Source organism: Bubalus kerabau, chromosome 11 (assembly GCF_029407905.1).
Source record: "Bubalus kerabau isolate K-KA32 ecotype Philippines breed swamp buffalo chromosome 11, PCC_UOA_SB_1v2, whole genome shotgun sequence".
Lineage (NCBI taxonomy): Eukaryota > Metazoa > Chordata > Mammalia > Artiodactyla > Bovidae > Bubalus > Bubalus kerabau.
In genome coordinates, this window is record NC_073634.1 from 91124554 (window position 1) to 91412911 (window position 288358).

Below are 288358 nucleotides of genomic sequence, written 5' to 3' on the forward strand. Positions count from 1 at the left end.
TGCGGGTGTCGAGGAGCCGCGCCGCGATTGGGCCGCGGGGCTGTCTGGCGCGAGGGCGCGAGAGGTGGGGAGGGGGCGGCTGGAAGCTGCTGGAAGTCAGGGGGCGGGACGCGCGCGGGCGGCCCGCGGGGCGCGGGGGGGGGGACGACGCGAGGGCGCGGCCGCAGGCAGGCGGGCGGGGGCGCCGAAGGAGGGCCGAGCGGGTGGCCGCCCCCCGGCCCCGCCCCGGCCCCGCCCCGCGCGCTCCGACCGCGGGCGACCAGCGGGGCGGGCTGGCGAGCCGGCTGTATCCCCATCCTCTCGGGCGCGCACGAGCGGCTCGGGCGGAGCGGCAGGCCGGCCATGGCCACCACCAGCACCGCCAGCACCACCAGCACCACGGGCTCCACCCTGCTGCAGCCCCTCAGCAACGCCGTGCGGCTGCCCATCGACCAGGTCGGTATCCGAGGCGGCCCCGCTGGTCCCGCGCCGCCCCCTCCGCGCGGGACCATGGGCGCAGGGCGCGGGGGCTGGGGCGCGAGCCCCACCGAAGGGAGGAGCGGATCTGCTTGTTATTGTCCTCGCGTAGCCAGGCACCGACTGCCCCCCCCCTCCCCCGCCCAGCTGCCCCCCCTGCCCCCACCTCTCCGGGGCAGCCCGGGGGTGGGGGGCGCCCGCAGGGCCCCCGACGTGCGCGCGTGCATGGTTGGCCCTCGCTCTCCGCCTGGGCAGCGCCCGACCCCGGCGGGCAGTCGGCGATCGAAGCCCTGGGCGGCTTTCAGTGCGTGGTGGGCACGAGTGTAGACAGTGCGTGGAAAGGCTGGGCTTTGCGGGAGCCTGGGGTGTCTGTGCCCTGCGCGCGTGGCACCCGACCCTCCGCCGTGGGGGGGGGAGGGCGGTGGAAAAAGGATGGATGTGCCTAGGTGGAGGGCGCAACTGGACGCGCCGTGGTGTGGCCTGGAGGAGGCCAGCTCCGGGGTCGGCCACTGGCCCTTGGGGACAATTGGCGTTGAAGTGCGGCTTATTCGAGAAGGAGGCTGGGGGGCGGGAAGGCAGAGGTTCTGCAGAAAAGTCGAAGTGAGTTTAATGACCAGGGTTTCCAGCGGAGAAAGTGGCAACGTTGTAGACGGGAGACACCCTCCCCCGCTCCCAAAAAGCATTTGACACAATATAGGGGAAGATTTGACATTTCAGTCCTCACTTGGGAGTTTGTAAGGAAGGCCTAAAGGGTTATTGAGAAAGAAACAGTCTTGCGATGGGAAAAGGAGCGCCATTTTTTAATTCAGAAAAGAAAGTTTGGGAGTTGTCAAGAGTAATATTTAGAGCAGTCGGGGGCTCAGAGACCATTGCTTTAGCCCCAGGCTAGAGGTAGTTCGCTGAAAATTTTGCTTCAGATTATTTCAAGTGGATTTGATCTAGAAGTGTTTGCACTTTACAGGGGATCCTGGGTCACTGTCCTTCTCTTGAACGTGTCGCTGTCATTGATGTCATCAGGGATTTCATTTCTAATACAGGATTCCTCTGTGTCCAGACTCCGTTTCATAGCAGCAGGAGGGGACATTATCCCGTGCTTGACGTTGTGACACTTGGTACTTCGTGCTTCAGTGTTGGAAAAGTAAATAGAGTATGTCCAATGAGTATAGAAAAATTCTGTCTCTGTTCAGATCTGAATTCCTTACTTATATTTCAATCATAGCTGTTGGTTCTCCTCCATCCATGGGATTTTCCAGGCATGAGTACTGGAGTGGGGTGCCGTCGCCATCTCCGTCTTAGTAAATACTATCCCCCATACATCTTTTTTAAAAATTAAAAAAAAAATTTTATTTTATATTGGAGCATAGTTGACTTACAATGTTGTGTTAATATCAAGTATACAGCAAAATGATTTGGTTATACATATGCATATATCTATTTTTTTTCAGATTCTTTTCTCATGTAGGTTATTACAGACTGTGGAGTAGAGCTCCCTGTGCTGTACAGTAGGTTCTTGTTGATTATGTTTTATATATAATAGTGTTTATAAGTTTCTCCCAAACTCCTAACCCCGTACATCTTAAATGAACGTTAGAATGTGAATCTTGCTAATAGATTCAGGTGCTAATAGTGAAATTCATCGCATGTTGTAAGACAGTAGTCTTTTCTGTTTATTAATAAACTGATCAGAACTCAGGGTTTTTTGTCTTCTCAGTCCTGTGGAGAATTCTCACTTTCCTGAAGTGGAGCAGTGTATGCCTTTTAGTGTATTACAACCCCCTTGGCTTAAGTAGGTTGCAGCTAGGGTATCAGCAAATGCAGGGTAGGTATCTGGTTTTTTTTAAACATGTTTTGCCATTGAAAGCAAGAGAGATAGGCCTATAGCTTTTCACTTGATTTATGGAACAGGATTGTGCTCTTTTTCCTCCCTCTTTCTCTCTGTTTCTCTCTCTCCCTATCCATGACATATTTTCTCTGCTGTGTTAACTAAAAGTAGTTTATATAATGCTTGTAACTTTAAAAGTGATTTGATGTAATGAAATCATTTAAAAAAATCTCAGCAATCAAGAGCAAGTTCATTTCGGTCCTGACATAAAGCAGGAGAATCAAGGGATGGTGACAGGACTTAAAATTTTGACTTTCCTCCTTTATTACCCACAGGTATTTTTTCTTTTTTTGTTGATTTATTTTTGGCTGCACTGGGTCTTCATTGCTGTGCATGGGCCTTCTCTAGTTGCAGCAGTCCAGGCCGCTCTTCCCCGTGGTGCGCCAGCTTCTCACGCCATGGCCTCTCGTTGCAGCACTCGGGGTCAGTAGTTGTGGCTCACGGGCTTAGTTGCTCCGCTGCACGTGGAATCTTCCTTCAGCCGGGATCGAACCCACATCCCTCTGCATTGGCTGATGGATTCTTAGCCACTGCGCCACCAGCGAAGTCCTCCACAGCTTTTGATTTTGTAATTTGAAAACCTTCATTCTCTTGAGACTACTTTGAATTTGCATAGCCAGTTGTATTTTGGGTTGTTTTTCCTCTTAGCAAGTCTTAATATTGGTTTAATACAAGGCTTAACTTTTTATGGTGATAATACACTGTTTTTCTGAAGCACTGAAGAATTGACTTTTTTTTTTTTTTTTTTTGCTGATAAAGCACTTGGAATAACTAAAAACTCTTTTAGTAAGACTGGATAAGTAGTCATTGAGCCACTATTTTGAAGTTGAGCAAAACAGAAATTAAATTTGGTAACATGTAAATAATCGGGTCCCAGTTGAGAGAAAGCCTAAGAATTAGTTGTAATCAAATAGTGTGATTCAACTGGAGAAAGACAAATCAGGAAATGAAAAGTGTAAAACTATAACTTGTTAGTATGTTAATTTGGTATGTGCTAATTAACAGTGTTTTGGAAAATTAGGAAATTATAAAAGCAGTTATCTGATATCAGAGGACGAGAAGGACCTTAGAGCCAGAAAATAGCTTTTTTTGATAGAGTGAGTATGAAATTTCGGAAATGATAGAGATTATGTATGGGATATAAGAATGCACGTTGTAGGATCATGTAGGCGAGAAAGGAGGAAATATGTTGCACTGAGGCCAGGCGAAGAAAAGGAGCAACCTACTTAAGCCAAGGGGGTTGTACACACTAAAAGGCATACACTGTGCTCCACTTCAGGAAAGTGAGAATTCTCCACAGGACTGAGAAGACAAAAAACCCTGAGTTCTGATCAGTTTATTAATAAACAGAAAAGACTACTTTCTTACAACATGCGATGAATTTCACTATTAGCACCTGAATCTATTAGCAAGATTCACATTCTAACGTTCATTTAAGATGTACGGGGTTAGGAGTTTGGGAGAAACTTATAAACACTATTATATATAAAACATAATCAACAAGAACCTACTGTACAGCACAGGGAGCTCTACTCCACAGTCTGTAATAACCTACATGAGAAAAGAATCTGAAAAAAATAGATATATGCATATGTATAACCAAATCATTTTGCTGTATACTTGATATTAACACAACATTGTAAGTCAACTATGCTCCAATATAAAATAAAATTTTTTTTTTAATTTTTAAAAAAGATGTATGGGGGATAGTATTTACTAAGACGGAGATGGCGACGGCACCCCACTCCAGTACTCATGCCTGGAAAATCCCATGGATGGAGGAGAACCAACAGCTATGATTGAAATATAAGTAAGGAATTCAGATCTGAACAGAGACAGAATTTTTCTATACTCATTGGACATACTCTATTTACTTTTCCAACACTGAAGCACGAAGTACCAAGTGTCACAACGTCAAGCACGGGATAATGTCCCCTCCTGCTGCTATGAAACGGAGTCTGGACACAGAGGAATCCTGTATTAGAAATGAAATCCCTGATGACATCAATGACAGCGACACGTTCAAGAGAAGGACAGTGACCCAGGATCCCCTGTAAAGTGCAAACACTTCTAGATCAAATCCACTTGAAATAATCTGAAGCAAAATTTGGGGCAGCTGGAGGAGGAAATGGTAACCCACTCCAGTATTCTTGCCTGGAAAATCCCATGGACAGAGGAACCTGGAGGGCTGCAGTCACTTGGGTCACCAAATAGGTGGACACGACTTAGGGATTAAACAACAATATATGTACATATGGTATTAAGCATTTGAGTAAAAGGTCTGTTTTAATTTATTTTTTTAACATGTGGCAAGTTGTTTGGTAGATCATTGTTTTAGATCCAGGTTGCCACTGTATTTTTGGAGGACAAGGTGGAGAGGAAGACCTTTCCTAATGCTGAAGTACTGGTGGACATGGTTGGGGTGGGGAAAACCCCGTGTGGGCAGAAGAGAGAATCCTTGTATCCTTTTTTGGGGTCATTTTGTTGATTGACGGTTTCTATGTCTTCTCCCCAACTCAGTGCCATGTAAACCCACGAAGTGAAATACTATCTTAGGGAAAAGAGTAGTTTAAAACATTAACCGCTTTAATTCTCCTACAATTGTGTACTGTGATGAACCGTGTTCTATAGGTGAAGAAGCAGATGACATTCTCAGTTTTGAGCTTTTTTAAGATTATGACTTTTAGGAAAAGAAGGTGATTGGCAACAAAACAAGCAAATCAAAGGTCTGTTTTATTTTAAAATTGCCATTTGACTGCTTTAGTTTTGGACACAAATATTTAACTCATTTGTCCCTCCTGTCTACCTTTACACTCGTAATGAGCCTCAGCCTTCATCTTGAGAACCCTTCCGTATTGAGGCAGTCTGCTGTGGAAGATTCCTTTTCATCAGGAAGGCATATGGGCCTGAGAATCTTGACTCTGTATTTTGGGCCTTGCCAGTTAACTAATTTTGAATACGTCACTTTACATAAATGGGTTTCCCCCTGTGTAAAATGTGTGTTGCACTTGGTTTTAAAATTCCATGATTCTGTGTTTGTTTCATCCAGCTGCCCCAAATTCTTTTTGGACTGAGTTGAAGGGAATATAAATATGAACTCGGGGAGGAAAATGGACTAATAAATTTTGATGTTTTCAGCAGTAAGTTTAAACTGCCCGTCTGGTTAGTCCCAGGGCAAATGCAAAGGACCGGGTGCCCTAAGTTGTAGTCTGTGTTGGTTTCTGTGTCAGTTTCCCTTCCTTGATAGAAAGTAGTAGTGCCGTGGCAGAGTAGAAATGGTGTGGTTGGTTTGGAACAAGATTCTGCCAGCCTTGTGCTTGTTGGTAAATTACTGTATATTTCCTGAAGACCCAGTTTCTTCATCTATAAAATAAAGATAATAAATAGTAGCTATTTGTATGCCGAGGTGTGGAAGCAACCTAGATGTCCATCGACAAATGGGTGAAGAAGTTGTGGTACATAAACCTAATGAAATGTTACTCATCTACAAGAAGGAATGAATTTGAGTCAGTTCTAGTGAGGTGGATGAACCTAGAGCTTGTTATACAGAGTGAAGGAAGTCAGAATGTGAAAAACAAATACTGTATATTAACACGTGTATAGAGACTGTAGAAAGATGGTACTGATGAAGCTATTTGCAGGGCAGGAGTAGAGATGCAGACATGGAGAGCAGACTTGTGGATCCAATGGGGGAAGCAGAGGGTGGGTTGAATTGAGAGTAATATTGACATATATTTACTGCCGTGTGTAACATCGCTAGCTAGTGAGAAGGTGTATAACACAGGGAGCTCAGCCCCAGTGCTTTGTGATCACCTAGAAGGGTGGGATGGGTGGGGTGGCAGGGAAGTTTAAGAGGGAGGGGATATATGTGTACTTATGACTGATTCATAAGAAACCCATGGTTTCTGTATGGTAGAAACCCAACACAAAATTGTAAAGCAATTATCCTCCAATTAAAAATAAATAAAAAATAAATAGTAGCTATTTGTAGATGATTGTGATGGTTAAAATACATGACCTATGTAAAATACCTGGCTCCTTTACAAAGTATGCAGTATTTGGGATGTGTCTTCTATTTTTCTTTTGGGGAGCTGACATCTGTTCATATATATTCCATTTTAAGTCTCTAGGACTTCCTTTTTAGGAAGGGAAATTTCAGGCTCAGGTTCAGTCCTATCCCCCACACGGTGATTAAATTGGGATTAAAATCTCATTTTGAATTTGGAGTCAAAAGTGGTTTTTCTGCTTCCTCACTGTTCAAGAGTTCTTTGTCCTCTGGTTTGAAAATGCCTAAGTAGGCTCAGATAACCTTAGTCTCTGTTTACTGTGGCCCATCAGAGCTGACTTTCCAGGGAAATAAAACGGCTCACATACAGCTTTTGCCTGCAGTCAGTTTAGCAGGTGGGATTCTGAGATGATAGAACTTGGCAAGATTTCCTTCAAATAAAACAAGCTGCAAACAGGGGCCCCTGGAAGAGCGATCATGTAATGGTTTTATGAATGACCTGGGTCCTGCTTTGGTAAATATGTAGGGTGCGGAACAGGGCAGGGACAGCTGAAGTGTGAAAAGGTAGAACTGGGCTTCAGGGGATTTGAACAGGTGGCATGTGCCCCCTCCTTTGCTAATCAGAATCCTCGCTGTTGTTTCAAGCCCGCATCCAGTGCACTTTGCCCATGAATCTTCTCCTGAGTCCCATCTGATGTGACTGCTGTCGTGTTTGAACCACAGAGGCATTTTGGATCTGGCGCTGTTCTGGCATTTATGTTCTGCTTAATGTTGTATGTATCCGTTAGGGTTCTGGTAGGAGACAGGCTGAACTAGGTAACCACGGAGACTCCAAGAACCATTTACTAAGAGGTGGGCAGGTTTGGGGAAATCAGCAAGGACTGGATAGTCTTCCAGGGCCAACTCCTCTGGGCCTGGGGAGCGAGAGGAGGGAAAGGGAGAGTCCTCGGGAATGAGACCGCCCCCCCAGGGGTGGAGGAGCAGCTGTGGCCCCCCCCTCCGTGAGGACCCAGCCAGCCTGCGGTGGGCTTGAGGGAGAGGGGAGGGGGGATGAATACCCCAGTCCCTCCATCCTCTTTCCTGCTGGTGCCTCGGTCAGAGGGCAGGTTGATGCTTCTGCAGGGGGTGTGGGGGCACAGAGTGCAGTGGAGAGTGGATCCGGAGGGCACTGAAGTCCTGTGCAGGACACTACCATCACTGACGCGCCCTCCACCGTGTCACCCATCTCTCCACATGAGGAATACACATAAAAACCCTTTTGTCGGCCCTTAATGTGCGTCCTCATCCTGTCTCTTTCTTCGCAGTCGCATGTTTTGAAAGAACAGTTGGATCGTGCCTCTTCCATTTTTCTCATTTCTGTTCACTTCCAGCCGTCATAGTCAGGCTTCTGCCGCCACTGCTATTAGCCACACCCAGTGGCAGGCTTTGCGCCTTGTAAAACTGATGGGTTACGTGCTTACAACTCTGCCCAGTTCCAGGCTGCCCTTTGCAATGCCGTTCTCTCTTTTCTCTTTTCTTTGCTTAGGTTGCACCGGGTCTTAGTTGCAGTACATGAGATCACATGAGATCTCCAATTGTTGCCGCACACATGGGATCTTTCGTTGCAACATGTGGGATCTAGTTCCTTGACCAGGGATCAAACCCAGGTCCCCTGCATTGGGAGCTCGGAGTCTTAACCACTGGACCACCAGGGAAGTCCCTGCAGTGCTTTTTAAAATGTGACCACTAAGATCTCCTAAGACCACTTGTGTCAAAAATCATGAGGGATAGTCGTTTAAAAATGTGTATTCCCAGAATGAGGGCCAGGGAACCTACGTTTTTAACCAGGCTCCTTCTTAGCCCCTCTCCTACCATCAGAGCTACATGGCTACCTGGCCACATTTTTTAAGGTTCTCCGTTTTATTAAAAGGTAATGTGATACATTTTTTAATTGTTTGCATTTAACCAATTAGCTTGTAGTCTCCAAAATGTAATGCAGTGTAATTGTGCAGTTGACAATATAGTTACAGTTTTGGGGAAAGATAAAATCCATAGTGCACACTGGGCAGTGTGACCCTGAGTTTTCAGCAAATGGTGTACATGTCTCCTTTTAGTCCTGTCATTGTATCTGTAGTGACCATACGTGTGACCTCATTGGAGAACATGTCAGGAGTCTAACTTTGGAATCCTTCCGGAGTGTGAGGCCTGCTCTGTGAGAGGCCCTGCTCCCTCCACTGTCCCCCCCGCGTTCTATGCCCGCTCACCTCTGGGAACCCTAGGCCTAAAGGAGAGGCCTAGAGCCTCCCTAAACCAGTGGAGGCCACCTCCCCTTCTGTTATTCAGACTCCACCCTCACTTTGGTCTCCTTTCGCACACCCCTAGCTGTCTCCCAGCAGGAGCTGGAAGTTGCCAGTATTGCCAAAGGTTGTCAGGCTGGAGGTTAGATCCTGGTCTGCTGCCCACGGTACCTGCATGAACCAGTTACTTAAGTTTCCCACAGTACATCTTCCTATCTTTTAACTCCATGCCTTTGATCAGACTTCTTCTGCCTGAAATGCCCTCTGCACTCCTTTGGGCCAGCAAACCTGTACTTGGCAGTACTCAGCTAAAGCCTGTGCCTCCTTGACGAAGAATTTTAAAGACTGAAAAATCCCATGGACAGAGGAGCCTGGCAGGTGACAGTCCATGGGGTCACAAGAGTTGGACACGACTTAGCGACTAAACCACCACCACCATCCCATCCTTTCCAGTCCCTTGCTGCTCCCTCTGGGCTTCCTGTGTGTCTGATACAGGCGCACACAGTAGGTGAGTGCCTGCTGCTGCCTGAGGCTGTGGGCATCCTGGGTGGAGCCTCATCGAGGAGCTGCTTCTTGAACCTCTGGGGTGTTTCTGCCGTGAGGCCGGCATTGCAGAGGAAGCTCAGAGAGGAGACAGACAAACAGACAGACAGTTGTCCTGTCTTTATCTAGAAGGAACGGAGAGATGGGCATTGAGTGCCCCGCCCTCTCTCTTGTGGGTGGGGGCCCTGCAAGAGGGCTCCTTTCAGATACCACCCCCCCAGCCAGGTCCCCCAGCCAGCCAGCCCAGGAAAGCCCGGCTAGTGGCAGGTGTCACCAGAGCTCCTCCCCGGGTGGCCTGTGTCCCTGGGGAGAGATGAAGCCAGGGGCCAGCCCAGCTGCCAATCAGATGGACCACACTCTTCCACGAAAGCCCCAGCCTCCTACCAGCTCAGCATCAGACAAAGATGTCACATGCTTTCTGTTTTAATCCATTATCCGGTAGAGGCTTTTTAAATTTTTTGAGGTTTTCTATGCCAAACTGGTTATCTATAGAAGGTCAGAGCTGTAGGTAGTATACACATTTAGATATATTTAAGTTACTCAGTTACATGTTATATTAAAATAAATAGCTCCCTGTTTATACAAACAAAAAATTCTGAATCCTTTCGTTTTCTCTTTGAAGGTAGGTTATAGGTAAAACTACAATGTATGAAAGACATTTAAGTGATACTTACATTGTTAAAACTGCAGAGAGGCACTGCCTTTTGCAAAACACTAGTTTCAAAACCACTGGTCCTTTGGGTGTGAAATAAATAGTGATTGAATTGAGTGTATCTGATTTAACAATATGAAATTTCAAAGATAAATGTGAAGACTTGCAGTGAAGTATTAGAAATTAATTATATAGAAGGAGACTTGCCTGAGACTAGCATTAAATTTTATAAACCATGGGAGTTTCTGTTTATTGTAAGGTATTGTGACCTAAGGTCATGGATCAGGTGAAGTAGTTAATATCAACGAGAGTTCCAAACTGTGTCCTGGCCAGGCAAGGAACATGAATGGATGTAAATGAAGGTATAAACAGCCTGACTGTCTGGAACACCCATGCCCAGCCCAAAAGGAAAGCTCACACTCACATTCACTGATGGTTACCAGAGCTGGTTTTTCAGGGGAAGCCGGACTTCTGGATTTTTTTGTGTGAAAATTTGTGATTTTAAAAATTTTGCCCAACATTTTCCTAAGTTTTTTTCTTTTTTTTTGAGCCCAAACAATTTAGCTAAGGCCAGATTTTGCTTACTGGCCATTAGGAAGAAGGTAGCCGTTTCTGTTACAGTCGATAGTGGTCATTCCAATCTGAAGGACACTCTTCTTTGGAGACATCAAGGATACTTGACAGACCCCATGATAACCATACCAGGCAGTCAGGGCTGCAGAAAGCTCGGGGACCACGTCATGTGATCCTTGAAGATGTAAGTCTCGTGTTTCATCACTTAGTAATTTTGTCCTTTAAACTGGCCAGCAGGATTTCAGATTAAGTTTTGTCTGACTAGTTCTTGTCATTTGGAAAGGGTCACATCTCAGAAATAATCTTGAACACTAATCTCATTAAAGTGGAAAGGTTGGAATTTCCCACAACTACCATTTTATTCTTTTTGCAGATGGAGTATTTCAATTATTAATGGACCTAAGTGGTCAAGGCTGTTTTATGGGGTGTGAAATTAGGAAAAATATGTCTGGCTAGTAGAGAATAAAGTCATACTTGGAACAATCTTGATTGCCAGATAAACCCCTACCAATTTTTAAGTTTTTTGTTTTTTTTTGAGTGTACATTGAATTTTGGTCAGCATCTTTTATCTTGTGATAACTGTTTGGGCTTTGAAGTTTAAGTTTAATCTACAGTGAGTTTCACTGTGAGGTTTAAGTTTAATCTATAGTGAGTTTCCCTGTGAGTGTTAGTGTGCCTTTTCTAATACTGGGATGGACACAGCTGTTCTTGTTAGCTGCTTACCAAGAATAGATGTGACGAAGACTTTTGGTGTCTGTGTAGAGCTGAGAGGGTAGAGATGGAGGGCAGGGTAGGGTGCCCTTGGCTGGTACTTTCGGGGGTGGTTTCGTGTGCTTAGTCTAAGAGTATCATCCTGCTGTGGGATCCCCGTACCTTTCCTGTAGGATGAGACAAGTCATATCTTCTCCTTTTGTTCTTGGAAAATATTTTAAAAGCCACACAGTAAAGGAAAATCTTGGTTATATTTGGCATCACAGCTTTGAGCTTCAGCCTTCCATTAGATTTGAATGGAAATTCTGATAAACTAGTCAAAATTGAAGAACATAGTGTTTGGGGTCTTGTCGAACTGTATGTTTTTTCTTCTTTCCCATGTGGATTGGAAGGATTCATTTCTAAAGAGTTAGGTTTCTTTTTTTTTAAATTTTAGGACATATAAATTAACGGAGAAATAAATATGTTGTTCTGAGAAGGTTTTTGGCATAGGCTCAGTTTTAGCACATGGGACTATAAAATAATTTATAAAGGAACTCTGTTAGGAATGTGGCATTTGGTAGGAAACACGTGTCAATTTAGAAAAAAATCCTGCATGGAATATTAAAGATAGAAGGATGTTAGGATCATTTCAGTGAGGGCAAAATAGACTGAAATAGTGCCAGAAGGCTGGTCTTGGATTGTTTCCCCCCCTTTTTTTGTATTGATTTTACTGAAAGCAGGAACCTCTGGAAAACAGTGAAAATATTAAATTGCTTTTGCCCATTCTGCCCCTAACTCCAGATTTGGTAAATGTACCAAGTATCGGAGTTCTAGCTCTTGTAAAATGAAGGAGTGCTGTCAGTACAGGCCAGCGCCCTGGCCAGGCTGGTAACGTGGGTTTGCAAGGAAGACTAGTCATCTTTCTGTTGGACAGTGAGCAGCGAGCAGCGAGGGAAAGCCTAACGTGCGTTAGTAAACGTTATATACTGGGGGAGATGGTCAGGGTCAAAATCAAGAGCCTTCTCTGAAACAGGGGCCCAAGTCAGCTATGTAGGAGCAGTGTGAAAGACAGACCTTTGATAAGTTGGCACCATTCTGAGAAACTGCGAAGGTATTAGTCTATAGTGAGTGTTGTTGCTTTTAGAAGGTTTTTATACAAGGAAGCTGCTGGGTCGTTGGTATCATTTTAGATGTTAGGGATTACCGTTTTGGCAGTAAAGATGGAAAAGAATGAAGGTAGCACTGTCGATCCAGCACGTGGTGTAGGACAGGGGTTTTCTCAGGCCCTGGGGAGATGCAGAGATAGCGTGAGCCAGTCTGGCTCCTGAGCTTCTAGTCTAGAGGAGGGGAGAGATGGACACACCTGTACGGCGTGTGAGGTGTTTCAGGGGAGAGATGCCGGGCTTTGTTTGGACAAGGCTGCTGCACAGAGTCCCACTGATAAGGGGCTTTAAAGAGAATAGACTATACTTTTCTCACATCAGTTTTGATGTAAATGGTCCAGATTGGTGGATAGATCGCTCCACCTGGTCCTACAGAGAACAGTGTTCTTCCAGCACCTTGTTCTGCTACTTCATCAGCCTGATTGTGGTTGAGGCTGGTTACCTGAGGGCAGAGGTCCTCACACATGAGATTTCATGAGAGTCCCCTGCTGCTGCTGTTTGGGTGCTCAGTCGTGTCCAACTCTTTTGCGACCCCATGGACTGCAGTGCGCCAGGCTCCTCTGTCCGTGGGATTTCCCAGGCAGGAATAGTGGAGTGGGTTGCCATCTCCTTCTCCAGAGAATCCCCTGCAGTGCTGTTTAAAACACAGATTGCCTAAGCTACAACCAGAGTTTTTAATTTAGTTAAGTCTGAGTTTGCAAGTGTGAACGGTTCCCAGGTCATGCTACTGCTGTGGGTCTGGCGACCAGACCTTGAGAACCTGAAGAGGAAAGAGGAAGAAGACAAGGAGGGGGAAAGGAACCTCTCTGGGTCCCAGTTGTGGGCCAGAAGTGGCACATAACGTGTTACTTGGACTGTATTTCCTTTTGCCAGCGCTCTGTCACATGGCCATAGGTCCCAGGAGGGGGCTGGGTGGGGGTCAGGTAGGGAAAGAGAGCAGGGCTGGCTGTACCACCCTGGAACCTTGTGGAGAGAAATATCTGTAACTTGGGATTGGACTGGTTGGGGCGAGGTAACATTTGAGCCAGAATCTTGAAGGATAAATTTTCCTGGCATCCCAGAGCAGAAGTACAACTGGTAGTTAAGCAAACTGTTTGCAGAGGCACACAGGGCAGGCTCACCCCTTGAGTGAGTATGGACGGATGTCCAAGCTCCACTTGAGGCCTTGAGCTACAGCAATGAGAGGGGAGACAGGCAGGGTCTGGTGATGCCGCTGGTTAAAAAGCAAACAGGTTTTATGGGTTAAGAGTCTAGTGGTTAAGGCTGTGGACTCAGGAGTCAGCTCAGGTTCAAGCTGTGGTTCTGTGTGAGTGGTCTGAGCCTTGCTTTATCTACGTTGCAGACCCTCGTGGGTAGTAAGCGCTCTGTAAACGTCAGCAGTTGTGGTCATCGCACCTTTGCTGTGAACTGCTAGTGTGAAATGAAATCTTCCCCCTGAAGTCTCTGGTGAATGGTCATCTGGCTTCTACATGAAGGGTTCTGTGATGGAGAGCTTGCTGTCTACGCTGGGGTAGCCGGGTCCATTTCTGCATAGCTGTCGTGGTTAGAGAGTTTGTCATCTTGGTGCTTACAGACATTCTGGTGTAATCCAGAAGTGGTCTGAATAAGCCCACTTCTTCATGATCACCTTCTGGATTGTGGGAGACACTGCATTCTGTCTTCACATGGTTGGCTGATGAACAGGTGCACGTTAGTAAATCAGGTATCGATACCCCTAAACCTTCTACTGTGGAGTTTGTGGGCTCCTGAGTGAATGTTTCTAGCTCTCCTGCACCTGGAAGTCCATTTTCCAAGGATGACGTCTTTAGAGCATTATAATGTTGGCATCCTTGTTTGAAGACTTGTTGCTTTTTGCCTCTAATAATTTGCAGTTGTGTTTGACTCTGCAGTCCCACAGACTGTAGCCTACCAGGCTCTTCTGTCCATGGGATACTCCAGTCAGGAATACTGGAGTGGATTGACGTTCCCTTTTCCCGGGGATCTTCCTGACCCAGGGATCGAACCCTGGTCTCCTGTGTTGCAGGCAGATTCTTTATCATTTGAGCTACAGGGAAGACCTCTATTATTTAAGTATGTACTAAAAATAAAAATAAAGCTACTGACCTGGTAATAAGCATGTTCTTTGAGAAAAGTAATAGCTGAGACACTGTAGAAACCATTAGGCATGCCCCAAATACCACCTCTCTAGATTCAGTGGACTCGTTGTACTCATGGCTGATTGTTTTCAGCCATGAAAAAAAGAACATAGCTGAAGAGCGTGGACGAAATATTGGAAATGTATTATCTAAGGTTGCTTCTAAATAAGTGTCCGTCAAATCACAATCTATGTCTGATGGTTGAGTGTTAAAATCAATAGAGAGTCAAAGCTGAAGTATCCAGACAGATCTCAGAGATTTCTTTGTCTTCAGCTCCTGTAATCACAACATGCCCTGTAATCATTTCTGCAAACATGTCTGTGGACTCAAAACAATAGGAAGTCTCTTAGAGCATTCTTACGAAGACCATTGGTCTTAGGTTTGATCAGTGAGAATGAAATATGTTTTGGGAACCCCACTTCACTTTAACACTTTTGTTTTGTCCGTATTTCTTACATATTTTTATTGTGTATGTATGATTCATTATGGATATTATGGTGTGTGAGTTTAGAGTTCTTTCTCCTTGTGAAATTGAGATGACAGAACTAATTATTCTGCTTTTAATTCATTAGTGTAGAGTTCCCAAATAGAGCTTTTTCATTAAAAAGGTCATTTTTTCATGACTTAAAAGGAACTAAATAAGTAAAAATCCTATATGGTTCTTAAAGGTTTTTTTTTTATTTTATGATAGTACACTAAACAATTTTACAAGTAATAGAATTATAAAATAATATAATCTCTTCCTGACTTTTAAAAAATTTATAAAATTTTCCTCAGTGGATATAATGTTCTTAAAGTTGTCATATAAATGAACCTTTCTTAACACTCACGTTAACTCATTTGCTTTCCTGTTAATAGTTTTTATGCTCATCAATTATAATAGCATTTTACTGTCATAATAACAATCAACTATTTATATATTAACGGACAGAATATTAATATAAAAGTAACATAAGATAATTTCAAGTGAAATGTAGAATGCTTATCTATATATATGTATATTTGAAAGTTAATTTTCATTTATAAACAATAAATATGAATGACATGCACTGTTTATATTATTGGTGTTATTTTGCTGACCAGAAATGACAATAGGTTAAAGACCTAAATGTAAGACTGGAAACCATAAAACTTCTAGAAATAAGCATAGGTAGACCACTCTTTGACATAAATTGTCAGTCTATTTTTGGATCTGTCTCTGAAGGTAAAGAAAAAAATGCAAAAATAAACAAATGAGACCTAATTAAATTTAAAAGCTTTTGCACAGCAAAGGAAACTACTGACAAAATGAAAAGATAACCTACTGAGTGGGGGAAAATACTTGCAAATGACATGACCGACAAGGGATGAATATCCAGAATATATAGACAGCTCATACAACTCAATATTTTAAAAAACCAAACAACCCAATTAAAAAATGAGCTGAAGACCTGAATAGACGTTTTCCCAAAGATAACATGGAGATGGCCAACAGGCACATGAAAAGATGTTCAACATTGCTAATCATCAGAGAAATGCAAGTCAAAACCACAGTGTTATCACTTCACACCTGTCAGAGAGGCCACCATCAAAAAGACCACAAATAGCAAATGTTGGTGAGGCTGTGGAGAAAAGGGAACCTTCCTGCACTGTTGGTGGCAATGTACATTGGTGCACCCCCTGTGGGAAACAACATGTGGTTCCTCAAAAACTGAAAATATAGCTACCGTATGATCCAGCAGTTTTACTCCTGGGTGGGTGTCTGAAGAAAGTAAAAACACTAATTTGGAAAGATACACGAACCCTAGCATTCATAGGAGCATCATCTACAATAACAAAGATATGGAAGCAGCCTCAGCGTCCATCAACACATGAATGGATAAAGAAGAAGATACATGTATGTGTGTGTGTAGTGTACACGTATATACATATATACACAGGTACACATACGCTTGCATATATATAATGGAATGTTAATCGTAAAGAAAAATGAAATTCTGCCATTTGCCACAACATGTCAAACAGACAAAGACAAATGCTGTATGTTTTCACTTATATGTGGAATCTGAAAAATAAAAGCAATGAATATAACAAAACAGAAATAAATTTACAGATCTAGAAAACAAACTAGTGGGTACCAGTTTGGAGAGAGAAGCAGGGAGGAGCAAGATAGGGATAGAGGATGAAGAGATACAAACTGCTAGGTATAAAATGAGTAATCTACAAGGGTATATTATACAGCATAGGGAATATAGTCACTATATTATAACTTTAAATTGAGTACAGTCTATAAAAATATTGAATCACTGTATCATACACCTGAACATAATATAATGTTGTACATCAACTGTACTTCAATTTAAAAAAAAGAAATGGTAGATGGGTTTATCTCACATGATAACATTGAGATAAGTGACAAATGCCAGGATGCTGGAAGTGACCAGGAAAAGGCATTAGGCCTTCTTGTCCTTTCACAGGCCATGATGCAAAGCAAAGCAAAATAGAGGATTTGAGCTGAGTGTCAGAGTGAAACCAAACTTTAGTTCATCTATAACGAAAATTGAAAAGTGGGTGAAGTGGGTGAAATTAGTTTCCTTTTGTCTGTTTTTTGCTCATTGGAAACTGATTCTTCTCTATTTATAACAAGTGGATGTGTTTGGTATTTGGGCATCTCCAGTTTCGTGTGTTTCAACTAATGTATCATGTACCTGAGTAGGGAACTGAATATAGTTTGTATGTTTTCTGTCTGATTTTAAAAGTAATATATTCATTTGTAAAATGTAGAAAGGTATAAGATGAAAATTTAAAAATCACTCGTTGCTCTTCAACTTTGGCAACCACTTTTTTTTAGTGTATGTATTAAAAAAAATTGGTTGCATACCAAATACAAGATTTTTGTAAACTTTTGTTTTTGCTTAACACTTTGATAGTCACTTCCAATTTTATTAAATTGATTTTCAAAACCAATGTAATGTTCCATAATTTGGCTATATCATATGTAATTATTCTTCTGTTATGTACAATTTTTTGCTACCATGATTTTGCGACAGACTTCTTTATATACACATTTGGTGTATATTTGCTGTTAATTTCCTTAGGAAAAGAAGCTTCTTCAGTCTGAAGCAGCATGCAGAATCACTGGTTTTGAAACAATTATTAGAACTTTTGCTTTTGCTCATATTATAGTTTCATGGTTCACATACTGTTGAAGCCTGGCTTGGAGAATTTGCTAGCATGTGAGATGAGTGCAATTATGAGATAGTTTGAACATTCTTTGGGATTGAAATGAAAACACCTTTTCTAGTCCTGTGGCCACTGCTGAGTTTTGCAGATTTGCTGGCATATTGAGTGCAGCACTTTCACAGTATCATCTTTCAGGGTTTGAAATAGCTCAACTGGCATTCCATCACCTCCACTAGCTTTGTTCATAATGAGGCTTCCTAAGGCCCACTTGACTTCTCATTCCAGGATGTCTGGCTCTAGGTCAGTGATCACACCATCGTGGTTATCTGGGTCAAGAAGATCTTTTTTGTATAGTTATTCTGTGTTTTCTTGCCACCTCTTCTTAATATCTTCTGCTTCTGTTAGGGCCATACCATTTCTGTCCTTTATTGAGCACAACTTGGCATGAAATGTTCCCTTGATATCTCTGATTTTCTTGAAGAGATCTCTAGTCTTTCCCATTCTATTGTTTTCCTCTATTTCTTTGCATTGATCACTGAGGAAGGCTTTCTTATATCTCCTTGCTATTCTTTGGAACTCTGCATTCAAATGGGTATATTTTTTCTTTTCTCCTTTGCCTTTCACTTCTCTTCTTTTCATAGCTATTTATAAGGCCTCGTCAGACAACCATTTTACCTTCTTGCATTTCTTTTTCTTGGGAATGGTCTTGATCACTGCCTTCTGTGGTCAATGTCACTAACCGCTATCCATAGTTCTTCAGGTACTCTGTCTATCAGATCGAATCCCTTGAATCTATTTCTCACTTCCACTGTATAATTGTAAGAGATTTGATTTAGGTCACACCTGAATGGTCTAGTGGTTTTCCCTACTTTCTTCAATTTAAGTCTGAATTTGGCAATAAGGAGTTCATGATCTGAGCCACAGTCAGCTCCTGGTCTTGTTTTTGCTGACTGTGTAGAGCTTCTCCATCTTTGGCTGCAAAGAATATAATCAGTATGATTTCAATATTGGCCATCTCGTGATGTCCGTGTGTAGAGTCTTCTCTTGTGTTGTTCAAAGAGGGTGTTTGCTATGACCAGTGCATTCTTTTGGCAAAACTCTTGTTAGCCTTTTCCTTGCTTCATTTTGTACTCCAAGGGCAAATTTGCCTGTTACTCCAGGTATCTCATGACTTCCTACTTTTACATTCCATTTCCCTGTGATGAAAAGGACATATTTTTTGGGGCGTTCGTTCTTGTAGGTCTTCGTAGAACTGTTCAGCTTCAGCTTCTTTGGCATTACTGGTTCAGGCATAGACTTGGATTATTGTGATATTGAATGGTTTGCCTTGGAAACGAACCGAAATCATTGTCATTTTTGAGATTGCACCCAAATACTGCATGATATGAACTTCCAGATGTTCAAGCTGGATTTAGAAAAGGCAGAGGAACCAGAGATCAAATTGCCAACATCCGTTGGATCATCGAAAAAGCAAGAGAGTTCCAGAAAAACATCTACTTCTGCTTTATTGACTATGCCAAAGTCATATATGGATGTGAAAGCTGGACTACAAAGAAAGCTGAGGACTGAAGAATTGATGCGTTTGAATTGTGATGTTGGAGAAAACTCTTGAGAGTCCCTTGGATTGCAAGGAGATCCAACCAGTCCATACTAAAGGAAATCAGTCCTCAATATTCATTGGAAGGACTGATGCTGAAGCTGAAACTCCAATACTTTAGCACCTGATGCGAAGAACTGACTCATTTGAAAAGACCTTGATGCTGGGAAAGATTGAAGTTGGGAGAAGGGGACAACAGTGGTTGAGATGGTTGGATGGCATCACTGACTCAGTGGACATGTGTCTGAGTAAACTCCGGGAGTTGGTGATGGACAGGGAGGCCTATGGTGCTGCAGTTCATGGGGTTGCAAAGAGTCGGACATGACTGAGCAACTGAACTGAACTGAAGCCTTTAACTGTATGGATCACAACAAACTGTGGAAAATTCTTCAAGAGATGGGAATACCAGACCACCTGACCTGCCTCCTGAGAAATCTGTATGCAGGTCAAGAAGAAACAGAACTAGACATAGAACAATGGACTGGTTCCAAATTGGGAAAGGAGTATGTCAAGGCTGTATATTGTCACCCTGCTTATTAAACTTATATGCATGGTACATCATGCAAAATGCCGGGCTGGATGAAGCACAAGCTGGAATTAAGATTGCCGGGAGAAATATCAATAACCTCAGATACGCAGATGACACCCTTATGGCAGAAAGTGGAGAGAAATTAAAGAGCCTCTTGAAAGTGAAAGAGGAGAGTGAAAAAGTTGGCTTAAAACTCAACATTCAGAAAACTAAGGTTATGGCATCCAGTCCCATCACTTCCAGTCCCATGGCAAATAGATAGGGAAACAATGGAAACAGTGAGAGACTTTGTTTTGGGGGTCTCCAAATCACTGCGGATGGTGACTGCAGGCATGAAATTAAAAGGTGCTTGTTCGCTGCAACTGGTGCACTAAAGCGCGGCCAAGAGGAGCTACCCCACGTCTGAGGTTAGGGGCAGAAGCCAGGAGGAACCCATGCCCAAAGGGCGGTGGCCAAGAGGAGTTACCCCACGTCCGAGGTCAGGGGCAGCGGCCGAGAGTGCCAGGCTGCGACGGCACAGAAACGGCCGAGAGGAGCTACCCAAATCCGAGGTCGGGGCGGCGGCCGGGAGGAGCAACCCCACATCCAAGGAGCGGTGGCTGCACAGGCGCTGGAGGGCCTAGAGGAGCTATCCCATGTTAAAGGTGAGGAAGGGCGGCGGTGAGGAGATACTCCTTGTCCAAGGTAAGAAGCAACGGCTGCGCTTTGCTGGAGCAGCCGTGAAGAGATACCCCACGCCCAAGGTAAGGAAACCCAAGTAAGACGGTAGGTGTTGCAAGAGGGCATCAGAGGGCAGACACACTGAAACCATACTCACAGAAAACTAGTCAATCTAATCATACTAGGACCACAGCCTTGTCTAACTCAGTGAAACTAAGCCATGCCCATGGGGCAACCCAAGATGGGCGGGTCATGGTGGAGAGATCTGACAGAATGCGGTCCACTGGAGAAGGGAATGGCAAACCACTTCAGTATTCCTGCCTTGAGAACCCCATGAACAGTATGAAAAGGCAAAATGATAGGATACTGAAAGAGGAACTCCCCAGCTCAGTAGGTGCCCAATATGCTACTGGAGATCAGTGGAGAAATAACTCCAGAAAGAATGAAAGGATGGAGCCAAAGCAAAAACAATACCCAGCTGTGGATGTGACTGGTAATAGAAGCAAGGTCCGATGCTGTAAAGAGCAATATTGCATAGGAACCTGGAATGTCAGGTCCATGAATCAAATTGCAAATTGGAATTGGTCAAATGAGATGGGAAGAGTGAATGTCGACATTCTAGGAATCAGCGAACTAAAATGGACTAGAATGGGTGAATTTAACTCAGATGACCATTATATCTACTACTACGGGCAGGAATCCCTCAGAAGAAATGGAGTAGCCATCATGGTCAACAAGAGAGTCCGAAATGCAGTTCTTGAATGCAGTCTCAAAAACGACAGAATGATCTCTGTTCGTTTCCAAGGCAAACCATTCAATATCACAGTAATCCAAGTCTATGCCCCAACCAGTAATGCTGAAGAAGCTGAAGTTGAATGGTTCTATAAAGACCTACAAGACCTTTTAGAACTAACACCCAAAAAAGATGTCCTTTTCATTATAGGGGACTGGAATGCAAAAGTAGGAAGTCAAGAAACACCTGGAGTAACAGGCAAATTTGGCCTTGGAATACGGAATGAAGCAGGGCAAAGACTAATAGAGCTTTGCCAAGAAAATGCACTGGTCATAGCAAACACCCTCTTCCAACAACCCAAGAGAAGACTCTATACATGTACATCACCAGATGGTCAACACCAAAATCAGATTGATTATATTCTTTGTAGCCAAAGATGGAGAAGCTCTATACAGTCAGCAAAAACAAGACCAGGAGCTGACTGTGGCTCAGATCATGAACTCCTTATTACCAAATTCAGACTGAAATTGAAGAAAGTAGGGAAAACCACTAGACCATTCAGGTATGACCTAAATCAAATCCCTTATGATTATACAGTGGAAGTGGGAAATAGATTTAAGGACCTAGATCTGATAGATAGAGTGCCTGATGAACTATGGAATGTGACATTGTACAGGAGACAGGGATCAAGACCATCCCCATGGAAAAGAAATGCAATAAAGCAAAATGGCTGTCTGGGGAGGCCTTACAAATAGCTGTGAAAAGAAGAGAAGTGAAAAGCAAAGGAGAAAAGGAAAAATATAGGCATCTGAATGCAGAGTTCCAAAGAATAGCAAGAAGAGATAAGAAAGCCTTCCTCAGCGATCAATGCAAAGAAATAGAGAAAACCAACAGAATGGGAAAGACTAGAGATCTCTTCAAGAAAATTAGAGTTACCAAGGGAACATTTCATGCAAAGATGGGCTCGATAAAGGACGGAAATGGTATGGACCTAACAGAAGCAGAAGATATTAAGAAGAGGTGGCAAGAATACACAGAAGAGCTGTACAAAAAAGATCTTCACGACCCAGATAATCATGATGGTGTGATCACTGACCTAGAGCCAGACATCCTGGAATGTGAAGTCAAGTGGGCCTTAGAAAGCATCACTACCAACAAAGCTAGTGAAGGTGATGGAATTCCAGTTGAGCTATTTCAAATCCTGAAAGATGATGCTGTGAAAGTGCTGCACTCAATATGCCAGCAAATTTGGAAAACTCAGCAGTGGCCACAGGACTGGAAAAGGTCAGTTTTCATTCCAATCCCAAAGAAAGGCAATGCCAAAGCATGCTCAAACTACCGCACAATTGCACTCATCTCACATGATAGTAAAGTAATGCTCAAAATTCTCTAAGCCAGGCTTCGGCAATATGTGAACCATGAACTTCCTGATGTTCAAGCTGGTTTTAGAAAAGGCAGAGGAACCAGAGATCAAATTGCCAACATCCGCTGGATCATGGAAAAAGCAAGAGAGCTCCAGAAAAACATCTATTTCTGCTTTATTGACTATGCCAAAGCCTTTGACTGTGTGGTTCACAGTAAACTGTGGAAAAATCTGAAAGAGATGGGAATACCAGACCACCTGATCTGCCTCTTGAGAAATCTGTATGCAGGTCAGGAAGCAACAGTTAGAACTGGACATGGAACAACAGACTGGTTTCAAATAGGAAAGGGAGTACGTCAAGGCTGTATATTGTCACCCTGCTTATTTAACTTCTATGCAGAGTACATCATGAGAAACGCTGGATTGGAAGAAGCACAAGCTGGAATCAAGATTGCTGGGAGAAATATCAATCACCTCAGATATGCAGATGATACCACCCTTATGGCAGAAAGTGAAGAGGAACTCAAAAGCCTCTTGATGAAAGTGAAAGTGGAGAGTGAAAAAGTTGGCTTAAAGCTCAACATTCAGAAAACGAAGATCATGGCATCCGGTCCCATCACTTCATGGGAAATAGATGGGGAAACAGTGGAAACAGTGTCAGACTTTATTTTTTTAGGCTCCAAAATCACTGCAGATGGTGACTGCAGCCATGAAATTAAAAGACGCTTACTCCTTGGAAGGAAAGTTATGACGAACCTAGGTAGCATATTCAAAAGCAGAGACATTACTTTGCCAGCAAAGGTCCTTGTAGTCAAGGCTATGATTTTTACAGTGGTCATGTATGGATGTGAATGTTGGACTGTGAAGAAGGCTGAGCACCGAAGAATTGATGCTTTTGAACTGTGGTGTTGGAGAAGACTCTTGAGAGTCCCATGGACTGCAAGGAGATCCAACCAGTCCATTCTGAAGGAGATCGGCCCTGGGATTTCTTTGGAAGAAATGATGCTAAATCTGAAACTCCAGTACTTTGGCCACCTCATGTGAAGAGTTGACTCATTGGAAAAGACTCTGATGCTGGGAGGGATTGGGGGCAAGGGGAGAAGGGGATGACAGAGGATGAGATGGCTGGATGGCATCACTGACTCGATGACCGTGAGTCTGAGTGAACTTCAGGAGTGGGTGATGGACAGGCAGGCCTGGCGTGCTGCAATTCATGGGGTCGCAAAGAGTCAGACATGACTGAGCGACTGAACTGAACTGTTCCTTGGAAGAAAAGCTATGACAAACCTAAACAGCATATTAAAAAACAGAGACATTACTTTGCCAACAAAGGTCCGTCTAGTCAAAGGTATGACTACTGTTTCCATTAGTCGTGTCTGAATGTCAGAGTTGTACTATAAAGAAAGCTGAGTGCCAAAGAATTGATGGTTTTGAACTGTAGTGTTGGAGGAGACTCTTGAGAGTTCCTTGGACTGCAAAGAAATCCAACCAGTCTATCCTAAAGGAAATCAGTCCTCCATATTCATTGGAAGGACTGATGCTGAAGCTGAAGCTCCAATACTTTGGCCACCTGATGCGAAGAGCTGACTCATTGGAAAAGATCTTGGTGCTGGGAAAGACTGAAGGAAGGAGAAGAGGGTGACAAAGGATGAGATGGTTGGATGGCATCACTGACTCAATGGACATGAGTTTGAGCAGGCCCTGGGAGTTGATGATGGACAGGAGGCCTTGCCTGCTGCATTCCATGGGGTGGCAAAGAGTCTGATACGACTGAACGACTGAACTGATCTGTATTACTGTTCATTTTCTCCTTTAATATTTTATTTTTTATTGGCGTATAATTGGTTTACAATGTTGTGTTAGTTTCTGCTGTACAAGACAGTGAATCAGCTGTATGTCTACATATATCCCCTCCCTCTCTAGCCTCCAGCCCACTCCTGTAGGTCATCACCAAGCATGGAGCTGAGCTCAATGTGCTATACAGAGGTTTTCCACTAGCTCTGTTTTATACATGGTTCAGTTCAGTTCAGTCTAGTCCCTCAGTCATGTCTGACTCTTTGCGACCCCATGAACTGCAGCACGCCTGGCTTCCCTGCCCAACTGCCTTTGCCAAGTGCTGAGAGGACTGAGGAAGGGACCTCAGAGGCGTAGCCTCTTTTTACACCTTGCCTCTGGCAGAGTGAGGGGTCTTCCTGCCCTCTTTCTGTAGGTGTCAGATTACTAGGTTATTTTCCGCAAAAGACAGGTCTTCCCGTCTCTCCATCCCTAGTGCCTCCCTGTACAGATATATTATATACATCACATACAAGTTTATGATGATTATATTTCTAATTTTCAGAAACATGATAATGAATTTTAAGCCTCCAAACCACCTGGAAGCTTACCAGCAGAATTTCACTGTTGTGTTCCCATTCCAGTTGGGTTTCGTGTTGACAGTCAGCATGAAGGGGAGCCACACTTGGGCGGGCCGGCTGGCACCGTCAGGGGTGTGGGGGGCTGGTGTCCCCGGCCCGGCTTGTGCTCAGAGGTCCTGAGACCCCGCCAGTGAGGGTCACGGTTAATGGAGCAGACACTCCGTTCTTCCTTCCCTCCTTTGGGAAGCCCTGCCTTGTGTTCCTGAGAATAAGAAGGAAAACTCCATTCTTCCTTGATTTCTCTACTTGTAGGTGAAGAAGAAACAAAAAGCGGTCATACAACTTTAGGGGATGTATTGTGAAGGGAGCGACATCAGGCACTTAGTGCAGATCCTGACAGGCTCCCCAGGTGGCGCAGGGGTAAGGACCCCACCTGCCAGTGCAGGAGATGCCAGAGATTGGGTTTGATCCCTGGGTGGGGGAAGATCCCCTGGAGGAGGAAATAGCAACCCACTCCAGTATTCTTGCCTGGAGAATCCCACGGACAGAGGAGCCTGGCGGGCTACAGTCCATGGGGTCACAGAGAGTCAGGCAGGACTGAGCAACTGAGCCACACATACACAGATCACCTGTCACAGTCCTGCTCACTTAGGATGGACCCCCATGCTCCCCCATGGTGCGGCCTTGCTGACCTCTCTGACCTCATTTCTGACCATTTTTTCTCTACTTTGTCTATATCTCTCCCTCACAGCTGCCTGCATGCTGTGCCCATGTTTCCCCCGGGGCCTTGGCCCCAGTGCTTCTGCTTCCAGATGTCTCTGTGGCTCACCCCCTCTCTCACTAGCTTTCAGCTCAAGGCCTGCTAAAGGCAGCTTTCTCTGATCTCCCCATCCCCGCATAGAACCTCCTATCATTTTGCCTTAAAAAAAACCTTTAGCAATGCAGATACTTTTTTATACACTGGAAGTCTGTTGAGATTGTAGGTTGTAGTAGGGGATTTTTCTCTTGGCTGTGCCAGGTCTTCGTTGCTATATGCGGACCTTCCTTTCCGCATGTGGGATTTAGTCCCCTGAGTGGTGGGATTGAACCTGGGTCCCCTGCTTTGGGAGGAGGGAGTCTTAGCCGCTGGACCACCAGGGAAGTCCCTGTCTTGTCTTCTTAAAATAGCAACCTTCCATTCTTTTATAAACTTTGACATTATATATTTGTTTATTGTCTGTTTCTCTCACTAAATGTAGTCTCCACGAGAGTAGGGACTTTGTTTTTTTTCTGCTGACTGGTGCCTGGAAGAGCGCTTGGCATGTAGCAAGTGCTCAGTGCAGACTTGTCTGTTGTGTTAGAGAGCTGTTGATATGATGACTGTGTGTGTTCTTTAGATTTTATTTCTTAAACCTAACTGAACATAATTTGTAGCAGCAGTGATAGGACAAACCAGCTATTTTAGCATGCACTTCTGTTTCCCTTTTGCAATTCCTGTTAAGCTTAATGGGGTATCAGTTTGGGAATTTATCTTTCTTTTCTAGGGAGGCAGTGGTTTTAAATGGTGATATTGCTGCTTTTGAGAAAGGAAACTTACCCTCTCTACGCTGTAGAAGTCTCCGTTCCCTCGTATGTAAAATAGAATGATCACGTTGGCATTTTCAGGTTCTTGTAATCAATAACCCTTCTTGCCAAATTCAGCCCTGGCTGAGGGAGAGAGAAGAGAGTCAAACGTGGATCAGATTGTCAGTCTTACTGATAAAAGCTGGATTGGAGGGTGTGACTTAGGTGTCCTGCCACAGGGAGCTCCCAGTCCTTTGCTGCTGCTGTTTAGTCCCTAAGTTGAATCCGACTCTTTGTGACCCCGTGGACTGCAGCACGCTAGGCTCTCCTGTCCTTCACTGTCTCCTGCTCAAACTCAACGTCCATCGAGTCGGAGATACCATCCAACCATCTCATCCTTTGTCGTCCCCTCCTTCTTCTGTCCTCAGTCTTTCCTAGCTTCCAGGTCTTTTCCAAAGAGACAGTTCTTCTCATCAGGTGGCCAAGGTATAGGAGCTTCGGCTTCAGCATCAGTCCTTCCAATGAATATTCAAGGTTGATTTCCTTTAGGATGGACTGGTTTGATCTCCTTGCAGTTCAAGGGACTTGCTCAAGAGTCTTTTCTAGCACTGCAGTTTGAAAGCATTAATGCTTTGGCGCTCAGCTTTATGATTCAACTCTCACATCTGTACACAACTACTGAAAAAGCCATAGCTTTGACTGTATGGATCTTTGCTGGCAAAGTGATGTCTCTACTTTTTAATACACTGTCTAGGTTGGTTATAGCTTTTCTTTCAAGGAGCAAGCATCTTTGATTTTGTGGCTGCAGTCACCGTCCGCAGTGATTTTGGAGCCCAAGAAAATAAAATCTGTCACTGCTTCCATTTTCTCCCCATTTATACTTGCCATGGAGTGATGGGACCAGATGCCATGATTTCCACGTTTTGAATGTCGAGTTTTAAGCCAGCTTTTTCAGTTTACCCCTGTCTTGCTGTGTCTCGCTGTGTAGCACTGTTCACCGAACCCATGGTAGGCAAGGCCTGAGCTCAGAGGCTGGAAGAAGACTTGAGGAGCCGTAGGACAGACACGTGGCTGCAGACACGTTTACTCTCTCCTGACCAGCAAGGCAGCCCTAACACAGCCTGTCTCCTGCCTGATGCAGCAGCCTAGCAGCAGCCACAATGTAACCATAATGTAGCCATAACACGGCCGTACCATAGCTTCACATAACAGCCATGATGCCGCTCCACTGCAGCCCCGGTACACCAGCAGCCAGGGCTTTCATGGTGAAGCTCATACAGGCGAACTGCACAGTGTCGCCCAAGACCAAGCGAGTACCTCGTGACGCGCATGCACAGTACCATCAGCCATCTCTGGTGTCACATGACCGTGCATTGTTTACAGAACGTGGGATGAGAGAGCCTGACTGGCGCCCTCTTGTTCATTTCCCCACAACCTCCAAGTTAGTTTAACTCACGCAACACAGGCAGAGCTGGGCACCTGCAGGTTCCCCCAAAAGGAACTCGGCTCCCTCCATCCGTGTCCCACACGGTGAAGCAGGCTGAGACTGGCAGATCTAAAGAAAGCCCGAAGGCTCAGTGAAGGTTTTCTTTCTCTGATGGGGAGGGTGGGAGCATTGCCCTGGAAGACACCTCTGGCCCCAGGAATGGAAGGCTGCCCCCCAAGCAGGGAGTACCTATTGTGGGGAGGGCTTTTGTAAGATATTTTCTCTGTAAAGAGTTTGGAACATAGTAAGTGCTATGAATAATTATTAGCCATTACTGTTACAACACCTGTGCATGTCATGACTTATAACAGTTATCCTACTGGGCTCTAATAAGTTTTTTAAAAAAGCTATTCACTAGGGTAGATTTTAAGCCCTTGAGGGAAGGAACTCTTCATTATCTCTTGAATCTCTAATGCTAGACCAGCTAGTGTTGGCTTGTAGCATCCATGAAAGAATGTTTGAGAAGAATGGCTTAGTGGAAAGAATGTGGGTTTTGGAGTCAAAAAAAAGGAATCTGCTTTAAATTCTTTTGATCGCAATAAGGAGATATGAAAGAGTAAATACCAAGAAAAGGAAATGGACTAATACCTGTATATTTAAAAATTTTAATGATATTTGAAACAATTTCTGCTTCATTGAAGAAACTAGCCAAATGAAATAACACAGACCTGAAATGTTTCAATTTATCTGGGTTTCATTGTGTTTCTCTCCTTCCCATTCATAGGTGGTCAGTTTTCAAATGTTAGAATGTGTTTCTAATTAAAACCTAAGGACACAGTAGGAGAAATTATCATTGAAGTGTACAGCGAGGTCTTTTTTTGTTAGGTCTCAGTATGAACAGTAAGTGATACTTTATGGGAGGGTGTAGATACATTCGCAGAGTTTAAGGAGAGTGGCATCATCGGTAGTAGGGAGTCAGCAGCCTGCCTTCTCCATCAGCCTGTCCTTGAATACAGGCTTGTTGTGGTCCTCAGCGTTGTTTTAATTTTAGCAGTTTCTGATCCCTTCCAGCGTTGTCACACTCTCTCCCGACGGCGCGGTGACAAGGTGCAGGCTGTAATGATGTCAGTGCCCCTTTTCACTGGGGTGAATGTTACCTGCTTTCACTCTGACAGGGACAGCCTTTCAGCCTTTCTCCTCCTTTACCCTGGGGCTTCCCAAGGCTTTTCCATTCATGGTTTCACATGCAGATTAAGGTGTCATCTGAGATGGGAAGGGAGGTGGGAGGGGGGTTCAGGATGGGGAACACATGTACACCCATGGCTGATTCATGTCATTGTATGGCAAAAACCACTACAATATTGTAATTAGCCTCCAATTAAAATAAATAAGTAAATTTTTAAAAAAGATGTCATCTGGCAGATTCTCAAGATCAGGTTTGGTCTCAACAACTGGGCGAGTGTGGCTCCCCGTGGCCACAGTGGGGTGGGGTGCATGCTAGCCTGGAAGTCCCCTCCCTCCCTGGGGAGGGAAGGTCCCTGGAACATGTGACCCTGGTAGGGTCCCTCCTGTGCACGGGACATGAAAGGACTTGCAGTCCCATAGTCCGGAATTAGCACCTGCATATGGGAAAACAGTAATTTTTCTGTACACCTGTTTTTAAGATGGGGAGAGTCCTGACTGTTTTCCAAGTTGTTGAGAGTATTATTTGTTCACTAGAGGATGTAAGATGCCTCAGATGCTCTAACGGCTCAACAAAGGGTATTTCGAAGCCCGGACAGGTGTTGTGATGTCACCTCCACGCGGTGGGCGCTTCTCTGTGCTGGGCATTGCTGTTCCTTCTCACTGCCCACTTCATTTCACTGCCCCTCCTGACTGCGCCCCGAGGCTCTGGATGCAGCCAGCCAGCCAGGGTGCAGCTGCCCAGGGAGTAGCGGGGCTCGGACTAGAACCTGGAGCTGGCGACCCTTGCACTGTCCCCTGCCATGGGCACACGTGCCCATACGTGCTTTTGATCGGCGGTTACTTCTGAAGTGAGGTGAGGGGGATAAATCAGGAGTTGGGGCTAAGCAGAAATACACTACTGTAAATAGAATAGATAACCAACAAGGCCTTACTCTAGTGTAGGGAACTGTACTCAGTATTTTGTAGTAAGCTATAGGGAGAAGGAGTCTGAAAAATAATACATATATATGTGTATGTATACGTGAAATCTCTATGTGATTCACCTGAAACTAACACGGCATTGTACATCAGCTGTACTTCAGTAACGTTTTTAGAAAAGTATATCATGGAAAGGTTTTTTTTGGTGTGTGAATTTACTGCTTAGAAGGTAACTTTTTTTAGAATTACGGGTTTGTTTGGTAAGTCACTTCTAGTAGGATACAGAATAGAATCCTTAAAAACTGATCATTTTTGTTGGCAGTTAGATAGGAAAGAAAACTGTTTCCTTTGTTCTGTGGACTGGGGAGCATAAAATTTTAATGGTCATTGTTTCTCTTTTGGGAGGAAAAAAACTTCCAAAGACTTAGTTTTAGACAGAAAAGGAGTCAAATTTTAAAACTTTGTTTTATGGGACAAAAAATTTTGTCCTATAATTTATTGTTTAGAATTTTTTAAAAAATTAATTTAAATAATAAATTCTGTCCTGTAATTTATTATTTAAATTTTTCATTATTAAAATTAACAATACTTGCCCACTGTAGAAATTTGGAAAGCATATTGCTAACTTAGAATTTGAATTCCGCATCCTTAGGGATGACATGCGCACTTTGAGAGTTTCTCTCTCTCCATGGGTCGTGGTCTCTTGGAGCCTTCCCCTTGCCGTCTCCAGTGTGGGTGCACTGCTCCCCTGGCCTCTGCACAGGCTGCATTCTGCAGCTTCCTTTTGCTGCATTTGTGAGCCAAATTCTTTCTCGAATCCTTGCCTTCTTATTTGCTCTGGACTTTTATTTTTGCTGAAGCCCATCTCCAAGTAACTACCCAAGAAAGAGTATAAGGACAGTAAGTTTTCTGAGTCTTTATGTATTTGAAATCATCTTCATGCAGCTTTAGGTTGAAAAGAACCTGCCTGCAATGCAGGAGACCTGGGTTCAATCCCTCAGTGAAAAAGATCCTCTGGGGAAGGAAATGGCAACCCACTCCAGTATTCTTGCCTGGAGAATCCCATGGATGGAGGAGCCTGGAAGGCCGTAGTCTATGGGGTCGCAGAGAGTTGGAGGTGACTGACTAACACTTTCACTTTTTCACTACCTTTCCCTTTTAACTTTTAAGACACTGTGCCATTGTCTTTCAGTGTACAGTACTGTTGTTAAATCTGAAGCTAGTCTAGAATCTCTTCACATGTAGTTGACCTGATTTTCTTTCTTGAAGAGTTGCGGGATCTTCAGTTTTTCTTGATGTTCTTAAATTTCACATTATGTCTGATTACTGATACTTGGTGAGTTGGTTCAGATCGAAGACTCACGTTCTTTAGCTCTAAGAAATCCTCTCGAATTACTTGTTAGATAACCTCTCCCTTATCTTGTCTTTGTTGTCATTGTTTTCTTTCTGGACCTCTTATTTATTAAGATTTTGACATCTTGGATGAATTCTGTATCTCTTGCTACCTGTGTCTTTTGGAGATTTCCCTCAACTTTATATGTCAACCTCTGATAGATTGTATTTCTTAAAAAATAGTCATAGTGATCTTTCTGGCACGTGTCACTCCCTGTCAAGAGGTGGAATGTATTTCCTTGATCCTGGCTGGGTTTGTGACTGCTCCAGCTGACAGAGTACAGTGGAGGTGATGCTGTGTGATGTTGAGGGGTTAGGTCACTAAAAGGCCACAGCTTCTGTTGCTGTGGGTGTGTGTGTGGCTCTCGGTCTGTCTCAGAATGCTGGTCCTTGGAACCCAGACAGCAGGGCACACGTGATAGGATTTTTGAAAATGAACTTTTAATGTTAGAACAGTTTTAATTTACAGAGAGTTGTGAAGATAGAAAATTCTTATATAACACGCATCCACTTTTTCCTGTTGTTAATGTGTTACATTAGAATGCTCCTTTATCACAATGGGTGAACCAGTATTATACATTGTTATTAACCTAAACTGCATGCTTTAGTTGGATTTCCTTAGTTTTTATTTAAGGTCTGTGTGAGTTAATTTGGGGTGTCATTACAAATAACAATGACTGAATGACCTCAACGACATTTCTTTCTCATGTTTCTGGAGGCTGAAGTGTGAGATCTGGTGCCAGTGTGGTGAGGTTCTGGTGAGGCCTCTCTCCCTGGCTTGCAGATGGCTGCCTTTTTGCTCTTGTGTTCATATGGTCTTTCCTCTGTGTGTGGGGGGGCGGGGGGTGGGAGGGAGGAAGGGGAGGAGAGACAGGGCAGGAGCTCCCTCTCTGGTATCTGTTCTTAGAAGGGCACCAATCCCATCACAAGGGCCCCACCCTCATGACCTAATTATATCCCAAGGGTTCCATCACCAGATTCCATCACATCAGGAGTTAGGGCTTCAGTGTGTGAATTGAAAGTAAAAGTGATGGTCGCTCAATCATGTCCAACTCTTTGCAACCCCATGGGCTATATAGTGTATGGAATTCTCCAGGCCAAAATACTGGACTGGGTAGCCTTTTCCTTCTCCTGGGGATCTTCCCAACCCAGGGATCGAACCCAGGTCTCCTGCATTGTGGGCGGATGCTTTACCAGCTGAACCACAGGGGAAGCCCAAGAATACTGGAGTGGATAGCTGCCGGGGTCCAGCCCCGGTGGATCCAGGGAATTCGAAGCGGGGACGGCGTTGGCGAGGATCAGGAAACAACTGCTTAATTAAACATTAATTAAGGATATAAAGAGTAATAGAATAAGGATAGCTCAGTGAGGAAATTCAGTGGAGAAGAGAGGCTGAATAATTCAGCCAGAAGGTGAGAGAAAGAACGACATGGGGTGAACAAGGCCCGCACTTTATTTTCCAAAGTAGTTTTTATACCTTAAGTTATGCATAGAGGATAATGGGGGAAGGGGTAGAGTCATGCCGCAAGCCAGGCTTTCTTCCTGCAAACTTATCATATGCAAAAGCTTAGGTGATTTGCATCATCTTCTGGCCCGGAGGCCTGTTAACATTTTAAGACCCTTTCTTCAGAAAACTTATTTTTCTCTAAAGGTGAGTCAGGAGCCACCCTCCAAAAGCATTAGATAAAGTTGCATTCCTACAGAGCAAAGGTGTGGTGGGCTATAACAAGAAAAAGAATTAACTCAAGGGTCCCAGGTTACAAACATTAAAGCTACTACTTACACCAATTATATTAATCAATACACTGCCAGGGACACAGCAGGTAAGGGATATGGAAACTTAGCAGCAAACATTGGCCCAACAAGTGAAAATCCCTTCACCAATACAATTTCTAATCAATCTTTTAACTGCTCAAAGGAATCTGTGTTTAGACAGTTTAGAACATCTCATGCCTCTCACAGTTGGGAGGCTCTGAGCAATCACATGTGGCCGGAAAAACCTATTTAGGCAGGCTAGAGGACTTCCAAAGGAGTTTGTAGGTTGAAACACTATCACACCCAGGAACTTTATTAACTGGAGCTGTAAGTTAACTTTTTTCAGAGAGAGGTAGTGGGGGACAGCCCCCTGTAAAGTCAGAGGTGTAGGTGAAAGCACAAAGCAGAAAGTAGGCAGACTCTGGTTTTGGGGGGTAGATGCTCGAGAATTTCCAGGGGGACTCCTGAGGCTCGATCCTGCCTTTGAGTATGCCGAGCCTCCTTCCTCATGACCTTTGTCATGGGTGGAGCTCCTCATGCTGGCTCCCGGCAGTGATAGAATTCCAGTTGAGCTATTCCAGATCCTGAAAGATGATGCTGTGGAAAGTGCTGCACTCAATATGCAATATGCAACATGCACTCAATATGCAATATGCCGGCTCCTGGCAGATAGCCTCTCCCTTCTCCAGCGGATCTTCCCAACCCAGGAATCGAACCGGAGTCTCCTGCAATGCAGGCGGATTCTTTACCAACTGAGCTGTGAGGGAAGCCAAGTGTATGAATTGAGGTGGGGTTGGGGGGGGCACAAATATTCAGTCCATAACAAGGTCCTTCTTGTGACCCAGGACCCTGCGTGGGATAGTCTACACTTAAATTCAGGCGTCATGTTTGTTGGGTTCCTCCAGACTGTGGCAGTTTTTCTCAGTTGTCCCTTATTTTGGATGAGGTGTCCAGCTTTGAGAGTCATCAGGGATTGTGTAGAAAGCCCTTCAGGGGGGTTTGTCTGAGGTTTCCCTTGTGACTGATCTGGCAGGTGGGTGTCTGGGAGATGGAGCCCAGAGGCACCGGTCACTTCGGTCATGTTGTGTCCAGGGCATGTGCTTTCCACCTGACGTATCGCCACTGGTATTGGCCTGGTCTCCTGGCCGAGGTGGTGCTGCCAGGCCTCTCCAGGGAGGCTTCTCCCTTCTACCCCAACTTTTTTCCACACCGTCATCTGGAAGAAGGCAGCTGAGCAGCCTGCACTGGCAGGGCAGACCGTCTGAAGAGCTGAATGGAGAAATGAGCTTGCCTGGTTTCCTTTTCGGAAGACCTCGTTAGCGTGTGGAACACGGGAGGAGGACCAGGAGGAGCCGAGTGTGTTGGCAACAAAGCAGAAGGCTTGCCCAGGGGCTCTTGAAAGGCGGAGCAGCCGTGACTCCATCATGTCCTGAATGCACGAGGAGAGGAGCTGGTGGGGCACGCCTGTCTGGTGTGCTTGGCCTAAACAGCTGGGCAGACAGTGGGGGCTCAAGGGAGAGGTGGCTTTGGAGCATGTGGAGGGAAGGACCGAGAGCCTCCTCTGGCCGTGTTAGACTCAGGGAGCTGGTCAGACTCGAAGAAGGAATGATGAAGAGACCATTGCCCTTGAGTCTGGAGTTCAGGGTGGAGGGCTGGGGCTCAGGATTCGATTTCCAGAATTCCACTGTGCTTTCAGACCAAGACTTTGGCTTTGCTAGAGGAGCCTCTGGTAGTTTGATCAGAATGATGAGGAAAATTCAAAATCAAACAAACGTCCTTTCTGAGAGCATTGTGTGTAAAAAGAAATGCTGATTTTGGTCAGTATTAGCAGCTCTGTGTCCCAGCTTTGAGAGCCAGCCCAGCGGTGGAAGATTCAGAATTCGATTTGGACATCTTACAGCTTTTTGGGAAAAGATGGGAAATTTTTAGTTTTTGTCCCTGAGGAACTGTGTACATATATTTTGGGGCTGCAAAGACAGCCAGTTGTGTTTTCTCCTCCTCAGAGGGAAGCCGGGTGGGGGTCGGAGCCTCCAACCAGCTGGATTTCCATGTGGCCGCCGCCTGTGGCTTGGTCTTCTCTCAGGCAGGACGCCGGCCTCTTCCGGCTTCCTTCTGCTCTTGCTCCCTCTCCTATGACCTGTGGGGTGACTGCCTTTCCTGTCTTGATCTCTCTCCTGGTGATGATGAAGAGAGGGAGGTAGAAGGATTTGCATCATATGGGGCCATGATAGGACTTTCTAAAGATCTTTGACAGTCGTCCATCAGATTACATAACACTCGACTGGTGGTGCTGATGACTTAGGTATAAGCTGCTGTATTCATAGAACTTGGGCTTCCCCGGTGGCTCAGCAGAAAAGAATCCAGCTGCAATGCAGGAGACATGGGTTCGATCCCTGGGTCAGGAGGATTCCCTGGAGGAGGGCCTGGCAACCCACTCCAGTATTCTTGCCTGGAGAATCCCATGGACAGAGGAGCCTGGCGGGCTACAGTCCATGGGGTCGCAGAGTCGGACACAACTGAACGACTAAGCACAGCACAGCACGTGGTTCTTTCCTTGTTCTCCCCCAAAGTTCTGTACTTGTTTGTAGAGCGTTTTTGTACTGGTGCAACTTACTTTTTCTGGGGAGTTGTTTATAGGAAACAGGTTTGCAGGAGATGATACACCAGCACCGCGTGCTCTTAGAGGATGAGGGATCCTCACCCTTGCCTCCAGCTTCAGGAAAACCTTCCTGAGCTCCCTGGGTGCCCTTCTTGCCCCTCTTAGGGCTCATCCAGGAGAGAAGAGTCACAGTTGGAATCTGGGGTTTATTATCTCCTTGCGTTTCTTCATAGTGTTAACCATGACATAACGTTTAGTTTTGCCCAGTTTTGACTTTTGACCTTTATGCAAATGATTCATACTGTGTTTTCTTCTGTGTCTTACTTCTTCCATCAGGCTGTATTTGTTTATGCTGGTGGCTGTAGCCACAGTTCTTACATTCCCACCCTGGTCTGGTGTGAATACACTCTCACTTGTTTGTGTCCTCCTGTCCAAGAATGTTTGCGTGGTTTCTGGGTTTTACTGTATAAATAATGCTTCCATGGACGTTCTTGTTCACAGGTTCTTGTCACATGAACAAGAACCTGTGAGAGTTTCTTTAAGTTTATTTCCTTATGGGTCAAGTTATGGTCATGGAAAATATATCTTTAACTTGGCTAAATAATGCCAAGCTGTTTTCCAAAGTGGTTATAACCAGAATACACAGCCGGGAATTCAATTTCTTTCATTCCTCATCCATACCAGCACCTGGCTCCTACTGTTACCAGATTGATAAATTTTGGCCAGTCTCATGGGCATGAAAAAATACTTTGTGATTTTACTTTTCCTTACTCCTAAACAAGTGAGGTTAATGTGTTTTCATATCGTTCCTGGCGATTTGTCTTGCCTCTGCTGTGAAGTGCTTAGTCCTGTCTTTTGCCTGTTTTTAAACTGGATAGTTGTGTTTCTTTAAAAAAATTTTTTTTAAAGGATATTTCTAGTAATTCTATCCTATCCTATATTAAAAGCTTCCTGGTGGCTCAGATGGTAAAGAATCTTCCTGCAAGGCAGGAGACATGGGTTTGATCCCTGGTTCGGGAAGATCCCGGGAGAAGTGAATGGCAACCCACTCCAATATTCTTGCCTGGAGAATCCCATGGACAGAGGAGCCTGGCAGGCTACAGTCCATGGGGTTGCAAAGAGTGGGACACAACTGAGCGACTAACACTTTTATCCTGTATTAGTTATACCTGTATTTTTAAAACTATGTATTTATTTATTTGTCTGTGCTGGGCCTTAGTTGCAGCATGCAGGATCTTTGATCTTTGTTGTGGCATGCAGGATCTTTTTAGGTACAGCAAGCAAGGTCTAGTTTCCTGACCAGGGATCAAACCGGGGCGCCCTGCATTGGGAGCACAGAATGTTGGCCACTGGACCACCAGGGGAGTTTTGTCTTTTTCATCGTGGTTTTTAGAGGTTCTCTCTGTTTTGGATTCTTCATTATATGTAATGCAGAATGTCTTCTCCCCGTTTGTAGCCTGATTTTCCATTTTCCTATGGTGTCTTCCAATGAAGACATCCTTGATTATTTATTTTAAAAAGTAAATTTAAAAATTAAAAAGTTGTGATAACGTGTGCGTATATAAAATTTAGCGTCTTAACCATTTTTAACTGTATGGTTCGGTAGGGTTAAGGATATTCACATTGTTGTATGACAGATCTCCAAAACTTTTTCATCTTGTAATATGGGAGCTGTGCACCCATTAAACAACTCTCTTTTCCCCCTTCCTCCAGCCCCCAGTAACCATGAACTTACTCTCTCTCTGTGGGTTTGATTGTTTTACATGCTTCGTGTAAGCTCTTGGAGCTTCTTGGCTGCATCATGGAGCTCCCCTCTGGAGGTCTGAACCAGCCATCCAGGTAGGCAGACTGTCAGATAAAGGATCAGAAGGATCCATCATGTTTGTTTGGGTTTAGGGAATATATTTCATGATCTAGAAGAGTGGACAGAGATTATTCTTATTTTCATATTAAGAAACTGTTGTATAAAGTGATATAAATGTGATATACTGTGGTATAAAGTGATGGATGCCAGAAGTGGCCCAGTCAGGGCTGGAATGGGGGTTTCTGTTGATGGTCTGTTAGGTGGTAACAAGCTGCTTCATTTAGACCCGCAGCCCGGTCTCTTCTGTGCTCTTTGTCATGTGTGGTTCCCAGCCAGCTGGTTGCAGGCCACTTGGCTTATCCTTTGAGGAGAACCTCTGTTAAAGTCAGGGGTTCACAGACTTGGACTGTTCTAACTTTAATCGGGATGTGTGCTCACAACACACCTCCAGACGGAGCTGCTCTCTTGTGAGTCATAAACATCACCTTCGATGACTTAATTATGGGACTTTGTCGGCTCTGTGGTGCTGCTTAATATTCACCTTAGAGTTGGTGTAAATATTTGATAATCTGGATGTGCAGATGGTCTGCCAGCTGTGGCTTCCTTTCGAGCCTGGGAGCAGGAACTTGTTAGCGGTTTTCATGGAGTCTCTGCATCAGGACTGGTGGAGCCTGGCCTCCCAGGACCCCCTGCGTGACCGGACGCAGGTGCATCTCTTGCAGTTGACTCAGCACCTGTCACTGTGGCGTTTGGAGGTCACTTACTTACTGTGATTTGGATCCAGGAATTACTTTTCAGCTCAGGCTTAAAATGACATCAAGCAACAGGAGGACAAGATGATACATAAATTTGGAATAATATTGTGACTGGAATAAGACAACAAAACTCGAGTTTGCAAGTATTTAACACACATGTGCTAAGTGCTGGTCATATGTCAGAAATAGATGCTGAGAAATAAAATAGACAAAAATCCCTGTTTTAATGAAATGTGCATTCTAGGGATATCTTAGTGAGTGACTCTAGGGTAATTCACAGTGCATGACAGCATGAGGCACAATGATCGATTATGATTTTCTGGGTAGCAATATCTGAAACCTTTAAAAATTCTAAAAAATAAGTTCAAAGTGCTTACATTGGCCCATTCACTAATGTATTCTTTAAGTGCTTAATGGCTAAGTATTCTGAAGGGAAGGAGTTCATAACCAAAGCTAAGCATTAAATGTTAATACTTTTTATGTTGACATGATTGTTATTGAAGAGTATACTATTTTTGATGGGAAGCAGTATTATTTCAAAATCAAGACATTTGTCAGTTGGTATTGTATTGAACTGAAATCTGATGATAATGAGGCAGCCCGGGAGAAAAGTGAGTTTTTTGCATCATTTGAAGCCTTTTATAATTAATAGGATAATGGAAATTGACTTTTTTTTTAGGATAGGTACTTTTTACTCAGTAGCACTTAGGTCCCCATGGACTGTAGCCTGCCAGGCTACCTTATCCATAGTATATGTTAAAAAACGATTGAGTAGCACAGGAAACTATATTGAATATCCTGAGCTAAACCTAATGGAAAAGAATGTAAAAAAGGAATATATGTGGGACTTCCCTCACGGTCCAGTGGTTAAGACTTTGTCTTCAGCGCCAGAGGATATGGGTTTGATCCCTGGTCTGGGAGCTAAGATCCCACATGCCTCATGGCCAAAAAACCAAAACATAATACAGATGCAAATCCAGGACTTTAAAAAATGGTCCACACTTAAAAAAAATACTTAAAAAGGAGGAACATATATACGTGTATAACAGTCACTGCTGCACAGCAGAGGTTGGCGCAATGTTGTAAATCAGCTATAGTGTGGTAAAAAATAAAAAAAAAAAAAGATTGGGAACGCTGCTTTAGCTTGGAAGATGTAGGGGGCTTTTGATGCTGTGACGTTTGAGCTCTGATGTGAAGGGCACAGTGTCCTGCCTGCGTTGTGTGCATTTCAGGTGGGGCCTGGGGAGCCTCTGGCCTTGAGGTGGAGGCTGATCTGCTGTTGGTCACTGTGGATCAGTTCGCCTTTTCTAGAAATTCATATAAATAGAATCCTTCTCTTCTTTTGTTCTAAATTCTTTTATAAACTTGTTATTCTGAGATTCATCTATGTGGTGTGTGTCACAGTAGTTCATTCCTTTTTCTTGCTAAGTAATATCCTCTGTGTGAATGTGCTATGATTTGTTTATTTAGTCAGTGTGAATTTAGATTCCTCTTCCTTTCTCCCTTTAGTAGTTCTTCTTGGAGAGGGCAATGGCACCCCACTCCAGTACTCTTGCCTGGAAAATTTCATGGACAGAGGAGCCTGGAAGGCTGCAGTCCATGGGGTCACTGAGGGTCGGACACGACTGAGCGACTTCCCTTTCACTTTTCACTTTCATGCATTGGAGAAGGAAATGGCAACCCACTCCAGTGTTCTTGCCTGGAGAATCCCAGGGACAGAGGTGCCTAGTGGGCTGCCATCTATGGGGTCGCACAGAGTCGGACACAACTGAAGCGACTTAGCAGCAGCAGCAGCAGCAGCAGTTCTTCTGCTTTGCTAATATTATTTGTAACCACCTAAGAGATAAACATTTCACACACTAGCACACTCTTTCTCACTCCAAACACTCCCAGTAAAAGGGGAGATGCCTCCTTGTTCTTATATTTATTCCTGTTTATCCTGTTAAGCGATGAGCTCCTAGTCAGTCACTCATCAGAGGACACTCGACAAGCCCTGTTGATGGGAAGCAGACCAGCCTCTTTGTGTCTGTGCTGTGTGTGATATTTTGGGATGTGTGTATGGCGAGTTTATTTTATCTGGATTCAGCTTGTTTCCGCAGATTGCTTTTACTTGAGCTTCATAATTTAGCAGCTGTAGATGCAATTAATCAAATACGTTTTAATTTCACAGGTGGACAGAAACAAATTCCTTCTTAGATGATAGGAATCTTGTATTGATGGCAAGACTGAAATTAAATATGCTCTCGTCAACATGGTAGGTAGGAGATAGGTCCTTTTCATTGCTGGCATCTTGATTAAATCCCTTGCTTTCTGCTTCTGTTTTTGGTGCCTTTGAAAAAGCTGACTGCTTTTTTGGTTTTTGCAGATGATCTGAGAATACGCTTCAGGATCTGTCAGTTAATGAACCCCCGGGAGTCTGGCTGTTTTTAACGATGTTGAATTTAGCTTGGAGTAGGAGGCTAGGGGATGTCTGGGCTTTCACCTTGCAGCTCTCCATGCTGTTGTCTGGGGAGGATGAGAGGAGAACACTTAAGGGACAGGCCTGTCCTGGCGGACGTGGGTCTTTGCGGGCTGAACTGGGTGTGTTTTGTTTATGTGGGATTAGGATAGGCAGTTGCTGTATAATCTGGGAGCCAGGATGGAGTCCCAGAGGCCTGCCTGATGCCAGTCCCCTTTCTCCCAGCCCCCTCCATAGCCACCATTGTTCGCGTTGGTCTGTGTGTCTTCTTGAGCACCTCTCTGTTTTCTGAGTGCAGGATCTGCCTTGTCTGTGTTGTTTCTTCTGCCTAAACAGTAATTGTCTACAGAATGTTCAGTAGAATGCGTCAGGTCTCTAAGAAAGAAGGTAAAATATGAGCTGTTACAGCTTGTGGGCTTCCCAGGTGGCACTAGTGGCAGAGAATCCACCTAATAACGCAGGAAACACAAGAGATGTGGGTTTAATCACTGGGTCAGGAAGATCCCCTGGAAGAGGAAATGGCAGCATACTCCAGTATTCTTGCCTGGAAAATTCCATGGACAGAGCCTGGTGGGCTACAGTCAATGGGGTTGCAAAGAGTCAGACACGACTTAGCAGCTGAACAACAAAAAAAAGTAGTTTTACCACTCACATGGGCATCCCCACACAATATGGTTGATTGCTTGTTTGTGGGAACGTTTTATAAATATGTGTTTATGTGTTGTATGTGTTCCTCTGAGTTAAATTCAAGAGATGTATGCTTCTTTCATATAGAGTGTGTGTTTAGTCCCTATGCTGTAAGAAGCTGTAATTTTTCACTTTCATTGTCTGTGTAGTTACCTATTGTATGACTGTACCACAGTGTATTGAGCCATTTTGCTGGTGGTAATGGGCATTGGGTTTTTTCTGGCACTTGGCTATTAGGAACAGCACAGTTCCGAACATTCTTGATCATGTCTCCATGTCTCACATAGTGGCCTGGCTGAGTCACAGGGAGTGAGTAGCTATAGTCCTGTAAGAAGACGCTTAGCTGTGCCCTCAAGTGTTTGGGTCAGCGTGTGTGAGAGACCCCATCACTCCACATCTGTATTGTCAGACTTCGAAACATTTGGCAATCTGGTTGATATATAATGGTATCTTATGTGGATTTAATTTATATTATTTCCTAGAGATTTAAAGAATGGTTCTTGCATTGCATTTGGGCTCCATCGTATCTACTTGACTTTGAGGTTGGTTGATGAGGACACATTTCTGAAACATAATGCACACCAGCTTTGCCTGGGGAATTAAAAAAAAAAGAATTTGAAGTTCTGTTTCAGACTAGGGGCGGGCTTGGTGGGATGTGGGCTGGGGGCATCTCGCGAACCGTGGGGTGGCCTGGGTTGGGGGCCAGCGGCCTGAGTTAACTGACTTTCCAACCGCTTGGAGCCTCCACGTGGTTCAGCCGCCGGGCGGAGCCTGATTGAGCCATGGCGATGCTTCCACCCACCCTACCACTCGCACCCCTGCCTGAACGCTTGGCCCTGATCCCCTTCTCCACGCTGACTGATTTGAAGGTGCGTGGCGTCACCTCATTCTCGGCCGCTATGTGTCCCTCTGCGGAGGGCCACTCCCCTGCCCCAGCCAAGCTAGCCCCTAGTCTATTTCCAGTTTAGACCTGCCTTACTCTGGAAGCAGGACCCTGTCAACCTGTATATCCCGCTACCCCTGCTCTCCACTGTTTGGGCACCATGTTTTTTTCTCTCAGAGCGGCATTTTTCACTGTTGGTAGTTTTTTCTTGTGTAACTGTTGGATTGTCGTCTGAATTTCATGCAGCATACAGTTGTCAGATCATGCTCCTTAGTGGTTCTCAGAATGTGACCCCCATCAGCAACTTCAGCATCACCTGGACATTTGTGGGAAATGTAAATTTGTGAGTCCCATCCCAGCCCTGCTGAATCATAGGCTCTGGCAGATGGGCTGTGTGTGTGCTTCGTCTTGTCCATCTTCTACTCTTTGTGACCCTATGGGCCATAGCCCACCAGGATCCTCTGTCCATGGGATTCTCCAGGTAAGAATACTGGAGTGTTTTGCCATTTCCTCCTCCAGGGGATCTTACCAACAGGTATGGAACCCATGTCTCTTATGTCTCCTGCATTGGCAGACAAGTTCTTTATCACTCGCGCCACCTAGGAAGCCCAGGAGTCTTTAAAGAAACCCTCCAGGTGATGCCACCCTATTAATAAACTCTGAGAACCACTGCTCTGGAACAGGGTGCCAGAACATAGTTAAAACCTCAGTATATACTTGCTGTGGAGAAGGCAATGGCAACCCACTCCAGTACTCTTGCCTGGAAAATCCCATGGACAGAGGAGCCTGGTAGGCTGCAGTCCATGGGTCGCGAAGAGTCAGACACGACTGAGCGACTTCACTTCACTTTCACTTTCAGACTAGGGGAATAAAAATTCTGGAGCAAGTATTCAAGAATCTAGTTCTAGTCAGCGGTGTAGCTGGTTACTGAACAGCTGGACTTACACTTACCTGGATACGAGCACAGTGCTGAGGATGCTACAGGTTGTATCTGTGGGGCCTCGAGGACCCCTCTGATCCTTGTCCACGGGCTCTGCGCCTCGTTCCCCCAGCTCCGCCCCTGTAGGGTCTCCCCAAGACGGCCTGTTTCCCTTGTGAGCCAGTGGCTGAGGATGTAAGTGTGCTATCCAAAAGCCTTTTATACTGATAGAAAAGTATTGTTAGATATAATTTGTCTTCCACTGATAGAGATACAGAGGCAGTAGCTGATTTGGGGGGTACTTCTGTTATTTGTTGAGTATTGCACATCGTTTTAAAAAGTTTTATTGAAGTAGAGTTGATTTACAATGTTGTGTGAATTTCTTCTGTACAGCACAGCGACTCAGTTATACATATATGCATATTTATCACAAGATACTGAGTATAGTTCCCTGTGCTATACAGCAGGACCTTTGTGTTTATCCATTCTGTATATAGTAGTTTGCATCTGCCAATCCCAAACCCTCAATACCTCCCTCCCCCTCGGCAGCCACAAGTCTGTTCCCTCCCTAGGTCCGTGAGCCTGTTTCTGTTTCATCACTTCAGTTCAGTTCAGTCGTGTCCGATTTTTCACGACCTGCAGCACGCCAGGCTTCCCTGTCCATCACCAACTCCCAGAGTTTACTCAGACTCATGTTCATCGAGTCAGTGATGCCATCCAACCATCTCATCCTCTGTCAAACCCTTGTCCTCCCACCTTCAGTCTTTCCCAGCATCAGGGTCTTTTCCAATGAGTCAGTTCTTCACATCAGGTGGCCAGAGTATTGGTGTTTCAGCTTCAGCATCAGTCCTTCCAATGAGTATTCACGGTTGATCTCCTTTAGGATGGACTGGTTGGATCTCCTTGCAGTCCAAGGGACTCTCAAGAGTCTTCTCCAACACCACAGTTCAAGAGCATCAATTCTTCGGTGCTCAGCTTTCTTTATGGTCCAACTTTCACATCCACACCTGACTATTGGGGAAAAATAGCTTTAACTAGATGGACCTTTATTGGTAGATAGATTCATTTGCATCATATTTTAGATTCCACATGTATGTGACATCAGTTGGTACTTGTCTTTCTAGTGTTGCCCTTCATGTTGAGCTGCCTTGAAATTTAAGGTTTTTCTTCATGTAAGTCAGTTGTTGGCTCATTATGGAATGTTTAGCTCTGACGTGGAGCTAATTAACTTGTATGGCATGGGTGGCAGTTTACACATTTTTTCATACGAGGTGTAGCTGTTGGTTTGGTGTGTCCGTGGGAGGAGGTCCTCCTCTGATGTCACTATCTTGGACCCTTCCTTCCCTAAATGCTTTTATAAATTTATTTTAGAGCATTATTAATAATTTCTTTGAATAACCTTAAAAATAAGTGACTCTTACTGTTAGTTCTTTTGTTGTTGTTCCGTCATTTAGTCGTGTCCGACTCTTTTGACCCCATGGACTGCAGCCCACCAGGCTCCTCTGTCCATGGGATTCTCCAGGCAAGGATACTGGTGTGGGTTGCCATTTTCTTCTCCAGGGGATCTTCCTGGACCAGGGATCCAACCCTCATCTCCTGCATTGGCAGGCGGGTTCTTTACCATTGCACCACCAGGGAAGCCCTGCTATTTCTTTGGAGTGGCATAAATTTACCGAGGAGCAGGCTTTAAGCCTGCGTGCATGGACACTGCCTTAATTGTGAGATTGAACCATATCATTTCATGTCAAAGAAAATTCTTCTCTCACCCCCTCATGTGAAGCATGCTCCTTAGAAGGCATCTTCCGGTGTGCCTACAACAGCTGCTTTCTTAGGTACTTCTGTGTGCAACTTTTCACTAAAGGCTTCTTTTGTAAAACATGGGAAGTGTTACAGAGGAGTCTTAAATGAGCTCGAGTTTTCACCCTTGCTTCTTTCTCTGTCCTGTGCCCTGCCTCCCCTCTCACCCCCCTCACTCCCAAACTTCTTGGGGGCAGTTTCTTTGAAGGCACATCAGGTCATATGTGTAGGTATATTTTCAGCAAAATGGTGTTGAAAAAAAGGAACATAAAGTTGTTTCAGTCTAAATTTCTTTCCGTTTGGAAGGAAGCTTGTGCGAAGGATTGACCCATAACAGCGGAAACAAGTGTACACAGGCTTGTGTGTGTATTATTGTGTGTATTAGGTGTTGGCATTTTGTTAACCAGAATGGACGTATTTTGCAGATCACAGATTCCTGTGGTCTTGCCCGTAGCCATCAAGTTGGACCTTTGAACGTTCTCTAGAAGTAGAGAGGCAGCTGGGGAGCAGCCTAGACTCAGACGTGGGTTGGAGCCTGGGGTGCTCACTGTTACTGTAGGTGTCCTTGAGCTGGTGGAGTGAATTGGGGAAGCAGCCCCTCGTTTCGCGGATCAAAGGATAGAAGCACGGGAGTGTGCCCGCACACGTTGGGTCTCCATCCCGGCCTTGTAGGTCCCTTCCTTCTTGTTGTCTCTCCTCTCCAGCATGCGTTGCCTCCCCTGACCTACCCCACAGATGAAACAATGACTAAGACATGGTTTCAATTCACAAGTGCTATTTGGACATCTGGGCGTGTACCCTTTCCTTCTGTATAAAGGAACAGTCTGGATATTCCCACTTGCCTGTCCTAGAGGTTTTTTGCTTGATATCAATTGTGCTAGTCCCTCCTCCTGGATCTCCCACCATCATCTGATGGGTTGAATCCGTCTCCTTTGCAGCCTGGCTCTCCAAGGCCTGGGTACCAGGTGTGCCTCGGGCTCCTCCCGTCAGAGTGATCGACGGCACCTGCTCCCGGGGTTCGCTCCCGGGCACTCGAGCTGAACCCTAGTTCTCTGTGCTTTTGGAGCAGGAGCCCGCTTTACGCATCTAGGTGTCTGTCCCCTGCACAGTGGTCCTGGCCCCTCGTGGATCCGGTCTGGATTATTCACAGCCGGGTTATCTAAACCCAGAGACCTCGCTTCCTCATCTGTGGCCTTCTGCCCTGGATGTGCTGTCACCAGGCTCCCTGGGGAAGCTGCAGTTGCCAACTCAGGCGGCTGGTCTCAGCCCTTGCGCCCTGTGGCCTGACGGTGCCTCATGAGCCTCCTCTTGCCCTGCTCCACACAGCACGCTGTCCTTGCAGCCCTGACCTTGCCGGGCCATGGCTTGCAGGCTGTGGGGTTCTGCCCTGGGTCCCCCATCTCTTCTGCTGTGTGCATCACTCTCAGACGCCCACCTGCTCTGAGGGCCTAGACATGCTCCCCAAGTGTATGCGTTGGCCTCCCCCCGCCCCCACTCCTGCCCCGTGCTCTGGGGCTGAGCGCAGGCGAGGGGGGTTCATTCTCCCCTGGACCCTCGCACCCTGCATGGGCTCATGTCTCTGTCCCCTGGTACTGGCGGCCTCTCTTGGCGTCTCAGGCCCCGATCAGTGCTCCGACGGCCTGAGCCTTCTCTGAACCCACTCAGCCCTCCTGGCTCAAGGAGGCCGGACCAGCCATGGCCTCCAGCCTGTTCCGTGCACCCCTCGCTCTGTCCCCGGTCGGCGGGCACAGAGCTTGGGTCCCATCACTCACTCATTAAATCACCCGTGTTTCTGCATCATGCATGGCCTCAACCCTGAGTGCCTCCTCGTGGCATGCATAGCCTCTCCTCCATCTCCGAACAGAGCCCCCCCGCCCCGCCGCATTCTGGACCCCCTCCCCCTGTATTCTGACCCCCCTCCCCCACCCCCCACCCATCCTGTCTCCCTCCCGCCGCCCCCTGCATCCTGACCCCCCTCCCCTTGTCCCCGCATCCTGAACTACCCCCCCATCCCCGCATCCTGAACCCTCCCCCCCCCGCCAGCTCCCACATTCTGACCCCTCACCCCGCATTCTGACCCCCTTCCCTCCTCCCTCCACCCCACCCAGTGCTTTCTTCACCTTGGGTTCTTTAGTTTTTGTTTCTGACACCACCGTGGTTCTCACCCCTGGAGGATGACTGGGACCTGTGTTTTTCTTTTTGAGTTGTCGACTTTGGCGCCTGTCCCCAAAGATACCTGTTCATTGTCTGGAGTGTGAGGTCTGATCTCATTCTCTTTACCTGTAAGATGACTGTGTTGAAACGAATGGTTATAGAGGTAACAGAATTCTGCGTGTGGTGGTTCTGGAATGCTTCTGTAGTAATTCACGGTTTGTCTTAGGTTAGACAAGTGTGAAAAGAGAGGGAGGGCGCGCGGCCTCCGTGCCTCCTGCACCCCACTGTCATTGTGCTCATGTCACCTGCTCGGTGAGCCACTCCTTCACGCGCGCTCCTTTAGGGTATTCTCAAAGTGCTTTCTGCCCAGCCTTTAAGAACTGAGTTGACGTTCCTTCCATGTGCACGTGCTTCCTTTTTTCATTAGATTCTGAATCCATCCAGGGCCGGCAGTGAGACTTATGCAATCTATGACTCTTATGCTCTGCCCAGAATAGATGCTCCATGCATTTTTGTTTCGGTACAACATATTTGAAAGAAAGTTTTTAAACTGTAGGACGCTTTGTAGATGTGAATAGTTTTTAACGTCTGTATTCATTTTTCTGGTATATGTACTTTTTGCTTAATTAAAAAAGTATTCTTAGAACCCTTTAGAAGAAAAAAAAGTGCTTATTAGAACTTGTTGGAATGACATTTTGGTTGTACTGAGTTTAACTGTTTCAAAGAACAATGGTCTCTCAGGCAATGTACAACAATGTCCAACTGTTTTTCTCCTTGTAATGCAAGAAAAAGCACATAACTGTCTGTGTCTCTGGGCAGATATCTCTGTGGATCTGTGGCAGGACGGCACGTACGGCCGGGTGATTTATTCCTAATTTAGCTTTCTGAAACAGTGGTTTTGTTGTTGTTGTGTGTTTCTTACAGGTTCCTAAGGTCAAATGGATTTTTCTTTTATTTGTAGATTTTAAGACCTATGTTTCTTAGTGTTCTAGGAGAACCTACTTCGTAAGAGACAGAAAAGGAGGTTTTTCTCGAGTCTTTAATACCACAGGAGAGGCTTGTTTGTAGTCTTTTTTAAAAAAATCATTTTGTGAGGGCAAAAGAAATGCTAAGAAGGGAGAAAAAGGAGCCGCAGTCCTGTTACCAGCTTGTAAATCATTCCTGTAAATCGAGGGCGATGTTGTCCCTATTGTTATGAGGATGTTTAAGGACTGGCCTTGGTGGGCTCAGGGGTGGTCGCTTTCTCTTATGGCTTTCCGGGGGCTCCTTCCTCTTGTTCACTTGCTGACCTCCTGGACCAGTCCCTGAGGCCCCTGGAGCTGAGACACGTAGTTCCTTTCAGCGCTGGCTTTAGACCAGCAGCATCCCCTTGACTCCTCTGGCAGGGATGCCACCGAACTCCGAACGGCAGAGGGTACATTCCACAGACTCTCAAGAATCTTGACTGGATCTTAACCCAGAGGAGTTTAGGAGAAGCTCAGAACTCTTCTTCTCTACCAGTTACAGGGTCGCCCAAGTCATTAAAATAAGTTTATCTTTCCCTCTAACCATATGGTACTCTGTGCTTTCCATTTCTGTGTCTGCATCCCATGTCTTCCAGATTCTTCCCGGGCCCCTTGCAGCCTGGGTGCCAGTGTCCCTGTTGCGTGTAGCACTGACGTGTGCATCAGCTCTTCCCTCTGAACTTGAGGCTGTCATCCTGGGAAAGACGCCCTGGTTTTTGTTTTCGTTTCTTTAGCAAACTGGAAGATCTTAATTTTAAGTAACCTTGGTGTTTTTGTCATGAGAATTTTAATGTAACATCAAATGAAAAATTCAAGTCTGTGTTGCTAATACAAAATTTTAATTTTTCTTTGCAGGTCAACTTTGTAGTGTGCCAACTCTTTGCCTTGCTAGCAGCCATTTGGTTTCGAACTTACCTACATTCAAGCAAAACTAGCTCTTTTATAAGACATGTCGTTGCTACCCTTTTGGGCCTTTATCTTGCACTTTTTTGCTTTGGATGGTAAGTAATTATTTTGATCATGTTTAATGAAGATTTTGGATGTCTTTGTGAATTGAGTGTGTAGAAAAATACACTATGTAGAGTTTTGCCCTTATATTTACCTATAACGTTTTACATTTTTTATTTTTAATAGAAAAGATAAAGAGTGGAAAGTGGGCTCTGTCTCTTCAGTTTGGGGTCAGAGGACAGTTTACTGTTTATAACTTATGAAAAAGGACAGATGAAGAAAAAAGACATTAAGACATTTATTTTGTCATGAGTAGCTCTTCTACCTATTTTGAGATCTTTTATGCCAGGAACAAATGAACCATTTAAAATAACTTGTTCCTTTCTGTGCAAGTGGCTTGTAAGAGGCTGGTAAAGCCTATCAATAGAACTCTGTTATCATTTTTTATATTCTACCATTAACTGAATGAAGTTTTTGGTTGGGTTGGTTTTGGTGGGGAAGAATTATTTATGAATGGAAAGCTTTTATTTATGGCCCTTCAGATGCTCCATGTGTGTGTTTCTTCCACTTTGCTCCTTTCTTCACTATCAGGACTATTCTTGTAATAAATACAGACACACCGTAGTTCCTCTTTGTCCCAGATGACGGTGGTTGTAGGAGGAAAGCACAGTGTCTTGGCTAAACAGCAGAGACACTCAGTAGAAGGATTCTTGGTGATTCCTCCTGAATTTTCCTTCTTGTTGTTGTTCAGTTGCTCAGTTGTGTCCGACTCTTTGTGACCCTGCAGGCTGCAGCATGCCAGGCTTCCCTGTCCTTCACCGTCTCCTTCTTAACTGAGAGCTTACGCTGCTGGCCCACTGGCTGTGTTTGCTCTTTGGCATATTGTTGTTTGAGATGCAGATTCCCTGAGAGAATGCCAGTGCAGCTGCTTGATGGATGGTTTAGGGTAGTTCCTGTTGTGGGGTGTAGACTTGTGGATTTTGACAATGACTCCGTGTTTGTTCTGGGAGGTTGTTTTTGATTCTTACCCCACTCCAGTACTCTTGCCTGGAAAATCCCATGAATGGAGGAGCCTGATGGGCTGCAGTCGATGGGGTCGCGAAGAGTCGGACACGACTGAGCAGCTTCACTTTCACTTTTCACTTTCATACATTGGAGAAGGAAATGGCCACCCACTCCAGTATTCTTGCCTGGAGAATCCCAGGGACGGGGGAGCCTGGTGGGCTGCCGTCTATGGGGTCGCACAGAGTCAGACACGACTGAAGTGACTTAGCAGCAGCAGCAGGGCTGAAATATACTGGTATTTCTTAATCTAGTTTTTCCCTTTGGCAACCGTACATGTGTCCTAGAAACTCATGAAAATTCAATTAGGGATTATTTATTCCTTCTCTGCTTTGCTGCCCCGTGACCAGTCCTCGGATAGGCCCTGCCAGTGGTAGGTGTGTGTGGAGTCCCCGGGTTTCTGTGCGATTTCTTAAATCAGATCTAGGCATGGTTTCTCCCCTTCCTTGATAACATCAAACTTTTCTTCAGTTTCTCAGGGGATTTCTATTTAAACTTATCTTAAATCATGCCATGGGTGTGTATGTGTGTGTGTTTAACTTTGTATCACAGAGCTTTTCAAATGCAAAAACAACAGAAAATAATAGAATGAACCCTCAAAGGCATATTATCGAGCTTCAACAATTGTTAAAATTCCACCATTCCTATTTCATTCTTTCTTCAACTTATTTTTCTGCAATATTTTCAAGCATATTCCAGCTTACACATTTTACCCATACATACGTCAGTGTTCAACGTATATTTTGTCGGCATATTTTTTCTTTTTTTTTTATTTAAAAAATTTATTTTATTTTTAATTGGAGGATAATTACAATATTGTGTTGTTTTCTGCCATACATCAACATGAATCAGCCACAGGTATACATATGTCCTGTCCCTCTTAAACCTCCCTCCCTCCTTTCTCCCCATCCCTCCCCTCTAGGTTGTCACAGAACACCTGACTTGAGCTCCCTGAATCATATAGCAAATTTCCACTGGCTGTCCCTTTTATACATGGTAATGTATATGGTTACATGCTACTCTCTCTAATATCCCACCTCTCTCCCCAACTATGTCCAAAAGTCTTTTCTCTATGTCTGCATTTCCACTGTCGGCAGCATGTTGTAAGGGGTGGGGAAGGCTTGTCCAAAGTGACCAGCTCCAGACACCCTTCATTTTGTGGTCTGTGGACACAGAGAGGACCGAGATGTCATCCGTGTTTCCTGGGCCCGTGTGACTGGATGTCCTGCTGGAGGGAGAGGTGTTTACTGATGGGGGAGGGTGCTTTCTTGCTGTGATATCTTCTCAGATACTCTATCCCAGTGTCCCGAGGAGCTCACCGTGAGGTCAGGTGGTCATAAGTATGTCAATTTATATGTGATAACTAGGATTTTAAAAAAGCGTACTCTATTCTTTCCTTGAAGGAGAAACTTCTTATGTTCCTTTCTTTGGGAAGAGAGATTGTTTATGCCTCTGCACCAGGTAAAAGATAATTCTCTGCTACTTGATATAAGTGGGGAAGTAGAGTGTCCTTCTGGATTGCATTTTAGCACTTTGTTTTGTTAGCCTCGAAGGCAATCCTATCTCCTATTGATTTTGACAAGTTGTCTTTTGGAAGACTGTGTTAGTGGTTACCTGAATATAATTGACTCTTACCTACTTGTATTTGGCCTCAGCTTTTTTTTGAACCATCATCTATAAATTTCTTTTAACTGAGAATTAGTTTATACTTTTAATTCCTTGTTTAGCTATTTGACAGCAGTGCAGGGTAGTGGACTGGAGCTTAGACTGAATCCAGACAGACCTGGATTCCACGGTGGGTGCCTCAGCCTGGCAGCGCTGTGACTGGACACGTTATTCAGCCTTGTTAGCATCACTTTTCTCTCCTGTAAAATGGAACCAGTGATGGTGGTCAGGTCTGAAAGACATAATACGCAGAAGGGAGCTTAGCACAGTAGCTAGTTCCTTTTTGTTTCAGTTTATGGACACATATGTTTTTCTAATTGGTGGCTTTCTGGTTATGTAGTAGCATTCCAGGCCAACATTGTTTCCCTGTGTGTGTGTGTGTGTGTGTGTGTGTGTGTGTGTGTGTGTGTTTGTGTGTGTGTGTGTTAGGCAGAGGAAGAGACAGGCAGATGAACTCTCTACAATGGGTAAGATAAGTCTCTTCTATACCTGTCTTGGAGCCTACTTCTTATTTGTAATATTTCTGTGGAAAGTTAAAAGTAATTAAGTAGCTTTTCACAATGGAGGTGCCTGTTATTCTATGATGCTTAGGTTAGAAAGTAATTTTAATCATAGTTTAAGATCTTTATTAATACTTTAAATTGTATACAATGATTTCAACATTTTTTTCATACATTATTCATGCTGTCAAAGGGGAAAGAAAATAGAAATTTTGCATGTATGTCTGCTTGCACATGCGTGCATGTGCGCAAGCTTAGGGATAGTTTGGAGGGATTTTTTTTTTTAAGTATTTATTTATTTGGCTGCTTGGATCTTAGTCATGGTACGAAGGCTCAGTAGCTAGCTGCGTAGCATGTAGGATATTAGTTCCTCGGTCAGGGACTGAACCCACATCCCCTGCATTAGAAGGCAGAGTATTAACCACTGGACCACCCAGGGAGTCCCTGGGATGGATTTTAAAACCAGAGATCTAAATCATGTTTTGCCTGACTTTTGTGAAATGGATGGATAAATTAGTTCTCTCATTTAATGGTGTATTTCTACATTGCTCCTGCTGCTGCTAAGTAACATCAGTCGTGTCCGACTCCGTGCGACCCCATAGACGGCAGCCCACCAGGCTCCCCTGAGCCTGGGAGTCTCCAGGCAAGAACACTGGAGTGGGTTGCCATTTCCTTCTCCAATGCATGAAAGTGAAAAGTGAAAGCGAAGTCGCTGGGTCGTGTCTGACTCTTAGTGACCCCATGGACTGCAGCCTACCAGGCCCTTCCGTCCATGGGATTTTCCAGGCAAGAGTACTGGAGTGGGGTGCCATTGCCTTCTCCAATTCTACAGTAGAACATTAGAAAACACTATATTATTTCCGTGAGAATGTTCCATAGATGGATTACTGCAAATTAAGGATTGACTAGATTTGTATAAGGACACTTATTTGACTTGAGCCATTGTGTTTTCAGAATAGATCAATTTGGGTGAACCAGCTTTTAAATGAATTCTAATATTTAGTATTTTGGGCTCTTCTGTAAGTAACACTTGCAAAGACTACCACAGATCCACAGCTGTATTGGCGAAATCAGTCAGGTAAACAATTAAGTGACGTCTGTCAGGACAATTCTGAAGTCCCGGTTTCTCGCTCCTTTTCATACTTGCGCCTTAGTAATGGAAAAGCGGTAATGGGACCCCATGGAGCTTTCGTGTAGCTGGGAAATGTGGGATGCTCAGCCCCCAAGTGTGGCTTTCTGGAGTTCTTAGTTTTCCAGCCCTTGTGGGGCTTGTAAGATGAGACTCCTCTAAGGTATCCACAGAGTGTTAGGCTTTGGAGGTTTTGCATCCTTGTTTTTTTTTCTGGGAATGTTCTGAGTTATGCATAAGCCCTTTTTAGGGCTAAAGTCCTAAATCATTTCAACTCGATGTTTGTGTGTAGGCCCTTCTAACCCTTCTAACAGTGCTCTTACTTTTTACAGGTATGCCTTACATTTTCTTGTACAGAGTGGAATTTCCTACTGTATCATGGTCATAATAGGAGTGGAGAACATGCACAAGTAAGTGCTCACTTTATTCACGTACAAAACAGGTTCCAACATAATTGAATCGGGCCCAATAGAATTTTACCACGTTAAACATTATTCTGAATTATGATCATTTTTTCAAGACCATAATTGATATAAAAGCAAAACCTTCGGTATGCATCACTCTTTCATGTACTCAGAGCAGGGCTGCTCAGCCTCAGTGCCATTGATGGCTGAGACTGGATCATTCTTTGGTGGGTGGGACTGTTGTACGCCCTAGAAGATGCTGAGCACCATCCGTCGCTCCTGCCCACTTGATGCTGGCAGCCTCTCCTCCCCAGGCTGTGACAACCATGGTTGTTTCCAGACAGGTTCACATGTCTCTTGCGGGGCCAGAGCACTTCTGGGTGAGGCCCGCTGGCGCAGTCTTGGCTGACTGCGGTGCAGAGCTGGAGTAAGCAGATAGACTCGCGAGGGATTGAAAAGGCGCGCGTGGAGGGGCTCGGTGATTGATGGGAAAGAAGGTGTCAGGGTGACCCCAGGTTCCTGGTGTGAACAGTAAGGTAAATGGAAGCAGAATTTCTGAGCATAAGGAAGCCTGGGGGTGGGGAGCATGTCTAGGGGATAAGCATTTCAAACAATGTGTGTGTGTGGGTGTTAGTCGCTCAGTCTTGTCCGACTCTTTGCGACCCCACGGACTGGATCCTGCCAGGTTCCTCCATCCATGGAATTCTCCAGGCAAGATATTCACCTAAAACAGGGCTTGGTACATAGTAAACACTCTGAGTATTTCCGAATAGGTGCCTGTGGACTTTATAGAGTGTCTGTGAGACAGTTAGTCGATGCTGGGAGCTGGTGTGGAGGTCTGGGCCAGAGATGGACACTGGACACTGGAAATAGATGTGGTTGAACACCCAGGGGCCGAGGTGCCCACAGACCTTGGTGGCAGATCCTTGGGAGTGTTCTGTGTTACCTGTGGTGCACTGAGTCTCTGAGTCCTGACATATGTGTGGCTTCAGGAGTTTTCATACAAGGAATGACGGACCTGTAGCTAATTTAATAGTTTTTTTTCCCCCAAATCTCATTCTGTTCTGCATCTTTGGTGATTCATGGGTTGCCCCATCTGCTTTGATGCTGTGTCTTCCCTTAGTTTCCAGTGGTGCCCCCTGTCTTCCTGGATCCCTCTCCCTGCTGTGTGCCAGCACTCCAGGTTCTTGGTGTTTTGACTCTAATTTTTTTAAGAGGAGGGGTAAAATATTTTGATTATGTATCATGTGAAGTAGTTTTTACACCATCGCAACTCTGCTTATGAAATCTCACACAGATGACAGGTTCAAGGTGATACTGTTCTTAATATCTGAGAAAAGGAGCTTCATGTTGTAAATCTGGAAAAAGAAGGAACATCTGATGGGATTACTGAAAACAGAGGACCTGCATATACCCGCGTGAACGGAAGTCATAACATGCTTCTAAGTAGGAAGTGTGTGTGTGTGTGTGTGTGTGTGTGTGTGTGTGTGTGTGTGGTGTGCGTGTGTGCACTAAGTCGCTTAGTTGTGTCCGACTCTTTGTGACACTCTGGACCATAGCCCACCAGGCTCCTCTGTCCACGGAATTCTCCAGACAAGAATACTGGGGTGAGTTATCATGCCCTCCTCCAGGGGATCTTCCCACCCCAGGAATCAAACATGCGATTTATTTCTTACCTCTCCTACATTGGCAGGTAGGTTCTTTACCCCTGGCGCCACCTGAGAAGCCCCCAAGTAGGAAGGTTAGTGAATTCATATTCAGTCAAAGGAAGCGGTTTATTTTTCTGAAAGGCAGTGGCAGTTGGTTAAGCTACCTTGTAGTGCTTCAGCCCCCGTCTGGTTTGGAGCCCTTAGCCACGTGCGGCCTGTAGATTTAAGTGAATTAACGTCTAAAGCCCAGTTGTTCAGCCACACTGGCCACATGACACGTGCTCGACCCCCACAGGTGGCCAGTGGCCTGTGTATTCAGCAGCACACAGAGAACATTTCTGTGGTGGTAGAAAGCTCTGCTGGGTGCTGCGGCTGTGGACCTGCAGGCGGAGACCGTTCGTTTCGTTACTCTTTACAGTATGTTCTGTGCGCGTATGTACTGCCAGTGTTTAGAATTTTGATATCATCAGTGGAGCGGGTGAGGGTAAATGAGTTTGCCACAATAGTTGCAAGTGTTAGCAATAAAGAGGAAATAATTAATTTAGAAAGTGTGTCTTTTCATCTCTTTTAACCCCTTCCATTTCAGTTTATACTGATATGTTTTTCTGTTTGATTTTGCCTTTTTCCTTCTTTTTTTTTTCTTTTAATCCCTTTTTTCACTCAGACTTCCACATTAATTTTAAATGTTCAATGGGTTCGAACTTAAGAATTTAATTCAAATGTGCTCTGTGGGACTTATAGCATTCCTCTGTTGTTTAAAGTTATTGTTTATGTAAATACAATACACTTCTGTTTATTTCTTTGAGTCTAGTTTTACATGGTATGTATAATATGTTTCTTTGAATATCGAGGGTTTAAGTTTTTTTAAGTGAAGGATTCGGACTCCCTGAGTATTTAACAGTTTAAAAATTCTTGGATCTCTCTTTTTTGTACATTTTGTAAGCTATTCATAGTGTAGTTTTTGCAATCTCTGTAACAAGTCCATTTGTAAATTAAAATATTTTAATATAGTATAAGCTTTATTTTTGTAGCTTCCTTGAACACTTACATGTATGCTATTTTATTCTGATCCGTAATGAGATAATTTACCTTTAAAATTTATTCTAGAATTCAGTGCTTTTTCTAGTCTACATTTTCATATAAGCTTTGAAATTTTTGAGGAAAAATTTAAAAACCTTAAGTGATAGAGGCAAAAAGAAGAAAGAGGATTTAGGAATAGAAGGTCCTATATATTGGGATATTGATTCTTCTTAATTAGTTTGGGGAGAAATTAACTTTCACAAGTTTGCCCGTCATTTCTGAGGTCGGGGGTTGGCAGACTGTGTGAAGGGCCAGAGAGCAAATATTTTAGACTGTATAGGATACACAGTCTTGTCATAGCTTTTTTCAGTCCTCTTGTTGTACACGGGACAGTATGTGAACAATGAACTTGACCATGAGTCCATCAGACCTCATTTACCAAAAAAAAAAAAAAAAAAAATGCATTTTAAAATAAATATTTGTGATCCAGGGAGTCCTATAGGCACAAAAAGTAGTTTTTCTTACAGTCAAAAGATGTTGAATGTTGATCCCTCTTGTAGTGGGAATTTAGCTTCCGTAATTGAAATATTCTCATTTTCACTTGACTATGAGATAACTGCCCAACTATCTAAACTACGAAGGAAATGACTAAATTTTGATTGTGAAAGGATGCTTGCAATGTTTACATTATCATCACAGAACTTAATGTGTCTTCTTGCCAATAAAAAGGATGAGAGCAAAAAACCCAAAAAGCAGGTGGCCAACCCAGGTATTTGGCCAACCCCAAGTACTAAATGCACTCCTGCTCCAGGGACATGAAAAGACAGAGGCAAGTGGACACATGCTCTTCCTCCTAGTTTCCAAAATAAAGCTTGCCAAGTGGTGATTTTAAACCTGTGATAGCACAAATGATGGAATAATGAACTTTATTACTGATTTGCTGTGAATTATTGTGATGAAGCAGATGGTTTCTAAAAAAGCTGGTTAGAAGAGGCAGGAGAGTAGAGCCGTGTTTCCGGCCCACCGGCTGGGAAGTGGGAGGCCTTTTCCCTGCAGAAGGTAGCACAGCGTGGCTGGGGCCTGTGGTGTACCAATGGACTCAAAAAGCTTTTGTGGACGGGCATGGGAACCTAAGTGCCCTTCACGTTAGTTTTGTATTTTTTAACTTTCCTATGGGAAGACTTGTTCTGAGTTCCAAAGAACACCCTCGGATTTTGGAACACAGCACCAGGGACCTGCCCTTCAGTTCTGTTCAGTTCAGTCGCTCAGTCGTGTCCGACTCTTTGCAACCCCATGAATTGCAGCATGCCAGGCCTCCCTGTCCATCACCAACTCCTGGAGTCCACTCAGACTCACGTCCATCGAGTCGATGATGCCATCCAGCCATCTCATCCTCTGTCGTCCCCTTCTCCTTCTGCCCCCAGTCCCTCCCAGCATCAGAGTCTTTACCAATGAGTCAACTCTTCACATGAGGTGGCCAAAGTACTGGAGTTTCAGCTTTAGCATCATTCCTTCCAAAGAAATCGCAGGGCTGATCTCCTTCAGAATGGACTGGTTGGATCTCCTTGCAGTCCAAGGGACTCTCAAGAGTCTTCTCCAACACCACAGTTCAAAAGCATCAATTCTTCGGCACTCAGCTTTCTTCACAGTCCAACTCTCACATCCATACATGACCACTGGGAAAACCATAGCCTTGACTAGACGGACCTTTGTTGGCAAAGTAATGTCTCTGCTTTTGAATATGCTATCTAGGTTGGTCATAACTTTCCTTCCAGGGAGTAAGCATCTTTTAATTTCATGGCTGCAGTCACCATCTGCAGTGATTTTGGAGCCTAAAAAAATAAAGTCTGACACTGTTTCCACTATTTCCCCATCTATTTCCCATGAAGTGATGGGACCAGAAGCCATGATCTTCGTTTTCTGAATGTTGAGCTTTAAGCCAACTTTTTCACTCTCCTTTTTCACTTTCATCAAGAGGCTTTTGAGTTCCTCTTCACTTTCTGCCATAAGGGTGGTATCATCTGCATATCTGAGGTTATTGATATTTCTCCCGGCAATCTTGATTCCAGCTTGTGCTTCTTCCAGCCCAGCGTTTCTCATGATGTACTCTGCATATAAGTTAAATAAGCAGGGTGACAATATACAGCCTTGACTGTACTCCTTTTCCTATTTGGAACCAGTCTGTTGTTCCATGTCCAGTTTAACTGTTGCTTCCTGACGTGCATATAGGTTTCTTAAGAGGCAGGTCAGGTGGTCTGGTATTTCCATCTCTTTCAGAACTTTCCACAGTTTATTGTGATCCACATAGTCAAAGGCTTTGGCATAGTCAATAAAGCAGAAATAGATGTTTTTCTCAAACTCTCTTGCTTTTTCGATGATCCAGCGGATGTTGGCCATTTGATCTCTGGTTCCTCTGCCTTTTCTAAAACCAGCTTGAACATCTGGAAGTTCACGGTTCACGTACTACTAAAGCATGGCTTGGAGAATTTTGAGCATTACTTTACTAGTGTGTGAGATGAGTGCAATTGTGCGGTGGTTTGAGTATTCTTTGGCATTGCCTTTCTTTGGGATTGGAATGAAAACTGACCTTTTCCAGTCCTGTGGCCACTGCTGAGTTTTCCAAATTTGCTGGCATATTGAGTGCAGCACTTTCATAGCATCATCTTTCAGGATTTGGAATAGCTCAACTGGAATTCCATCACCTTCACTAGCTTTGTTCGTAGTGATGCTTCCTAAGGCCCACTTGACTTCACATTCCAGGATATCTGGCTCTAGGTGAGTGATCACACCATTGTGATTATCTTGGTTGTAAAGATCTTTTTTGTACAGTTCCTCTGTGTATTCTTGCCACTTCTTAATATTTTCTGCTTCTGTTAGGTCCATACCATCTCTGTCCTTTATCGAGCCCATCTTTGCATGAAATGTTCCCTTGGTATCTCTAATTTTCTTGAAGAGATCTCTAGTCTTTCCCATTCTGTTGTTTTCCTCTATTTCTTTGCAATGATTGCTGAGGAAAGTTTTCTTATCTCTCCTTGCTATTCTTTGGAACTCTACATTCAGATGCTTATCTTTCCTTCTCTCCTTTGCTTTTCACTTCTCTTCTTTTCACAGCTATTTGTAAGGCCTCCCCAGAGAGCCATTTTGCTTTTTTGCATTTCTTTTCCATGGGGATGGAAAAGAACCTGCCCTTATTTATGTGTAAACAGCGGACCCGTGAGATGGTTAACACGGGAAGAGCCTGTTAGCCTTGGGAGATTAAACTGAAGTCTTTTCTTGATGACTTGGCAGGTGGTTTTCAACAGAGCAAATGACCTACAGGAAACATATAAAAGATATAGACACATCCAATAAAACTGCACCTGCCTCGTGGGTTTGCCAAGCTTTGTATGGGATTACGTCGTAAAAGCTGTAGGAAAGTGATGTTCAACCCACAGTCACATGGGCTCAGCCACCCACCCCTTTGTACAAACCAGAGACAGTGGAGATGTGGTCCTTACCCTCTGAAAGGCACCCTTGAGTTGGAGGTGTGGCACAGCGTCAGCCATGCAGCGAGCTTTTGTTACATTATGCTGGGACCCACTGATGGATAAAAGGATGGGCTCAGTCTCTGCACGACACTTAAATTGTCAAACTGGTGATCACATTGTAATTGTCATTACAGATGAGGGTGCATTCAGGGCTAAGGGAGCAAAAGGAGATACCAGCTTGGAGAGTAGTAAAAAAAAATCTTCATCAGCCATTTACTGTGTGTTCAGCAGAATGAAACAGTTGGAAACAGCACAGATACTCAATGTAAAGTAGAACTTATGCTGAAATATATTTTTAAATATTGGGAGATACTAAAACATGTGTTCCTCGGAATCCCCTTGAAGTGATGATAAAATTGAGCAGCGGGCCTTGGACAGGAGCAGCGATCAAGTTTAAACTCCACCTTCTCCCCAGGTGGCCGCAATGACTCATTGGAAAAGCACTGGGTTGGGGGCAGATGTTTATGGGTCTGATTCAGGGTCTGCTAAATTTCATTAGCTCTGGGACCTGAGTCACGTCCCCTTTACCTTTCTGAGTCTAAACTGCATTAAAACCAGCTGACTCACCTGGGCGCCCAGGTGTGCTTTTCCCTGCATCCAGGGCTCGGCTCCCAAGAAGAGGGTTCCCATGCTAGGAGAGCTGCTTTCTGAGGCCATTCCTGGGCACCAAGTGCTTTGCTGGGTTTTTCTCTTCCCACTGACGTCACATCAGAGCTGTTGCTCTAATTCACCTTTTCTCCTACCAGACTATGTGAACTGCTTGTGGGAGTAGGGGCTACCTTCCACTTTTTATAATCCCGGTGTTGAGCCTATGGATGATAGAAGCTCAGAAGAAGAGGTTCTCTGTTCTGTTGAGTGCATGTTTGTGGGCTTTTTTTTTGGCATCTCTCTTTTTTTTAAAGAGCTTTTTTAATGTGGACCGTTTTAAAAGTCTTTATTAATTCGTTACAATATTGCTCTGCTTTATGTTTTTTTGTTTTTTGTTTTGATCTGCAAGGCATGTGAGGCCTTAGCTCCCTGTGAAGTGTTAGTTGCTCAGTTGTGCCGGACTCTTTGCAGCCCCATGGGACTGCAGCCCACCAGGCTCCTCTGTCCATGGTATTCTCAAGGCAAGAACACTGGAGTGGGGTGCCATTTCCTTCTGCAGAGGATCTTCCCGACCCAGGGATTAAACTTGGTTCTCCTGCATTGCAGGCAGATCCTTTACCAACTGAGCTATGGGAGAAGCCCTTAGCTCCCTGACCAGGGATCAAACCCACACCCTCTGCATTGGAAGGTGAAGTCTCAGCCACTGGACCCCCAGGGAAGTCCCTGGCATCTCTTTTCGGTGGGGTATTTCTGAGCAGAGGATATCTGTCTGTGCGGAGGGCCTTGAATGGCATGCTTGGTGGGTTGACCAGCGGTCTTTGGTGTTTCCTGCCTCCCTCCCTGCTTATCTGCCCCTGAGGCTGATTGTGGAGCCGCGGCCCTGGGGCTGGGGCTGAGATCAGGGAAGGACCAGGCAGTTTTAGCTGATGTGCTTTTAGCTCAGTGTTCCATGCCCCTGAGGAGCAGGTGGGACAGGGGTCCATCGTCTCCTGTCACCGCAGGTGCTCACAGGACTCCTGCAGTGTGGATTCCTGAATAGAGATATCATGAGGAACTCTTGACTCCACTGGGGAGGAATGAGGATTTTGGAAATGCCATCTGGCAGGCAGAAGCCTCAAGTCACTTGGAGATCTGTCCTCACGAAGGTAATGAGCAGCGGTTAATGGCTCAGTGGAAACTCTGCAGGGGAAAGTACTAATGTCCCTGAGGACAACCCGCGATCCCATGAGAGGGAATAAAACGTGGCAGGAAGGAACCTGGACTCTTAATAAAAGTTTTTCTTTTCCGCTCTCTGTGGACGGTACTTGAAAGCCTTTCAGTGGCTTGGAGTGAAGGTGCAGGCCCTTTGGGTGTTGCTGTGCTGTCCTGAGCTAGAAGCTGTATTTCAACCAGAAAACCATAAGTAATTCTAAAATGTTTTTTTTACATGATCTTATCCTGATAGCAGTTAATGTTGCAGCAATCGTTGTGTATCCATTGCTGCACAGGGTGCTTGGATTGCACTAATCCTAGCAGCAGCCCTGGAGGTGGGCGCACCAGGGGATCTGCTTCCCCAGTAGCAGGTTAGTAAGAGGGGAACCTGGGATGAGAACTGGGTGTGTCTGATCACACCCAGCGCCCAGGCTTTTTGTTTCTGGACTTTATTACTTAAGCATTCAGCTTTATGGTATGAGAATGTGTCGTTAAAAAGAAGTACCCGGAATTGATCGAGGAGAGGTAATTGGAGCCAGCAGGGTTCTGAGCACAGTGAGGGACTTGTATGTGTTGGTTGCTCCTCCTTAGTACAAAGATACAGATAGTTTTTATCCAAAAAGATGCAGTGGCCTTTAGGCATATTATGCTTAGGATCTGAGGTTTTTAAATATTCTCAATTCTCATAGAAAGGAAAACCTGTTACTTGGTGAGAGGCAGTAGGATGTCCAGGCCCTGTTGGATTCTGAAGAATCTTTAGAACATAGCATCATACCGTCTTGGGCATCCCTGGTGGCTCAGTGGTAAAGAATCCGCCTGCAATGCAGGAGACCTGGATTTGATCACTGGGTCAGGAAGATCCCCTCGAGAAGGGTGTGGCGACCCACTCCAGTATTCTTGCCTGGGAAATCCCATGGACAGAGGAGCCGGGCGGGCTGCAGTCCATGGGGTCACAAAGCGTCAGACATGACTAAGCGACTGAACACACATGCACACACATCATACTCTCAAACCCTGTGCTTGGGAAAGGACCTGATTCAGATTCCATTATACTGTCTAGTCACTGTAGTATCCCTTTTGCAGATTTTGAATTCTAAGTTGTGTTGCCACTTGTAAGCTGAATCTCTGTTAAGGACCAAGTCATCCTTGAGCAAGGAGGGGAGGTTTCTTTCCCTTGGGTCAAGGGTTTCTGTCTGAAGTAGGAAGAATATGTTAACGTGGAGATGAAGACAATACAAACACACATCCCTTGGAGAATAATGCTGTTACTTTGGGTGTTGCTGTTACATGTGAATGTGTTAGAATAAGAAGGAATTTGCACAGGTGGACTCAGGTAATGGGGCTGTACCATAAAGAAGGCTGAGGGCTGAAGAATTGATGCTTTCAAACACCGTGCTGTTTACATAAAATATGTGGTTCATGTTGAAGTTTTGTGAGAAAAAGGTTGCATGAATGGTGTATTTCTTTTTCTTTACTTTTGGGTAAGAAATGAGGAAGTTGGGGAAATTAGGGCTTGCTGAATGCTGAGTCTGCCTGTGGTGTATTGTTATAGTAAATACCTAGGCTTGATATGGGCAGGTTGTCTTCTCTGTGTTAGAAACAGTACGATGTAATAGAGTGTTTGGACTTGAACTTTGGAACTTGAATGGTGGAATGACTTCTGTGTTCAGTCACTTTGTTGAGTGCTGTCTACAAATATTCCACTTAACTGTCCCTACAGTGTTGGTGGTGGTAGTCATTCAGTCCTGTCGGACTCGTCGTGACCCCATGGACTGTAGCCCACCAGGCTCCTCTGTCCATGGACTTCTCCAGGCAAGAATACTGGAGTGGGGTGCCATTCCCTTCTCTAGGGTATCTTCCCCATCCAGGGATCAAACCCAGGTCTCCTGCATTGCATACAGACTCTTTACTGTCTGAGACACCAGGTCATTATTCACTGTACAGAGAAGGAGAACGTAGTTCCAAGAGGTGAGGTCAGTCAGACCAGTAGCAAAACCACTAATGATCAGTCCTGGACATTTGTGAAATTAATTTCTGTGGTTATTGCTGATTTATGGAGATTCTTTTAAAATTTTCTTTTTAATTAGAGGAAAAGAGAGTCTCACCTTCTTACCAGATAGCATAAACAGCCTGGGTTATTTTTTGAAAGAATAGCAAGCATGTTGGAGACGTAGTGACTGGGTTTGTCTTAGTCATCATTAGAACGCAGTGTTGGGGTCTTTTTAAAAGGCTTTACCTCCCAGAGAAATATTTGAATAAAGTGATTTTATTCTCTCAATAATCTACCTTAATTTAAAATTGTTCAGTCTTTTGCACGTTCCATGCTTGAGGCTGATACTTATTTAATTACCTAAGTATAGACTTTAAAGTGCTACTTTAATGTCACTTGACTAAGAAAAGACTTTTAAATACTGATACATAAATTTGTATAGGGAAAAGACAGTGATCCCATCCTGCTTGCTGCTGCTGGCTTATTAAACAGTTCTTATTTAGAGTAGGTATGGAGAGAGAATCAGAAGAGGGCAAAATATTTGATGACCTGAAAAACGGTAGAGCATTTTGCTGAAAGGGTGTTATAGGCAGGTGAGCCTGGGCACCTGTTTCTCTCAAAAGTGTGAGCTTTTGCTTACACTTAGTGAAGCCCAGAGAAGAGATGGGATTGCTCGTCTTTTCCTGGCCTGGAAATTAATCTTAGTTGGTATGATAGACTATGTGCCTTAGCAGGACTTGCCTTGGGAAGAAGGTAACAGTTTCAGGATGGGGTTGGCACGATCTGCCTTTCAAAGTTTCAAGAAGTCTTATATAGAACTCATTTTGTTGGAGCATAGCTTCATTTCAAAAACATGAATTATTAGAGTGCTGTTATTTAGAATAGTAAAAGATAATAGATAATAGTACAAGATAATAGAATAAACTTTTTTCCTTAGACATGAGAGCTTTAGAAAGTGTTCAGAGAACAGACTTAAAAACTTGAAAATAAAATCCAACGAAGAAAATGATAAAAGTTAAGAAATGAGTAAGATGGAACCCCAAAGGACAATGGACAACTTTAATTACAAATAAATTACTCTTAATAGCTAAACCGCCAGTGATATTTATTAAACACAAATGCTAAGGTGCTTTCCCATGCGGTCCTTACAGCCACCTGTGCTGTAATACTGTATCTCAGCTTTATTGTTGAAGAAAACAGAGATTCAGAGACCTAGATGCTTTCCCCAGGTTTATACAACTGGTCCCCAGCAAGCTCAGAATTTGAAACCCAGTCTGTTCAGCACCAAAGCCCCATGCAGCCAGCTGCTAAACTCAGCTCCCCACTGACCTTCACAACATGCGGATTTTCCATGGGAAACAGGCAGTGTCCTGTCCATTTTATTTCAGGGTTGTTTTCCTTCATTGATAATTGGTGTGTGTGTGAGTAATATAAATTAATCTTAGTTTGAAAGCTGAATTGGGAAGCTAACGTTCTTTAATTTTAATTCTTGGGTTAGTTTGTTAATTTGTCCAGACTTGGCAGCTGAGCAGTGAAGCCCGTGGGATAAATCCTCACTTCTTCCTTCATTTCCCACCACCCCACCGCCGCCTGTATTCGCCATCACCTTGCTTCATCAGCCTCCTCTCGGGTTGTGTGAGGTGTGGACACCTGAAAGGCATTTGAGACCGCCCCTGGCACGGTCAGCTCTCAATGGGTGGTGGGGATGCCCCGCTGTCCTTAGCTCCTCCCCACCCCTCCAACCCCTCCAGCCCGCCGTTGCTCTGTAGCTCCAGCTTCCTTAGATCGCCGCACACATTGTCTTCCTTGCTGCCCTTGCTTTGAAGATCTTCACAGAATGAACTGAATCACCTTTTTCCTTTTCTGCTTTTCCACCTATGTGGTTTTCACCCCGAAGGGTAATGGAAGAAAGGTAAGTGATCGTCTGTGCAGGTGGGAAGGGAGCTCAGCACCCTTTCTTACAACATGCAGCCCCTGAAGCGCCAAGACTGACAGGTTCCTGGTCTTCCCGTCGGGAGGGGCACCGGGTCTCTGACTTGGAGGGTGGTCGTCCCTGGGGTTGCAAAGAGTCGGACATGACTGATCGACTAAGCGCAGCACAGCACAGCACAGGAAAACATGAAGCCTTTTATAGACTTTATAGTTTTCACGGTTCTGGTTTTAGTAGCAATTAGAATAGACTGAAATTTGGATGCATTTTTGTGAGTAATTATCTTTCTCAGTTTAAGATTCTGTCATTACACTGACTGCCAGAACAGTTTTTGATGTTTTTAAAACCTTTAAAACTTCATTTCTGTGTATTTATTGATTTCAGGACTATCTAATCAGATGATGTTTTTAACTACAATCCAGATGTCTGAAATCTTGATGTAAACTATAGAAGTCTATGCCTTTTTTTCCCCTTTTCTTTTTCCTTTTGGCCAAGTGCAAAGCGTGTGGGATCTTAGTTCTCTGACCAGGGATTTAACCCATTCCCTCGGCAGGAAAAGCACCGAATCCTAACCATTGGACCACCAGGGAATATCTATAGAAGTCTTTGCATTTTGAGCAATAAAATCATCGTGCTTGATACCAAGAGCCAATACCCAATTTTATTTCTATCTTTGAGTCAACTTTGGAAATTTTCTTTATAAAACACCAGTAAGTGACTTCATTATGTTACAGAGACAGATGTGGGAGCAGAGTTAGATTTTATAAAAGAGCTGATTAGTCGCCACGTGGTTTGGGTCCTTTCTGTCGTCTGTAAACAAAGTGAGAAAGAAAAGGACCCAGTGCCCTCATGTATCCATGTCTCGGTTTGTGGCTGGTCTAGTGAATACAGCTGAGCTCCTTTCTTGTTGTCATGAATAAGGCTTTGTAAAGAACAAACACAGCCCCTCATGACTTGTATTGTGCTTGTAACTCGTGGAGACCTTGTTGTTCCAGGTGAGAGAGCTCCTCAGCGGGGAACCCAGTAAGCCCTGTCTTCCGAGGAACAGCAGTTTTATCAGGGAATGTAGATGACCTGCACGTCTCCAGGAAGACAGGAAGAGAGAATCGGGAGTCTCCCCATCCAGGGAGAAGCCCAAGTGGGGACCTTGGGGAGAAGGTCCCTTCACCCCAAGAGTTGCACAGTAGCGACTGGGAACAGAACAGGGGCCTCTGAGTCTTGTATGAAGATGATGTGGTGGCTGGTTTTTGCTGGTAAAGCAGCTCGTTTTATAAAAGTGTTTTAAAATTCTTCTCTTAGAGTCACAGACTAACAGAGCTGGTTTCCAGCCACAGAGCTCAGCTCATGCTCTGAGTGAGGGCTGGCAGGCTTGTCCCACCCCGGGGGCTTTTCTAGGTGTGGATATATTTTCAATTTTTAGAACTTGAATTTATACACCGCCCCCCCCCCCGAAATCATATTTCCATACAAGCCTACCAAATCCTACTTGAACTAAAATCCACAAATTTTCTCACCCCAAAGTAGCAATAAAACTGGTCAAAACCATGTTGGGCTCTGAAAATTTACTCAAAGCAAACAGCAATTCGAGAAGCTTTTATTTAAAAGAAAACTGTTGACCTTTGAGTGAGAACAGTGGGAACGGCGGTGTTCCTGCCTGGGCTCCCCTCCACCCCTCATTCCCTGGCAGAGAGCTCTCCTGGGGCAGAGACAGCTGCAAAGACCGCAGCTTTGGTTGACTCGGTTCGGGGTGGAAGGCAGAAAACCCGGGCAGTGGCTCACAGGGGACGCCTCTAGCTCTCCCCTCCTGAGGATTTGGTCTAACATTTAGCAGAGCGATTCTTGGCAGCGAGAGAGCCATGGAGAAACTAGAGAAGATACTGATACAACCATGGCTGCCTGGAGACTGCCTCCATGTCAGGGGAAGTCTGGAGGGCCTGAAGGACAGAGGGTGGGCTTGAAACCTGCTGGACTGTTGGACGAGCTCTCAGACCCACACACCTGGAACCCTCAGCAGAAGCCTTACTGGTAGCGAATTTTTAAGCACAAGCCCTGACTAGCCATTGACTGACCACTGAGATTACAGACACAGGGGAGACTCCTAGAGTAAGGCTGAAAAATAAAACCATGAATTTAAAAATCGGAGGGGAGATGTCAGCCTCTGTGTACCATGGGTAAGAGAGATGCAACAGAAACAGCACACTCCAAAATCACTGCAAACAGTGACCGCAGCCATGAAATTAAAAGACACTTGCTCCTTGGAAGGAAAACTGTGACAGACCTACTGTGTGCTTAATTGCTCAGTCATGTCCCATTTTGGCAATCCCTATGGACTATAACCTGCCAGCCTATTCTGTCCATGGGATTCTCTAGGCAAGAATACTGGAGTGGGTGGCCATTCCCTTCTCCAGGGGATTTTCCCGACTCTGGAATTGAACCTGGGTCTCCTCATTGCAGGCAGATTCTTTACCATCTGAGCCACCAGGGAAGCCCATGGCAAACCTAGACAGTATATTAAAAAGCAGAGACATTACTTTGCCAACAAAGGTCCCTCTAGTCAAAGCTATGGTTTTTCCAGTAGTCATGGACAGATGTGAGAATTGGACCATGAAGAAAGCTGAGCACCGAAGAATTGATGCTTTCAAATTGTGGTGCTGGAGAACGCTCTTCAGAGTCCCTTGGACTGCAAGGAAAACAAACCAGTCAATCCTAAAGGAAATCAACCCTGAATATTCACTGGAAGGACTGATACTGAAGCTGAAACTCCAAGCTGAAACTCCTTTTGGCCACCTGATGCGAAGAGCTGACTCTGGAAAAAACTCTGATGCTGGGCAAGATTGAAGGCAAAAGGAAAAGGGGACAACAGAGGATGAGATGGTTCGTTGGCATCACTGACTCAATGAACATGAATTTGAGCAAACTTTTACATATGGTAATAGTAGCACAAAGGACACAGAAGAAAATGGAGCTGTATTGGAGCCAGCTTGCTGTTTTATTAGAATTAAGTCAGCGTTGATCTGAACTAGGTTTCTGGCCTGAGTGGCCAGGTGGACTATATTATGTAGGAAATGGGGTGGCTGGGGAGAGGCAGCTTACTGGGTAGGGGGGGGCTTTCTTTGCATGTTACATTTGAGAGGCTTCATTAAATATTCATGTGGGAACAGCAGTCAGACAAGTGTGGTATTCAAGGTAGAGGGTTTCAAGCCTTCAGTGCAATGAAATTCAGAAAGAAATGTGCCTGGAAAAGAGAAGAGGACTGAAGCTTCATTTACCAACTGGTCTGGAGTCACCAGCTAGGAAGAGACCAAGCCAACTTTCCAGCCCAAGCCAGTTTGAACTCCAGAGTCGACTTCTGTGTTTTCTTGATATGCTCTAATTTATAAACCTGACTTTTTCTCCTTAGTTTCTGCAGCCGATATAGTATGAGGTATTTTTTAGTTTCTCCTTGGAAACCCTCCGCACTTGCTGTCACATCCCCATCTTAACTTAGAACTTGTTTCTTCCTGCTACATGACTGCTCCTCTGACTCCCAGCCTTATCTCTTACATCCATCCTGTGTATGGGTTAGTCTCTGTTACTTGCCTAAGAACTATTTCACTAGATCACTCTTTGCTCAGAAATCTTTGAACGCCTGCAGGAGAATAGCCAGAAATACTCAAGACACTCATGGCCCTTCCGAATACCCTGAACCCTATTTTATGCACTAACTTATTTCCTGTAGTTTCTCCCAGTTTTCACTGGTACGTGTCAGGCTGGCCACTCCTGGGTCTGGGCATTTAGCCTCACAGGGAGGCATCATCTCCTCTGTGTCGCTCCTGTTCTATATTTGTGGCTACATCCACATCAGCGTCGTTCCGGGAGGAGCCCTCAGTTACTTCCCTGGCCTGCAATGAACATCTTTTCACACTGCTTCCGTTCTGCTCTGCCACTTTACAGAATGCCTTCTCTTTGTCAAGCTCAGTGCCAGGCTCTCATAGACTCAGACGTCTGAAATCTTCAAGGAGTGCCATCTAGGGAAGGGTACAACATCTAAGAGAACAGTTTTCACAAGATGCGATAAAGATGCTCTAAATAGACATGGTGAGACAGGGGTGACTGGCATCTCAATAGCTAATCCTGGAAAACCCAGCACTGTCACTCACCATTGGCTGTCAGACGCTGTGGCTGTGCTCCCTGGCTTGATGTCAGGTTCCTGCAACGGAGAAGTCGTATCTCACTGTTCTTTCTGTTCCTTCTATAAAAGGCAAGTGTATTGAGTTAAAGTGAGATCTGTAACAGACAAAACTCTACGAAGAGATAAGGCATGTGATTTCAAAATGTGAAGAGTGGTTACTGTATATCTTTACGAGAATGTGTTTGTAAATGTGATAATAATGGAAGAGGGCTTCTCTTGTGGTTCAGTGGTAAAGACTCCACCTGCCAATGCAGGAGACACAGGTTTGATCCCTAGGTTGGGAAGATCCCCTGGAGCAGGAAATGGCAACCCACACCAGTATTCTTGCTGGGAAAATCCCATGGACAGAGGAGCCTGATGGGCCGTAGTCCAGGTGAAAGTGAAGTCACTCAGTTGTGTGTGAGTCTTTGTGACCCCATGGGCTGCAGCCTGCCAGGCTTCTCTGTCCATGGGATTTTCCAGGCAGGTATACTGGGGTGGGTTGCCATTTCCTTCTCCAGAGGATCTTCTCGACCCAAGGGTCGAACCTGGGTGTCCCACATTTCAAGCAGACTCTTTGCTGTCTGAGCCACCAGGGAATCCCGGGCTGTAGTCCAAGGGGTCCCAAAATGTCGGACATGACTTGGCAGCTAAAAAACAATAGTGGAAGGAGCCTTTCAGCTTGGCTTAAGAGGTCACCTAGTTAGATAGTTGATACTCACTCATTGGTTACCTGAGGATAAACTTAACCTTTGGTCCTAATACCTTAGCAGAAACAAAGTATCTTAGAATGTGTTATTGTGTACAAAGTAAAAAGAGCAAGAAATGTTAAGGATTGCATTTACTAAAATTCCATGAAATTGATAACTGGACTTTTAGAATAAGATGCAAGTACTATCAAAAAGATTTTAGAAACTGATGTTTTAATGATGGTTATAAGACTAAATTTTGAGGCTTCCAGTAATTATAGTAGATTCAACACACACGTTGATCTGAGACTCAAAGAGGCTGAAGCTGGAACCTAAGTGCTGGCAAGGCTGGTGCTATCGAGGATGGGCCAGTCTTTCCTGACAGGTGCAGGGTGGGTTGGAAGGTGGCATCTGGGGAGCAGAGCCTGTGTGCAGGCTGTGCAGCTGTGGACGGCTTGGTCCTGGTGATCCATACTGGATCCTTTGAAACTATGCCTGTATTACTTTCGTAAAAGTAGAGTGAGATGAAAGAAGTGCCAAACTCACTCTGGGTTGCTGGTTTTAGAATAACAGCCTCATTCTCAGGTATGCCACCCCGTTGAAAATGAATTCTTCAGGTTGCCACGCACGATAGCCACTAACTATAAACGAACAGACTTGATTAATCATAAATTTTTAAATAAGAAACTTGAACAGTTTATAAGCAGTCAGTCTTTCCAGGTCCCTGCTGACTTTATCAGACTTAAGGTCCTATTTTGAAATATACCCAGAAATAGAACACTCATATTTTGTTTTATTTCATTCGCCTGTAGGTCCCAACTGTCATTATGCCTAATAGTTGTGTTCGTATGCACATGACTGTGTGTTTGTATTTAAAGGCATGGGACTGGATAAAATCCTTTTGGAAATGGATATAAACGGAGAAGAGGACTGAACCCTGGAGTCCCAGATTAAGAAGGAATCTGCAAAGGAGATTATAAAATTTGTTTCCAAATAATTTAAAAATCAACTTTCTTTAGGTAAAAATTACCTTAAACAAAGTAGGACCACCGGTTCAGTGAGTTTTAACAAATGTCCAGACCTGTGTAACTACCCTCCAAATCCAGACGCAGGACACTTCTTTCATCCTCGAAGGTTCCCGCATTCCCTTTGTAATCTTTATAGCCCAGCCCCCTGCAACCTGTTCGCTCTCTGCTTTTTACCACCTTTGATCAGTTCGTCTGTTTTAGAATTTCATGTAAATCGAACTGTATAGTAAGTAGGGCTTCCCAGGTGGAAATCCCATGGACAGAGGAGCCTGGTGGTCTACGACCGTGGGGTCCCAAGAGTTGGACACGACCAGGCAACTAAGCACACACCACAGTTAGCCCTCAGATGTGTCGGCCTTTGCTGAATTGGGGCCACACCCACAGCCCCCTGAACTTGAGCACCCTGAAAGTGATGAGTTTCGTTTGACTTCAGCACATTAAAACAACGGCTCACTTATAAGTTTTTGTCTTTCTCTCCATCAAGATTTTGAACCTTTTGGTGATGTTGCCTGTTTTCCTCATTTGGGAAGAATTCTTTTTCAGTTCTCGACATTTCAAGCTCATTAATTCCCATAGTCCCTGAGCACTTTGTTTTTCCCTGAACAATTTCCACTTCATATCTAATATCTAGAGAATGGGTATTTTAGATGTGGTTTCTCTTTTTAAAATGGGGCTGTAATTCAACACTTATATTTGAATGAATAATAAAATGTTCTCTCTGGAACTCTTCAAATCTTGTTGATTTCATTTTGTTATAAAGGATGATAGTATCAGGATGCTTTTAAAACTGCACAGAGCAGAAATCCTAACTCATAGTGGTATAATGGTATAACTCATAGTGGTGTAATGGTAACCAGTGCAGAGAGATTCACCTTTCCAGGGAGAAGTCATGAGGCGAGGCAGTTCTTGTTGATTAACTCAGCAACTCTGTTTTTATGAGGGCATCAGAAAGTTCTGTATTTTGTTTTATTTAGCTTTTCTGCTTCACCATCTCACCAGATTGTCTGTAGGCTAGCTGGGCTTGATCGACATAGCAGTAGCAAGGGTCCCGTGTTGTGTTTTGCCTAGCTGCTTACCTGTGTCCGACTCTTTGCAACCCCCAGGTTGCCCACCAGGCTCCTCTGTCCAAGGGGATTCTCCAGACGAGATTACTGGAGTGGGTTGACATGCCCTCCTCAGCAAGTGTCCTACTTGCTATTTAAGGAGAAAGCCTTTCCAAAAGCTCCGTGTCATGTTTCACTGACTATACTTAAGTTTCACGCCCACCTGTAAACTGTCCGTTGCAGGGAGTACGAGACCACAGTGACTGAGTTAGATGGTCAGTCTCCCTCCCTGTGTATCTGCCTTTTCTAAGGGAGAGAATGAGGGTTCAGAAGTAATGTCACTTTCTCAAGATCACACAGATAGGAAGAGTAAAAAGTTGATGGGGCCATTATTTAAATCTCAGTCAGGTCTGCTTGGATTTTATGTGCACGTATGTTTTTCTGTTTGGAGACATTCAGTGAAACATACGCCCTGACCTCAGCACTGATGAGAATACCATGCATGTACATATTGGCCTGTATGTCTGTTCTCTTCTGCCGATGCTGAACTTGACAGATCAGAGGCTTTCCCTGTCACCTTTCCCTGCAGCCTAACTCAAAGATAACAGTGAAAATGTGGTGCTCTTTGGTATCGCTTAGGAATGCATTTCAGTTCTGGATAATAGGAAAAACCCAGCACGTCAGATTTTTTCTGGACTTGGGTTATTCAGAGCCAGTGTAGCTGCTCAGTAGTGTTTATTAAAGAGGCAGGTGTCTTTCTTGTTCTGTAGTTCTGTCCTTCGCCTGTTAGCTCACTACTTCAGGGTGCAAGGTGATCGCTGCTACAGCCCTCAGACCCTTTTTCTGGGCAGAAGGAATTCACACCACACCAGCTACATGTAGCCCCTCTTTTTTCTTTGATTCTACAGAATGCTTTCATTGATTTTTGACAAACTCATAACTAATCCATGATCACAATTCAATCATGAGTTGACAGAATTAGACCACAGATTTTTCCGGTTCAGTGAAGAAGTTGCTCACATCATGGGCAAACAAATGTGGTTCAGTTAATGAATGTTGATTGATATTTTTGCTTAATGTTAATGAGTAAGTTGAAAGTGAAACACTAAAGATACAGAAACTTCTGTATCTTGACACTTCGCTCTTTTTGTCCATAATGTGAGTAAGAGCAACTTCTTTGCTGAATTGAGTAATAGTTTTTGAATGCTAGAAGAATAAGATTTTCTGGGGTTTTTTGGGCGTGGAGGCCAGTCACAGTGTTACAGCTGCAGGTCATGACATACTTTTAAAAGTTTAACCTGTATTGTTAGCATTCTCTTCATTGCTTCTGATTCGGGTCAGCAAACTTCTTTCATAAAGAGCCAGATAGTAAATATTTTAGGCTTTGAGGGCCTTGTTGATGCTGCTGCAACTATTCAGCTCAGGTGTTCTGAGGCAAAAGCAGCCATAAACAGTATACATGTAAATGGCCATGAGTGTGGTCAAACAAAATTTGATTGACATAAGCAAAGCAGGGAGCGAGATTTATCCTACAGGCTTTGGTTTGATTATTTCTGGTTTGAATAATCTGTTTGTTCAGTCGGTAAGTCTTGTCTGACTCTTTTGTGACCCCATGGACTGCAGCACTCCAGGCTTCCCTGTCCTTCAGTATCTCCTGGAGTTTGCTCAGATTCATGTTCATTTAATCTATAGTGTTTGCCAATTTTCAAAGTGTCAATACTTGTACACCACTAAATTTGGCTTCCTATATTGAATCATTTTTGCATTTATCCAATAAACCCTGCTTGGTCAAGGTATCTTATTTTAAATTACAATTAGTTTTAGTGTGCTAAACTCTTACTAAACATTCTTTCAGTTATCTAGTGCAGACTTCTTTGCTCAGGAATAATCCAAGTAGATCAGAATTACCTATTTGTCTGAAGTTTGAAAGGACCCTTTCCTAAAACCTCCTGAATGGTCTATTTGAAAATACATTGGTGTTTTTTTTTTTTCCCTCCTATCGATTTTTTCTATATTATATATGTTTAGAAAGTCCTTCACTGATTTGAGGACATCTGAATATTTATCCACAGCTCGTATGTGTTTTAGTTTTATACTGTACATTTTAGTATTTTATCCATCTAGGATTGTTTCGATGAAGGTATAGCTCCATTCACCCACCCAGATTGTTTAACTTATTAGGCGATAATCCATTCACTCCTGCTAATATGCATTGCAGCCTTCATTTTACACAGTAGTATATATTCTAGAGTCTGTTTGTGAATTTCTGTTCTATTGATATGTAAATTATTCCCCCAGATGATGTTTTTAAGTTTTTAAAAATAATTAATTATGTACACAATGGAGTATTACTCAGCCATTAAAAAGAATACATTTGAATCAGTTCTAATGAGGTGGATGAAACTGGAGCCTATTATACAGAGTGAAGTAAGCCGGAAAGAAAAACACCAATACAGTATACTAATGCATATGTATGGAATTTAGAAAGATGGTAACAATAACCCTGTATATGAGACAGCAAAAGAGACACTGATGTATAGAACAGTCTTATGGATTCTGTGGGAGAGGGAGAGGGTGGGAAGATTTGGGAAAATGACATTGAAACATGTATAATATCATGTATGAAACGAGTCACCAGTCCAGGTTCGATGCACGATACTGGATGCTTGGGGCTGGTGCACGGGGATGACCCAGAGGGATGGTATGGGGAGGGAGGAGGAAGGAGGGTTCAGGATGGGGAACACGTGTGTACCTGTGGCGGATTCATTTCAATATTTGGCAAAACCAATACAATATTGTAAAGCTTAAAAATAAAATTAAAAAAAAAAAAGTAATTATGGCTGTGCTGGGTCTTTGTTGTTATGCGTGGGCTTTCTCTAGTTGCAGCGAGGGTGGGGGGCCTGCTCTCTAGTTGTGGTCCCGAGCTTCTCAGTGTGGCAGCCTCTCTCGTTGCAGAGCCCAGGCTCTAGAGCGCAGGTTCACTAGTTGCAACACGTGGGTTTAGTTGCCCTGCAGGATGTGGTGTCCCTTACATTGATGGGTGGATTCTTAACCAATGGACCACCAGGGAAATCCTGATGTTTTTAATTATTGTAGCTCTCTCCCATACATCTTAAGACTGAAAATTATTAAACATTTATGTTTATAAAATGTGAGTAAATACCACACACTGTTTATGATTTTAGATGATCGAGGACAAGTTTTAAAAATACTCTTAAGAACTTGTTTGATGTGTGTTTCAACCAAATATCTTCATACTAGATTTTGTTTTCTAAAAAGAAGGAAAAATAAATAGATACCAGTACTTACCATATTCAGTTTTATGTTGTGAGCATGACTTTCAGATACATAATCTGTTATACGGAGGTTTTTCAGAAGGAAAAAATGAATAAAAGTAGGAACTAAATGTGTTTGCTGTTGAAAATGATACAAAATTCAAGGAAACTGAAGCAGACACTATAAAGAGTTTTTACAATTTATCAAAGAAAGCCATTTGTGGAGTAGATCTCGTGATGTTTACAATTTTTGAAACATATCATATAGTTAATATGTTAGTTTAAAATATATTCTTTAACAAAATGAATCTTTTTATTTCGCTAATCTAGCTTGTTTTTGTTTTCCAGATACTGTTTCGTGTTTGCTTTGGGATACCTCACAGTATGCCAAATCACTAGAGTCTATATCTTTGATTATGGACAGTATTCTGCTGATTTTTCAGGGTAAGATGAAAACTTTGATTCAAAAGTCTGTTTATCTATCCTAACATGTTGGTTGAAAGACAAAATATAGTTCCATTTAGTAGTTCAAATGAAAAAGTCTTTTCGTTTAAAATTCTTTTTGTAAATTTAACATTTTTCTTCTTGGAAAGTGGTCTTTTATAGTGATGTGTAAGTCACAAAAATAACCTTTTTTTTAAATTGACTTTTGTAAAATTTCTGAATATATTGGAATAAAATTTGTTATATTATATGCCAATATTGAATGCATTTTCTAATTCTGGGCTTCCCTGGTAGATCAGACGGTAAAGTGTCTGCCTGTAATGCAGAAAACCTGGGTTCGATCCCTGGGACAGGAAGATCCCCTGGAGAAGGAAATGGCAGCCCACTCTAGTATTCTTGCCTGGAGAATCCCGTGGATGGAGGAGCCTGGCAGGCTACAGTACCTGGGGTCGCAAAGAGTCGGACACGACTGAGCAACCTCACTGGTTCTAATTCTGTTAGAAATTTTTGGAGTCACTTAATAACTATTGAAAATCAGCCCCTTTGAGCCTGCTTCCTTGCTGCCCTTCTTTTCTTCTTCTCCCTCCCGCCCTGCCTCCCTCCCTCCCTCCCTCTCTTCCTCCCTCCCTTCCTTCCTCCCTCCCTTCTTGGAATCCCGTTTGTACAGTGTCTCCCCAGCTGCTGTGTAACATCTGATTGCTTGTTCGTGCTTCTTCACATACCATGGGACTGTCTTTGGACGCAAGTCCTTGGACTAGCTTTGTCAGTCTGAATTTCCATGAGAATGCACTTGAACATGTATTTTTCTTTTATGCATTCCACATCTATGAAATGTTTTACATTCTAATATTCAGTATTATAGTGAGTGGTATAAATAACTTCAGGCTTTTTTTTTTCTTCAGAGGAAATTTAGTCCTTCCTTGGTTCTGGAAGGGTCTTTTGCCTGTAACAGAACTGATTGAATGTCTCTTATGAGATAAATGCAGTCCAAGTCCTTAAAAATGAACTTGTTCACTGTCTTTATAAAGGGACACCTGCTAACATCTGCATACTGGGTGGGGAAGTTGAAGATAGAACTCTCCGGTGTATATATCAAGCCTGGCAGTTTTCTCTGCTGAAAAAGACACATAAGACCTGCTTTTAAGTAGGCCTTGAGTTATCTGTACAGGATAAATAATGACCAGTAAATTCAGTGGAAGGATAAGTAAGTGGAAAAAATAAAATGAAACAAATCATGGCATCTATGAATAAATTGTTGAATACTAGAAAAGAGCCAACATTGTGTGAGCTTAAAGAAAAGTCACTATTATAAAACAGGAGAATTTCAGAAGATGAATTATCTTTTTCTCCTTAATGATATCAAAGTGGATTTTACTTTTGTTAAATAGATTTTAAAACCAGACTTGGATAAAAGACTATACCTAAAAGAACAAATAAAACCAAGACAAAACAAAATTTATTAAATACACTAAAAAACTAGATAGTCAAATTAGCAATATATTGAATATAATTGAGAAATAACCTGACATACAGAAGAAGAGAATAGATGTTGGCTATCAACTTGTAAAGGACTTCCCTGGTGGCTCAGATGGTAAAGCGTCTGCCTCCAATGCGGGGGACCTGGGTTCAATCCCTGGGTCAGGAAGATCTCCTGGAGGAGGAAATGGCAACCCATTCGAGTATTATTGCCTGGAAAATCCCATGGACAGAGGAACCTGGTAGGCTACAGTTCATGGGGTCACAAAGAGTCGGACATGACTGAGTGACTTCACTTTCACTATCAACTTATAAACTGCAGGAATTCTTAAAGCAAAAAGCTATTAGCAGAATCAGTATGTGTATTGGGCCACCTTGAATCTTGATGAACTTGGAGAGGTAGCCTAGGTCATGTGTTGTCATCTTAGTGTAATGAAAATAGGAACTAGCTATGTATATTTTTAAACTGCCACATTTACTAAGTAGTTTAATATAGCAGATTTCAATTTATTAATAAGAATTGGTAGAAGTACAAATTTGTGTGATCCAGTGTTCACTGGAGCTTCATAACCCTGTCTTCATTTTTATCTTAGTCATTACCTTTTTTATTTCCCTTATCTGCTATTCTAAACTCTTATCACTCTCTAGCTCTAGGGGTGGGCTACCCACTATCAAAGCACATTACTCCGTTGACTTGACATAAAGCAAGTTTATTTCTCATTCACACCCAGCCCACTGAGAAGGGGGCCTCTGCTCCCCACAACCATTCAGGGAACCAGGCTTCTTTCTTGCGGCCCCACCTCCTTCAGGGTCTCTAGAATCCTCTTGATTAAATCGAGGGAACGGCGTGTCCCGTAGTGAGCTGAGCCCAGAGAGAGCATGCCTGCCCTCCACTTTCTCTCCCATTCTGTTGGAAAAAACTAGTTACATAACCCCACAATTTAGAGGATAGTGTACATTAAGAACAATATGCATGTGATAGGATCTTAAGTATTTCACTAAAATAAAAAATTTTCACTTAAATATAGTTTAAAATATTTAAGTATGTTGAAGAAATGCAACATAGTGTTTTACAGATGGACAACCTGATGTAAAACTCCCAGTTTAATATTTAATTTTTATCCACTAGGAGAAAACATCTGAGCATCATCAGTGAACTGGTACAAAGAGATAAATCAGCTCAAGGAGACCATTGTGGCTGAACTAAGTTAGAGTGCTCCCTTTTGTTTTAATGCGCGCAGAAGACAAAAGAAGCATTTAGTAAGCCCTGAGTGTTACAACACATGAGCACAAGCGATCCTGACTTGCTCCTAATTAGGGTAGATATGGGAGCCATCCAAAGTGGTGTTGGCAGTCTGAGGAAGGTAGAGCTGAATCTAGTGACCCGTTCTTTGTGCTAAGCTCTCCAGTGCCCTGAAGTAAGACACACAGGGAATGAAGCCAGGCTCTTGCTGAGGAATCACGTGGGAGCTCTTCTGTACCAGCCAGTGTTACTTGCAAAAGGTGTGGAACACTGATATTGTGTGTGTGTGCATGGGTGTATGTGTGTGTGTGTGTGTGTGTGTGTAGATAGAGAGATAGGCTCAAGATACATTTAAAATGCTGAATAGATAAAAGGGACTCGTCTCTTAATAAAAGCTTCTTTTTGCAGAAAGGTTGAAAGGCTAGGTTGTCAGCTGACATGTTGGCCTCAGGAAATAGGTAGAAGAGAAGTATAAAACAGTTAAATAGCTTTCCTTTATATCAGCAATAACTGGTTAGAAAATGTCATAGATAAAGGATCAGAGTTTCAGAAGCAATAAAAACAATGAAATGTTTAAGGAAACATGTAAAAAGAAATGGAGGGACCTTTGTGTAGACCTTTTGGTAGTAAACTATGAAGCTTTACTATAGGACATAAAAAAGACTGACGAAGCATCTTGTTTATTCAGAGAGTAACATTCAATGTTGTAAAAACAGTCCTTTTTCTCTAGTTAACCTGTAATGCGGTGGAGGTTTTGAGGGAAATTAGGCAAATTGAGAAGTTTCCCTAAAAGTGTTTGAAAGGAGCAGATTCAGTATTAAAACATATACTGCTTGTCAAGCAGACATCATTTGAATATTGTAGGACTGACATAGGAATAGCCAAATCCAAGAAGCCCGCGTAGAGAAACAGATCTCTGGATCTGGGATATAAATGTACAGAATGACAGTGCTGGGACTATGCGTCAATGAGGAGCGCCCCTCAGTTACTCAGAAAAAGAAAGGTGAATGCTTGCCTTCTTGTAGATGGAAGCAGGAACAGATTTGGGGGGACAGGAAGGAAATGAATTCTGATTGGAATATGTTGATCTTTGTGGAGCTGAAGTGTTGGTTAATGCATCCACTAAAAAAAGATATATGTGGTATCTATTTTAAAAGATACATATAAATATATATAAAAGATATATATTTCCCATTGAAATCAAGAATACATTTTAGAGCTAAGCACAGAGCATCAGATACTCAGTCGGTATCTTATTACCGGCTGCCCTGTGTGTTCGTGCAGTTACCATTTTTTTGGGTTGGCGCGGTACGTTTTGCTGGGGGCTGAGTACTCTGTAGGTGACTGTCCTGTCAGTAGAAGAAGGGAGGGACTGTTTGTTCTAAAAGCTTCATTCTGGCTCTCTGTGCTCATTGAGCTGAGTCCTGGAACGGCCCCTGGTGCTCTCTGCCATGCCCAGTAACTATGTTGTGAATAGTGTTGGCATAAATTATTCAGCCGATAAACCATCCATAGTGTTCTGCGTGTCCTGTTTCAGCCGGTGGGGGGGGTGTCTCCTGACACCTTGACCTACATTTGGTTAGGGAGTGCGTTCTGCCCAGCTGCTACTCATGTAGTTCAAGTTCCTGGGAGAAAACAGGCACGGTCTCTTACAAGGTTTGCTTGGTCTCTTCCCCTCCCTACCTGAACCTTTCCCCCTGATTGTTTTTTCCAATTTATTTATTTTTAATTGAAGGATAATTCCTTTACAGTATTGTGTTGGTTTCTGCCATACATCAGCATTTTCCCCTGACTTTATGTTTGTTCACAAAGCAGTGTGGTATAATGATACTTATCAGAGAGATCTGCAGTGTTCCCTTATGACTCTAAAAAGTTGATCAGTTCAGTTGCTCAGTCGTATCCGACTCTTTGCGACCCCATGCACTGCAGCACGCCAGGCTTCCCTGTCCATCACCAACTCCTGGAGTTTACTCAAACTCACGTCCATTGAGTCGGTGATGCCATCCAGCCATCTCATCTGTCGTCCCCTTCTCCTCCTGCCCCCAACCCCTCCCAGCATCAGAGTCTTTTCCAATGAGTCAGCTCTTTGCATCAGGTGACCATAGTATTGGAGTTTCAGCTTCAACATCAGTCCTTCCAGTGAATATTCAGGACTGATTTCCTTTAGGATGGACTGGTTGGATCTCAAAAAGCTGATCACTGGCCCTCAAAGTCCACGCCGTGTGTGCCAGGCCTTGCCTCTCTGCCCGCCTCGTCTGATGCTGCGGTCGCATAACTGCTTCCATGTCCTCATGCTTCTTCTACTGCCCATAGGCTTCTCCCTACCAGAAACACCCTTCCCAACCTGCCCACGTGTCCAACCTCCTGGCTCCTAGAGGCTCAGATGAAGCAGCTCCTGTTCCAGGTGTTTCCCCATAAACTTGCTTAGTTTCTTTGCATGTGTCTTCAAACGCTTGGCCCTTAACACTTTTCCATGTAGCTACTCGTGTACCTGTTGAGCTCCTACTTCAGTGAGCAGGTTCCTTCAGGGATAGTGCTTAGCAGTTAATTATTGCAGCCATCCAGTACCTTCTGCTGAGCAGTGGTTCCGGTATCTATTGAACGAGGGTTTTATCAAACATTGCTGTGCCTCGGATACTGTTCATGGCCTTTGTCCTGTTGCTGTTTTATTTAATCCACACAGTGGCTTTATTATCCCCATTTTATAGATAAGAATTTGGAGGCTGGGGAGTTAAACAGCTCCCCTGTGTCCACAGTTGATGAGTAGTGGAGTCAGGACGTTTTCTGGCTCACGTGTCCAGCTGCCTGTCCACACCTCTCTGCCCGGTTATCCAGTCAGCATCTCTCACTGAACTTGCCTGACCCGGACTTCCCAATGCCCCTGCCCTGTTCTTCCTGCATTTCTTCCCAGCCAGCTCCGTCCTTCTTGTCCTTTCCTCTGGTCAGAACCCTTGGTGGCCTCAGGTCTCAAGCCCTGATTCTGATCCACTGTCGAACAATCATCAGGTCCCGCTGTCTTTGCCATCAGAAGACGACTGGGATGCACTACGCCGGGTCTGTGCTGTCATCCTGCTCTGAGATGCCGTCCTTGCCTCCTCTTACCCCCCAACACCCCACAGCCCTCTCTACCCAGGAGCAAATATACCTATTAAAAGCTAGTGAGTGCCCTGCCTGTTGCCCTCCACGGTCCCCAGTCTCTCTTGGGTCTCAGCCCTGTCCTCACAGTCCCTGCAGGAGCCTCCTAACTCTGACCATCCCGACACGTCTGTCTTCAGCATCTGTCCTGTCTTTACTCACCGGCTCCAGCCACATCCCCGTCCTCACTAGCCTCCCAGCAGGCCAGGTCAGCCTCCCCTGGGGAGGGGTGCTGGTGAGCCTGCCTCTGCAGGGCTTGGTCCCTGACTCACCTTCTCTGTGAAGCATCACCCCTGGGTGAGGCCAGTCCCCACCAGCCTCCTGGCACTCCTCTCCCACCCAATTTTGTTCTTCTGCTCAGCACACAGCAGCAGCTGGCACACTGTGTATTTACCTCTAAGTTCAGTTGTTATCCATCCCTCCCCTGTACACAAATGAGAACCCTGTCTCGTTCACAGCTGTGTCTCCAGCACCTGGTACCTTGTAGGCGCTCATTAGACGCTTGTTTTCAAAATGAGCGGGTGAAGGGCCTGGATGGATGGATGGATGGCTCTCGGAAGCCTTTTCCTCCCCTCTCAAGGCGCATTCCTTTGGCTTTAGGTCCGAGGGGTTTGTTGGTTTCATTGGGTTTTGCTGTTTGCAGACGAGCCCCTGAGTACTTTAGACATACCTGAAAGCGGACAGGTCAGTTTGCTCTGTTGTCAGGCCCCTGTAACCTGGTGGCATGCTGACCTTGTATCTTGTGTGTGTGTGTGTTGCTCAGTCGTGTCCAACTCTTTGCAACCCCATAGATGGCAGCCCATCAGGCCTCACCGTCCATGGCATTCTCCAGGCAAGAACACAGGAGTGGGTTGCTGTTTCCTTCTCCAAAAGTAACTATAGAAAGAAAGAAAGTGAAGTCTCTCAGTCGTGTCCGATTCTTTGCGACCCCATGGACTGCAGCCCACCAGGCTCCTCCATCCATGGAATTTTCCAGGCAAGAGTACTGGAGAGGGTTGCCGTTTCCTTCCCCGCTTGTAGATGCTCGTAGTTGCTTTGTAGCAGTATCCTTAGAGTTTAGCAGTCTCCTAGAGATGGCAGAATGATTCAGAAAGAGATTGTTCTTTTTCAGCATTCATTCTCTAGTGATGTTTACCTAGAGTTTGAGTTTGACTGCGTGGCAGAACTAAATCCTGTAACTCTCATTGTAGAGAAAAAAGATGGTGTGTAAAGGTTTTAGTTGAATAAGAAAGTCAATTTGCATCTTTTTAAAAAATTATAAGAAGTCTAGAGTCTCTTTAGTTCTTTATGTCAGATGGGTATATATTTTTTTATATTACCTGAAGCTGTTTTATCAATTAGGTATTTATTTTGAATAGCTAGATTCCATATTTTTCCAGTTCCAAGTAGAGTGCCGGGGGAGAAAGTGTCTGTAACTCCACCTCAATCTAGTGATGTTGCTCTGCACAAGGTACAGGTGGCTCCATCCAGGCCCCCCTTTGCTGGATGAAGGCACTGAAGCCAATTGCTTGCCCTCTCCCATCTGCCTCGCAGCCTCCACCCCAGGGAAACAGGAGAGTCTGGTTCACAAAGGGCTGGCTCAAACTTTTTAGGACCAGGAAGGCGATTAAATAGTGAATGCGAAGCAAACAGGTAGTTAAAATGTCAATAAAGGTGTAAGTGAAAACTGTGAGTCACTCCTGTTGTCCCCATTCAGGTATTCACGAGCACAATGCACTGTTAGGAAAACCACCCCAGTTGGTCTCTTTGTAAACTGTGGGAGTGTTTTCATTTAGAACCATCTTCTCTGCACAGGAGGTTCTGTGTGATGGGTGAGGCCAGTCCTCCTCTCCTTTCAGTCAGCTCTGTCTCCTGGTCTCTGTCCTGTGCTTGTGCTGGACTCATCTGCCACCTTCCCCTCCGCTTGACTCTCCTGAGCTCTCATGAGTTTGTTTATCCTGTGCCAAACTTTTTTTACTTTCATTTATCAAATACTCCTTCATAGTCACTTCGCAATAATTTTGTCTTCTGTCATTTTATTCTCACATTCACCACTCCCTGACCCCAGCCCGTGACAAGTTGGACCAGAGGCTGTGGAATGACCACCCCTTTAAAACCAAAGGAAATGTTCAGGCTTAATGATTATCTGTTAAGGAAACAGTAGGTGATGTGAGACGTTTTTGCAAACCAGTCAGAACCTTGAGCCCAGTTACTTTGCAGGTAGAGCTTTCCAGGTGGCACGGTGGTAAAGAATCCACCCGCCAGTGCAGGAGACATCAGTTTGATCTCTGGGTCGGGAAGATCCCCTGGAGAAGGAAATGGCAACCCACTCCAGTATTCTTGCCTGGAGAATCCCATGGACAGAGGAGCGTGATGGGCTACAGTTCATGTGGTCCACAGAAGTCGGACATAGCTCAGTGACTGAATGCGTGCATGCACGCACACACAAACACACACAGCAGGTACCGAAGGTGCAGAGGTGAATAGGGCAGGGTTTCTGCTGTTAAGTAGTCCATGGGTTTCGTGGTGACCAAAAAATAAGCCAATAATTACAGAACAGTCTGGTGACTGTTTTAAAGCACAGAGGAGAGTGGACATGAGGGAGGGAGTCTAATCAACTTACATAAGGAGTGATGGGTCTTGAGTGGGCACTCACAAGGTTGGGTTTACATGGTAGTTTAGAAATATTCACCCAGCACATATCCTGGGCCAGGCACTGTGCTTGGTGCTGGAGGGTCAGTGGTGAAAAAGACCATTCGCTCCCTGTCGCATGAACCTTCTAGAGTGCAGACAGCTTTTAAAACCCCTCCATAACTAGGTAAATGAAGCATCCGTGAGTGTGAGAAATTCTTTGAAGAAAGCAAAAGGAAGCTAAGATGAAGTGAAAGGTGTGTGTCCCATTTGGGCAGAGGTGGCTTCCTGGGGGGTACAGCTGCCCACAGGCCTCTTGTGCAAAGTGACGGTTAAGCTCAGACTTGAAGCAGGAGACAGGCCGCCCTTGCAGAGCAGCTCCAGGGAGTGTGGTCTGGGTGGAGGCCAGCATTTGGAGAGAGTGGATTATTTGTATGTATTCCGCCTTCTTTTTCTTCTCCTTCTTTTTTAATACTTATTTATTTGTGTATGTTTGGCCGTGGTGGGTCTGCATTGCTTCGCGGGCTATTCTCTAGTTGCGTCAAGCAGAGCGTACTCTCTCGTTGTGGAGCACGAGCTTCTCATTGCGAGGACTTCTCTAGTTGCAGATCACAGGCTTAGCAGTCATGGCACACAGGCTTCATTGCCCTGTGGCATGTGGGATCTTCCCTGGGCCAGGGATCAAACCTGTGCCTCCTGCACGGCAGGCAGATTCTTTACCACTGAGCCAAACTGGGGAAACCCTGCTTCCGCGTTCTCTCCGCCGCCGTGAGGGAGCATAGTTCTTAGACCCAGCAGTACAGCCTCGCAGCACCCAGTCCCCCAGCTCAGCTTGCTTTCATGAGAGCCTGCACTCTGCACGCCTGGGTCTCCCAGGTGACTAGTGGGCACAATGAGAGCGTGCATTCAAAAAGCACATATAAGTATTTGCTTTTGGGGGACATCCGATACACATGAACTGAGCAATTTAGTATCTCACTGAGTTGAAAAATAAATTTATTATTTTATTGGTTGTTTTTATGATGTTTTAAGGTGATGTGAGAATTAAAACCAGAGCAAAGGGTATTTTCTTATTCCTTTTTGAGCTAAACTATGAAATGAATTTAGGCAGGTGAGAAAAATGATCCTTTTCCCCTGGAGAAATCGAAGTTTCAAGGAATTTTTTGTAATCCTCAAAGGCATGTAAACTATCTTCCAAGGTTAAAACGGCAGCTGGCTGTTGAAGGCAGCCTGGGGGATCATTTGGCTGAGGAATAATCTCCCGAGAGAGAGTGGTGTTCACCTTGGAATGGACTTTGAAGGGAACCAAAGAAGTTTCTCCCACTAGTACTTTGAGTTTAAGAGCAGTCATCATGTGACGGGGTCTCTATGAGATCTTGTCTGTTAGGTGAGGGGGAGTGACCTGCAAGTTCTTGGGGCCAAGCTCTGTATATCTCATGCCGGTGGTGGTTCAGTTGCTAAGTCGTGTCCGACTCTTTGCAACCCCTTGGACTGCAGCATGCCCCCCGCCGCTCCTCTGTCCTCCAGCATCTCCTGGAACTTGTTCAAACTCATGTCCATTGAGTCGGTGATGCCATCCAACCATCTCATCCTCTGTCGTCCCCTTCTCCTCCTGCCCTCAGTCTTTCCCAGCATCAGGGTCTTTTCCAATAAGCTGGCTCTTGGCATCAGGTGGCCAAAGTATTAGAGCTTCAGGTTCAGCATTATGGGTTAGATTATGCCCTCTTAAAAGATATGTTGAAATCCTATCCTTACGGTCTCCTGTAGAGGACGAGCCTCTTCTTAAAGCAAAGCAGAAAGCCCATATTCCCTGTCTTCCGTCCCTTCCCCAGACTCAGCAGCCCTGCAGTTCTTTCTTTAGAATCCCTTGGGGTCTTTTTTTATGTTAAAAACGTTTCAGGATTTTGTAGTCATATAAGCAGAATAAACTCTTTCATATATCATAAGTATAATTTTAAATTTCTGCTTTTAAAATATTTATTTTTTGTTTTTTTTTCCACAGCCCAATGATGATAATTACCCAGAAGATCACTAGTTTGGCTTATGAAATTCATGATGGTAAGATTTTGGAAATTAATCTTTCATCACTGAAAAAGTCATATTCTAACCACCTTTTGTTTGAGAGATTACCATAACTTTCTGCTGTTTGTTAGAGGAAGGAAACGGAGGAAGGGAAGATAGGAAAAATACTGAATTCTGCTTTGGCTTTCCTGGTGGTTCAGATGGAAAAGAATCTGCCTGTAATGCAGAAGACGTGGGTTCAATTGCTGGGTTGGGAAGATCCCACGGAGAAGGGAATGACTACGCACTCAGTATTTTTACCTAGAGAATCCCATGGACAGAGGAGCCTGGTGGGCTACAGTCCATGGGGTCACAAAAAGTCAGACACGACTGAGCGACTAACAATAAGGTTTCTAAAGTGTGCTCATTTTCCTTCCATAGGGCCCATGGGGTCACAAAGAGTCGGACACGACCGAGTGACTAACACTAAGGTTTCTAAAGTGTGCTCATTTTCCTTCACTGTGTATTCTTAATTTTACATTCAGTTCAGTGACAGAGTCTGTGCTGTAATGAGAAAGAAAGGGACCAGTTATACCAGTTATACCAAAATTGGGATTATGGCATGAATTTCAAATGAGGAAAGTGATGCAAGTGTGAATGGGAAGAAGTACACTTCTTTTCTTGGGAGAAAGCGTAACTGATAAATTGTCTGTTTTTATTTCTCAGGGATGTTTCGGAAGGATGAAGAGCTGACTCCGTCACAGAGGGGATTAGCAGTCAGGTACGTGCCTATAAATCGTCTCCCGCTGAGGTTCCTGCTGTCTCTGCCAGGACACCCGTGTACTCAAGGCCAAGGCTGACTTGTCCTCCTCAAGGCTCTTAGTTCATGAGAACCAAACCTTCCTCCCTCTGCAGCAAGTCTGGCTGGACTAGGCCTGCCTTCATAGGCACCCACTGAGTACTATCATCATACCTCCTGTGTACCATATCCTGACTCCCAAGGGGCTCTGAGTTCCCTGAAGACAGGAAGACTGCATGGTCTTCATGTAGTAATTATGAGTAATAATTGCAGTTACCATTTGTAGACCAATGACTTGATAGCAGGTCCTGGGCTGTGAGATGTTAATATAGCACAAAGATGCTGTGTTTTGAAATAATGAGGAACCAGCAGGATATTCACCTTGCTATTTGAGGAATTCCTTCTGCAGTAGGCTGCTATGTCATTTATTGTGGTCCCCTATGGATTCATCTAAGGACTAGCTTAATTTCTTGGCAGGGCCTGCCTTAATCTAATATAATTAGAGATAAGGTACTCATTTTACTTGAAAAGCATCCTGCAGGCACCTAGTTTCCTGTAAATCTGGGACTAATATATGCATGGCTGTCAAAAGAAGGAGATTGTGTAGTAGGAGGCCCTGCCCAAAGTGCTCACCTTTGATCCCAGGTTATATGTCTTGAGAATCTTCTTATACTTTCCCCATCTTTAAAATTACTGTCTTTTGATGATCACTACAGCCAGTCTTTATAGATCAGTAAATATGCACTTGAATTTATTTGTTTGGTGAGAGGTTAGCTTGATCTGGGCTCTGTGATCCTTGTGAGTCCTTGTCCATCCCAGGAACTGCTCATTAATAGACACTCCCTCCCAGGTGGCCACCTGGCAAGACCCCAGAGCTGGTTAAATTCAGCTCTGCTTGTCTGAACAGTGGAAAGAGGCAGAGTGGACTCCTTTCAGATTTGCTACCCAAACGTAAAATCACAGAGCTCATTGTCGCCCACAGTTCTCTCACATTTCCATGCACAGTTGATATCAATGTTTATGGAATGAAGAATGAGTCTTCCATTGATACCATAATTAGAGTATTACAGTTAATGCTCAGTTCGAACTTTAATTGCATGTATTACAGTTATCGGCTTCTTTCCTAACATGACTTGTCATTTGATATGACAGTTGAGCCAGTAATGACTTCAGCAAGTTTCATAGATCAGAATTATCTCCCATCCTTCCAAATTGTGATACATTGTTGAATATGGTAAGATGAGCTGTGGCTTAGATAACCTGGTGTTGTTCTGGTCTTGAAATAAGCAGTGTTGAAAATGAGGCTCTGTTGCTGGAGCATAACGGGCTCTTTGCAGCTTTGTGACGACGGGCACTTGTGCTGTGTGTGAGGTGGTGATAAAGTCTCTATCTCAGCCCAACATGGGAAGAACTACCAGGGAAAAACTGTCAGAAACACCTTGCTCCCATCATTTCTGAGTCCACAAGAAAAAGTACTTAAGGTTCTAAGCACTTTGAAATGTAGAAAGGTGGCTCAGAATCCGCCTGCCAAGCAAGAGATGTGGGTTCGATAACCTGGATTGGGAAGATCCCCTAGAGAAGGAAGTGGCAACCCACTCCAGTGTTCTTGCCTGGGAAATCCCATGGACAGAGGAGCCTGGAGGGCCATAGTCCACGGGTCACAAAAGAGTTTTACATGACTGAGCGACTAAACAACAACAACAAAATGTAGAAAAATTTAAAAGGCATTTTGAGTAAGTGGTGACCTACCTGAGTGTCAGGTGGAGCAGAGCACTGTTTTCTCTTCGTTTTATTTTTATAAAAATACTTATGAGGAGGTTCTGTTGACTCCTCTTGGCCACAGAGAGCGTTTGGATGTTTTTTTTTAGATCACGTGTCATCTTAGAGAGGCAGATGGGGCTATAACACGTTTATGAGCCTCCTTATCATCCCCAGCTGTAGCTGCTCTTTTATTTGTGGTGGTTTATAGTTGTCAGTGGATGGCAGACTTGACAGACGGAGCTGTTTTTATATATATAATATATATATATATTTTTTTTTATTTGGGTGTGGCAGGTCTTCGTTGCAGCATGTGGGATCTCTAGTTGTGGTCCAGGGACTTAGTTGCTCCATGGCATGTGGGATCTTAGTTCAGTCCCTGGCCAGGGACTGAACCCTCATCCCCTGCATTGCAAGGCAGATTCCTAACCCCTGGACCACCAGGGAAGTCCCAGAGGTGGTTTTAAGGTATAAAAAATTCACACTTCTGATGCATTTTCATAGTGTCCTGTGTTACTGGTTTTCTCCAGGTTTCCTGCATCGAGAAGTGGAACGCTTGGTAAATTTTAGATACCGTGTGCCATTTGGATGGACCTGAGAGCAACTGAATTAAAAATGCTGGGAGACATCCTTGACTCCTTTCTCCCTCACTCCCCACCCCCGTCCATCAGCAGACCCCAGGGCTGTGCTGCCAGGCTGTACTCACACGCTGTCCCCCACATGGATCCAGCCCCGTCACCTCTCCCTGGATCCCACATCCTCCTGCCTGGTGGTCCCTCCTCCACCCTCCTCTATCCACACACAGGGGCTCGAGGGGTTCTTTGAAAACATAGGTATTGAAAACCCTACTGTAGTAAAGAAAAGAATGGCAACCCACTCCAGCAGTCTTACTTGAGAAATCCCATGGACAGAGGAGCCTGGTGGGCTACAGTCCATGAAGAGTCACAACATGACTGAGCCCCTACACCACCACCACCACTGTAGGTTTTCAGCACATTCTGAGTAAAATCTGAAGCTTCCACCATGGCTTATAAGGCAGGCCCTGTGTTCCCCACCTCGGCATACTGACACCCCTCCCACCTGCCTCCCCAGCTCAGCCCCTCCAACTGCATTGGCCTCCCTGTGGCTGGACCTGCCCCAGCTCTTTGCTCCCTGTCCCTGGAGTCCTGGTCCTGGACATTCACATGACTCCCTTACTCGTCTCATGATCAGAGAAGCCTTCCTGGCTTGTTAATGAAATGCCCCCTCCCCCTTGTAGCACTTAGCTGTCTGTTTTTTATTCTTGATTTTCTGCAGCTGTTGTATAAGTTCTCTGAATGCAGAATCCCCCTGTGGTATTTACTGCTGTGTCTCTAGACCCAGGAGCATGGGCACACATGGGTTTGTAAAGTGAGTGAATGAGTGAGTCACTCACTAGTCACTCACTCACTGACTAGTAAGAGATGAATCTTCTGCCCTATCTTGTCCACCTTGACTTTGTTTCATCATGAGGAAATCAGATAGAAACCCTTTGTCATGGCTCATAAAGACCCGGATGGAAACTCTTTTATCCAGAAACACCACTGAGCATTCCTTCATCCTGAACCTTTAGATTCTTATTGTTTGGAGGCAGATGAAAATCACAGCTTGCTTTATTTTGGAAATGGTAGGAGGAGTCGAGGTTGGAGCTGATCACTCCCGTCGCTTTTTTGCAAAGCAAACATCTGTCTTACACATAGCATGTCTCTTTGTTGCAGGCGCATGCCCAGCCTTCTGGAGTATTTAAGTTACAACTGTAACTTCATGGGTATCCTGGCAGGCCCTCTCTGCTCTTACAAAGACTACATCACTTTCATCGAAGGCAGATCGTACCATATGACGCAGTCAGGTGAAAATGGGAAAGAAGAGATACAGTACGAAAGGACAGAGCCATCACCAAATGTAAGACCTGGAGATTCGTCTGCAGCATTTCTAGCATGTATTGATTAGCCTTGTTTATTTCAGGAGACCAGTGTTGTCATCTTTTTCTTTAAAAAAAAAAATAAGATACCCATCTTTTTCTTTAAAAACATTTTTCAAGGTAAATGACTCTTCACATAGTACCTAGTGGTGATGGCGTGTAGAAGTACAACCATGATTAAAGAACAAAAGTAAGGTTACCTGCGAAGTGAGGAAATGCTTTATAGTCATGGAGTATTTTACAGGAAAACCCTTACGAAAGGTCACTCTCCTCCTTAGGTTCTGAACACCATAAATAAGAGGTTGTTGACAACAGCATGTATCGCAGTTTGAATATATTTGAAATTAAAATTCCAAGGGAATTCCCTGGTGGTCCAGTGGTTGGGACTCTTACCTTTTGCTGCCAATGGCCCAGGTTCAATCCCTGGTCAGGGACTAAGGTCCTGCAAGCCACGTAGGTCCGGCCAAAGAAACGAAACCAAATAAATGTGTCTAACAGTAAATTTCGGAGAAGGCAATGGCACCCCACTCCAGTACTCTTGCCTGGAAAATCCCATGGACGGAGGAGGCTGGTAGGCTGCAGTCCATGGGGTCGCTAAGAGTCGGGCATGACTGAGCGACTTCACTTTGACTTTTCACTTTCATGCATTGGAGAAGGAAATGGCAACCCACTCCAGTGTTCTTGCCTGGAGAATCCCAGGGACGGGGGAGCCTTGTGGGCTGCTGTCTGTGGGGTCGCACAGAGTCGGACACGACTGAAATGACTTAGCAGCAGCAGCAGCAACGATAAATTTAAATTCCATATGTACATAGTTCACACAGTCAAACAGTAGGAGTTATTTACAGATCACTCAAAGGCAGTAGGAAACTCTTTGTGTTACGAGTGGGGTGTGGAAACTCTTTGAATGCCAGGTAGGTCAGTCAGGACCCTGGTGGCCCGTTCGCTAGGGGCCTCCCAGTTGTCTTCAGCTGCATTAAGGTACAGGTTTGGCTGCTGAACCAAGGACCAAAATGACAGTGGTTTAAACAAGGTGGGAGTTGTGTTCTTCTCTCACTCGACAGCTCATGTGTCAGTGGTTATCCATGGATAACAGGGCAGTTCCATGGGCTGGAGCTCCAAATGCTCCAGGTTTGCCATCCGTAGGGTGTTTCCCTCATCTCCATGGTCTAAGATGCTTGCCACAGAAGTTATCCATGTTACTCGTGACCACATAGCTACACTTAGCTGCAGAGAAGACTATGACATGTGACTTCAGCATGTCCAAACAGAGAATCCTTCACTGTGTAAGAAGCAGAGGATGGCTCCAGGGAACCCCTGTCAGTCTCTCCTATGATGTCTGTAGGAGTTTTCTCTGGGGCTGTTTGGGTTCTTGAGTGAAGACTTCTGTCTTCTGCCCTGCGTGTCCAGACTTGACTGCTGGTGTCCGGAGCTGGACACTGAGTGAAGAGGGGTGGGGGGGCGGTGGGTGCTGAAGGGTATCACGTTTCAGGACACATCACCCACGTCTCCACATTCATTCCAGCCCTGGTGTAGACCTGCGTCCCTAAACCTGGTTCTTCTCTGGTTAGGCTTCCCTGAGGGTTAACTTCTGACCTCCTGCCAGCATCGGGGAGGGGTTGTCCACCTGCTCAGCGGGAGGCCGTGGGAACCGGGGGTTACATCTGCCTTCCCAGCTTTAAGCCCCCTCACCCCCTGCCTTTCCAAGTTCCTAATACCACATTGGCTCAGCTGTTTAAGAGGGTGTCCTGGGTGTGTATGCCAGCTGGTGTTTGAAGTCAGGTATGTTACTTTAGGGTTTCCCAGGTGGCTCAGTGGTAAAGAACGCGCCTGCCAATGCAGGTGACGTGGGTGCAATCTCTGGGTCAGGAAGATCCCCTGAAGGAGGAAGTGGCAACCCACTCCAGTACTCTTGCTGGAAAATCCCATGGACGGAGGATCCCAGTGGGCTACTGTCCATGGGGTCGCAAAGAGTCAGACGAGACTGAGCACGAGCACGCAACAGCTTCTGTTACGTTAACTGTTTTAAACTGAGACCTAGAAACTGTGTGTAGTTTAGACTTAAGGGCCATGGTATTTCTCATTGTGTTACTAAAAGGATACAGCCAATATTTAGGTTCATGTGTGAGGTCATTTGGTTCATGTCACTTCATTTATAATTGTAATTTTTCTCTAATTACCTGCTGCAAATCTCTTTCTATTCAGATGTGTAGCTTAGGTATTTTGGAGGTGGAGGGTGAAGGAAAGGTAGCATTACTTTCCTAGAGAAAGCTTTGAAAGATGACCAGGAAAATGAGAATAAGAACAGCTGCAGCAAAGAGCCCTTTACCGTCCAGCGTCTCCTGACAAGCAACCTGAGAATGAATACAGCTTTTTTTGTGCAGAAATAAAGTGCAGGAATCTGGCACGTGCTCTCACTCTTGCCTTTGAGCCTTGCTTTTGGCCCCGTTACAGAAAGTGTTAAATAAGTGTTTATCTGCAAATTACTGCAGTTAATTGGAATATTATTTGATTCCTGTGTGGGACACCAATCCAAGTATTTTGTTTCATTCTTTCATCTGGATCCGGCCTCTTCTTTTGTCGTCTACTTTATTTCCCTCCATAGCCTGTAGAATCTTCTTTATATAGAATCAGATTGAAATAGTCTGGCCTCCTGAAAACACAAAAATGCCATGAGTTGGGTTCTCTTGAGGTAATTTAACCTTACCAGAAAAAAGTAAAGGTCTGCCTTTTCTTTCCATCAGAATCTTTTGTATAGATCTTTTGTTTTCTTGCTTGTATTGCTCTTTTAGTACTATCATCTTGAACAGAATTGCATAAAAGAACTTACAGGTTTAAAGAAATTTAAAAGTTGTTTATTGTAAAAATAATTTCCATGAAATACCTAGAACTTGGAAACCAGGGAAAAGGCACAGTGGAAAAAAATAAACCGTGTGTGTGAGTGTGATCATATAAAAATCTCTACCCAAACTTATTAATGGTAACATTTTTACATAGTCATACTATATACCTGTGTTTTCTTTTAGATTATTATTTTTTTAATTACTGAAAGTCCTGCGAATACAAATTGGGATTTCTGGTGTGATTTGAGCCATGACCCAGAGGTAGACATAAGGCTTCACATATTCAAACTGTGAGACAGTGAAGGCTTTAAATGCTGAGCATGACAGAGTTCAGGACTTTTGACCGAGTTATACAGGCTTAATAACTATATTCAGAGTGAATCTGGTGATAATATCTGGAAGGAAGTAAAAGGAGTACGGATTAGGTTTATGACAACTTGTCTTGCTTTCAGGTCGCAGTTATTCAGAAACTCTTAGTCTGTGGACTTTCCTTACTGTTCCACTTGATCATCTCTAAGATGTTACCTGTGGAGTACAACATTGATGAGCATTTTCAGGCCACAGCTTCATGGCCGACCAAGGTGATCTATCTCTACGTCTCTCTTTTGGCCGCCAGACCCAAGTACTATTTTGCATGGACGTTAGGTAAGTAACATGTGAATAGGCTTTGCATTAGCATTGGACGTGTCAATAGCCAGGAGGGTGCCCTCTTGAGGATGTGTAGTTCAGGACCGATGAGAGAAACTAGGGTCATCTATGCAGGAGAAACAAATCTCACAGTTCATGTCCTGTGTTATAAGGACTGATCCTGAAAACTGTTGAAAAGTATTGGTCACTCAGTTGTGTCTGACTCTTGGCAACCCCATGGACTGTAGCCCCGCCAGGCTCCTCTGTCCATGAGATTTCCCAGGTAAAAATACGGGAGTGGGTAGCTATTCCCTTCTTCGGGGGATCTTCCCGACCCAAGGATCAGAACCCAGGTCTCCCGCATTGCCGGGAGATTCTTTACTGTCTGAGCCACCAGGGAGGCCCTAAAAACTGTTGGATTCTAAAAGCTGGATCAAGGCCCACTTTATTATAATATCAGATAAAATGAGAATAAATGCACTTTAATAGAGTTCAAGGGCATAGTCTATGATGACGTACGTCTTCTGGGGCAGCGTGGCAGTTTGTCACACAGGTTCGTAACACTTCCTTTTCTGTCGTGTCCCGCAGCCGATGCCATCAACAATGCGGCAGGCTTTGGTTTCAGAGGGTATGACAAAAATGGAGCTGCCCGTTGGGACCTAATTTCCAATCTGAGGATCAAGCAAATAGAGGTTAGTGCATCATCAAGCAGTCAGTCACCGTAGGATTCTTAAGCGGCATAACTTGCTTTCATAGATTATAACATGATGTTCCAAGAATGGTGCTGAAAGATTTGTAATAATCTCACTCTTGCACTCAGCCAGTGTTTGTCGGTCATCAGCTGCGTGCCCCAGGCCGTGGGGATCTGGTGAATAAGGCCCTTCTGGGCTTGAATCCAGTTCGGGTTACAGAGATACAGAAAGACTGGCTGTGATCAGAGAGGCAGAGCGGTCCAGCTTGGACTAGTGGCCCAGGGAAGGCGTCCTGGAGGAAATGATGCTGTAGGCTGAGTTCTTAGTAGGAGGCAGCCAGGTGCTCCAGTCGAGGGTGGCAGCCCGAGGCGGGGGGCAGGGTTGTGGTCCTTGTTGTTACCTAGCAGTACTGACAGGTGAGGCTGGAGGAATAGAGGGCCTGCTGAGCACAGTCTTAGAGGCTTGAGTGAGGGGCTGGGAAGGTAGGAAGATGTGTAGGCCACTCCTCCCGGGGAGCAGGTCCAGAGGGCCCGAGACTCCCCGAAGTGGGGTAGGGGAGGGGCTGAAGGAGGTGAGGGCACAGGGGGGCTGTGCCAGTAGTGGGCATCCAGGCTATGCCCAGTGACTGGCCACTGCTGTTCATTCACGTGCTCTGCAGGAGTGTCTTGGGATGATTCCACGATGGCCCCTGTAAGTGTTGTTAACGCACCGGAGAAAACAGCGAGAAGTCCATTTATAATGCCTTACGGGTGTTCCCCACAGTAAACCCCTCCTGTAGAACGATGTTACTCCATTAGAAAGCAGCGTTTAGGGAAGAGACCGCACCTGACTGTCACTGTCGGGTGTGTGCTCTCAGCGCAGTAAAATGTGGCTAACCTTTAAAGCGTCATTATTTTGTCTGCCGAAGAAAAAAGTTCCTTTGTTTTTCAGATGTCAACAAGTTTCAAGATGTTTCTCGATAACTGGAATATTCAGACAGCTCTCTGGCTCAAAAGGTAAGCTCCTTCCAGAACCGTCTTCAGCTATGCTTTGGCCTCTGGGTCTTGAGACTGAGCGTCACTGGGTTCACATTCTTGATTAAATTAAATGAATGCTGTGACTTTGTATTAACTAGGAAACACACTTACTGTCCTCCAAAGCAGGGTGGTACCAAGCCTCAGAACTGTTTAGCCTTAAGTCCTAAATGTAGCTACCACAGACCTCTCCATTTGCCTTTAAAGGTGCCTACCAAGGTCTGAAATCGCCAGTACGTCCCTCATTCATGGGAGATTTGACCAAACAAAAGTGGCTACATAACCACCATATGTATGCATTAGATTTTCCACAATAGTTAAAATATTCCAGTAGAATAGACCTTTATATGTTGGGTGCAGGATCTGAAGACTGAACCTCTGCAGTTGGAATTCAAGGTCTTGCAGAGTAATCTCCACATGCTGATCCTTGTAGTGAGGATGATGATGAGAGGGCAGGAGGCGTGCAGGCACGGGGGGCGGGGGAAGAAGAGGCACTTGAGTTAAGAATCATAAAGAGGAGGTCGTCACGGGCACAGGGGGAGACAGAGGACTGATTACAGGAGGCAAATTTAGGACAGTGCACAGAAACTCCCAGGGGTCCTGACTCCTTGTTCCCGATGGGATACTGTCAGGTTTTGAGTTTATTTCATAAAACACTGCTCTTGTGATAGGGGGACTCTAAGCACCATTCTCTGTAATGCCCTTTGTTTATGTATTTTTTTTTAATTTAAATTTATTTATTTTAATTAGAGGCTAATTACTTTACAATATTGTATTGGTTTTGCCATACATCAACATGAATCCACCATAGGTGTAGATGTGTTCCCAATCCTGAACCCCCCTCCCACCTCCCTCCGCATACCATCCCTCTGGGTCATCCCAGTAACACCCTTTATTTATGACAAATAATGACCTTTACTTCTTGAAACACCCAAAATATACTCTCGTCACTTCATGGTGCCTTGAAGTCTCCCCAGTGGCTGCACATTTTCTGAGCTAATTGTTGTTATTTTTGTTGTTATATTTTAAATTTCATACCTTAGGAAAATCTCATTTTCATGTAAGTTCTCCACCTGTGACAAGAAGACTTTTAAGCACAGCCTGCTTCCCAGTAGAGTACGGTTAAGATCAATTGAAAGTCCTAAATGTTAGTGAAGAAAATAATAAAATAATGTAAGATAAGAATAACTTTTATATTTATTAAAGTTTTTCTGTACATAGTATAGACTCCCCACACACTAGAAATGACCATTTTGGTGATACCAGTAAGAAGACAGAAGTGAGAGATCTTTTTATAAACCTCATAGTAGCCATAATCTCCCTGAGGCTAATGGCCAAGCTAAGGTGTGGTTGTTTTCCTAAATCCTGACTAGGACTGAAAGAATGATGGTTGTGGGGGTGACAGGCTGCTTACAACTCACGTGTGTCATGGTTTCCAGGGTGTGTTATGAACGTGCCTCCTTGAGTCCCACCACCCAGACCTTCTTCCTCTCTGCCATCTGGCACGGGGTGTACCCCGGCTATTACCTGACCTTTCTCACCGGAATGCTGATGACGCTGGTGGCGCGAGCTGTGAGTATGAGGGATGCCTTCTCATCCTGCAGGGCCAGTCACGTGGACTGGGGGCGGAGTCTGCCCACCCACTGAGCAGTCTCACTGCTTTGGCTGGGCCAGCCCTGAGCTCCGATTGGTGTGCCTGGCGCGTGTGTTGAGTGAGGCAGGCAGGCCCCACCCACACTCGGTTCATCTGAGAGGAAGGCACAGTAAAGTGAAGCACGGGAAAGCCAGGTGTGCCCTCTTGAGAAACCTGTATGCAGGTCAGGAAGCAACAGTTAGAACTGGACATGGAACAACAGACTGGTTCCAAACAGGAAAAGGAGTACGTCAAGGCTGTATTTTGTCACCCTGCTTATTTAACTTATATGCAGAGTACATCATGAGAAAAGCTGCTCTGGAGGAAGCACAAACTGGAATCAAGATTGCCGGGAGAAATATCAATTAACCTCAAATATGCAGATGACACCACCCTTATGGCAGAAAGTGAAGAGGAACTCAAAAGCCTCTTGATGAAAGTGAAAGAGGAGAGTGAAAAAGTTGGCTTAAAGCTCAACATTCAGAAAACTAAGATCATGGCATCTGGTCCCATCACTTCATGGCAAATAGATGGGGAAACAGTGTCATACTTTATTTTTTGGGCTCCAAAATCACTGCAGATGGTGATTGCAGCCATGAAATTAAAAGACGCTTACTCATTGGAAGGAAAGTTATGACCAACCTAGATAGCATATTCAAAAGCAGAGACATTACTTGGCCAACAAAGAGCCATCTAGTCAAGGCAGTGGTTTTTCCAGTGGTCATGTATGGATGTGAGAGTTGTACTGTGAAGAAAGCTAAGCACCAAAGAATTGATGCTTTTGAACTGTGGTGTTGGAGAAGACTCTTGAGAGTCCCTTGGACTGCAAGGAGATCCAACCAGTCCATCCTAAAGGAGATCAGTCCTGGGTGTTCTTTGGAAGGACTGATGCTGAAGCTGAAACTCCAGTACTTTGGCCACCTCATGCGAAGAGTTGACTCATTGAAAAAGACTCTGATGCTGGGAGGGATTGGGGGCAGGAGGAGAAGGGGACGACAGAGGATGAGATGGCTGGATGGCATTACTGACTTGATGGACGTGAGTTTGGCTGAACTCCGGTGATGGACAAGGAGGCCTGGTGTGCTGTGATTCATGGGGTCGCAAAGAATCGGACACGACTGAGCGATTGAACTGAACTGAACTGACTGAAGCAATTGTTAACTTTGGGGGGGAAGCTTTTAATTTTGATACAATTTCAAATCCACAGAAAAGTTATAAAGAAGCTCCTCTGTGCTCTTCACCCAGATTCACACATTTTGCCCCCCATGTGTCACCATGCTTTTTCCATAGTTTTTATACCTATTTATAGGTGTATTAGTTTTCTCTGAACCAGCTTTGCCCCTAGTAACAGTACCATTTTAGATGCCCAGCAGCAGTGTATGAGAGTTTCATCTATTCCACGTCCTTGAAACAGTTGATGTAAGCATTGTTAAAGATGAATATTTCTGTTTATTTCAGGTGAGAAATAACTTTAGACATTATTTCATCGAACCTCCCCAGCTGAAATTTTTGTATGATGTTATAACATGGATAGCAACTCAGATAGCAATAAGTTACACAGTTGTGCCATTTGTACTTCTTTCTGTAAAAGCTTCACTCATGTTTTACAGGTAAGTGTTAACTCTTAACAAATGTGCCATTGGAAATTTGTAAAAAAATTTTTATTGAAATATAGTTGATTTACAATTTGTGTTAGTTTCAGATGTATACCAAAGGTTTTCATGTATATATTTGTGTGTGTGTGTATATACATATATATACACACACACTTTTTAAGATTGTTTTCCATTATAGGTTATTGCAAGATAATGAGTATAGTTCCCTGTGCTGTATAGGAGGTCCCTATTGGTTATCTATTTTATACATAGCAGTGTGTATATTTTCATTCCAGCCTCCTAATTTATTTCTCCCCTGTGCCCTTTTCCCTTAGGTAACCAACCATAGGTTTGCTTTCTGTGTTTGTGAGTTGATTCCTGTTTTGTAAATATCAATAAGTTCATTTGTATCATATTTTGAAATTTAGGAAGGCTTCTTGCTTTTAGGTAGAATAGAAAAATAGAACCCAACTTATTTCCTGCAGTTAAGTGCATCGTCAGTTACTTTTACATCTTAAACCTAGCAGTCTTAAGTTTATTTATGGAATGATTAACACCGTTCAGACTTAGAGGGCTGTCACCTGGGTACCCACTGCTTCAGATCTCTCAAAAGTTTCACTGGAAAGTGGAGCTCTTCTTTCTACACCTGGACATGAACTGCATGGTTGGGGCGATCATTTCATGACATATAACAGATCGAATCATTGTGTTGCACACCTGAAGCTAATAGTGTTACTTGTCGGTTATTTCTCAGTTTAACAGAGAGAGAGCGGAGAAGGCAATGGCACCCCACTCCAGTACTCTTGCCTGGAAAATCCCATGGACGGAGGAGCCTGGAAGGCTGCAGTCCGTGGGGTCGCTGAGGGTTGGATACCACTGAGCGACTTCACTTTCACTTTTCACTTTCATACATTGGAGAAGGAAATGGCAACCCACTCCAGTGTTCTTGCCTGGAGAATCCCAGGGACGGGGGAGCCTAGTGGGCTGCCATCTATGGGGTCACACAGAGTCGGACATGACTGAAGTGACTTAGCAGCAGCAGCAACAGAGAGAGAGAGGCACCAGGATAGCTTTGGCCCACGGGCCGAGGTTGCTCACCCCTGCTCGAGAGCCAAGGGTGGTGAGAGCCCCCTGCTCGAGAGCCAAGGTTTGGGGGTTTGTATGTTACAGCAGACGCTTATGAGTCACTGGAGATATTTTAGGGGCGGAAGTAAATACTGGGCTGGCCAAAAAGTTCATTCAGGTTTTTCAAATGGACTTTTTTTTGCCAAGGCAGTATATCCTCTGATAGTCACCAGAAGCTATTAATAAAGTCCATGGACCAAGAGTTTAGGCTATCAGACTGCTAACTTCAAAAGAAAAGGAAAACCTATAGAAGATGAACAATAAAGAATATGATGAAGTAGTTAAAAAAGTATAGCTTGTTCTTTATAACAAATTATTAATTCTCTTATTAATTTCTTCAATCAAAAGATAATCAGTTGCTTAAATTTCTCTGTGGTTCCCTTTTCACTCTTACGGTTCACTGGTACATTGTCAGCTCTTGTTGTTGATGTTGTTAGTCGCTCAGTCGTGCCTGACTCTGTGATCCCATGGGCTGTAGCCCATCAGACTTCTCTGTTCATGGGATTTCCCAGGCAAGAATAATGGAGTGGGTTGCCATTTCCTTCTCTAGAAGAATTATTGTCATCTCTACGTGATAGAAATTATTATTTTGAATTCCATATTTTACCTATTTGTCTTCTCTCCCATCACCCACCAAATTCCCCTCCCCCGTATTAGATAGTGATCTGTCTGACATCAAAAGCTTTTTTCTTTCATAAATTCTTTATTACCCTAGCATTTAGAATGACAGCAAGAGTATATGGTCACAGAATTATTGAATTGAATATGATAAGAGTCATACGGGAAGACATAAGTAACTCCTGCTAAAATTTCCATTTTAACAGAATTATTACATATGTTTAAATGTGATTGAGTTATTGATTGGATATTCTGTCTCAGGAACATTGAGATTTACAGCTATAGAAGCAGTAGGTCACATTGGTTTATATTTAATTTGAGGCATGATACTTCTAATAGTATTTTTAATAATGTGATCTTTATTTTATGACAGTCACCATCAAGAAGCTATATTGCTTATCTGTTACATCACTGGGCTTCTGTGATAGCTCAGTTGGTAAAGAATCTGCGTGCAGTGCAGGAGACCCTGGTTTGATTCCTGGGTCGGGAAGATCTGCTGGAGAAGGCTACCCACTCCAGTATTCTTGGGCTTCCCTTGTGGCTCAGCTGGTAAAGATTCCGCCTGCAATGCGGGAGACCTGGGTTCAATCCCTGGGTTGGGAAGATCCCCTAGAGAAGGAAAGGCTACCCACTCCAGTATTCTGGCCTGGAGAAGTCGTGGACTGTATAGTCATGGGGTCACAAAGAGCCTGACACGACTGAGCGACTTTCACAACAACAGCATGACATCACTGGAATATGTGTGACTGTTTCATTAGGGGCAGTATGTAGTAAGCAAGGGTTTCACTGTGTCTTTACCACCTGTATTCTTTACTCAATATTTGACTCTGCAGATTTGAGAGGTATTTTTAGATCTATGCAGCTATTAATAAGTGAATTTTTATTTGTGTTTTGTTTAGTCCTGGCCTTAGGACCTTACAAAGGAATGTAATATGATGTCTAGTGTCACGCTTGTAATTGGCCTAGGCTTGTACAGCGCTTTATACATGAGTTGAGTTTCATCCAAGGGGGATTGTTCTTCTAGGATAATGTAATAAGTATACACATCCTAAGGGGCTTGGGACAGTTGTGACAGATGTCAAATCAGGTCTTGTTAATTATCGGAATCTAATAAAGTAAACTTTTCCTTTTTTTCTTTTAGCTCCTGGTATTACAGCCTTCACTTTGCTTGTATCTTAGTATTATTGTTGTTGCCGGTGAAAAAAACTCAGAAAGGAAAGAGTACACATGAAAACGTTCAGCTGTCACGATCCAAAAAGTTGGATGAAAGAGACAATTCTTTGGGACAGAATAGTTTTTTCACAACAAACAGTGTTTGCAATCAGAATCAAGAAATAACTTCTAGACATTCATCATTAAAGCAATGATGAGGAAAGCACTCTGATGGCTATGTTCTGTATGTTAAGGGGAACCAATCTTAGCACCTTTCAAGGGGTCTGTGTCTGTTGGGGAAGGGATCACATGGGGGGACATCGGCCGGTTTTAGGTAGGCAATTCCCTGTATACCAGCTTGGAAATGGAGCGAAATACCCCTCCCATGCCATGTCTGGTGGGCCACGCCTTATTGAAAAATATTTCCATTATTTCAGTGGGCACTCAGGACCTCAGCATATGTCCGTAGGGTCGTATGTGTGCCCTGTTGCTGAATGTACACTGTGTGTCCCAAGGCACTGAGAGAGGGAAAAATAATCGTGTCACTCCGGATGACTGAGAAAACTTAACTTCTCCAAATGAATGTCTTGCCTTAAACCCTCTATTTCCTAAACTGTTGTTTCCTAAATGGTCTTTTCAAGTGTGGCATTGTGTGAACGCTCTTTCACTATTTGCTGTTGTGTGCTGCACAGGAATTCCAGAAGAATTTGAACAGGATTATTTAAGATTGTGGATACTTTAAAATGCAATAAACATCACAGTATTTGAAGGGTTTTCCTAAAGTTTCTCAGATGACTACAGTATGTAGCAGAACTGTAAGCAGTGGCGGATGCCAAATTGTAGGTAGTTTATTTTCCTGGAGAATTTGATCACCCTGTGTCAGACAGAGAACCCTCAAGGAAGGATTCCTTAAACATAATAAAAGGTTAGTGATGTGATATTTTAAGCTTATTCTTCTTCTTCAAAAAAGAGAGAAGGTGACAAACGAAAGAAGGAAGGCGTGAATGAAGCGCTGCACCTGGGCCGTGGCACCTGTGTTCACACACACGCCTGCACGTGGCAGGGGTCCGAGGCTCAGTGGAAGTGCTCTTCACCCCTCTTTACCTGAGTTCTGTGTGATCTTGTAACACATAAAAGTTTAATAACTTTATAATCACGTTGGATTTTTAGGAAATGTATCAAACATAAATTATATAGAATTATAAAAGGATAATGAAAGTAATAGCGGGAGATTTCTTAAAGGCTTTGAAAGAGACATCATTGAGTGAAATTACTGTCTAGCGAATCACTTTTTTAATCCTCGAACAGTTGAATTCGTATTTGGTTACGTTTTAGGAAAACGGAAACTTCAAAGCCATTGGGTCTGAGCCACCTTTGTAGAGAACAGTATAAATTAATTTCCAAACTCGTTTAACTTCTCTCGTGAACAATTTACCGTTAACTCTCGTTAACGAGTTTCAGATTCTTAAAGCAGAAAATGTGCTTTTTATCTTACAGGCCATTTTCACCATAATTCATTTTGCCTTCAGTGGCTGGGTTCCTCCTTTGATCCCACAGTCTTATGATGCTTCAGCAATGAAAGCAGAGGAGAGGGGTGTGGTGCCAGCTTGGTATCAGGGTTCCGGTGGCCCAGGGTGATGAATGATGGGCCGACAGGGAGAAGGATGGGCAGGGTCTTCTGACTTCACTTTTCTGTGACCCTTCTTTTGTGGAATTTATTTTGTTTTTTGCCTTAAATTTTTAAATGAAATGCAAATTGTCTATCTATGATGAGTCTCTTTTTTTTTTCCCTTGTCATTAATAAATTTGCAAATGAAAGTTAATGACAGAACAACTCTTTGGCTTAAGCTGTGTAGTATTTCATTTCAAGACTAAAGGAAAAGGAAATGTGCTTGGAACTTCTGAAGTCTAATCAGCAAAAATACCTTCCCAGAACTTTAGCAATAACCTTGTCTTTGTTGATATGAAATGTTTTTACTTTTCTAAAGGTAATTTTTTTTCCACACCTGATGAGGTTAGTTAGCCATGCCCTTTTACCTCCTAAGAAAGGATGGATGGCTAAATAAATTTCTCTGTTTTCCCACAGACTTGAGTTTAAGTGAACTGTGGAATTTGAGAGGCTAGAAAAGAGTAATCGTGGAAAGTATCTGCTCCCCCCGCCCTAACCCCATACCATGCCTCCTCCATTTAATGCTGCAGAGAATCTGATCACTATTTAAAAAACACAGAGAGAGTAAAAGACAAGTCTAGATATGTTCTTGCCTGGAGAATCCCAGGGACGGCGGAGCCTGGTGGGCTGCCGTCTATGGGGTCGCACAGAGTTGGACACAACTGAAGCAACTTAGCAGCAGCAGCAGGCATGTCATAAATGAAAACAAGAAAGTGTAATAAAAGCTTTTTTTGTTCAGCCTGCCTAGCCATTAACAAATAATCATGATTTAGTTCTATTATCTGATTATATTTAATTTCTCAGCCTGTAATGGACAGGGTGGCCTGGTATGCTGCGATTCATGGGGTCGCAAAGAGTCAGACACTACTGAGCGACTGAACTGAACTGAAACCTATTATCACTCTTAGCTATTTTTTTGCTCAGTGAATGTTATCATAGCACTACCATCTAGAAAGCAAGGAGGTTGATGAATTTTCCAATTACTTTGAAGATACTACATCATATACATATATACAGTTCTACTGATTTCCATCCCCCTGGATTATCTAGATTTTTGTTTCTGTATGACATGGGTTTTTGAATAGCTTTCTTTAATTTTGGAGAACTTGTAAGTATGCAATCTAGAAGACAAACTAAAGAATTCTGATTCTCAGCTTGACCTTCCTCCTCGAGAAGAGACTTTTTCTGCTCTATAAATTGAATATATCTACTTGAAGTATTGTAAGGGTTAATACTTTACTTCTAATTATGGTAGAAGAATTGAAAACTGGTACATCTCTACTATGTTAAAGGGATTCATTGTAATATATGATTGCTTCTTTTTTAATCAACAGGATTCAGTTCATATTTATATTATTTCTTCATTCTTCAATTATCATGAAACCACTCCAGTTATATTTTTGGTTATTATTTTACTACTCAGGGAAAAAATGAACAAAATAATTCTTTTTCCCACAGTTTTATTTTTTGAAACCATAGCAGTTAATTTATTTTGATGTATCTCACCTGTCACCATTTTACAAATGGCTTTTTCTTAGTTTTTAAAATAAACATTTTTAATCGGAGCTCAGGGTAATTGAAGAAATTTATTTAGCTTCTAAAATACCCAGTATAATAGAGGAGGTTTATTTGGCTTCCAAAATGTCCAGCCGCCACTTATGCCTCCACCATGCTTTTGGTTAAAAAAATATTTTTGTTAATTGATTCCCACTATGTGAAATTCACATACAGGATTTCCACAGATACCAGGTTTGAGGGGAAAAAATCGCAGTATTAAAGAATGGTTTTTAAATATGAAGGTAAGGGATTTCCCTGGTGGTCCAGTGGTTAGGATGCCGAGCTTCTAATGCAGGGGGCACGGGTCTGATCCCTGGTTGGAGAACTAAAGATCCTGCAGCTGTGTGGCATGGCCAAAAATAAAATAGAAAAGTTAAACTTTTATATATATGTGTGTGTGTGTATATATATATATATATGTACATATACATATATAAATCAAAAATGGAGGTAACCCACACCAAAGCACTGATTGTCCTGGGAGGAGACCTGGGCATTCATCAGACACTGTCATTAGGGAGCTTTGTGACTTGGACATGTGACCTGCCCTCCAGAGGAAATTTCCTTAAGAATCCCAGAGGGTGAGTTCCCAAAGTTTATGAGCAGTTGTGTTTGTAACGATTGGAAACCATTTGCAGCATCTGTAAGAGTCATCATCAGGATTGTCTTCATGGTCATTTACTTTGACGACTTGAGCTCAAAGCCCTGACTTTTCAAAAGGTTTTTGAGGCAACAGAGGAAAACCTTACAATCCATTAACTCAGAAGGCATGGCAGCATTCCATTTCTACTGAATACAGCCCTTAAAATGAAGCTCTCATAATGAAATAATGTCCACTGAAGAAAGTATTTTCTCTTTTTGCTTTCTCTGCTTTTTTGGTTTCTGTCTGTGCTATGTACAGTTGAAGAAGATACGTGCTAAAAAATATTTTATATGAATTGACAGTTTTATTGGACAGGGTTTATCAACTTCTCAAATATTATTTCATTTAAGGAAAACTTAGTTATACCTTATTCTAAACTACAGAAAATAATTACTTTAAAATGTTGCCATTAAAATAATCCTAAAATGTATACTTTTATTCAAGGACTAGATGACATATAGGACAAGAATCTTTCCTGTTTAAAATGTATACCTTGTAAATTTCATTTGTAAATTCATGACCACCTCTGGCCATTTATGCTTTTTTTGTTTCCTTATTTTAAGTTGTCCTAAATTACTAGCTTATTGATTTGAAGAGTTCTGCATTTTAGTTGAAAGAAAACAATTACTTGAGAGAATAATTGTTTCAGAATGGTGCCTCTTATTACTGTGTCAGCGAAGCATTTGTCCCAAGTTTTAGATATAAACCAGTATTTTGTGGAGTTTTATTCAGCCACTAATAGTCCATCCTGGCTGAAGTTGAATATACCAAATTTGACAGAGGTGCAGAATTATTTCTAAATAACACTGTGAAATGTAATCCTAACTGCCCTCGACGACCTAATAAAGCTACACTTAACCCGGTGTGCATTTAACAAACACCCGCTCGTTTATACACTTAGGTGAGATGCTGAAGTCCTGCTTCTGTAGCCCTTCCTTGTAAAAGGGCTAGTGTAACAGGGCACACTCCTTATCGGGAAGAGGAAGATTGGCATTAAAAAAAAGAAATGCCACTCTGAAATGCGGATTTGCAAGACTAGGATGCAGAGGGTCTCTATGGTGTTTTTCTTCAGCACCACGTAGACAAATCTATTTATAGTAATTTATTACAGAAGAAAATTTTAAATGAAATTTTCCACATTGGCATTTTGTAGGACTGCTCTTAGAGTCAACGACTAAGCTGCTTTTTCAGGCTCTTGTACAGAGTGTGCAGCCAATTACATTTTACTTGGTGGGCTGCTTAATAATGTTTTTATATATTTTCAAATAATATTTATTTTAAGAGGTTTTTAACATTATGCAAACCCCAGTAAAGAACTGACTCCACAGGTCATTGATTGAGAAGGCTTTCTGAAATGGAGCCTAAAGACACATTTTTATGCCAACTAATTTGTCTTGCCTTTAAAACATTTTAACTGTCTTCTTTCAGTACATCTTTTGTAAAGCAAAGAAATAAAAAACCCTGAGACATTATGTTCTATGAATGAGAGTATAAAGATCCATGCAAAATGACTAGCTAAAGCTTACTCGGTGATGCATAACCATCCCTCCAGTCACATTTTATCAGATTTTGCTACTATAAAAAGAAACGGAAATAATAATGGAAAACCAAAAGTTACAGAGCACCATCAGTGGAATAACTAACCATTTTCTTCATAACACATTTGAAATGGAAAAAGTGACTGGCTGCCTTTTACTGGAGTCATAAATGACTGTATCCTGCCCAGTCTCTGTGCTGGAGTTACTTTGAGAAGTTGATCTGTTAATATTCCTCTTTGTTTTTTCATACTCAAGGGCAAACACATGTAAAGAATTCCAGATATGCTTCTTTTATGATATTAAGTATTTCTGGTTCTGTATCTACGGGTTTGTCATCAAAGTACATTTGCTCCTGACTTTTTATTACAGGACAGAGGAATCAAGTGTCTAGCACACACTTGCTCCATCTCCAGTCACCTGTACACAGCTGTCTCCCCAGACCTGCAGGAGCATGATGGAAAGCAATAGGGATGAAAGTAAAAATAATTGTGGCGAAACAAGAGAAACCCTCCTCCGTAGAGTGTGGAAATGTGTGATTTCATTCCTGCCTTCCTTTAAAGGTTGCATCTTGATGTCTCCGTAGGAGTAGTTGAACATTGTCACCCCAACACGAGGGGCTCCGAGCTCCAGCAGCTGGTATTCAAAGCCCTTCGCTTGCCATCCCTGGGGGAGAACAAATAGATTGTGGTGTTCTGTGCTTTATGTTTTTATGATTCCAAAATATTTTTTTAAAGAAGTGTTATTTTTTGACAGATCCATGAACCTAGTTCCTGTTGTCTGGTAAATGAAAACTACCACTGTGTCCGTTACACTGTGACGTGATGTTTCATAACCACACGTTTCTAGTCTGCGTCCCAAGAGCTGCCCTGGTAGCTTATTGATGGGTTTCAAAGATGTTTTTAACTGAACATCTAAATGTTTTTTTTCTAATTTGTGTGTCTTTAAAAATGATTAAACAGTAGTTTAAAATATATATGTGTGTGTTTGCTAATTGCAGAGCCTTTAAATTCAGTCTTTAGAGCTGACTGTCCGAGAAGTAACGGTCATGAGAAGTAATGGTCTCTTTCATTGAAGGATTCTTCAGTTGGGTGGTAATACTCCCAGGAGTCATTGACTTTTTAACTGGTTTAAAAAAGATTCAAAAGAAACTATTGTCAGTTATAAACACCTGGGGAGACAGTTAGAACAACCTTAGGTTAGTAGTATATAGCAGCAGAGGATGAGATAGTTCAATGGTATCACTGACTCAGTGGACATGAGCAAATTCCAGGAGATAGTGGAGGACAGAGGAGCCTGGCATGCTTCAGTTCATGGGGTCAAAAGAGTTGGACACGACTTAGCGACTTTATGTTCTAAAAGAACAAACAGCAAAGTGAGGAAGATGCTGCCTGTCCTCAATTACAAAGAAAAAGAGTTGACTTTCCCAGTCCTGCTGTTGGCATGTCCACTGCACTTGTATCTGGATCTGGTTTTTGCTTTTGTAAAGCAGAGTGTTGGGACAGCCACTCGGTCTCTGTACCGTGATTACAGACTTAAGGGAATTCTGGAGTGCGCTTCCGGTTCTTGCAGATGCGGTCTTGGACAGCTATGGGGAAAACATATTACATTGTACTTTTGTACAGAGATGCTAGATGAATACCTACGAGTAAGTCCAGTTTCAGTCCTTTCTTGCTGGAAAGCAGCGATGGCAGGTTTGAATGACCCCATGTGGAAGTTCGTGAAATTGAGCCATGACCAGGAATTGCCCGCCAACACAGTACCTCCATTGGCTTGTCCAGACAGGCTCAGCAGCAAAGGTAACTTGATTCACTTCACAGTAGGAGAGGCTGGGAGACCAGGTAATAACAGGACTCCCCTTGTTTATAGATGAACATTGTAAGAGGTTTTGTATTTTTTCTATCAATTCTTCATTCCACAATTGTTTAATGAGTTCCAGCCCAATGTATTAGGTAATGAAAGACTAAATCAGGTCCTTGCCATTGAAGAGCTAATAAATAGTCACCATATAATATGGTAAATGCTTTATTAGAGGCAAGAACTATTGGTGGGGTCGGGGGGCAGGAAGAAGCACAGAGGAGTTGGCACTTGGGTTTGCAAGGAAGCGTTTTATTGGGCTGAGAAAGAGGTGCAAGGGAAACTAATTAGAAAAAGTTGGTGGTTACTATTCAATCGCTAAGTCGTGTCCAACTCTTTGCGACCCCATGGGTTGCAGCATGCAGGTTCTTGCCCTCCACTATCTCCTGGAGTTTGCTCAAGTTCATATCCACTGAGATGGTAATGCCATCTAATCATCTTATTCTCTGCTACCTGCTTCTTTTGCCTTCAGTCTCCCAGCATCAAGGTCTTTTCCAATGAGAAAAGCATATATCAAGAGATTTATAGTGTTTACACAAATAGAATAAAAACAAGGAGAGTTACGCAAGTTTTGATCTACTATGTGCTGACTTTCTATTTAACAATAACTTCATTCCCCCCAGTTAGAAAAGGGAGTAATAGGAAAACATTGTTTAGCCAATGCTTAAAAATAAGACTTGACAAGCTATTTCAAGCATATAGTTCAGTACAGAACATTAAAACAGATTCTTATGTGCCCACCACTCAGATAGAACAGATGTTTTTGCTTTGCCACGTTAGGTTTAAAGTTTTTCTTTTTTTCATAAAAAGAAGATTGCACACAGGGCCAGCTCCCCTGCCCCTGCCTCTTCCCCTCCCCTTCCCTCCTCAAAAGTCACATCAATGTGAGCCTTTGGGGTAAGCTTTTCATTTGATCGCTTTCATTCTTAAAAGCTTAGACATGTGACTTAAAAATAATTTTGTGCTCACTTTAGTTTTCTCAGTGTTTATAGCAAGATGGTTTATGTTGGCTCAACCTGCTTGTTGCTAGAGCCGCATGTCAGGTCAGATTTTTAATGTCATTAAAAGATGGCATTTCTCTTTACTGGTAAGATCCTGTCTATTATGATGGGTCTTTTATTTTTTGAGTCTGCTTTGTTTTGTGCTTGAGTCTTCTTTTTAATTCCATCATCCCAAGTGACACCCATGGTGTCCTTTAGCCCAGACTGATACTCCTCCCAGCAGAAGGGTAGGTCTCGATCCACTAGCCAGGGTACAGCTGGACGCTCTGCCCAGGAGAGAGGTGCCATTCACCCATTGCCATCGCTTGTTTACAGGATGAGCATGACAGCTTTAGAAAAGCAGGCCTAGGATCTGAGCTTAGCTGCCTGCTGTTGACAACCATCAGTGGGGAAGTCAGCTGCCCAGCATCCTGAGACCGAAGGCTATGAGAAGATGAGGCCCTTCCAGTTGGCCAGATGGGCTGCCAGTCCCCTGGAAAGTTGAGTTCCTGTTTTCTCTCTCCTTGCTTTTTTAATGCATGAGTCATCAGCCTCAAGAAGAGGCTATAGAAAGATAAATAGCAAGTACTGGAAATCCATCCTACAATCCTGAGCCTCTACAATAAATCTTACAGGAAGAGGCAGCATGGCACCCCTGCTTCTTAATTGTCCCCAACACTCACTGAGCCACTTCTGCAAGGGTCGTTTCTTGCCTCTTACTGAATGGGGTGGTTAATTCTCTTTCTGTGTCATTCAGTCTCCGCCACATTTGGTTATGTTGACCACTCTCTTGAGGTTCTTTTCTCAGCATCTGTGAAACTGTCCCTGGCTTCTCCTCCTGCCTCTGGAGAATCGCTCTTGAGTCAGCTGAGATCCCTCGTCTTGGCTTCAGTTCACACACTCGTCTGCTCACATAGGTCCTCTGAGCTGGTCCTACCTTCAGCTCAGGCCTCTGTCCCCTAACTACCCCTCACTCCCAACTCCAGCTAAATATCTCCACCTGGAAATCACAAGCAGACTCAGAACATCCAAACCTGTCATCCTGTTCCATCACCCCCGAAACGTGTGATTCCTCTTGCCCTGCTCAGGTCATTAAATGTCGTGACTGTTTCCTTTATTTCCCAAGTTGGAAGCCTGTCCATCCCCTCACCCTTTCTGCCTTGCCCACCATCATGTGTCGCCAGCCCCCGTGTGTCCTCTCTCCCAGTCAAGTGGCTCCATTTCCACCAGCCCTGGCTCCCCATTCCTCACCTAGCTCATAGCAACGACCTTCCAACTGGTCCTCCATCCTCCAGCTGTCAGTCTCTCAAATGCGGTCTTGAGTCATCCTGCCAAAGTCAATGGATCGGGTTTTTATTTTCCTGCTTCAAAAATGAAATTGTTAACTAAAGCCTTTGTGATAAACTCAAAACTTTCCATGATATAATAACCCCTGCTTAGTCCTCAGCGTGCTTCTCTCTGCTGATTTACCCCCTCCCAGTACAGATATAGTGCCATAGATTGAATCTGTCCCCCAAAGTTCATGTTGAAATCCTAACTCCAAGGTGATGGTCTTTGGAGTGAAGTTTGGGGTGAGTGATTAGGTCATGAGGGCAGGCCTTCATGAATAGGGTTTGTTGCCCCTACAAAAGACTCGAAAAGAATCTGAAGAAGAATATATATATATATATATATATATATACACACATACATAAAATACACATATACATATAAAATATTCATATACATATGAATGAATGAATCACTTTGCTGTATGCCCAGAACTAACACAACATTGTAAGTCAACTATACTTCAATAAAAAAATAAAATTGAATTTTAAAAAGACCCCTGAGAGCTCCCTTGCCCCTTCCACCATGTGAAGATAGAGCAAAAAAGTTGGCCATTTGCACCCTGGAGGAGGGCTCCCATCAGAATCGGACTGTGCTGGCATCCTGGCCTTGAACTTCAAACCTCCAGAACTGTGATGAAGAAGTTTCTGTTGTGTATAAGCCACCCAGTCTCTGGTGCCTTGTCACAGCTGTCTGAACAGGCTAAGGCACCTTCTCTTCGAGTCAGGTTGGGTCATTATCCTTCCTCATTATCCTTCCTTCAGTCTCCCTTGCCCCTTACCTGCTGCCCCTTTTACCCAGAAATCCCATCTACACCACATCCTCCCCACCCTTCCCTTCCCACTAACTCCTGCTTCGTCACCTAGGGGCAGCCTCTCCGCCACTAGTCAGGAAGGTTCAGTGAGCTTGCCCTGTGTGCCAGGCACTAAGATGAATGTGAGTATGTTCAGTCATTCCATCGTGTCCAACTCTTTGCAGCCCCGTGGACTGTAGCCTGGCCATCTCTTCTGCCCACCAGGTTCCTCTTATCCATGGAATTATCCAGGCAAGAATACTGAAATAGGTTGCCATTTTCTACTCCAGGGGATCTTCCCAATCCAGGGATTGAACTCAGGTCTCTTAAGTCTCCTTCATTGGCAGGAGGATTCTTTACCACTAGTGCCAGCTGGGAAGCTCACTAAGATGAATGCTAAGCATCAAACATGAGGTGCTTTTCTTTAGGCAGCTCTTCCTGAACCTTGCCATCACAGGTTCTCTATTCTCATATATACCTTACCCTCATCACTCAGTGCTGTCATCATTAATATATAATATATATTTGTTCAGAGTTGTGCAGCCAAAGGAGGAGGTTGGGTGACAAATACAGAACAACATGCAAATTCATGAATTATCTGTATTTACTCCAGACTAATAAGTCTTTTAGCTATGGGACCTCCATTCTCAGGGACCCTTATTACTGGCTGCAACTTGTGGTTGACATAGGGATAGAGTCTCAAAGTCCCCACATCACACGGGAGAGACACAAACGTGTCAAGATGTTTACGTGCTAAAGGCCACATTTAAGGCACGAGGACCACGTACATCTCAGGTGTGGGTATAAACAGAATCATTTAGAAAGGCAATCATTGCTATATATGTGCTAAACGGAAGCAATCTATAGTTCTTGATACAAATAAATTACCTTTTACACAAAGCAAGGACATTTTGTGGAATTTGATAAATTTTGGAAAATCTACAGTATGCCAAAAACCATAACACTAAGACTGAAGGTGTTTCGGATAAACTATAACATCCTACTGTATAACACAGGGAACTATATTCAATATCCTGTGATAAACCATTATAGGAAAGAATATACAAAATAATGTGTATATATATATGTATGTATGTATGTATAATATATGTGTGTATGTGTGTGTGTGTGTGCGTGTGCATGCGTGTGTGTGTGTGTTCAGTTGCTCAGTTTTGTTTGACTCTTTGTGGCCCCATGGCCCGTACTCACCGGGCTCCCCTGTCCATTGGGTTTTCCAGACAAGAATAGTGGAGTGAGTTGCCATTTCCTCCTCCAGGGGATCTTCCTGACCTGGGGATCAAAACTGCACCTCTTGCATTTCCCGCATCAGCAGACGGATTCTTTACCACTAGGACCACCTGGGAAGCCCTATATATACACAACTGAATCACTTTTCTGGACAGAGAAATTAACATTGTAAATCAATTATGCGTCAATAAAAAACAGACTGAAGGTGTTTTGTAGACAAGGTTAAGTGTTTTCTATCCAAGCCTTCAGATTAGGAATTGCTCATCGGTTCCTTCATACCCACAGTAACTGATGTCCCCACCTTTTACATTAGGCACCACACAGCTAGTAAAATGCATTCAAAGGAGTCAAACAAACACCCACCGTTCTGTCATTGACAACCAATTTTGATATTTTGGGATTATTTCTAGTCTTTTTTTTCCTACTGCTAGATAAAGAGATATATTTTACAAAATAATTTTTTAAGCTTCTTTTTTCACTGATATTTTGTATCTCTCCCTATTTCACCTAATAAGTTTACTTAGAAGGACAATATCAAGAAAAGAGAAATGAAGGCTGCAGAATAATAAGCCACATGAGTGTCACTTTAGTTGTGTCTGACTCTTTGTGACCCTCTGGACTGTAGATTGCCAGGTTCCTCTGTCCATGGGATTCTCCAGGCAAGAATACTGGAGTGGGTTGCCATGCCCTCCTCCAGGGGCTCTTCCCGACTCAGGGTTTGAACCCACATCTCCTGCCTCTCCTGCATTGCAGTCAGATATTTTTACCACTGAGCCACCGGGAAAGCCCTTAAATAAGCCACATGCTCACTGAACTCTACTGCACCCTGTAAAAACCAGAAAATCTGTTGTCAGGTTCATTTATAAATGTACGTGAAGCAGTAGGAGAGTAGGTCACATCTGCTTCTCTGGCTTTATACTGGGTGCACAGCATTTCCCTGAAAGTGATTTTATTTCAAGGACACATCAGGCCATAGATAGATAAAATGTATTAAAACCTGTATCAGCTTTCATCAAGAACAGATAAATAGACAATGGAATGATTCAAGACAGATCCAACATAAGGAAACCACCCAGATGACTGTCATCTGACTCTCTGAATCAGTTTGCTAAGGGAGAAACTGACTAACAGTGAAGAACTATGGAATTTTATGCCAACAATCATGTGCCCCTGACATTTTATTCCACCAGGAATTTGGACCCATAAGCCACAACTTAGTAAATATTTTTAGTATATCATGGTGGCGCTTTTTGGTGCAACTTCCTCTGTGGTTGGCTAAACAATTTGAGCTTCATGCTGCCATGGTGAGTGCATGGAAGTGTCTTTTACATCCAGAGTCATAGCATCCCGGGCATCTCTATTTTCATCAGTATTCAAAATGGAAAACCTAGCTATCCCCCTACAGCTCTGTACAGTCCACCACCAACTCTCTCCCCAGCCTGCCACTACCCTGGGATTCATGGCACGTTTTTGGTAAAATAGCCTCTATTTCCTCAAATTTCCTATACGTTTTGTGCTAATGAAAACCCAGGCCGTGACTTCCCTTGAAGACTTCACAAATGGTAGCTGGTTTTCCTTGCTCATCACTGGGCCTGGAGGCAGGGTGGGTACCTTCCCTCCTCATTGGCATATGTAAACAATCACCCCTGCTTTCTTCCTAAAATGCCAGAGTTGAGAAGCTCATGTCATCCTACCTTGCTGCCACCATCAACAGACTTCCCTGGTCACTCCCCACTAGAAAACATTAAAGCCTGGTTATTGTCGTTCTCCAACACAAGACCCTTGATGATCTCAATATCCTTGGAGAAGAGCCTGCTAACTCTCTGGCCTCCCCGTTGCCTGGCCAGCTGTCCTCCCACGATCCAGCCCCCATTCTACTCAGATCCCCTGTAGATGTGCGTTAGATCTGTTTATAGTCAACAGTCTCCATTTCCTGTCTTTCACTCCCAACCACCTCCCACTCTCTGTCTCACACCCTTTAGTAGACAGACCCCATCAACTCTTTTTTTTTTTTTAAATTCAGGGGAAAGCGCGACACCATGATCCAGTGATCTTAACTCACGTCCTTACTCCTCCAGGTGGCGCTCGTGGTAAAGAATCCACCTGCAATGCAGGAGATGTAAGAGACACAGGTTTAATTCCTGGGTAGGGAAGATCCTCTGGAGGAGGAAATGGCAACCCACTCCAGTATTCTAACCTGCATAGACTCTCTGCTCTGTAATTAGTTTGTAGTAATGCTTACTACTACGGCTTGAGCCCTGTTGACTGCTACAGGCTTCCGTCCTAAAAGCACAGAAATTCTGATGAATTCTATGTTGTGTGATCTAGCAAAGAAGAAAAATGAAGTGCTGAACATTGCAAAAATATGTTCTCAAATAAAAAGTTTATTTTATATATGTGTATACCAAATACTTTGGGACTTCCCTGATGGCTCTGTTGGTAAAGAATCTGCCTGCAATTCAGGAAACCCAGGTTTGATCCCTGGGTGAGGAACATCCCCTGGAGAAGGGCACAGCAACCCACGCCAGTATTCTTGCCTGGAGAATCCCATGGACAGAGGAGCCTGGCCAGTTATAGTCCATGGGGTTGCAAAGAATTGGACATGACTGAGTGACTAAGCACATACCAAATACTTTATATATATATGCTAAGCTTTTTAGAATAGTCTTAGATTTACAGAAAGTGTGGTAAAGATAGTATGGCATTTTCATGTACTCCACATGTTTCCCAATGGTTAACATCTCACATTAGCCACAATAATAAACCAATGTTAAATAAAGTCCACACTTTATTCAGATTTTCTTGGCCTTTTTGTTTCAAATCTCTTTTTTGGAAGTCAGGGAACTCTGAGTGGTAAGTTAAGGGAGATAGCTTCTTCAAATGTTTCTGTATTTTTCAAATATTTTATAATGAACACATATTCCTTTTTTAGTCAAAGAAAAACATTTTTTTAAAACAAGGTGGTGTGTGAAACATCTTAAGATTTCCGTGGAAAATCTGATGTACAATGAAATTGAAACCATGTGAAAAGATTGGACTGCTGAAGTCATTATCTCAATATGCTGATCCTGTTGAAACAGATGAAAGTGTGATTAAAATTACAGTCTTGATGGGAAGAGCGGTGAGAACCTGAAAGCTAACTCATGTTCTTCCCTCTCCGTAACATCACATGACAAGTAGGAAAGCCAGAGTCTTGAAGTGATTTCAGTGATTCTGAAGCAAGAAACCCTTAGGATGTCTTTGCCAGAAAGATTTAGGCAAACTGCATAAACCCCCAAAAGACCAATGGACAGAGTGATCCATTTGAAACAAAATTGAGGAGAAAGCATTTCAGTTCTATTTTTACAATTGTCATATCATCACAAGATGAGGGTTTGAGTCCACAAATATGAAAGGAGTCAACGGCATTTGGCAGAAGTGAGAAAATATTTATTATCACAATAGATAAAATTTACTAAATGTAACCACTATGTAAATGGAGAAGAATGGGCTACAGTGGAGTTAAGAAGCAACTTTAATAAACAAGGTCCTACTGTAGAGCATAGAGAACTTTACCAGTATAATAATGGAAAAGAATATTTAAAAGAATGTATATATATGTATGGAGAAGGCGATGGCACCCCACTCCAGTACTCTTGCCTGGAAAATCCCATGGACGGAGGAGCCTGGTAGGCTGCAGTCCATGGGGTTGTATAACTGGATCACTTTGCTGTAGAGCACAAATTAACACAACATTGTAAATCAACTATGTTCCAATAAGAAGAGGGAATTAAAAATTTTTTTTAAAAAACCACTTTATTTTTCCTGAGGATAGCTTCTGTAAACGCTCCCTGTCTACTTCTTGTTTGCTGGACAACATTTCTGATTGGCCTTATAATTTTCATAATCTTTTCTCCTCAGTCTTGGATCATTGAATATCACCTAATCACATTTGGTCATTAAAAATCCTTATTTTAGCAATGAAATGCCAAATCTGGACTGTTAATAAAACACCTGAATATAAGGTTTCTCCCTTCTGCAGTTTAGACTTGCCATAGAAGAGAGGCATGTGTGTGTGCTAAATCTCTTCAGTCATGTTCAACTCTTTGAAGCAACGCTATGGACTATAGCCTACCAGGCTCCTCTGTCCATGGGATTCTCTAGGCAAGAATACTGGAGTGGGTTGCTGTAGTGGGAATTTCTAATAATGTACTTTCACAGCCTTGAGAAATTTCATAGAAATCAGATCAGATCAGTCGCTCAGTCGTGTCCGACTCTTTGCGACCCCATGAATTGCAGCACGCCAGGCCTCCCTGTCCATCACCAACTCCCGGAGTTCACTCAGACTCACATCCATCTAGTCGGTGATGCCATCCAGCCATCTCATCCTCTGTCGTCCCCTTCTCCTCTTGCCCCCAATCCCTCCCAGCATCAGAGTCTTTACCAATGAGTCAACTCTTCGCATGAGGTGGCCAAAGTACTGGAGTTTCAGCTTTAGCATCATTCCTTCCAAAGAAATCCCAGGGCTGCTCTCCTTCAGAATGCACTGGTTGGATCATGCAGTCCAAGGGACTCTCAAGAGTCTTCTCCAACACCACAGTTCAAAAGCATCAATTCTTCGGCGCTCAGCCTTCTTCACAGTCCAACTCTCACATCCATACATGACCACAGGAAAAACCATAGCCTTGACTAGACGGACCTTTGTTGGCAAAGGAACGTCTCTGCTTTTGAATATGCTGTCTAGGTTGGTCATAACTTTCCTTCCAAGGAGTAAGCATCTTTTAATTTCATGGCTGCAGTCACCATCTGCAGTGATTTTGGAGCCCAGAAAAATAAAGTCTGACACTGTTTCCACTGTTTCCCCATCTATTTCCCATGAAGTGATGGGACCGGATGCCATGATCTTCATTTTCTGAATGTTGAGCTTTAAGCCAACTTTTTCACTCTCCACTTTCACTTTCATCAAGAGGCTTTTGAGTTCCTCTTCACTTTCTGCCATAAGGGTGGTGTCATCTGGATATCTGAGGTGATTGATATTTCTCCTGGCAATCTTGATTCCAGCTTGTGTTTCTCCCAGTCCAGAATTTCTCATGATGTACTCTGCATATAAGTTAAATAAGCAGGGTGACAATATACAGCCTTAACGAATTCCTTTTCCTATTTGGAACCAGTCTGTTGTTCCATGTCCAGTTCTAACTGTTGCTTCCTGACCTGCATACAAATTTCTCAAGAGGCAGATCAGGTGGTCTGGTATTCCCATCTCTTTCAGAATTTTCCACAGTTTATTGTGATCCACACAGTCAAAGGCTTTGGCAGAGTCAATAAAGCAGAAATAGATGCTTTTCTGGAACTCTCTTGCTTTTTCCATGATCCAGCGGATGTTGGCAATTTGATCTCTGGTTCCTCTGCCTTTTCTAAAACCAGCATGAACATCAGGAAATTCATGGTTCACGTATTGCTGAAGCCTGGCTTGGAGAATTTTGAGCATTACTTTACTAGCGTGTGAGATGAGTGCAATTGTGCGGTGGTTTGAGCATTCTTTGGCATTGCCTTTCTTTGGGATTGGAATGAAAACTGACCTTTTCCAGGCCTGCGTCCACTGCTGAGTTTTCCAAATTTGCTGGCATATTGAGTGCAGCACTTTCACAGCATCATCTTTCAGGATTTGGAATAGCTCAACTGGAATTCCATCACCTCCACTAGCTTTGTTCGTAGTGATGCTTTCTAAGGCCCACTTGACTTCACATTCCAGGATATCTGGCTCTAGGTCAGTGATCACACCATCGTGATTATCTTGGTTGTAAAGATCTTTTTTGTACAGTTCTTCTGTGTATTCTTGCCATCTCTTCTTAATATCTTCTGCTTCTGTTAGGTCCATACCATTTCTGTCCTTTATCGAGCCCATCTTTGCATGAAATGTTCCTTTGGTATCTCTGATTTTCTTGAAGAGATCCCTAGTCTTTTCCATTCTGTTGTTTTCCTCTATTTCTTTGCATTGATCGCTGAAGAAGGCTTTCTTATCTCTTCTTGCTATTCTTTGGAACTCTGCATTCAGATGTTTATATCTTTCCTTTTCTCCTTTCCTTTTTGCTTCTCTTCTTTTCACAGCTATTTGTAAGGTCTCCCCAGAAAGACATTTTGCTTTTTTGCATTTCTTTTCCATGGGGATGGTCTTGATCCCTGTCTCTTGTACAGTGTCACGAACCTCGTTCCATAGTTCATCAGGCACTCCATCTATCAGATCTAGGCCCTTAAATCTATTTCTCACTTCCACTGTATAATCATAAGGGATTTGATTTAGGTCATACCTGAATGGTCTAGTGGTTTTCCCTACTTTCTTCAATTTCAGTCTGAATTTGGCAATAAGGAGTTCATGGTCTGAGCCACAGTCAGCTCCAGGTCTTGTTTTTGCTGACTGTATAGAGCTTCTCCATCTTTGGCTGCAAAGAATATAATCAATCTGATTTTGGTGTTGACCATCTGGTGATGTCCATGTATAGAGTCTTCTCTTGTGTTGTTGGAAGAGGGTGTTTGTTATGACCAGTGCATTTTCTTGGCAAAACTCTATTAGTCTTTGCTCTGCTTCATTCCATATTCCAAGGCCAAATTTGCCTGTTACTCCAGGTGTTTCTTGACTTCCTACTTTTGCATTCCAGTCCCCTATAATGAAAAGGACATCTTTTTTGGGTGTTAGTTCTAAAAGGTCTTGTAGGTCTTCATAGAACCGTTCAACTTCAGCTTCTTCAGCGTTACTGGTTGGGGCATAGACTTGGATTACTGTGATATTGAATGGTTTGCCTTGGAAACGAACAGAAATCATTCTGTCATTTTTGAGATTGCATCCAAGTACTGCATTTCAGACTCTTTTGTTGACCATGAGAGCCACTCCATTTCTTCTGTGGGATTCCTGCCCGCAGTAGTAGATATGATGGTCATCTGAGTTACATTCACCCATTCCAGTCCATTTCAGTTCGCTGATTCCTAGAATGTCGACATTCACTCTTGCCATCTCTTGTTTGACCACTTCCAATTTGCCTTGATTCATGGACCTGACATTCCAGGTTCCTATGCAATATTGCTCTTTACAGCATCGGACCTTGCTTCTATCACCAGTCACATCCACAGCTGGGTATTGTTTTTGCTTTGGCTTCATCCCTTCATTCTTTCTGGAGTTATTTCTCCACTGATCTCTAGTAGCACATTGGGCACCTACTGACCTGGGGAGTTTCTCTTTCAGTATCCTATCATTTTGCCTTTTCATACTGTTCATGGGGTTCTCAAGGAAAGAATACTGAAGTGGTTTGCCATTCCCTTCTCCAGTGGACCACATTCTGTCAAATCTCTCCACCATGACCCGCCCGTCTTGGGTTGCCCCACGAGTATGGCTTAGTTTCATTGAGTTAGACAAGGCTGTGGTCCTAGTGTGATTAGATTGACTAGTTTTCTGTGAGTATGGTTTCAGTGTGTCTGCCCTCTGATGCCCTCTTGCAACACCTACCATCTTACTTGGGTTTCTCTTACCTTGGGCGTGGGATATCTCTTCACGGCTGCTCCAGCCAAGCGCAGCCGCTGCTCCTGACCTTGGACGAGGGGTATCTCCTCACCCGGAAAAACAGCATATATCAAGAAACTGTGTTGATGATTATTTTTCATATTTTTCTTAGAATAATAGCCTTGTTACAACCCTAAGGCCAGACCCAGAAGGAAGCATGTCTGGGATCATGAAAGCATGGACTTTGGAACACCGGGTTGGCTTGGCATTAGGTATGAACACTGCCTACGCACTTACTGATTGTTCCTGAGACTATCTCAGAAGGAAACGGTCTAGGGCAAAAAACAAGGAGAGCTGGATTATGTCAATGTAGTGTCTTGGGAAGGAGAAGGCAATGGCACCCCACTCCAGTACTTTTGCCTAGAAAATCCCATGGACGGAGGAGCCTGGTGGGCTGCAGTCCATGGGGTCACTAGAGTCGGACACGACTGAGCGACTTCACTTTCACTTTTCACTTTCGTGCATTGGAGAAGGAAATGGCAACCCACTCCAGTGTTATTGCCCAGAGAATCCCAGGGACTGGGAAGCCTGGTGGGCTGCCATCTATGGGGTCGCACAGAGTCGGACACGACTGAAGCGACTTAGCAGCAGCGGCAGTGTCTTGGGAAAGATAGATCAAAGAAAGTTTTGTAGTCTGCAACTAGGAATAAAAGCTGGACTCAGAGTGGACTCTGCATCTCAATTGAATAGAGGCTGCTGGTCCCCTGACCCATTGCAGTAGATTTTGTGTTCTGTTTTCATTCTCTTTGTTTGCTCCTGGACCTTTAGGGCAACAGGTTGCCACGTCCTCCTTCATGGGATCTTCCAGACCCAGGGATTGAACTGATGTCTCTATGTCTCCTGCATTGGCAGGTGGTTTTTTTTTTTTCTTTAACCACTAGCACCACCTGTGAAGCCCATGGAAGGGGGACCCTAGTCCATAAACCCACTCTCCCTCCAGGATTCCTCCACTTTCCTGCCATCCTTGAACCCCACCCTCCTCCTACACTCAAATGTTCACTAAAGGAAAGCCTGTTTCTAGTAGCTTCTTTCCAGGCTGTCATGTGGACTGCTTTGAAAACGTTTCTAAAAGGACGATTTGTACACTGAGTACCTTCAGGATTTTTACCTGGCAGGAAGAGGCAGGGAGGGGGTTTGGGCAGCGTGGGCAGTTGTTTTGTCAGTGTCTGAGAAGGAATGTCTCACTTCTAGACTGGGGTTTGCAAAGCTCTTGACTGACAACCCCCGAACTGTGGTGGTGTGGTGCTTGGGACAACCTAAGCTGGAGAGCCACCACATCCTGCCCCACCCCGCCCTCTCACCTACTATTGGAGTCCAGCTGCCCCAAGGCTGGCGCCGTGGTTGCACTGGTTCAGTGCCCCTTCCCGTGGTTCATACCTGGAGGGCAGGAGCTGGCCTAAAGCCAGCCCCCTGGGCTTGTTATGGAGCAGCTGGTTCACCAACCAGAGGGTGCTGCTGGAGTGAGAGGTTACGGGGTGAGCTGGGGGTGGCAGGGGTGAGGGAGGCTGGATGGTGAGGTCATGGGGGCAGTTCTTCTCAAAGAGATGTTCCGTAGGGGGAGTGCTCAGGGACTTGAGATCCCCATGTCCCTGAGGCATCATTTCCCAGCCCACACACCTCACGGAGACCTGTCAGTGTCCACCTGCTGATACATTATCTACATTTTCCCTTTGGTTCCACAAACTCATCCAGAAAGCCTGTCAAAATCCCTAGGGAAGAGCCAATCTGTGCTCAGGAGTAGCTCAGAATGTCAAAAAACTCAAAGGCGAGGCTTAACGTATAGACAATGTTCTTAGAACCACAGCAACCTGGATTTTCCCAGTACTGGGAACGCTGGAAACAAATTTAACTATTGAGAGATGAGAGTGCAGTTTTTCGTGCATGGTATCTTAGAAGGTGTCAGGAAGTCTAGTGAGTCTCATCTCATTTTTAATATTGTTGCTCAGGGATTCTTAACCATGTTTTGTGTTACAGTCCTTTTTGGCAGGTAAGACCTACGATTCTTTTCTCACAATATGTTTAGATTGATAAAATAAATATGATTACAAAAGACACCAAATACTTTGCCAACAAATGTGCATATATTCAAAGCTGTGGTTTTTCCAGTAGTCATGTATGGATATGAGAGTTGGACTATAAAGAAAGCTGAGAGCCAAAGAATTGATGCTTTTGAACTGTGGTGTTGGAGAAGACTCTTGCGAGTCCCTTGGACTGCAAGGAGATCAAACCAGTCAATCCTGAAGGAAATCAGCCCTGAATATTCATCGGAAGGACTGATGCTGAAGCTGAAGCTCCAATACTTTGGCCACCCGATGCCAAGAGCCGACTCATTAGAAAAGACCCTGATGCTGGGAAAGACTGAAGGCAGAGAAGGGGACGACAGAGGATGAGATGGTTGGATGGCATCACCGATTGGATGGACATGCGTTTGAGTAAGCTCTGGGAGATGGTGAAGGACAGGGAAGCCCGGCGTGCTACAGTCCATGGGGTTGCAAAAGAGTCAGACACAACTGAGTGACTGAACAACAACAACAAAAGACACCATAATATTAAAATGCACTCATTAAAATATAAGTAAAAGAACACCACAACAATAATAACAACAAAAGAAAGCCTGTCAAATCCTTGCTGATTTTTCAGATGGTTCATTATGATGAAAGCCCCGGATCCCATACTGGGGCCATAGATCCCTATGAAACCACAGATTCCAGTTCCCCTGTTGCTCTCACAAACAGTCCTACTAAAAGGCCACCTGCTCTCCTGTGCAGGTCCTCAACAGATTGTTTGACACTGAAAAAGGACATTAACATTTGAAATCACTTATCTGGACACACTGGGACAAAACCGAAGATTGAGAATGGTGTTTCATTGGCATCAGCTACGGAGATATTTTTAAAATCTCCAGCAAGAGTCCAGTTTTGATTTTTTTTAATGAACTAAGGATGATGATTCTGATGTACCAAGTTTGGGCATTATTGAAAAGCATCTCCTAACAAATCAATCTGACAACTTATGGAAAAAGCCAACAAAGAGCCAACATCCAGTCCCACATCAGGTGTGGATGCCTGGGACCATGAGAGGGCACCCAAAGTGTGTGATAGAGTCTTAAATTGTGCTTTTTCTTCCTTGAAGGCTTGCCAAGACCACTCACTACTCTAAACCAGGTGAGGGAAACTGGTGTGGAATAAGGATGGAGTGAACTTATAGTAGGGGAGAGACAGGCTAAACATGCTTTAACAAGTACTTTCTAGTACCTCCTGTGCCCCAGGACTGTAGACTAAGAAGTTAATAGAGTTAATAGAAGTTAACAGAAGATGAATCATGAACTCTTCTTGAGGTCACACAGAAAGCTACACAAGAGAGGACCTCTTAGACTGCCTCCTAAAAGACAAAAAGAATTCATCTGTCGGACTCAGCTGGACAAGAGGTGGAGAGGAATATCCAGGGGGAGAGAGAACAGCACTCTGGAAACAAAGTGGAGATGAGACCGAGTATGGCCCGATGTTCCAGGAACTGAACTTGCCAGCCTGGGATGGGGGCAGGGGAGAGTGGTGCACAGTAGGATGACAAGATGTTTGGCAGGGGCCAGCTCGTGTGTTAAGTTCTATTTGGGAATTTGTTCTATGGAAACGGAAGGCTGCTGAGAAGTTTAATCCAAGTGACATGATCCCCAATCTCCTGGGGAAACAGTGGGACGCCAGCAGAGGCTAATTGGGGGCTTTTGATATAGTCCTGCTGGGGAGCTTCTGAAGCCTTTAAGCAGATCAGGGGTGATGAAAGTGGCTATCGTCAGGCAGTGGGCTGACTGGGTGACATCAGGGAGGGGCAGAGGAGGGGGTGTGTATCTTCCCAATTCCTGTCGTCCGTGGAGGGAGACAGGAGGCAGGTCCCCTGCCAGCGTCAGTACACCAGGGTCACATCAGGTGTGATCACACCAGAGAATCACAGCAGGTCGGAGGCTGAGGATTCCAGCGCTGAGCTTTAAACCCTGGAAACAATCAACCAATTTGAGGGAGGCGAAATGCGAGAAAAATTAGGAGAATCAGTCACAGAAGCCCAGGGAAGGGAATATTCCAGGAGGCAGTGGTCAAGGAAACTGTGAGTGGAAAAGCTGTCAGTCACGTTTGGCCGCAGGCAGGTCAGAGGTCCCTTATGCGGAGGCCGGGGTGAGGCTGGGCTGCGGTATTGCTGGGGGGGCGGGGGGTGTGGAAATAAGAAAGCGGGCAGGCGGTGGCTCTGGGCGCCAGGATTACAGACCCCGCAGGGGCTCTGGGGTCGGGAGGGATTTCAGCCGGCCTCCACAGGCAATGTGTTTTGAAGTTAAAGACTGCGGTTTATTTCCCTGCATAAGCTTTGGTGATAATGGTGAGCAGGGATAATAAACTCGCCAGAATATGAAGAGTGACAGTGACGATGAGTTATGTACTGTCTGGGGCGCTTGCCAAAATACATCTATTTGGAGGTTGGAGAGAATGTGCAGAGGGAGATTTGCCTCTCCGGCGCCCGCAGCCCCGCCTCCTTCAGGCTCCCGGGTCAGCCGGCAGGGGGCGTGGCCAGCCGTCTCCCCGCCCCGCAGCCTAGCGTCACGTGATCTGTCAGTTCTGGGCGATAGCTTGAAAATGGCCGCCGGGTGTGGTGAGGGGAACGCGTCGAAAGCCGCCGTCACCCCCTTTCTAGTCTTCTGACAGCACCTGCGGCAAAGCGGCTCCTTTCCGCCTCAGCGGTGGGCGCCGTTCTGGGGCCAGGTTGTGAGACGGTCAGTGTGGTGGTCCGCGGGGAGGGGCAGTGTCTGTGTGTCTGTGTGTGTGTGGTGAGGGGGGCGAGGCCGGTAGGAAAGAAGCCCTGGTTTGTAGGGGGAAGTCGCCGAGCGGGGAGAGACGGCGGCGGTCGGGCGGGGAGGGAGCGAAGGCCAGCTGAGGAAGGGTGAGGCTGCGTGTGGGGAAGGGAGCGTGGGCGGGTGAGGAGGAGGGGACGCAGAGCGCGAGGCTGGGTTGGGGAAGGTAGGGGGCGGGCGGGGGCTCGGGGCCTGGTTCTTGGGGCGGATCCGCGCCTGCCGGGGGCTCTGGGACGGCCTCGGACTTGCTGTCCCAGGTGGTCAGCCTCTCCTGGGGCTGCGATGGAGGATGTGTGTGAGGTTGTTTTTTTTTTTTTGGTTCGTTTGTTTTTCACGGGGCAGCCGGAGGCACACCCACCACCACCTTGAGAACCAGCCACCTTGGGCGGTCGCGCGAAGGCAGGCGTCCCAGGTTCCTTTCCCTGGGCTTTCCAAGGGCGTGGTGGTTGGGTTTTCTCGTTTTTTGTTTTCTCACCGGGCTCCATTGTCCACTGCAGGCCGTTATTTCAGCTAAGTATCAGTGAGCCATTGATTACGATGCTTCCATGATTTCTTTATAACGAAGCGACTTCTTTGTCAGCCATTGACGTTCGGTTAGTTTTCTTTCAGATTGCTTTGACATATAGAAAGGTTTAAACCTATTATTATTTAAACCTCTTTTATTAATAACTATGGAGCCGTCTTTGGTAGCCGTTAGGGACACCGGTTAAAAATGTGGCTTTCTTAGCCTTACCCTCGGAATTCCCATTCAGCAGACCTGGGGTGTGGCTCAGGATTCCTACCCCCCATCTCCACCTTCCGACGGGTAATGTTAATGCGTTTTGACAGTGCCTCAACTTGGAAGACACTGAGGGTGAGACGTCTAAATTTTTTTTTAAGCGCCTGAGGAGATCTGATGCAGAGCCAAGGTTGAGAAATGCGGCGGCAAGGTTGTGTTCTTTGTTCTCTAGCTTTACCAGCATGGAAACCTTCATCAGAATCATTTTGCGGTGCTTGTTAAAATGTCAGTTCTGGGCCCCAGATCTACTGATCTACTGGGGGAAAAGCCCAAGGAATCTGTATATTGGCAAGCTTCCCCAGCAACTTTGCATACAAGTTTGAGAACCTTTGTTTTACACTCTGAGTGATTTCCAGATTTGTTTTTCCTAATCCGACTGCAAGGGGATCCAACCAGTCCATTCTAAAGGAGATCAGTCCTGGGTGTTCTTTGGAAGGACTGATGCTAAAGCTGAAACTCCAGTACTTTGGTCATCTCATGCGAAGAGTTGACTTATTGGAAAAGACTCTGATGCTGGGAGGGATTGGGGGCAGGAGGAGAAGGGGACGACAGAGGATGAGATGCTGGATGACATCACCGACTCGATAGACTTGAGTTTGAGTGAACTCCGGGAGTTGGTGATGGACAGGGAGGCCTGGCGTGCTGCCATTCATGGGGTCGCAAAGAGTCGGACAGGACTGAGCGACTGAACTGAACTGAATCCTAGGTGGATTCTCCAATTGAGGTTTTTTTGGAGCACCTCACATTCAGCCTGGTCTTGTTCACCTAGCAAAGGTGGTGAGGAAGGAGGGGGCAGTAACCAAGCAGAGGAAAGTCCTGAAGCTTTCTCCTGACTTTGCTTTTTGTTAATGGGACCACCATCTTCCCATCACCAGTGTTTGGTATCTAGTCATCTTTGACCTGGTCTTTCATTTCCAATCACATAATGTTTAAAATTTCTACATCCAGAATCTTTGTTCTAGATATGGTCGAAGGGTCCAGTATGGGGGATTTTATCCTGTTCAAGTTCCTGTCTCTCATTTCTTCTCCATCCCTACCGCCTGTCCCCTCTCCCTTAGGCTGTTTTGGTGGTTTCCTGACTGTCTCTAGGGTTCTGATTCCAGGCAGCACACGCTACTGGGGGAAGCTTTACCTGGGATCATATGAGTGTCCATCCCCCTTTTCCCTGCTTTTGCTCAAGTTCTTTGTCAGTTTCTCTGTTACTGTGTTAGTCAGGGCTGTTTAGAAGGCAGGGAACAGAGATTTACTCTTTTACCTCAGGGAAAAGGTAATTTATAGGACTGACTGAGAATCAGCCAGAAATTGGGATCTAAAGCAGCTCCCACCTTCTGTAGCTCTCTCAGCGGCCTCATTTATTTTCTCTGGAGAAGTCATTTTCTTGGTTCATATCTGTTGAGTCCTCTCTCTGCTGCTTGGCTGCCTCAAAACTGTGACATTTTGTTCTTGGCCTGTAATGACTGGGTATCTGGTTTCTAATTTCCAGGTTTAGAGAGAGGAATCTGATTGGCTAAGCTTATCTTTTTGAACAGTCACATGTCCTCATATGCTCATACCTGGATATGGCTGATGGTAGTAGAGAAAGGAGGGAGAGAGCAGGCCCTAAGCTGGTCTGGGAGGAGGGTGGGTGGTCAGGGAAACCTCCCTGGGGGAAGGGACTTTGAAATTGAGACCTCTAGGCTGTCTCTGGGCGGAGGCGGTGGGAGTGGGGGTGGTGGGATGAGTTGGGCAAATGAATTTGTCCAGAGGAGGGGAAGATCCTGGTCTTCTAAAGGTGAAGGGGAGAATGGTTTGAAGCTTACAGGTAATTTCTGAGTGACAAGAGCAGAGGATGCTCTCATATGGAGAATGGGTGTGTCTGTGTGTGTGTGTGTGTGTGTGCGTGCGTGCGCGCGCACTCTCATGTGGAGAATGGGGGTCTGTGTGTCTGTTTTGAGATAGGTGAGAATAGTGTGTATTTGAGATAGGTGAGAATAGAACCTGTTTAAAGGATTCATTTAAGAGGGAAAGCAGAGATGAAAGAAACCTCTGAGGGAGGGATGGGGCCCTTCCAAAAACATCATCTGATTTATGGGCACACGCGATCAAACTCTTGATTTGTTAGAAGTCTGGATGATGGGAGTCATTTATAACTGTCAGCTGTGGCAGATGGTTTTGTCTTGTTCAGTTAATAAAATGTGATGTGACTTGATCAAATTCAGTTCAGACAATATTTATCAGTTCTTTTCATATGCACGTGGCCTTCCCTGGTGGCTCAGACGGTAAAGCATCTGTCTACAATGCGGGAGACCTGGGTTCAATCCCTGGGTTGGGAAGATCCCCTGGAGAAGAAAATGGCAACCCACTCCAGTATTCTTGCCTGGAAAATCTCATGGAAGAGGAGCCTGGTAGGCTACAGTCCATGGGGTCGCAAAGAGTCGGACACGACTGAGCAACTTCACTTTCACTTTCATATGCATAAGAAACTGTTTTAGGTACTTCTGAATTTGTGAAGGTGAGACTTGTGAAGTTGCTCCTATTAAGAAATTTAACAGTAAAGAAGCGACGGGTGGATGAATGCAGAGGTTACCAGATTTCAGGCATGTAATGTTCAACAATCAGTAAGGTCTGCCCTATTATCCGCCCTCCCCCCCAATACACAAAGCAGAGCAGCATCTAATGCAGCGCTCCCCAACCTTTTTGGCACCAGAGACCAGTTTCATGGAAGATAGATTTTCCACGGATCCAGGGGTGGGGGACGGTTTCGGGATGATTCTCATAGGGAGCCCACAACCTAGATCCCTCGTGAGCATGGTTCACAGTAGGGTTCATGCTCCTGTGAGAATCTGATGCCCCTCCTGATCTGATGGAGGTGGAGCTCAAGTGGTAATACCAGTGCTGGGGAGTAGCCTCAAGTACAGATGAAACTTCCTTCGCTCACCTCCTGCTGTGTGGCCTGGTTCCCAACAGGCCCCAGTATGGGGGTGAGGGATCCCTGACCTAATGAACCCGCACGTACCCATCCCCCAAGTCCAGCCAACAGTTATCAATATTTTACCAATTTTATTTTGGCTGTTTGTTCCCCCAGTACCCCTTTTCTCCTCCGGTAATTTAAAGAGCGCCGAGCCTCTGTAGGGCAGGAATAGTGTATTGTTCAACCTACCAGTGATAACCTGAAGCATAGTGCATTGCAGATTATAGCCTTTCAGCAGACCACTGTTAGATCGGACTGTTCTTCAATTACAGCAGTGTAGAATTGCATGCGTTTTCTCAGTTATATAACAAAGATCATCTTTCCTTACTAGATTTGTTTAAAGAGTATCTTTCTGGTAGCTTAAGGCGTGCAGCTTCAATTTCTAAGTTGGTTTTATAAAAAATTTTATTACCATTTTCTGCTTAATCTTAGTCTCAAGGAATCTGTGTCTGAAGTCTTAATCTTAGTCACTATCTATGATTGATGACTGTTAAGTTTTATGTGTTTTAAAATGATATACATACAATCCACATAATGGATTGGGGAGAGAGGTAACAAGATTTGAAAATCTAAGATTTTCAGTTTTTTAACTAATTGGTCAATGTCTGTTACTACTTTTCTTTACTCATTCTAGTCTTGTGGGATTTTGTGTTGAGAAAAATATTTGATCCAAATAAGGACTTTGTCAGACATATGTCAGACAGTGTGTGTGTGTTTACAAAGTAATTGTATAACTTACAGTCAACTTGTAAGAATAGTACAAAGAACTCTCTTCTATGCCTTAACCAGATTCACCAGGTGTAAAATTAAAAGTTAGGGTGCACATGGTCTCTGTAATTATATTCATATTAATTTAATGTGGGAGAGACCTACGTGTACAGGTCTGGTGGAGGAGGAATTTAGACAGAAAAGCTAGCCAGAGGCCTGGACGTGGCACAGTGCTTGGCGTGTTCAAGCAATGACGAGGTGAGGGAGAGGGGTAGGAGATGAGGTCAGCAATGTTAATACCCTGTCACTTACAGTCATCTAGGCCAAGGTCAAACATTCGATTTTTACCTTGAAGGCTCTAGGAAGCCACTGGAGGACTTTGAGCAAGGAAGGATGGAATCTGACTCAGGACTGCTTAAGGTGTGGTTCTTCAGTCAGCAGCCACAGAGGTAGCATCACCTGGGAGCTTGTTAAAGCTGCCGGGGCTACATCTGGACCTACTTGTCAGAATCTCCAAGGGAAGGGCCCAGACATCTGTTTCACCAGCTCTCCAGGTGATTCTGATGAATATGATGATTTAAGAAGCTCTGGCCCAGCCTACATTTTCAAAAGATATCTATGGTTGCCTTGTGGAGGACAGACCATCAGGAAGGCAAAAAGAGAGGTAGGGAGAGCAGTTGGGATCTAGGTGAGAGGTCACAGTGACTGGGCCAGGGTGGTTGTGATGGAGGTGGTGAGTAGGAATCAGATGTGAAATATATTTTATAAGTAGAACCAAGAGGTTTTCTTGTAGATTGAATGTAGAGTGTAAGAGGAGGTGATGAGTCATTCATAATTCCAAGGTTTGGGCCTTAGAAGGATGGAGCTGGAGTGGCTATTTACTGATTGGGATTATATAGCAGGGGGAACAGTGTAGTGCTTTCTCTTGTTTGTGGGTGATGAGGGGTGAGTTTGGGGTTGGATCTGGAGTTTGGGGATATGGATGAGTTAAGGCAGGGAAGCCTGGTGTGCTGCAGTTCATGGGTTTTCAGAGTTGGACACAGCTTAGTGACTGAACAACAATAATGAGTTAAGAGTGAGATGAGTTTGAGTCTTGGGAAGAGGGGGTTGCACATTTTGACAGCTGAGCTTTGGGGCCTTGTTTTCACTCCTGCCAGTGGAGGTGTATTTGTACAAGCCTAAGGTTAGGAAAGATATAGTTAGTAGTATCTTTTTTTCCTCAATCCCAAATTACATGTATTTTGTCTAATCTGCTTTAACAGGTATTGGAATAAAGAAAACTATAGCTTTCTGTGAAAATGTCAGTTCTAATATCACAGAGTGTAATAAATTATGTAGAAGAAGAAAACATTCCTGCTTTGAAAGCTCTTCTTGAAAAATGCAAAGATGTTGATGAGAGAAATGAGGTAAGACCAAGATTCTGAAGTTTAGTTCTTCTTACAGATGTTTGTGGACTACCTACTAAGTAAGTGCAAGGCACTGTGCTAAAAGGGTAAAGGTAAGTAAGAAATACATAGTTCTCACCCTCAGTAACATTGACATAACTTCTCACAGTTAAAAGTACTTTGAATTCTGTACCTTTGAAATACACCTGAATTTCTATAAATGACTGAACATTGAATTAATGATTTAGATTTTTGATTGAAAATTGTGGTTGACTTTTTTTCCAGATAGAATAATCACTATTCAGAAATGATTCAAGAATTATTACCGAAATCAAAAGTATTTCTAGAAAACTTTAGAAGGGCTTCTAATCGCAATCTTTTTATGAAAGATGAACCAGAAAAAATAGATTAACCAGACACTATTAGGGCTTTTTGAAATATTTTCTTTATTGGAGTCTCAGCTGTCTTCCTTAATTGTTTATTATACACACCTTGAGGTTTTAAAGACCTGCATCTTTAAGAGATGGCTAAATAGGTTGTGTGTTCTGTTTACTAAGATTGGGGAGTAAATATTTATTGTTTTCATTAACTTGTATTAGATATTTCTGTTCAACAATCCTAGCAGATAAAATGGTAATTTTATCATGAACAGCTGAGCTGCAACATTTTAGGGACTAATAAACTTTTTGTATGAATTTTTTAAGTGGCAAAGTATATACATTTTATAAAACTTAAGAAAAATAATTCTTTTTATTAGAACTATAGTTTCAATACAGTGTAATTTTTTTTGCCTGTGAATAAGATGAATAAGGACTGATTTTATTTTTATAAAAATGTATATGTATGTATATATGTGCACTTATGTGTGTGTAGACCTGCAGGATTTTCTTTATGATTTTTTTTTACAGTGGGGAAAAAGTAAAATTTACTGTCTTAACCTAGTGTACTGTTGAGTAGTGTTCAGTAGTATTAAGTAATTCACATTGTTGTGAAATATCTCCAGAATTTTTTCAAATCTGAAACTCTATAACCATTATACAATTGCCTGTTCCCCCCACCCCAGCCCTGGTAACTACTGTTACACTTTCTATCTTTGTGAATTTGACTACTCTAGGCACTGCATATAAGTGGAACTGTGCAGTGTTTGTCTTTTTGTGATTGAGCTTCCCTCATAGCTCAGTTGGTAAAGAATCTGCTTGCAGTGCAGGAGACCCTGGTTCAATTCCTGGGTTGGGAAGATCCGCTGGAGAAGAGATAGGCTACACACTTCAGTATTCTTGGGCTTCCCTTGTGGCTCAGCTGGTAAAGAATCCGTCTGCAAAGTGGGAGACCTAGGTTCGATCCCTGGGATGGTAAGATCCCCTGGAGAAGGGAAAGGCTATCCACTCCAGTATTCTGGCCTGAGAAGTCCATGGACTGTATGGTCCAGGGGTCACAAAGAGTTGGACATGACTGAGTGACTTTCACTTATTTCATTTAGTATAACATCCTAAATGACATGTTGGTTCATCCATGTTGGAGTGTGTGACATGATTTCCTTCCATATTAAAGCTGAATACCATTCCATTATATGTAGAAGGGCTTCCCTGATAGCTCAGTTTGTAAAGAATCTGCTTGCAATGAGGAAGACCTGGGTTTAATCCCTGGGTTGGGAATATCCTCTGGAGAAGGGAAGGGCTACCCACTCCTATAGTCTGGTCTAGAGAAATCCATGAACTGTTTAGGCTATGGGGTTGCAAAGAGCTGGACACGACTGAGCGACTTTCACTTTCATATGCAGATACCATGTTGTGTTTATACATGTATCCACTGATAGACATTCAGGTTGTTTCCTTTTCTTGGCTGTTGTGGATAGTGCTGCATGAACATGGGTATGCAAATATTATAAATGTTTTCAAAGCTACTGAATCAACAGTTATTACATTGTTATTATTATTGACAGAGTACCTGATTTTATTAAATACTAGCTGTCATTGAAAAATCATGGTATAAAAATTTTATTAGAGTAATACAATTATGATAACTCATGTTTTATTCAGTATTTATGTAAATATGGTAATGGTTCTGTATACTTAGCTCATTTAATTTGCATAGCAGTTCTGTAAAGAATTATACTTATTTATCTCAACTTACAAATAAATAACTTAATCTCTCAGATTCCGCCTGAAGATACTTCCTGGTGAAATCCACATTAAACGCTGTTCTGTCTAACATCAAACAGGCTATGATTTGTTTATGCCCTTTTGTCTTCCTTTGAGTCTTAAGAATAAGTTCATTTAATGATGATGCCTATATTTTCAGTGTTTATATATTGCACAAACTGTATTTTGGTTAGTTTACATCATTATTCCCTTCTATGATTATGAATAGTTAACAGTTGTTATGCATAAATAAGATTAAAATTTATAATTGGAGATTGTTCATTGTTTTAAAAGAGCTGCTTATGGAAATAGTCATTCTATTGGCATTAATTAATATATTTGGAATAATGATAGTTAAAAAAATTAAGCTTTACTTCATAGATACTTTCTTTGGGAATATTGAGAAATAGCTTCACTTGGAAGGAGAAAAATAATACACAATAAGCACAAAGTTGTATTGATCTTATTCACACAAAGAATGAAGTATATTTGGTAAAAAACTTAACATGTTATCAGGCATGTAGTACATTTAAGGAGTTTTAATGATATTTACCTCTAGTTTAGTATTATATCAGTTAAAATTGGAGTTTTAAAATAATACTTTGAAGCAACCTGGCATTGTTAAATTATGGCTCAATGTGAAGGTTATAGAGAAAGTAACTTTTTCAAGGCCTTTTTTTTTTTGTTTTTTTAGCATTTTGCTTCTACAACTTCTGATAAAATTTAATTTTTATAGAATTCTGAAGAGTTGCTTAGACTTTCTTTCCTTCTTTCTCATCTTTAAAAAGTAAAGTACTTAATTACCTCATTTAATGTGTTTGGTTATCAGTTTTCTAAAGGTTTCTTAAATGTTATCAATAAAAGAAAATAATGTGGGGGAAATTGCCTGTTGTCATCCTTAGCATATAATCGGTTGCAATTAGTAAATACCAGTTTTCTCCCTTCTTTCCTTTCTACTTTATTTGTAAACTAGATAAAATTCTTGGCCTCTGAATATTGTCAATGATGGCAAGTCTTTGCCCTTTCTATGAATATTCTCTATGATGGCAGGTCTTTGCCTTTTGTAGAGTAGTAAAGGGCTTTAATTTAACTTTATTTTTGAAAAGAGCAAAAAGTCACTCTCAGCTCTTCTTGATAGGGTATAGTGTTGAGGTTGAACATTATTCTCTTGTTAAAGAAAGTGAAATGGGACTCTTAAGTTCAAGAGATGAATTTTGTCACGTGCTTACAAATAGAGACCCTGAAGGAAAGTTCAAAGGAGAATTTAAAAATGTTTTACTTTCACTATAATTATTGGAAGATGTAGCTATCCTCACAGAGAGTCAGACATGACTGAGCGAATGAGCACAACACAGCACAGCCCTACACAGGTGGGGCTACCTAGGAACTGGGAAGGCCAAAAAGATGATGAATAGGAAATGTTTTTGCATTGTAGCTTCTGGGAAGCATGGTACGTGCTGTGGGGAACTTCAGTTGGCATGGCAGTGTTCTGTTTTGGTGTGTTTTGGTTTGAGTTCTTACCAGTAGGGTAGGGGTTCTATGAGTTATGTGATCCTACATTTTTTGGGAAAGAAATGGACTTGAGATTTGCTGAGATGTGTGTGGCAGGTTAGGTAGGGAAGGGGCCTTTAGTGATTCACATTGAAGTAAAAGAATCAAGTTGTCATGACTGTTTCTAAGTCACTATCTCTACAACTGTAGTTACTAGATGGATTAAGCCAGAACTAATAGAAATAAATATGTTTTGTGATAAGGCACAACTTACAAGGTAAATATCATTCTGTCTTTTCGGATTAATTTATGGCAGCCTTTGCTGAGAATCACTTATTTATTTGGATAATGAAGCTACAAAAGGTTAAAGATTGCTTTTGAGTGCATATAACAGCTCCCCAAATAGTGGCTTAATCAAATTAAGGTCTTACTTTTCTCATGTAATGACAAGCTGGAGGAGCCATTCTGAGGTCTCAGGGTATCTTCCCAGGCTCCTTCTGCCCTTCTGGTCACTCCATTGCATGTCAGTTATTCCCATCAGCTGTTTTGATACAACTGCAGCATTGTGTCCACATAGCAGGCAAGAAGGAAAAGTGCACAGGCCAGCTGAGTTGGTCTAATTACCAAGCTTTCCCGGGAGATCTCACTAGAGTGGTAGCATGGATGGTTTCCAACTGCAAGTAAGGCTGAACAATGTAGGTTTTTTTCGATGAGCAAACTGCCACCCCCAACAAAATCCTGTCGCTCTAGATACCGGGTAGACAAATGGTAGTTTCTGCAAGAGAAATTTATGACTATTCATGTCTCATTTAGCTTGTTTCTAGTTAATCACGTTTATACCAACTTTCTTTTTGTATTATGGTTTTTTAATACACATCTAATTTATTTTTTCCCTCATACTCTAAAAGCACCTGTCTTTGCGAACTATCGGAAATGTGCCTGTGACCACAGAAGGTGAACAGAAAGTGTTCAAGTCTTTGGAATTGCAGTTTTGAAAACTGATGTGCAAGTCCTATATCCTTCAGTTCAGTTCTGTTGCTCAGTTGTGTCCAACTCTTTGTGACCCCATGAACTGCAGCACACCGGGCCTCCCTATCACCAACTCCTGGAGTTTACCTAAACTCATGTCCAAGGAGTTGGTGATGCCATCCAACCATCATCCTCTGTTGTCCCCTTCTCCTCCTGCCCTCAGTCTTTCCCAGCATCAGGGTCTTTTCAAAAGAGTCAGCTTTTCGCATCAGGTGGCCAAAGTATTGGAGTTTCAGCTTCAACATCAGTCCTTCCAGTGAACACCCAGGATTGATCTCCTTTAGGATGGCCTGGTTGGATCTCCTTGCAGTCCAAGAGACTCTCAAGAGTCTTCTCCAACACCACAATTCAAAAGCATCAATTCTTTGGTGCTCAGCTTTCTTCACAGTCCAACTCTCACATCCATACATGACCACTGGAAAAACCATAGCCTTGACTAGACGGACCTTTGTTGGCAAAGTAATGTCTCTGCTTTTGAATATGCTATCTAGGTTGGTCATAACTTTCCTTCCAAGGAGTAAGCATCTTTTAATTTCATGGCTACAATCACCATCTGCAGTGATTTTGGAGCCCCCCCAAAATAAAGTCTGACACTGTTTCCACTGTTTCCCCATCTATTTCCCATGAAGTGATGGGACCAGATGCCATGAGCTTCGTTTTCTGAATGTTGAGCTTTAAGCCAACTTCTTCACTCTCCACTTTCACTTTCATCAAGAGGCTTTTGAGTTCCTCTTCTCTTTCTGCCATAAGGGTGGTGTCATCTGGATATCTGAGGTTATTGATATTTCTCCCGGCAATCTTGATTCCAGCTTGTGCTTCTTCCAGCCCAGCATTTCTCATGATGGCCGCCTCAGACAGCCATTTTGCCTTTTTGCATTTTTTTTTCTTCGGGATGGTCTTGATCCCTGTCTCCTGTAGAATGTCATGAACCTCCATCTGTAGTTCTCAGGTACTCTATCATCAGATCTAGTCCCTTAAATCTATTTCTCACTACTACTGCATAATCATAAGGGATTTGATTTAGGTCATACCTGAATGGTCTAGTGGTTTTCCCTACTGTCTTCAATTTAAGTCTGAATTTGGCAATAAGGAGTTCATGATCTGAGCCACAGTCAGCTCCAGGTCTTGTTTTTGCTGACTGTGTAGAGCTTCTCCATCTTTGGCTGCAAAGAATATAATCAATCTGATTTTGGTGTTGACCATCTGGTGTCCATGTGTAGAGGGTATTTGCTATGACCAGTGCATTCTCTTGGCAAAACTCTACTAGCCTTTCCGCTGCTTCATTCTGTACTCCAAGGCCAAATTTGCCTGTTACTCCAGGTGTTTCTTGACTTTCTACTTTTACGTTCCAGTCCCCTCTAATGAAAAGGATATCTTTTTTGGCTCTTAGTTCTAAAAGGTCTTGTGGGTCTTCATAGAACTGTTCAACTTTAGCTCCTTCAGTGTTACGGGTCGGGGCATAGACTTGATTTACCATGATATTGAATGGTTTGCTTTGGAAACGAGCAGAGATCATTCTATATCCTTAGGGCCATGGATTCACCTAGTTGGCTTTAATTTATATATTATACCAATGGATTTTTTTATCCCAGTTAATTAGAAGGCAGAAACATGCTGTAGAAAGGAAGTCAGAGACATTAGCACTGACAGAGGCAAGGCTGGTATAATGATTGATGTCTGTAGTTATGACTCAGAATCATAAACATAATGTTTAAGTTAATCTGTTTAATAAGTAGCAATGTGCATGTTACTTAAAAAAAAACGGTTATCATAAAGTTATAATAAAATATAAATTTAAAGGATAAACTTTTCACCTGGAAAATCTACTTATGCATAATATCTCATTCTGTAGTGACTCTGGTTGAATGACATGTGACTACCACGTGTAATTTAGCATCCATCATTATATGAGTGTCTGTATGTAACTTGATTTACTTGTGTACCTTAATTCAGTCTTTGTGTTTGTCTATACTTGTATTCTTACAGTAGCATGTGTTGTTACTAGGATTATTTGCTTGTTCATCTGTTGCCATTAGTAGATTTGTAAATTCTTCTGTACTTTGCTCACTCATTTACTCATTTACAAATATGTGAACACCTGTGTGGCAGTCACTGCACCTTACGGGGGAGTTTCAGCATTCAACAAAACAGACATGCTTCCCACCCTTGGGGAGTTTAGGGCCTTTAGAGGAAACACAATAATAGTTGTTCATCATGCAAATAAAAGTGTAAGTACAAACAAGGATTAGCATGGTACACGACATTAGAGTGGGTTAGCAAGGCTCCCCTGCTGGGTTGGTGTTTGACCCAAGAGATGCCAGGTGGGAAATAGTTAATTGGGTGGGGTAGAGGGATCTAGAGGTGCGAAAGAGCTTGCGTACAGTTTGAGGGCAGATGTGAGGAGGAAATGGCCTGGCATAGGTTTCAAGGTAGATTTTCATGGACCGCAGGCCGTGTAAGGACTTCGGTTCTTACCCAGAAGAGCCTAGAAAACCATTAAGGATTTTAAGCAGTGGGATATTGTCAAATTAGCATTTAAAAAAAATTACTGATGTTTTCCTGCACATTGATGTACATTCAGTAAGTAGGTGCTTAATCTATCAAATGGAACTTAGGTTTTGGTGTAATTTTTTTCCTCATACCTTGGTATGTTTTGGCACCTTTAGTACTGTCACTGTTAGCCCAGAGCTCCTGGTCTGTTTGATGTCACGGCATGTACAGAAAATGATCGTGTGCGTCCCGGACTTGGGATAGACGAAGCTGACAGCTGGAGGGAACCTGTCCCAGGATCCAGCTGTCCAGGCCCTGCCCCGCAGTCTAAGGGCTGCGGGAGCCCGTGTCTTAACTGCCGTAACTCATTCTGGGGACAGGCTGGACAGCGCTGCTGTAGCTAGTAGGAACTTTAGTGTAATGAGTTAAGGTTATAAGGGAAGGCTCCAAAAAACTCCATGATATTGCAGCACCTGTATTGTTTTTACTGTTTTACTTTTCTCTCTCTGGTCCTGACAAAAACATCTTATACACACAGCAAAACCACATTGTGTATCATATTCTAGCTGTATTGTTAAAGGATTTGGTTGCCATAGATATTCTGAGATTATTGTGGAGATTGCTTTTCAGTGCCTACTATTATACATGTTGCTTATTTTGAATAAAATTGCAGTGCCCAAAACAGATTACGAATGCTATTGTAAGAAAAAAAAAAGCATTTTCTCTTCGACTTTCATATTATTAGTAAACGGAAAAGTTGAATTCAGAGGTGTTTGTAAATTAAGTGCTGTAAATAGAGCTTAACATCATGGAAATGTATGGGTGGTATATTTAACTGGTGTTTCAATTAACATGCAGCATCCTGAATGATCTCTCTGTCTCTTCTGTCTCTAGTGTGGCCAGACTCCGTTGATGATAGCTGCTGAACAAGGCAATCTGGAAATAGTGAAAGAATTAATTAAGAATGGCGCTAATTGCAATCTGGAAGATTTGGTATATATTGATTTACTCATTTGCCTTTTTCTTTTCTTTAACTTTGTTGCTTGGTTTTACGAAGTGATTCAGAAGTAATAGATTATAGATTGTACTTCTGCTGTGTATCAACATTACTCAGTAATATGCTAACTCGATTTTTTAAAAAGGGTAGTATAGGAGAGAAATTTTTACCTTCATTGAGCAGTCTCAGCTCTTTGTGTATTTTTTTATGTACAGATAGCACTCACTGAATGAGGAGCACATATAGCCACTCCAGTATTCTTGCCTGAAAAATCCCATGGACAGAGGAGCCAGGTGGGCTACAGTCCATAGGGTTGCAAGGAGTCGGACACGACTGAGTGACTAAGCACGCACACATATACACACACTCAAAATTAAATGCCTGCCTAGAAGATATCCATGTAAGAGTCATACTGCTAAGTAACTCCGCATAATGGTATCTGCTTATTATAAACATCATTACCTAGGATAAGCCAGAAAGATGTGGTCCCTTCTGATACCATTTGTGAAGGATAAATCACTATTCGAGAGGCTTACTTCTCTGTTTCTGAGTAATTATTTTTCAGGGTCACATAGCCATATTTGTTTTTCTGTTTGTCTTTATAATTCAAATTGATGATTCTAAACTGACGATTGTAATTCAATGATCATTTGAATTAAATGACAGTACACGTGAATAAAAGGATAGGATAATTGCAGCTTTTAAAAAATAAAGGCTTTATCACATAGTTTCTGAACACATCACATGGGATGGTTTTAGTTTAATAGTTTGTAAATATGCTTCTTTATTTGATTACAGGCTCTTGAATTTCAATTTATAATAGTGGTTGTAGCCACACAGATTAACTTTGAGGTTTTGATACTCATTTTTTCTCCTTTTTAAAAAACACAGTGATTAAAAGTCCAGTGAAAAGACTGTACAAGAGTTGTGAAGCCATTTCTACATCATTATAGTCAATAGGTAGAGACATAAATTCTTTTTTTTTTTTTTTTAGATAAATTCTTAACTGAGCTTATGCTTCAGTGTTATTTTCAGAGTAGCTTAGAATGTGTCAGATGATGTCAATTTGGTATGATCATCTGGTATGTAAATTCAAATTTAACTGACTTGGGAATGTTATTGTTTGTTTTGAAATAATAACATTTGTGTATGTTTAAGGATAACTGGACAGCGCTTATATCAGCCTCAAAAGAAGGGCACCTGCACGTCGTGGATGAGCTGCTCAAGTGCGGGGCCAGCTTGGAGCACCGGGATATGGTACGGATGTGCTTTACAGTTGTCAGTCAGCTGCAGTCTCAGTAACAGTAATAGATATTTGTGAAGTCTTGTATTTTTGTGTGTCAGGTGACGTTGTTTTTAGGGTCGGGCATTGAAATGACCCTCAGTTCAGTTCAGTCGCTCATCGTGTCCCACTCTTTGTGACCCTATGAATCGCAGCACGCCAGGCCTCCCTGTCCATCACCAACTCCTGGAGTTCACTCAGACTCACTTCCATCGAGTCAGTGATGCCATCCAGCCATCTCATCCTCTGTCGTCCCCTTCTCCTCCTGCCCTCAATCTTTCCCAGCATCAGGGTCTTTTCCATTGAGTCAGCTCTTCACATCAGGTGGCCGAAGTATTGGAGTTTCAGCTTCAACATCAGTCCTTCCAGTGAACACCCAGGACTGATCTCCTTTAGGATGGACTGGTTGGATCTCCTTGCAGTCCAAGGGACTCTCAAGAGTCTTCTCCAACACCACAGTTCAAAAACATCAATTCTTTGGCACTCAGCTTTCTTTGTAGTACAACTCTTGCATCCATACATGACCATTGGAAAAACCATAGCCTTGACTAGATGGACCTTTGTTGGCAAAGTAATGTCTCTGCTTTTCAGTATGCTGTCTAGCTTGGTCATAACTTTCCTTCCAAGGAGTGTCTTTTAATTTCATGGCTGCAATCACCATCTGAAGTGATTTTAGAGCCCCCCAAAATAAAGTCTGACACTGTTTCCCCATCTATTTCCCATGAAGTGATGGGACTGGATGCCATGATCTTCGTTTTCTGAATGTTGAGCTTTAAGCCAACTTTTGCACTCTCCTCTTTCACTTTCATCAAGAGGCTTTTTAGTTCCTCTTCATTTTCTGCCATAAGGGTGGTGTCATCTGCATATCTGAGGTTATTGATATTTCTCCCCTCAAGAATGCTTTAAAACCCAAGTGATATAATGTACCTCCTTAGAATACTCTTAATCACATTTTCTGTTTATTTCAGAGTTTAAACTTCTGAAATATTGTTAAGACAACACATTACTCTTTATAATGTATCAATGAAAGAATTGTTTTCTTTAAGGAGAACTTTAAGAGAGACATAGTATAGTTTTGAAAATATTTTCACTGCTTAAAGTTATGGTATTCAGAATAATATAAGTTTATTTTAAAAATGTAGCTGTTCAGATATGCCATCTGTACACATTACAAGTTTCTCAAGATCTGATTCTTAATCATCTTAGTTCTTGTTTGATCTTGGCATGTACCTAAAGCATAGAGGTGAAGAAAAGGATCATGAAGGCTTCTTATTCTACAAAATGTTGAAATTGAACTGCCTTGATAAAACATGTATTACTTTGCTGATGATGCTTTATGAAGTCCAGGTGACCTGAATTTTTAAGAAACTTCATTCCACCACCTTTCATTTAATATTATACTGTACAATATACTTTACACAGTGTTCTTGCTTCTACGGTATTAGACTTATTCTCAAAACTCAGTGAAGGTATTGGTATACTTATTTTTATAGAAAGATACAGAACTATTTGTATCCTTCCTTTTGCTGATAAGAAATGGAAGTACATCGCTATAAAAGTTTAGGGAGAGAAGGTGATGATGTCAGTAACCTAGGCAAAGGATGGATACCTGACAGGCAGGAGGAAAATGTAGTGTTCTTATCTTATTGGCATGTAAAGTAGAAGAGAAATTCATGGAATTACCTAGTTCCCAATATTTTATTAAAAGCACCATACCAGTTTATCAGGTGAATTAATATATTTTTCTATTTTCATAATTCCATTACATTTAGTAATTGAAATTAAAGAAGAGTTCTCTCTGTGTCTCTAAATAAATATCTATATGTAGATATATATTTTAGCATTTCCTTTCCCTGATAGCTCAGTTGGTAAAGAATCCGCCTGCAATACAGGAGACCCCGGTTCGATTCCTGGGTTGGGAAGATCTGCTGGAGAAGGGATAGGTTACCCACTCCAGTATTCTTGGGCTTCCCTTGTGGTGCAGTGATAAAGAATCCGTCTGCAATGTGGGAGACATGGGTTCGATCCCTGGGTTGGGAAGATCCCCTGGAGAAGGGAAAGGCTACTCACTCCGGTATTCTGGCCTGGACAATTCCATGGACCTGTAGTGTCTGTGGTGTCGCAAAGAATCAGACACGACTGAGTGACTTTCACTTTCGCTTTCTTGATTACAAAATGCTTCAGGTTCAGATTCATCATATATTTTCCCTGCTTTATTTCCGTGATTCTTCCTCCTGGAATCAATCAGTTTCCCAAGGGGCCCTATTTCTTGATATTCAAAAGTGATATTTAGAAACCAATAATCTAGTTGTCAGGTATACTTATTGCTACTGGGATGTCTCTGCTTCTTGTCCTCCTCAGTGGATAGATGTAGAAAATACATAACTCTTACATACACGTCACATACGTCTATTCTGTATATCTGTGTGTGTGTGTATATATTAATAAAGAGACTCAGTTGATGTGTGTGGGTGTATGTTTTTTTAATAAAAAGACTTAGTTGATAGCTGTGAACCCAGTCTACAGTAAGCCTTCCCCATTTTCTTAATTTGTAACACTCTTCTGACTGTGAGAAATCTGGCTTTCACTATCTACACAGAATATTTATTTATTTGTTCAACTCTAGTAAACAAATAGTTTCAGAATTTCTAACCCATACCCTGAGAGAAACAGATTTGCTACTAAATACAGTGTTTGTATAGGAGAAGGCAATGGCAACCCACTCCAGTACTCTTGCCTGGAAATCCCATGGGTGCAGCAGCCTGGTAGGCTGCAGTCCATGGGATCGGGAAGAGTCAGACACGACTGAGCAACTTCACTTTCACTTTTCACTTTCATGCACTGGAGAAGGAAATGGCAACCCACTCCAATGTTCTTGCCTGGAGAATCCCAGGGACGGCGGAGCCTGGTGGATTGCCGTCTGTGGGGTCGCACAGAGTTGGACACGACTGAAGCGACTTAGCAGTAGCAGCAGCACAGTGTTTGTATGCAGTTCTTTTTGTCTGTAGCATTACAGAATTCAGTCAAAATACTGCTTTCTGACATTACCTGGATCAGTTTCTAAATAATTGTGTGATATACTTGTAATATAATTAATTTATCTTGATCTGTGTTCTGTCTTTCCTACATTCTAGTTGATTTTTTAAAGATTTACATACAGTAAAATTCACTCTGGCATTCAGTTCTGTGGGTTTTGACACGTTTGTGATGTCATTCATCCACCATAGCTCTGTGCAGAGCAGTTCTATTACATCAACTGTACCCTCATGCCACTTCTTTATAACCATCCCCTCCACCCACTCCCCAGTCCTTGGCTACCACTGTCTGTTTTCCCTTTCCATAGTTTTGCCTTTTTCAGATTAGAGCAACTTATTTTATTTTACCTCTTTTAGTGATGATGAAACAGAATCAAGAGGATTAAGTGGTTTATATTCTTGCATCCAAATTTGGATTGGTCCAAATACTTGTCTTTTTTAAGCAAACAAAACATTCACTTCTTAGTATAATTTGATTACATTTGTCTCTTTTATTGAATTGCATGATAGCTAAAGAGAACACTGCTAAAACTAAGAATGTTGCTTTGTAGCTTAGAAAATAGGAAGTTAGCATGCTATTAATTCATACTTAATGACTTTGCTCGCCCCTGGAAATCATGATCTATATTTGTATCTTCTCTTTTTTTAGCAAGAGGTACGATACCGATCTGGAATTTATAGGATGGGTTTAGATGCAGGAGTTGAATGGGATGGCTGGAATCCCTCTCTGGAAAAAATCTAGACTCACACTAGGAGGAGAATATCTAGGGACATAGAATGTTTGCTGAAGGAAAATATTTAAACAGCCAAAATAAATCTTGGAAATTTAGAAGAGTCCAATATGAATGCTCCCTGTATCAGTTTCCAAAAATATAATACAAACTTTGGAGTAATCATTACTGGACTTAAGAGATTGAACTTTGTCCAGATATGATTGTGTATTTCCATGGGGAGGTTGGGTATTTAGAAGTACATAGTAGTGATTTCATAAAACAGTGGTTTTCATAGAGAATGCTCACAAAAGAAGCTTCATTAATGACATTTTTGTCCTTGGAGACAGTCCAGTGTTTTATTGCCCTCCTCTCCCCCCTTTTTTTTTTCCCTGAAGGGAGGATGGACGGCTCTTATGTGGGCGTGTTATAAAGGCCGTACTGAAGTGGTTGAGCTGCTGCTTTCTCATGGTGCCAATCCAAGTGTTACTGGGCTGGTAAGCGTTAACAAAAAATTCATCTGTAATAGAAGTGGTAAGTTCTTTTAGGAAATACTTAATATTGGTTGTACTTTGGACTTCATATTGGATAAAATGATCTAGATCTTACTAAAAATAATAATTCGGAATGTGATTTCAAAACACAAGGGAATTTTTTTCTGAAGCTAAACTTTTTTTCTCAATTTTTATCAACAAAAAAGCAACTTAAATGTTAATTACAGCTATATAACATTTCAAAAGGAGATTTTGAAATCCTATGTCATCTTGCCTGTGTTCTATGGGTATGTATTCTTAACCTAAGCTCTTTTAATGGAGAGAGACATTTACCAAATACTCATGCCAGTTTTCTGTACATTCTTACTGGTCATAATACATGCATTACTGCTTTGCATGAAGCTTGCTCTGACTGCAGATTAAGTAATCATTTTATTGATGGGGGGACTCCTTTCACAGTGCATATGTATGTCAAATCATCATGTACACTTCAAATACCTTACAGTTTTATTTGTCAATTGTGCCTTAATACAGCTGGGAAAAAATCAGTTTTATTCAGGTTGATAGAAGGATTATAAAGAAAGGTTTCACATTCTTCTTCTTAGTCTTACCTGTTGGCTAGATAATTACATTAAGTGTGTTGAATTTATAAAAATAAATATGTTCATAATATGTATTTATTTAAGGTTGAGTACATCTCAGTTCTCAGTTACATATTATGAGATTTATGTGTGTTTTATATGGTCTGTGACTTGACTTTTTAAAAAAATACTACCTTGTATTGCTCCCTGTGTTATTTACTCTTATTAGCAAATGTGTGCTATGGATATCAACCTAAAAGACTTTTTCTTTCCCTCCCTCCCTGTCTACCTCCCCGCCCGTCTGACTGTCTCCCAGCAGTACAGTGTTTACCCAATCATTTGGGCAGCAGGCAGAGGCCATGCTGATATAGTGCAACTTTTACTGCAAAATGGTGCCAAGGTCAACTGCTCTGACAAGGTAGGTCAACAGGATCTTCCAGGTTCAGTTCATGTTGTGTCCACTCTGTGTGTCTGACTTACTAGGATTTTTATATGATCTCATGAGGCTGCACTGATGTATCTTATGTTTATATTTATTAATATATTTTATAAAGTCATACATCTCATAGATGGGTTCCCTATAGGTATTGAAAGTGTTAGTCACTCAGTTGTGTCTGATTCTTTGTGACTCCATGGACTGTAGCCTGCCAGGCTCCTCTGTCCATGAGATTCTCCAGACAAGAATACTGGAGTGGGTTGTCATTCCCTTCTCCAGGGGATCTTCCTGACCCAGGGATCGAACCTGGGTCTCCTGCATTGCAGGCAGATTCTTCACTGTCTGAGCCACCAGGGAAGCCTAAATTGGTACTCAGTATCTTTCCGTTGTCTTTTATATTACAGTCATCATTCTCAGGAAAGTAGAGTTGATTCCCTAGCTTCATTATTTGAAATTTTCTGTTGTAGCTCTTCTTTCTATCTTGGGTCCTATCTACCTTCTCTGTATTGTTGCCAGATTATCTTTTTAAAAATGTTTTTAATTAATTAATTTATGACTGTGCTGGGTCTTTTTTTTTTTTTTTTTTTTGATGTTTGATCTTATTTGTTACTCTTAGAACGTCTCATTTTTGACTGGACTCAGAAGTAAAAGCTCTCAGAGAGGACAGCTTCCGTCTCTTGGCAATCTGTTCCTGCCATTTTTCTTTGGCCTCCTTCATTCTCTTGGCCAAAAGTTTAGCATATTCTGCAGCCTCTTCTTTATTTTTCTTAGTACACTGTTTCTTCAGAGCAATACGCTGGCGTTTGTGCTGCAGAACTCGTGGAGTCACGAGACGCTGAATCTTGGGTGCTTTAGTCCTAGGTTTCTTACCGTCTTTGTTTAGGGGCTTTCGCACAACATATTGGCGGACATTGTCTTCTTTAGAGAGATTGAAAAGTTTGCAGATTCTGCTAGCTCTTTTGGGACCCAGGCGACGAGGCACTATAGTATCAGTGAGTCCAGGAATATCCTTCTCCCCTTTTTTCATGATGACCAAATTGAGAACACTCAGATTGGCATCCACAATGCAACCCCGTACAGATTTGCGCTTTCTCTCTCCAGTCCTCCTTGGTCTGTAACAGGAATGCCCCTTACTCAGTAGCAGGCGAACTCGGCCATGGGTCAAGACACCCTGCTTCATGGGGAAACCCTGCTTATCGTTCCCGCCACTGATTCGGACCACATAACCCTTCCATTCTTCACCCAGAGCATCAGCAGCAACTTCTGTGGCCATACGCTTCTTGTAGAAGGTACGAAGTTTTCGTTCACCATCCACTTCAATGAGCTTCTGGCAGCCAGTGGTTGGGAAAGAGATGTTCAGCTTCATTCTGAAGCAGCTGACAGCCTCCGAGGCACCATGAAAAAGAGCTGTGCTGGGTCTTTACTGATGCTTGTGAGCTTTCTCTAGTTGTGGCGAGTGGGGACTACTCTATGTTGCGATGCGTGGACTTCTCATTGTCTTGGCTTCTCTTGTTGTAGAGCACGGACTCTAGAGCACAGGCTCAGTAGCTGTGGTGCACGGGTGTAGGTGTTCCACAGCATGTGGTATCTTCCTGGACCAGGGATCGAACCCATGTCTTCTGCACTGGCAGGTGGATTCTTCACCACTAAGTCATCAGGGAAAACCCAGATGATCTTTAAAATTTAAGTTTTGTTCTTTCTTTCTCATACTTAAAATCCTAAGGATGTCAGTCCCTGTTATGATGCATAAGGATAGTCTTTGCCTCCCTTTCTCCTGCGGTCTCTACCACAGACTACCTTTGTTCGGCTGTCGATGATGCAGGTTCCTGAGTTTTTCACAGCGTGGGGTGGCCTCTCCTCCTTCTCTTCTTTGACTTCTATTCATCCTTCACTCTCAGCTCATGTGCCATCAGTTCCAGAAAGCTCCCCAGGATTTTGTCCTATTCACTTTTTAAAAAATCCTTAATACCCCAAATGGGGCTTCTCACATGGCAATAGTGGTAAAGAATCTGTGTGCTTGTACGGGAAACAAGAGATGCAGATTTGATCCCTAGGTTGGGGAGATCTCCTGGAGGAGGAGATTGCAACTTGCTTTAGTATTCTTGTCTGGAAAATTCTATGGACAGAAGGGCCTGGTGGGCTACAGTACATGGAGTTGGCAAAAGAGTTGAACATGACTGAGCACAGCCTATGTATTTGAGAAATGTTTAATTGTATCATTCTTTCTTTGCTTTGGGGAGCTTTTCTAGCATCTTTGGCTTCAAAGCCCAGATTTTTCAATTTGACCCCAGTCTGTCTTCCCAGGCTCACTTCTTGCCATTGCTCTCCAAATAAACTGCACTTTTGGATGCAGAAGATGATCTACCATTCTGTGGACTTTTATGAATTTCTGTGAAGTGTGTGTCTTTGTTTATTCTTTTCCCTCTGTTAAGAATGTTACTACCTCCTCTGCCTGATGAACTCCTGTTTATTTTCTCCAGACTCAGTTGGAATGTTATCTTCTCTGTTAAGTCTCCTTAACTTACCCAGTCAATGTGGATGCCTCTTCTTCTGTACTGTCAGTATTCACTGTCCATACCTCCATTAGCACACAGAAGTTCTCTTAGTCAAAGCTGTTATAAAAAGTAGGCATTCATTAAGCATTCATGTCAGTCTAAGTCTCCTGTGTAGTCATATGTCACTGCAAGTGTTCCTGTGTCTCTTCATTGCCACATGAATCCCCCCAAAGGTAAAGCATTGCCTTTATGAATGATTTACATTCTCTGATGGCTTTTGAGTCGTGTTGCAGCAGAACGTGCTTTTGAGTGCCGTTTCTCAGCTGACGTTTATTTTATCAGACATAGAGGTGAATCTAGGGTGGTGGTGAAGAGCACAGGCTGAAGCCAGGCTTGTTGGGTTCATGGGTTTTGCTCCACCTCTTAGTAGCTTTGGGACATCGAGCCTGTAATGAGCTTCTCGGGGTCTTGTTTGCTCATCTGTTTAAAATGTGATATTGTGATTTGTACTTACTCTTGTGATGAGGATTGCACGAGTTAACCTATGTCAACTAGTTAGAACCGTATTTGGCACTTAGCTGTTACTATTTTTGACTATAGTCGAATTGTTTGACTTCATGTGTCACAAGATATGGGAAGCAAAGAAAGTGTGTTGGAAATTAAAGGCTGTATGACTTTATGATGAAAAATTGTCAATTATTATAAAACTTTAAGTTGGTTAAAACACATTTCATGCAGTGGTTAACCATCTATTTGGGAGAAATAAAATGAGAAAAATAGGATTCATCTAGGCTTAAAATTATGATTGGTGTAAACTGTAATCTAAAATACTCAGTGTGATTTTTATCAAAATTCATGTTGAGAGCTTAGTTTCTTCTAATATATCTTCAATAATAATTTTAAATTTGTTATTTCTTTTAATAGTATGGAACCACCCCTTTGGTTTGGGCTGCACGAAAAGGTCATTTGGAATGTGTAAAACATTTATTGGCCATGGGAGCTGATGTTGATCAAGAAGGAGCTGTAAGTATCTTTTCTACTTAACTGCTGGTAGTAGAGAGAGATTTTTAGTTTTGAGAGAGAGAATATTTTTTCCTTAGCATATGTCTAGAAAATTTTCCCTACAGTATCTAAATGATACTTAGAAAAACAAACATTTTTGATATTTTAAGCTGTAACTTGTTTTCCTTCTCTGATAGATTTTAAAATATCAGAAATCAGTGGTCAAAACCTAGATAGCTTAAAAATTGGTTCAGTATATCTTAGCGACTAGGATTTATAGATTCATTTTTGAGTCCCTGCTTGTACCAGGCCTGTGCCAGATGTGCTGGGGGTACTGGAGGATACTCTGTAACTTGTTTTCCTTCTCTGATAGATTTTAAAATATCAGAAATCAGTGGTGAAAACCTAGATAGCTTAAAAATTGGTTCAGTATATCTTAGCGACTAGGAGTAATGGATTCATTATTGAGTCCCTGCTTGCACCTGGCCTGTGTCAAATGTGCTGGGGGTACTAGAGGAGACTATCACATCACTTTTCTCTTGAACTTCTAAGAGTATAGTTAAAGGAGATGACGTTTATGCACAAGAAACAATACAGTCTTCTGTTAACATAATTATTAGATTATGTGAGGTGGATCATAAGGGATTCTGAGAAGAGTTGCTAGCAAACCTGTGGCTGCAGTGTAACAAGAGTGGGCTCTAAGTCATACTTGACTTCTTGGCATAATACCAACCAGCTCCTCCTATTTTCCATGATGGCAAAGCTGCTAATTGCCGACCCTCAAGGGGCGTAGAATATGTTAGTGCTGTGTGGAGACGGAGCATGATTCTTACCCAACCCTGGAAGCCATACTGTTCACCTGCCTGTTTTCTGGGCAGTTTATCAAGTGGCTAAGTGGCCTGTCTCTATGTTGACTGCTGAAGAATCTGAAAAGGCTATGTTATTTAACTAAGAGTTATGGCTTAGTTCCAGGGGCTGATATAACAACTAAAATATTTCTATAAAGAAATTGCATGCTATCTCAAACTAGATAAAAATCTCAAGAATAAATTTTAATATTTGTTTTGCAGTGAGTCAGATTGTTGTATTAGGTGATTTATTGTTAATAAATTAAATGTGAAGTTTTTAAAAGAACCACTAAAAATAAGACAGTTTTGAAAATGTGGTTTCTGGGTCACTATAGGAAAGAAGAATATATTATACTGTTATTGAAATATTCTGTACTTTTTAATTCATTGTTTCACTTACGTTTTTCGTATAGATTTTATTATAGATTGTTACTTGTTTGAAGTCTGTTAACCTGACTTTGGATTACTTCATTTAGAATGTGTTTAATTTTGAATCATCCTGTCAGCTATTTTACCATTCAATACTTTTGTGAGAGGATATGTTCATTGTAAATGAGTCCAAATTTGGGTTATCATTTAAAGATTTTAATGTCGGTCCTCTCGACTGAAGAGAACTAACACATCTTCAAGAATGGAAAATATGCTTCCTGACCACTTTTGGTATGATCACTTCTGATTATTTACGTTGGCATTTTATTATCAGAAATAATTATTAACTATAGGTCACCTATTTGAAAACATCAGTTTTTGACTAGGGCATAAATTGTCTGAAATGACTTAATTTATTGGACTTTTTTGTTTGTTCTTTAGAATTCAATGACCGCACTTATTGTGGCAGTAAAAGGAGGCTACACACAGTCAGTGAAAGAAATTTTGAAGCGAAATCCAAATGTAAATTTAACAGATAAGGATGGAAATACAGCCTTGATGATCGCATCAAAGGAGGGACATACAGAAATTGTGCAGGATCTCCTTGACGCTGGGACATATGTGAACATACCTGATAGGGTAGGTTGTCTATTTAGAACTTGTCTTCCAGTGGTGATGTTGATGGAAGGTACCTTAACTTCTCAACACCTTTCAAGATTCTTTCTGCATAACGTATTTAAGATGTTTTAATTCTACCTTTAAAACTAATAAGTTAAAACATATTTAATCTTTGTGAAGGGTGTTCTTTTCAGTTTTTAAAAAATAATATTGTTATTGATAATGTGATCTTAAAATCATCCTTACTGTAGGTGTTCTTCATAGCTGGTGTTCATTGTTCCAAGACTTCAGGTACCACCCTTAAACTTAATAGAGTTTTCAAGTTTGTATCTCTTGCTCTGACCTCTTCTCAGAAGGATACACTTGCATGTCCATTTCCACTTAAACTCTCCACGTGAGTGTCTAATGGTCCTCTTAATTTTCAGCAAAACAGATGTTTTGTTTTTTTTTTATCCCAAACCTGCTTTCCCCTCAGACTTCTCCATCTCAGATGGTTCCACCATCTACCCTGTGTTAAAGACCCATACTGTACACATGACACTGTACACTGTCTTGAATTCTCAGTGACCAAAGTCACTCCCCAGTCACTTTCTATTGCATCACTCTCTTTTATTTGCATTACATTTATCTTGTTTTTTTTATTTTTGTTTATTGTATGTTGTCTGTGAGTCTCCTGTAGACTATACATTCTCCCAGAGCTGGGACCTTGTCGAACTTATTTCCTAGAGCCTAGAATAGTGCATGACGCACAGTAAGCAATGGAATATATAGAACCTTGTGTTAATATCCTAGTTTGAACCCACATTAATGCTAATATTCTCAAAGTGTTTCTGCCATGGGTTTATACTTTTAATGTAGTAGTTAAGATATTATATCGTGGCTCAGTTCTCAAGGGCCTGCATCTTGAATTGTAGCCCACTGGGGCCCACTTAGGACTGAGATGAGCCATAGCTCATGGAATGATCCAACTCAAACCCGTATAACTGATTTGTAATTTAGCAGTTAAAAAAAAAAGGCCATTTACAGTATTTGACGTAGGGAAAGATATAATTAATAATGATTATTGCTTGGTGAATATAATTTCAGGGCAGAGCTATCCTTTTGAGGTAATGAACTTCATCTAAACCTTATATTGAGGAATGAGTCAGTCCTGGGCACTCTTGGCCTGTAATGCCAAGTAGAATATAGATTCTGTTCTGGGAACCAACCTTTTCCCTTAATTAAATGTGGTTATAAACCCACAGATGGCTCTAGCTTTGCAGCTTCCTTTAGAGTCAGTGGCTTTTGTCAGATAGCATGATTCCAAGGGATTTGTGTTATGTAATTTCCAAGGGTTCATCTGGTTCATTGACAGTCATGGCGTCATTTTATTTAATTTACATTTGTAATGAGAGGGTGCCTTCAAAATAGAATGGCTTATTGTTGTGGGTGACTTACCTTTCTAAAGTTTTGTCCTGGAATTTCAGATATAAATGTCCTCATTTTGATGTATAGCCTTCTCTCCCTTATTCTACAGGCTATTAATATCAGGTATTAATACTAGTTACCTAAAAACTTTGTTGTTTACAGAAAGTATCTGAGATACTTTTTTTCCCAAGACATTTCCAAAAAAATTTTATTGTATTAATATATGATTAATCTTAACTGAAAAACAGTATTTTTTGTTTTCCTCATAAATTATCTATGGTTGGTTTTTTTTTTGGCTTTTTAGAGTGGAGATACTGTCTTAATTGGTGCTGTCAGAGGTGGTCATGTGGAAATTGTTCGAGCACTTCTCCAAAAATATGCTGATATCGACATTAGAGGACAGGTGTGTGTGATTACAGACTGTTATCTGTGACTGTAATTGGTTGTATGTGTTGGTTGATCATAATGTCATTCTTTGAGTTTTCCTATGAAGTTAAACTTATAAACACTAATATATTTAATGGATGCCTGTATTACTAAGTTTCACTGCCATTATTTTGAAATTTTTGTATTAATGTCAAGTTAGATAGAATTGAACCATAAAGAAGCTCATGTTTTTCAAGTACACCTCCCTTATTAATGTCTAAATATATTCAATCCTGAAATTAGTAGTTTATAATACTGAGAAATGGCAGCACTTTGAGTGTGTGTGACTTGTTTTCTTTAGTGTTCTCCCTCTGTTTGTCTTCTTCATCCATGTATTGTTCTTCTATTCCTGGTTTTTTTTTTTAGTCTTTCATCTCCTTTCCCCCATTTGCTTGCCTTTCTCAAGACCACTTGGTAGTGCCTGTGGACTTTGTTTAAGGCAGTCACAGCTCACAGAGCTATAAAGGTTATTTATTTTAGGTAAAAGCACTCCTAAAGTTGTAAATTTATTCAGTATGTCAAAAGCTTTAGATTAAAAAAGAAAAATCTGTTCTTTACAACCCATTTTGCTGTTGGACAGTCTGTATTTCTGCTCAGTTTTTTCCTTGTATACAAATCCATTTTTGAATCAAACTAATAAACATTACGCCAAATGCCATGAGAGTCTTTTAACATGGATCTCTTGCCTGTACGAAACATGAATTTTAGTTCGGAAGGTTTTAGTTCATTTAGTTTATACTTAAACTTAAACTTTACTTTACTTTACTTTACTTTTACTTTACTTTTACTTTACTTAAACTTTACTTAAACTTTATACTTAAACGTTTTTATCTGAACATAAAAAGTGATGCCCACTTTTGATATCAGATAGTGTATGGTTGCGGAGAAGGCAATGGCACCCCACTCCAGTACTCTTGCCTGGAAAATCCCATGGATGGAGGAGCCTGGTGGGCCGCAGTCCATGGGGTCGCTAAGAGTCAGACAAGACTCAGCGGCTTCACTTTCACTTTTCACTTTCCTGCATTGGAGAAGGCAATGGCAACCCACTCCAGTGTTCTTGCCTGGAGAATCCCAGGGACGGGGGAGCCTTGTGGGCTGCTGTCTGTGGGGTCGCACAGAGTCGGACACGACTGAAGCGACTTAGCAGCAGCAGCAGCAGTGTATGGTTGATTGCCTAGTGAAGATTCAAATGAAAGAGTCTGGAGGTGGTGAAAGAGGGCATTAAGGAGAACTTTTGAGGGAAGGTAGAATTTGAACTAGTTTGAAAAATTGGTCGAGTTTGGATAAAGAAAGGCTGAGTAATTCAGGCAAGAATAGTAGAATAATGGGATGAGAAAGTTCAGGAAAGTGGGAATGTGAAAGACTGTAGTCCTTAGCTAGTGAATAAATCAGGTTGTTAAGGAGGGTGGGATGGGAGATAGTAAAGTACAAAGGGATGTAAGACCAAAGAGGTTAGAGTGTCAAACTCGGAAGGTTCAGAAGCTAGTGTGCGGTTTTGAGAAGGGAACTGTGTTGAGAAAATCTTGGTGTAGCAAACAGTGTGATAGTGGCCAAAAGTCATTCATTGAGGAAAAAAATCATATTTTCACCAAAAGTAGGTGCCTTGATCACCTATTTTGACTTTTATCTAACTCCTTTGTGTCTGTCAGTTCTGTTTTTCAACATTTTAATGAGTTTTGGTTTTCTTCTTTAGCTCTGCTTTCAAAATTCATTTGAATCTATTTTTGGTGTTTGAACTAGATAGCATTTTAAAGGATCTGATGAAAATCAGTTTATGGGTATGGGTGGAGATTAAGAAAGCTGAGAATGACAGAAACAACTCAGCTTATGTTTGTGTAGTACATTCTCATGCATTATCTTTTGAAAAGATTGGGCAGATGAAAAGCCACAAGCCAAGGTCAGAATATTTACGTGACTTCTCAAAGGACACAGCTCAAGTCCTGAAGACTTCCAACTCAGTGTGGGGTGGGTCCTGAAACCTAATTGCATTCCAGAAGCCTAGTTGACCCTATCAGCTGTGTGGGGTTGCTGCTTCCTAATCAAGAAGTGTTAAGTTTTCCTACACTTCTTTTGTAAAGAATTTCCCACAAGTAAATGCAAGGTACAATAAGGATTAATATTATTCTTTTTTTTTTTTTTTACATCTGCAGGTTCAATTATGTAGGTTCTTAGAATTTTGAAAAGTAGATGATTTGGCCACTGTACTGTTTTACTTTTTATTTATTTATTTTATTTTTTAACTTTACAATATTGTATTGGTTCTCTCATGCTGCTTCTTGGTAAAATATATTAATGCTTTCTGACAGAAATGTTAATACTGATGAATTTTTAATATTCTGTCTTATATGAAGTGATTGTTGATTTTTTAAATTAATATAGGACAATAAAACTGCTTTGTATTGGGCTGTTGAGAAAGGAAATGCAACAATGGTGAGAGACATCTTACAGTGCAATCCTGACACTGAAATATGCACGAAGGTATAAACGACATTTCCATCCTTTTAGCAATACCTAATGCTGAATGTTAGTAGTGCTTTTTTTTTTTTATAAGTTTTTACAACTGTTTGATATTAGAATAACAGGGATTTTACTGGTAGTGTTCTGTATTAAGTTGAGGAATAGCTTTATATCCTTTTAGGAATTGTGTATTCACAGCAGAATACACTGTGTAATTTGTTATTTTAATTAGATACTTTCAGAAAGTACAGTATCAGCTGTTCATAAACTGTGGCCAGATCATTTCCCCAGAATTATTTTATGCTCCTGTTGTTTGGATTGCTGAACATGTTTCTTTTTAAAAGATCAGTTTGTGTGGTGATTGGTTCCTCAAACCAACCACTTTAGTCTGTTTTACTCCATGTGAAAAGTATAAAACTGTGTGAGACCTCAGTGATTATATTTGGCCTTCTGTGTAGTAGTTGTTCTTGAGGAAACTATATGGCAGGAGTTCTTCCTGAATAAAACAGACTTATGGAAGCACCCATAATACAGCCCTGGTTCATCTACCAGAGATTTGGAGCAGTGTTATCTGAACCAGTGATGGTGACTGCAGTGCCCTGGGATACCTTCTGGTTTGCAGGCTGTGGCTCCTTGGAATCTTTTTTCTTTTGGAACTGTGTGTCAGCTGCTCTGACCACATGTGGCTTCTGACCACATTTTGCTTTTTCCTAATTCAGTGCTGAACTGTGGTCTCTTCTTCTTTCTCTTAATTTGGTTTTGAATGCAATTAGATCATTCTTGAATAAGCAAGTAGTGGGTACATCCCTTGCTTGGCTGAGTGACATACAAGTATTTTGATACAAGTGGTTGGTTATGGAAGGAAAAGCACTTTCTTGTTAGTTTTTGCAACTGTGTTTTCTTGAGAACATTTTCAATATAGACTGGGTGAATATTTGACTTCTTGACGTGTGTTTATATGACTTTAAAGACTAAAGGTATTAATCTGGCAAACCTTTTTATCTGTACCCACAGGATGGCGAAACACCCCTTATAAAGGCTACCAAGATGAGAAACATAGAAGTGGTAGAGCTGCTGCTGGATAAAGGAGCCAAAGTGTCTGCCATCGATAAGGTAGTAATAAAACATTCATGCAGAGAGCATAGGGCAGTTGGTAAGACCAACCTGTATACCTGGTGGACTTAGCCTGAGTCTCATGTTATTTTGTGGAAGGAGAGACTACTGACTGGGTATATCTGTGTGGGATTTGGATCCTGTGAGATCTTGGCTGTTCTGAGAGGTGCTGAGGAGTGGGCAGGCTCAGTTAAAGAAGTTGCTTCCTGTGTTCCCTCTGTGGCTCAAATCAGTTACGGGGAGCTGAGCTGCATTGAGCACTATGCAAGGATGATGTCATCAGGGTGGATCTTGTTGCAGAGAAACAAGAGGAAAGAATCAAGATAAGCCACAGGAAGAACGTGGCACATCATTTAATGTTCTAGAGCGACCAGAGTGGGCAGGAACTGAGAATTCCATTTGTTGGCTTTTGGGTCATTGTCTTTAAGAGATGTTTGTAAAGTAAAAGGTGGAGAATACTTTGCAGACTAAATTTCTTTTTTACATGATAGTTTTCGTTAGTGCTGGATATGAAGAGTAAAGTGATGGGGATTCTAATAAGGGAAGAAGGCAGGTTGATGTTTGAGAGAGGTGAAAGCTGAGGGAATGAAGAGGTGGTAAGTAGGCAGAGAACATGGATACAACAGAGAGGACTCTGAGGGAGAGAATGTAGAGAAAGACGATGATGGTGACCAAGGGCATGGGGAAAGACAAGTTCACTTGTGGAAGTGAAATACCACCATGGACTGAGATGCTGTGTAGACTGATGATGAGAGCACTGTGAAATAGAATCTAAATTATAAATTAGTTGAGGAAGATGGTTGACATAGTGGACAGTTAGTATCTGAATGGTAGATGGAAGTACCATTAACCTATGATGGAAGTGGATCCAGGGCCTGTGGGAAGCTGCAGGGGAAACCTGTTCCTTGTGCTCTTTCATTCTGGAGGCTCTGGGAGAAAGAATACCCAAGGGAAGCTAGGGAAGGAACTAGAGAAAGAAAATTGCAAGGAAGATAGAAATAAAAACTCATATGAAAAATACGGAGAGTTTGGGTATTCTGTTATTTTGTATAAATATGAAAAATGTTATTCTGTATATATCCATGAGAAATGGGGAAGTTCAAGTGTCCCTTCACTGTTTACAGAAAGGAGACACCCCTCTGCACATTGCTATTCGTGGGAGGAGTCGGAAACTGGCAGAACTCCTTTTAAGAAACCCCAAAGATGGACGGTTACTGTATAGACCCAACAAAGCAGGCGAGACTCCCTACAATATTGACTGTAGCCATCAGAAAAGTATTTTAACTCAAATATTTGGAGCCAGTAAGTACTGGGTTTTGTATCTGCCTGAGGTTTTAAGAAATGAACGTCTATGAAAAAATTAAGAGAATGACAGCAGTTTTGTGTTTATCACTTAACCAGAGATTATAAAAGTTGAAAATGTTATTTGCTGTAGAAAAGTAACTTCTTCCTGTCTAGAGTTCCTTTGCATTATATTGGAGCATTCTAAATTAAGTACATTCAGGGTCAACAGTAGCTTTTATTTATTTTTTTATTATTTTTTTTTTAATTTAATTTTATTTTTAAACTTTACATAACTGTATTAGTTTTGCAAAATATCAAAATGAATCCGCCACAGGTATACATGTGTTCCCCATCCTGAACCCTCCTCCCTCCTCCCTCCCCATTCCATCCCTCTGGGTCGTCCCAGTGCACCAGCCCCAAGCATCCAGTATCGTGCATCGAACCTGGACTGGCAATGTAAAATATCATGTATGAAACGAGTTGCCAGAACAGTAGCTTTTAAAACCTTCAAAAATCTAGCCTACTTTTCTAAAAATCTCTTCCCCCTGTTATTCTCTCAGGTAAACTTTGTTCTTTTATCAAACATGCTCTGTTTTCAGTGAGTGGCTCTCTACCTCTGCTTGTGTTGTGCCCGCTCCATTCCCAAGAATGTTCTTGTTAAAATCCTCTTTCTCCAAGGCTGGGGTCAACCGTCTCTTTCTCAGTGACGTTTTGACTGATCTGCCTAACCAGATAAAGGTTTTGCCTCATTGGAGTACTTAAGCACTGTGTTAATAATCCTTTTTAAATACCTATTACATATGGCCTTTATTTTGTTTCTTTTAGCATTTTCTCCCAGATTCCAAGTTATTCAGGGCAGGTATTCTTTCTTCCTATCTTGTATCCTCCGTAACACCTAGCATAATGCTTTGAATATTGTACTAAAGTAGTTTTTGCTTGTAGAGGATGCACATGAGAATCTCATCATTTGCATGTGGTCTTTTGAAATATGGGGCAGTTTTCTACTCAAATTAAGAAGAGACATGGTAGTCCTAGAAACCAACAGGAGAGAGTAGAATCCTGCCACCTTCCAGTTTCGTTGTTTACTTACATCTTGTTTTTAAGTATGATTCTATTGTATTGATTTTTGTATTTTAAAATATTTTTGCTAATGATAATAATGCATACATTAAATTTTAAGAATGAAAACACAAATATAGTAGAAAAAAAGTGCAATCTTCCCATTGTCCCTTATCTCCTAATTTGTCATTGTTTGGACAAATTGTAAATTCTTTACATTTCTAAAAATGTTTTATACTATGTATATAGCCTTAAAAAAAACTTGAGATACCGTATTATAAAAGTTTTAAATGATTGTTGCATAATGTTTCAAAGTTTTAATAGTGTGTTCAGTTCTTTATTGATAAATATTTGGTTTGTTTTGCAATTGAAAGCTAGTGCTTCAGTGAACATATTTGTACAAATATCCATTAACTCTTTATTTTTAGGATTATTTTCTTGGAATAAACTTCCAGAAGTAGAACTGTCAAGTCATTGGGTATTCAGTTTTTTTTTTTTTTGGGTATTCAGTTTTGATAGATTTTCCAAAATGGTTGTAACAATCTCTTCTTCCTTAGGCCACCTTTGTGCAATTCCCTATAACCTTGCTAACTGGATATTTCCAGCTTTCTTATTGACCTTTGCTAATCAGATTGATAATAAAAAAATTTCATTTTAATTTCCATTATAAAATTATTAGTGAGATTGAGATCTTTTAATAACATTTATAGCCTATTTGCATTTTTGCTATTTTCCTCTTTGTACCCTTTGTCCTCTTTTTTTTTTTTAAGTATTTAATAAAATTGACTTTTGTGTTTTTAAGGATATTGATCCTGAATCCAGCTAAATATTGTATCTCTCTCCCCAGATTATTCTTTGTTTATGGTGATGGGAGTTTTTTTATTCCCCATTCGAAAGGTATATAAATCTGTAGCTTGTTGACCTTTTCTTGCAGCTCTGGCTTTAATATTATATTGAGAAGGAAAGCTCTTTTCCACACAAAGATTTTTAAAGGTTTTTCTCTTATATTTTCTTGTACTTTTATAGTTTTACTCTTTACATTTAAGTTTTTGTTTCAGAAACGTATTTGTGTTGAAGTATGCGATGTAGAGTTTTCATTTCATTAAAAAGAAGGAAAAAAAAAAAAAGAATGGCTTACTTCTCCCAACACCACCTACTAATTCATCCTTTCCTCACTGATTAGACATGCCACTTACATTAATATCCTGTGTGAGTTCTATGGTATTGTAATTATTGTAGTTTTAGAATGTATTTTGATTCTTCTCCAAAGAGAGCTAATTGTTGGTAGTCTTTAAATTTTTTTTCATAGCTATTCTTGCTTTTTAATTTTTTAGAATATTCTCATTGATTTTTATTGAGATTGCCTTAAAGTGATAGATTAATTTGGGGAGAATTGCTATTTTTTTAGTCATTGACCCTTTCTGCTTGGAACCATAGAATATTTTTTTTCTGCTTATCTCTTGTGTTTTTAACTAACATGTTATAGCCTTATTTTTATTTCTACTGTACATATTAAATTGATTCCTATGGACTAGTTTCTGTTTTAATCTTTTTATTGATTTTATAATATACTTTACATTTCTTTGGTATTGTAATTATTGTAGTTTTAGAATGTATTTTGATTCTTCTCCAAAGAGAGCTAATTGTTGGTAGTCTTTAAATTTTTTTTCATAGCTATTCTTGCTTTTTAATTTTTTAGAATATTCTCATTGATTTTTATTGAGATTGCCTTAAAGTGATAGATTAATTTGGGGAGAATTGCTATTTTTTTAGTCATTGACCCTTTCTGCTTGGAACCATAGAATATTTTTTTTCTGCTTATCTCTTGTGTTTTTAACTAACATGTTATAGCCTTATTTTTATTTCTACTGTACATATTAAATTGATTCCTATGGACTAGTTTCTGTTTTAATCTTTTTATTGATTTTATAATATACTTTACATTTTAGTATCCTTGAAGTTGGACTTTGTCTTATAATTGATGGGTGAGAAAGCATTGTGTCATAATTTGGCAACATTTCTTCTCTCAGTTGAACATAATAATGATGCCTCTTGTAATTAGTAGGTATCTTAAGTTCTGTGAAATATGGTATTAACTTATTAACCTCTGAACCTATTTTTACACAGGTCTAACCCTGGTGGCTTAGATGTTAAAGAATCTGCCTGCAGTGCAGGAGACTGGGGTTCAATCCCTGGATCAGGAAGATCCCCTGGAGAAGGGCATGGCAACCCACTCCATATTCTTGCCTGGAGAATCCCATGGACAGAGGGGCCTGATGGGCTACAGTCCATAGGGTCGCAGAAAATCAGACACGACTGAGCAACTAACACTTTCAACCTATTTTTTCCTTTAATTGAGTAAACAATTACTTGAGAATTGATGCTCCTTTATAATAATAATGTCTCTTTTTAATGTTAGGGTATCATGTGTTTATAATTTTAGGACACTTGTCTCCTACCGAGACAGATGGTGACATGCTTGGTTACGATCTGTACAGCAGTGCCCTCGCAGATATTCTCAGTGAGCCTACCATGCAGCCGCCCATTTGTGTGGGCCTGTATGCACAGTGGGGAAGTGGTAAATCCTTCTTACTCAAGAAACTAGAAGGTAAAGGGCTTGTTTATAAAGTGTCTGTGTATATAACAAGGTTTTCTCTTGTGTGTTTTTTAAGTAAAAATAGAGTTTTAGGCATGGGTATGTGGTTGATCCTTCACCCAATCATTTGAGTTCTCTTTCTAAAACAAACATCCCACTGCATTAGAACCCCTCTGTAGCAGATTTCCTGCCTGCACTGTTTATAGATATCTTAAACCTATAGGTATCTTAAACCAGGGCCCTTCGCAGACATATCAGCTTGTGTGCTCCCACCTGCCAGCACTACCTCTTGTGCATGCTCAGCGCTGTAGTTACAGATGGCTGCTCTGGTAGGTGCAGACCAGACACTTACTGAGTGGCTCCTCTGTAGGAGCTTCCTAGACATCTCCCCCCACCTCTGACCTGAGACCCCACTCCTTTTGCTTGGCAAAATCTTACTCATTTCTTCAAGGACAGGTTTCAATATTGCCTGTAAATTTTTTTTTTTTTTTAAACTAAGTTTTGTAGTAGGAATGAATGACTTGTCCCAGGCTCATTTGGGCTCACCTTTAAGAGCAGTGATCCTCAAATGGCACTGGGGGGAGAAGCGGTGAGGAGGCGCAGAGGAGCGGGGATGCTGTGTTTTCTGAAGACACATAGCAAAGTAATAATTTTTAGTTTTATATATGGAAACAATACTTTGTTGGTTGCATAATACAAATCTCAAAATATCAACAAAACCTTGACAGATGGGAATATATGAGAGAGGATTTTATGCATTTTCAGTAGGAAGCAAGAGAATGAGTAGGGCAAGGGTCAAGGGTAAATGTGCCCCTAAGGGATGAGATACTTAGCAAAGCGAACATTGGTTAGCATGGTTAAGTAGCAACATTCTAGCTAGGTAAATGTTTATAGTGAAAATGTGAAATTTTCAAATGTTTTATTTCTTAAATAATGTTTTCTTATTAATTTCTCTTTCAGATGAAATGAAAACTTTTGCAGGACAACAGATTGAACCTCTGTTTCAGTTTTCATGGCTTGTGGTGTTTCTGACCCTGCTCCTTTGTGGAGGGCTTGGTTTATTGTTTGCTTTTACAGTAGACCTAAATCTTGGAATTGCAGTGTCATTGAGCTTCTTGGCTGTCTTGTATATATTTTTTAGTAAGTCTTTGCCTTTTATCTTTTTCAAAAATGTAGAGAATGTCAGAACTCATTGTTTTATTTAAAATTGTATCTGTGTCTGTCTTCTAAAGTCTCTAAGTGGTCTTCCTATTTAGGTGAGAATATTGATTTTTTGCTATTTTGTAAGTTGGCTTAGGGGAGCATTGTCCCCAGCCTGCCTGGCAAAACTTTAAAAGCTAGTGCACTACTTGTTAATATTGAAGCAGAACTTTAAATTACTTTCCCTTTTTTATGTTAATGATTTGTATTTGAATCTTTTTTGAAAATAAATCTTCATAGACATAATGGCATGCTCTTGATCCTTTGGATCATGACTGTAATTTTTATTTTATCCAAAAGCAAAGTAATAAATATATATAATCCCTGTTTTTAGGAGTATCTTCAGTTGCAAGAAAGGAAATAGGTTTATGTTGGTAACTTCAGCAGTCACAAGTAGAGATAAAACCAGTCATACTTACATTTGAATCTGAACTAAAGGATATGCTTCTGTTTAAGGCATTATCCTTCTGATTGTGTTTATTATGTCATATCTTAGTCAGCTTACTTTCTGTTTTTCACATACCTGATAATATGTTTTTGCTATTGCTGTTGCTCAGATGCCCAGTCATGTCCAACTCTTTGTGACCACATAGACTGTAGCCCACCAGGCTCGGTCCATGGGATTCTCCCAGCAAGAATACTGGAGTGGGTCGCCATTTCCTACTCCAGGGGATCTTCCTGACCCAGAGATTAAACCCAGATCTTTTACGTCTCCTGCATTGGCAGGTGGATTCTGGCAAGCTCCAGATGTATGTTGGGGGAGGTTAATTAGTTGAGGAATTCTTTGAGGACTAGTTAGGAAATAACAAGGGACCATGAAAATTATGTAAGCTTACCTGTCACTACTTGATACTTGACTGTTTGCAGAAAAGAGGCTGCTTGACTAATGATTGTTCTGGATAATTTTTTTTTTAAACCTTGACTTTTAGTTGTCATTTACTTCGGTGGACGGAGGGAAGGAGAGAGTTGGAATTGGGCCTGGGTCCTTAGTACTAGATTGGCAAGACATATTGGCTATTTGGAGCTCCTCCTCAAATTGATGTTTGTGAACCCACCTGAGCTGCCAGAGCAAACCACTAAAGCTCTACCTGTGAGGTGAGTTGGTCCCTTTGACAGAAGTAACTTTTAATAAAATGAAGCAAATGAAAGTTGATAATGCATCTTTTCTCATGTTTTTTTAAGAGACCAAAAAAAAACATTGGTCCTTTAAACTTTTTTAATGTGAGAAATAAAACAAACATGCCCTGGTCAAATACACGTGGAAAACTCTTCATATTATGTCTCCCTCTTGTACATTACAGGATCAGAGACACCTTTTCATAAAAAATTATATTTAACTTTGATTTGCCAAATTTTATTTGAGTGAAGCCCCACATTCCCCCCTTATGATACTTGTTACCATCCTTTGGACAAATCAGTAAAGAGTACTGGGTCTAGGATGGAGTCCTGGAACTTCTTGACATCAGGGTGTGGCCTTGGCAACTCAGCATGTGCTCCGAGCTGTTCTTTCCTCACCTGTGGATATGTATTTATCCACTCCTCTAAAGTTATCATCATATCAAATGATATCATTATTATCAGGTATGATAATAATGGGACGGTATGAGCAAACAGTTCAGAAAAGATGAGAAACTTGTAAGTCAAAGAGTAAAGGCAATCTGGAGGGCCCCAGAGGAAAGTAAAATGGAAAAAAAGGTTAAAGAACTGAAAGCAAAAGGAATTCAACAGAAATTAGTAAAATAATTAAATATGCAAAGATTAAGAATTTAGAAATTATTGTAAGATAAAATATGTGTAAATTAAGCTGAAAGTGAATGGACCAAACCTGGTAAGACATCAGAACTATGAGAGGAAGATAAAAATAAAACAGGTAAATAAATGGTATATAGGATTAAATGTTAAGAAAAGGATTTAAAATGAGAAGTTAAGATGAAAAACATAAAAAGAAAATATACAGAGTAGAATAAAAAAAGTTGGGGAAGATATTTTTACATAAATTAAAAGCATTTAAAATTAATGAGATCATTATCTTTTAAAAAGTTAGAATAACTAAAATAGCATTAATTTAATTAAGACCAGGCATACACAGAGTACACTGTGATCCTGGATTGTATTTTAAAAGCAATGCCTGTTTATGGGATTAAGATGGGAATTTAGCAGTAGAAAGGAATAAAGGAACTAATGCAGAAGTAATACCCATTCAGAGGCTCAAAATGCAAGTAATTCAGTTATTTCACAGAACAACTAGAAAAAGAATATAACTTCTTTCTCAACCCGTGGTAGATGAGTAAGCTTTAAATAGGACATTCTGAAGCTTGAGTTTTTAAATGACATCAAGTTCTTAATTACTATACTATTTTCTCAAGGTTCTATTCTCTTCAGTTGGTGTTTACGAAATGTTCTTTGTGTGGCTCTTTCCGACTGATGCGGGGCGCCACTGTTGAATTGTTGTGTCATGAGGTCTGGGGAGATGTCTGGCTCCTTTGTCTAGGTTCTGTCATAACCTTTTCCCTTTTCTGCTTTTAGTCAGAATTGCTTCATATAACTCTACTAATTTAACTTTTGTTACTGTCTTTTCCTAAGAAAAGAATATAAGCTGTTAGAAATGGAAGATACCTAATTACAAATAGAATTTTAAAAACAATGTTTTGACAGAGACATTAAGGAAACAGGAGCTACATGATAGACATAATATATGTTGAAACTGTTTCTTTAGGTAGCGGCATAACATTTTCTTTCCCCTTTCCCCAAGGTTTTTGTTTACAGATTATAATAGACTGTCCAGCGTAGGTGGGGAAACTTCAATGGCTGAAATGATCGCCACCCTCTCGGATGCTTGTGAAAGAGAGTTTGGCTTTTTGGCAACCAGGCTTTTCCGAGTGTTCAAGACTGAAGATACGCAGGGTAGGACCTTCTTCTGTTCTTACTGTATATGGAGTGGTTGAGTATGGGATGGACAAAATGCATGGAAACATGAACAGCAGGTTCGTCATATGCTGTCACTGTAATGATTGTGGTTTTCTGGATGCTTGAGATGTTAAAACCATTTGTCGTGTTTTACAGGTAAAAAGAAATGGAAAAAAACGTGTTGTCTCCCATCTTTTGTCATCTTCCTTTTCATCTTTGGCTGCATTATTGCTGCGATTACTCTTCTGGCTATATTCAGAGTTGACCCGAAGCATATGACAGTAAATGCTGTCCTCATATCAATTGCGTCCATAGTGGGGTTGGCGTTTGTGCTGAACTGTCGAACATGGTGGCAGGTGCTGGACTCACTTCTGAATTCTCAAAGGAAACGCCTCCATAATGCTGCCTCCAAACTGCACAAACTGAAAAGTGAAGGATTCATGAAAGTAAGCACACTTTGCTTATTAGAAAATAATTCTGGGGATTCTCTGGCGGTCCAGTGGTTAGGACTCTGCTTTCACTACCAAGGGCCCAGGTTTGATCCCTGGTCAGGGAACGAAGATCCCAAAAGCTGTGTGGTGCAACCAAAATACAAAAAAAAGAAAATAGTCCTAATGTGAATATGCTCCCATGATCATCATCACTGGGGCTTTTAGGGAGTCTATTTTCTAACTGTTAGAGAATTGCACTTGTTTTTAGTTTTAATCCATATTTTTCCTATGAAAAATGCATGTGTAGTGTGGAAAAAGTTTTAACAGTTACATCTTTTTATAAAATCGATTTTTATAAGATCCTCATAGAGTTAACTATAGCTTCAGTACTTTGGCCCCCAGATGCGAAGAGCCATTTCATTGGAAAACAGCCTGGTGCTGGGAAAGATTGAAGGCAAAGGAGAAGGAGACGGCAGAGGATGAGATGGTTAGATAGCATCACCAACTCAATGGATATGAATTTGAGCAAACTTGAGGAGATAGTGGAAGACAGAGGAGCCTGGTGTACTGCAGTCCGTGGGGTCACAAAGAATCAGACGCAATTTAGCAGCTAAACAGCAACAGCAAAGAATTAGCAGATTATCCCTCAGGTGGTAGTTATTACCTAATAGTTTAGGTTGCTCTGCAGCCTGGTAGAGTAGACAAATGGAACCACCAAAACGTACAAGATAGGAATGTACTTTTTAGAGTAAAAAAGGACTTTATACAATTATCTACAGCCCTTTCCTTTGATCAAGGTCACATGCCATCAGGAAGCCAGTTGTGATGTGGCATGTAGACCATTTGGATTTGCATTCTGATCTGTCTTCTGACCTTCAGAGCATGTGATCTTGGCATGTAAGTCACTTCAGCCAAGTTGGTCCTTTTAAATGGATATGACGTTGTCTACCTCTTTGTAAGAAATGCTTTAATTTAGATGAAGGCACTTTGTAAATGGTGACACATTCACTACAGTTCTACTAAGTGGAACCACAGCTGGCAGCAAGCACTTTGGGTTTCTTTTCTCCTAGCAGGCGACTTTCAGGCTCTTTAAGAGAGGTACTTAAGTTTCTTGTATCTTTAACGCAGTGTATCCTTTCTTTTGCACAGGTTCTTAAGTGTGAAGTGGAATTGATGGCCAGGATGGCAAAAACCATTGACAGCTTCACTCAGAATCAGACAAGGCTGGTGGTTATCATCGATGGGTTAGATGCCTGTGAGCAGGACAAAGTACTCCAGATGCTGGACACTGTACGTCTTAACCGTCTTGAAACTTTTAACTGTCAGATATGTGGCAGCTGAGAGGAACAGACAGCTTCATGAATATCTCAAGTGGAATTTGAATGCTATTTTTTCTTTTATAGAAACAACTGTGTGTTTTATGCAGAAACAGCAGAAGTTTCATTCCAAGCAGATTTAACCAGTTTTAGGTTAATGGCAGTGTGAGGGGAAATGTGAGTAGGGGGGGTCTCTAAAGTCCAGGGTGTGACTCCAGTGTTTCTCTACAGATGGCTATGGTTAGAATATAGATAGGAGTGGGGAAACCACAGAATTTGTGGAGTTTTTGTTAAAAAGTAAGAAAGGTTCGTGGCTTTCTTTAAGGTCTGGTATAAGCAGCGGTGTGTGCCTGTGGTCAGAGACTAGTGTGTGCAGTTCACCGTGTCTGCTTGTATTTCTCATGTGTGTGGATCTTACTAGACCAGTGTGTGCAGTGCACCGTGTCTGCTCAGGAGTACTTCATGAGTGTTTCTCATGTGTGTTGCTCTTACAGTGCATCATGTCTGCTCATGAGTATTTCATGAGTATTTCTCATGTTTGTGGATCTTCTTACGTAGATCTGAGTGTCTCAAAGTAGGACAGGACTAGTTGTTTTCTTCAGAGATTCTATCACTGTCAAATGTTAAATTGTCAAGTGGTGAAAAACCAGATTGAAACTTCAGTAAAATTTGTTTTCACATAGAATAACATTTGAATGAAAAGGAAATGCTATTTTTAAAATGTAGTCACAAAGGCTAACACAGATTTTGAAGAGAGGTTTTATTACTTTGGATAATTTTTTTTATTGTGATTATACATTTCTTCTACCACAGGTCCGAGTTCTGTTTTCAAAAGGCCCATTCATTGCCATTTTTGCAAGTGATCCACATATTATCATAAAGGCAATTAATCAGAACCTCAATAGTGTGCTTCGTGACTCAAACATCAATGGACATGACTATATGCGCAATATAGTTCATCTGCCCGTTTTCCTCAACAGTCGGGGACTAAGCAGTGCAAGAAAATTTCTTGTAACTTCAGCAACTAATGGAGATGTTCCATGCTCGGATAATGCAGGTAAAGATCAAGTTCCTCGGGTACTTTGGGTTTGAAGTGGTTCCATAGTTTTTCATTTTGCATCTCCTCTTACCTTGGAAAGTATTGTTCAAATTTCACAACTCTTTAAGTATCATTTACAGCAGAGTTTCAGGACAAATGGTGCTTTCTTGATAAACTCTTTTAGGGATGCAGGAGGATGCTGACAGAAGAGTTTCACAAAACAGCCTTGGAGAGATGACAAAACTTGGTAGCAAGACGGCCCTCAATAGACGGGTAAGATAGTGTATGTTTTGAGCCATTTGTTTGTATTGCTGTTGTTTACGTAAAACCAAGGTAAGGCCACTTATTTATTTTATAAATACTGCATTGAGCTCATAAAGTATATTTTATCATTGGTGGTTTTTCAGGGAATGTCTGAACCTAGAGCCATAATAACTATAAATTATATAGGAGTGCCCGGTCTCTCCCAGCCTGCTCTCAGCCCAGGTCCCACTCCAGACCAGTTGAATCAGAACCTCTGAGAGTGAGATTTGAAAGCTGCCCAGGTGATGTCACTGGGGGCAGAGAACCGTTGGGTTCATCCCAGGTCAGGTTGTGCTTGTCCCAGGGGCCATTGTCAGCACAGCCGTAAGGGGGAGAGGCTTGTGGTGTGGGAACCAGTCTTTGCTGTGTTGTCCTGTTGGCTGACCTCCTGCCCTAATATTTGTGAGGTGTGCGCTCTTTTTTTCTATCCCCACGTAGTGACCTTGTGTGCCTTTCCCAGTCTGTTGGTTGTCTCCTGGGAGACACTAGTTTCCCTGCCCTGTCCTATCCTAGGAGCCTTTTGTAAAGAACTGGGGCTATTATAAGACAGGAGATATACCTTTGCAGGTAAGTGATGGTAACAATGCTGCTTATGGATGGCGAGCTTGGGCTAGCATTGGTGATATTTTCCACTACCCGCCCTGCCCCACCCTGCCCCCCCAGTTTGCAAATCTTTAATTGGGACATTTTACATTTTAAAAACTGTATTCAGGTATTTTGATTTTATGCCTTTACCATGTATAAGTATGGATGCAGAAATACTATTATGAAGGATAATTGACAACTCTAAATTAAGAGCGGGGTATGAGTTGCCATTTAGAATTTCTGTCCTGGGAGCGTGGACCCTTGGGTTCCCCTGTCTTGTGACCTTAGATGAGAACCACCCTCGTTGTGCCTGCTTCTCCTAATTGGATGGGATCCCCGCCCAGTAGAGAGCCTTTCATTCTTACTAGACATGAGGATACAGCCCCTGTGCCCTTTTGGTAACTGTCACGTTTGAAAATAACCTAAAAATCAAAATGCTGAATCCTTAAATCTGGGCAAGGGGTTATTTGCTTTATTATCAGAGTTCCTATAGATACTGAGCTCCCATAAGAGTTTGAATTGAATTTTCTTTATACAGTTCAGCTTATTTATAATTTTCAAGGCATTGAGCTTTCTCTGATTGTACAACTATAAATCAGGTACACCAAAAGCTAAACTAGAGTCTCTGATGCATTTGCTGGAAATACTTACTTTAGAGTTCAGTATATATTCTACTTCAGGGAGTAGTAAAAATACTTTTTGTTACTATTTCATCTTCCTCTTTGACTGAAATTTTGGATTGTTTTTGTTGTTGACATAGACATGTATTAACTTCTCAAAAGAGCCTCAAGCTCTCAGGGTTGAAGTGAGGGCTCACGCTCACTGATGCTACCCCGTTTCAGGACACTTACCGAAGAAGGCAGATGCAGCGCACGATAACTCGGCAGATGTCCTTCGACCTCACAAAACTGCTGGTTACAGAGGACTGGTTCAGTGACATAAGCCCGCAGACCATGAGGAGACTGCTCAACATTGTTTCTGTGACAGGTGGGTTTCCTTGTCTTGATGTTGTGTGGTAGACAGTAAGGTGCAACATCAACAGAGCAATTCCCTTCCAGAAACAAAAGGATGGACTGTGTTTATAGGTTTATACCACCGAACACCAGTTTTATTTTGCATTGTGTGTCTAATAAAACCAGTGTTGGTTTCGATAGTGAAAATCGACTGTCAGTTGTCTACTGTTATTTTAAAATTTGATGATTTAAAAATTTCACCTCAGGTTTAATTTTTCTCTTTGTATAAAAATAATTTTATGCTAATTTGTATAACTATAATTAATTTATAATTGAAAATGTTGAAGTTCATATTTTTACATGCTGCTATTCTGCTTTAATTTTCAAATTACATTTTTTTTCCTTTTTTTTAATGTGTTAAATGATATACACATAAAATTTACCATCTTAACCAGGGTCCATTTGGGTGGTATTAAATACTTTCACTATTTGTGTAACCTTCACCACCATCCATCTCCATAATGCGTTTCATCCCATTAAACTGAAACTCTATACTCATCCCCCTGGTCCTTTCCTAGCAGCCATATAGATATTAGGTGTGAATTTGTAGTGTAAGTTAAGTGGCAAATTAAAAAACAGTGGAAGTTGGTTATTTGTGAATATACAGAATGGTTGGCTTAACATAACGTTACATACCTATTAATTCTAAAATGTTTTTGTATTCTTTAAAGGACGATTACTGAGAGCCAATCAGATAAGTTTCAACTGGGATAGGCTTGCTAGCTGGATCAACCTAACTGAGCAGTGGCCGTACAGAACTTCATGGCTCATATTGTATTTGGAAGAGACCGAAGGTATCCCAGATCAAATGACATTAAAAACCATCTATGAAAGGTACTTTATCTGACCTTTTTATATTTAAATTTGTTTTAAATTGAGTTGACTCTTAATAAAAAATGCATACAAAGCAAAATGAATGCAAAATAATATGTATAAAATGTAGAGTTCTGAGGTTAATCATTTTCTTTAGTAATTCTTCCATTATAATTTCAGAGTTGTGTTAGCACAGGTATATATCCCATCATGTAAAATTTACAGCTTTATTTGGATAGAGTCTTTCTTGTGTAACATATATGGTAAAAGATGTTTAATAGTCCTATTAAATTTATGTATTTAAATATACAAAAGGCAAACCTTAAAACATCGTTTATCGTCCATTTTATTTTTTATTCTAAGTGTCTTGATAGAATATTGAGGAGGTCACATTTTGCAAATCATTAGTGCAAGTGTTTTCACAGCTTTGTATCTGGAGGACCTGGGGAACTGTGAATACGGGCTGGTAAACGTGCTTTGCACTAACCAGTAAAGGAATTTATTCTTTTATAGTCATTTGAAGTACTTTTAAAATCTACTTCTGATAAATTGATTCAGTTTTTTCTGGGAAAACACACAGTTAAGGCTCAGTGTAGTGTCAAGTATGTCAGGTTTTAAGAGTACCACTTTCTTGTCAAATTCACAAACAAAATTATAATCCTCTTTGTTTACCAGAATACTTAATACCTTTATAGCTTTCAATTACAACTCTAAATAAAAGTATCTCTTAGGAAAAAATGCAATTCAAGGGAGCTATGCAATTGTATAAAACTTAGTATAATTGAAGCATTATATTGAACATGTAAATGAAATAGTAAACCTGACCAACCATTCAGTGTAGAGTTTCTATATTAAACTTTTAAGATTGTAAATAGTTTATCCTTGAGTATTATCAGCATATGGTTTTCATTATTTTCCAATCCCCATTTTTCATGTACATGTTTTATCTAATATTTTAAGGTAAATAACTGATTTTAGAATATAGAGGATGGTTGTAGTATTTGTCTACACACTTGAGCTCTTGAGGTTATATGTTCAATTTTTGCGACATTAATCATTATAAACTGGGCTGTGTGAAATAGGTGTTCCAGTAGATGGCAGTGGTCCACAGCTGCCAGGGGCCTGCAGAGCAGTGTTACTGGATGCATCTGCTCTTTGATATCTTAGAACTCCTCTTTTTATTATGAGATACATGATTGGTTTTTTCCCTTGGTTGTGTAGTAGACTGTTGTTTTGTTTCATGAATAAACATTTGCATCGTAACAGGTGCTGCATAATGAATATTTGCTGGGTGAGCACAGTTTTAGGTTTTGGTGCAGAACAGGACTCAAGTCAATCCCTTCACCTTCATATAATTGAACGTGATGCCTAGAAGTTTCCTGTGTCTCAGGAGTACAAAAACATTGACAGTGTTTCACGTTCTAAGGGCTGTGTGCTTAGAGTTCAGCCCTTGGCCCCATGTGTGCTCTGTGAAGAGGGTGAGACTTGGTGAGAAAGTCTGTGTCCTCAGGAAATAGAAGCAGGAGAGATGTAAAAATATCAAAAGGTTTTTAAAACTCTCAGAAAAATTCATGATTCAGTTTAATCAAAAAAAGTTTATTAAGTATCTGCTGGGCCCTGCTGCCAATACTGGAGATACAATGGTGAACAAGTAATTATGTATTTACTTTTTCACCCAGCAATCCCACTGTGGAAATTTACTCTAAACACACACCTCCACAGTGATAAAATACTTATACATTATTGTGACCTTATTTATTTATTATGTTATTTATTGTGACCTTATCTGTAGCACCGTAACTTAACTGCATGTTTTTAGAAACATTAGTTGAATAAATAATGGCACATCTACCATAATAGAGTGTTTTGTAGCTGTAGAAAATGAGAAAAAAACTATGATTTGATATGGAGAAATTTTAAGGATACATTAGTAAGTGAAAACTGCAAAATGTGAGAGTATATAACATGCTCTGTTTGTATAAGAAAGAAGGGGGAGTAAGGATATCTACATATAAATATGTAAATATGTATTATTTTTTGTGAAAAAATAAAACAACCTACAGGAAGGAAAAAACAAACTAATAAAAACGTTTACCCGAAGAGGATGCTTAGATGGGGAATGAGATGTACTCTGAATATGTATTTTTATATGGTTTACCTTTCATATATTAAAAAAACTAATTCAAAAAGGATAGAAAAAAGCAAACCCTAATATTGAATATAAACAGGAAGAATTGATGCTAACGACATATGAAATTGATAGTATAACCACACAGAAAAATATTAATACAAACACCTTGGAACTCAGTTTTCTCTTGACTCTTTATTCTTAGTAGAATATACTGAGGACAAAATTAGCTACAACGAAATCTTGAACTTAGTAGGTTTATTGTTGCTAATCGTATTATTATACTCCTGAAGTCCTTTTGCATGTATTGTAAGATAGAGTAAATGAATGAATAAATTGCTATTCTTGGAAGCCAGTGTTTTCTCTTTGGGAGAAGGGAATACCAATATTGAATGGAAAAAATCAGGAAGAGCACTGTGGTATTAGATTGGATTTTGTTGTTGTTAGGTCGCTAGGTCGTGTCTGACTCTGTGACCTCATGGACTGCAGTGCACCAGGCTTCCCTGTCCATTATCTCCTGTAGTTTGCTCAGATTCATGTCCATTGAGTTGGCGATGCTATCCAACCATCTCACCCTCTGTCGCCCCCTTTTTTTTTTTGCCTTCAGTCTTTCCCAGCATCAAGGTCTTTTCCAGTGAGTCGGCTCTTCACACGAGGCGGCCAGAGTATTGAAGCTTCAGCTTCAGCATTAGTCTTTCCATTGAATATTCAGGGTTGATTTCCTTTAGGATTGACTGGTTTGATCTCCTTGCAGTTCAAGGGGACTTGAAGACTCTTCTCCAGCCTCACTGTTCATGAGATTTCCCAGGCAAGAATATTGGAATGGGTTGCCATTTCCTTCCTCCAGGGGATCTTCCTGATCCAGGGATTGAACCCAGGTTGCCTGTGTCTCCTGCACTGCAGGCAGATTCTTTACCTGCTGAGCCATCTGGAAAGCAGATTGGATTTGGAAATGTTAAATTATTAGCTGATAATTTAAAATGAGATTTTCCCTTGCTTTGCCCAGTGAAAGGGAGCAAAAATATCCCCAAACTGTGAGCCCACCTGGAGCTGGACTCCTTGGAGAAATGGCTAATTCCAGGTCAGAGGCAGGGAAAGCTCAAGGGGAGTCTGCATTTTTGTGCCAGAAACCAAGGAAGGATGTGTTTGAGGACAGCCCAGTTTGCACAGATAGCCACAGGATGTAGTCTGAAGGAGCACCTTTCAAACTTGGGCCCATTTTCACAAAGGAAAATGATAGTAATGGGTTATAACATGTCAACAAAAAAAATCCATGAGTCCATAGTAATGCTTAGAAGAGAGAAAACAAGGACTAATTCTTTGTTTTAGAATGCCAGCTAATAAATGTAGAAGGAATGAGTGAAATTTAAAAATTATTATTTTTTAATCCCCAATATAATCATCGATTCAAGCAAGGATCATCAGTGGTTGCAAAAACTACTGGGGGGAAGTTGTTGGGGAACACAAGGCACACGTGATCTCAAAGTGTCACTCCCCAGATAATGTGCAACCACAGAAGAAATGACCTTGCTGGGAGAGACTTGTCGCCAGTTTTAATCAAATAGTCAAGTCTGACATCTAATGGGAGGCATAGCATTGTGTTGTTGTTTAGTCGCTAAGTTGTGTTTGACTCTTCGCAACCCCATGGACTGCAGCACGCCAGGCTTCCCTGTCCTTCACCATCTCCTGGAGTTTGCGCAGATTCATGTTCATTGAGTCAGTGATGCTATCTAACCATCCCATTCTCTGCCACCCTCTTCTCGTCTTGCCTTTGATCTTTCCCAGCGTCAGGCTCATATGACTCTAGATAAAATGCGGTAGAAGGTACCACATCACCTATGTGCTCTTGTTGCCAGCCGTGTTTTACTGTGATCCTAATTATGAGGAAACGGCCAGATGAATCTTGAGATGTGGAACACGCTACAAGGCAACTGGCTTAGGTTCCATATTGGCCACTGAGGGAGACTGAAGAGATCCCACAGCCCAAATGCAGCGTGTGAGCTGTGATTGGAATCTGTCATAAGAGTAGAGCACTGAAGGGCATTTTGTGGGCAGTTGGGGAATTTGAGTCTTTGAGTTAATGTTAATATCCTTCAGTATGCTAAGGGTGTTTGGGGGACATTCATGGTGAAATATTTAGGTGTGAAATACACTTTCAAATGGTTTGGCAAAAGAAAATATGTATGTGTGTGTAGATGAAGTACCTGGCTCTTATTAAAAAATTTTCCTCTTCCCATGCCTTTTCTCCACAGTGACTGTTCAGTGAATGTTGCTTTGTTAACATTTTTACTTAGGGACATAATTTGAAGTAAATGAATCTAGGAGCTGTATTCCTTAGTGCACTCCTGTGATTTTAGTAACCTTTTCACACTTGGCAAATTGAAAATCATTTTGTATCTATACATGGCTCTTTTGAAAGCTCTAAGGAAAAAAACCTACTATTTTGTTCTGTGGTGGCAGAATGAATCACAAACCACACTTTATTCACTGGTTGATTCTAATGTCAGAATAAGCCAGTACCTCTAAAGGTATGGAGCAAGCAGGTACAAAAGGTGCGGTTTTCATTAGTGTGCCCATCCTAGTTAATTTTCTTCATGTGATGTGTGTTTAGTGTGGGTCTTTACTGTAGGTTAGGGCTCACATTGTGTCCTTTGTGCTTTTATGTGTTCCAGGGGCTGCCTGAGGAGGTAGGGTAGAGGGACAAACATGCAAAGCATCTAATGCCCTTGAGGAACTTAAAGGCACTTATCTACACACATACGTACCCTTTTCTTTTGCCAAACCATCTGAAAGTGTATTTCACACCTAAATACTTCAGCATTCCCAAAGACACCATTACCACACACCACACACACACACACACGTTTTTTTCCTAAACCATTAGAGGGTAAATTATATGCAACATATCTTTTGTCCCTCATCACTCAAGTAGATGAGGAATATATATTCTGATTGAAAGTAAAATGTACACATTTGGGAATGACTGGAATAAAGTAAAAATGTGATGGCTCAAACAATTAGCCAATTAACAAGTTTTATCAATAATGGGCTGAAACACTGCTTTCTGGATGATAGAAAGCTTTTCAGGCTAAAACTAAGGTTCTTTGCTAATAGACCTTTTAAAAGGTCTAATTACTTTAGACCTTTTAAATTAAAACTTTCACACTAATTTCCAGCACTTGAGCCTTAGCTTACTTGCCTTCCTAATGTTCGAGGAAGTTCTCAGAAATTTACATTTTAATTAGTTAAAATATATCATACAGACAAAAGAAAATATATTATCACCTGTAGTTCAAAGATAATGGTAAAATTTCGCCCTGTTTATTAAATAGAACATTTGTCAAAGAAAAGTTTTGGGGGAAAGTGTATTTTTAATCATAAAAATAGTGTGGAGTGAATTTTTGTAATGAGAATATGCTATGCCTGTAAATATAGACTATTGTATATTGGAGGTATAATGAGGTAATGAGAACTTTGCTTTGCAATTAAGTTAATCTATTATTTTAGACTTCATCTCTTGGTGGGCCTGCCATCCGTGAATGGGTAGAATGCAGGGTGACTTTGAGATGTGTGCCTTTTTTTTTTTTTTAAAGAAATGACTGTGTGCTATATGCCTGCAGATACTTACAAATACTGTTTTGTAGCTATTCTAAGGGAAAGAAAAAGACAATTTAGTAAGAATCTTTGAGAGTTCAGTAAGGAATTGACTTACGATGATCTCAAATGAAAAACTGTAGGGAGACAGTTTGATCAGTATATCAAAAAATCATATTGGAATATGTTAGAATAACCCAGATGACTGTTCTAGTTAACCATGGTTGAGTTCTTTGATGCTATTGCTTGTCATTTGAATAATAAAATGTTTTATTTATGGCAGACAGAAAGCAGCAGTATATAATTGATATTCATTTATTTTATTAAATCTGATTTGGTAAAAACAATCAGAAAATAGTATTTTTAACACTAGTAGTAAAATTTTTTTAATCCATAAAAAGCCTCATTTATTTTTATAGCAATCTGATGACACATCTGCTTGCTTTATTCAGCTGAAAAAGAAAATGTTGGTTCTTGGTGTTTGGTAAAATTGCTTTGTTAAATTATTTTCTAAATTGTTCAACTTTTAACAAATGACATTTGATACTAACACTGGAAAGCAATTTCAGCTAATTAAGTAGATCCCTCTATAAACCATTGGAACATTAAGATGACATACTGTTCATTCAAGATTATTTTAATTGGTACAATTATTGTAATTTTCTTGCAATTATGTGTTGAGCTAAAAGCTTTTGTCTAGATCATTTGAGGGGTTTTTTTTTGTTAACATACATTTAGTAAGAAGAAAAGGAGTAAAATAAAAACTGTAGATAAAGATTTTCTGTCTACTTTTATTGCAGAGTTTTAGACCCCATTGAGATATTTTAGTATAAAACTTTATTTCTGGTATTTTTTAGTATTAAGCATTTTAAGCAATGATAGAGGTTTTTGAAAGATCAATTTAAGTAGCTTCCATGAGGGTATTGATTCAAATGTCTGTTTTGACGCTGCTCAACCAGTCTTTTACTTAGAATGATGTGGTCAGAATTAGGCTTGTGGTAAGGATAATGTTGTACTTTGTTTTGGTACTTGATTTTTTTAGAGCAATTGAGTTTTGAGAGAGCTTCAGAATGGTAGCCATTTCCATTTCCCTAAAATAGCTATTTGCTGAGTAGACACTATAGACATCTAATTTATAAAATTCATCTAAAGTTCAGTATATTTAAACTGTTCAAGGAGTAGTGTTTCTGTACTTACAACATTTTTCATAATAAAACATCATGTTGGATGATACTCAGCCAAACTTTTCATAAGCTTAGTTTTATCACTTCTAGCTACTTCACGCCTCTCTGCGCTCTAACTACCTTCCTCTTTCCTTCAAGTTCTGGGTCATTACTGATACCCCTCCCCACCCCATCACGTGGCCTAGATTATGCACAGGCTTGTTTCCTTTGCATGTGGACGGAAGTTATGAATCTGAATAACGTAAAGAATTGGACACTAGATACTAGCTTAGATTTGTAAGGAAATTGTCTTACTTGTGGTATGAAGTTCATTCTTGTACTGATGATTTTTTCCTTAATTTAGGTTTGAGATACTGTAAATATTTATTCCCAATACTGTTTCATGCATGCCCTTTTATTGTTTTTTGTAAGTAGTTGAGAATCCTAATGAAATTCTGTATTCTTGATATGTGTTGGTGTTGTCATCATTCCACAGTTAATAATTTACTATCTTGTGTGTAATTGTAATTTCCATTTTTATTCCCAGAACATTCTTGCCCTTAATGTATATATAATGTAAACACTTTTTTCAGGAGTTCAGTACTTTATCAATATCTTTATTGGCTCAGATGGTAAAGCATCTGCCTGCAATGTGGGAGACCGGGGTTTGATCCCTGGGTTAGGAAGATCCCCTGGAGAAGAAAATGGCAACTCCAGTACTCTTGCCTGGAAAATTCCATGGACGGAGGAGCCTGGTAGGATACAGTCTATGGGGTCGCAACGAGTTGGACATGACTGAGCAACTTCACTATTTCTTTTCTACTTTCTTGTTTATCTTTAAAAGAAAAAACCCTCATCAAATTCTTTGCAAGCTCATGAAATAATTCTCCATATAGAAAAGGAAACTAAGCAGGTTTGTGTTGAAAAAAAAGATTGCAATCTAAAATAGAAATCACATTTTAACTGGATAAAATAAATAACAGTATATTTGCAAGGTTTCATGTGAAGATTGAGCCTTCAAAGAACCGTGAACAAAGATGCCTGTAAATAGATGTAGTGTTGACAGTTAAACATGCATTTCTTGTTGTGTGTTGTTTATTTTTACTCATTGTCTATGTGGAAATTACTTGGAAAACTCAGGTTCCTAAAGATAAATAAAGGTGAAGGGCAGAATTTTTTAGTTTATTTTGATAGGCCTGAAAAATATCTCTACTTTTGTTTGGAGGAAAAAAAATGAAACAGAATGAGACATGTTTGTCTGTTTTTTGAGTTTACCTATTTATATATTTTGCAACTTCTTTGTTTTATCATTGCTACCAGGCTCCTAGTAGCATTCAGTGTCTTTAATAGATATTTTCATTGCAGTTTCTTTAATATTTGTTTCCTGAACTAGACTGATAACTCCATGAAGTGTAACTTCGTTAAACCTTGCTAAATTCCTTGTTTCTAGACATTCTTGACATAGAGTAGGCGGTGGTGGGTATTTCTGAAAGAATAAAGAAATATGATGATGACATTTGCTTTGGGGAAAGCATGGCGTGGGGGAAGGTGCTAAGTGAGAAGTCACATTTTATCTTGAATACTATCCATACAGACTAGTCCTTTGGTTCTAAATGTAGGCGAACATTTTCCTTTGTTATTACAATAGTGGATCCCTGGGTAAGGCACAGAGAAAGTTTTCAGAACACAAAGATTGAATGATGACATATTTCAGCTAACACCTAGTAGATTCTGCCTTTTGTCAGGTGATAGTAAAAGCAAAGCAGTGTTTTCATAGGTGTTTCCCTGTAGGTGAGTTCAGCTGCATTTCTAAGGTTTCTTATACTCATGATCCTTTCATGAATGCCACAGTTTGGAGTTGCTTCGTATCAGCACACTTTTAGACAAGTTCCTCTCACTTCTGTTTCTGTTTACTGGCTGTTGTCAGTATTGTTCAGAAAGGCCCTTTGACTTAGCTGGACTCTGTTTTTGTTATGCTGAACATTTTGATTGTGTTCATTCATTAAATATTTATAGAGTTTATTACATGCCGGGCACATGCTAATAAAAGCACTAGCTAGTGCTATTACTTGAGCCCTCAATATATGGATTTACCTAGATTATTTCATTTAAAACCCGTAACTCTGGGAGGCAGGGAGTGGGAGTTACCTAAGACCACACAGCTGTAGCTACTGGAGCTTCCCCAGGCCTATTTCTGGAAGCCAGCAGGCTGTCTGTGACTACAGAGCTAGACAACTGGTCTGAGATATTAGAAAAACAGAAGTGAACTAATTTTATTTTTATTTCCAGATATAATTTATTCATTTTCAAATGAATATTTAGAATTATTTATTGTGTATCAATGGGAATGTTATAGCAGACATTTTTTAAGAGAATGGAATTTATCTTAATTCCATTTAAAAAAGGCAGACTTCTTACCAACTTATGTAAAACCCCAAATCAATGCTTTATTCAGTTTTGATTGTGTCTGCTAACTGCAGTAGGTTTTGTATGGAAAGCTTAAGAAAAATCAGTTGTGATATTTAGCTGGTACATCTGTGTGTTTAAGCCTTTAGACCATTTTTATGTACACTAAGTGGCTGTAGTTTTTTCCTTGGTAGCTTTTTTAATAACTTTTCTTTTGCTTTCAATAGGATAAAATTGATTTTTAAAATTTTCTCATTTAAACTCATAATGCTGTTTTCAGTATTTTATACGAATGTAGAACAGAGAAAGAATTTTAAATGTTTCAAAGTTGTGTGTTTCTAACTATAACATGAAAAACTAAAATTGGTAATTAAGGCTCTGATATTTGAAAATATTTAAATATTTGAAAACAGTATTTAAAAATCAGTTTTTCTAAAATGTTTTAATATGTAAAATAAAAATATCATTACCTCTGCAGGCTTATAGTTTATTTTATAGTACAGTAAGCATATTATGCACATTTATATTAAAAAACCTATTGAAGGATTCAGATTTGTCAAAAAGATTAAATATACCATTAGAGATCAGGTAGAGATCAATTTTTTCCTGAAATTATTTATTCAGTAGAGGTTTGTAATTTAGGCATTTCAATGCCCAGTACTTTTAAGACTCTTCAAAATGTAAGAATAGACAAAAGTAACATATAATAAAAATGCTGTGCTATGCTAAGCCGCTTCAGTCATGTCCGACTCTTTGTGACCCTATGGACTGTAGCCTGCCAGGCTCCTCTGTCCATGGGATTCTCCAGGCAAGAATACTGGAATGCTTTGCCGTACCCTCCTCCAGGGGATCTTCTAATGTTAGAAGATGCTCCCTAGTGGAAATACTAAGATAACGGTGAGATGCTGATGTAAAACCTTGAAGCCTGTGGCCTTTGTTTGCAATGTCCGGAAAGTCCACGAGGGGGCGGTATTTCACCAGAAACATGGTTAACGTGGTTGACCGAGAAATAAGAGCTAATGCATTTTGCTTTCCCTTTTTCATAGCAGAAAAGCAAGAAAGACACTGAGTTTAATGAATATTTTAGTCTCTGAAGTTCAGCTTTCATTCCTATTATTTAAAGAACTGCTTCTTTAAAGAAAGCCATTCTTTAAATGGCTTATTTAAAGAAAGGACACTTGTAAGCACTGAGAATTATGATCATAAACGAATGAGTATTTGATTGAATGGTATAGTTTTCATTAAGTTGATTGAGAAAAGGGTAGATATGAAAATGAAGAATGTTTTAAATTAATCTTCTTACAAATTTGTGTTTCTATATTAAAATACTAATGTAGCTCTTGGGTTCCAACTTATATAATAGAAGTTTTGGTTTAACCTTAGACATATTTATAGGCAGACTTTGAGTGCAGAGCCTTCATTCTCTGCTTGTTATTGAAAGTTCTATTGCAGATTTTTTCAGTAAATCACTGTGTGATTAGTCGCTTTTTAAGATTTCTTAAAGGCGACAATAACATGAACATTTTCTCATTGCTTTCTAGCACCTCACAGTGTTCCTTAAAAGGTTATGAAAATTGGATCTTATTTACTTTTGTTGGAATATTTTAAAAATCGTATAAACTTTTGATCTAAAACAATGAGCTTTGCTTTTTTATGAGTGATAACTATTTTCATTGAGCCTGTTGTGAAATATGTTGCCTCTCTCTTAACCTCTCAACTGAAGTTTTCTCTTTACTCTAGCTTGAAATCACCATTTTGTTGTCATCTGATCACTTACATGATTCAGGCTTTCCCCCTGCTAGTGGAAACCTTTCTGCAGATTCTGTCTTATGCTGAATCCCAATAAATAAAGCAGAATGAATAGAAATTAATTGAAGTTATAACATTTCCTGATAAATTCATTTGGGAAAATGAGCTGTTTTGAAGATTATTAAAATTGAAGTGTATGGACGATGGTTGCAGTTCTGCATTGGTTTACACATCTATTTGTTTCTGTACTCAGTTTTGGCAATGTAATATCAAGAAAATTCTAAATCATGAGTAGATGCAGATGGTAACCAATTTTTAAACTTGCTTTGCAATGGTAGGGTATTTTCAATTAATGTAATTCAGAAATGTGAAAGTTTAATTGGGAATTTTACTTCTTAAGTGACTCATTAATATAATCTAACAGTTGCTCACATTTTTTTTAATAATAGATGAAGTGTTGGGTGCTGCTTCTCTGACGAGGTCCTATCACTTGAAGCATGTCTTTATTGTTGCTATTTTTTAACTGGCTTTTGCATTCCATGCCCAAGCATGTGGGGTGCAGTAGTAGTAGTGTCTTGTTTGCATAATTTTGTTAGCAGAAAAGTGCTAGCCTGTATTTTAAAACAGTGAAGGAATTTAAATACATCCACAAAGATGGAGGAGAAACTTTATTTCAAAAGTCTGCAAAAAACTGAAACAAAAAGCCAGTATAACCTGCCAACATAGGCTTATGTGTTGGTCTTCTTCAATGTGTTATAATATGTAACAGCATTCTACATTATATTTTTAAGGAGTTAAAAACATGTAAATCATTAATTTAAGAATCATGAGCCAGTGCAAGGATCAGGGTACAGGCTTGTGAATCGGCAGATACACCCACCAGCTCTTCCCCTTACAGCCAGGCCATGTCAGGCCAGTTGCTTAACCTCTCTGAGCCTCAAGTTCCTCATTTTAAAAACTGAAATAATACTTCGTGGCATGTTGGGAGATAAAAATTATATAAAATACTAGTTTTTAAAAATTCCCTTTATAGCATTTAAATATCTTTTCTGTTAGCTTTTATATAAGAAAGGGATACCTTACTCAGAACATTTTACATAATGCCCATGCATGAAGTCAGTGCCTTATCAGGATTTTTGGTGCCATGGAGCGACTTGTGGGATCTTAGCTCCTCCGACCAAGGATTGAAGCTGTACCCTCAGCAGTAAAAGCTCAGCATCTTAACCACTGGACCACCAGGGAAGTCCCTCAAGATACTCTTTATGAGAATTTTAGGGGTGATTAAATTTATGGGATGCAGCAAAGGCAGCACTCAGGAAAATTTATAGCTATAAATGCTTATATTTAAAAAGGAGAAAAATCTTATATGAATAGCCCAACTTTACACATTGAGAAACTAGAAAACAAGAAGCAAATTTTATTTTATTTATTTTTTTAATTTTAAATTTTATTTTATTTTTAAACTTTACAAAATTGTATTAGTTTTGCCAAATATCAAAATGAATCTGCCACAGGTATACATGTGTTCCCCATCCTGAACCCTCCTCCCTCCTCCTTCCCCATACCATCCCTCTGGGTCGTCCCAGTGCACTAGCCCCAAGCATCCAGTATCGTGCATCGAACCTGGACTGGCAACTCGTTTCATACATGATATTATAATTTCAAAGTTAGCCAAAGAAAGGAAATAATAATGATTAGAGTGGAAATAAATAAAATAGAGAATAAAATAGCATTAGTGAGAATTGGTGAAAACGAAAATTCTTTGCAGAGATCAACAAAATTTACAAGTCTTTCACTAGATTGACAGGAAAAAATAAAAGAGAAGACAGAATTAACTAAAATCAGAAATTGTGGATGTTACCACTCATTCTACAGAAATAAAAAGGATTGCAGAATACTCAAGGGAGGCACAAAAGGCATATGACGAAATACAACACCCTTTTGGGATAAAAACAGAAAACTAGGAGTAGAAGGGAATTTACTCAGCATGGTAAAGGGCACGTGGGGAAAAGCCCACTGCCAACAGTCTCAGTGATGACAAAATGGCAAGCTTCCCCCTAAAGACAGGAGTAGGACAAGGGTGCCTCCTGTTAGGGGCAGAATGTACCCCGCAAAATTCATGTGTTGAGACCTTACCCCCCAGTGTGATGGTACTTGGAGGTGAAACGTTTGGGAGGTTTAGTGAGGTCATGAGGGTCAAGTCCTTATGATGGAATTGATGTCATTATAAAAAAAATCAGAGAGCTAGCTGCAAATCAGAGAGAGGGTTCTCATCAGAACCTGGTCATGCTCTCAGACCACATGAGGAATAAATGTTGTTCAAGCCCCCAGTCTGTGAGATCCTGTTAGAGAAATCTCAGTTGACTTAAGTCACCTGCTCTCACCACTGCTGATCGGCATTATCCTGGAAGTTCTGGCTAGCACAGTTAGACAAGAAACAGAAATAAATGGATCCATTTGGAAATAAGGAAGTGAAAATACCTCTGGTCACAAATGACGTCGTGCTGTATGTAGAAAATCCCAAAGGATTTCACAGGAAAGCTAATAGAGCTGATAAATTTGGCAGTGTTTCAGGATACAGATCAGCACAAAAATTAGCTGAGAGTTTTTATACACCTGAAATGAACAATCTGAAAGGAAATTAAGAAAACAATTGTATTTACTATAGTGCCTGGAAGAATAAAATATCCAGGAAAAAATTTGCCCATTGAGGTAAAGACTTGTACACTGAAAACTACAAAACATTGGTTAATTAAAGTAGTTCTGAAGAAATGAAAAGATATGCCATGTTCGTGGATAGGAAGACTAAATATTGTCCATATTACCCAAAGTGATTTACAGATTCAGTGTAATCCCTTTCAAAATTCCAGTAACCTATTTTTTTTTTTTTTTTAAGCTGAAACCTGATCCTTAGATTCATAATACTGGAGTGGGTAGCCTTTCTCTTCTCCAGGGGATCTTCCCAACCCAGGGATCGAACCCAGGTCTCCCACATTGCAGATGGATTCTTTAGCAGTTGAGCTATCAGGAATGACCTGTATGAAATTGGAAGGGATCCCAAATAGCTAAAACAATCTTGAAAAGGAATAAAGTTGGAGAACTCTTTCTTGATTTTAAAACTTACTACAGGGACTTCCTTCGGAGAAGGCAATGGCACCCTACTCCAGTAATTTTGCCTAGAAAATCCCATGGATGGGGGAGCCTGGTGGGCTGCAGTCCATAGGGTCACTGGAGTTGGACACGACTAAGCGACTTCACTTTCACTATGGAGAAGGAAATGGCAACCCACTCCAGTGTTCTTGCCTGGAGAATCCCAGGGACGGGGAAGCCTGGTGGGCTGCCATCTATGGGGTCGCACAGAGTCGGACACGACTGAAGTGACACAGCAGCACAGGGACTTCCTTAGTGGCCCAGTGTTTAAGATTCTGCCTTCCAGTGCGTGGGGAGTGGGTTTGATCCCTGGTCGGGGGGCTAAGGTCCCAAATTCTGTAGGGTACAGCTAAAAATTTAAAAAAAAAAAAAAAAACTTACTACAAAGCTGTAGTCATCAGAACACTGTGGCACTGACATAAGGAGAGACATAATGGAATAGAATTGAGAGTCCAGACGTAAAATAAGTTCACACATCTACAGCCAGTTAAGCTGTAGAAAGGTTGCCAAGTCCATTCATTGAGGGGAAGAATAGTCTACAAGAAATGGTGGTGGAACAGCTAGATTTCCACATGCTAAAGAATGAAGTTGGACCCTTATTTCACACCATGTGCAAAAATTAACAGGAATGGGTCAATGTACTTTTTCCCAAGCACAAGGTTTTTTCCAATCAGAAAGGATAATTAAAGTGAAAATTATTTTAAAAGAATAGAGTTCTTTGGGAGCAATACTTTTTTGTGTGTAGTTTTTTCACTCTGCAGATTATTTATTAAGCAAAAGTGATATGATGGCTCTATGTGCTAAGCATTTGAAATACACAACCAAACTTGTCTTTAGCTTTAATGGAGTTTATCTTCTAGCAGGGTAGATAGGCATTAATAAAATTATTTCACTCTTGAATAACAACATTCTGATTGTGATATGTATATGCAAGGAAGCATATGTGGTTTGAGCTTTGTAGTAGAGGAATACAGTGTAGTTTCACGGAGGACTCCCTGAAGAGGGGGAGCTGAGTGGAGAGACAGAGGATGAGTAGGAATTAACCTGGTTAAGACCAGGAAGGGGAGAGCGTGGCTAGCTCCTGACGTGTTCTGGGGGTTTTGATTGTCTCCAGATAGTAACAGGCTTAATTTTATAATTTTATTTTTTGTTTCTGACCCTTTGGCTACAGTGCTGAGTGGTGGTTTTCTGTCTCTGTGTTTCATCTGTGTTCCAGGATTCCCCGAGTGCTTGCTCTGTGCACAGAGAGAATTTAGCAAATGTGCACTCACTGATCAAAGTAATAAAATTCTGAGGCAGTGAAGAGTTTTCCGTTTTTAAATTTTTAAAGAAAATGTATCTTAATTTTTAACCTCTTATGATTAAATAATGACATTATCAAGCAGCTACTTTTAGACAAAATATGGTAAATAACACCTTCATAATGATGATCTTAGAACCTATTTATATTTTGATTTAAAATAGATTTTTTTTCCATGTAATTTAAAACCTTGTTTTGAATGGAAGTGATATGAATGGCTTATGTACTTTCTGCCAAGGAATTAATACGGACTTCCTAGAAACCACTGTCATTTATAATCAAAATGCTTTTGACTTACATTGACGTTGGCATTAACAAGTTCTGCTAGATTGGTAGCATAGAAAGAAAGTGCATTTAAACTTACTGGGAGATCGTTGATGCCTGAGGCTTTATAATGCTTTCTGTGGGCCATTTAACTGCTGGCAACTTTAATTCACATGATTCATAATACTGGAAATTTAAATTCACTGTTAATTGAAAAGTAAAGTTACTTAAATTCTTTAAATACTAACCTTTGGGAAAAACATCTGAAAAATAAAAGCACATATGATTTTGGTGGCCTACTGCCAAAAGATTATCATTTACATAAATATCTCCTTCAGTAAAAGAGTTTAATGTATTGAGCTCAAAAGGTTAGAATAGAGACTTCAATCTGGAAACCAGCAGTAGACTGTTGGCTTGTGAACAGCAGTATTGTTCATCATATTGAGAACACTGTTCACATTCAAGCTTAAGCAGAGCTGGCATTAAAATTCAGTTAATTTGTTTCATGTGACTTGTCAGCTGTGTGTTTTTATCTAAATCTTTCTAGCTTCTCTTCTTAGCATTTTATGTTAAACTCCTGAAATAGACAAACTACCTTTTTAACTGTTTAAGCTCTTGATACTTTGGCCGCTTCTGCAAAGTGATTTGCAGAAATCTGGGGATTCCATGAAACCATTCTCTTAAGTTTTCCATTTCATTTTAAATATACTTAATGATTGGTTGGAAAGTCGGCTTAATTTATTGGCCTCCCAGGTGGTGCTACTGGTAAAGAACCTGCCTGCCAATGCAGGAGGCGTAAGAGACTCAGGTTCGATCTCTGGGTCAGGAAGATCCCCTGGAGAAGAAAATGGCAACCCACTCCAGTGTTCTTGCCTGAGTAAGCCCATGGACAGCAGAGCCTGGCGGGTTATAGTCCCTGAGGTAGCAAAGAGTTGGACAAGACTGAAGCAGCTTCGCACACACACTATCCTGTTTCAGAGGGCTATTCTGGTTTGTGCACATGTGCATGACCCCGTAAAAGGGACTTCCTGAAATTCATTAAGATGCAATTGCTGTCCCTGTTTCCTCACCAGCACCCTGTTCTGTTCTTGTTTGCTGATTATGGTCTCCGGATTTCCCCTTAGATGGCTTTTAATAAATGGCTGCTAGTCAAATGGTGAACCTGAGGAATAAAATGCTGGTCCCAGAGAAATCATGTTGCTGTAACCAGTATTAGAGTCAGATCCCATTTTACTTTTTTTGAAGGGCAGGAAAATCTTACTGTTTCTCTGAAACTAGGCTTACTATAATCTCACAGTTAATATTATTAGCTAATTGGGAATTGAGTGTTTTGAGGATATCTTCAAGTTTACAGTGATTTTAAAACAGCTTTTGAGGTGTAATCAACATACAAAAAATGGCCATATTTAAATTGTCCAGTTCCTGAAGTTTCGCTATATATCTATAGCCACCAAATCATTACCACCACCAGGAGAGAAGACACGTGACTTCCAAAAGTCTCCTCCCATTCTTATGAAGTCTCTCCTGTTGCCTCTCTCCCCTCATCCCTGACTCCACAGCAAACCCTTATCCTCTTTCTGTCACTATAGATTAGTTTTTATTTTCTAGTTTTGTATAAATGAAAAAAATACAGCTGTTCTTTATTTGCTATATTCTTTCACTCAACATAATTTACTATGAGATTTATCGATGTTGTAGATATATAAATAAGTCCATTCCTTTTTATTGCTAAGTAGTATTCCATTATATGGATATACCACAAATTATGTATCTCTTCATTGTTAACAGACATTGGGTTATATCCAGGTTTTTCCATCCATCTCCTTGTCTTTTAAGTTCTTTCACATTTTCCATTCTTTTCTCTCTCTCTCTGATGTATTTTTACTTACTGCCTCAGATTAGCCCATGACCTTGCATGTAGTGGGTTGAAACCTATGGAATTGTCAGTAGTTTACCATTTTGACCTACAAAATTGGCAGTTTCATATAGTTCAACATAGAAGTGTTTTTAATTTTTAAAGTAGTTTTTAATGAATGTCACTTTTTTTTACGTTTAAGACCTCTGCCTGATTTACTTATAAATTTAGCTATGTAAAAAGTTATGCATAATGAAAAATAGACTGATACTATATTAGTAGTTATTGTGTCTGGTTGGTAAAATTATGTGGTTTTTTAACCCCCTCTGTTCTTTTGTACTTCTTTGTCTTATATGTATGCTTATATAGTAAGCACCGGAGAAGGCGATGGCACCCCACTCCAGTACTCTTGCCTGGAAAATCTCATGGGCGGAGGAGCCTGGTAGGCTGCAGTCCATGGGGTCGGGAAGAGTCGGAAACGACTGAGCGACTTCACTTTCACTTTTCACTTTCATGCACTGGAGAAGGAAATGGCAACCCACTCCAGTGTTCTTGCCTGGAGAATCCCAGGGACGGGGGAGCCTGGTGGGCCGCCATCTATAGGGTCACACAGAGTTGAACATGACTGAAGCGACTTAGCAGCAGCAGCAGCAACAGCATAGTAAGCATAGATTACTTTATATTTTCTAATAGAAAATAAAACCTTTTTTAAAAATGGAAAAATCTATGCATTTCTCTAGTTTGCATAACTTATTTAGAAATTATTCTTTATTTTTCTTTTCTTTGCAAGAATCATGGCATTTTAGGGACTTCTCTGGTGGTCCAATGGTTAAGACTTCATGTTTCTGCCACAGGAGACAGGAAGAGACCCCTGGTCAGGGAACTGAAGTCTCACATGCTGTGTGGTGCAGCCAAACAATAAAAAATTTTTTAAAAAAGAGCCATGACATTTTATAATAAAACATGATTTTTAGAGTCAGTTAGATTCTTTCATGTCACATGACTTAGGCAGACGGTTGAGTTTGTCTGAGGCCACTGTTCGTGTGTGTAAAGTGGTAACTCAGTCTTCACTGTGAGGTAATCATTAACATGTTACTGTCCTTTTTCTGTTTTCCCTGCCCAAATTCTGCCTTTGGTTGTGAAAGTCACTCAGTCGTGTCTGACTCTTTGTGACCCCATGGACCGTAGCCCACCAGGCTCCTCTGTCCGTGGAATTCTCCAGGCGAGAACATTAGAGTGGGTTGCCATTCCCTTCTTCTTTGGTTAAGGCAATATAATTCTAACCTCACACTTGCCACCTTAGTAATTTTGAAAATGTACCATTTATTTTGTTCCTTTTTCTTTAAAAAAATTAATGAGAGCAAACTGGGTAATGTGTTATTTATTTTTATAAATAACACATTTTTAAGTTCCATGCAGAATTTGCCTAATAATGACTATAATGACCATTTTCATTTGTTTCTTGTTTGAAGAATATCAAAGAATATTCCAACAACTAAAGATGTTGAGCCACTGCTTGAAATAGATGGAGATATAAGAAATTTTGAAGTGTTTTTGTCTTCAAGGACCCCAGTTCTTGTGGCTCGAGATGTGAAAACCTTTTTGCCATGCACTGTAAATCTAGACCCCAAACTGCGGGAGATTATTGCAGGTGGGTATCAGTAATAAATTTAATTTGCCCTCTCTGAAGTGCTAAAAAATTTTCCTGTTTCTAACTTGGCTATATAAGTTTCTCCTGCTCCAAGAAAAAAATGGGAAATATTGAACCAAGCACCACCCGGGAGAGTTAATGAAACTGAAGATGGGGGTCTCAGCATCCTTTGGGAACGCTGGAAAAATGCTGTTTGCTAAATTGACCTTATTATGTTTCCCAGCCTACACACCTGAAGCATCACTGGAATCAAATTCCTTTTACTACACAGTTACCACTTCAAGCTGTCAACCCACTGTGATTTTTCTGTCACCAGTCTTCTGTCTTTAATAGGGATCTGTATCCAGAGCAGTAAGAAAGTTGATATTCCTTTCAAAGGTTAAATCTGTGGACTAGAACTTGATGATAATGACGTGAAGGTTTTGGATAAGTTAAAGTTGCTCTTGAGGCACTGCTGTATGCTCACGAAAACACACACTCAACCTTCATTGAAACACACACTCTTTTGTGTGATACAGTACTGCTGACCCACCTTTGCATTTTCCATAAATTATGGAGAGGGAGAGAGACTGTATTTTCATATGTTCTTTTTTAAAATACCTGTTATAAGTTGTCTGAGGTGTATTTTCTGACTGTGGAAGTGTTGGTGGTTGTTCAGAGGTGGACGTGTCATATGGTTTGCAAACCCACAGTCTTAGCTAACATTGTACTTACTACACAAGGATGAATTGCTAATATTTAGCAAAACTGTGTCAGAAGAATTGTTAGGATAGCACAAATACCTTGAAAAGTCAGAAAAAAAATTCAGAATTCTGGTAACCGAAGAGAATACAGACGTTGGTGACTTTCCCCATGGTGAAAAAAACTTATATGCAAAGTAGTTGAGTGCCTCTTACTAAGAATGTCTGTGGAGTATTCAGAGTTCCCTGTCTGTTCTGTAAAGCCAGTTGGAATCTTTGGCAAGAGTGATATAATCAGTCACGTTTTCTGTCCGGTAATTAAAGGAGGAAATGGTAATTGGACTAGTTACTAATGTTCTATTTTCTTTGGTTACTAACGTTCTATTTTCTTTTGCCTTCTGGGGTATCATTTAATCTCTTAGACGTTCGTGCTGCAAGAGACCAGATTAATATCGGAGGACTTGCGTATCCCCCGCTACCTCTGCACGAGCCTCCCCCTCGACCGCCGTCCGGCTACAGTCAGCCAGCGTCTGTCTGCTCTTCGTCCACCTCCTTCAATGGGCCATTCGGGGGAGGGGTTGTGTCGCCGCAGCCTCATAGCAGCTACTACAGCGGTATGACAGGACCCCAGCACCCCTTCTACAACAGGGTAAGCAAGTGCCCGGCATCTTAAATTGAAGAATTTCTTCCAGGAAAAGGCTAGAAGTGTTCTGCTAATGGAGTCTGTTACCATTTTGAAACTGTACTTTAGCTGTAAAGACAAAAAATGTTGTTTGAATGTAATATTTTTTAAAAATCAGAAGATTTTTGAATCTTAACAGGTTCTAGATCTCAATTGAGTCTGAATAGTAGAGACGCTTTTTGCTTTGATTTATTGTCCTGATAAGAAAGTGAACTCTGTGGGGTCAGCAGTGACTGTTCTGAGCTTCAAAGCAATCTGAAATTCTCTTGGTTTCTAAACAGATGTTCCATTTGTTGTATCTTGTATAATAATTTATATTGGCATTCAAAACAATGATAATTTTTAGTTCAGTAAACCTATATTCAATGTGATACAGCTTTTAAATGTGAGATAATGGTGGGTCCTAGTGCTTGAAGGAGGACTCAGATGCTATTGGTCAGATAGCATGTAGTCTATTTCTAGAGCTTTATTTCACACTACCTTCAATCATGTATAATTATTTTCATACTATAAATATGATTATTTTCTACTTCAAATGATGAGAGCACAATTCATTATCAGCAGTATTCAGACCCTGTCGAGTTTAGTAGCTCCAAGCTATCCTCATTTTAATGGTCTCGAACACTAATATTTTCCGTGGGAAAACAGAACAACAGCCCTACTATTATATTGGGTTGGTCAAAAAGTTTGTTCAAGCTTTGCCATAAGATAGTATGGAAAGGCCTGAATGAACTTTTTGACCAACCCAATATTTTCTGCAACTGAACTCTAAAATCCATTGTTTCTTTATTTTTGTTGTCTCCCTCTTTAGTCTGAAGTGAGAAAACATAGGGGCTAGTATTCACAGATGGAGAAGGAAATGGCAATCCACTCCAGTATTCTTGCCTGGAGAATCCCAGGGACAGGGGAGCCTGGTGGGCTGCCGTCTATGGGGTCGCACAGAGTTGGACACAACTGAAGCGACTTAGCAGCAGCAGCAGCAGCAGCATTCACAGAAGCCAGTGCATGCCTAAATAAACTTTCAGTAAGCTAGAAAGAGAAATTTGAATAAACGTGACAAAGAAGAAATTCTAGAGTTTAAATTTTTCATTTTTGAGAAATGGTAGCCATGTAAGTAATTAGGTATACCATCTTTAGAGGTCTTATGAATGTTATTCCATCCTTTTACTCAAATAAGGAGGAAAAGGTGGAATGATAGCATTTGATAACATACTTCATCTCTGTAAACTTTAACTGAGTGCTAGGCAGTGTGAAATTCAGGTTTTTATTTAGCAGTCTTGAAATCTGCTGTAATTTTACATAAATGTCTCAACTAATAATTAGATGACATTTGATGTTTTGAGACCAAGAAGTTTTTTTTGTAATTATCATACCATCTAGGTGGAGACTTTGTGTTCACTAATTTCATGTGAACAACAATGATGTACGATGCTTTAGTAGTGTTTTATTATTTTTAAAACATTGAAAAATTCTTATGCTTTTAGATTTAGTTATTTTTTTGTCTGAAAGTTAAAAGCTGAACAATTTTCTTAAAATGGCAGGAATGAAAAAGGTAAGGGAAGATGTTACATCAGTGTAATGAAGTTTAACATGTTTTAATCTTTATTTTTAGCCCATATAATCTGATAGCTCCTGTTTATATGAAGCTGGCTATAGATAAATCCTATAGTTATAAATTTCCTCTAAACAGTGGATTTCCCTTTTAAATAATATCCTTGCTTATTTAGCAGATAGCATAAACTCCAGGGTATAAAGTAAAATCTAGCAACTTGGAGTAATAATATTCCTGAAATCCATGCTAGGAGGTTCTTAAATAATTCAGACTGTTTTTTTGGTCTTAGTTAAGGCTAATCTTTTTTTGGTAAAGAATAATACTCAATTGAGATTCTGTTCTGCTTTTTTTTTTGGTGAGATTGTGAGTTAATATTTGTATATGTAAATCACTTAGAACCTGACACATGGTAAACTGCCCATAAAAGTGTTAAATGTAAAGAGAAACTCTGGTGTCAACTTGTAAAGTACAAAACTTTAGTTGCTTTATAAAAAGATTATATTAAATAAACAATATAAAAATTTAAATAATATGACTTAAGTTTGGGTTTGATATCTTATAGAATATGAGTGAGGCATTTTTTTCTTCTGTTTTGTCACTTGCATTTAAAAATTTGGAGTTGTATTTTGTTGGTTTCATTTGATAAAGCTCATTATACTTTGATTTCGGTAATTGTTTTGTCACGTGTTTTCTCCATAGCCATTCTTTGCCCCCTACCTTTACACGCCAAGGTACTGCCCTGGCGGCTCCCACCATCTCATCTCACGTCCATCAGTAAAAACGAATTTGCCCAGAGATCAGAGCAATGGCCTAGTAAGTATAAAAAAGGGTAATTAAGTATTACAGTCAGCAATAGAAGTTTGCTTATTTCCTTTCTGTAGTAAAAGCACAACTTATTTTATAAATAGTTTCAAGAAACATAACCTATTACTAACACAAAATGTATTTTGTTTTCATTTTGGTCAGGATCTATGGAAGGAAAATGACTAGCAGCCTCAGGGAATGAATGACGAGTTGTTTACAACCAGAGTTTCTGGCCTAAAATGTATTGTTTGTTATCAAACTTTTACATCTGCTTATATCTGATTTCTTTTTAAAGGACATTCATATATGGTATCTTTATCTACCTAAATATATGCTAGCCCTATGTATAAAAAGTAGCTCATATATTGGAGGAACACTTTTATTGAACAGCAGGAATTAAATAGGGCAAGGAAATTATCCAGATGTACTATTAACTCTAATCCAAAGCAAAATACATTTGGGCCTAAAATTCTAGGTGTTACTGATGATAAACTTAGTTTACCAATTTAAAGAAAGACATTTCCCTGCTAATTTTTTTTTAATTAGGTAAAAGCTTTAGAACTTAAACTGTTATTTAAATTTAAAAATAATATCATTGAAGAAAAGAGTCTGAACACATTCAGGTGTCACTGTCACATATTATTTTAGCATCCTGTTCATTCATCATCCTTGTTTGGCTCAGCCCGTCACCTTTCACCCACACTCTTGTTTTGTGTTGCTAGGAAGTTATCAAGGAGGATGCTGCTGAGGGCCTTTCTTCACCCACAGACTCCTCAAGGGTAATGGAGTAGTCTTGTGGTGTGGACCGCGAGCCTCTCCCGCTTTTGCAGCAGTAACGACTCTTAATCGTGGTGACAGCAGTTCACTAACTCTGCATCTGTGGTGTGATGGGCTGCTAGTGTAGAGGAGCTGAGTACTAATAATTATAGCTCACGGATTAATTAAAAAGCTAATGTTTAACTTTACCCTTCATTTCCTCCTGCTTTTCCCCTTTTTCAATGACGTGGGGTGGGTTTTGTCTTTTTTCTTTTTTGGTCGTCCAGTAAGGAAGGGGTTCTTCCAGCAACCATCAGGAGCATTCACTTGGTGGTATTTGTTCCTTAATGTTGGGCCTTATTTTCACATTTGCCTGTTTTTTTCCTGAAATTGGTACTGCACATGTAGAATATTTTTGAAAATATTCATAATTGACCTTGAGACTACAAAAAAGACATTGTGAACTAGTTTGATGTAGACCAGGAATGGATCCTCAGTGACTCATGCTTAATCTCGGTGCCCACACTTAGTGTAAATTCAGTGCTGCTACAGTGCTACTTTTCTTTATCTATATAGTGGATCCTGAAACAGTGCAGGAATTGGGGCACTGACCCTCCTGCCAGCCTAAAATCCTAAGAAACTAGAACTTATAGTCAGCCCTCCAGTGTAAATCTTTCCTCCTGATCTGTGGTTCTGTGTCTCTGGATTCAGACAACCTCAGATTGTGTGTGTTTGTGTGTCAGTCGCTCAGTCATGTCTGACTCTTTGCAACCCCATGGACTGTAGCCTACCAGGCTCCTCTGTCCATGGAATTCTCCAGGTGAGAATACTGGAGTGGTTTGCCATGCCCTTCTTCAGGGGATCTTCCCAACCCAGGAATCGATAGAACCTGGGTCTACTGCATTGCAGGCAGATTCTTTGCTGTTAGTACTGTTATATTTACCACTGAAAAAAATCTGCATGTAAGTGGACCTGCACAGTTCAAACCTGTGTTGTTCAAGGGTCAACTGTATTTATTAAAATAAAATTTCCAGATAAACAAAGCTAGTCCAGCATGTAAAGGGGATTATTTAAAACTCCCCCAACACTTTAGGATGGGTTTCTTTAAAATAACTTTTGTAGGAAGTCACTTTGTATATTTATTATTTAAGTCTTTGTACTTAATAAGTACATTTAATATGATGCGACTTAGAATCTTCATTCAGTCAATGAGGAATTTTAAGAACCCAGTTTGTATTTTTCAGTTCTATTGATTCATTTGCAGAATGTTATGCCCATGTAAACATCAATTTAATATAAAGAAATGTGGCATAGCAGTTGGAATTAATTTAGTGAAATAGTGCATCCTGAATTTATGCATAATTTTTAACTTAAAACATGCGCTTGAATAGGCAGTGGTTTTGTAACTTTAATTTTCTTTGAGTTAATATTAGTGAGATAGAAAGAGAACCATTTTGGTGTTTTCATTGAGGGGCTGATTATTCTTTTTTAAGTCATTAACATTTTAGCTGAAGTGTTTGAGAGACTTCATTATCCACGAATGATAGACACAATAAACCATAGTAATTTCATTTGGGTGTTAGAGGAATCTTTAGTCCATGGATCATTGCCACCATATGCAAGAATGAGTTTTAGTTTAGTCAGTGAGCCTTTAATACATAGATTCATGCATGCAATGCAATTGTCTGAGCTGAAATTCCTCAGCAAACTTTTCATGAAAGTTAGGTCCTGTGAAGAATTTGATGGTCTTAATGACAGAGACATGCTGAAATAGCTATTCCCATCCTTAAGGACAACACTTGTAAGTAAAAGGTGTCTGTAATTTCAGGGACCAGTGAAGGAGCATTAGGCAAATTTTAAAATGAGTTTTTGGGGAAGGGGAAATAATGCAATTCTTAAGTTGTGTGTATAAGCCCAATAACAAAGAGTAAACATGCTCTGAATATATTAGTGCCTTTGTTTAGTAAAATAACTGTAGGATTTGCTGTTCTTTTAATATTAAGTGATAGTTTTGTAATCTGCTTAGTGAATAATAGTTGCTTCCCAGCCTTCTTTGCCTATAAGAAATTAACAACAGTAGCATGTAGCATTTATTTTGCAGTAGACTAGTCCAAGTAGACACTTAGTTCAAAGCCATGTTAAAAAAACAGTGGTGGAAATGTGGAAAAGTATCTATCCAGGGGAACATCTTATGGGATCTTTATAACTGAACCAGCACAGAAGTAGTTAATGTAAAATTTTTTAGCCCTTCATGGCTGCTATGACTTTTCAGGCCTGTAGTAAAAGACTGTAATTCCTGAGATAAGAAGACTGCAGACTGAGTTCACGTCTGTTCACTTACCTGTCCCCCTATGGGCAGCACTTGATGACCAGAGCTGCTTATGGATAAGCAGGAGCTACATAAACATTTTTGGACAAATTGTCAATGTGGACACAGAATAATGAGTTAGAAAAAAAAGAAAACAACCACCTGATCACAGAGAGTTAACCAGCTCTCTGTGATCTTTTCAATATAGATGGTCTCATCTTTTTTTTAACCTCAAGAAATTTCTCATCAACCTTTATAAAGTGGATCCTTATGAAAACAACTGGGTTTTCTCACATTCAGGAACACTGTAATGACTGTGACTTGTGAAGGCCAGCCAAGATTTACCAGATAAATTACAGATATGTCCAGGTGTTTCATGAAGGTGAAGATGCAAAATGTAAGCCTCTGTGCTGGCTTTCTTCCTCTGTGATTGTATAGTAGAGAAAATAAATGCCAAATCTTAGAAAACTGACAAAGAATACATTAACATTGGGCCCGAGATAGGATCCCCAGGATATTAGAGCTAGAAAGGACTCGTGTTTTTCAGACTTTCAAAGCAGAAAAGACTTTTTAAGAAATGAAATCTCAATCAGAATTTCAGTTTATGAAACCAGTAAAAACAAGAACTCTGGCCTCCACCTTGGCGGATTTGCGTTGCCTCTGGGGGAGCCTCATGCTCTGTGCTCAGCCGTGTCTGACTCTGTGCGACCCCACTGACCGTAGCCCAGCAGGCTCCTCTGTCCATAGGAGCCTCCAGGGAAGAAAACTGGAGTGGGTTGCCATGCTCTCCTCCAGGGGATCTTCCCCTCCCCAGGGATCGAACCCACGTCTCCTGCATTGGCAGGTGCATTCTTTACCATTGAGCCACTGGGAAGCCCAGAGAACACCAGTACCCATGGTCTAGTCCAGCACCATGCTGCAGGTGTACCTGACTTGAGGCTCACAGGAGGGAGCCCTCGGTGCAGAACTGGAATCTGCATGGCCAGTACTTGGAAGCGTTCCTCACCACTGTGCTGCCCCCTTTGCCTGCATTAATACTAAGCCTGACTTGGTCAGGAGTTTGGTGTTCAAGATGAATAGGCCCTGGTGATTAGCTCTCTACCTTGGAGAAATTACTTAAGCTCTCTGATACTCCCTCATCTGGAAAAAGCAGGCCTTTTACCTCATAGGTCTGATTTAAGGATTACTCAGCCTTCTCATACTTGAATTACTTAATAATTATTACTATTACTACCATCCAAATTCCATGGAGCTTTAAAGACTCAGAAACTAAAACTGTGTTAAATAACCTCTCCTCAGTGGTGGGAGTGGTACACACACACGCCAGTCATTTTAGATTAACTTGGCCCTTTATCTGTTAATGCTTTTCTGGCCCCCAAAGGTGGTTTGATTTCCTAGAATCAGTTTGTTTTCCTAGAATTGAGAAGGAGTTCCAGGTTGTCTGAATGCTCCAAATACTTTACACTTTTGAAAGCTTTCCAGGAGAATTTTACTTGGTGCCTTTACCTTCTTTCAGTCCAGGCCCCTCTAGGAAGTAGCAGCATTCAGATCACTCAGTCACCATGAAGGGATGAACCCAGCAAGGAGGGCCTTTCATGAGCCAGGTGTCCTCAGTGGCATTTTGTTGTGGTCTTTCAGAGAGTTGCCCTTTAAAAGAGTCATATTCGGTCTATTTTTATTTACAGTGTGACTACTCATTTTTCAAAGCAGGGAGTGTTTCCTTGAAGAGGATGTTTTCAAAGGAAAGAGTAATGGAGGATTTCTTTATCCTTGTATACTTCCTTGTATTACTTACCATCAAGTCCTTCACGTGCCTGTGTGATCATCCACCGTTTCACTACTGCAGTGGGATGGGTAGTGAACAAAACTGATGGAAACCCTGGCTTCCTGGAGCTGATGGGTTGGAGGGCTGCCAAGGTGGGGAATGATCAGTGCTACCAAGTCACTCTTTCTCGACCTTCTCTGCTGCAGGGTTTGCTCGGTAGCTTTAGATCAGCTGCTTCACTGAAAAAGCATAAAACTGATTAGCACAACGTTGGATGGTAAAGAACTTCAGAGGCATTATTAAGAGCAGTAGTATCCTGCCTTCTGGTGTGCCATTACTTTTAGAGATGGATGAAAATTACTGAATTAATAAAAGTCCTAGAAATGAAGGCTTGGTTTTCATTAAACTGAATCCAGTTGGTAGAATAACCAAGTGAAAAAAAGATGGGACTCCACTGTAGATCATTTTATTTCCACCACTGGTTTAGAACTAGTAACCTGTTTTGAAACACATGGATGTCCAAATCATGCCTGTCTGTCATGGATGTCTGTCGTTGTTCAGGAGCAAACTTGGACGAGAAAGCTAAAGATGCCATGGGTAAGGCAGGGCATGTTTCAGGTTTTCCTGGGCTGTAGTTTTAGGTTGGGTGCTCTCTGCCAGCCCCCAGGACCTTGTCTCTGGAGATTCACTCACACTGTCTAAAGCAATTTAGTAGTGCATTTTTATTAACTGCTTTAGTTTGGAAAATTATTAACATTTTTTTCTTTTCATAAATAGTGAAAAACTGTATTCACTTCCAGCTTCAAAGTCTGTGTGCCAGACTTCAGCTCAAGAAAACATTTTTCCTAAACACTAAACTACAACTAAATTGGTTGAGACACGGTTGAAGAAATAGGATATTGTAATACTGATACCATTGAAATCCTAGAGTACAGTTAAAAGTTAAAAAAACATAACAAAATCATATTTTGAACTTGAGTTTTTTAAAAAGATTGCCCTTTGCATGTGGTATCAAACCTCATCTGTCAGCTTTAACCTACATATTATTTCTCATGTAGTTTGAAGAGAAAGTTATATTTTCCAACTTGATAACAATAGCCTTCTTTTGTGTTTTGGTATCTTTTAGAAAACTGTAATCTCATAAATGCTCCTGTTTGATATTTTTTCAAGTTTCCACAGATATTCATAGTAACTTTCTAAAAAAAGTACCTATAGTAAGTTTAATATGTAAACTAGAAAGCAGAGTTCCCATAAAGTGCTCCAGATAGTGAACATGTTAAAAGAACATTGTAAATTGACTCAACATTGTTAGTTATTTCTAGATTATTTGAACTATTTTGAGAATATTTACCACCAGCCTAATCTGTGCAGAACAATAATTGATAGCAGTGTGTCAGCTTTGAATTAGGGATTTAACGAGCTACAATCGGGAATTTCCTACTGGCCCACTGTTAAGGATTCTGGACTTTCACTGACAGGGACCAGGTTCAGTCCCTGGTTGGGGAACTAAGATCCCACAAGCTGTGCCGTGTGGCCAAAACAAAAAATAAAAAAAGAAAACTGCATTAGTAAAATAGTTACCTTACTGATAATGTGCCAATATTTTTTCACTGTTGCACTTATGATTTCTTGAGCTGCTAGGCTCTTATGGCCTTTCTTTTCAAATGATACTTCAGTGCATGTCTAGTGAAACAAAACCTAAATCTGAAAAGTATATTTCTGAACATTAACTATTAGTGTGACTAGAAAATGTTTTATGAAGAGATCATGTGAATTCCAAGTATTTAAACCTTACTATTAAAGGTTGCAATTAATTGATCTGAAATTAATAGTTGTAGTTTTTTAATCAGAATGTTAAAAATTAATTTTTAAAATAATTGTTTATAGTAGGAATATTGACTTTTTATAGCAAATTTGATTTATCTGGTTTTCTTGTTGAATGTATGGCCCATGGCTTATTCTTCTAACAGGAAGAATATTAAATTTGAGAGTACAATTTTAAAATTACCAAGCACATGTTAATGAAATTAAATTATGTGTGTGTGTGTGGTGTGTGTGTGCCTGTGCACGGATGTTCCTTTGTGTTGCTGTAGAGATGGTGTGTTCAGTTGTGGGAAAACAGAGTGACAGAAGTGCTGCCTATGTTTATCACAAAAGTGTATTTGATGTTTTCCTTTAAGCTCGTGTCCTTCATTCTGTTTTATTCCTTCCTTAAAGCCGTGTGACTCTGGGTTTAACAAACAGAGACAGGTACAGAAACTTTCAGTGAAATCTTACTCATTTTTCTTATTTTAGTCTGTTAGAAGCAATCATTGGCAACTTCCTGCTGGGCTGTTTATAAACCTGTGCTCATTTCAGTGCCTTGGGTTTATTTTTAATAGCTGCTTTCAGCCTCTGCATGGCTCTCATTTCTGGCTAATCAATTCTAAGCTTGTTTGATAATTTACTGAAGATGATGATATTACAGAGTGTAGTTTTAATCTACTTACAATATAAAATAATATAATTACATCAAAGTAATTTAAATCTGTTTTGTTTTACTTTGACCTGGAGGAATTCTGATTTGTCTGTATTTTGAAGTTTGTAAGTATTTAACAGTCTTAAGCAAACTAACATCTTCTGCATTCAGTTTTCTTTGTTAGAAAAACAGTTTTTTAGTAGATTGTGATATATACTGAAATGAACTTTCCTTGACTTGTAACAGGTAAATTTCAAGTAAGAATATGCATGATAAACTCTTAAGTATTACCATTCTATGTATTAAGTAATGTTTTCTATTAAGAACTTAACATATTGAATTATTGAATATACCTTTTCCTTGTCAACTATTGTACTTTTTCTTCTTTTGCGAGGTTTCCATCCAAAGATTGTTGTTTCGATACTAAGGGTTATTTGGTTTCAAAATAATTTTATTGTATATGATTACTTTAGAAAAAACTGGGCGAGTAGTTACCATTTCTCTTTTATTCAAAGAAGCATATTGTATTTTAATATATTGATAATCTACTCCTTATCTTGATAAGATCCAACTCACAAATAATCAATAGTCTGACTATAGCTTTGATGGAATTACAGGGTTCCTGTGTGTCTTTTTCTTAGAAAACTCCTAAAAGTCATTCAAAAATAATATGTATCTTCTACATAATCCCCAATGAGGGACAAAATATGTTTTCAAGTGATAAAATGTAGAAGTCTTGAAGGATCATGAAAGTAAAACAATGTGGAGTTTCCTGTTTTAGAGGAAAGAGTAGTGTCTTTATTAACGTGTCTGTCTTGCTGAATTTTCTGAGGCCCTTCTTAAAGGGAATGTTACTCTCTGCTGCTAAGTCACTTCAGTCGTGTCCGACTCTGTGCGACCCCACAGATGGCAGCCCACCAGGCTCCCCCGTCCCTGGGATTCTCCAGGCAAGAATACTGGAGTGGGTTGCCATTTCCTTCTCTAATGCCTGAAAGTGAAAAGTGAAAGTGAAGTCACTTAGTCTTGTCTGACTCTTAGCAACCCCATGGACTGCAGCCTTCCAGGCTCCTCCATCCATGGGATTTTCCAGGCAAGAGTACTGGAATGGGGTGCCATTGCTTTCTCCAATGTTACTCTCTAACATTTTACATTTCCCCTGCCCCCACACAGACCGAGTTAATCAGTTCCATGTCTGTTATACTTGTTCTTTTTAGCACAATTAAAAAGCTTTTTGTGATTAAAAACTTTTTTTACTTTAAAATAATTTTAGACTTCAAAGATACAAAAACAGTATTCCCCTAATATTAACATCTTTCCTAATTGTAGTGTATTTTTCCAGAACAGAAATGAAAATTTGTACAATACTGTTAATACAGGCTTTATTTTAATCTTACCAGTTTTCCCACTAATTTCATTTTTCTGGTCCAAGATCCAGTCCAGTTGTATTTTGTTATTTCTCCTTACAGTTTCCTAATCTGTGACAATTCCTCAGTCTTTCCTTGTCTCTTATGATCGTAAAACTTTTGAAGAATACTGATCAGATATTTTGTAGACTGCCCTTCTGTTTGGGTTTGTTCACCATTTCCTAATGATTAGAAGGAGATTATACATCTTTGCAAGAGACCCACAGAAACGTGATGCGTGTCCTTCTCCGTGTGTCACATTTGAGGGTCTGTGAGGGCCTGCATCTTCCCAGTGGTCATATGGACCTCAGTCATGTGGTTAGGGCAGCATCTGCCAGGTTTCAACACTGTAAGGGTGTGTCTTTCCCTTGTAATGAATGAATATTTAGGGGGAGATACTTTGAAACTCTGCAGATAATCCTGTTCCTCCTTATACTTTTCTCATGAATTTTAGTGGTGTCTTGTGTACTGCCACTTTTGTTGTGTTTTCCAGGTGGTAATTTTCTTTTCCATTCTACATTTATTAGTTGGAATTCTATAAGTAAAAGCTGTCTCTTCTTCCTCATTTACTTACTTACTCACTCAACTTTTTATTTATATCAGTGTGGATTCATGGCATTTAATTCTGTGAATTATAATCCAGTATGATCATTATAATCCAGTATGATCAAACTGTGCATTTGTGATTTATCTAATCACAGAAATGTAGAGAAGTATAAATGTACCCAGAAAGAAGAAATAGGTTGAGGAATGAAAACATTTGAAAAACAGTATTAAAGATCATTTAAAAGATAAATACTGTTCAGCAATAAGAAAGAATGAAGTATGAATCCATGCTATAGCATAGATGAACCTTGAGAATATACTAAGTGGAAGAAGTGAGTTATGAAAGGTCACAGATGGTGTGGTTCTGTTTAGATATCCCAAATAGGCAAATCCGCAGAGACAGAAAGTAGGTCAGTGGTTGCTAGGGGTTGGGACTGGGTGTTGGGAGGCATGAAGGTTGACTGCTAATAGTGTAGAATTGCTTTTTAGGGCTCTGATAATGTCTTAAAGTTGAGTGTAGTGATGGTGTCACAGCTGTGAGAAGATACTCAACATCACTGAATTGTGTACTTTAAATTGGAGAATTGTTAGTGAATTATATTTCACATAAACCTGTTTAAAAAGAAAGAAAAAACAAATATGGTTATTAAAAATTCATAGAAAGCATTTAAAGTTTCCATAGCAGATAGTGGGTAATTAACACTTAAATATTGGCTGTTCTCATCCAGGCAGAAAATAGAACTATGTATAGAAATATGAAAACTAAATCGTGGAAATACTAGTGTTGTGCTGTACTTAGTATTTTTGAAGTAAGTGAACTTCAGACCATATAATGTATGGCATATTTTAAATTTATATTTAATTAAAAACAAGCTATAAATCAGATCAGATCAGATCAGTTGCTCAGTCATGTCCGACTCTTTGTGACCCCATGAATCGCAGCACACCAGGTCTCCCTGTCCATCACCAACTCCCAGAGTTGACTGAGACTCACGTCCATCGAGTCAGTGATGCCATCCAGCCATCTCATCCTCTGTCGTCCCCTTCTCCTCCTGCCCCCAATCCCTCCCAGCATCAGAGTCTTTTCCAATGAGTCAACTCTTCACATGAGGTGGCCAAAGTACTGGAGTTTCACCTTTAGCATCATTCCTTCCAAAGAAATCCCAGGGCTGATCTCCTTCAGAATGCCCTGGTTGGATCTCCTTGCAGTCCAAGGGACTCTCAAGAGTCTTCTCCAACGCCACAGTTCAAAAGCATCAATTCTTTGGCGCTCAGCCTTCTTCACAATCCAACTCTCACATCCATACATGACCACAGAAAAAACCATAGCCTTGACTAGATGAACCTTTGATGGCAGAGTAATGTCTCTGCTTTTGAATATGCTATCTAGGTTGGCCATAACTTTCCTTCCAAGGAGTAAGTGTCTTTTAATTTCATGGCTGCAATCACCATCTGCAGTGATTTTGGAGCCCAAAAAAATCAAGTCTGACACTGTTTCCACTGTTTCCCCATCTATTTCCCATGAAGTGATGGGACCGGATGCCACGATCTTAGTTTTCTGAATGTTGAGCTTTAAGCCAACTTTTTCAGTCTCCTCTTACACTTTCATCAAGAGGCTTTTGAGTTCCTCTTCACTTTCTGCCATAAGGGTGGTGTCATCTGCATATCTGAGGTGATCGATATTTTTCCCGGCAATCTTGATTCCAGCTTGTGTTTCTTCCAGTCCAGCGTTTCTCATGATGTCCTCTGCATATAAGTTAAATAAGCAGGGTGACAATATACAGCCTTAACGAACTCCTTTTCCTATTTGGAACCAGTCTGTTGTTCCATGTCCAGTTCTAACTGTTGCTTCCTGACCTGCATACAAATTTCTCAAGAGGCAGATCAGGTGGTCTGGTATTCCCATCACTTTCAGAATTTTCCACAGTTTATTGTGATCCACACAGTCAAAGGCTTTGGCAGAGTCAATAAAGCAGAAATAGAATATTCCAAATCATTAATTTACAAATTTTTATGTGACTATCTTACACTTGTAAACTTGCTGAGGCTCCTTCTTATAAAATGACTACCTTACTGTCTGTTCAGTAAGGTCTCATCTGCTAGCTATATTTATATGTAACTAGGTATATTTTATTTATATACTGTGTGTGTATATTTATCTATCAATTCATAATAGAGTATTATGTTAATGCTTTCATGTTACAAATAATGTTTAACAAGTAGCTCCCAGGCAGTTTTGGCTGTCATAGTCTACTTCTGTCTTGATGATGACAAAAGAGGCAGTAGAAAATTTAAATTGACACATCCTTGGGGATAGGATAAATGATATTTATCATTTTAAGACTAAATTGACTGGTAAACAAGACAGATCATTTGTAACATTACCCTCTATACTAGTTGGCTTGTCTTCTCTTTATTTTGGTTATAGTTTCTATAAGCTCTTTAAAAATAGACAATGGCAACAAAGAAAATAGGAAGTTGTAAGACCTGTTAAGCTAGGGTTCCAGTCTGAATCTACCACTAACTAGCTGTTTATTCTGTGAGTTTGAAGCCAAAACTTACCTCTTTGGACCCCAGTGACCACATCTGTAATTGAGATTCGTATGTAATTAGCCACAGGCAAATACCTCTTGAGTATGTCTCTGTATTCAGAAAATATTTTTCTTCTCAGTAAACACTAGGTTTATTATTTTGATTTTTATTTTAAATGAGACTGAATTTTGATGGATTATATTTACTTCCACATGTGTTAAGAAGTAATACTGTTGTTTTATATTTACACGATTATTGTATAGGTTCTTATCCAAGATCTCTTGGACATAAAATATGATCAAGATCTGAAAACTTGAGCTGTTGTAGACTATTAAGGTAATCTGTGAAGACATTTAAAGCTGCTGAGTGTCAGCACTTTTAAAATTATCTCATAGGTTTACCTTTTGTGTTTTTTTGTATGTTATAGGCATCAGTAATTCCCCCTATTCCTTTTCTTTTTTTAAGCCCCTGTCTTTCTGTTATTAAGGGCTACACCTTTCTCTCTTAAGGTTTGAGGTTAGGCTTTCTTGAAGTTGGCCTTGGGTTGGCTCATGGAACTTATGTCTTCTTAGAAAAGTGGTTTTGATCAGGCTATATCTGCTCTAATAAAAGATACTCTTTAAGGTTAACAGTAGCTAAATCTGTTCTCTAATGGCATGTCCCATGCTGCACACATTCACTGTTTTAACTTAAGTTTGAAAATGTATCTTTAATTGAAGTACTTTATAGTGTAACTTCGTAAGTGTTTCTCTGTCACATTACTGCATATATCTGACATTAAATGCTGTTTATACATGTGTTTTCCCACGACTTACCTAGGGATCAGGCCCAGCCTCAGGCACAATACCACTGAATTCGATGAACGTGGATGCGGTTTGTGAGAAACTGAAACAAATTGAAGGGCTGGACCAGAGCATGCTGCCTCAGTACTGTGCAACCATCAAAAAGGTGACCTGCACTTTTACCTGCTCACTCGAGGGCACGGGAGGCGGGCTCTGGACAGCGAGCATTTTGTATTTAGGCTATCAAAGATGAGTTCTCTGCTGAGATGGGAAAGCTCAGGTGGAAATAGGTTTCTTACTATTTGTATCCTAAAATTGCCCTTTTATGCCTTAGTTTAGAGATGGATAAAAGAAAGTTCTGTGTTACAATGCTACTTCACAATGATCTCATGTAAGTCAAAAGTGCTTTGATGAGAAATATTGATTGAAAGCTCTAAAGGATTTCAGATTAAGGTTGACAACTACTTACATTTCCAGTATGCAGCATAGAACATTTGAAAGCCTTTTCTGTTACACTTTCTTTAGTTGTAATATTTGTGATTTAACAATTATCCAAGTAAACCACACTTCTTCATGTCCCTCTAATTCTCACTTTCATGTCTTAGAGGACTCTGATCATGTCCTGTTTGATAATACCTATGAGTTTTGGGTTTGCAAGACTGACATATTTGAAGAGGTTCTGTTCTTTCTAGATCTTCTATTGCAATTCCAGTAACTACCATGAACCTGAGATTTCGAGGATGTCTTCCCATGTACAGGGCTAACTGAATCCCAGTTTTAATAGATATTTCTACTAAGTTATACTTTTTCTATCAGAGATACAGTGAAGTAGAACATTAACAACAGCATCTAGTATTTACATACTTTAAAGAATGGCATCTAAAAAGTTAATTATGAACATATATACTATCTTACTGCCCCAAAAAAAATGCACTGGTCATAGCAAACACCTTCTTCTAAGTGATGACTACACATGGACATCACCAGATGGTCAACACCAAAATCAGATTGATTCTATTCTTTGCAGCCAAAGATGGAGAAGCTCTATACAGTCAGCAAAAACAAGACCAGGAGCTGACTATGGCTCAGATCATGAACTCCTTATTATAAAATTCAGACTTAATTAAGTTGAATAAAGTAGGGAAAACCACTGGACCATTCAGATATGACCTAAATCAGATCCCTTACGATTGTACAGTGGAAGTGACAAATAGTTTCAAGGGATTAGATCTGATAGAGTGCCTGAAGAACTATGGATGGAGGTTCTTGACATTATATAGGAGGCAGTGATCAAGACCATCCTCAAAAACAAATGCAAAAAGCCAAAATGGTTGTCTGAGGAGGCCTTACAAATAGCTGACAAAAGAAGAGAAGCTGAAGGCAAAGGATAAAAGGAAAGATATATCTATCTGAAAGCAGCATTCCAAAGAATAGCAAAGAGAGATAAGAAAGCCTTCCTCAGTGATCAATGCAAAGAAATAGAGGAAAACAATAGAATTGGAAAGATGAGATCTCTTCAAGAAAATCAGAGACACCAAGGGAACATTTCATACAAATCATGGGCACAATAAAGGACAGAAATGGTAGGGACCTAACAGAAGCAGAAGATACTAAGAAGAGGCAAGAATACGCAGAACTACACAAAAAAGATCTTCACGACCCAGATAACCACAATGGTGTGATCACTCACCTAGAGCCAGACATCCTGGAGTGTGAAGTCAAGTGGGCCTTAGGAAGTATCACTATGAACAAAGCTAGTGGAGGTGATGGAATTCCAGCTGAGCTATTTCAAATCCTGAAAGATGATGCTGTGAAAGTGCTGCACTCAATATGCCAGCAAATCTGCAAAACTCAGCAGTGGCCACAGGACTGGAAAATGTCAGTTTTCATTCCAACCCCAAAGAAAGGCAATGCCAAAGAATGCTCAAACTACCACACAATTGCCGTCATCTCAGAACGCTAGCAAAGTAATGCTCAGAATTTTCCAAGTCAAGTTACGTGAACCGTGAACTTTCAGATATTCAAACTGGGTTTAGAAAAGGCAGAGGAACCAGAAATCAAGTTGCCAGCATCTGTTGGATCATCAAAAAAAGCAAGAGAGTTCCAGAAAAACATCTGCTTTATTGACTACGCCAAAGCCTGTGACTGTGTGGATCTGAACAAACTGTGGAAAATTCTTCAAGAGATGGGAATGCCAGACCACCTTACCTGTCTCCTGAGAAACCTGTATACAGGTCAAGAAGCAACAGTTAGAACCGGACATGGAACAAAAAACTGGTTCCAAATTGGGAAAGGAGTGCGTCAAGGCTGTATATTGTCACTCTGCTTATTTAACTTACATGCAGAGTACATCATATGAAATGCCAGGCTGGATGAAGCACAAGTTGGAATCAAGATTGCTGGGAGAAATATCAGTAACCTTAGATACACAGATGACACCACCCTTGTGGCAGAAAGTGAAGAGGAACTAAAGAGCCTTTTGATGAAAGTGAAAGAGGCGAGTTAAAAAGCTGGCTTAAAACTCAACATTTAAAAATGAAGATTATGGCATCCGGTCCCATCTCTTCATGGCAAATAGATGGGGCAATAATGGAAACAGCGAGAGACTTTCTTTCGTTGGGCTCCAAAATCACTGCAGATGGTAACTGCAGCCATGACATTAAAAGATGCTTGTTCCTTAGAAGAAAAGCTATGACCAACCTAGACAGCATATGAAAAAGCAGAGACATTACTTTGTGGACAAAGGTCCATCTAGTCAAAGCTATGGTTTTTCCAGTAGTCATGTATGATGTGAGAGTCATGTGTGGATGTGAGAAAAAGAAAGCTGAGTGCCAAAGAACTGATGCTTTTGAACTGTGGTGTTGGAGAAGACTCTTGAGGGTCCCTTGGACTGCAAGGAGATGGAACCAGTTAATCGTAAAGGAAATCAGTCCTGAATATTCATTGGAAAGACTGATGCTGACTGAAGAAAAGACTGATGCTGACTGAAGCTCCAATACTTTGGCCACCTGATGCAAAGAACTGACTCACTCATTGGAAAAGACCCTGATGCTGGGAAAGATTGAAGGCAGAAGGAGAATGGGACAACAGAGGATGAAATGGTTAGATGGCATCACCGACTTGACGGACATGAGTTTGAGCAAGCTCTGGGAGTTGGTGGTGGACAGGGAAGCCTGGAGTGCTGCAGTCCATGGGGTCCCACAGAGTCGGAGACAACTGAGCAATTGAACTGACTGATACTAACTATCTTAGTAACCATAACCTACATTTGGTCAGAAATGCTCAGATAGCACTGGTTTTCTCACAGATGTAGTTAATTCCCGTTTGCAAAAGTGTCCAGCACTGCCTTTCCAAGCCACTGACCTCACTGTCTCCTCTAGGCAGCTTGATTAGAGTCAGGAGAGAGTGAGGCCTCCACATGAATCCTTTGTGGGGATTTTATTTCCCTCAGGACAGTGGTTTTCTCCCTGCTCAGCTCTTTGCTAACAGGCCCTTGCTGTTTAAAGCCCATCATGGCCGTTGGTTTCTTAAGAACTGCTAACCTCCTTGCATTTCCACAGATGACCCCTGCCATAGGCTTGCTCCATACGGTCTTTTCTTCAGAATCAATTTGGAAACTGGGCATTCTATCGATTTTAAATACAGATATCTAATACTTTTACCACAGTTAATAAAGTCAGGTTTTGTATTTTTGTAAAATAAATAAACTGCCTGTTTATTAATCAAGTAAATTCTATCATTCCTCATCAGAGACCCAGTGGTGATGAGATCATTTTTTGTGCATTTAATAGACTGGGAACCTTGTGGTGTACATTTGTGGTGGTTGAGGTTATCTGGTGTAGTTGATGAACATGTTTGTCAGTGCTTACTTTATTTAGAAGTAAACGAAGGCTTACTGGGGCTTCCCTGGTAGGTCAGCTGGTAAAGATTCCACCTGCAATGCAGGAGACCTCAATTCAGTTGCTGGGTTGGGAAGATCCTCTGGAGAAGGGCTAGGCTACCCACTCCAGAATTCTTGGGCTTCCCTGGTGGCTCAGCTGGTAGAGAATCCGCCTACAATGCGGGAGACCTGGGCTCAGTCCCTGGGTTGGGAAGATCCCCTGGAGAAGAGAAAGGCTACCCACTCCAGTATTCTGGCCTGGAGAATTCCATGGACTGTATAGTCCATGGGGTCGCAAAGAGTCGGAGACGACTAAGTGACTTTCACTTTCACTTCATTTAGAACTTTGTCAGTGACTGACCAGCATGCTGACGGACATCTGTGTCCCCTCCCAGCAGCTTGCCTTTGTGCTCAGATTTTATAGGATTAGAGAAGAAAAGTTAACAGTTTTGTTATTGTTCATGGCAGGGTAGGTAGTTTCGGAAATAATTGGGTTTAGCTCTGAGGTTGATCCTTGTGATTTCTTTTACTTGAGTGCCTGAAACGCTTGGGAAAGTATGGAGTGACTTATGTTGTTCAGACTCTGCTTGTTTACTGATTATTACGTGGTATGATAACCTTCTTTAGGTCAGTGTATTCTAGTCTCGAGTATAGATGTGCTTTTTAATCACTGGAAATTCATAACTTCTCACATTTTGTTTTCCCTGTGTTTGGTTTTATTCAGGCGAACATAAATGGCCGTGTGTTGGCTCAGTGTAACATCGATGAACTGAAGAAGGAAATGAATATGAATTTTGGAGACTGGCATCTTTTTAGAAGCACAGTAAGATATTTTTAATACTTGTAGATTTACAACATTTTATAAAAGAAGTGCCAGTAAGTACTGGTCTAAACTGATATTTTCCTATATTTTTAAAAAACATGTAAGAATGACATTTTACACTTGTGTGTAGGGCTCCTGTATGTCCTGTTATGTAGAGTATATACAGCAGCTCTTAGCAATATTTGCTTTTGGGCATTTCACTTGGAAATATGGGAGAGAGACCACCTGCCAATTCTCCATGCTTTCATTGACCAAGATGCTGTCCTTGACCTCATTCAGTCAGGCTTCTGTAACCCTGTAGGCCTTGACCTTGGTATCTGTTCTTGTTGGGCCTGTGTTGCTAAGCTGTAGCAAGAATTCTGTTAAAGTCAGTTTAGAAAGAACCTCACCTTTAATGTCTGATCCCCTTCAATATCTGATCAGATTCCTCATACCATCTCCCCCACCCCACCCCCGCCGCCCCCAGTGATGTGCTAGACCCCTGGCCTGCCTCCAGCATAAATCCTGTCAAGATGGTTCGGCCAGAAAACACCCCTCCCCACCCCGATACTCCTGAGGCTTCCTCTTTGCATCTTCCCATCCACTGATCCCCTCGCTCCTGGGCTGTAAATGCCCACGTGTCCATGCTGCTTTCGGAATTGAGCCCAGTTCTGTCCTGAGCTCTCCTTGCCCCACTGCAGTAGCTCCTACTGCTTTAGCTGCCGTCCAGCTCTGCTGCTTAGTGACACGCTCCAGTCATGCTTCATCTTAATGTTATGTTACACTAGTAATGTAATGGCCAAATTAGAATGTACTGTACGTACGATGATTGTCGTCATTCCAGTCATCCTTTAGTATCTGGTGGGGGAGAAGTTCTGAGACCCCCATGATTCCAAAGTCTTTGTATACACAAGTCTTTTCTATAAAATGGCAAGGTATTTGTACATTACACACATCCTCTTATATACTTAAATCACCTACAGATTACTTACAATACCTCATACAGTGCAAATGCTGTGCAAATAGTTGCCAGTGCATGGCAAATTCAAGTGTTGATTTTTGGAACTTTCTGAAATCTTTTTTTCCAAATATTTTCAATCTGTGATTGGTTGATTCTGCAAATGCAAAACCACTGGATTCCGAGGGCCAGCTGTACTACTTTCAGTACAGATGACCCTTGAACAATTTGGAGGTTAATCCACTGACAACTTGGAGTCAGCCCTTCATATCCAGGGCTTCTCCACATCTGTGGATTCAGGCAGCCCTGGACCACGTAGTAAAAACTGCCATCTGCACTATCGAAAAACATCTGTGAGTAGGTGGACCTGCACAGTTCACACCTGTGTCATTCAAAGGTCAGTTGTATTGTTAATATGAAAGATAAGCAGATATAGGAGAAATTTATTTGAAATTCACTTACAGGAAGTTTGCTTTCTCATTTCCATCATAGTAACTTTGTGTTTAATTTTTAAAATAATTTCTAAAGCTTCCAAAATGTGATTTGTCCATGTGGATATTGATGACTTTGTTTACTGTTAAGATATTAGAAATGAGAAATGCAGAAAACCAAGTGGTCCCTGAAGACCCACGTTTACTGAGTGAAAACAGCAGCTCTGTTCCTCATGGTGAACCTGCTCGTCGCTCCGCACACAGCGAGCTGCCCCACACCGAGCTCTCCAGTCAGGCTCCCTACACCCTGAACTTCAGCTTTGAAGAGCTGAACACGCTCGGCCTGGACGAAGGGGCTCCTCGCCACAGCAACCTGAGTTGGCAGGTATTTACTGGAATGCCATTATTTACATGAGCCGAAGAGGAAGGACGGGGTTGAATTAGCCAGGATTCTGTTGGTGCATTCAGGTAGTCATTTAGAAACTCTTCAGTGAGTCCCCAAGTGAACAGGGTGGAGGGAGGCGGCCCTGTTCTCCAGGAGCTGTGTTCTTCTGGAGAGGACAGTCAGTAAAACAGAGACAATGACATTATTTCTGAAGTTGATAAGAATTGTGAAAACAGTAAAATAGAGCAAAAGCATTGAAGGTAAATAGGAACTGGGCTCTCTAGGTAGTTAGCTGAATTCATCCTTCACTTGCTATTTTCTTGTTCAGTTCAGTAAGCATTGGCTTAAGGTACATCTTCACGGATATTCATTTCCTTTTTATTATCTGATGTTGGACATGGAGGGGCTCACTCTTTGGATGTTCTTAGAAGAGAAAGGACAGGCGAGGATCAGGATTAAAAACAAAAGTGAGAGAACGTCAGAAGGAGAAAGGGAAACAAGTGAGGAAGAGATCAGAGCAGGGCACAGAATGGAGAAGACGAGCGGGGAAGAAAAACAGGAAGTAGTTACAAAGAGCTCTATGGAAAGGGAACTGTATGTAGAAAAAGCAATGCCTGTTAGGCCTGCTGTTTGTAAGGATGTGGTGTTTGGTTTGGTAATAAAAATATTTTTTTTTGTTGTAACTTTTTTCTACCTACTATAAATCTTGTTTCTTTAAGTTGGGAAAGCATTTTATTATTGTGTATTAACTAAGATAAAAATTTCTATATTTTTCAGTAAATTAAGTCCACACTTGACCCTTTTATCTCTCTGTTTGAACAACAGTGATCCTTTTATTTTCTCTGGAATTCCTTTGAACATTTCCTGAGAAATCCTCATCCTCCATACTTGGTGTTCCCACCATGCCCTGGCAGCTCTCCCAGCCTCTCTTCAGTACCACTACTCTCAAACTTATTTCAAATCTTAGAACCCTTTTACACTCTTAAAAATTATTGAAGGACCCGTAAAGAGCTTTTGTTTTTGTAAGTTTTATCTTTCAGTATTTGCCATATTAGAAATAAAAAACTGAGAAACTTAAAAATAAACCAATTATCTTTTAAACCAGTGTAAACCAACATAGATGACACTTTTATGAAAAATGGCTATTTTTGAGAACAAAACATATTTATTGAAAATGATAATTGTGTTACCAATCTTTCATGCCTGGCTTAATAGTAGTCAGCTAGATTCCCTTAGCTGCTTCAGCATTCAGTCTCTTGGGAGGTCACACATGAGGGAACCTCTGGGGACTCCACTGTGCATTATTGTGAGAATGCAAGTGGAAAGGCAAAGGTCATCTTCATATGCTTAGGAAAACAGTTTGGCCCTCATGGATCCCTGGGAGGGGTACAAAGACTGCACTTGGCGTGAGGGAGTGGCATCGTCCTTTCAGTGTTCACTGGGTCTAAGGGAAACTTGTTGCGAGCTGGGTTATTTCCTCCCTGTACAAGGAAGACTCTACCTTATTTCTGCTTTGTTTCAACCTTGGCTCTTTCCTTTCTCAAACTTCCTTGATTCCTTTCTCTCCATTTCCTTCCTTTTTTCCCCTAATCTTTACTTCTTACTCCTTGTGTATTACCTTCTCTGGGATCTAAAGCAATTCTCATCTTAAAACTTCACATTGGAGATCAAACATCTAAAAATATTTTATTTCTTTGTTTACTTGGACCTGACTGTTGACCTCGTGGCTTCCATTTCTATTCATTTGGATCCAATATTCATCTTCTCCATTTCACTCTATACTTTTGCTCTAAAATTTTTTGTTTTTGTTTTTGTTTTGCATTTTGAGTACATTTACTCTCTCTGAATTGAAATTTGACAGAAACTTCATGTTGTGCAAGTTGAAAAAGGTTCTTTTTAACATACGTTGAAGATGTGAGTATTTTGTTCTTGAGATCCTATCTTAACTCTCATTTTCTTTCTCTTCTCTAAGAGGCACTTTTATATTTTATCAATGAAGGTGACTTTTGCCTTAAATAAATTTAAAAGTTTGAAATTTTAAAAGCAAATCCTAAGGTTGTTAATATAACCTTAAATTATACTTTTAAATATTAACAGTAAACTAATTTTATTAAAATTTATATAAAGCTTTCTAATAACACTAAAATTACTCATAAGTTCACAGCTTTTGTTAAACTGTGTTATACAGAATTCTTTTAAAAGAATTTGGTATTTTTAATAACTTTAACAATTCTTATTGTCCATATATATATATATATTTCCTAAGCTCATGTTTATTTTGCCTTTTTTTGGTTTGTTTGAATTCTTAAATTATTATTGTTTTTTTTTTTTTGTCTTCACAGTCACAAACTCGCAGAACCCCAAGTCTTTCCAGTCTCACTTCCCAGGATTCCAGTATTGAAATTTCAAAGCTTACTGATAAGGTGCAGGCTGAGTATCGAGACGCTTATAGAGAGTACATTGCTCAGATGTCTCAGTTAGAAGGGGGCACAGGTTCCACAACCATGAGTGGCAGGTCTTCTCCACACAGCACGTATTACATGGGTCAGAGTTCATCTGGGGGCTCCATTCACTCTAGTCTAGAACCCGAGAAAGGGAAGGATAGTGAGCCAAAGCAAGATGATACGCGGAAGTCTTTTCTGATGAAGAGGGGAGATGTTATAGATTATTCCTCATCAGGAGTTTCCACCAATGATGCCTCACCCCTGGATCCTATTACCGAGGAAGATGAAAAATCCGATCAGTCAGGCAGTAAGCTTCTCCCAGGCAAGAAGTCTTCAGAAAGGTCAAGTCTCTTCCAGACAGACCTGAAGCTGAAGGGAGGTGGACTGCGCTATCAGAAACTCCCGAGTGACGAAGACGAGTCTGGGACAGAAGAGTCAGACAACACTCCGCTGCTCAAAGATGACAAAGACAAGAAAGCTGAAGGGAAAGCAGAGAGAGCGTTGAAGTCTCCAGAGCACAGTGCAGAGCCCATTCGAACCTTCATCAAGGCCAAAGAGTACTTGTCAGATGCCCTCCTTGATAAAAAGGACTCCTCTGACTCAGGAGTGAGGTCCAATGAGAGCTCGCCCAACCACTCCCTTCACAACGAGGCGGCAGATGACTCCCAGCTTGAAAAGGCCAACCTCATAGAGCTCGAAGATGACCCCCACAGTGGAAGACGGGGAGTCCCACACAGCCTGAGTGGCCTGCCAGACCCCCTCGTAGCCCGGATGTCCATTTGCTCCGAGGACAAGAAGAGCCCTTCCGAATGCAGCTTGATAGCCAGCAGCCCCGAGGAAAACTGGCCAGCATGCCACAAAGCCTACAACCTGAATCGCACCCCCAGCACCGTGACCCTGAACAACAACAGTGCCCCGGCTAACAGAGCCAACCAGAATTCCGATGAGACGGAGGGGCTGAGGGAGACGCCTCAAGTCCTCCTGAGGTCAGGCTCCAGTTCCCACTCCACCACTCTGCAGAATGAGAACCTGAAGAGCATGGCACACAAGCGAGGCCAGCGTTCCAGCTACACGAGGCTCTCAAAGGACTCCTCAGAGCTCCACGCAGTAGCCTCCTCTGATAGTACAGGTTTTGGAGAAGAAAGGGAGAGCATTCTTTAAGAAGAACAAGCACAAGTAGAATAGCATTACTGTGCCCCTGTGACAGGACTGACCTGAGTTTTTAGTGACTCCATCTGTGCACGTTTTCTTTGTCCATTTCACTCACAAAGCCTTCACGGATGAGAAGATCTTGGGTAAAAGAGAGACATACTGTACAGCAGAGGGAAGTGTGAGAAAGCCTGGCTCATCCATCAGCCCCATTGTCTTTGTACTTAGAAGCATAAAATCCCACTATTGTTATGACACCTTTCATTGGCATACAGCTGCAAGACAAGATCTGAGTATACAGATAGGTCAGAAAGTTTATTAAATATAAACTGAATTTGCCAACAAAAGTAACAAGCTAGAGACTCCTTTTGAGGAACATTCATTCACTAAATATTTGAGGGAAGACATGATGCTGAGTGAACCAGAAGCACATTTTGCTCTTAAGGGGTGAAAAGTCATGGAATAGCCTTTAGAGACTAAAGGTTAATGCTCTGTAAGTTGAGACTGTGTGCTATATAACAGATTGCTTATCAAAGAGTTTTAAAATTGTAAGTAGAAAATATAAAGAGGGCTTTAAAAGTTGATAAAAGAGTGAGTCAACAGTGTCCAGAGTAGAGCCCCAGAAACTGGGCCTTTGTGAGTGGCTAGTAGGTTGGCCCATGGGGCGAGGGGCATCACCTCCCTATGACCTAGACACTCTTCTTTCTAAATCAAGAGACCTGTCCCTATATCAGCATGTGAATTCTGGGGGAGGATCATATGAAACACTTATAGAAAAAAAGTTTAAAGACATGTAACAAAGCAAGGGTAAAAGATGAATCTTGTGTGACTTCATTTACTGATAGCAGAGTTAAGAGAACGGTCCCATTGAAGTGTGGTGTGGACTGGAGATGCCCCCTGCCATCATGTGTTGACATCTTTTTGGCCTTTTTAACATAACATATCCATGTAGCACAGTAATCTTCAGTCACAAATAGGATTGTAGATGTTGAGATCCTAGATGAGCAGTTACCTAAATGTGGTGTTAACATTTTTGACGTTTTCCACTTAACCGGATTTTTATTGACATGCTGAATAGTTTGTTTATTTGACCAGTCGTCGCATTAAAAAGTTGCCTCTTATGGGTTTCATTGCCTTGCTGTTTGAGTGTAATCTAACATTTCCATGAAGCGTTTATTTTGCATGACTTTAACAAATGTTTTAATCAATTAAAAAAGAAGGCAGAATGTTGTTGACGTTATATGTTGAAATGTTAACATTTTAGTATTTATAGTGTTTATTAGTTTGCAGTATTGTGTAATCAGCAGTTATTTCAGGGGCAATGTTTTGTTCCTTTTCAGGTGAGTAGATGCAGCTTAATATCATTGTAGTGTATTCTTTATTCTGTTTGTGAAGTTAATACCAGAGTATTAAGTGTACGAATAGATTTAGAACACAATAAAAGAATTGCATGCTATTCTGAGTCATGAATTTTTATTCACTGCAGTGATGATTCACATTTTGATTAAAAATAAAAAAGTAATTTGTGTGTTTGTTTTGTCAGAGGTCTAAAGTTCGTTGAAGACGTTCAGGTTCACGTAGCAGTCACGCAGCTGGCAGGAGTGTCCTGAGTGACTCTCCCTGGTCTTTTGGAGTGCATGGCTGTTAGGTCCAGCGTCTGAATGGTGCTTTTGTGAAGCATAGTGCCCAAGCGCAGCTCAGTACCGTGCGTTTCTGTAACCACAAGAAGTGGGTTTTCCAGATCCTGGGAAGATGTCAGTTTAATTTGTTGCATGAGCATCCTGGAAAAGTTTGCTTTTTCACAGTGCTTTAGAAATTGACAAACCAAATGGGTTATTGAGTCGCACTATCATCCCTTCGAGTCTGTGTGTCCGTGTGTGTGTGTGTATCTGTATCTGTTTATAACCTGTAGCCCAGCCTGACTCGCACATATGCAAAACTTTGCTGTAAACTGGGTGAAAAATGACAGAAAAGAATCAGTGCTCTAAATTTGCCAGTCCCTTAAAGAGTCTGCCTCAGTTAGCATCTTGCCGTGTTTTGTAAACTGTTTCACCTTTACTCTAAGCCACAGATAGTTCTGTCCACATAGCTAACGTTCAGGCAGATTCATTGACCACAGACGTGTGGGGTGGTACCTGTGAGAATGGCCTTTCTGTAGAAGAGACTGGAAAAGAACTGATGCTCTCTCAGTTGATACAGTTTTCATGATGCTTAGTGTTTAAGGATCAGCTCTCAAATTTGGGGAAACTTAAAATTCCTAACAACCATTTTCAGTATTAACATGAAAACTTGTTTTTGTCTTATATTTTATTTATGTGAGTTTTACACAGCAGTCAGAATAAGTTTAATTGCCTAGCCAAATAATTTAAGAAACTTATTTGCTAAAATTCTTAAATTGAGAACTCTTGAGATCACCTGCATGCTATAGTTCTGAGTGAAATATATTTGTAATCATGAATTTTTCCCTTATAAATACTAAGTATTAGAAAATATTTGTGAATGAAATTAAATCCCTTATCCTTCTGGCTAAAATACTAAATTTAAAAGGTTTTAAGATTATATAAGTTTTGGCTATACCAGGAATTCTCAGCCTGTTTAGAAGTATCCTAGGTTAAAAATCCCTGAATTCCTGGTTAACTCTTGAGTAAAATCAATACAGCTACCAGGAAAGGAGAACCAGAGGGCACTGTCCCCTCAACTTTATGGAGTGACATTGAGGAAATAAGCTGGTAAAAGAAAGGAGCCATGAAATTAACTTCTTTACACTTGAGACTGAATATATCTAGGCTCCCTCACTGCTCGCCCTTCTGGAATTATGCTGACACTTGGCAGAAGGGAAGGAACAGCCGATGGGACTTTTTTGCTTGGGGTAGGGGTTGGGGGGTGACCAGCCTGGGTGGGCTACCTGAAATGATTGCATTTTTGATTTCCAGGTTCTGGTGCCCTTAACCCTTCCCTAACTCAGAATTCTAAGCATAGGCCATAATTTTGCAAATGAATTGGGAAACATAAATTAATCTATAACTGAGAGCCTCCTTTTGGATGGTCTTTTAATGGCTCATCACTTCAGAGAGGTTGAGAATCCTTGGTTGAGACTGATTAACTAGAAGGCAAATTTAAAATCTTACATATCTCAAACCCTTTCATGCCTAGGAAGAAAATGCTGCCTTTGAGATAGATAGATCTTCCGAGGGATCCAGTTTAAGCTAAGGTATGTAAAAAATTAGTTATCAAAGTCATTAGTTTTAAGCCACCACTGAAACAGTTCTTACCAAGAAGAGAATTAATATTCTCACCACTTTAAAAAGAATTATGGTTAAAAGTAAGAAATGGCTAAAACAGTTGGTAGAAATCAACCACCACTGTCACCGACATGGTGAAAGCCTTTTAAGTAGAATGTACGGCCTTTAAAGCACGGCCTTGGTTAACTCCATGCTGCTGTGCCCTGGTCTAGGGGTGAGAGCTTTCTTAAAAGGGCAAGAGTTCTTTGAACAGGTCTGGCTGGCTCTGTGGTGAGCTCTGAATCTCCAGTTACAGTGACACATTAAAAAATAAGGAATTAATAGGAATAAATGGATCCATCAAGAAAGGCAAACAATGATTTCCAGACTATTAGTAGAATGACTCCTCAAAGTCAGTAAAACAGCACGTGGTTTGACCTCACCGAAGTGAGATCCAACCAAAACTGGCCAGAACTGTGAATTACAATGATACTGTACAAGAAAGGCAGTGGGACTGTCTTGAGGTCCACAGAATGTTCTGACAGTGTCTATACAGGGTGATCAGCTCGTTTACAGAGACTACGGTTATGTCCTTAGTTTCCTGAGGTTAATATGCTTTGTGTAATGTTACGTCCCGCCTGCCTACGCGGGAGATGTAAGAGATGCAGGTTTGATCCCTGGAAAGATCCTCTGGAGAAGGGCATGGCAACCACTCCAGTATTCGTGCCTGGAGAATCCCATGGACAGAGGAGCCTGGCGGGCTACAGCCCATAGGGTTGCAAAGAGCTGGACACGACTGAAGCTGCTAAGCACGTGCAGTGTTCTTTACACCAGTGATGTATAATATGAGCCTTTTAGTTTTGCCCAGATTTAACAAAACACAATCTATCAAATGATTATTAGAACTTGAATAAAATTTTACTTTAAAAAAACATTGAACTCCATGCTCCCTGCTACTCAAATTGAGTTGCTTAAAATAAGATCATCTTGATTACCCACCATTGTTCTCTTAATTTTAACGTGTTTTATACTTATTTACCTCATTTTCTTTCAAGGCGACAAGGGCTCTAGGTCTTAGTACCCTGCTCATAGACCATTCCTTCTGACAATTCGGTTACCTTCTCACAGTTGTTGGCTCCTCACCAAATACAAGGGGGTAAAGAAGAGACCACCTACAACTCGGTGATCCTGCTTCCGGTTGGTTGAAGAAGAGAGATTTGTTACTTCTGCCAGTTTTCTTTGTTCCACATAGTTGTAAAATTTGAATTCATTTTAATGAAGTGTTTCTTTTAGAAAATTTTAGGTAAAAGCCTGAATGTATAGCAAAATGCATGTAAATAAACTCCTATATAACTTGACATTTCTTATATCATCTTCTTGGTCAAGTGTCTAGTAAAAAGTTAGACTGTTATTTTCAAAATTACCAAACTTGCACTTTTTAGTTGTGTTTCAGAGAATTTATAGACTGTATATTGTTATACTTAATGCAAATTAAACTCTTTTTATTTTCAAAGAATTTATTTTCTTTTTGAGTTCTTTGAGTTTTTCCCCTCCCTCTATGTTTTACCTGAGTTCACTCTTTTTGTGTCCTAAGTTTTTTTTTTTTTTTTTTTTTTGGTTATCATGTGTTCATCCATTTTACCATAAAACACTCCTTAGAGTATTAGAATGGGAAAGAACCTCAAGAATGCCTGATTTCAGATGGCCAGGGGGCACACAGTCAGTACTTGATAAGGGAGTGAATAATGAATGCCTGAGCTAGGAGAGTTTGCCCACAAACCCTAAAAATACTGAATTTGAATGCTTTCAGACAGTATGTTTATGCTATAGTTCTTACAGACCTTGCCCTCCCCTCCATTCAATACAATGAATGGTGTTGTCATTTTAACAATATTAAGTTCTCCCCCCTTCCCTATCACCTTATACCCACCTGCTACCTGTCTGACCGTATAAACTTTTCTGTTTATGACTCTGGGAATCTTTCAGGACATGATATCACGCATTGCTAAAAACTCTCAGGGAGGAAGACCCATGGCCCATGTTGATGAACGCTGTCACGGTGAAGTGCCGGCTGTCTGCCCTACGTGGGTGTATTTTACAGTCCCCGTGTGCCTTAGCCTTTTGTCTAGTCCTTTGTGGAGATGCCCGTCTTATAAATTAATTACAGAATCAAATTAAAATGGTTCAGTTCGACATTTTACTTCAGGATACTGAAGATATTTTTACGTATAACTTGGCAACAATGAGCATGTTTTCTCTGAGCCCAAGTTGCCCATGTCGTTACTGTAGGGGTAGGTAATGTCAAGACCATCCCCCCAAATCTGATACGTAGGTTTACCCTTTCTCCAGCTCCAATTTTCAACGTTCTTTTTTCCCCAGTAGGGACAGTTATTTTCATTGACCACTGCTCATTGCTGTCTCTCATTCCTTATGTCAGGCTCACTACTCTGATAAATTTGAACTAGAATACATAAATTATACTGGGATTCTGGCTGAATGGTTTATATTTGAGTGGGCCATTATGTGTGGATTGAAAATTTTTTTATTAAGGTAGGCTAACCACTGTTCGAACAACCTCAAAATCTCATGGACTTAATACATTTGAGGTTTGTTGATTGTTCCTGTAACAGTTCAGTGTTGCCTAAGTTGACAAAGATTCAGGAGCCCAGGCTTCTTCACTTTTTGGTTCCACCAGTTCCCAAAGCTGAATCCAGGGTCCTTTGTCTCATCTTCTGCGTTCTGTTGATACAAGGGGAGGAGAGAGGGGCGAGGCCCACACATGGGAAGTTTATATCGTCCAGGTATGGAAGTGGCATTTGCCCATTCCACTGGCCTTCCTAAGGCCCCTGGTCATACTGAGCTGCAAGGGTGGCTGCGGAATTAGGTGAACTGTATGCCCTGGAGAAGGAGTGAGTGTTTTGGTAGCTCATGGTCATCTTCCCACCTAGATACCTGACATGAATGTTGCAGATTCAACACTGTGACTCATCTTGTTTTCAACTTTAATTGCAGTATTTTTTTTAAGGCATCTCTTAATTTTTGCTTTGTATGCAATTTTCATGCTGGTACGATTTCTATTAAAATCGTAACACCTAACCTGGAAGATTTTAGGATTTTAAGGGAAAGTAATTTTCAACTAGTTATTTCCATACATCTGAGGAACTTCACAAGTTTCTAATATCGAGCAGGCTGCAGGGAAAATTAAGCAAGGTTAAGAATGAAAAGAATTATGTTTCACAATTTCTCTAGAATCCTTTTTTATCCAAAGACTCAGACCATCCATAATCTTCCTGATTCTTAAAATTTGATTATAGAGCAAGCTGACTGTTGCAAGAATCTATCCTTTCAACGTGCTTCCTCCTAGAAGAGCGGCAACAGGACCTAGTTGCTTCTCCTTGTACCAGGAAGACGTGGCAGGACGTGGTCCTGGGAGGCCCCTGCTCCCGGCACAGGGACTGGGAGTTAAACAGAAGCTAAACTCCTGTTAGTGGGCACTCCCATCTGGGAAGTGCAGCTCCCACACTTAGAAAGCAGTGCAAAAATAAGACTTTATGTCTACTATTTTGTTTTTAAACAAATTCATCTGCAATCTAACTCTGTTGACCACTTTCCAGTTTTTTTTTCCTATTGGTATTTCATCAATTTCAAGATGCAGTTTTTCACACCTTGACTTTTCTGAAATATCTTCCATAACATCAATGGGAACATTGATATTCCCATTTTTCCTTCAATGTTTCCTAAACTAATGACACATCCCACAGTTGATATCGTCTTGTTTGGATTGATGAGACATTATTTTATGCTGTGGTCACATTGAGTTGTATCTTTAGCAATAGTAATGGACTAGTGATGGTTTATAGTCAACTGATCCCCCACATTTAACATTTGATGTTGAATATTTGTTTTATCAGTTATTCTGTATTCATTTTGGATAATGTTATACATTTATTATAATTTAAGTTTACATTTATTGAACACATATGCCTCATATTGCTCTATAATCTCTATATGTAACTAATTTAATCTCCACAACTTCATGAATTAATCACTATTATCCTCAATTGACAAATGAAAAACTGAGTAATTTCCCAAGGTCATACGGCTTCTAAGTGGCAGAGCTAGAGTTCAAGCCCAGGCAGTGGACTTCAGAAGGCGCACTCTTAATTACGTTTATCTGCATTGTTCTTTAGCTAATTGGGGATGAGTCAATTTTACACTTATTTCAAGATACACTTCAACTATAGCTTAATTTGCTGTACCGTTACCATTGTCTACTTGTTTTAAAATAGGGTTTGGGGTTTAAGAAAATGTCTTTAAAAAATCTGTAGCCATGTAAATTACATATATAGGGAAAATTCTGTTTTTTTTTTTTTTAAACATCAAACATCTTTATTCCTACTAGTTGTTTTGGAAAATGTTTAATTTTTTATTTAAAAATCTTTATTTTTTTTTTAACATGCTTTACCCCATTATCATTCATGGATTAGACCATCACATTAAAGTTGTACATAGTGCTGGATATATTAATTTTATTTGCAGTCTTGTTATATGGTTTTCAAATAGTTGCCCTTCTATATGCCTATTGTCAGTATTCTGTGTTAGATTGCAATCTTAAATACCACTATATGTATTTTTCTTTATATTTTATTATTAAAAGTACTAATACTTAATAAATGTTAATAGATAAGTAATATATATATATATTGCCTATCTAAAAAATCATTACTGCAGCAGTTTTTGTTTTTGTTTTTTTTTAATGATTCTGGTCACTGTCTCCTAAGAAGAAAAGAAAATAGGCAAAATGAGACTTTCTGTCTTTCTTAATGTCAGCTAGTCACTAAATACAAGAAACCAATAGACACATCAATTATTAGTGGGTTGACAGTGGATTGAGGTGGTGGTGGGTGACAATTTAGTTTTATATAATTACCTGCCTAATAATTTGAGTGCTTATTCAAGCCAGATACTGTTACAGGCATTTCACATGGATTAACTCATTAAATCCTAGTAAGTATATGCTGTCATTGTCCCCAGTGTAGAGATAAGGAGTCTGAAACACAGATGTATAACTTCTACTTGACAACAATGCATTAGATTTTTATGGCTGTTTCCTAAACTACTGACATCGTTATCTTTGTGAGAAAACCAAAGCCTTGGCAGTTTGAGACCCCTCCATCCCCCTGCCCCCAAGGTCAGTCAGCTAGTAAACAGGACCAAGACCCCAGCCCTGGTTTTCTGGCTCCAAATCTAATGATTCTTCCAGCCCACTCCATTTCTGCCAGTTAGCCATCACTCTGTCCTCCATGGGTCTGCAGTGTCCCATATTCCATTGCTGTAGAAAATGTTAGTGGAGAGTATTAAACATGCCCGTCTTCACACTCTGCAGGACAAGTCCTGGTTTTCCCAGGAAGCTCTTCTCCTTTCTCGGTCCTCTCTGCCTGAGCCTGGTAGCCTCAAAGCCAGCAGTAAAGGAGCCCAGCTTTGTAGGCTACCTGGGCCTTTAAATCCTGTGTATCTCAAAATGAACTCTCTTGTCTGGTTCCACTGTCCTCATTGACTGGAGCTCCTAAACTGGTGCTGGGGGGCGGGGTGGGGAGTGTGTCAGAGTGTGCCTGTGCAACTGTGTATTTAAATGTGACCTTGCCAGACAACTGACTTGATTAAGCCCATCACTGAAACCCCATAGCATCAACGGAAGTATTTTTCCTTCAGTGTTTCCTAAAAGCAATGAGACACTGACAGCTGATGGAAACATGGTATGTGAGGTCTGACCCTGGTGATGTACACAGCTGTAAGTCATTACTTTTCACTGCAGAATAGTATTCTATTATATGAATATGTATAACTTATCTGTTTACCTCATTGGATATTGGGTTATTGCCAATTTTCATTGCAAAGTTTGTATGACTATGCATTATATGTCTCCTGTTGAACTTGTGCAAGAGCTGGGACTTTTTCTGACAAATTTCTGGATTTGAGTTATTTTTTAAAACGTGTACTTTTGTGATCACAAGAAAATCACAGGAAGAAAAGACTCTCTTGGTTTACTGAAGCACTAAACTCCCCAGGGACAGGTCTAATTGGAATTGCTGTGACAACCATGAAGCCCTTACTGAGGTCTCAGGGCTGGGAGTGAGTGAACACAAGAGATTGATAATCAGTACAAGGGGCCTTGTATTTTGAGACGATGCAAGAAGACAGCTATGATGGAGGCCCTGACGCTGTGGATGTGATGGGGAGAACGTACGTGTGCCCAGCACGCCCTAGAATTCCAACCTCCTGTTCCTCTGTCACCAGCTGAATGTATCCCCTCAAATGTCGGCCGTCACTTCACGTGCCGCTCGTCTAAAACAAAGCTCAAGACCATCCGTCAGACCAACTCTCCCCACTGGGTTTTCCTCCTTGTCATGGGTGCCATAATTATCTCTGTTACTCAGGCTCAGAACTGGAGATGTCTTTGCCTCCGCTCTCTGCCACCCCCTCATTGCATCCATCACCAGGCTCTCAGGTCTCTGCAGTGTCTGTCCAGACCACCCCACTAGGGTCCCTCCACCTTGAATCCAGCCACCTTCCACCTGCCTCTCCCTCTCCCCGCTTCATTCCAGACTGCACACGATGCTGATGGAGCCTCCTAAAACACAGAGTTCATTTCCTGCTCATTGGTGGTGATGACTCCCCTGTCACTCAACGTACCCAATTTGAGTCATTTGCAGTTTATTCCTGTGCAAATTGATTTCTAAGCTAAAGTTTTTCATTTCCCTAGTTTTTCCTGAATATTAACAAATATCTTCAGGAAACTAATTTCACAGATGGTCCTTATTTTTGTGAGTTTGTTCTTATTTCCTCCCATGCCCAGGTGCATGCTCTTTTCTTCCTCACATGCTGTTCCTTCTTGGCACAACATCTTCTCCTGAAATGTAATTGTCTGGGGTATCCATTAAAGCTTATCACAACCCAAGGGAGTGCCCATTTGTCACTGCCATATGCAAGGTACTGGGCCAAGGGTCAAACTTGAACTTGGTGTGCAGCAAGTTAATGGAATTTATGACTGTAAGAGTTGCCATAAGTTGAAAAATAACTGGCTCTCGAATATTTTAGAAAAATTTAATGAGTGATAAGTGATTAAGAGGGTTATTGTGTAACTTATGGAAGCACAAGAGTCTGGTACTTAACAACATTCAGAGCATAAAGGTCTCCAGAGAGACCTTGAAAGATTCAAGTGCCCTTAATTTGTAAATTAAAAATGAGATTCCGAATGTTTTCCAACATGTTGCAACTTGTTTTGACTTGCAGCAGCATTAATCTCGACATTGTCTAAATTAATCTTGTTCTAGCAGCCTTGAAAAATAGAAGAATGTATTATTATGCATTGACTTAAAAGGAATTATCATTACTTGGAGCAAAGAATAGCAAAGGTTATGTGAAGTCAATTTTTTATGTGAAATATAAATATATAAAGAGTGATTTGATTGGAATGAAGTGACATCAAAAGTGAGCGTGTGGCCTTGAAAATTAAACAAGATACAGATGATATTGATGATCAGCCTGTTGGTCATTTACATGATCATGATAAAGGTGAGTGCTGTGACTTCAACATTGTGACAAGGGCTGGAAAAAGAGGTAACATTGGGAGCGAGTCATGTGTCCTGAAGGACAAACTGAACACAAGGTAAGACTTTAAAATCTGTACCATGACTCTGAATGACAAATGGAGAATTCAAAGGCTTAGCATTTGTTCTGGTCTTTCAAAAGAAACTGGACAAAAATAGCGTGGATTTGAGGAAAACAGTAATTGGAGATGAAAGGTGGTGTTTTCTCTGTGACCCAGAAACAAAGCGTCAAAGTTTGCACTGGAAAATTACAACATTCCCAACATCCCCAAAAGCACACATGTCCAAATCTCAAATAGCAGGCCTGTTGCTTTGCCTCTCTGCCATCTGCAGGACGTTCAGATGCGGAGGTCAAGAGTCCATCCAGCTCATCACATGCACACATGCACATGCACACGCACACACACACACGTGCTGATGGCCCACGAGATGCACAGCAGCGGTGCACAGTGAAGAGTCCATCCAGCTCATCACACACACACACACACACACACACACATGCTGACAGCCCATAGGATGCTCAGCAGAGATGCACAGTCGAGTCCATCCAGCTCATCACACACACACACGCACACGTGCCGACTGCACAGTCAAGAGTCCATCCAACTTACACACAAACACACACACACACGTGCTGATGGCCCACAGGATGCTCAGAGTTGCACAGTCGAGTCCATCCAGCTCATCTCACACACACACGTGCTGACACCCCACAGGATGCTCAGCAGAGCCGCACAGTCTGAGGCCTCACCACATCAGGACCAGCTGAAAGGGGCTTTCAGAGAAACAGCTTCTCCCCAAAAGCTATTACGAGATTTATCAGTTCAGCCTTTCTGAGGAGGTTCTATGGAGGGCTCTTTAGGTGAGGGCCTTAGCGGGTGTTACATGAAAAACTGGATTTATGGTCTCATTAGTCTTGAAAGTCCAGTCAAACAGTTTTTTGTTACATAATTTCTTAGACCTTTCAATGTGTGCTTTGAAACTTCAAGAAGAGAAAATGACGTGCAGTCGCTTCCAAATATTGTTGTCGTTTAGTTGCTCAGTCGTGTCTTACTCTTCACTACCCCACGGACTCTAGCCTGTCAGGCTCTTCTGTCCATGGGATTCTCCAGGCTAGAATACTGGAGTGGGTTGCCATTTCCTTCTCCAGGGGATCTTCCCGATCCAGGGATCAAACCCACGTCTCTTGTGTCTCCTTCGTTGACAGGTGGATTCTTTGCCGCTGAGCCACCGGGGAAGACCCTTCTGAATATATCCAACCCGGGTTCTTGTCCCCCTGAGCAATGTGTAGGACACTATTCCATGCAACAGCCTGTAAAGGGCCTTGCTTCATTAAAGCCTTTCCTCCAAATGACTTCTGGAAATATCAGTAAAGCAAATCGGCCATTGAGCACACTCAAAAAGCAATGATGTTCCTGTTTAAATGATCCCAGGAGGAGAGCCATCTGAGGCTGGTCCTCAGAGTGTAGGACACTCATGTGGCCAAGTCTAAGTCCTCGGGCTTTCTGTTAACTAGTTACTGACTTCATACCCATCAGGGCAGGAAGAATGAACACATGCATCTCTCTTCTTCGTCCTGATGAATCAACCTCCAAGGTCAGAGAGCTCAGGAAAGGAGACACTGTTATCTAGAAAGCCTGGGGAAGCGTGAAGTGATTTAGAGGAGTGAGCTACATCCCGGCTACCTACCAACAGGCCCCTAAAGAGAAGAGACTTGTGCAGGGCTCTCAAAGGCCCTCGAAGGCTCTGGGGGCATAGGGGCGCCCCCTAGAGGGCGAGCTTAAATGGGATGAAAAATGGACAGTAGGCTATAGTCTTCTTAGGCGGTTTAAAGTCCCCTCCTCCTTTTGCTCCCTAGAACTGTTTGTAGCTGGTGAGTTCCAGTTCAATGGAAGCTAGATGTAATCGAGTTGTCATGGGATAGAACACTAAAAATAAGGTTTGAGAGTGAATTGCTACATAATTTCTAGCATATAACTTGGAAGAAGTTTATGTTCTATCAAAAGAGCACCCAATTCCATCTACTTCTTTAATATGAGGTTTCTTGGCACTTAAATCTATTCCAGTAAAAACACCAGTATTAAAATTCATGCTGAACTCTGGCTCATTCTATACAAAAGTAACCTTCATCCATGGATTCTTAAAATAACTGAAGAACAACAGTCTTACCTATATCATTAAAAAATGTTTTTCTTATAAAACATTATCTTAATGTTTATAAAAATGTTTAAATGTTGAGTGATTTGTGATAACTGGAAACAAAAATATTTATAACTTCAATATATATATGTGCATATACATATATATATATATATATATATATATATATGTTATTTTGCAGAAAGGCATCAGTTCAGTTCAGTTTAGTCGCTCAGTCATGTCCGACTCTTGGCGACCCATGAATTGCAACACGCCAGGCCTCCCTGTCCATCACCAACTCCCGGAGTTCACTCAAACTCACATCCATCGAGTCGGTGATGCCATCCAGCCATCTCATCCTCTGTCGTCCTCTTCTCCTCCTGCCCCCAATCCCTCCCAGCATCAGAGTTTTTTCCAATGAGTCAACTCTTCACATGAGGTGGCCAAAGTATTGGAGCTTCAGCTTCAGCATCAGTCCTTCCAATGAATATTCAGGACTGATTTCCTTTAGGATGGACTGGTTGGATCTCCTTGCAGTCCACAGGACTGTCAAGAGTCTTCTTCAACACCACAGTTCAAAAGCATCAATTCTTCGGCACTCAGCCTTCTTCACAGTCCAACTCTCACATCCATACATGACCACAGGAAAAACCATAGCCTTGACTAGATGAACCTTTGTTGGCAAAGTAATGTCTCTGCTTTTGAATATGCTATCCAGGTTGGTCATAACTTTCCTTCCAACGAGTAACTGTCTTTTAATTTCATGGCTGCAATCACCATCTGCAGTGATTTTGGAGCCCCAAAAAATCAAGTCTGACACTGTTTCCACTGTTTCCCCATCTATTTCCCATGAAGTGATGGGACCAGATGCCACGATCTTCGTTTTCTGAATGTTTAGCTTTAAGCCAACTTTTTCAGTCTCCTCTTACACTTTCATCAAGAGGCTTTTGAGTTCCTCTTCACTTTCTGCCATAAGGGTGGTGTCATCTGCATATCTGAGGTGACTGATATTTCTCCCGGCAATCTTGATTCCAACTTGTGTTTCTCCCAGTCCAGAATTTCTCATGATGTACTCTGCATATAAGTTAAATAAGCAGGGTGACAATATACAGCCTTGACGTACTCCTTTTCCTATTTGGAACCAGTCTGTTGTTCCATGTCCAGTTCTAACTGTTGCTTCCTGACCTGCATATAGGTTTCTCAAGAGGCAGGTCATGTGGTCTGGTATTCCATCTACACATGGACATCACCAGATGGTCAACACCGAAATCAGATTGATTATATTTTTGCAGCCAAAGATGGAGAAAGGCACAGTAGGATACTAAGTAAATGATTTTCAAATGCAAGCACACATTACATAGAATAAAATTTTGTGGGTGAAGTGGGATAGTAACAGTAGTTCAGGGAGAAAAAGAAACCGTATGAAATTCTTGACTTCTAAAGAAGAAATGGCTCTTGTACTTTAAATACGGGTGATCACTGCTATCAAATTGTGCTGATACACTTAAGAGAATAATGTAATGAGTTTGTGTGCAAATGTATTTTGCAGACACTTAAACTTGTAACAAAAATTTTAGATGGCAACTTAAAACTATGTGAGTAGATAGATGGTTTTTCAAAATCCTTTAAGGAAGTTATACCAAAAAAGTATTTGGAGATTATAATTATTTTTTTGTGTGGAAGCTGCATTTTATTTGAAAATCCACCCATTTTTGCTAACAGGCATTTTAAGATTGTAAACAAAAGTAGAATCTGCAGAGACAATGCAACAAGTACGCTTAAATTCAGGTACAGAATTGCTTTCCTACAACAAACTGTCCTTCGTAAGGCCCCTCTCAACCCAAACATTAAGATGTATTTGCACAAAGAACCAATCAACAGTGCAGTTTAATTCTTTGTTAACTAAACTCTTAGCTAGACATTAATTTTAAAGATCCTATTTCCCCTTATTTCAAAGGTACATGATCATAACATGGCATGAGCCAAATAAAAGGTTATATAACTCTTAAACGATGTGAAGTCTTAGCTTCTCTGATGATGTTCAGGTTATCAAATACTGTGTAAGGAGTCCCCCAAAACTGATTGGCAGAACAATTTTATAAGCTGTTATTTATAAAGATTTTTAAAATATTGTATTAAATATTTTATAAATATTTTTATATTTATCTTATAGTCCTGGGTTAGAAGTATTATTCCAACTGTCCTGGGGTTGACCTGGCTCAGCCAGGTGTTCCCACTTAGGGTCTCCATGCCGTAGTGGCCGGTCAGATGGTGGCAGGGCTGGAGGCCTCTCAGAGGTGTTCTCACGCACGTGTCTGATGTGCGACGCGGTGGCAGCTGTAGGTGTCAACCCCCACACACGTTCTCTCTCTCTGCAGCTTGGGCTTCCTCACAAAATGGCAGTTACGTTCCCAGGGTGAATGTCCTGAGATTGAGAGAGCGAGAACCAGGCAGCAGTTAAATCGCCTCTTATGACCCAGCCCTGGAATTCACAGAGCACCCTCTCCATCGCATTCACAAGGTTCAACCCTGTTTCAAGGGCAGGAGACGGCCTTGAGCTCTTGTTGCTGACCATGTAGAAATATTTTTGCAGTTATTTTTGGAACATACAAACTATCACAGATCACTACAGGGATTGCTGTTGTTCAGTGACTGAGTTATGCCTGACCCTTCAGGACCCCATGGAATGCAGCACGCCAGGCTTCCCTGTCCTTTACCACCTCCCGGAGTTTGCTCAAGCTGGTGTTCACTGAGTCGGCGATGCCATCCAACCACCTCATCCTCTGTCATCCCCTTCTCCTCCTGCCCTCAATCTTTCCCAGCATTAGGGTCTTTTCCAATGAGTCGGCTCTTTGCATCAGGTGGCCAAATATTGGAGCTTCAGCTTCAGCCTCAGTCCTTCCAATGAATATTCAGGGTTGATTTCCTTTAGGGACTACAGGGATGAGGAAGACAAACAGTCTGCTAGGATGCTATCATGGCAGAAAAATGGATGAACACATAGCTCTGCTACATGCTAGATGCACCCAGACTGATTTTAGAGAGCTGTTCATCTCCAGGGCAGAATTATAGACAGCATGATGGAACTCAAAGATCTCTTGCTGAGTTTCTCGTGAGATTGAGAGCTGGCTGGGGCACGTGCTTGTCCATACCTCCCGAGGGTCAAATGCTTGCGACCTCCCTCCTTCCAGGGGCTGCACAGAAGCTCTGTCTTGGCTGAAAATATTTGAAATCAAGCAGATCTTTTCCCTCAATGCTGAAGCCTTCCACATACTTCTGGGATGTTATTGCCTCCATTTTTTTCCCCTGCAGGATGATTTTCTTCGTAGGGAAATGTCAGTTAAAATTTACACCCTTACTGTAGTGAAAAAGATGTAAAAAATAGAAATGGCTTTCTTTTCAGACACTGTCACTATCTCTCTCTTGCATATGGCTTCCAGTAAGAGTTTTTTTTTTTTTTTTTTTTTCCTCCTTCTTCTCCTACTTCACTGATGGTTTGGCTATGGAATCTCAGAAAACTTGGGCTCTTGCCTATAACTAAGAATGCAAAGTCCTGATACAGAAAATGTTGAAGTGTATAAAAATCGATACTTACTATTTTTAGATTGCATATCAACATAAGACTTAGAATTCAAGTCCCTTGTCTTTATCTATTAGCAGATGCTACACAAAAGCGATCCCTTTCTTGTGAGTAAAGGTGTAGAAATAGCCCAACATTTCCAGAACTTGGGTCCCTTTTATCTACTTCAGTGGATCACTTGAACTTGAAGGGTGTCTTTTTCAATGGTGAGATTAAAGAACATTATTAATGCTGTATAGTATGTTTCCAGTAATTAAAATATTTCCCCCCATACAAGCTGCATACATATGAAAGCCTGGTAAGGAAAAAGAAATGAATTTTATCCTTGGCTATTATACCTTTCCATTTCATTCTTTAATAGAATGATCATTTCAAGCCCAAAATATTTAATAGTATGATTTCATATCTATCTATCTATCTATCTTCTATCTATCTAGTCTTTGAGATATGCCAAAATTACCCCTCCCATTGTGGAAGTGAAAATATTATTTACTCCAGTTCGAGGTTCTGCGTAGAGCCAGAATTAGGTATTGAATTAGGTGAAAGTAATATTTGGGAAAAGTGAAATGTAAAAAGTAAAGGTAAAATGGTTGAATGAGTGATGATGCTCTATGATCTGAGGTTACTTAGTATGGTACTTTTTCTTGAGTTCAAAAATCTAAGTTAATTGTGGTCTTATTAATAAGTTTAAAATGCACTGGCTACGACTAAAAAAAGACACATGTAAACCCGTGACATCTAGACATCGTAGACATCTAGACATTGTATCAGCTGGAGGAAATGCCGGCAGAACTCCTAAACTGAGAGTTTAGTGATACAGCAAGACACGCCTGGAGGAGTCACACAGCCAAAATTACCGCTGCCATTTCCACCAAATGTTCCCAAGGAGCTTCTAAAATGGTGCCCGTGGTAGAAAGTTGGCCCTTTGCTCCTTGAGGGCCCTGTGGCTCCCTGCTCAGACCATGGGGTCCCTCCACTGTCACCAGAAGCAAAGGCATCAAGACCCCCAGGCAGGCCCTGATCCCACCGCACCCCCTCTGCCAAGGTTCTTAATAAAAACACTGTATGTAGCCACCCTCCAAGATGGCCCCAGAGACCTGTGCCTGCAGTGTGCACCTGCAGCCTGGTTGCCCCCACCTTGTGCCCAGGTTGGTCTGTATGACCGATAGTGGAGGTCTGTCATCCCCGAGATCTGGTGAGTCGAGGCTGCAGCTTCTGTCCTGTACGTTCTCTCCCTGCCTCGCTCCGGGGGACACCAGCTGCCCTGCCCTGCTGTGATTGGCCCATAAGAGAGGCCCCAGGGTCTTTGGCTGACAGCTGGGGATGAACAGAGGTGACCACAAGATGGAATCTGGAAGCTGATTCTCCAGAGTCGTCAGCCTTGAGGTGAGAGAACAGACACTTGATCCAGAGTCACCCAACAAAGCCACTCTCGCTTCCCAACCCTCAGAAACCAAGCAAAGTGAGAAACATTCACTGCCTTAAGCTTCTAGTTCAGTTCAGTCGCTCAGTGGTGTCCAACCCCATGGACTGCAGCACGCCAGGCCTCTGTGTCCTTCACCACCTCCTGGAGTTTGCTCAAACTCATGTCCGTTGAGTTGGTGATGCCATCCAACCATCTCATCCTCTGTCATCCCCTTCTCCTCCTTCCGTCAGTCTTTCCCAGCATCAGGGTCTTTTCCAATGAGTCAGCTCTTTGCATCGGGTGGCCAAAAGATTGGAACTTCAGCTTCAGCATCAGCCTTTGAAATGAATATTCAGGACTGATTTCCTGTAGGATGGACTGGTTGGATCTCCTTGCAGTCCAAAGGACTCTCAACAGTCTTCTCCAACACCACAGTTCAAAAGCATCAATTCTTCAGCGCTCAGCTTTCTATATAGTCCAACTCTCACATCCATACAAATCACTGCAGATGAAATTAAAAGATGCTTGTTCCTAGGAAGAAAACCTCTGACCAACCTAGACAGCATATTAAAAAGCACAGGCATTACTTTGCCAACAAAGGTCCATCTAGTCAAAGCTATGGTTTTCAAACTGCTAAGTTTTATTTATTAATTTTTGGCTGCACTGGGTCTTCATTTCGGCTTTCTCAGGGTGTGGTGGGCAGGGTCTCACTTCGGTGGCTTCTCTTGTTGCAGAGCACTGGCTGTAGAGCCCAGTCTCAGGAGTTGTGGGGCACAGGCTTGGTTGCCCCTTGACATGAGGACTCTTCCCTGACCAGGGACTGGATGCATGTCCCCTGCATTGGCAGGTGGATTCTTAACCACTGGACCACCAGGGAAGTCCAAGCTGCTAGGTTTTAGAAAGCTTACTCACCCAGCAATATCGGATCAGTATAGCAGTAAAATTCTATTTTGTTGTTTTGCTATTTATTTAGTTTTATTTTATATTGGAATATAGCTGATTAATCATGTTGAGTTAATTTCAGGTGTAGAGCAAAATGATTCAGTTCTACATATACATGCAGGTATCCTTTTTCAACGGAGAAGGCAATGGCACCCCACTCCAGTACTTTTGCCTGGAAAATCCCATGGATGGAGGAGCCTGGTAGGCTGCAGTCCATGGGGTTGCTAAGAGTTGGACACGACTGAGCGACTTCGCTTTCACTTGTCACTTTCATGCATTGGAGAAGGCAATGGCAACCCACTCCAGTGTTCTTGCCTGGAGAATCCCAGGGACGGGGGAGCCTGGTGGCTGCCGTCTATGGGGTCACACAGAGTCGGACATGACTGAAGTGACTTAGCATAGCATAGCATAGCATCCTTTTTCAAACTCTTTTTCCATTTAGGTTATTACAGAATATTAAGCACTATTCCCGGTACTATACAGGAGGTCCTTGTTGGTCATCTAATTTTAAACGCAGCAGTGTGTACATGTGAATCCTAAATTTCCAACCTAGCCCACTCTCCCCCCTTGCCTTCCCTCGTGGCCCTAAGTTCATTATCTAAGTCTGAAGAAAATCTGCCTTTGCCCATTTTTGAATTGGGCTGTTTTTTTAGTTTTTTGGTGGTGGTTGTTGAGTTTTAAAAGTCCTTTACATATTTTGGATATTAATCCTATATCAGTTATATGACTTGCAAATAAATATTTTCTCCCATTCCATAGGTTGCGTTTTCACTCTGTTGATAAAGTGTAAATGGATGACAAAGTTTTAAGTTTTCGTGAAGTCCAATTTGCCTGTTTTCATTTATTTATATCGCCTGTGCCTTTGGCGTCATGTCTGAGACGCCATTGCTACACCCCGTGTTGTGAAGCTTGTGCCATGTAAGAGTCTTATAGTTTTAGGTCTTATATGTTGTTGCCTTTAGTGCAGTTTGAGTTAATATATTTGTATATGGTATTAGGTAAGGGTCCAACTTCATTCTTTTGCACGTGACTATCCAATTTTTCTAGTACCTTTTGTTGTAAAGCCTGGCCTTTCCTATTGCATGGTCTTGGTATTCTTGTTGATTATTTGACCACATATGTGAGGGTTTATTTCTGGATTCTCTAGTCTGCTCCATTGATCACTCTGTTTGTGGTCATGCCAATACCACACTGCTTGGATGACTAGAGCTTTATAGTAAGTTTTGAAATCAGGAACCATTAGTTCTCCAATTTTGTTCTTTGTCAAGACTGTTTTAGCTTAAGGATCCCTTGAGATTCCATATGAACTTTAGGATGGATTTTTCTATTTCTGCAAAAAACATCATTTTGATTTGACATGGATTGACCTCGAATCTAATAGACTGCTTTAGATGGCATTGTCATTTTAACAATATTACGTTCTCTAATTCATGAGTATGGGAAATCTTTCCATTTCTAAATGTCTTCTTTAATTTTTTCAGCAGTGTTTTATACTTTTAATTGTGCATGCCTTTTGCCTCTTTGGTTAATTCCTAAGTATTTTATTCTTTTTTGATGTTACTGTAAATTGAATTGTTTTCTTAATTTCCTTTTCAGATTGTTTGTTGTTAGTGTGTAGAAATGCTCCAGTGGTTTTTCATCTGGGTTTTAACTTTTGCATCGTTTTCAATTTCAATATCTTGGGACTGTCTTATGTTTTCAATTAGTTCTTTGATTTCTTTAATCATTTCAGTCATTCTCATTCTTTATAGTTCTTTGGTTCCTAATCTCTCTCTTCATTGTATCTATTGACTCTTTCTCTCATAGTAAATTGTTTTCCAGTGGTTTTAAAAAAATTTACTTTAAACTTACTTTCAGCGAGCCATTAAATATGAGAATTGTATGCGGTCTGTATGGAGGGCTTTTCCATCCAGAGAAGTTTTGCACTTGCTACTGCCAAACACCCCAGAAGCATCACTAGATGGGACCCCACTTTATATTAATTTATTGGCATTAGCACAGTGGGAAAGAAACTGCCTGCCAACACAGGAGGTGCAAGAGACACAGGTTTGATCCCTGGGTTGGAAAGATCCCCCGGAGGAGGGCAACTCGCTCCAGTAGTCTTACTCGGAGAATCCCATGGACAGAGGAGCCTGGAGGGCTACAGTCCACGGGGTCGCCAAGAGTAAGACACAACTGAGTGTCTGAGCACACACACACTGGCAGTAGAATTTCTGAAACTAACTGTGTAGTATATATTTGAACCTGAGGGCAGATCTACCTACATGAATTTTCAAGGGAGCTATTTCTTTCCCAGCCTGAGCTCAGGCTGACAAATAGACTTTCTCAGGATCTAGTGAGCAATGTATTTTTTTTAGTCTATACTTCAGCTGAGGGGGCCTTCAAGGGTTCTGCATGGTGGTCATAGCCTCAGCGTCCTGCTTCCACATGCTTTCCAAACCTTGATCCCCATCCCCGTTGGGCCAGTGCCCCTACATTGCCGAGCCCGGCGCCCCCAGCCAGGATGGCCACAGCGGTGGGCACTCCCCTCCTCCCTCTACTCTGCTTCAGCTCTGTCTGCACGTGTCCTCTGCAGCCTGCCCTGGCATTCTTGTGACCTCGGGCTGGTGCCACTTAGAGTGCCTGTGTCCGTGGTTGGCACTGAACACAGTATCTGCGCTGAGCTTCTCAACCCATCTCACGGCCCCTGTCCCAGATGATCTTTATGATGAACCAGAAATACATCCGAAGTCTTGGCAGCGTCATCAACCAGAACAACGACACTCGGAGCCTGGAGGCGCCTTCCCACCAGCACAGAAGGGAGGGTGGGTGGCAAGTCAGGCTACTGACTCTCCCAGTGGTCCTGGAGCCACGTGCCCACACTGTGGAGAGCGAGCCCCCAAAATTTCAGTGTTAAAGAAAAGCTCCACAGCACAAGCATTCTTTTTATGGACAAGAATGCTATTTCCTTGTAAATTCAGAAGCCCCTTCTCCATTCCAGTAGAACACTGGGCCGAGTTGCTCTGTCCGCGAACGGCTGTGCATCTTTCCTCACTCAAGTCACATCTCTGAACCCAGTTTCCACAGGATGGAAGATTTACGTCTGCTTACCTCAGAGGATTTATCCATGACTTTGAGGACTAAGAGTAAATGTAAACTGACATTTATTGTTTGAGGTTAGTGTGACCTTGATTCCAAAATTAGATAAAGCCTGCACAAGATACCACAGCTCTATTTCATTCTCAAAAATTCCAAGCAAAATATTGGCTGACAGAACGCGACAGTGTCTATAAAAAGTAACAATACATTGTGTTCAGGTAGGATTTTTTTTTTTTAATCTCAGTTTTGTTTATTTATTTATTTTACTTTACAATATTGTATTGGTTTTGCCATCATGTAGGATTAATTGCAGAAATGAAAGGATAATTCACATCAGAAAAATCGGTATCATCTACTAGAGAAATTCAATAAATATGGTAAAAGTATTTTACCAAATTCACCCCCCAAATTATGATTTAAAATTCTCAAGAAATCCCTAACAATGGAAGGGTTCTTCCTAAAATGGATAAAGACTATATATTACAACAAAATCCTAGAGTCAGGTCATCCATAAGGGATGGAGGGTGACCTGTGCTCCAAGGGCCAGGATAGGACACGAATACCCACTCTCACTCACCCCTATTCCTTTAACACAGCATTGAAGATTCTGGCTAAAGTGCTAAAATAATTCAGAAAAATAAATAAATAAGTAACATTCAGTTAAACAGACGCTTAAGGTAAGAGAAGGGAGAACGTTCAGGCTTTCGTTGGTCTTCACAATCCATTTTTCTCCACAATCGCCTTATCATCTATTTGAGGCCAAGGATCACACCTGATACTTTTTTAAAAAATCCAGGACCCCACCTGGTGTCGAGTTGGTGGTAGATACTAGTTTGCAAAAGGGATCTTATCCAAGTTATGAAGTAGTAAAGATGAAATGAGTCGCATGTGGAAACCACTGTACATGTGCTAGAGAAGTAAGCTTGCTGGACACCATCCTTCGTTTTCAAAAGGCTGCATCTCCCTGAGGCTAATTCCACTTCTAAGCCTCAAAGCCCCCCGCCCGCGAACTGCCCTCCTCGAGGCGGCCAGCAGGTGGCGCCCGGTCTCCACCGGCCGGACCCGGAAAGGCCCACTGGGCTCCGACGTCCCAAGTCCCCTCGGAAGGGCGCCGGTTTCCCGGACGCGGCTGCTCCCTTAGGTCTTCGATCGAAAGGCGCGAACGGCCCGCGGCTCCCAGCGACGGTGCGGGCCCGGCTCGCGTCACGCTTCCCTCGCAAGGCCAGGGAACCCTCGCGCGAGGTCCCCTCCGTCCGGGTCAGACACCGTCTCGGTCCGAGCCGACCGCGGGCGGGGCACCGAGCCTGGGATCTGCGCTAAAGGCCGCGGGGTGGGTAGAGACCTGGCCTGGCGCTTCCCGCCCTCGCCGCTCCCGGGTGCAGCCCCACGCGGGGTGGCCGGTCGTGCCGGGCGCTGGAGGGGCAGAGGACGGGTGGACCGACGGCCTACGCTAGTCCTGAAGGGCGGCCACGGTCGGAATGACCGGCTCCGCACGGGGGCCGCCGCCGGAGCCCGCCTCCCCGGGGGTATGATGATCCCTGACAACGGCGACGGCCCCTGGCTCCAAGGACAGGCCCACCTGCGGGCGAAGATGCGGTCCGGGGGCGGGGACGATGCGCAGCGCGCGGGTGATGCGCAAAGCTGGCCCGGCCGGCTGCACGGCCCCCCCCCCCCCCCGCCCTGGAAGGGTGCAGGAGCCCGGCGAGGCTGGGACCGCCGGTGCCCCCGCCCCCGCCCCCGCCCCGCGCTCGGGCCGCGATGGATTCCGTGTCGGGCCCGGAAACGCCGCAGCCGCCCGGGACAGACTCGCGGGCGCCACCCTTACACCTGCTCGGCTGGGCCTGAGACGGTAGCCCCAGGTGAGACCCCCCCCCCAACCCCACCCCCTATCCTCACCGGCCCGTCCTCCCCGCTCCTTCTCCAGGTCCCGTCCACCCTGGACCGGCCTTACGAGCATCCCACCCCCACCCTCAAGCCACATTCCCCGGGCGGAAGTGTCTTCCAACGTGAGAAGGTAGTATCAATATACGGGGATACAGATGAATTGTAAACACGTACCTACACTAGCTCTGCATTTTAAAGCCAAGTCCCAACGTTGCCACGTGAGGGATGCGGTGGACACAGCACTTGGATCCTTCCCTGTGGTTCCCTCTCTCTCCTTCCCTGCGCAGTCCAGGGTGAAGGGCGATTTAAAGATTTAAACAGAAACCTGTCTCGGAGCCCGGGCAGGGCCCAAGCCTCCTCCCCAGGCTGGGCGAGCTACAGGTGCAGGAGGGAGCTCGCGGCCATATTACAGCTTCATCCCCAGGGCGAAGTGGCCTTAGGAGTAGCATGGAGGGTTTTTTTTTTTTTTTTTTTTTTTTGCCCCACCTCTAAATCTTAAAATCAGGTTCAGAAATTCTGTGGATTCTATTCTTTCCTGATTAACAGCAGTTTCATTTGCTGCACAAGTGTCTTATCCACTCGACAGGTCGTCATCCAGATTCCACATCTAAAGTGCTAGGAGTCCTCACCACAGTAACTCTTGGGTTGGAAACCCCACCCCAAGGCACAGAACTACTTTTTTCTTGCCAGACTAAGAGAAACTTCTGGGTCTATAGACTCCCCAGCAGTCAGCTTCCCTAAAAAGCAGCAGCAGCCCTTTGCCCCAGAGTGCTAGCCCTGACCACACATCTATCTGATAAGGGCCTTCTCCGCACTGCAGATTCCAAGACTTAGGGGTGGTAGAAGTGATGAAGGAGGAGGGATTAAATAAAATGGCGAGATAGAGACAGAATCTTAAAAATCATTCAGAATTCAGGCATTGACTTCAGACATGTTTTATTATAATCTTATACAGTCTACATAAATTTGAACTTGTATTTATTTGGGTTCAGTTATAACATAGCATAATAAAAATCAAAGCACTGGTCCTCTGAAATAAAGCAGGCAATCACCATTCAATAAACACACTTGATTTATTTTGTATAAAAGGGTTAAGTTTACAACTAAACTTTTATAAAAAGTTTAGCATGAATAAGTACATTACACTTTGTATGCAGAAATGTACATTTCTGCCACTATACAAGAAAACTCTAATTAAAGAGTTCACAAGGTTTCACTCAATATATATATATATTTATATATAAATATATACACAGCATTCAGTAGGCTTGTGTCAAAAAAGGTAATTTCTGACCAAAAGACTTCATTTAATTAACTGAATACTGATCCTTCTGGTATTCACGCTCCACCTTTGAAAAAAGGCAAAGTCTGCTTAAATTGGGCAATTCCTTGTGATTTTAACATTTTCGCTCCCCATGGTGGGAATAGTATATAAAGAAAACCTTCCAACTGCAGAAAGGGCATTTAAAAGTCTTTTTCATAAATAACTAATATCACAGTCCAGGTCAGAAAACACCCTGGGGAAGTTGATCATTCTTAAGTTTTCCTTCCATTTTTTTTTTTTTTAAAGGTCCATTTGACTTGTTGTCCTCCTTGTGAAATGGTTGAAAAATAAGTTCAGCGCCTTAAAAGAGCCTGTGGATTTGTTGTTGTTGTTGTGCAAAGGGGAAAAAAAAGTCATGAACACCTGCAAGAGATCGAGAGAGAAAGGACTGTTTAGGAGGTTTTACCCTAAGGGCAGAGTCAGGCAGACTGGCGCCAGGAGGAAGCCGCAGTTTGAACATTTAACCAAACACTCAAACATTGGGCAAACCCTGGCGTCCAGATGCAGCGCACACACTCGGCCTGGACAGCGCAAATTAAACATTAAAATAGCAGAGGCTCCGGGGAAAACTTCCCAACGCAATCTCCTATTTGGATCTCCAACGGCAGTGCTCACAGGCGCCAGTCTGCTTCTTGTAACAATTATTTGATTGAAAACAGCCCTTTAGTTAACAGATAGGGAAGTCGGAATCCCACATCACAGGGTCTGAGACACAGGGTAGCAATGTTCAGCTGGCCGATCCCAAGGGGCTGGAGTTTTGGGGAAGGAGGATCCCTATGGAATTTGCAGTGATAAGATTAATTATATGGAGGTTAGTACCTCATAGTACCAGAGCAATAGCAGAAAACAGCCGGGGCATGTTACAGGCGCACAAGAAGCCAGTAGGTATTCTCCTTCACCACCCTGGGAGTGAGTTACAGGCATTGATTTTTTTCTTTTTCTTTTTTTTTTTTTAAGGAAAACGTTCTGGGATTTTGAGTAACAGGAGCTAGATGACTCTTCATGTCTAGTACGCGTAAACAATGTACTACGTGCAACACAACGCAGTACACGTTCATTTACCAAACCCCCAAATTTTACAGATACGCAAGTACCCACGCGCGCGCACACACACTCCAAGCGCCAGTTCACCAACGGGGGACATAAGCACACACTCACCATTTATTCAGCCACAGAGAGCTTTGCTGTCATTTGACATTAACTCAGAAGGGAATTCAGAAGCCTGCGAGAGAAAGGGGGGGAAAAGGCACAAGACGTTAGACAACCTTAAGGAGAAAGAACCTTAAAAAAAAAAAAAAAGTTTTATTTTGAACAGCAAGTTCCAATAACCCACGTTTATACTGAATCCAGACTCAGAGGCATTAATATGTCATAACTTAACAATTTCACGCACACGACTCTTTCCACAGCAGATTTGTTTTTGTTTTTAAACGACAGTAACAGGGATAGTGATGATAAAGTTATTAGCCCATCTGTAAGTGAGCGACTAGGGCCCGCCGCCTGACAACGGCTCTACCCGAGCATCGCTGAGGGGAGCGGGTCTTACCTGCAAGGACAGGATGCTGATGTCGGTGTTGAGGGTGGTGAGCGGCGTCCTGGACGCCTGGCTCTGTCCGGGTCGCTGGTGGTGCAGGCTAACGATGGTGGGGTGCGAGTCCAGCGCGATCTGCAAGTCCAAGATGTAGTCGATGACGTGCTGCAGGATTTCCATCTTGCTCACCTTCTTGTTTTGCGGGATGCTGGGCACCAGCTCCTTGAGCTTGGAGTAGCAGTCGTTCATGTTGTACAGCAGGCTCATCGGGTCGTCCACCGGGGTTTTGCTCCGGGAGATGCCCAGGCCGTGGTCCGAAAGGCTGTTTTTCCTAACGGACCTCACTGGACTGAAGGCTTTCATGCTGACCGCGGGGAAGGGAAGCGAAGCGATTGGGAGGAGGGAAGCGGGCTGCCCCTAAGCTCAGGCCGCCGCCGTCGCTGCCGCCGCCTCCTGCGAAGCTCGCTGCGCTCAGCACCGCGCTCGGCTCAGAATGAAGCGGGGAGCCCGGCCCGGCGGCTTTTATACGCGCTCGCCGGGGCCACACGACCCGGCTTCCCCGCACCCCCATTGGTGGAAGGCGGCGCGTCCATCAGGCCGGGCGGGCGCGCCCATTGGCAGGCGCGGGCGCGAGGGGAGAGCTCCGTCCTTCCGCGTTCGCAGCCAATCGCCGTGGGGGTGGGCGGAACGGGCGCCAGCCCAGCTGAGGTGGTAAATAGAGTACAGTGAGCTCCCGGCCCAGGGGGACCTGGGGGTGGGCAGGGGCCGGGGGAGGGCCGAGCACCGGGAGCAGGGGGGCGCGGACGCGGTGGGGGCGGGGACACCCCGGGAACGTAAGCGTGCACCTCAAATCCAATCTCGATCACTAGGCGGGACCCTCCCCCTAAAGGTGCCCCCCGACGGAGGCTGCTACACCTCCAAGCTTTCAGCATCACTAAGATCACAGCACCCCCGACGGGATCTGCAAGGCAGAGGGGGAAAGCCACCACGGTTCCCCGCGCCTCCCGGAAAGCCATCAAGACGTTATAGAAAGCATTTCCGAAAAAAGGGAAAACGCAAATAAGTTTGCCATCGACAACTGATGTTTGTAGATTGAGATCGGCCTCTTAAGATCAGGAAAAGCTTTGTAAAAACAAACCCCAAAACACCCACGCGCGCGCATTTCAACGACAGGTTTAAGTGTGGGATCGTGCAACCCGGAGCAACGCAGAAGGCAGTACTGTAAACTCTGTGAAATGAGTACTTACTGGATAACCGTGCTGATCGCTAAGGAGCTCCAAGACGCGCGGGACTCTTCCTGGGTTCCTTCTCTAGCACTGGGAAGGGCTATTATAATAAAGCTATCAATCGGAAATCATTAGGAGTATTTGCATATTGAAGCTGTATTTACATACACTACCCTTGAGAGGCTGCTGGTCGGCTCTGCAGTGTCGGTGGCAAAGGAAGGTGACTAGCTATGCACACATCATGATTTCTGGTGTCACATTTCAGCGCCTGCTGTATTTTTAAAGTTTTGTACAGGTAGGTGGCCCTAGCCATGGTCAATATCTTCACCCTGTTTTTAAAAAAATCGATCAGGTACCAGGTTGGGAATCTTCTCAGCACTAGTACTGGAGGCAGCTTCAGGTTGTGTCCCCCGCCCTCAACTTTTTAAAAATTTTTCTTTCTAGAAATCTTTTAAGAACTCATTCCTGAGGTCTAAATAAAAAACAGTTTGCAGTTATTTACTCAAATCCTTTTCAGTGAATTCACACGTAATTCTAACTTAAGGGAAGACGACAGTAAATTAGTTGTGTGTTTTGAAAATCATTTTTCTAGAATACAATAAACTAGAAAGCCTGAAAAAGCATTCTATTTTTAAGTGTCTTTTACTTTATCTCAATCTGCATCTCTTCGGCCTTTAAGAAGGAAAAGGAGGGCAGAACTGGAGAAAAAGTAAAGCTTAATAATGGGGAAACAGTATATTTTTCTTCAATTAATGATTAATTCCTCAGCTGGTGGACCAGCGGGTCTGGTCCTGGACACCAACTACAAACATGTGCCTGCACTACAGCTGCTCTCGAGGGAGAAAAAGTTGGTGGCGCTAGGGTAGATATCACCTTCCGAAAATCCAGCCACCTCAGGTGGGAGGATGGAGGTGACGGTTTCCTGACCAGCAGAGAAATCTGCTCAGGGCCTGCCCAGCAAATGCTGCCTGAGACTTCTTTGCGAACAGCAGTGGAGTCCCCACCTCTCCTCTGATATTAAGTCTGGAAATGATTTCATCCTGAGTCCCCACAGTTCGAACCTTTTGATGTACTTTGTGTGCATGTGTTTCTGTCACATACGTGCCACAGTGGAACAGATTTTGTTTTGACACTATTTTGGTTCATGATGTTATACTTTGACTATTTTACAATAATAGCCAATGTAAACAAACATCTTTGGGATTCTCAAATTATTACTTGTGATTCTTGGACATTGCAGCTCTGAGATACTGACGCATTCCTAGCTTTTTCCAAGGACACCGTATGTTAACAGCCGTGCCAGCCTCATTATCCCTCCAGCCGGGCTCCGGGCTGCTTCCTAATGAGCGTTGTGCGGGATTACTTTGCACACTCGCAAAGTTGAGGAAGGCACTGCCTTCTCCCAGGCTCATGTGTGTACCCTGATGCAGTAAAACTGCTAAATATGGTGAAAGTGTTCTGGTGTTTCTTCCTCTATCGGCCATGTCAGAGTCCAGTCAGCCTGGATGAGTGGAATTCGATTCGACTGGCAGGCCAACCAGTTCTACATTCATTTAAAGATCAACTTAAGGGGACTATGAGGGTAAGTTCATGATTTTTTTTTTAAAGGCCTCAGTTCCTAGTTTGTTCTGTCTCAGCAAGCCCAATACGCCATTACCTTTAAAATTATGTTTTCATCCGGAAAACGGTGAGGTGGGTTACAAAAAAAAAAAATCTGTCCATTGGTGTCTCCGTGGGCTTGAGTTTGAGGCCTTTAAAGCTACAGATGGGCCCTGGTTCTGCTAGATCCGTGGGTGGTGGGAAGGTGTGAATGGTTTCCGGTGCGGGGGGGGGTGGGGGTGGAGATGCATGCCCCCCACCTCCCCCACTTAAAGTCACACGCCGGCCCGGGAAGGTCGCCTAACCTGGTTCCAGGGCTTCACTCCCTCGGTCTCCACCCCGGCCCGGCCGCCGCCGGCTCCCAGCGCGACTGGCCCCTCGCGGTAATGAGAAGCAGCTCCGGGCCGGGCGCGCCAGGCTGGCCGGACGGCCTTTGCAATTCCAACCCCCATCCCCCGCCCCGCGTGATGCAACTGGGGGCGGGAGGAGCCTGCGGGAAGGCGGAGGCGGGGGTGCGGAGGTGGGGGTGTCTCAAGGTCCTCCCGGCACATCTGGCGCGCTGGGGAGCGCTCGCCTCTCTTCCCCCCGGTTTTGTTCTCCCAGCTGTGTCCATCCCGCCCGTGACCCCCCGAGCGAGCCCTGACAGGTGATGAATGCGCGGCGGCGGCGGCAGCGGCGCGCGGGCCGGGCCGCGGCGGGGCCGGGGCCGGAGCCCGGGAGCAGACTCTCTGGCGCCAGGCGCGTGACGCCGCCCATTCACGCCGCCCGGCCGCCTTGTCCTCGCGGCGCCGCTCAGGCGGCTGCCATGGCAACCGCGCCGTCACTCAGCGCGCGCGCCCAGCTGATCAATGCCTGCGAGGCCCGGCCGGCCCCGGCGCGCCCCAGCCCCGCCGCCCGGCCTGCGCGCACCTGCAGCCGCCGCGCGTCTTAAGTTTCCAGCGATTTGGGGCAAGGAAGGAGGACCGAGAAGAAAAGAAAAGGGGGGCTGGTTGGGAGAGAAGAAAAAAAATATATACACACAAAAAAAGCCAGGAGAGGGAAAAGAAAGAAATCTTCCTTGTGCAGAGGAGGCGTCATGTGGCTTAGAGGTTGCCAAAGCAAAAGGTTTTGCTTTATTTTGTTTTTGCAACCGAGACGCTCAGGGTGGGGCCGGCGCGAGGGGAGGGCGGATGGGGAGAAAGTGACTGTCTCAGTGGAGGGCAAAAGTGATTTATTCTTTGGGATCCTCACGAGGAGGAGCTGGACTCCCCCAAAATACCTTTGAAGGGCCCCCTCCCTCCCACCCCCACATACTGCCCATCCTCGGAACCTTGGGAGGTTGCCCTAAAAAAAAAAAACAAAAAAACAGATTTTTTTTTCTCCTCCCAGGACGGCCCCCTCCCCTCGCCCTCCGGGAGGCTGGAGGATGGGCAGCCGGTTCCCGCGGCTCCCAGTCTCTGCCCGCGGCCGACCCGCGTCTGCGTCCTCATTACCACTACAAAGCTGGGCAGACGTCGCCTCTTTCCAGAGCTGCGCTTTCAGCTGCGAACATCAAGAGGCCAGAAAACATCCAAGTGGGCCCGAGGACGCAGACGCCGCCTCGGTCCTGGCTTTATCTCTAGGGAAAGTTCCATTTTAAGAACCAGATGCCAACATTCCCGGACAGTTTATGGTATCCGGATCCCTCGGGGTGCGCATCCGCGGCTTAGAGTGTTAGCAGCAATTATTTATCGTCTGCCCTGGAGAGGAGGTCCTGAACACGACTGTCCTCGGCGGACCCTGGGGGTGGGGTTGGGGTGGGGACACACGACTGTTCCCGATCCGGTTATCTGGTTTAGCAGAGTTTGTTGTGGTTTTCGAGGAAACAGCATCTGGGTTACATAAGGATTCAAGTTTTTGCTTTGCTTGTTTATTTAATACCTTGGCAAGAGGGAGCCCTCACTCTGAAACCAGATAACCGAATTTGGGTTTAAAACAGCCTTAGATGAGGGGCAACGAGAGGGGAAGAAAATGAACCAAACCACAAAAAGCAAACAAGGGGATGTTTATTTTTCTCCCTTTGGGTAGTTTTGAAGACCTGCCTAACCTCTTACTTCTCGTCGCGCACAGCTAATAAATTGCATTAACAAAGCACTTCAGCTACTACCGTGGCTTAGCGGACATCCCTCCCCCGCGCCGCCCCCACCCCAGCCCTAATTCCTTCTAGGATTCGCGCGCGGTCCTGTTTGCCCAGAGATCTCAAGAGCACCAGGAAAAACGGCGTGCTAAATCCAATTTCTTTCAACCGTCTGATCTCCTTGTAGGGAGATCACCTTTCAGCCCCGTTCAAAGAAAGCAAAGTTTGGAAAGTTTGGCGGAGGGGCCGATTTAACTACCAGCACGGCAAATATTTAGTTACAAACGCTGTGAAGTGCCCAGATTTGTGGCCGCGTTTGGCTTTCACAAAGGATTTTCCTGTGACTTTTGTTCCGGTCACCAAATTAAAAAAGAAAATTAACTTGAGCGAGAGATAAGGGCTTGGAAAACAACCCCGGGCCGCCCGCGAGCTGGCGGGCCGCGGGACTGGCGTCGCCGAGTCTGCGCCGCCCCGAGGCGCGCGTCGCGGGGGTCCGGCCCCCGCGGGGAGCCCGGGTCACCGCTCGGACCCCGGGCCGCCGCCCACCGTGAGCCAACCCTCGCGGCACACAGCGCCGCGGCCGCCGGGCTGCCTGCCGGCGTCCGTGGGAAACCGCGGTAACCCTCTCTAGCCAGCGACAAGGGCGGGCTTGTCCGGAATCAGGCTGCATCTTAATATTATAGTACGGCCCCCAAAGCAAAACCCAAGGCCCCGCTTACGAGTCTCTTAACAAGAAACACATTGTGCGCTTTTTTCCCCCTCCTTTTTGGCCGAAGCCACATTGGCGCGCTGGCCACGGTACTGTGAGCCAAGTCCATGACTTCAGAGGGGAGGGACCCGCCTGCCCCGCACCACGTGCGCGCCCGGCCCGGATGGCCACCCCGCCGCGCCCTGACGCCCTGTCCCGCCGACAGGTCAGGGGCTCCGGCCGGGGCCAGGGCGCGCTCGGCGGACACGCGTCCTGCGCCCGCGGCTCTTTGGCCGCTGCCTTTTCCCGACCCGGGGAGGTACCCAGGAGGCGCCAGTGCGGTAACTGATCGCTGGCCGCTCTAGTCGGAGACGCTTTATTTTAAAATACTTTGACAGCCTTCTGTGTCCCCCACCCCCAAGTCCTTGGGGCTTTTACTCCCAGGTTCTACCATCCCTCTTCCCTAAAAAGGACAATTTACAGTATACCTTCTCTCAACTGGAAATAGCCCAAGGGTTCTGCAAGCCCTCTGAGCCCTGTCACGTGTCATTGCTGTCCCTGTCCAGAGGAGGTACAGGATCTAGGGCTGCATTTTCAGGGAGGTGAGTGCTGGGAACCTGTGGGGGCGCCCCGGGAGGAGCAGTCCTGGGCACCCACCCTCAGGCCAGTGGTGATCACGCTGTCTTCCCAGTGCAGCTGATGTCAGGACCCTCATCTGTTTCGATGCCAACGCTGCCCATCATCCAGGTTGAATTAAGTGGTCCATTTCATCTTAACCATTTCTGCCTTTCCTGGAGTCTTTGGGAAGAGCACAGATACATTACATTTCAAAGCAAAAAGGGAACCGTGATGACCCTCTTTATTTTAAAATTTTTATTGGAGTACAGTTGATTTATGGGGCTTCCCAGGTGGCTCAGTGGTAAAGAATCTGCCTGCCAATGCAGGAGAGGCAGGCAGGAGACCTGGTTAGATAGCTGGAGGACAAGATCTGGAAAAGAAAATGGCAACCCACTCCAGTATTCTTGCCTGGAGAGTCCCATGGACACAGGAGCCTGGTGGGCTATAGTCCATGAGGTTGCAAGAGTCAGACACCATTTAGCAACTGAGCTCCGGCATGCCCCACCCCCCCCACACAACTGATTTACAATGCTGTGTGAGTTTCAAGTGCACAGCAAAGTGAATCAGTTATACATATGTATGTATCCACTCTTTTTTTAAGATTCTTTTCCATATAGGCCATTACCCAGTACTGAGTAGAGTTCCCTGTACTATATAGTAGGTTTCTTTTTTTTTTAAGTCTTTATTTTCATTTTCTTCTGTTATGTATGTGTGTGTGCATGTATGTGTGTGTTAATCACTTAGTCCTGCATGTTTTTTGTGACCCCATGGACTGTAGCCCACCAAGCTTCTCTGTCCATGGGGATTCTCCAGGCAAGAATACTGGAGTGGGTTGCCATTTCCTTCTCCTACAGTAGGTTTTTTTTTTTTTTTAGTTATCTAGTATATATATAGTAGTGTGTATCTGTCAGTCCCAATCTCTCAGTTTTATCCTTCTAACCCCCTTATCCCCTGGTAACCATGAGCTTGTTTTCTAGTGATGGCCCTCTCTAAGGGGAGGTTAATCATTCACACTGGGTAAGAACAATCATTTACAAGCTCATCACAGCTTGCCTGTTTTGCTGTTCACTTTGCCCCCATGAGTTAGGAGAGGCAGATGCTGCCTCCATTTTACAGACGAAGCCGAGGCATAGAAGAAGGACAGACGCCTCTGTGAGCCCACACTCCCTAGAACAGTACTTATGATGATCCAGAGGTGTGTGACCTTGACCCCAGGTGGGATGTCAATTACTTCTTTAACCTTGAAATTGGTTCCAGTCCTGCAGGGGATTTATAAAACACATTGCTTTCCCCTTCCTCAGGTATTAACACTGAGGGACTGAACCTGACTCTGTACTGACAGAAGTTCACCTCGGGTCTGAGGACTTCACTTCTTAGTGCGGGTAACCTTTACAGGCAGAGTCCTGGGGCCCACATCTCTAGAGATTCTGCTTAACTGGGTTTGGTGAGCGGCCAAGGAAACGCTGAGGAGACATGGATGCAGGTGGTGCGGGTTCCACACTGATGGAATGACAGGTAATCTGTGAAATCAGTCCTGCGGCAGGTGCGGTTTGCCTCTTGAGGACCCGTGCATTTGTTTTTGGAAAGCCGAATAAGACAAGGAAGACAAGGGGTGTGTTGCATTTACCTCCATCTTTACTTTCTCCCTTGTTTGTTCTTCCTTCCTGATGTTCCAGTATTCTTTCTTTTAGAAGGAAATTTTAAAAAGTTTTTTTTTTTTAATTTATTTGTTGGCTGTGCTGGGTCTTCGTTGCAGCACGTGGACTGTCTTTAGCAGCTGCAAGCACGGGCTACTCTCCAGTTGCGGTGCACGGGCTTCTCGCTGCAGTGGCTTTTCCTGGGCAGAGCATGGGCTTTAGTGGCATGCGCTTCAGTGGCTGCGGCACATGGGCTCAGCTGCTCAGAGGCATGTGGAATCTTCCTGGACTAGGGATCAAACCTGTGCCCCCCACATTGGCAGATGGACTCCCAACCACTGGACCACCAAGGATGTCCTTTTTAAAATATTCATTTGGTCTTAGTCGTGGCACATGGGATCTAATTCCCGGACCAGGGATCAAACCCAGGCCTCCTCCGTTGGGAGCATGGAGTCTTAGCCACTGGACCATCAAGGAAGTCCTTCCAGTATGCTTTCTTTTATTATTTCCTTACTTGTTCAAGGGCATCCTTTAGACATTGTTTAAGGGTAGGTCTGCTGGTGACAAGCTCTCTCAGTTTTTCTGTGTCTGAGAAGGTCTTTTTGTCTTCTTGATTCCTGATAGATGTTTTTGCTGGATCTAGACTTCTGGGCTAACCCACTCCAGTGATCTTACCTGGAGAATCCAGGGACGGGGGAGCCTGGTGGGCTGTCGTCTATGGGGTCGCATAGAGTCGGACACGACTGAAGTGACTTAGCAGCAGTAGCAGACTTCTGGGCTAGAATTCTTTCCGCATTTGACATGCTATGCCACTTTACTCTAGCCTCTATGGTTTCTGATGAGAAATCTGCTGTTTCTCAAATTGTTTTTTCCTTTGTAAATAAGATGCTTTTTCTCCCTGTTCTTTGTATCTTCAGTTTTCAGAAACGTGTCCATGATATATCTTGGCAAGGATTTCTTTGTTTTTCCATTTTGTAGGTGTCTCAGCTTCTTGACTCTGTAGGTTTAAGTCTTTTGCCAAATTAGAAAAATTTTCAGCCATTATTTCTTAACATACTTTGTCAGCCCCTCCCTCCTTCTCCTCTCCTTCTGGGGCTCTGATGACAAGAATGTTAGATCTTTTCTTATAGTCCCACAGGTTTGTGAGGCTATCCTTGTGTGTGTGTGTGTGGGGGGGGTGGTCTACTTTTTCTGATGGTCAAATTGGATTATTTCTATTTTTCTATCGTCAAGTTTTCTACTTTGGCCACCTGATGTGAAGAACTGACTTACTGGAAAAGACCTTGATGCTGGGAAAAATTGAAGGTGGGAGGAGAAGGGGATGACAGAGGATGAGATGGTGGGAGAGCATCACCAACTTGATGGACATGAGTCCATCTTGAGCAAGCTCCAAGAGTTGGTAATGGACAGGGAAGCCTGGTGTGCTGCAGTCCATTGGGTCACAAAGAGGGACTGAGCAACTGAACTGACCTGATGTTCAAGTTCACCGATTCTTTTCACTGCTCTCTCCATTTTGCTTTTTGAACACATCCAGTGAGTGTTTTTAGAAGGCACTGGCAACCCACTCCAGTACTCTTGCCTGGAAAATCCCATGGACGGAGGAGCCTGGTAGGCTGCAGTCTTTGGGGTTGCTGAGAGTCGGACACAACTGAGCGACTTCACTTTCACTTTTCACTTTCATTCATTGGAGAAGGAAATGGCAACCCACTCCAGTGTTCTTGCCTGGAGAACCCCAGGAACAAGGGAGCCTGGTGGGCTGCCGTTTACGGGGTTACACAGAGTCGGATACGAATGAAGCGACTTAGCAGCAGCAGCAGTGAGTGTTTTGCTTTGGCTATTGTACTTTTCATTTTGGAATTTTCCATTTGGTTCTTGTCTATATCTTTTATTTCTTAACTGAGATTTTCTATTTTTTCCAGTTTTTGGGGAGTATTCAGAATTGCTCCTTGAAAGACATTTATTTATTTATTTTGTGTGGCTGCTATAAAATCCTTAATAGTTAACTCCAACATCATGTCAACTTGGTGTTGGCAACTGTATTCTTTTCCCATTCAGTTGAGCTTTTCCTGTTTCTTAGAAAGAAGAGTGATGTTTGTTTGAAACCTGGACTTTTTGGGTGTTATGAAACTCTGGATCTTATGTACATCTTCTGTGAGAGCAAGTCTCTGCTGCCACCACCCTGGCTGGGGGCGAGGGGGAAGGGTTGGGGGAGACGTGCCTTGGCTTCATCCTTCATGGTGGAGGGTGAAGACCTCTTGCTTCCGGAAGGGTGTGAATGCCCCAGCTCCCCACCCAACTCCTGCTGAGACCAGCCTGTGGGGAGGGGGAGCAGGGCCTGATTACTGCTGGGGGGGTGGTGAGAGTCCAGGCTCCCATGTGATCTCTGTTGACACTCTTGATGGGGCTCCTTGCCGAGGAGCACTGCTACTTCCCACCCCACCATCTGTATCACCACCCTGTCATGGAGAGAGGCTGAGATGCAGGCTCTCCACTCGGCCTTTGTGATGGGGGTGGAGTTGGTGTCTCCCCTCTATCTGTGGTACTTCTTTCGAGTTGCATAATTATTGTCTGAAGTTTGCTGTCTTACCAGGCTGCCTTGTTCCTGATCTGCTGCTTGAAACTGCAGGCTTTTCTTTTTCTTTTTCCATGTCCATTGATGCTTCTGGATACCTACTTCCCCAGCTCCTGATCCAGAATATAAGAAGCACAAAGAAAACCCAGGGAAAACATCACCATGTCCTTCCTTGGCCCCCAGAGTCAGCAGCTAGTCTGCCCTTCTCTTCGCCCCTCAGAGTCTCCCAATGTCTGTTTTATCGCTGATCTCCAGGGTTCTTAGCTCTCCCTGGCAGGAGAAATGAGGAGAAGTACATCTACTCCATCTTGCCTGGAATAGAAGTACCAAATGTTTATCATTTAATGAAATAGAGAACATGAAGCAGTGGTCTCTGTTTGAAGAAAACTATTCACATTTCTTTATTGTTTGGACTTGCAAGTGCTTTCCCAGGTACATTATTTCATCAAGTCCTGGATTAAAAAAAAATAAAAAATATGATTTAACTGTTGTTTTCATCAAGCCCAGTCTGGCCTTGACAGCAGGTGTGTAGAGGCATCCTTATGTCTGATGGTTGTCGAGTCTCCAGTCTACATGAGTACTGTCCTCGCCCTTGGCTGGAAGAATTGCTTAGAATTCTTTTCAGTGGAGTCTGATTCGTTCCACTAGCACCGTCTGGGTCCCGGCTAGCTGGACAAGCTGGAGGGATCTTTCCCTTCCCATGGCAGGGGTCTGCTCGTGTTGCTAATGCTGCTCGCGCTCTGGCTGTATCATTTCTCCTTGGCAGATCCAGCCCCAGTTGCATGTCTGCTGGGCGCCTAGCTCAGGGGGGCCCCGTGCCTGGGGGTTAATGTTCTGCAGGTGTTATCTTGAGAGTCTTAACAATTCTTTCAGTTGTGTTTTCTGAGTGATACTTTTGATGGGAAAATGGAGTAAGTACCGGGGGTTGGTGCCTGGACCATGTGGGGGTACCATCTTTCTACCTCCCTGGGTTCTTGCCACTTGTTCCCTGCCTCTTGCTGACCCAACACTGCTCCTCTGTCCGCCGGAACCTAGGACTGGGGGCAGGAAGGCTCAGAATGGGTGAGTGTGGCCCGCATGCTGAGTTGAATACCAGGGCCCTGGGCACCTGTGTCTTTATTTGCCTAAATATCCTTGTGACCAAGAGAATGCCGTTAAATCACAAATGAACCTTGGTGACAAGTAGAGAGAGATGTAGAAGACAAGAAGAATTCTTTTTTCTGCTGTTCGAATGAGGTGGGGGCGCTGCACTTTTACTTTGCAGTGGTCCCTGAAATTTATTTAGCTTGTCCTTCACCGATAGCTTGTGAGGTCACTACTCTCCAGTTCAGTTCAGTTCAGTCGCTCAGTCGTGTCCGACTTTTGCGACTCCATGAATCACAGCACGCCAGGCCTCCCTGTCCATCACCAACTCCTGGAGTTCACTCAGACTCACGTCCATCGAGTCAGTGATGCCATCCAGCCATCTCATCCTCTGTCGTCCCTTTCTCCTCCTGCCCCCAATCCCTCCCAGCATCAGAGTCTTTTCCAGTGAGTCAACTCTTCGCATGAGGTGGCCAAAGTACTGGAGTTTCAGCTTCAGCATCATTCCCTCCAAAGAAATCCCAGGGCTGATCTCCTTCAGAATGGACTGGTTGGATCTCCTTGCAGTCCAAGGGACTCTCAAGAGTCTTCTCCAACACCACAGTTCAAAAGCATCAATTCTTCGGCGCTCAGCCTTCTTCACAATCCAACTCTCACATCCATACATGACCACAGGAAAAACCATAGCCTTGACTAGACAGACTTTTGTTGGCAAAGTAATGTCTCTGCTTTTGAATATGCTATCTAGGTTGGTCATAACTTTCCTTCCAAGGAGTAAGCGTCTTTTAATTTCATGGCTGCAGTCACCATCTGCAGTGATTTTGGAGCCCCCCCCAAAATCAAGTCTGACACTGTTTCCACTGTTTCACTATCTATTTCCCATGAAGTGATGGGACCAGATGCCATGATCTTCGTTTTCTGAATGTTGAGCTTTAAGCCAACTTTTTCACTCTCCACTTTCACTTTCATCAAGAGGCTTTTGAGTTCCTCTTCACTTTCTGCCATAAGGGTGGTGTCATCTGCATATCTGAGGTTATTGATATTTCTCCCGGCAATCTTGATTCCATCTTGTGCTTCTTCCAATCCAGCGTTTCTCATGATGTACTCTGCATATAAGTTGAATAAGCAGGGTGACAATATACAGCCTTGACGTACTCCTTTTCCTATTTGGAACCAGTCTGTTGTTCCATGTCCAGTTCTAACTGTTGCTTCCTGACCTGCATACAGGTTTCTCAAGAGGCAGATCAGGTGGTCTGGTATTCCCATCTCTTTCAGAGTTTTCCACAGTTGATTGTGATCCACACAGTCAAAGGCTTTGGCATAGTCAATAAAGCAGAAATATATGTTTTTCTGGCACTCTCTTGCTGTTTCCATGATCCAGCGGATGTTGGCAATTTGATCTCTGGTTCCTCTGCCTTTTCTAAAACCAGCTTGAACATTAGGAAGTTCATGGTTCACATATTGCTGAAGCCTGGCTTGGAGAATGTTGAGCATTACTTTACCAGTGTGTGAGATGAGTGCAATTGTGCGGTAGTTTGAGCATTCTTTGGCATTGCCTTTCTTTGGGATTGGAATGAAAACTGACCTTTTCCAGTCCTGTGGCCACTGCTGAGTTTTCCAAATTTGCTGGCATATTGAGTGCAGCACTTTCACAGCATCATCTTTCAGGATTTGAAATAGCTCAACTGGAATTCCATCACCTCCACTATCTTTGTTTGTAGTGATGCTTTCTAAGGCCCACTTGACTTCACATTCCAGGATGTCTGGCTCTAGGTCAGTGATCACACCATCGTGATTATCTGGGTTGTGAAGATCTTTTTTGTACAGTTCTTCTGTGTATTCTTGCCATCTCTTCTTAATATCTTAAAGATGCCCCTTAATGAACTATGCTTCCAAGGGTTCAATGAGGGTGTCATCCTTCCCAGGCTGGACTTGGGGAGGCCCTGTGCACCCAGGAGAATGCAGTGGGTGTGGTCCTGTGAGACTTCCCAGGCTACCGTCGAGGACGCCTTCTAGTTTCCATTTTGCTTTCTTGGCTCTTCTCTTACAGTCTCCATGGAAGAAATCTGGGCCTCTTAAGCTCCAGCATGCTTTGGGGAATCCAAGCTCCCTGCAGGGAGAGGCCACACAGAAAGAGCTAACCAAGGGAAGGACTAGTCCTGGTCCCCACGTCATCCCAGTTAAGCACCCCACTGTGAGTTAAGGAGACACCTTGGATGTCCAACCTAGAAAAGCTTGAAGGTGACCTCACCCCAGCCGCTAACAGAGCACATTCAGCTGAGAATCCAAGCCATAAGATTATGAGAGAAGGAACTATGGTCTGAAACCATTATGCTTTGGAGCAATTTGTTACATTGATGACTAAGTTGCCACCAAAAGAGAAACTAGAGATGGCTGGGGGGGTGCGGGGGTTGGTGGTGAATCAGGGTTTCTAAGTGTAATCTTACGTATGCCTTGTAGCTGTAATCATCGATAACTTATTTCGGCTTTCCCCCCCGAAAGTTTCACAACAAATGATTTACAATACACAAAATAAGTGTATCTCCACGTTTAACAAAAACACCTTACTTTTAAAAAGTGTCTGATGTTTTATTTGACATCATGGAGCATGTATTCAGGTATACGGTGTGAGTCTGGCTTCCCCAGTGGCTCAGTGGTAAAGAATCCACTTCCCAGTACAGGAGCTGCAGCAGACATGAGTTCGATATCTGTGTTGGGAAAAACCCTGGAGGAGGAAATGGCAACCCACTCCAGTACTCTTGCCTGGGAAATCCCACGGACAGAGGAGCCTGGCGGACACATCCATGGGGTTGGATACGGCTGAGTGTGCACACACATAGTGTGGGTCCATTTTTAACCAATCAGAATCCCTGATAACCTTCCCCTAATGTATCGAGTTTATCACCATAATGGATCACTATATGTTTTGAACCCAAACCAAGTAGGATAATTGGGCTGACTGACTCCAGGGCCCTGGAGAGGATGGAAAAGCTGAGCGGGAGAGGAAGGTGACCATCCGTGGACCCCTACCCCCCAACCCCAGCCTTTTTGGGATGGGATTAAGAGCATCTGGGGCCCCCAGACATTCTAGAAACTGTATCATAGAAACATCTCATCACTTCTCAGCATCGAGATCTTAAGGTGATTTTGGTGTTTTCTTTACATGTCATGGATTTGAGTGTGGAGCCATCGGGCTTCCTAGTTGGGCCCAGGTTCTTCATCCCATTATCTCACTGATTTGACTTCCAGGGACCCCTGGGGATACTGTTTTCCCCCTGAAAGACCCTGTTGGCATGAGGACTTTAAGGTTGAGTACCGAGAAAGAGGCTGGAGCCCTCTGACAGTGGCTGTTGGCCATCTGTCTTCCTGCAATGCCATCTCAGGGTGGTCATTTCTGGTCCTGAGACTGGAGTCAGGAGCGGGCTGGTGCAGCTACAGTTCGTGAAGTCCTGCCCAGAAGCCCTGAGCCCTGCTTTCCCAGAGATCTTGGCCTGATCTCCATAAACCCTATAAGACCCTTTGGGTGGGACCAGCTCGCTCTGCTTTCCCAGAGATCTTGGCCTGATCTCTGTAAACCCTACAAGACCCTTCGGGTGGGACCAGCTCGCTGTCCATCTCACCTGGCAGGAAACTGCCCTGTCACCCGTCCTGTCGATGCAGCGAGCAGGTGGGAGCCAGAATCTGGGCCTGTCCTGTTTGATGTCAGTCTCCTCTCTGCCCTAAGTTACTTAATAAGACTTTCTCAAAGTGTATTCAATCCATTTAACTATCATTGCGGGAAATGCTTGCTTAAAAAAGAAAGAAAGAAACATTGACAATGGATATGTTACAAGCATTTGAAACATAACATTTTGAAATAAAATATTCCTAACCATCCTCACCATGTCTTAGGGTCCCAGTGAGCTGATGGTCGCCGGTAGGAACAAAAGCCCACGCACCGTAGGTTGGGCTAGAAGAAGTGATGCTGAGACTGGAGCATCCCTGAACGCAGGTGGTCCTCAGAGCATCCTCCCCATGGGAAGCCCCCAGCACTGCCACCCGTGGTATGTGATGTGGGGAGAGCGCAGGCCCTTCTGACTGAGAATCCGGATGGTAACAGCACCTCGCTCTGGATGGCATTTTGAACATCCTCTGCCACCCGCTACTCCTTTTACCTTCAGTCTTCCTTCCCCAGCATCAGGGTCTTTTCCAATGAATTGGCTCTTTGAATCAGGTGGCCAAAGTATTGGAGCTTCAGTGTGTGTCACATACAATACCTGGAAGAATGTAAATGCTCGGTAAACACGGCTGGCAGACAAAAGGCAGCCCACATTTCAGGTGCACAGTGAATACTTTTTAAGTGTGAGTGAGTCCCTGTACTTTACCTGGTAAGTCTAGTCTAAGCCTTCTCAGTAAATATCACTATTACGGCAGCAAGTGTTCCTTATGCAAGAACTAAGACATCCATAAAGAAAAAGAAACTGGCACTTACGTTTACTAAGCTCTGACTAGTTAAGATAACTGGGAGAGAAGATGTCTTTCACTAAACTTGTAGAATTCAGAATGAAAGAGTTCTAATTTGAAGTCCTTGGGGACCAGAATGGCCAGAAGTGAACTTCAGAGGGTTTCTTTAAAAAGCTGTAATTTCAAAGACGGATAGGTCCACGGGCCCCTCCCACCTCTCTGCACAGGCCAGCTTGTTGTTTCCGTTACAAATTGATTTCCACAGTAATACCCCTGGAGGCCTGTCTCCCAGGTGAGATAGGAGTCTAGACTCCAGCATCCACCCAGGTAACGTCTGCTGATCCAGGCCCAGCTCACGCACAGCTCAGAGTGTTTTTCGCTCCAAGTCCAGAGTGGGTGCCAGGGATGGGGAGGCATCTTTCAGGCACGTGGTCTCTGCTTGATTCAGTGGCTCAGCCTTACTCACCCTGCACTTCCAAAGCGTCTGGGCTCCTCTGCACAGAGCCAGAAGCGGGGAGAACTTGGAGAGCCCTGTGGGGAAGCACTTGGCTGGATTTATGGATCAGGCCTGGACTTGGCTCCGAACACTGAACTTATCCCCTGGGCTGGACTTCGATCTTCCAGCGTCAGCACAGCTGACACTTGGGCTGACGGTTCTTTGTTGTGGGGGCCGTCCTGAACAGGATGTGCCCTGGCCTCTCCCCACTAGTAGCTGTTGTTCAGTTGCTCGGTTGTATTCAACTCTTTGTGACCGCGTGGACTGCAGCCCACCAGGCTTCCCTGTCCTTCACCACCTCCCAGAGTTCGCTCAAAATCATGTCCATTGAGTCCATGTTGCTATCTAACCAGCCACTACTCCTTTTATCTTCAGTCTTCCCCAGCCAGCATCAGGGTCTTTTCCAGTGAATTGGCTCTTTGCATCAGGTGGTCAAAGTATTGGAGTTTCAGTTTCAGCTTCAGTCCTTCCAATGAATATTCAGGGTTGATTTCCTTTAGGTTGGATTGGTTGGATCTCCTTGCAGTCCAAGGGACTCTCAAGAGTCTTCTCCAGCATCACCTCCCACTAGCTCCTCATAGAAATCCCTCTCTCTGCCAGTGGTGACAACCAAAGACGTCTCCAGACATTACTAGATGTCTCCTAGGGAGTGCGGAGCAAAGTCACCCTGGCTGAGAACCACTGTCTCGTGGCCCCACCTGATTGCAGTGAGGCTGGGAAAGGTAGCCCAGATGTTTGATCGGGAAGAAAAGAAAGTTCATTTAGATCCTGCCGGCCAGTCTCTCTTTCTCAATGACTTTCGACGATTCTTCTGGTGCTGTGGGGACACTGAAGGGGCCCAGTGCAGAGCCATTTCTATGGGTGAGGGGGTGGGTAGCAGAGCCTGAGGGATGGGACAGGAGCTGCACGGGACGGGGGGGCATCTGGAAACCAGCTGCCAGTGTGGTCAACAGCCCTGAGTGTTTATTTGTGAGCAGATGAAGAGGAAATGACCAAATGAAGAGGAATATCCCCATCATTCTCAAACACTTACTTAAAAGAGGTGACTGAGTTCCCAGGCTGCCCTGGGATGGGAATGGAGGTGACTGGCTGCTGTGTCACAGGGAGGGTGCTTTGATGTTCTTGTCTTACTTGAGGACTCTTGAATCATGCAGAAAGCAGAATGGATTGGGGTTCCCAGAGGTAAAAATCTGGGATTTGCTGTCTTCCCTGGAAGGGGCTGTCATCTGGAAGCCCGGTGAAAGGGTTATTCCACCGCCCACGTGGCTTGCTGTGTGTGCACGTGATTATGCCTGGAAGAGGAAACATGTAGGAAGTTGTTTTCATAGCTTCTTTTTATTAGCATTTATATGAGTTAATGAGCATGCAAACAGATCTGGCAAAAATGTCGGTAGTAAAACAACCAATATGGTCTTAAAGAGGGAAATCACCAGCTTGTGAGTAATCAGATCTTACCTTAGCTGGAAAAGAAGACAGGTTTTCCAAGCTCAGATATGCAGCCACTGTGAGTTGTGGTATAGTAAAATAGAGCTCAAGGACAGGTTCCCTCCCACCGACCCACCCATCCACCCACCCATTCACCCAATCATCCATACAACCACCCATCCACCCACCTGCCCATTCACCCATACATCCATCCGCCCACCTATTCACCCACCCATCCACCCATTGATCCACCCACTCACCCATCCATCCATACACCCACGCATCCACCCACCCACCCACCCATTCACCCATCCATCCACCTACCCATTCACCCATCCACCCACCCACCCATCCATCTATCTACCCATCCATCCACCCATCCACCCATCCATCCACCCACCCATTCACCCGCCCATCCACCCATTCATCTACCCACTCACCCATACATCCATACACCCACCCATCCACCATCCATCCACCCACCCATTCACCCAGCCATCCACCCATTCATCCACCCACTCACCCATACATCCATACACCCACCCATCCACCCATCCACCCATTCACCTATCCTTCCACCCATCCATCCACCAACCCATCCACCCATCCACCCACTCACCCATCCACCCATCCACCCACCCATCTATACCACAGATCCATCCAGTATTTACTGAACACCTACTATGTATCAGGCAGTTTTCCAAGAACTTGAGTATCATCAGTGAACAAAATTGATAACCATCCTGACCACCAGGATGTTACATCCTATTGGGGAGAGATAAAGAAACAACATTGTTGAGTAAATCACAGAGGTTATTAGAAGATGATGAAGATTGGCAATAAAGCAGGGATGGGAATGTGCAGTGCCAGTAGCAAGGCACAAAAGTGACCGTTTGAAATAGGGTGGTCCTGGTAGGCTGCATGGAGAAGGTGACATTTGAACAGAGCCTTGAAGAAAGCAGTCTCCCCAGTCACATTTCTGGAACTTGAGTACAGTAAAGGAGGAGAGGGCTGGGCACTCGTTAGCCTGTACCTGATCCCAACAACAACCCAACAGAAACAGCTACAGATTTAGGGGCTCTGCTTTAGTGTGAGTCAGAAGCTGAGACTCAGAGAGGTTAAATAACAGTCTAAGGTCACAGAGCCACTGAGTGTCAGGGTTAGGGAATAAAGCCCGGGATGATAGATACACTTTCTGTGCATTTTTCAGTCAAGTATGGGGAAAATAGTGAGGAAAGTTATTCTCAAGTGGAAGAGGGTAACAAAACTCATAGGCCACATTTCCATGTCTGCTCAGAAATGGAGGGTCGTCTAGGCACTGGTGGAATTTGGCTGTTTTGTTCTTGAAAGCAGAGCTGGAGAAAAGCCAACTTGAATGATTTGGAAGCATCTGGAATCTATGGATTTGTAGATCCCCCCCACCCTGCCTCTACCTAACCTGAGGGTAGGGAGAAGATTAGGGCTGAGAGTACTTTACACTTTTTCACAAGATTCCTGGGCAATCCTGGGATCATGTTTTAGGGAACACTCCTGGGATCCCCAGCTTCTTAGCAGAGGTGGAAAGATGATCACAGAACCTGCATGTTAGATAAGATCTCTCAGGTGATTCTTACGGCCAAAAAGTGACTAGAAGTGGCCATTTTGTTATCCCATGAAGGTTCTGACTTTGGGAACATTGAAGGAACTATAGGTAATAACCACTCAGACTTACCCATTTCCATTTAAATACACAGCTACTCATAATCAAAGTCAATTAGTTTATTGACTTTTGAATGTACGCCATACAATATTCACACAATGTTACAATGCTTAGTCACTCAGTTGTGTTTGACTCTTTGTGACCCCATAGACTGTAGCCCACCAGGCTCTATCCATGGGATTTCCCAGACAGGAATATTGGAGTGCATTGCCGTTCTCTTCTCCAGGGGATCTTCTCAACCCAGGGTTCGAATCTGGGTCTCCTGTATTGCAGGCAGATTCTTTACTATCTGAGCCACCAGGGAAGCCCTCATACAATATTGGACAGGACAAATTAAAAAAAAAAAAAAATATATATATATATATATATATATATATATATATAAGCAATCCTTATCTTTTGCTAGTGATAAAATTCTGGTTTTTATTTTTTATTTTTATCTAACACTGTTTCTGTCTACATATGTCTTTAGTCCTGCTCATTGCTCTGGCTTCATCTCAGGCAAAGTTCTAGAAATTCAGTATTAACAGGACTTTAATATTTGGTGAGAGCCATGCTGCTTTGGCCCCTTGTGGAACCTTGACCTGATTCGTCCAGCTCTGCCGTCCCCTCCCCGTCTCTCCAGGGAGGCCTGGCCGTGGCTGCCTCAGCTGTTTTGGTTACCCTCTTTCCGGATTTCTCCGGGCGAGTGACTCAGCATGACTCAGCATTTAGGGGAGCCAGAATATTCTGCCATGCAGCCAGCATATGGTGAACATTCACACTGCTTAGAAAAATCATTGTAAATGAAACACACAGGAGAAAAAAAAAAAGGCCCAGATTTCTTCACACCCAAATGAGAGATTGGGTCAAGGAGGAGAAGGACAAGTTGAGAAAGGGCCGTCCGGCCGGGGCTGCAGAGCAGAGCGGCTGCCTCAGAGGTGAGCTGGGGAGAAAGAAGCAATGACACCTGGCCTTCCAGGTGGAGAGGGGCCCACGTGGCCCTCCCGTGAACAAGAAGACAGCTGGCCACGAAAAAAACAATGTAAATGCATTCATTTATTGTGGGGGAAAGTACCCTTTATTCCCAACTTTTAAGCTCAGTGAATCTTTAGCTTCTCTTCGTCCCTTTTTCTTTCTCAGTGGCATGAAGGCATGGCTCTTTAAAAGGGCCACTGAGCCGCTGACACTTGGCAGTCTCTCCAAGTGGGATTTTGAGGCTGTGAATCCTGCCGGGAGGGCCCTTCTGACACCCCTCCTTGGAAAGCTGGTGCAAGCTCTCAGACGGTTTCTAGGGTCATTGTGTTAAGCTTCTGGTTAAAGAACAGCCTCTTTGAAGCAGCTGGTTTGGGCTGACCTCCTCATCCCGGGATGGTTTCTCGGTATTTGGTGCTCACGTGACTGAGAACATACACTGGATTCCTCGCCTTTTAGAGTGTGCTGTTTTCTTCGTCTGAAGTAGCTTGTTATGCTTCAGAAAGATTTTGCTTTTTAGGTCATAAAGTGGAGCTTGAAAACTGGAAGAGGCTTTTTTTTTTTTTTTGCATGTGTATGTTTTGTTTTAATGTCTTGACTCTGTGCTGAATGCTTGAAGGGTCTTGGAGCAAGAGATGGGAATTTGAAGCTGGCGTGGAGAGGTTCTGTAGGATGTCCAGCTCATGCTAAGGGAGCGGCATTGAAGGGTCAGTCATTGAAGGGTCAGTCTTGGGCTCGGGGTTAAGCCCTGAGGCAGATGGACTGGGTGGCTTTCAGGCAATCACTGTCTCTCCTGCCAACCTGGTTTGGTTCTTTGAACAGCTAATGCCCTTGGAAGATTCTCACAGAATAAGCTCCTTGAGAGCAGGGCCTGGTTCATCCTTTATACCCCGGTATCCCAATACCAATGGAGAAGGAAATGGCAACCCACTCCAGTGTTCTTGCCTGGAGAATCCCAGGGATGGGAGGGGAGCCTGCTGGGCTGCCGTCTATGGGGTCACACAGACTCGGACATGACTGAAGCGACTTAGCAGCAGCAGCAGCATCCCAATACCAATAAAGAAGGAAGTGGCAACCCATTCCAGTATTCTTGCCTGGAGAATCCCATGGACAGAGGAACCTGGTGGGCTGCAGACTGTGGGGTCACCAAGAGTCAGACACGACTGAGTGACTAAACCACCACCACCCCAATACCTACAACAGTGTATGGCACTACAACAGGGCACATGAAGTGATAGATGAAGATGCATTTGAAATATTAGTTGCAATGAAAATTTCTCTTAAGAGGTAAGGGGAAGAGGTGCAAATTAAGAGTTTGGGATTAACCTATACACACTACCATGGGCTTCCTAGGTGGTGCAGGGGTAAAGACTCTGTCTGCCAATGTTGAAGGTGCAGCAGACTCAGTTCAGTCCCTGGTTTGGGAAGATCCATTGGAGAAGGAAATGGCAACCCACTCCAGTATTCTTGCCTGGAGAGTCCCATGGACAGAGGAGCCTGGCAGGTTACAGTCTGTGGGGTCACAAAGTTGGACATGACTGATCATGTCATATAAATAGATAACCAACGGAGCATATAAATAGATAACCAACAGAGACCTACTGTATAGCACAGGGAACTCTACTCAACATTTTGTAACAACTCATAAGATAAAAGAATATGAAAAAAAATACACCCACATACTGAATCACTTTGCCGTGCACCTGATCAGATCAAATCAGTCGCTCAGTCGTGTCCGACTCTTTGCGACCCCATGAATCGCAGCGCGCCAGGCCTCCCTGTCCATCACCAACTCCCGGAGTTCACCCAGACTCACGTCCATCGAGTCAGTGATGCCATCCAGCCATCTCATCCTCTGTCGTCCCCTTCTCCTCCTGCCCCCAATCCCTCCCAGCATCAGAGTCTTTTCCAATGAGTCAACTCTTTGCATGAGGTGGCCAAAGTACTGGAGTTTCAGCTTTAGCATCATTCCTTCCAAAGAAATCCCAGGGCTGATCTCCTTCAGAATGGACTGGTTGGATCTCCTTGCAGTCCAAGGGACTCTCAAAAGTCTTCTCCAACACCACAGTTCAAAAGCATCAATTCTTCGGCGCTCAGCCTTCTTCACAGTCCAACTCTCACATCCATACATGACCACAGGAAAAACCATAGCCTTGACTAGATGAACCTTTGTTGGCAGAGTAATGTCTCTGCTTTTGAATATGCTATCTAGGTTGGCCATAACTTTCCTTCCAAGGAGTAAGCGTCTTTTAATTTCATGGCTGCAGTCACCATCTGCAGTGATTTTGGAGCCCCCCCCAAAATAAAGTCTGACACTATTTCCACTGTTTCCCCATCTATTTCCCATGAAGTGATGGGACCAGATGCCATGATCTTAGTTTTCTGAATATTGAGCTTTAAGCCAACTTTTGCACTCTCCACTTTCACTTTCATCAAGAGGCTTTTGAGTTCCTCTTCACTTTCTGCCATAAGGGTGGTGTCATCTGCATATCTGAGGTTATTGATATTTTTCCCGGCAATCTTGATTCCAGCTTGTGTTTCTTCCAGTCCAGCGTTTCTCATGATGTACTCTGCATATAAGTTGAATAAGCAGGGTGACAATATACAGCCTTGACGTACTCCTTTTCCTATTTGGAACCAGTCTGTTGTTCCATGTCCAGTTCTAACTGTTGCTTCCTGACCTGCATACAGGTTTCTCAAGAGGCAGATCAGGTGGTCTGGTATTCCCATCTCTTTCAGAGTTTTCCACAGTTGATTGTGATCCACACAGTCAAAGGCTTTGGCATAGTCAATAAAGCAGAAATAGATGTTTTTCTGGAACTCTCTTGCTTTATTGATGATCCAGCGGATGTTGGCAATTTGATCTCTGGTTCCTCTGCCTTTTCTAAAACCAGCTTGAACATTAGGAAGTTCACAGTTCACATATTGCTGAAGCCTGGCTTGGAGAATTTTGAGTATTACTTTAAATTACTTTAAAGTGCACCTGAAACTAACATAATATTGAAAATCAGCTATACTTCCATTAAAAAAAAAAGTTTTCTACATCAAAGAGCATTCACCAATTCTTACTCTGAAACAAGGGATCAAGGACTACCCTAGTGGTCCAGTGGCTAAGACTCTGTGTTCCCAATGAAGGGGGCCTGGGTTCTGGCTTGGGTTCGATCCCTACCGCCAGGGAACTAGATCCCTTGTGCCACAGCTAAGATCTGTTGCAGCCAAATAAAAAGTAAATAGTAAATAAATCATAGGATGCCATTTGAAAAAAAAAAATACATCAGTGTTTCCACTTCATCCCAAATCAGCAGGAATGTGGCAATGAGAAGACCTGCATTTGTACTGAAAATGTTTGCTGAGCAAGGGGTCCCAGGGAGAAGCAAGAGCTGAAGAACACGGCGCTGAATGGAAGTGCCGACATCCACCACTGAGCAAGGACTGTGAAACCATTCACGGATGGATTTTGACCGTTAGGGAATAGATACCAAATGTTTTTTGATCCTGTCAGGATCAAGAGAAAAAAACCAGTAATTCAGTGATTACTTAAAACAAAAAATAATTTATTTATTTTAATTGGAAGCTAATTACTTTACAGTATTGTAGTGGTTTTGCCATACATTGACATGAATCGGTCATGGGTGTACATGTGTCAGTGATTGCTTTTTAAAAACATGTGACAGTCACATGGCCTGAGTTTCATTTTGTTGTTTAATTTTTAACCGATAGTACTTCCTTCCAGCTTGCTTCTGAAAGAAAATTGTATTTAGAGGTGACCTGCTGTTTACTAGAGTAGAGGGAAGACAGCATGGGACTTCTCAAAGCTGTCCCGGTTTTTCTTACATTGTACTGTTCCCCTGCCCCTACCATGTAAAGCCTTTTGGAAATTTGAGTAAATGTCAGCTCTGGTGTTTGTCCCATTCCCCTTCCCTCTACTACTATGGACTGAGTGTTTGTGTCCCCCCAAAATTCATTATGTTGAAGCCCTACACCCCAATGTGATGGTCTTTGCAGGTGGTCCTTTGGGAGGTGGTCAGGATTAGATGAGGTCATTCGGGTAGGACCCTCATGGTGGGCTCAGTGTCCTTCTAGCTAGTGGGTAAAGAACCCACCTGCAGTGTGGGAGACGTGGGTTCAATCCCTGGGTCAGGAAGATCCCCTGGAGAAGGAAATGGCACTCCACTCCAGTATTCCTGCCTGGAGAATCCCATGGACAGAGGAGCCTGGCGAGCCACAGTCCAGGTGGGTCAAGAAAGAGTTGGACACGATTGAAGAGATTAAATAACAACAGCAACGACAAAGAGGAGGCACCAGGGAGCCCGTGGCCCCCACCCCACGTGAAGAGTGGCTGCAACCCTGAGGAGGGCAGAGGGCTCCTGCCAGACCCTGCACCCGCTGACGTCACAATCTAGGACTTCCAGCTTCCAGAACTGTGAGAAGAAATGTTTGTCTTTTAAGCCCCAGACTGTGCTATGTTTTGACACCAGCCTGAGCTGCTGCTGCTGCTGCTAAGTCGCGTCAGTCGTGTCCGACTCTGTGCGACCCCATAGACGGCAGCCCACCAGGCTCCCCCGTCCCTGGGATTCTCCAAGCAAGAACACTGGAGTGGGTTGCCATTTCCTTCTCCAATGCGTGGAAGTGAAAAGTGAAAGTGAAGTTGTGTCCGACTCTTAGCGACCCCATGGATTGCAGCCCACCAGGCTCCTCCATCCATGGGATTTTCCAGGCAAGAGTACTGGAGTGGGGTGCCATTGCCTTCTCCCAGCCTGAGCTACTACCCCACAAACACTCCCCACCTCAGACCTGGGTCCTGGCCCTCCCAGGGCCTTTCCATCTGGGAAGTCGTGGCTGCCCGGGGCCCAGGACCAGACATCTGACCCCTTGCCGCTGCCCCTGCCTCCTGGGTCGTGTCCCAACTCTGACCCACAGGTCGTGCCCTGGCCTGTTGTCCAGCCTGAGCTCCTGTCCTGCGTACTTGCTGCCCCTGGGACACCGGTTCACTCTCGTGCTGGGTGGGGGTTTGCTGGCGTCCATCCAGTTCTCTGGGGCTCCCTTCACGCCCCCTGAGGGTGGCCCCATGTGTGGCCTCTCAAATGTCACTTTCTCTGGAATCTTCCGTGGCCCACTGGGGCCCCCTCCCTCAGGGCCGACTGCACTGGACTGGGCTGCTTCCTGCTCGAGTGCCGTGAGCTCTTCAGCAGAGGGTGAGCCGTGGCCTGTGACCCCGATGGGGAGCTCTGACCACAGACCCTTCAGGCAGAGCGGTGTCCAGGGGACAGGACTGCCCCGTCTCCACAGGGGCACTAGGGCTAAGGCTAGAAGTGTGGCCTTGACCTCAGCACCGCCGGGAATATCAGGGATGCCAATGATCAGACCTCACTCCAGAGATGAATCAGAGGCCCTGGAGAGGGGCCAGGGGGTTTGTGCTGATCAGCCCCCTCCCCGGAGGGACTAGAGGAGAATGTGAGGTCCAGAGGGTCTGGCAGTCTCCTCCTCCCCCTCCCCCATGGCCTGCCCACTTGGGTTTCAGCAGAAGCCTCCAGACCCACCGGGTGAGATCCCCGTGTCCTAAAGGAACCCTCAGAGGAGCTAGATTGTCACCCATCACTTAAAACCAAGGGTCCACCAGCCCACTGGAGATAAGGCCAGACCGGATTTTGGCAGAAAGGGAGCTGAGTGTCCATCAGTGGTTCCAGCTAAAGGCTGATCAGCGACTGCCTTGGGTCCTGGGCTGCTGGCCAAGCGCACCTGATTGGACTGGGAGGCTGTGCTAATGAGGGCTGGTGGGGAAAGTAAAGGAGGCGGAAATGCCAGGTGAAAGTCGAAGACTCAAGTGGAGGACGCTGCCTGGAATCCTGGTGATGCTGGCTGCTTTGTCAGGCCTGGACATTTAATTTGTCATGTTCATGGACTCGCAAAATGTTCCTGCCAGAAATGAACCCTGAAGGTCACTTTGTGCTGTTTTTAAAATTACAGTTGAGAACAGAGGTCTCGGCCACTCTCGTCTCTCTGCAGCCTCAGTTTACCCTGGGCACTGGATGCTCTCAGAGCCTGGAGGGGAGGGGGGCCTCTTCTCCCCTAGGCTGCTAGGGGGTGGGGGTGAAGATCCAGGGGTGCCGGGAAGTCATCAGAGTGGTTATGCCAGTTCCAGTAAGTCCACCCGGGTTGTTGGAGGCTTTCAAAGAACTGAGGATACGTAACTCCTTTATACTCCTGATTTTTGCCCATTTCTTGGGCCAAAGGGAAATTTGCCCTCAGTGCCCACTCTATCCAGCATTTGCCGTGCTGAGAAACCAAAAACGTCACAGGGCTCCATCTCTGCCTTCCTCCAGGGAGCTCACAGGCAGGGCCACTCGGGGCAGATGTGAATAACCCAGCCGCCTCCTCAGCCTTGATGTACCAAGCAGCGGTGTCGGGACTGGGGTCACCACGTGAGTCACTCTCCAAAGCAGGACGTTTGTGACCGGAGCTGGGGACACCATTCACAGCCAAGGATGGCCCCACAAGCAGGCGTGAACTCAGACCCTCCTGGGCAAGTGAGGGGCAGGCTCGCCTCCCTGGGAACTGGTCGAGGGTAGTCATGAGGGATTGCTGCTGTCGTGTTGCAACCGAGCAAAGTCACAGCACACAGCAGCTGCCAAACGCTGTGCTGACCCTTGTCTGTGTTCAGCAGAGAGGTGACGGCCACGGCCCTGTGGTTAAGGGCAGGTGGGATTTGATGTAAGAAAAAGCAGAGAAATTACTTTGCCAACAAAGGTCCATCTACTGAAGGCTATGGTTTTTCCAGTAGTCACGTATGGATGTGAGAGTTGGACTATATAGAAAGCTGAGCCCCCAAGAATTGATGCTTTTGAACTGTGGTGTTGGAGAAGACTCTTGAGAGTCCCTTGGACTGCAAGGAGATCAAACCAGTCCATCCTAAAGGAGATCAGTTCCGAGTGTTCATTGGAAGGACTGATGTTGAAGCTGAAACTCCAATATTTTGGCCACCTGACGTGACTCATTTGAAAAGACCCTGACGCCAGGAAAGATTGAGGGCAGGAGGAGAAGGGGACGACAGAGGATGAGGTGGTTGGATGGCATCACTGACTCAATGGACATGAGTTTGGGTAAATTCCGGGCGTTGGTGATGGACAGAGAGGAGGCTTGGTGTGCTGTGGTCCACGGGTTCGCAAAGAGTCGGACACGACTGAGCGACTGAACTGAACTGAACTGACAGATTGGCATGGAAGGTGGCAGTTGGCTAGGTGAGGATGCAGCGGGTACCCAGCTTCGTAGCTGAGTCCTGGCGCGTGCCTGGTCTCCTCCCATCCTGCCTGCTTCCGCACAGATGAGGCCACAGCCATTTTCTCCCAGCAAAACTGGGACCCTACGGTTCCCCTGCTCCCAGCTGCTCACAGTTGGCAAAACAGCAGGACCTCTGCGCCCAGGGCCCCCTCCGTGGGTCCCCATCCTGGAGGCTCAGCCTCCCCCCAGGTGGCCTCTGTGCTTTTTCTCCCTCAGCCTCTGCTCAGGGGCCCTGAGATGCCGTTCACCCACAGCTTCTGGGGAGGTTTTATGGCCTGCTGCCCCATCCCCTCTTCAGAAAGGACTTCTTGGCTGTCCTCTGGCAGCTGCAGGCCCCGCTGGCACCCTCTTGGCCACGCTCTGTTCTGTGTCAGACCCTGACTGGGGGTGGGGGCCGTCTCTCACACCTCAGTTCCCCTGCAGTGACCAGCTGCAGGATCTCCCTGCAGGAGATCAGCTGCATTTTCTTTCTAATCACTTGTCCCCCACAGTGACCATGACAGCGTAGATGACTCTCAGATAGCTGCTGAGTCAGTTGGCTTCAGTCTCCTGATGCATCTCCAGGAAAGGAGATCCCTCTATCCACCTGGTGCCACCTCTAGCATCTTCTAGGGACACGGAGCATTGGTGCTAGGGAATCTCAGGGTTGGGCGGGATCCGGGGATGGCCTGTCCACCCCGGGCCTAGTGACCGCTCCAGGGTGCACGGGTGGCCCTTGTGTCTGCCCTGGGACCCAGGGTCTCAGTTCAGTTCAGTTGCTCAGTCGTGACCGACTCTTTGCAACCCCATGGACTGCAGCACGTCAGGCCTCCCTGTCCATCGCCAACTCCTGGAGTTTACTCACACTCATGTCCATCGAGTCGGTGATGCCATCCAACTATCTCATCCTCTGTTTAACCCTTCTACTCCTGCCTTCAATCTTTCCCAACATCAGGGTCTTTTCCAATGAGTGAGTTCTTTGCATCAGGTGGCCAAAGTATTGGAGTTTCAGCTTCAGCATCAGTCCTTCTAATGAATATTCAGGACTGATTTCCTTTGGGATGGACTGGTTGGATCTCCTTGCTGTCCAAAGGACTCTCAGAGTCTTCTGCAACACCACAGTTTAGAAGCGGGGTCTCATACTCAGGCTTTGAAGATGGTAGGTGTGGTGGGTGATTAATGGAATGCTGATGACAGGCAAGAAGGACGCTCACCATGGGGGAAATGCCTTAGAGGGTCTGTCTTTGGGTTCCTTCCCCCTGAGGCCATACCGCTGCTTTCTCTTTAGGAATCTGAGCTCAGGGCAGGGAGGAGCCCCGCTGTGTGTCGCACGGCAGGACCTCAGGCCAGGCCACGTCCCTGGGTTGGGGTGGGGGGGCACTTGAAAGTGTGAGCTGATCCTGTGGGCAGCGGTGCTCCTTGCAGGTAAATGCTGGACATGGGTGGTCAGGGGCATTCTGAAGCAGGTGGGTAACCAGGTATGACTCAGTATTCACAGGGATCCCGAGAGCCAGCATGAAGTGTTTCCACAGGGAGTGGAAGAGGAGGAACTGGTCAGGGAACAGGACTGGAGTGAGAAGGGGTGCAAGGGAGGGCACATCAACCCTCCATCAGCCCCAGCCCTTGTCTCATGAGGACACGGAGGGTCAGGATGGACCTCAGAAATACAGCAGGCGTGTCGTAGGCTTCCAGGGGAGCTCTCTTGGCTCCGAGGTGAGCTGGCTTTCCACCACACCAGAGAAACCCCGTGTGACCTTTTATCCTCTGCGTTCTATGATTTTTTTGGTTTAAGTCTTTCCATCCAGCCCTGCAGGCTACAATTGGGTCTCTTTCAGGGTCACAGGAGGGTGAAACCCTTTCCTCTGAGCTTTTCCCTTCCTGTTCTGCTCCAGTGGACACTTATATGCTCTGAATGGAGACCCCGGGCTCCTGGCTCACACGGGCTGGCGGGTAGTTCTGAAAGCAAAGCAGCTCCCACGTGCGGCCGGCCATGCTGACCGGGCGGCAGACCCCGGAGAACACTTGGTCCGGGGCGGGCGGGCAGCCCCCTCCTCACTCCCTTCTCGGAGGTGCAGCTTTCTGCAACCCTCACGCTCCCCTGCATTGTGCCGTCTGGCCCTTGAGACTTATCACATTCACTTTTACTGAAATAACACATTGCAAATATTTCGTGGCTTCTAGTAAAGTTCAGTTAAAACGAGTTGGAATTGGAACTTAACAAGAGAAGTTCGAAAATCTTCCTCAAACTCTGAAAAGAAGTTCACTTGGCTAGTATCCAAGAGGAAGAAACTTCATCCCCAGTGATAATTCTCTTGAGAAGCTGAGGAGTCACTAATGGCAGAAGAGAAAGGGTCTTGAGCAAACAAGCATCTGTAAGGAGGGTGTAAAGGCAGAGAGGGGCTTCTCCGGTGACTCAGTCAGCAGAGAATCTGCCTGTGATGCAGCAGCCTTGGGTTTGATCCCTGGGTCAGGAAGATCCCCTGGAGAAGGAAATGGCTACCCACTCCAGTATTCTTGCCTGGGAAACCCCATGGATAGAGAGCGTGGTGGGCTACAGTCTGCTGCTGCTAAGTCGCTTCAGTCGTGTCCGACTCTGTGCGACCCCATAGACGGCAGCCCACCAGGCTCCCCAATCCCTGGGATTCTCCAGGCAAGAACACTGGAGTGGGTGTCCATTTCCTTCTTCAGTGCATGAAAGTGAAAAGTGAAAAGTGAAGTCACTCAGTCGTGTCCGACTCTTAGCGACCCCATGGACTACAGCCCACCAGGCTCCTCCATCCATGGGATTTTCCAGGCAAGAGTACTGGAGTGGGGTGCCATTGCCTTCTCCAGGCTACAGTCTAGGGGGTCATAAAAGAGTCAGACACGACTCAGTGACTAAACCACCACCATCCCCAAAGGAGGAGAGAGCCTGCCTGCCCACCCCACTGCTGGCCATGCTCCATCCCACCGCAGGGGCCCCGCTGGACCTGCCCTGAGGCTGCTTATCCTGTTTCTGTCTGTGCCTTTAGGGAAAGTGCTGGGCGCCACAAAGCTGGCCTGGCTTCCTCCCTTTTCCTTTGAAACCTGCAATCCTATTAATTACCAGATTCACTGCCATACACCTTCTTTTGATAAGCCCGGGTTTATTCAGGCCAGCCCCGCTCGGAGTCTGCAAAAGCCCTGCCCACTCCGTAATTGCAACTTCCTGCCAGGTTTGGCTGCTTCCGGCAGGATGCACACGCTTCCGCAGGCTCCCAGGCCAGCTTTGGGCCTTTGGCTGCACATTTGGCTTGCTCGTTGGGTTAACAGAGGAAAAGGGTGTTGAACAGGATTCAGTGGGAGGGAAAGCTTCCAGCTCCTGGACTCTCAAGTATTTAGTTAAACATGTTTTGATTTTCCAAAGGAAGGAGGGAATTTGTAGATGGAAGAGTTTGCTGAAGACCAAGACAGGAATGCATGAGCTTTTGGTTCAGACTGTCTTCGTGTATTTTTTTTTCCTCCCTCTCATTTTCCCTGGAAATAAAGGGAATTCCAGATAAAGACAAGGGCAAAAATACCCATAGTGAAAATGAGCCAGAAACAAAAGAAAAAATCAGTAATAGTGATCTTGTTTTCATTTAAAAATGTAGTATTTTGTTAGCAATGGATTATGCATTAATTTTAATTCCTTAGGTATTGCATTTAAAAAAAAGATGTATCGTGAGCACTGATTTTTTTTGTTGACATCTCTTCAGTTTTACACTCAAAGCCTCACTGTTCTGTGTCCCTTCACCCACTCCTGGCCTGGGGCTGACCCCTATGTCACAGGCCATTGGTATCACTTTAGCATAGATTCACTGATGGAGGTAAAGAAATAGACTCACCCATGCCTCCCTGGCCCCATGCCTGGGTCTCTCTTCTCCCTTCTCTGTCTGGCAAACTCTCACCCTTCGAGCGCCTGCTCCATGTGCCCTTCTTTTTTATCCTTTTTTTGTTCCTCTGACGCTTGGAGAACCCCCCCTCGTCCATGCTACTATACCACTTGTGCCCACCTGTAAATAAGGAGGTCAGGCTCTAGCCCTGACCTCCCTGCATGTAAAATTTCCCCATCTGGGTCTGCTTCTGTGTTCCTCAGCAGACATCAAGGTTGGGTGCCAAGCTTTATTTATTTATGCCTTGCTTGGTTTTCTTAGTATATGGTTGGTGGGCATTCACTGAGCGATTGAAATGCAGTTACCTGGTGCTGAGATGGGTTTTTTTCAGTATCAATAAACTGTTAGTTTGAAAAAAGGAGCTGGTCTGTGTGAGTCCTTGGCCTTGTTCCTGCAACCATGGGGCCCATCCACTCACTGGTATAGTGATCAGCGGTCTCTGGTCAGCGGCTTGTGGACCAGGATGAAGAAGGTAGGAATTTGAAAGTGGGGGAATGACTCAACAGGAAGCCCAGTGGCTGGATGGAGAGGGAAGGGGAAGGGGTAGGGAAGATATTGGAGACACCCACTACATGAGGCTCATTAGTCAATATTTGCTGACCAGCTACAGGGTTTGATTGACTAAGAGATAAATGAGTTATGCTTTAAACCACAGGTGTATGGATACGGGATGGTGGGGGGCTGGGCTGGCAGGAAAGGCGGGGGACCCTGCAGACAAGGAACTCAGGGAATGAGTCCTTGGGGCACCAAAGGGCCCAGTGGATGGATGATACTGACAGAAGGAAGCGATTAGGTGATGCTTTCCAAAATGTAGATCTTCGGAGGGATCTGCACATATATTTTTTCCTTTAAACTCAGGTCAGGGAAATGAGGAAGCTAAATGCTGTGGAAAGGCTATTGGTAACTCCTGCCAAAATAACTTGATAATATTTTTAGTTTTACTGCTCTGGGATATTTAAGGAAGATAAATAGGTTTTGTAATGAGATGACAGTGTACAGACTGGCTGTTATAAGCTGGACTTCTGGAGAAGTGGTGGGTGATGATTTAGGAAGGTCGTAAAACGGAAAAGCAGGAAACAAAAACAAAAACAGTGGTATGTCAGAATCCCAGAAGTGACTCAGGCCTGAATGGAGATGGTTTAGTTATCTGCTGCTGCTGCTAAGTCGCTTCAGTCGTGTCCGACTCTGTGCGACCCCACTAGGACTATATGATAAAGTATCCCTACGTAACCGCCTGAAATGACAGCCATCGTATTGGGTCTGGTTCTGTGGGCCTGGAACGGGGGCTTGGGCACCTGGATGCCCACCCTGGGGCACTAGGGAGAGGGCTTTTTCTCACCATCTGGTCATCTCCCTGGAGTTTCTTTCCATGGACCCCCATCCTCCTTGGCGGCAGCTAATCTCGTTGGTTGGTGACGGTGTACATATGGTGGGTGGGCTTCTGCCTGTGGAAACATAAGCTATGAGATTTGGAGGCAGGGGTAGGCACTGATATTAGGTGTTAGATGGCTTCCCAGGCGGCGCTAGTGGCAAAGAACCCACCTGTCAGTACAAGAGTCGCAAGACATGCGGGTTCGATTCCTGGGTTGGGGAGATCCCCAGGAGGAGGGCATGGCAACCCACTCCAGTATTCTTGCCTGGAGAATCCCATCGACAGAGGAGCCTGGCAGGCTACAGTACATGGGATCGCAAAGAGTGGGGCACAACTTCGCCCCAAGCACTCATGGGGCGAAGAGAGGCGGGATCTGGGCACAGGGGACCGACTGCTGACTCATGGACAGGGAGATCCCTGTCATGAAGGCCCTTTAGCTACCCCTCTGGAAATGTCTGTCTAGTCAAAGCTATGGTTTTTCCAGTAGTCACATATGGATGTGAGAGTTGGACTGTAAAGAAAGCTGAGCGCCAAAGAATTGATGCTTTTGAGCTGTGGTGTTGGAGAAGACCCTTGAGAGTCCCTTGGACTGCAAGGAGGTCCATCCAGTCCATCCTAAAGGAGATTAGCCCTGAATATTCATTGGAAGAACTGATGCTGAAGCTGAAATTCCGATACTTTGGCCACCTGATGCAAAGAACTGACTCATTTGAAAAGACCCTGATGCTGGGAAAGATTGAAGGCGGGAGAAGGGGACGACAGAAGATGCGATGGTTGGATGGCATCACCGACTCAATGGACATGAGTTTGGGTAAACTCTGGGAGTTGGTGATGGACAGGGAGGCCTGGTGTGCTGCAGTCCACGGGGTCGCAAAGAGTTGGACATGACTGAGCGACTGAACTGAACTGGAAATGTCAGGGGTTCCTTCATGCTACGATTTCTGCAGATCCTGCCAGTCAGGTGTGTGTGTGGGGGGCATGATTCCAGCCAGGGTAGGGGGTTCTAGCCTGAAAGAGTCCCAGATTGGCTGAAGCCTAAGGGCCCTGTGACCTCAGAGAAGGCGTCTGCCCTATATCACCTGCCATGTCAGACAGTCTTGGCCGGGGTGGAGGCCCTAGGGAAGAGAGTGATGCCTGCAGACCCTGTGGGAGCACTAGGGGCATCCCTGCCAGGGGCTCGCCTCGAAGGACACATGGCTTTGAAGGCTCTGTGTGGGGCAGAGGCTGGGGTCCCCCAAGCGGGCAGCATGTCTCCTGACCGGACAGCCCAGCAGTGCTCAGAGGTTCTTAATGGTGCCTGGAATCAGCACCAGACGCTTTGCAAGGACTGTTTGCCCGAGGGTGTGGCCACTGCAAGAGAGTGGGTCTTGATTAACTGATAAACCAGGGGCCAGATTGTTGGGAAAATAAAGGAATGGGGATGTTCTCTTAGATCCACAGCGTCCTGTCTTCCAGAAAGAACCCCTGAGGCCTGAGTCAGGGCCCCCTCTGGCCCTCTCTGCTCCCTCCACCCTCTGGCCCGGAGGAGGAGGGTGAAGGGGGCAGGCTCGCTGCTGATAGTCAGAGGTCCCAGGACTGGGGTGGAGCAGGGGTCCCCTCCCAGCCTTCCCTTCTGCATCCCACTCCCTAGTCCGTCCAGCATCGTGAAGGGTACCGCCAGTGGCCTGTGGACGCCCCAGGTCTAGAACCCAGGCTCCTTCCCATGCCCCCCAGAAAGCGGGTCCTCAGACCTGGGGTGTTCACAGCAGGGTGCGGTCCCTCCTGGGAGGACACCCAGCCCACTGCCTGCTTTTTCTCCGAGCCTGTGGCCCCCAGATGTCAGCAGGCAGAGGGCTTCTTTTTCAAGGATGATAAGTGTTTGCCAGGGACACGTTTCCACGTCCTGTGATGGCAGGACATTTCAGTCTTGACCTAGAAGCTTTGGAAAGATTCTGAAGAGGGATGGGGTCGCTGGCAGAAGCCTGGGGCCACGCTGGCCTGTCTCCCTGCTGCTCTGCATGGAGAGCCTGGTTTCTTGGCTGCCGCTCTGGATGTCCCTGTTGGCAGCCAAAAATCCATCTCGTATGTGGTCAAGAACATTTTATGCAAACCATCACTTGAAGTTGGACGTGGGGAAACAAAACAAAACAAGCCTGAGCGCTCAGAGGCCAAAGGGGCCCCCAGATATTCCATGGGAACAGCCCTGATCTGCCCCTCCTGGGCAACCCCCTCTCCAGGAAGCCTCAACGGGGTGCCATGAATGTGACCTTTATTCTTCTTGGCCTTGTGCAGAGTCAGGTGAGGTTATTGCAAGTAGAATATAGAAATATTCCTTTTTCATTCCAAAAAAGGCTCTTAAATGTCAAATCAAATGAAATGAAATCATTGTATCGGGGCAGAACACATATAAGTTGCAGATGGCATGGTCTTTCTATAAATTCCCCCAGCCTCACTGCCTCCCCTTGGGTTTTATTGACCTGGGCCAGTTTAAATAAAGTTCAAACACACTTAGTTGAGCAAATGTCATCTGCTAGAGTCTGAGCAAAATTCATTAGCTCACTTCTCCCTCCCCACACCTCCCAACTCCCCCGCCCACCCCAACCCCGCAGTGTTCCTCTGGCTTCCTTGCCGGGCTAATTATAAGGTTCTCTGACAGCAAGTTCATATGACATAGTTTAACTCTTTGGTCCACCTTTAACACCTGAAAGTGAGCAAATAAAATGCCAGGTGCTCAGCATCCTGGCGGAGAAGGCAATGGCAACCCACTCCAGTACTCTTGCCTGGAAAATCCCATGGACAGAGGAGCCTGGTGGGCTGCCGTCTATGGGGTCACACAGAGTCAGACACGACTGAAGTGACTTAGCAGCAGCATCAGCATCCCGGGGACCTCAGCACCTCTGGGTGCAGCCCCTTTAGAGCAGGGAGGCTGCAGGGGAAGGGGGTGTTCAGGGTGGGGGGCGGTGGTGTGGTGGAGGTGAGAGGAAGGGACCCACCCGGAGAGGGAAGGCCGGGTCACGTGATAAACATGCCCGGCTCCAAAGACGGGAGCCCTCTGCACAGATGTTGCAGTGTTATGAGATAATTTGGGGGTCTCCGCGGGGTGAAAGGGTGGATTTGTCAGAAAGGGCACATACCTAGGGCAGTCTTTTCAGGAGCCGCACGGGCACTTCATTACCATGTCAATCCTGGGAGGAGGCCCTGCTTTAGCACAGCAGTTGGTGGAATGCATATGGAGCGCAGGGACCCCTGAATGAATAGTGAATGGAGAACCAGCTGAGATCTGCCTCCAGCTTTGTTCGAGGATGACCAGGGTAAGGGACCCCGGAGTCTGCAGCCCAGATGGTAGGAGGAAGCTGTGACCCGGCGGGTTTCTCTCCTTTCCCTCGCTATCCTATCGCTTGTGGGGCTTTTTCTTCCTTACTTGTATAGATTCTGTGTTGTGTTAGTGACAAAGTTGTGTCCGACTCTGCGACCCCATGGAGTGCAGCCCACCAGGCTCCCCTGTCCATGAGATTCTCCAGGCAAGAATACTGGATTGACTTATCATACCCTCCTCCAGGGGATCTTCCCAACCCAGGGATCCCACTTGGTTCTCCTGCATTGCAGACGGATTCTTTACCGTCTGAGCCTCTAGGGAAGCCCAATATGCATTCATACTGCGGTGGCCTAATTGGGTCTGCTTCGATTTCCTCACTTCACTCATGCGAACTTCTTTTGGGGGACTCAGAGATGAAATGCAAGAGGATCTGAAGCAATAAACATTTACAATTTCTACCCCCCAAAATAAAAGTTTAAGACACTCAAGTCTGTGAGTTGTAGAAGTTGTTGAACATGTAATTAAGAAATCATGGAAAAGACAAAGTATTTGAATGGCGAGTTCAGAATTACTTCTGGGTTCTCCTGAGTGAGCTGGGCGACATCCTGAGGAGGAGTGCTGTAAATCAAAGGACTGGCATTATCTAGTTTCCTTTCTGGCTTTAAAAGTTAGAACAGATGTCACCAGAGAGGACAAAATGGATTTTACCCACCAAGAGGGGCTTTTCTTGCCTCCGTAATAGGAAGCGCCTTGAAATGCTAATATCCGCAGTCTGTGTTGCCGGGGTTTGCATAGAGATGGTGGGAAACAGCTCTGATCCCAACAAAACCTTTTGTTATTAATCAAGAAAATCTGGTCTTCTGAAGCAGCAAAGAACTGGAAATTAGCGAGGCCACTGGCAATGAGGCCAGGGAGCAAAAACGAGGGAGAAGATTCCAGCACCCTACTAAGACATGCTGCGGCGGGGGTGGGGGGGGGTGGGGGGGGGTGGGGAGGGGGCACGCTGGATGGCGGGCGCCCCACAGCCTTCTCTGCTCTCCCCGAGCCTTCAGATTTGGAGGGGGAGGAATGACAGCTCTTGTCTCTTGTGCGTTAAAGCCGTGTGTTTTCTTTTTCGGCAATTTCAAGAAGCTGGCTGGAAGAGTCTCCGTTAAAAGCACGCTAATGAAGTAGTGCTAAGAAAAGAAAGCTAAACACCACAAAATCAAAGTGGAGCATTTTGCTCAGCTAATGGGCTTGATTATGAGATTTTACAGGCCCTTTTATAAACTTGAATTTTATTTTGTGCTGGGGAACAGGAAATTTCTGTTTGGTTTTAAACATACATGATCACACCACCAAATATTCCTAATTTAAGCCTGTGAGAGTCGAACAAGATTTTTATGTCTAAGAAAGGGGTGGAATCAGCTCCACCAATGGCAGTTAATAAAAGCACAAACTTTAAGCCTCATATTTCACAAAAATGGAAGTGGGGGCTGCAGCCACCTTGGTGGCCTGTCTTCATTTCCTCCGCCCCTTGGGGTGCTCAGAATCTCCCTGCCCGATTCCCTTCCCTGTCAGGTGTGTCCATCTGGCCGCACCTCCTCAACTAGAGCAGGGCCAGCCGCTGCCTCAGAGGGTGTACAGCATCCCTGGCCTGCTCCCACTAGATGCCAACAGTGACCCCCCCAAATGTCTCCAGACTTCACCAAGAGAGTCCCGCTTGAGAACCCCTGAGCTTGTTCAACCAGCTGCCCCAGGGTGATAACAACCATGCTTGGAACTTTCTAACTGCTCAGCGTCCAGCCTGGAGTGGGACACAGAGTCGCGGGTGATCCCATGCTGGGGCAGTGATGTCACTGAGAACTTGGTAAAGGACGGACACGGAAAAGTCAAAGTCACTCAGTCGTGTCCAACTCTTTGCGACCCCATGGACTATACAGTCCGTGGAATTCTCCAGGCCAGAAGACTGGAGTGGGTAGCCTTTCCTGTCTCCTGGGGATCTTCCCAACCCAGGGATCGAACCCAGGTCTCCCACATTGCAGGCGGATTCTTTACCAGCTGAGTCACAAGGGAAGCCCAAGAATACTGGAGAGGGTAGCCTATCTCTTTTCCAGCAGATCTTCCTCACCCAGGAATTGAACCAGGATCTCCTGCATTGCAGGCAGATTCTTTACCAACTGAGCTATCAAAGGACAGACAAGCCAATACCACCAGCAGATTCCATGCCCTCATTCTCCTTCCCCACCGGATGGACAGCTTTGGATTTTCCCTTCTAGGAAGTCAGCTGGAGGGGAGAAAATAGAAGGAAGCAAGAAGTCCCAACAATCCACAGCCCTGATGAGCAACTCCATGTTGGGTGTGTTAATCTAAGGTCTGCATATTGGCCCCGTGGGCAGATGGCATCCACGAGGAATAGAAATGGGGCTGCCATTGGGTTCTCGGTCCAGCAAGAGTTCAAGTGAGGCCTTGCTACTCTTTCAATGATGCTACATTATCCTTGTAGGGACACCTTGCTTTTTGGAACGAGTTATTAAAAAGTTACTTATAGGTACGATGAGAAGTGTTCACCTATGAAAAATGTATGCATTTTTCTACTGAAAGTGAACTTAGAGAAAACTTGTTATAAAGAATTTAATTACATCATCATTGACTGAATCTGTACCTTCACTCAATTAATTTCTGAGAGTTTGATATTGAAACTCTAAAAATCTTAATTTATCTACTTAAACAGTTATATATATAGTGGCACTATACATAACTTTGTTCTATATTTTCCAAGTCTCCTATAATGTATTATCATATTTTCATAATTCAAAAAATAAAAAGGAAAGATAAAAATAAATAAATATAAACAAATTTCATTATACCATCATTGATGGTATCATCAACCTCTTCCCCGTCCTGGGTTTGCCAAAACTATGGTGCGTGCATCTCTAGAGAAACACTGGAAGTTCACACGGCCTCTTGGACGTTCCATAGCCATATTGTGATCGCTTTATGCGTAGCCTGCTCACAAGAGCTTCATGAGAGAATGGAGGTAAGATAATACATGGAGAGATCAAGGGTACCCACAGACAGAGGCCAGTCTGTGTTCACTTAATTCCTGACCTGTGGATCAGTGGCACTGCTCATTTGGGGTGGGGAGGAGGGCCCAGGGAGCATGCTTCCAGCCGTGTGCAGACGTGGGCTCCTGGGAAAAAGGAGGTCCCAGCTTCACCAAAACGTGGATTTGTAGAAGACCGCTTGCCTTCTCTGCCAAGGGAGCTCTGCTCTCTTTGACCTAGAGCCATCAGGGAAAGCTTGGGTCTTTGGGGAAGGGAAGGTCCTGAAAGTCAAGGCCAGCCGAGGAGCGGGGATTGGCGGGGCAGGGGGCTTCAAACTAGCTTCTTCTGAACTGTCCCTGCTCTCATTTCATGTCTCGATGCTGCGTGTAAGTCTCCAGCCGGCTGTGTGGGGCCATGGCTGCTGCTCACGGGAGGGTGCTCACCTGGGGACCTGCCTCCAGACCTGCAGGGATCAAGCAGGGCCCTGGGCTTGGCACTGGGAGCAGGGATTAGCCTGCAGGGAGAGTGGAGGCCTGGGGATGGAGGGGTGGGCAGGCTTGTCTGGCCTCATCTCCTCCGGAGGACAGGGTGTTGTAGACTGCACGCTTTGGAGTCAGAGCTCAGGACTGGTACCCAGGGAGAGAGGACCCAGAGATGGATGGGTGAGGCTTCACAGAGGACAAACGCTACCCACTTTGCACCTCGCCATGATCACCTTGCCTGGAGAGTGGCGGGGTTGGGGTTGAGCCCTCTCGGGCTCTCCTTCCGCTGGAGCTGCCTCTCCTACCTGCCCCCTCCCCCGCCGACTCAAAACACTGTGTCATCATTAGTGTGAAAGACCAGAAACCAGGGAGGGAATCCGATTTTGTGGGCTGGCTGGGGTCCCTGGGATGGCTGAAACATTGCTTCTGAGGACGAAAGGACTGACTTCTAGTCTACCTAGGAGCTGTTTAACTTTCCAGTGATTTTTATTTTGGAGACCAGCTGGTGGGTAGGGGCCAGAGGGAGAAACGGGCACCAGCAAAGTGCCTTTCTCAGCCTTGTTCCCACGAAGCTTTCCAGTTGCTTGGTCAGTACCCAGAGCATCAGAGTTCTCCCAGTTTCCTGCCCTGCCCCCTCACACCCCACCCCCACCCCCACCCCCTTGCTCAAAAGCAGCCTAGCTTATTCCCAGGCATTAAGAAAAGAGCATGTGGGACTGGAAAGCAGCGGAATATCCTTTCAGACTGAGATTTCACCTATTGGGGGGGTGAGCGTGGAGCAGAAAAAGACTCCATTATAAGCACCTTAAAAACAGACCACAAAGGAAATGCTGACACAGCCGGGCCCCGGGGCCGGCTCCAGCGGGCAGTTAGGGGAGGGAGGGTTTTGTGCGGAGTTCAAAGCCCAAGTGAAAGCGACCGAGGACCATTGTGTTTGGGCAAAAGACAGCGCTTATCAGAAAGGAGTGTTAGGTTACCCCGCCTCTGGGCTCCGGAGAGTTTTAAAAGGCAGGCTTTGGAGCCCTTGGAGGCTTCCGGAGCTGTTTTCTAGGGGAGCCTGTGTGGGGACAGTTCCTGAGACACACCGGCTGTGCTGGCTGAAACCACTGCAAAGGGGCCGAAGGAGGGAGGGGGAAAGGACTGTTTGGGACAGTTACCCAGCGATCACTTTCCTGAGTCCAGGGCAGTCAATATTTCTGGGGAGTCTTGGTAGTTTTAGGGACGAGAGGTTGCAGCTTTGGGTCAGTGGAAAAACCAAGAGCTGAGATGCCTTTTCTGATGGATCTTGAGGCAGTGTCCTCAGTTCAGGCATGAGTCCGTGCATGTGTGCTACGTGGCTTCAGCCGTGTCCGACTCTCGGGGACCCTACGGACCGTAGCCCTCCAGGCTTCTCTGTCGGTGGGATTCTTCAGGCAAGAATACTGGAGCGGGTAGCCGTTTCCTACTCCAGAGGATCTTTCCGACCCAGGGATTGAACCCACATCTCCTGTGTCTCCTGCACTGGCAGGTGTGTTCTTTACCACTAGCACCCCCTGGAAAGCCCAGTTCAGGCACATCGGACGAAAAATCAGCTGCACTTATGGTTGCTGGGGGAAAAGGGAGGGAAAGGGATGTTTAGGGAGTTTTGACAGGTACATGGTGCTGTGTTTAAAATGGATAACCAAAAAGGACCTACGATATTGTGACCCCAGGGACTGTAGTCCAACAGGCTCCTCTGTGCATGGAATTCTCTGGGCAGGAATACTTAACCATCTGAGCCACCAGGGAAGCCCAGGGAACTGCTCAGTGTTATGTGGCAGCCTGGACAGGAGAGGAGTTTGTGGAAGAAGGGATATATGTGTTTGTATGGCTGAGTTCCTTCGCTGTCCACTTGAAACTATCACAACATTGGTAATCAACTATACCCCAAAATAGATGAAAAGTTAAACTAAATTTTTTTTAAAAACTTCAAAAATCAGCTGCTCTCATTTAACACTGACCAACGAGTGAGTCTTAGTGGACGGTCCTTTCCCAGAGTCAGCCCTGGTCCTGAGAAAATGTCTCATTACTGCTAGGGACCTGGGCTGATAGGGGACCCACACCCCACTTAGGGGGCCCAGAGATGTTCTGAGGGGAAGGTCTTTCTGTGCATTTAGGGGGCCCCGTGCCACCCCCTAGTCGCTGAGCAGAAATGAGCTGTCCTCCTGGGAGGACTCAGTTCACCCTGCCCACCCCTGTCAGGTGCCACCCTAGGAACACCTTTCTCTAAATCTGCTCCAGAGTCACTCACATTAAGAAATCTCCTTGCACTTTGTCCTTTCACTTCCCCGTCTATGGAATGAGAAAAACAACAGTTTTTACGTAAAAAGCAAACCAACCCACTCACCGACAAGACAAAACAAACCCAGCCATGCCCACTTGGGGAAAATTACACACTACTATTAAATTGGATGAGGAAGAAGCCTGAAAAATTATAACATGAATGATGTTGAATGAATGATAATGAAAGAAAAATGGAAAATAATTATGCAGCAGTGTTTCTGAGAAAATCTGCCTGGCCCTTCAGTAAGAATTCCCATTGGCCGAATGTTAACGTCTAATTAAGACGTTAGCTCCTCTTTCCTCCCAGTGTTTCATTCTTATCAGTTCTTCCAAAAGTCTCCAATTTCGTGCAACGTAAACAGAAATAAGAAAGGCCAGCCACGCAGGACTGCAGGGGTGGAGGAGAGAGTTTTAGGAATGCGAGGGAGGAAAATGCAAGGAAGGGAAAAGAGATTTTAACAGCCTTGTCTCTGTCATGCGTTAAGAACAGAGATTCTGGCCAGAGGAGCCCTGGGCAGGGAGACAGTGTGAGACCAACTTCCCTGCCTGGACCAGACCCTGGAGGGTGAGGTGAGACAGTCTGGGGGGCCTCATAAGGACAGGCAGCCTGCAGCCTGAGCACAGAATTCCCAACCTGCCAGGAGTCTTCAAGCCACCCGGGGCATTTTCAGAACAACAGGAAATTTTTTTTTCTTTTTATTGAAATATAATTGATTTCCAATATTGTATTAATTTGTGCTATACAGCAAAGTGATCCAGTTATATATATATATATATATGTGTGTGTGTGTATATGTGTGTATATATATATATACATATTTCTTTTTCGTATTCTTTTCCATTATGGTTTATCACAGGATATTGAATAGAGTTCCCTGTGCTCCACAGTAGGACCTTGTTGTTCATTCATTCTATATGTAATAGTTTGCATCCGCTAATCCCAAGCTCCCAATCCTTCCCTCCTCCACCCACCACCCCCTTGCAACCACAGGTCTGTTCTCTATGTCTGTGAGTTTGTAGGTAAGTTCATTCGTGTCATATTTTAGATTCCACATATAAGTGCTATCGTATGGTATTTGTCTTTCTCTTTCTGACTTACTTCACTTAGAATGATAATCTCTAGTTGCATCCATATTACTGCAAATGGCATTATTTCACTCTTCTTCATGGCTGACTAGTATTCCATTGTATATACGGACCACATCTTCTTTATCCAATCATCTGTTGATGGACATTTAGGTTGTTTCCGTGTCTTGGCTGTTGTGAAAAGTGCTGCTGTGATTACTGGGTTCGTGTAAATATCTTTGTGAATTGTAGTTTTGTCTGGATATGCCCAGAAGTGGGATTGCTGGGTCATATGGAAACTCTAGTTTGAATTTAGAACAAAATTAATTTTAATTCCCTGGAGTTAGAAATATGTTTGCTCTCAGCAGTCTAACTAGGTATCCTAGGCTGGGTCGCCACTGAGACAGAGAGGAGGAGAGATGTCTAGGAGAGGTGGAAGTAGTGGAGAAAGAGTCTCTCTGTGGGACTGGACATCAGCTCTGTGCACCCCGGGGGCCTTTTGAGTCATTCTCCCTCCAGGAGCTCCTGACTGCC

General features: G+C 43.0%; 5 protein-coding genes across 23 annotated transcripts; 3 read left to right on the top strand and 2 right to left on the bottom strand.

Moving 5' to 3' along the window:
• The first annotated feature begins 228 nt into the window (after positions 1-228).
• On the top strand, positions 229-108923 carry MBOAT2 (membrane bound O-acyltransferase domain containing 2). Of its 3 annotated transcripts, none has more exons than XM_055540990.1 (13): positions 229-435; positions 48911-49056; positions 53692-53769; positions 76192-76287; positions 86754-86809; positions 87479-87533; positions 91046-91229; positions 94541-94733; positions 95304-95407; positions 96338-96402; positions 97860-97992; positions 99512-99663; positions 102533-104377. In XM_055540990.1, exons 1-13 carry the CDS (start codon positions 343-345, stop codon positions 102756-102758), a joined length of 1581 nt encoding a protein of 526 aa, XP_055396965.1. In that variant the 5' UTR covers positions 229-342; the 3' UTR covers positions 102759-104377. The 3 variants fall into 3 exon arrangements, with proteins under 3 accessions (XP_055396965.1, XP_055396966.1, XP_055396967.1); XM_055540991.1 differs by lacking the exon at positions 102533-104377 and adding an exon at positions 108320-108923 and having other exon boundaries at positions 239-435; XM_055540992.1 differs by lacking the exons at positions 229-435; positions 48911-49056; positions 53692-53769 and adding an exon at positions 65426-65640.
• A 17338-nt stretch (positions 108924-126261) lies between these two features.
• KIDINS220 (kinase D interacting substrate 220) lies at positions 126262-222621 on the top strand. Of its 17 annotated transcripts, none has more exons than XM_055541003.1 (34): positions 126265-126441; positions 132218-132361; positions 140386-140484; positions 141647-141745; positions 145914-146012; positions 146907-147008; positions 150446-150544; positions 152182-152379; positions 154070-154168; positions 156571-156669; positions 157663-157761; positions 158886-159063; positions 162548-162712; positions 163661-163840; positions 164830-164995; positions 166653-166804; positions 166964-167253; positions 168388-168528; positions 169368-169611; positions 169778-169866; positions 171324-171468; positions 172166-172328; positions 191389-191567; positions 192670-192896; positions 195181-195294; positions 196008-196064; positions 200676-200711; positions 202332-202364; positions 207873-208001; positions 212440-212538; positions 214058-214291; positions 216634-216714; positions 221038-221095; positions 222161-222621. In XM_055541003.1, exons 2-33 carry the CDS (start codon positions 132254-132256, stop codon positions 221092-221094), a joined length of 4260 nt encoding a protein of 1419 aa, XP_055396978.1. In that variant the 5' UTR covers positions 126265-126441; positions 132218-132253; the 3' UTR covers position 221095; positions 222161-222621. The 17 variants fall into 17 exon arrangements, with proteins under 17 accessions (XP_055396970.1, XP_055396971.1, XP_055396969.1 ...); XM_055541004.1 differs by having other exon boundaries at positions 222234-222621; XM_055540995.1 differs by lacking the exons at positions 221038-221095; positions 222161-222621 and adding an exon at positions 131311-131619 and having other exon boundaries at positions 126262-126441; positions 216634-219340.
• Positions 147649-148392, bottom strand: LOC129623483 (40S ribosomal protein S6-like). The gene has a single exon (XM_055541012.1). The coding sequence runs from the start codon at positions 148390-148392 to the stop codon at positions 147649-147651; it is 744 nt and encodes a 247-aa protein (XP_055396987.1).
• A 20041-nt stretch (positions 222622-242662) lies between the features above and the next one.
• On the bottom strand, positions 242663-245128 carry ID2 (inhibitor of DNA binding 2). The gene is made up of 3 exons (XM_055541014.1): positions 244614-245128; positions 244226-244289; positions 242663-243430 (listed from the first exon to the last, which is right to left on the bottom strand). The coding sequence occupies exons 1-2, from the start codon at positions 244959-244961 to the stop codon at positions 244233-244235; spliced, it is 405 nt and encodes a 134-aa protein (XP_055396989.1). The 5' UTR covers positions 244962-245128; the 3' UTR covers positions 242663-243430; positions 244226-244232.
• A 1931-nt stretch (positions 245129-247059) lies between these two features.
• LOC129623484 (uncharacterized) lies at positions 247060-250215 on the top strand. The gene is made up of 2 exons (XM_055541013.1): positions 247060-247406; positions 248792-250215. The coding sequence occupies exons 1-2, from the start codon at positions 247269-247271 to the stop codon at positions 249284-249286; spliced, it is 633 nt and encodes a 210-aa protein (XP_055396988.1). The 5' UTR covers positions 247060-247268; the 3' UTR covers positions 249287-250215.
• Positions 250216-288358: the final 38143 nt, after the last annotated feature.

Bases quoted from the DNA above. Each gene is read 5' to 3' on its own strand.
- MBOAT2 (XM_055540990.1), top strand. From the start codon at position 343: ATGGCCACCACCAGCACCGCCAGCACCACCAGCACCACGGGCTCCACC. The intron at 94,734-95,303 runs GTAAGTAACATG...CGTGTCCCGCAG, and splicing joins CTATTTTGCATGGACGTTAG to CCGATGCCATCAACAATGCG. The intron at 96,403-97,859 runs GTAAGCTCCTTC...CATGGTTTCCAG, and splicing joins ACAGCTCTCTGGCTCAAAAG to GGTGTGTTATGAACGTGCCT.
- KIDINS220 (XM_055540995.1), top strand. From the start codon at position 132,254: ATGTCAGTTCTAATATCACAGAGTGTAATAAATTATGTAGAAGAAGAA. The intron at 157,762-158,885 runs GTAGTAATAAAA...CACTGTTTACAG, and splicing joins AAGTGTCTGCCATCGATAAG to AAAGGAGACACCCCTCTGCA. The intron at 200,712-202,331 runs GTAAGGCAGGGC...CCTTCCTTAAAG, and splicing joins GAAAGCTAAAGATGCCATGG to CCGTGTGACTCTGGGTTTAA.
- LOC129623483 (XM_055541012.1), bottom strand. From the start codon at position 148,392: ATGAAGCTGAACATCTCTTTCCCAACCACTGGCTGCCAGAAGCTCATT.
- ID2 (XM_055541014.1), bottom strand. From the start codon at position 244,961: ATGAAAGCCTTCAGTCCAGTGAGGTCCGTTAGGAAAAACAGCCTTTCG. The intron at 244,290-244,613 runs GTAAGACCCGCT...TTTCTCTCGCAG, and splicing joins TCAGCATCCTGTCCTTGCAG to GCTTCTGAATTCCCTTCTGA.
- LOC129623484 (XM_055541013.1), top strand. From the start codon at position 247,269: ATGGTGAAAGTGTTCTGGTGTTTCTTCCTCTATCGGCCATGTCAGAGT. The intron at 247,407-248,791 runs GTAAGTTCATGA...TTCTCCTCCCAG, and splicing joins AACTTAAGGGGACTATGAGG to GACGGCCCCCTCCCCTCGCC.